At 36.4% G+C, this 288,358-nt stretch overlaps 10 protein-coding genes and 2 long non-coding RNA genes across 18 annotated transcripts; 4 read left to right on the top strand and 8 right to left on the bottom strand.

Moving 5' to 3' along the window:
• The first annotated feature begins 14,369 nt into the window (after nucleotides 1-14,369).
• LOC121431079 (venom phosphodiesterase 2-like) lies at nucleotides 14,370-48,281 on the top strand. The gene is made up of 26 exons (XM_041628558.1): nucleotides 14,370-14,691; nucleotides 21,001-21,066; nucleotides 22,976-23,017; nucleotides 24,604-24,706; nucleotides 25,525-25,813; nucleotides 27,099-27,190; nucleotides 27,678-27,757; nucleotides 29,850-29,963; nucleotides 30,697-30,772; nucleotides 31,876-31,909; nucleotides 32,357-32,422; nucleotides 33,105-33,177; nucleotides 34,351-34,503; nucleotides 35,620-35,692; nucleotides 37,316-37,356; nucleotides 38,459-38,580; nucleotides 39,379-39,442; nucleotides 40,024-40,111; nucleotides 40,497-40,681; nucleotides 40,955-41,009; nucleotides 41,587-41,741; nucleotides 42,523-42,667; nucleotides 43,355-43,435; nucleotides 45,852-45,990; nucleotides 46,550-46,703; nucleotides 47,733-48,281. The coding sequence occupies exons 1-26, from the start codon at nucleotides 14,677-14,679 to the stop codon at nucleotides 47,904-47,906; spliced, it is 2,679 nt and encodes an 892-aa protein (XP_041484492.1). The 5' UTR covers nucleotides 14,370-14,676; the 3' UTR covers nucleotides 47,907-48,281.
• Nucleotides 48,282-53,839: 5,558 nt separating this feature from the next.
• LOC121430503 lies at nucleotides 53,840-69,555 on the bottom strand. The gene is made up of 3 exons (XR_005972045.1): nucleotides 69,487-69,555; nucleotides 61,927-62,030; nucleotides 53,840-54,513 (listed from the first exon to the last, which is right to left on the bottom strand). It is a non-coding gene; the product is annotated as an uncharacterized LOC121430503 (long non-coding RNA).
• LOC121430502 lies at nucleotides 66,016-71,112 on the top strand. The gene is made up of 2 exons (XM_041627785.1): nucleotides 66,016-66,594; nucleotides 69,372-71,112. Exons 1-2 carry the CDS (start codon nucleotides 66,400-66,402, stop codon nucleotides 69,930-69,932), a joined length of 756 nt encoding a protein of 251 aa, XP_041483719.1. The 5' UTR covers nucleotides 66,016-66,399; the 3' UTR covers nucleotides 69,933-71,112.
• A 6,213-nt stretch (nucleotides 71,113-77,325) lies between these two features.
• Nucleotides 77,326-95,435, bottom strand: LOC121431423 (syntenin-1-like). 3 transcript variants are annotated; one of them, XM_041628993.1, is made up of 8 exons: nucleotides 95,313-95,435; nucleotides 90,956-91,052; nucleotides 90,134-90,298; nucleotides 83,870-84,055; nucleotides 83,121-83,296; nucleotides 81,875-82,046; nucleotides 79,841-79,932; nucleotides 77,326-79,126 (listed from the first exon to the last, which is right to left on the bottom strand). In XM_041628993.1, the coding sequence occupies exons 2-8, from the start codon at nucleotides 90,977-90,979 to the stop codon at nucleotides 79,072-79,074; spliced, it is 870 nt and encodes a 289-aa protein (XP_041484927.1). In that variant the 5' UTR covers nucleotides 90,980-91,052; nucleotides 95,313-95,435; the 3' UTR covers nucleotides 77,326-79,071. The 3 variants fall into 3 exon arrangements, with proteins under 3 accessions (XP_041484927.1, XP_041484925.1, XP_041484926.1); XM_041628991.1 differs by having other exon boundaries at nucleotides 83,870-84,058; nucleotides 95,313-95,434; XM_041628992.1 differs by having other exon boundaries at nucleotides 83,870-84,058; nucleotides 95,307-95,434.
• A 977-nt stretch (nucleotides 95,436-96,412) lies between these two features.
• Nucleotides 96,413-109,348, bottom strand: LOC121431424 (transmembrane protein 65-like). Its single transcript, XM_041628994.1, has 7 exons — nucleotides 108,936-109,348; nucleotides 107,024-107,083; nucleotides 106,696-106,763; nucleotides 104,041-104,095; nucleotides 103,333-103,375; nucleotides 102,367-102,472; nucleotides 96,413-101,897 (listed from the first exon to the last, which is right to left on the bottom strand). The coding sequence occupies exons 1-7, from the start codon at nucleotides 109,315-109,317 to the stop codon at nucleotides 101,784-101,786; spliced, it is 828 nt and encodes a 275-aa protein (XP_041484928.1). The 5' UTR covers nucleotides 109,318-109,348; the 3' UTR covers nucleotides 96,413-101,783.
• A 3,703-nt stretch (nucleotides 109,349-113,051) lies between these two features.
• LOC121430698 (cytochrome P450 2U1-like) lies at nucleotides 113,052-118,930 on the top strand. Its single transcript, XM_041628050.1, has 3 exons — nucleotides 113,052-113,573; nucleotides 116,501-117,472; nucleotides 118,062-118,930. Exons 1-3 carry the CDS (start codon nucleotides 113,207-113,209, stop codon nucleotides 118,250-118,252), a joined length of 1,530 nt encoding a protein of 509 aa, XP_041483984.1. The 5' UTR covers nucleotides 113,052-113,206; the 3' UTR covers nucleotides 118,253-118,930.
• A 451-nt stretch (nucleotides 118,931-119,381) lies between these two features.
• LOC121430699 (GDP-fucose protein O-fucosyltransferase 1-like) lies at nucleotides 119,382-131,513 on the bottom strand. 2 transcript variants are annotated; one of them, XM_041628051.1, is made up of 8 exons: nucleotides 131,239-131,513; nucleotides 128,856-129,019; nucleotides 126,691-126,867; nucleotides 124,661-124,785; nucleotides 123,240-123,432; nucleotides 121,603-121,734; nucleotides 121,082-121,177; nucleotides 119,382-120,609 (listed from the first exon to the last, which is right to left on the bottom strand). In XM_041628051.1, exons 1-8 carry the CDS (start codon nucleotides 131,357-131,359, stop codon nucleotides 120,415-120,417), a joined length of 1,203 nt encoding a protein of 400 aa, XP_041483985.1. In that variant the 5' UTR covers nucleotides 131,360-131,513; the 3' UTR covers nucleotides 119,382-120,414. The 2 variants fall into 2 exon arrangements, with proteins under 2 accessions (XP_041483985.1, XP_041483987.1); XM_041628053.1 differs by lacking the exon at nucleotides 128,856-129,019 and adding an exon at nucleotides 128,233-128,357 and having other exon boundaries at nucleotides 131,239-131,512.
• A 1,107-nt stretch (nucleotides 131,514-132,620) lies between these two features.
• LOC121430798 lies at nucleotides 132,621-133,937 on the bottom strand. Of its 2 annotated transcripts, none has more exons than XR_005972067.1 (2): nucleotides 133,606-133,937; nucleotides 132,621-133,560 (listed from the first exon to the last, which is right to left on the bottom strand). It is a non-coding gene; the product is annotated as an uncharacterized LOC121430798 (long non-coding RNA). The 2 variants fall into 2 exon arrangements; XR_005972068.1 differs by having other exon boundaries at nucleotides 133,599-133,937.
• Nucleotides 133,938-134,242: 305 nt separating this feature from the next.
• On the bottom strand, nucleotides 134,243-166,135 carry LOC121430493 (regulator of G-protein signaling 22-like). Of its 2 annotated transcripts, XM_041627776.1 has the most exons (25): nucleotides 165,614-166,135; nucleotides 164,067-164,129; nucleotides 163,543-163,571; nucleotides 162,322-162,384; nucleotides 161,679-161,912; nucleotides 159,894-160,007; nucleotides 157,526-158,464; nucleotides 156,144-156,442; nucleotides 155,653-155,817; nucleotides 154,183-154,369; nucleotides 153,267-153,778; nucleotides 152,020-152,188; nucleotides 150,509-150,610; nucleotides 148,984-149,178; nucleotides 147,175-147,258; nucleotides 145,552-145,717; nucleotides 144,664-144,842; nucleotides 143,673-143,900; nucleotides 142,137-142,298; nucleotides 141,459-141,641; nucleotides 140,623-140,745; nucleotides 140,420-140,449; nucleotides 139,406-139,640; nucleotides 138,587-138,670; nucleotides 134,243-137,933 (listed from the first exon to the last, which is right to left on the bottom strand). In XM_041627776.1, the coding sequence occupies exons 2-25, from the start codon at nucleotides 164,089-164,091 to the stop codon at nucleotides 137,659-137,661; spliced, it is 4,782 nt and encodes a 1,593-aa protein (XP_041483710.1). In that variant the 5' UTR covers nucleotides 164,092-164,129; nucleotides 165,614-166,135; the 3' UTR covers nucleotides 134,243-137,658. The 2 variants fall into 2 exon arrangements, with proteins under 2 accessions (XP_041483710.1, XP_041483709.1); XM_041627775.1 differs by lacking the exon at nucleotides 140,420-140,449 and having other exon boundaries at nucleotides 140,593-140,745; nucleotides 165,614-166,134.
• Nucleotides 166,136-171,093: 4,958 nt separating this feature from the next.
• On the bottom strand, nucleotides 171,094-182,793 carry LOC121430854 (protein LTV1 homolog). The gene is made up of 10 exons (XM_041628278.1): nucleotides 182,693-182,793; nucleotides 179,451-179,588; nucleotides 178,567-178,749; nucleotides 176,701-176,788; nucleotides 176,204-176,330; nucleotides 175,556-175,772; nucleotides 174,557-174,684; nucleotides 173,532-173,754; nucleotides 172,822-173,040; nucleotides 171,094-171,746 (listed from the first exon to the last, which is right to left on the bottom strand). The coding sequence occupies exons 1-10, from the start codon at nucleotides 182,693-182,695 to the stop codon at nucleotides 171,633-171,635; spliced, it is 1,440 nt and encodes a 479-aa protein (XP_041484212.1). The 5' UTR covers nucleotides 182,696-182,793; the 3' UTR covers nucleotides 171,094-171,632.
• A 3,481-nt stretch (nucleotides 182,794-186,274) lies between these two features.
• LOC121430856 (transcription factor 24-like) lies at nucleotides 186,275-206,975 on the top strand. Its single transcript, XM_041628279.1, has 2 exons — nucleotides 186,275-187,671; nucleotides 206,810-206,975. Exons 1-2 carry the CDS (start codon nucleotides 187,009-187,011, stop codon nucleotides 206,876-206,878), a joined length of 732 nt encoding a protein of 243 aa, XP_041484213.1. The 5' UTR covers nucleotides 186,275-187,008; the 3' UTR covers nucleotides 206,879-206,975.
• A 13,523-nt stretch (nucleotides 206,976-220,498) lies between these two features.
• On the bottom strand, nucleotides 220,499-241,001 carry LOC121430758 (solute carrier family 17 member 9-like). 2 transcript variants are annotated; one of them, XM_041628147.1, is made up of 9 exons: nucleotides 240,806-241,001; nucleotides 239,518-239,644; nucleotides 237,703-237,922; nucleotides 236,693-236,792; nucleotides 234,766-235,002; nucleotides 230,970-231,066; nucleotides 228,001-228,123; nucleotides 226,745-226,916; nucleotides 220,499-220,809 (listed from the first exon to the last, which is right to left on the bottom strand). In XM_041628147.1, the coding sequence occupies exons 1-9, from the start codon at nucleotides 240,889-240,891 to the stop codon at nucleotides 220,640-220,642; spliced, it is 1,332 nt and encodes a 443-aa protein (XP_041484081.1). In that variant the 5' UTR covers nucleotides 240,892-241,001; the 3' UTR covers nucleotides 220,499-220,639. The 2 variants fall into 2 exon arrangements, with proteins under 2 accessions (XP_041484081.1, XP_041484080.1); XM_041628146.1 differs by lacking the exon at nucleotides 230,970-231,066 and adding an exon at nucleotides 232,977-233,073.
• Between the last annotated feature and the right edge of the window lie 47,357 nt (nucleotides 241,002-288,358).

Consider the following 288,358-nt stretch of genomic DNA (forward strand, 5'->3'; position numbering starts at 1 on the left):
AGACATTACTCTACTCATAGGCCTATATTTCAGTGACATGCATTGTAGGGCTCACTTTTATGAAAACTATTTTTCCCCATTTAATAATAATAATGTTCACTTTCGCAAAGTGATACTCTTGTGGTTTGCCTGTCATTGTTCGGCTTTATACTCGTCAACCAAACATTTTTTTATAGGTTTCTGCGAAAATTCCCCAATCAATCATCTACATCTAACAAATTTCATTTTGGATGTCTCTTGGCCTTCTCAACATACTCAAGTTTATTATTTTGATTAGCCTGGACAGATCAGGGAGCTGTCCCTGCTCAGACATGCAAAAGACAATGCAGAAACACAACAGTGCTGCAAACTTGGAACGGGCTGAAATTGTATTCAAAACCAGACATTAGTTACAATATGAAGTATGCTTTCTCGTCCTGTACATCAATACTGTCACATTTTAGAGTTCATTCAGCCCTATGTCAGAAGGATTTTTTTTAGGGGGCTCATTGTATATTCTCCAATATCACTTCCCATTCAGTAGCGTACCTAGGATTTTCCACAGGGGGAGGGGGGCCAAATCGTCCACCAAAAACTTGACAAGAAAAAAGGTCTTCAACTTCAAAGGAGTTGTCCACTGGTACTCGTCAGGGGTCAGTTTGGACTCGTCAGGGGGGGGGGGCAGGGATACGTCCCTTGCATGGGTACGCTAGTGCTCCCATTTCATTTATTCATCTCATTTTATTTCACGCTTTTGGTGCTTCTCGTTTGCTCTTTTATCTGGGAAAATAATTCTATTTACAAAATATTCATCTCATTCCGTATAGGTTTGGCCATAAAACTTTCTACAATCCACCGCTTTAGGAAGACGGAATATGTTAACATTTTATATTATCATCTCCATCTTTGTAATAATGGATTCATGTTTTACATTTATGAACTCTGAACTTGCCTTCGCTTGTATTCTCTGAAGGCGATGGGGGACTATTGATTTTCTGAAACAGGTGGTTATTGTTGGTCGATCGCAGACATTGAACACAGCAAGGGTGGGTCAGAGGGTTATTCAAACGTCATATTTAAGGACTGAAATGATGCATCATCCCCCGATCATCTGCTTTCAGAACTAAAAATAAAAATACCATTAATGTTCAACGGTGAATATCTTGTTTGTTGGATTAAAATGGGAACCATTTGAGTTTTTAAAAATATATGATAACTATGTTGGTAGATATTAACTCAAATTTTTGCGTTTCTTTCCCTCTTCCCGTGTTAGCCCATTACCCCTCTTCCTCAGCGCACTGTAAAAACTGTGGTGTTAAAACTGACACCAATTGGTGTTAATAGAGGACCACACCCTGAGGTGTTAAAATTACACCCTAGAGATTGAACATAACACCAAAGAGTGTAAATACAACATCCACAGGTGTAAAACTAACACCACCATTTTAACACCGGTGTAAAATAACTGGTGTGGTCCTATATGTACACCGGTTAACACCACAGTTTTTGCTGTGCGGAGTTTCATCTGGAGCCGATCTGATCCCCAATGTGTGACTACACAATAAGAAATCCCGGTGAAAATGGGGTGTGCGATACGTTCGTACACCTCGCAACCATCGAGGTGCAATCTTATGCGAGAGTCCGTGTCTGTTGTACACCCATGTACTCTTTACGTATGGTATAGATAAAGTTGATTTGTGATCGAAGATTACCCGAAATAACAATGAACTCTAACGCCACGTACACGTTACCGAAATGAAATATTTTTTTTGAATATTTAATATTCATGTGATGATAATTGTTTAGATAGGGGTACATTATGCACCCTAAAGTGTACACTCTAAGGTTCAGATGGACCCCGGGGGGGGGGGCACTCAGTTTATAATGCATAGTGGGTATGTGCCGCGGAGGGGTCCCCCATTTTTACACCGTTTCCGTTCCAAGGCATAGCATTTTTGTCTTTTTGAGCAAAAGAACAAAGAAAGCCGCTCCAAGGCATAGTATTTTCTTCTTATCGAGAACAAACGAGAAAGAAATCCGCTCCAAAGCTTCGCATATTTTTCGGCACGCCGTTCCGATCGCATTGATCTACTGCAATGAGCTGTAATTTTGGTGAAAAGCGGCCGCAGAGCCGCTCTCCGACCATCGCCTCAGGTCTGCGCCAGCGCACCCGGCAGAGGCCGCGCTTGCTGCACCATGCACGCATTACCGTTCCGTAGGGATGCATACGCACTCACACGCTGGCGATCCGTTCCAAGGACCCCCGTTTTCACAAACATTTGTAGTTCCGAAGCCCGTTTCGAGGACCCTCCTTTTTAAAATAAGCCCGCTCCGAGGCCCCCGTTTTTTGGTTCGCCCGCGGCACACCCCTACCACTTTTTTGGTCGAGTGCCCCCCCCCCCCCGGGAGATGGACACCCCAAATAGGGATGCACACTGTACACCCCAATTCGGAGTGTACGTGTGCACCGCTAGGGGTTCTCGTACAGGGACAAGCCTGTGCACCCATAGGGGTGTAAAATTGAATTCGAAATTCTTAGTGTGCATGGTGACCGTTTTTACGAGTTCCGATGAAAACTATCATACTGACCAGAATTTTTATGGTTTGAGACAACCATTGTAGGCCTATGCAAAATCTGGTCCAAATCGACACTGATCGGACTGAAATTTGAGGGTGACACAAATACTCTAACATTTCCAACATTGACCCAACATCAATCCAACCAATCAGTTGCTTCTCGGAGGGCAAAAGGGTACCGGTCCATGCAGTGCTTGTCTGCTTTATTTCCAAACTGGCTATCGAATATGGAACATATTCTGTTGTGATTTCAATCCGCAAAAACAAAATCATGAAGGTCACTTTGTCTTAATATGGTTGAGGAATGACACGCTAAATATTGCTGGCGAGCCTACAAAGCGATTGGGGTGAAAAAAAATAGTGTTTAAAAGTGACTGAAAGAAGAGCGTTAACAAAGAGATACGAGGGTACTAGTATCTAGTATATCTTTTATTAAAAAAAAACTATTTAAAAAAAGGCGATCGCGCAAACAGATTAATCAAGTTACAAAATGAAAAATTTGACAAACAATTAAACAGATATGAAATTAGTTGTCCTCCCATGAATTTCCTTCTTGGCTCAGAATCGTAGCATAATACATACTCATGGGTTTAAAGAAAATCAAATGATAAATAAATACATGTTAAACAGGAAGGTTCACGCTAAAACAAAAGAACAGAAAAGAAAACACAAAAACCTACATATGAAGAGCTCACTTGCAAAAGGGGTTAGGTCTATTTTTCATCAAATTTGATCTCAATGTGTAGATTTTTAGTAGCTCTATAAGATGATACCAAAGAAAAGTTGAAATTGCCATTAAAAAGTGAACTAAAATGGCAAAGAAAATCCCCTTTTTTTTCAAAAGGGGTTAGGTCCAGTTCAGTTTGGTTGCAAAAGGGGTTATAGGCCCACACAGACTATTTTTGGAGAACAATGTTTAAAAAATAAGGACAGGTAGTTTTCTTTTTATACCCAATTTTATGTTCTCGTGGTAGGGTATCAAAAACAATTTTATTTTCGCATATGAATATAGCAATATGAGAGAATAAACAAATGAGTTTCTTGGAGTGGACCTAACCCCTTTTGCAACCAAACTCTTCTTAAGAGCTCATTTGTCTGTCTAAAAACCTCTAAATTTTTAGTCGCTCTGGTGATGATACCAAAAAAATTTGAAATTCACATAAAAACGTGAATAAAATTGGATAAGAAAAAACACCTTTTTAATCAAAAGAGATTGGATTCATTTCAGTTTCCTTGCAAATGGGGTAAGGTCCACAATGATATATTTTTTTTAACATAATAGAAAAAAAAGATGGTTGAGAGATCGAGCAGCAGCAGTTGCCATTATGAAACAATAATTCTGTTTTCTCAGAAAGAAAGAAAGAAAGAAAGAAAGAAAAATCAGTAAACAAAATAACACTCACAAAGCATCCAGTGATGTACAAGAAGGAAAAAAGAAGGCCGGAGGATGAAAGATGCAAGCATCAACGATCTCAACAGGTCCTGGTTGTGGAACTTTAGATCAAACAGTACACGGTGAGCAGCGCTGCGAAAATGAAGTTTTTTTCCGTTCATAATGCGTGTTGTACGTGTATGCAGGGGCGGATACAGGATTTTCCAAAAGGAGGGGGCACAATTTCTTGATGAAATATTTGACAAGTCCCCAAAAAAGGTTTCAACCAAGAATTAAATACATTTCGTCCTCGAAAAAAAAATCCAAGCAAAAAAATAAAAATTAAAAAAAAAGTAATTTACTTTCCAAAGGGGCGCACCCCTTTTAACGTCATTTTTACATTACAAATGGTAGTTGTCCCTCTCGAAAGTGGGGCACCAGCCGGCTGTGCCCCCCCCCCCCGTGGATCCGCCAATGCGTGTATGATGCTGAAAAGTTCCCTAACAAGCTTAGTCATGACCTTTGAAATTTGTAGCAATATATGGGATCATGATCGTATCGTTGCAATTGAGGGTTATGGCAGAACTTTGAAATAGTTATGCGAATAAAGGTAGACTTTAATCATGTAGAACACTTGGAATTTAGCTAGTGAAATTGATTTGAAGATATCTTTTACCTTTTAAAGTTGTTTCCTTGCTCAAAACATTTTGAAAAGTGCATTGCGCCCCACTCCACTCCCCCACACACCGAGGCCATCGTGACGATATTTGCTTTACACTGAGATGCGATTTACATGAAAAGGCTTAGGCTTGGTTTTCATTTTTTTAATCATTGTCAAGCTTGGGAAAAGTGTGGAGAAACAAGTATTAAATGGAAAATGAAATGAAAACCCACTTTAAATAATAAAAACTTAGTGAAAAAAATGCTGGAGATGTCTGATATTAACTTATGTTCAGATTCAGTTACGTCCTCAGATCCAGCTGGCACAAAAAGGGTAAAGGTTGTGCTCACTAAGTGTTGAAATTTCAGTTTAGGTGGCAAAAATGTTACAAAATGCTTGAATGTATTCTTTTTATTTCAATTGCCTAACAGTTCAAGGGGAATGTATGAGAAATGTTTCGCCGGATAAGTTTGATTTCGCCCTTTCCCCTTGACACTACGTGAAAACAAGCATTTCTGCGCTAACAGATTTCTGCGAGCTTTACAAAAATGGACAGTGCTCACTCAAGTGTAACATTCTGTCAAAACTTTTACTTTCATTAGATAGATGAGACCCAAACCAAAGAATATTTGTGAAAAAAATGCCAACGTGTTGTATATTTTTTCATTCCCAGGGCTTTTTCAAAGTGTAAATTTTTTGATACGCACTGTAGTTTGGTTTGACACTTGCTAAATATTCATCATTAGCCTTATTTTTCATTGGAATCATCATTCAAATTACAGTTTTTTTTATCGTGTGAAAGGGCGGTAATGTCTGCAGACTCTGAACCTAATGTGAAATACTGGATAATAAAAGCACTATCTTGGCAAAGGAAACGTCAAAACTACGTCTTCAGGAAGACAAATCCTTTGCTGGACAGTCGATGGGTTAATGGTGAAAAGTCTCCAAGTAATCGCTGCGACGCGTCGCGACGTCTCGGAAAATTTTCTCAATTGCATTGACGCCACAGAGATGTTTCCTGTCATTGCCACTTAATTCGCAGCAACGAATGTTGGGCAAAATAAGTGTTGGTCAACGTTTTCTTGTGAGGTCGCAGGGCGCCTTCATCATGTTCATGGTAAGACCTTACGAACTTCTATGCTGGAGGCGTCTTCGAGGCTGTAGTCTCTGAGACATTGTAAAGACGTCTTTTATCATCGGGTAGACGTCTCCGCTAATTCTCATTTGTCTGTATCGTCTCCTGCCGGTCTCCGCGACATCCCTGAGATACAAGAATTTCTCTGAGACTTCACAAAACCATCGCGGAGGCCAGCAGTCGGGGATACAATTAGTCTTCGCGACGTTCTGCAATTGATGAAGATGTCTTTGCGAAGACAGGGAAGAGTTTCCTAAAGGGCTCTTCTGAGACTCCATTATTTTTAGATCGGAGAATCTCTGCAACTGAGATACCCCCTTAACACGCAAACATTTAGAAAAACTGGGGAACTTTCGTCGGCGCACCACGGGATACGAGTACATTCAGTTGGATGAGAGCATGGGTGTTATCACGGCTCCTTAACATACATTTCAAGCTCGCCGCTAACTAGACAGCGCGCTTTGTCACTAGCTAGTGGATAAATTGAAGAGCTAGTAAGATTCACGCCTAGACAATAATCAAGCGATCTTTTTTTTCTTTATCTTTCAATAGGTATTGCATATATAGATCAACATCAACAGTTACAAAATTAGCGAGCATGTACTGTTTGCTAGCTTGCAGTCACTTGTTAAGTGAGCCATCGGCCTGTTGGAAAGGCATGTATAATGCTTACTTTCCAACATGGAGCCATGTTTAAATCTATAAGGGTTGCAGAATGGAAGTTCACTGTATGTACTGATCAGATCAGAGTATCAGCTTATTATATACATAGGCCACTGTACATAAATAAAAGAAAACATTTAAAATATCAAACTGATTCACGTCTTACAAATATTTAATTCTATACCAACCAGCTGGTTGAAAACGAAATTTAATTATTAAAACAGCTGTGGCTCATATTTGAGACTGCTGTGGACGCGTACAGCGAGAGTTTTTGTCTCACCTGCATAGCAGAGTGAGACTATAGGCGCCGCTTTTCCGACGACGGCGGCGGCGGCGTCAACATCAAATCTTATCCTGAGGTTAAGTTTTTGAAATGACATCATTACTTAGAAAGTATATGGACCGAGTTCATGAAACTTGGCCATAAGGTTAATCAAGTATCACTGAACATCCTGCATGAGTTTCACGTCACATGATCAAGGTCAAAGGTCATTTAGGGTCAATGAACTTTGGCCGAATTGGGGGTATCTGTTGAATTCCCATCATAACTTTGAATGTTTATGGATCTGATTTATGAAACTTGGACATAATAGTAATCAAGCATCACTGAACAGTTTGTGCAAGTTTCAGGTCTCATGATTAAAGTCAAAGGTCATTTACGGTCAATGAACTTTGGCCGAATCGGGGGTATCTGCTGAATTACCATCATAACTTTGAAAGTTTATTGGTCTAGTTCGTTAAACTTGGACATAATAGTAATCAAGCATCACTGAACATCCCGTGCGCATTTCAGGTCACATGACCAAGGTCAAAGGTCAATGAACTTTGGCCGAATTGGGTGTATCTGTTGATTTACCATCATAACTTTGAAAGTTTATGGATCTGATTCATGAAACTTGTACATAAGAGTAATCAAGTATCACTGAACATCCCGTGTGAGTTTCAGGTCACATGATCAAGGTCAAAGGTCATGTAAGGTCAATGAACTTTGGCCATGTTGGGATTTTTTGTTGAATAACCATCATATCTCTGTAAGTTTATTGGTCTAGTTCATAAAAAGTGGACATAAGAGTAACCATGTATCACTGAACATCTAGTGCGAGTTAGAATAGTTTTCAAAGTCAGCACTGCTGCTATATTGAAACTCGTGATGCAGGTGAGACGGCCAGAGGCATTCCACTTGTTGTTGTGTTTTGTTCGGTTTTGTTCTGTGTTTTATTCTTAAACGCATTTATTTCGATTCGTCAAATTTATTTCAGGCTGAGGCGACTGTTAAACGTAAGGATTTTTCAGAGGTTTTATCAGACAGTCTGTTCGATCTGACAGTCACCATTTTAAGTATTCCTTAGCCACCCAAAACAAAGAAAGTAGTCAAATCTGACGTATTGATGAAGTGCTCCCAAGATTTCGGCACACGTTCCTAGCAACCCTCTTTAAAAAATGCAGCAAACGCATGCTTCTTATCATGCAGTTCTTGGTCGCACAAAAATCCAGACAATTACGGGGAAACCGATATCACAAACTGCATTTTATAAACCTGAACGAACTTTTAAAGTTTATTTTCGTACAAGCTTTGAACACCCATAACCCTTCTTGACATTCCTTACGTCTTTGACATCCATTAACATAACAGATTATGCATAAAACCTCATAAATTGGACGTTTAACATGTTTCATGTGAACAAAGTTCTACTTCATTAAAAACACGGTCGCTCGGAATCTTTCATGATTTGTTTATTCTTCTGAGGCTGGTTATTGTAATTAAAGTTAACAATTTGCTGACGATACAGTTTGAACTATAATCATGTGCAGTATTATTAGTACTTTCAGGCACCAGATAATAAATTATGATAAAATAGTATGTATAGGGTTTCATATTTTAACTGTAAAAAAATCATTAAAATGGTCACGATGTCGTAAATACAACATAATGGCCGTCATAATCACCACATTATAGCCGTCATAATCGTAAGAATTGATAAAAAAGTTAATTATAATCATATAAGCGTAAGGTCTATTTTTCTACGCATCGCTAGACGCAATTTATTGGAGGCTTACAAGATCACATGTGTAGAAAGGCTCATTATCCGCAGATATCTCTGCAGCTTGTGAAGAAGTATTAGATGATGGAGAAGAACATAGGAGAAGAAGGTGTGAAATATACCTCTTATGGTGCATTGGAAAGCACTAAGAAAACAATTAATATCCCTATGAAAAATGCTATCATACAATTGTTATAAAAAATGTATTGTATATTTCGGCGGGCTTCGCGCAAAATGCTGTTTTGGTGGCACGCGCGAAGGACGTCGAAAGTTTTAGATTTATTTTTGTACCCCTCCCCCCTTCCCAATCCAAACTGCATGAATCGACGCTCTCATGAATGAGTGAGGGTAGGGGGATTCAGAACAAATAATTACTAACATCCAAATGATCACTATGTGTACTCCTATTGGGCCTGCAATAAATATAGCTAACACGAAATAATATTTATAACGATACATGATTTTCATAGATGACATATCCTATACTTGATTTTATGATCCTTTATGTAGGGCACATCTGTTGGGTATATTCTTTCGATCTCGGGTAGGCCGAGTATAGTTTATAAACCTGGACTTGGGATCGATTCAGAAAACCAAATCATGTCAAGAGGTCATATTACAACAATAAATCTGTTAGATTTGCGACCATGTTCTCATTGTCTTGGGCTGCAAAGGCTTCGAACCTTTTAAAACACACGCACACAAAACAGCAACTTTGAAATCAATTCCAGAGTATCGCTTTGGAACACTTGATAGTTCAGATTCAGGCTAATTCATTTCACATCTCCTTAACAGAAAGTAAACACATTTATTCAATTTAATTCAAACCTATCTAATTAATAAAAAATCTATCATAGATATTTTATTAAGTTATATCATTCTCTATATTCAATTTCATTCCATTTCGATAAATCTACATTTACCTATTCATTTTGATTAAACTGATAATAGAATATGATTTATTTGGTTATAATATTATACCTGGGATTGAAATAATAGTAAGTCTATAAAATATGACATTGTAAATAAAAAACGAACTTTTTTGCATTTTTTATTGCGTAAAAGTTTTTGTAATGATTGTTAATGAAATCGATTTCTGTGTGTGTGTGTGTGTTTCTTTTTTGCCAGCCAGAAGTTGCTATGGAGATTATTTTTGTTAGTGCCTTTGCAAACTCAATACACAAGATTTTCTAATTTTTTTCTCTCTAAACATTGTAATTTGCATTAATTCGAAGAAAAAACTTACATACTGTTTTTTATGTCTTATTTAAATCGTTTTTTTTAATAGTTAGCAATCTGTTATTTTTGTTTTGTGTGTGGATTTCTCGTTTCAATATAGCTCTCCTTTTCGCTCTTTTTTATATTTTGTTGATGAAGAGAAAGGATGATGTACATTAATTTTAAATATTTCTGCTTGTAGATGGGGAAAAAGATACCTTATGTTTGATTTCTTGTCTTTCCAATTGGTGGCAACAACAATTGAAGGGAATATTCTGATGTTATTAATGATACTAATGTTTCAAATATCAATAGTGGGGTTCGCTTAGGTCACCATGTTTCAACTATTGACAAGAATAGCTTGGTTTCATCAGCTACTGCTAAATTCTGGAAAAGTTTCAATATTCTCAGATCTGATTTCGGTCATATTAAATCATCAGTGCAGTGTTTATTATTCAAACAATATTGTTGTAGTTTCTATGGAGCATGCTTGTGGCGAATAAGAAGAAAAGCTGTATTGAACTTATGCACCTGTTGGAGGAAAGCTCTGAGAAAAATTTGGAGAATAAATAATATGACTCATTGTGATCTGGTAGCTTTACTGTCTGAATGTCAACCTCTTAAGAATGCTTTAAGATATAGATTTCAAAAGTTTAATAACATAACTGTGAAGACTTGCTCGGGATTCATAAGAATGGTTTTGAAATATGCCAAAAGGAACCCTTTTTGAACCTTTTGTGATAATTTAAATGAGGTGCAATATTTTCTCAGTGAATGTAATAAGAGTAAGGACTGTGATGTCCGGGCATGTAAAGAACTAGATGTGAATGTTCTGAAAGAACTTATAGCAGTAAGAGATCAGGAAAGTATCTGTAACACGTTAACAAGGGAAGACGTGGGTCAGTTGATTGAATTCCTATGTATTTATTTATTTTGTTTTATTTATTTCATACTGCAGGGTAGGCCTATTCAGTTCTAAAAACTGCTTTACAAAGACGCCCTGCAGTTTAAAATACATGTCAAGATAACTATAAAATATATCATAAAAAACAATCAACGTCAAAAATACTATTTAACATCAGAAACAATTAACACCAAAAATATAGAGTGGGAAGTGACAATTTAAACATACAAGTACATAGAATTGTAAATCAATGGAATATTATTTCGCTCTTTATCAATTCGTATGAAAGGCTTTGCATATATTTTTTTAAATAACAAGGAGGTACAGGTACAGGTAATTCTTAGCTTCAATTTAATCTATCTTCTCTCCCTGTATTTTATTAATTGTGATTTATTGTGTACAATTTGTTTTGTTTTGTTCTCTCTCTCTTTTATAGAAGTACCAGATAAATATGTTACATGTATATTATTTGGCGAATAAAGATGATGATATATAGGCCTATATTAGCATTTCATATCAAATCATCGATAGTGACACTTTGAAATATTTCTTAATTTCAATATGAAAAAAAAACTATTGTGTTTTCTTTCATTTTTCTTTGGTTTTGTACTCGATGGGATTGAAAAGAAAATGTAAATAAGTGTCTTTTCTATTGACTTTCCTTTGGTACCGTACTTTTAATTTTTTCATTTCAGAACCAACACAAATTGTTTACGATTTGTCATGAATCCGTGTTTTGTGCTCGATCCTTGAGAGACCTCAGAATTGATATTCCCTATTAAAGATGAATTGTTTCGATACAAATATAATAGATAACACAACCGTTATGACACTATACGAATTCGAAGTTTCCCCACCCAACACTGTTTGGCGCCCTTCTCTGTGCACGAAGTTCAGGATTTCATTACATCCCTGAAATTTCCAGTCTTCCCCTTGTCGAGACTTTGGCAATATTCAGAAAAAAAAATATTTAAAAGTAAGGCGTTTGAAAATGTTGAGTAGATGAATATGAATCGAAAGAGGGAGCTGTTTATGATTGCTAAAGTTGACTCTTGACTAATATACAACTGATATAGGTGCCGGTTGTTGAGAATTGTCTAATCGAACGATGTTTTCAACCAGAATATATTCCGAATTATACCGCGATGTCCTACATTTCATATGCAAGAATTAATTAAAGTTTCTATGCAGCCATTTGCCAGTTTGTAAGACTTTCAGTTTTTATCTACTGTGCTCATTCATGTCATTTTTGGATGGCACTCTCCTTCTCTCATGCTGCAGTCACATCAACAAAGCCGTCACCAAACAGATCAAAGCTAGTACGTTACTTCGAATGGCATTTCGTCATTCGGTTTGCAGTCGGTACTCGTCAGTATGACTGTGCCGTTACGGTATCTAAGCGTAAGGCAGATAGTAGGTTTAAGATTTGACAATTTATTGATTAGAACAATAATCATGAACGTTGAGCCAATAAGAGCTTTCGACTCTCACGGACTTCCGCGCTGCCGATACTACCCCCATCTACGTCGAATCAGCGTTAGTCTGAAGAAGCCTGCAGAAGGAGTAGGCGAAAGCTCACAAGGAAAAACCCAAATTAATAGTGGAAAGGTGAAACTTATGATTTGTAGGAAGAGCTATGCTGTCAGACCAGTTGATGACAGCACTCAATATTAACTATAGCCTCGTTCAGACACGGGGATCAGAGTGGGAGTAAAGTTCGGATTAAAATTCCAAAGATATTGATCACGGCCCATTGAGATACTTAGGAACTTAGGAAGGATCGGAGGAAGCCCAGTCGGCATGGTCGGAGGAAAGGCCCGGGAAACGCCGAAGTAATGCCCGTCTGTGCAGAGTTACTCCAACTGCAACCTTCCCCCGACCAGGATACTCCTACTTGGGCCTGTTGCATAAAATTTTTTACCTGAGAAAACTCTGGTAAAAACTGAAAACTAAGGTTAGTCTGATTTCTGTCATTGACTTTAACACAGGGCAAAAACTCCAGTAAAAACAACCTGAGTTTTCTCAGGTTAAAGCTTTATGCAACGGGCCCCTGGTTTCCACCCAGGAGTATCTTCTTGGTTGGTGGATGGTCAGTTACTCTGTCCAGACGGACGCTTCTCCGTCCTTTCCTCTACTGTTGGGCTTCTTCTGACCAAAGGCAGTCGACGTCTGGGTCGTGATAAGATAAATATCCTTGGAATTTTAATCCATGCATAATCATGATAATAGAGTTTTACTCCTACTAGGATCTCCGCGTCTGAACGAGGCTTATATCTTTGGAACCGAAAACAGACCGTGATCAAATCTTGGACCAAGAGACAAAAAAAAATCTGTATGTCTGCGTCTTGCTTGGAAAACATTGGGGAGTATTCTTGACTTTTTCTTTTTGGTTATCAACACGTAAACTCTTGATTTTTTTATTTACTTCATTATTTTTTTTTTGTTATCGCTCATGGCGGATTGGTCGAATCTATTCCAGCAATTCAATATCGATATATTTGCTTTCCCATGAGTTTAATTCACCCACAATCTCTTTCATGCCAGATTTACAGAACTTCTTAGTCGCCTTACTTAATACTCAACAAATATAATTATGATACTAAAGCTAAGAGCGGTGACGGGTGGTCAATTTATTTAGCTCCCGATAAACCTAACCTTTGATTTCTCTTTGTAAAGATCTGATTATACTCCGGGTAATTTGATAGTAAATCCCAGGTTTTCCTATCAAACTCGTTTTAGATGTCGTGGTTAGACGGTGTTTGATCAATGGCAATCACATGTGCAAGAATGATGTGGAGCATGCGCGGATTTTTTTTTTAATGATTGGATTTTAAGTAATCACTACTAAATTATCTTGAATTTCCATTCGACGAGCGAGCGTTGCGAGGGAAAAATGAATGTTATTTTGTACGATGAAACCCTACTATTGATAAATTTAATGATATCTCAATTGTTGACAGGTGTTGTTTTGTGAAAGTTAAAATGTGTCCCAAGAAACCGCACATGACCTTCTGGGGAGGGATTCAGATTACATCGTAAAAAAATGAAGAGCTAATTTAGCACTTAAAATGCAGTAGTGAATGCACTATGAGTGCTGATTTTCTAGTTCAAATTTAAACTAGAAAGTTAGCACTCGTAGTGCAGTATTATTTTCATTTTTTACAGTGTATCAAAGCCCTCAAAGATCGACAGATTTGCGTAGAGACCATCAAACTTTGATTAGGCTATGCCTTACCACTCTCCCAAAATTAAAAAAAAAACTCAAAATCTTTTTTAATTAGTTGTTCTATGATTCTAACTTCTTAGGTTATCACCTAACTGGTTGTTTGTCAAATAATTTTCTGTCAAAACCAACCCCAACGTCGAGTCTATACGGTCACCCTTAATTCTTTAAGAGGACAATCTTGAATAGTGGTCGGTGTACATGATCGTGTAGCTCCTAAACATAAAGCCTTTGACACTATTGAATAATAAACTGCCAATAAGCATGTAGCAGAGTCAAACCGATCAAGTAAATTTTAAATATCTACACGAAGAAACAAAATGTCTGGCATAAAGAGTAACGCAAAATAATTAAAAACGAGATCTTTCTCCGTAAATAGACTAGCTAACAAATTCTAATCCTCAAAGATGACACAAACGTTGCCGAGGATATCGAAATCCGTAAAGGATTGTGATCACTTTATAAGTTAAAAAAAAATAACCACCTTTTAAGAGTGCCTCCGACGTAATCGCACCCTGAAGTTCGAGCGTATTCCGCGTTCTCGAAACTCGTGACGATTTACTGCGAACTTGTCCGCGCGCCATAGACAGGAGAGTTATTATTCCTGACAACAATATCAACCAGGGGGTCATTTTGTTTGTGTACATCCTACCGCTCAGATCAACTGCGTCTCATCTCTTGTGAAAACCTACAACAGGTCTAATGTAACTTAAATACAGCATCTTGGAGGATCGCATATTGAGGACGATCAGTCTCGAATACGTTTTTTCCACCGATCCAATTCTATGTTGGGTTTAATAAACGCAATTGAATGGCTGATATAGTTTAATACAGATAGCAGACAACACTTCAGAAGTCGTCTTTATTTGTCATCCGGTGTTTCGGGATATTTTTTTGCCAACATGGATGAAAAACAGGTAAACACCCAATTTTTTTGCGATGATTACTTGCAGCGGCGTAATTTGCCAAAACTTTGGAGGGGCACACCGTGTCACATGGGACAGATTTACAAGAAAACTACCTTCGAAATGAAAGTATTTTTAAATTGATTCTTACTTAATATTCATATTTCTTTGTAACGCGTCTCCTTTCATCCCTTTTCCTCTCTCTCTCTGTGAACTATGGAGAAGGGCATATAGGGGACAAGTGCCCTCAAGCCCACTCCCCCGTCATGCCTATACACATGACTCCTTAGCAATAAAGAGAAAAGTATAAACATAACTTAATAAAGCGAGATGTGTCGCTTCTCTCATCAGAACCGATCGCTGCGGCTAGCGTATTTTTCCCCACAAGGGCGAACTCTATTTTTGAGAATTTGATTCAGGCTACAAGTATTGGACTTGTACTCTTCCAGTCTTGCCTTAATTTTTAATAAAGAGAGAACTTTGAAAATCGTTCATGGAGAGACTCGAACCAGCGTCAGTGATCTTGATTGCAATAAAGTCGCATTAGCGCATCCTTTAACCGATCGCGTCATACCAGTCGAGCTCATTGATAAGTTGGAAATGACGGAAAGTTGGAATGTTCCGAAGAGTTGTCATATTAAGGCGTAGTCTGACTAAATAAACCCTTTTGGTTACTATTTGTATTATTTAGCCCTTGTCGTAAGAGGGGAAAAATACACTTGCGGCTATTAGCCATCCATTTTTCCGTATAATCTTCCCTTACTCTGAGAAGCGCGTGTTTATAGAAAACAGCTGAAGTATATGGTGCAAACGGTTACAGATGAATGCGGTAACGATCTAATAATAATTTCCTCCACGAGAATTCAATCAAATGACCCCCCATATATACATGTACAAAGCTATAAAAAAAGTATCTAAGGATTCTGGAAGAAATCGCGCAATTTATTATTGCTGAGAAATTAGGAAAACACAGAACATCGAGCACGAGGTCGGGTCTTTTTTTCCAAACATAATAAAACACTGTCCCGCTTGTGCTTATAGGTGATCTTCAGTGTGGTCATGTTTTTTTTTTTACAGCTTTAAATTCAAATTCTTGTTTTTACAATTAATTTCAGTTTATGTAACGGTATATCAGATGCAGATCTATGACGATATAGTGACTATAACCCCTTGTTTTAGAGGTTTATTTCCAATTTCTCAAATGCCAACTCAACTATCATTAATGGTCTACCATCAGTTCGTCTACTCACCACATGGTCTACTTTCATTTAGTCTAATGCATTCCGTCTGATAAACAGTTGGTCCAATAGCAATGTAGTCCATGTACCATTTGGTCTAATTAAACTTAAGTGTTAATTGTGCAAAATGAATGAAAAGAAAATGGATATTAGACCAACTGGCTATTAGACGAAATTGTGATTAGACGAAGTGATGATAGGACCTAATAGTTATTGGACCCAATTGTTGTTATACGAAATGTCGATGGACGGAATGGCATAAGACTATATGAAGGTAGACCATGCGGTGAGTGGACGAATTGGCAATTTACCGTTTTAAATACTTTCTCATGAAATCAGTATTGACTACAACTTCTTTCGTTTACCACTTCATAGTCATACAGGACAGGAGTATGTATGACTTTGGATTGATACAGTCAGAAAGTGGACATTGAATTCTTTATTGTGCGAACACATTACAAAATATTTTTTGCAAGTCACCCATTATCACATATAAGTCAATTATCATCGTTGCTTTTTTTTGTGAAAGATGGAGATTGTTATGTGCGTGTCATGTGGCTGTGTGAGTGCGTTTTGGGAACGTGTGCGTGACAGCGTGTAGAAGATTTTACCCCTGAAATAGTGACGTATGTAATGACCCGACCTAGATATGGTGCGTTCTGGGTTGGATCACATGCATCTGTCCTTATTTCGGTTTATTTTGGATCCGGTTTGGAGTATGACCTGAAGATGAGTCTGTTGTGGTGTCAAACTAACCTGGAGTTTTTAATGAACGTACAACACTTTTCAACAAGTGACACATACATGCACGTGTGTTTATCGTCCCAATCATTAATGTAAATAAGCACCAACACACTCTTTCATACACGCACGAAACCGGGGACACACACACTTTTGCATAATAAATGCAACCGTGGTTCATGTCTTTGTGGGTGAGGGTGTGTGGCTGTTTGTGATAAAGTATAGGTAACGGGGGAGATGTGAGGCGTATACATAACTTTTACCCTCTTTCCAAGTCTTTTATAGCGCCATTTGAGAGGCTAGAATTCGAGGACCGTCCACTATTTACCAAACGTCCCCGGTTCCATGGCGTTTTGTCATATACGTCCACGGTTGACGTCAATTAACGTACCTATACACAATTAACGCAACTACGGATGACCCACCCGCATACACTCCCTCCTCCCAATACGTGACTGTCAATTATATAACAAGTGTGTCAGTGTGTTTGTTGTGTATCATCCCCCCCCCCCCAACAACAAAAATAATAATAATGATAATAATATAATAATTTTTTTTCAATTAAAATAAATCAAAAAATTGAATACAATATCAAAGTTAAATCAAATAAAATGAATATGTTAATAAAGAAATTAATAACTAAATAATTAGTAATGAATATACCAATAATGGATAAATTATCGGTCAGTCACCTAACAAACTTGTCATAACCTCCTATGACGGTAGTCCACGCTTTATAGATATTACGTAATTATCAAACGTTATATTTGATATAGCGTGTAATAGCCTTCAATTTTTCTGTTTTATCAAGTTGAGGTGATAATCTTTCCTAAAATTGTTGCTATAACACATTTATCATGTTCGAACGGCTATTCACCCCCGGAGGAAAGAAGATACATTAATTTCATGTTTTCATTTCAAAGTGGGCTCCATTTATATTAACATAAAGGGGCGTTATTTTTTACTATTGAATTTCATTTGGTCGATATCTTCTCTTAAATCTTTGATCCTAAATCAGTGTTTATGTTTCAGCCAAAATAAATATGACAGATAAGGTTATTTGCATTGAAAAATAGGGAATCTTTTAGAATATTCTTATTATCTGTTCAAATCAAAGGTCCAATTTTGAAAACACAATAATCATAATGTCGTCGTCGGGGATTTATTCAGGTCCAAAATCGTTAGGGGGGCAATGTCCTACAAATAGGTCAATGATGTACTCATGCGCTGTAAACCCGTCTTGATACATAATGCACTTTAGAAATAAATTTGAAGTGATGAACATTATTTTTTTCTCAGAAAAATATTTGGGAGACATTCTTTGACCATTTTACGTTTCAAATATTTGGCGTGAAAAGCTGCGAAGAAATCAAGTCCACAAAATAACTTATCACCATAAATGATAAGTTATAAGACTATGATGATCAGTAAATTGTATTCTAGTTGAAGAAAGAGAAAAAGTTCAGCTAGGACACCAGCTCAGCTATCCGACGTTGCCTCAGAAATAAGGTATCCGTTGCCTTTAACATATTTGTAACGTTACGGCGTGTTATGGCACGGATTTTTTTGCCTGATAAATTAACGATCAAAGTTGAATTTTGTTATCACCAGGAGTTCTAACACAATCTTTATAATGGTGATGATACTTCTGATTGTTTCAAGTGACATAATCTTATCTCTTCATCCACCTAATGGTTTTATGCATTGAGCCTTTGTTTGATAAGACTGTTGAAAAGGCGACCAGAATCAATATATCAAAGTTTATGTCAGGGTTTTTTATTCCCTTTTGTGAATTAATCATTTCGAAGTCCCAGGACACGAGCCAGAGGGACTCGAAGTAGATCAGCAAAATATTGCCAGTATATGTTTCCTGCATTATACGAGTAATATAATGAGTACATATGTGATCAGGGAATATTTTCCCGGGAATATTTTTACGGCCAACCATGAAAACTTTAGAATGCATCATGAGTTATAACGCTCGATTTCTATTAAATGTATTTTAACTACTTCCCTTATTTTTTTTTTAACAAGGGAAGTTTACTCCACGCGATCGGTGGAAATCCGGAAATATTAACTCAAATTTGACAAGATAATGATGAATTAAAAAAAACCTTTCCCACTCACAAGGCCAGCAATGCAATAAAAACCGGTTTTCCTCTTCCTTCGAATTCAGTTCTACTACCATGATACAAGTTCAATGACAATAGCAAGAAGCGTTTGGCAAAAAAACGGATGGAGCAGACATGGAGTATGGGGTAATATTTCGAAAAAGCTACCAGCAAGTGTACAAAAAGTTTGACAAAATTTATTTATTTATTTATTAGAACATATTTAATCAGGTACAAAAGATCAGTATAAAACTGTTTTTCATCAATGACCTGATGAAAACATAAAGAATAACATAAATCATCACATCATACATGAAAATATAGTCAAAATCTAAATCAAAGATAACAATACTTAGTAACATAAATAAACAAATATTGTTACTTAAATGGTAATATTAATCAAACTAAAACATTTTAAATTATTAAAAGGAACAGTAACTAATTTTAATACTACTAATTGTATAATTTATTCGCTGATAAAAACAATGAACTATGAAATAATCCTGGCACAATAGAAAATCGAGTGAAAAATAATAGAAAAAAATAAAAAAAGGCAATCAGTTATAAATGTATGTCTAACTATAAGATATCAAAGGGTTAGGATCATTACAAACAAAAGCAATGTAACATCAATATTAAATAGGAATAGGGGAGTTGAATTGTTATTTTCATTATTCATGTTATTTATTATTCATTGGTATAATTATGCACATATATTGACCACAAATATGATTTTTGGCTTAATGATTGAACGGCATCTATAATAATTTGGGATGCATTTTATCATGACATTTAGGAAAAAATTCACATTTAGCCTCCTTTCCTTTCATTCCTTTCATTTTATTATTGACTCCTATTTTTTTCTTGATGATTAAAAGTGTAGGGGGTCCATGCCCCCCCCCCCCCTATAAGCGAGTACTGATAACACAGCTTTTCTATATCCTGCTGCCCTATACAGGACATTTCGATAAAGGCAGGCAAGAAGAGCTGAAGGTATCATAATATTTTTCACGGTTGAATTATAGCGTTATACGTCCGGTGATGAATAAAAATGGTAGGTCCAATACAATCTTGAAGAAAATGAGTATCGTGTGCACGCAGATCGAGAAACGATAGCAAGAACGATATCTGCCGAAGAGATTATTGGTTCTGAATCCGCCGGAGTTAGAACACGATCGGCTGGCACCGTATATCTATCTGCTTAGCAGCGCATCCGCCTCTACACCGGATGTACAACGCTATAATTCAACCGTGAAAAATATTACGTTACCTTCAGCTCGTCTTGCCTGCCTTTATCGAAATGTCCTGTACCTACCCTATCTATTACTATTATTATTAATTTTGTGTGTGGTAAAACCAGAAAGCACATATAGGGTCATTGCAGTAAATAAAAAAAACAGCATCTGGACATACCCCCGCCCCCCATGCAAGATTTTATCTGATCGTTAAACACTGAATTTTTTAAGATCATAATTTAGTTTTATGGACAAAAGTCGGATATGAGTAGGGCTTCCATTTATTTTCACTAAAATACTCGCCATAATGCGAAAACTCTATAGTGAAGTTGATCTAAGATTTTGACCAGGCAGAGGCGTCGATCTGGGTGGGGCAAGGGCGTGAACGCAGCACCTCTCCCCATGAAAATGTTTAGGGCAAACATGGATTTGCCCCCAATAGTTATGTCAACTGGAAAACAAAAACATGTAATGGAAGTATACGTTTTAAATAGCATTGGTAAGCACTATATACAATCATTAAACTTGGCGTAAAAATACTTAACATGCTAAAATTGTCAATGTTTCGTCGCGCATTGAGTGCAAAATATTACTCTCCTTAAAAAAATAGTTTGTGCTACCCTTTTTCACTTTTGCCCCCCCCCCCCCCCTCTGTGACTAGGGATGACTTGACCAATATCTGTTTAAGATTACGGGTCCCTAGTGAGAGTAGATTTTTTTCTTTTATGTTATGTATGAATACAGAGTTTTATCATTCATGAACTGGACAGGTTGAAATTTTATTACGAACTCTGTTTCTAAAATTACATTATAAGACTTTGAGATGACTTCGATGTAATATCTATTCTTTCCCTTTCTGTTTGTTAATCTTAGCCTCATACTAATTACGCTTCTTGTTCATTTTTTTAAAGGTTAATGATTGAAACATGTGTGAATCTATTTTTAATGTGTCATTTATTTTGCTTTTATCACTTGTTTTCATATTTCTTTCACCAGGATTTCAGCTACTCATTTTCTAATGCGGCTTACGATTCAGCGGAGCCACAATATCCATCATTTACGGTAAGTTCAGATTGTTTGTTTAGTCCGATTTCACTATGCATGACAAAAAAAAATTGACAGAATACAGTGTTACGTTGAAAATAATAATAAAAATAATACACATAGTAGGAACTATGTATAAACCAAATATGTTTGAAGCGCAAAGTGCCTCCATATAAAGTTGTTTAAGACATGGAATGAAATAAGTATTCATGAAAAAAATAACTTCAAACAAAACTTAAATAATGCCCCGAGAGCATATATAGATATCACTTGCAGCTTAGGTACTCGGTTTTTACTATAGGGTGGGGTGGGGTGGATTCACTGTTCTTTCTCCCTTTGCCTGTTATTGCCTTTATGTTACACAAATTCGTTAATTAATTTATTTTTTGTAATATGAATTTCATGTTGTTTATTCAATATAGCTGGACCCCTCGGCAGAACAGTTGTGCTGTAATGGCTCAGCTGAGTAGGACGATCCATCCAATGTTATTTTATCATGTATTATATTTTGTTGTAATTTTTATATGTATTGTTTTTTATATTGGTAAATAAAATAAAATCAAATCAAATCAAATAAGAACAAAAACATCATCATGCACAACAATCTGCCTCCTACTTACAAAACCATACTTGTGGCCCTTGTAATTTCCATGAATTTAGATTTCTTAATGTTTCATAATAAGTGAAGTATATTATTTCAACCATATTTTTAAAGAGATTTGTATATAATGAACTGGTGTCTGATTTTATGAAATTCATATTATATTGAATATACGGTAGCCGATGACATCACAACATTAAAATTTTGGAAAGTATATAACATTGTTATTTTTCAGTATTTGGAAACTATTAGGGAGTACAAATTGCCTTTTCCCTTCCTCCCTATATAACTTTGATTTGTAAAAAAAAGTATCAAAACAAAAGACAAGGCTTTTATTTTGGTTTGATACTTCCCTACAAACTTTCTACAAATCCAAGTTATACGGGATTGCAATGTACAAGCCTCTAGCTTTCATGAGTCACCCCATTGTCTCCATGCATCACATTATTTTCTTCGAAAATGTGCTGATATGCATTATAAACGAATGGTCTACAGTTCGATTATTTATTAATTTTCAATGTTTGCACTGTGCAATGTACGGACTGTGTACATTGAACCATGCAGGGGAAAATATTTGACTATGTTTATTGTGAGATATGAAAACAAAACAAAATGAACAGCGAATCATTTTCACCTTTTGGGAATTTTCCGTTCGCATGACGATGCTGGCAATTCTAGAAAATTGATACCTCCGTGTTTGTGCGGTCTATATCAAGATTCACTTTATTGTTTCCTAAATTTGTAGAAAAAATAACTGATAATGACCAAGGAGCATTTAAAAGGGAACTCCAGGTTAAAAAGTAATATTATAATTTCAACAGACAAAGTAAAATGAGACTAATAAACATTGAAAAGTTCATTAATTCGGACAAGTTCGACATTTTAAAGTTTTGCATTTTTTCGTTGACGCACTTGTATGCGTGCCTTAATGAATATTTAATGAGCAAAATGAAAATGTCCCCACTTATCTGCTAATTTTTTTTATACTATTGTATTAAATTATATTTATTTTTTAAAAAATCAACCAAGAATGAAAAAAATTCGATTGACAAAATGTTTAATGAATAAGATATTCATTGTTGTAATTCATTTCGTTCGAAGGAGACGTATCATGCATACATGTATGAAAATATGAGATAATAATAATTTCATGTAATAACATAAGTTGAGAGAAAGTAGGGACATGGCATCATCAGCCTTCGGCCAGAGTTAATTGTTTCTTAATGCACATCTAAACATAGCTATGTAAAACGATTTAAGTATTAATCACGCTGTTAATAAGTTTAACATTCATTGTTTATTTCCCGTTCCTTTTTTTTCATGCAGAAAAAATCAAATACCCGGACACAGACAATACTAATTGCATTGGTAAGATGGATTCATAATAAATTGTAATGTTTCACATTTTTTCCCCAATCAAATGATCATTGAATAATACCAGAACGAAGTGTAGCAGCTAAATCTAATTTTATCAATTCATATGCCAAATATCATATATTGTATAATGCAATGTCGGGGCGTTATTAAATTCCCTTAAACGTAATATGTTGTACTTACGCTATTCTGTTGAACATTTTGTTGAAAACAAAAATTATCACTTGGTAGCTGATGAAAGAATAAAATTTCATATAGATTTATTTTTATCAATTTGTTCTATTGGTATTCAAACTGGACTTTCGCTGTGTTATTTGTTAGTCACAAAATAATATCAATGGTATGCAGCATTTATATACCGCTTAATACAAATGTTTCTAAACGCTGCATACTAAATTACACCGGCTTAATCAGACGCTGGAGCATTCAAGTGAACTCCTTCCTACGTGTACCCATTTACTACACCTGGGTGGAGAGTGACAATTGTAGATAAACGCATTGCCAAAGGACGCTTCGGTGGGATTTGAACCCTGGACCTTGTGGTTCAAAGTCCCGAGACAAATTCACTGACCCACAACCCTCTACAAGATAATGTGTTGTGTAATAATTTTGCTATGTTCTAATCGTTTGTCAAAACAAAAATTATTTTTGTGAAGTAAAAAATTGTCACCGCCCCCCCCCCAAAAAAAAAAAATCCGTTTCAGGGTCATGTTCGTGCAATTTGAATGTTTACAATGTATGTGTTGATATACATGTATATCTACAGCGAATGAAAGGTATGTTTAAGGAAGTCTGATAGAAGTCAATTATTAATAATAATGATATTAACATTTATAATTATTTTTATCATAATAAACGGTTCATGTGTAGCGCATATCACATGATTATAACGTCCCAAAGCATTTCATAAGGAGTTGGATGTTATTACCCAATGATTATCGTAATGTATATTGCAATTCAAAACACTGGGCCTTCATATCTCTTTCCTCCTTCATGTCGATTTCATACTCTGTGAAGGAGTGAGTGTATGCATGACTGTCTAAGGCTGTGTATTTGTGTGTGTAATGATGATAAGAACCAAATGCAGTGTTGATTAAACGTGATATTCCTCATATTTGCTACATGATTAATTATCATAAAGAAATATGACCATATTGTGAGGAGTGCACTTGGAACCAAAGAAAAGAACCTAATTGTGGGGAAAAATGAAAAAGAAATCACGGCGGTAAACGCTTTAATCTTTCCTTAACTTGAATAATAAAAATCGAACCGTTTTTTTTTTTTTTGGAAGTGCTCATATCCCAAGAGGAGAATGTGCAATACAAACATAACATACTCTTTGTACAAAGCGAAGGTGAAGTAGTTTAATATTGATAAAAGTAGAGTTGACATTGTTTAAGAAAAAACATTCCAAAGTGATACCATTGACTAAAGTCGAAATATTAATGTCTAAAGTATACATTCACGCCTACCAATTATGTTCTTTGCAAAGAGCATGCTTGATGACAACTACAGATTCCGGAGTATGGCATAAAAATGAAATAATGAAATAATGTTTGCTTTTTCTACGCCTAAAATAGGTTTTCATCTTGGTGATATCGTTGGGAGCAGGAATCGGTATCGGTTTTGCGATCGGGAACTCTTCTGGAGACAAAGGAGGGGGGTCGGCAAGCCCTATAGTTGGTGAGTTAGTCGGCGGTAGTTTTCAACAAGTCAAACAAAATACTTCAGTGAAAATAATTGAATATACCTCAATATCAATTTTCTTACAACCCTAAGTATATCTTTAAACAAAATTCATGTCTGCCCACTCCTAAGTTCTTCTCATGCCCTTTATTTGCCAGTATGTTAAAAAAAAACATTATGTTCGAGTTGCTGTACACATCATTATCCTCTTAAACCATTTAATAAAGATAATAATCATTAATCGGTGATTATGAAATAATGCGGATAAATCAATATTTTATTTTACTCAGACCTGATAAGTTCTTTAAAATCAGGTCTGGGAAGCGTTTCATGAAAGGACTTGTCAGACGTTTTATCCGACAAGTCCTGTTTTATCCGACAATTAGTAACAGTGCTTCTCAACCAATCAGAATCCAGGAAAGTTGTCAGATCTGACAATTTGTCGGACGAAAATATTGATGAAACGCCCCCCTGATTTCTTTAAAATCAGAAAATCCATAAATTATGGATTTTCATTTTTTTTATTATTAGAATGGGAACCACGTGATCATGGTGATGCTCTATCATGCTAAATACTCCAAGTGAGTTTATATTGTAAATAGTCTTACAAATGGGTCTACATCTCACTAGCAGAACTTGTTACTTCCGTAGATTCATTTGACCAAACAAATGTAAAACAACTCATCTCTGTTATATTTATTTTATATTGTTTGTTTTTAGTAATAAACTCTTTCATTCATACATATACCAGTACTATTCAAAACGGAATTTCCTCATTTTGCAAAGGCTATTATTTGGGTTCCATATTTATACAGGCGTTACAACTCCCAAGAATCCTTTCACAGAGCCACGTAAGACAGAACCACAGAGTGAATCGTATACTACAAAAGGCAACGCCCAGACAGAACATACAAAAGCTCCGCCCCACCATACCGATACACACACGACTGGCCCGCCTCATCATACCGGGACGCACACGACGGGACCGCCCCATCAGACGGACACGCCTTCCTCTCCGCCGCCAGACACGCCTCCTCCGCCCCAGCCGTATGAGGATTGGATTGATATGCCATGCAGTGACACGGGGCCAAAATGCCCAGCGGGGTAGGTTGATACGTTACTGTGGGCGTTACTCCGACTTTGAGTTGGGGGAGGGGCACGATACATTTAGCTTTTCCAGCTATATTGCTATAATAAGAACGCAGTTCTTGTACATGTTATAACGTCCCTATGCGCTTCCAAAGGACTTGAATATTATTACCTTGGCTTGCAGCCTTTTACAGCGCGGTGGCATTTCAAGGAACAAATTCCTGCCAGGTACCCATTCACCTCACCTGGGTCGAGTGCAGCACAATGTGGATGAATTTCTTGCTGAAGGAAATTACGCCATGGCTGGGAATCGACGCTCCACATAATCCCATCCCATGCTATCACCCCCCCCCCCCTCCTCCCCTCCCAGTCTTTCTCTCTGTCTCTCTACTTTTAGTTATGCTGTTTATTGGTGTCAATGATGACATGTCCGTTACACCCACCTGGGGCCATAGGTGGCGGAAGCGGGGGGGGGGACGTGTCTCCCCCTAAATTTGAGGAGGGGGGACGGTCCCCCCCCCCCCTAAATTTGTAGTTGGTGACCTTTTTTTTTTTTTTTTTTTTTTTTGCTTGTCAATTTATTTTCCTACGCGTCCCCCCTAAAATTTTTAGGTTGAGAACCTTTTTTTTTTTTTTGCTTGTCAAATTTTTTTCTTGGGTTGTTCCCTCATAACATTTTTGGCTTCCGCCGCCAATGCCTGGAGCCCGTTGCAGAAAGAGTTGCAATCAATCGCAACTCTAAAAAATCATGCGCAACTTAATTTTCAACCAATCAACAGCGCGCATTTGGGACTTGCGACTGATTTTTTTACTTGCGTTTAAACGCAGCTCTTTCTGCAACCGTGCCCTAGTAACCAAAGAACCCTGCTAAATGACCAAGTGCTCTAAGGCGCATGACTACACCCCAAGAGTCTGGGGTTCGATTCCCGGTACGATACTTGTGGAAAGAAATTTCAAAATACAATGCTCTTTTTATCTTGTTTTTAGAAGTCATTATATGAAGAGTTTAGTTGCAAAAGGGGTTAGGTCCACTTTGGACCATTCCGAGAAAAAAACATTTTTTTTATTCTCACTTATAATATTTCAATATTCTTATGAGAAACTAAATTGTCATGATGCACTTCCCTATCACGCGGACCTAACCCCTTTTGCAAGTGAGCTCTTCATATGCATTATTCATACCAACGAACGCATACACAATTATTTGACCCCAAAAATTAATTTTGAAAACGTTACAATATCATGATCATCTTCGTTATGACAGGATCTCTTAATTTCACTATCCCTTTCTTTGTTGCAGGATCTCGTCTCCTCCGGTTCTTTTGATATCTCTCGATGGATTTAGAGCGGATTTCTTATCGAGAGGAATTACACCTGTCATTAACCGAATGGGTATGGAAAATGCGAATATGATTATGATGATGATAATAATGATATTAATGATAATAGTAATAACAATGATAATGATAATAATGTTAATAATGATAATGATAGTAATAATGATAATAATGATGATGATAAGATAAGAAGAACAAGAACAAGAAGAAAAAGAAGGTGAAGGAGAACCGAAACGGAGAAGAAGAAGAAGAGGAAGAAGAATTAAGGGAAAAGGACAAATTATTATGATATAGCATGTTAATAAAAAAAATGATAAGGATAGACCTCATTATGAAAACAAATACTAGTTATCATGATTGCTATTATGAAACTGATGATTCTTAATATAGGAAAAGTAGGAACAGATTGAATAATATTATATGTAGTTTTAATATGAATGAAAAAAATTAATTTATCAACTAATAAATTAATTAAATGATTGATTAATTAATCAATCAATCAAATTTGAAAAAAAGTACACTTACACCCTTCGTTTCCACAGCTGAATGCGGTGTGAAAACCCCTCATATGATTCCGACATTCCCAACAGTGACCTTTCCAAACCATTATACCATCGTTACGGTAAGAAAAAAAATATATATATATAACAATGCATCATTTCAATAATACCCTTACATATATTCTTTCCAATCTAGGCCTAAATGAGGATCTATTATACATTATATATATTTGGGCCTCATGTTTATAATTACTTGCTTTGTTTATTTTCCTCACATGAATTGTATTTGCAAACCTATTTCGCATATATTTTTTATTGATTATTTTTCATTTATAGATCATCCTTACAATACAAGAAATAGAGAAAAGCGATATGTTAATCTTGAGAAAAATAATACCAATTTGGGAAAACAATCAATTCATTTTCTGGTCCTACTTTATGGAATCTCCTGCCAAGTAATATTAGAAACACCCCCAGTCGTACGACATTTAGCAAATCGTTAAAATTAATGCTACTGGAAGATTATGATTAATTTGATATGGTAAAATACTGCCTGAAAACAAATTATTCTATGTCAAGATTTTGTGAATAATTAAGATGTTTTTTTTTTCTTGTAAATAGTGTAAATATGTTCACTGAAAATGATAGAAACTTTCTGCAACAGTAATAAGTAGAATTAGTATTGAATTTGTTGTACAATAGGCCTATTGAGATTTAGTTAAATTTATTGTTTGAACTATGATAATGACATTATTTGGGGCTAACCTCGATTGGCATATTGCTATTATGTTAGCTCCAATTACCAAATGTTTTGTTTATATGTGACGTACTATTCCTTGTAATTTTACCTGACAGTAATATTTGGTAATAAATTCAATTCAATTCACATTACAATCCTTGGAGATTAGACTTTTTGAGCGGTTCCAAGACACTTGCTCCGGCGACAATTGCTCCGATGGAAAATCCGCACGTGAAGCCAACATAAAATCGAACTTCCAAAACTAAGTGAACCCTAATCCCAGTCTTGAAATTATTCTGAATCAAAAACTATATTATTAGAATGGTAAATCTAACCATATGCCCTCTTAGATATTAAGACAGGTGCAAATGTCGCAGGAGCAGTTATGTGGAGTCACCTTTTAAAGGGATGGTCCGGGCTGAAAGTATTAATCGTTTAATAAATAGAGTAGAATTCACTGAGCAAAATGCCGAAAATTTCATCAAAATCAGATAACGAATAATAAAGTTTTTGAAGTTTAAATTTTTAGCAGTTTTTTTGTGAAAACAGTCGTCATGAATATTCATTAGGCTGGCTGATGATGTCACATCCCCACTTTCCGTTTTTTTTGTAATTACATAAAATCATATTTTTTGTTCATTATTTCAGACTTGTGTGAATAATATGTCTCCCTTATACAGGTTATAAAGAAATAAATTGTAGAAATAAATATCTAATGCACTAAATCAGTGTCGATCTAATTTTTCTAGTTCTTGGAGGAGGAAAAATTGAATAAACCTAATTTCATATGATAAAATACAAAAGGACATGTAACATCATCAGCCCAGCTAATGAATATTCATGACGACTATTTTCACAAAATATTGCTAAACTTTTAAATTCAATAACTTTGTTATTTTTAATCCGATTTTGATTAAATTTTCAGCATTTCGCTCATTGAATTCTACTCCATTTATTAAGCTATAAATACCTTTAGCCCGGACCATCCCTTTAAGGAGTCCGTCTTCATCGCAACCATCTCGTCACCATTACCATTATCATGGTATATTGAACTAATATTTTAGTGTACAGTAGATATAGACAGAAACATCAATGGAAAGAGATAAAATTTGTTGATTTTTTTCAACTAAATTGTACCTTTATTCAATTCAACTCAAATAAAACATATATTTTCTTTCATTTCATCACATAGTTTTCTTGTAAACATAAGTTCATACATAAATTTGTTATGAAAAATATAAATATATACATGTTGGGTTTAAGGAAGAAGGCGTATATATCAAGATTTTGTTTAGTTGCGTTTTTTATGGGGGAGGGGGCTCGGGGTTTAATAATTCATATCATATGTGGTTTATTTTTAGCATTCATCCCATGGGAATAAGACAATTATTTGTAATCATTTAACAAACCCTCTGACTTGAATTTGTCCAACAAATTTGATAATAAAGCATTTTGAATTTTTTGTTCAATATCAGGGCCTTTATCCGGAATCGCACGGCATTGTGGGAAATACCATGTATGACTTTGGTACAACGTTCAGTCTAGGTTCGGATGAGTCATTCAATAACAGGTGGTGGGGAGGAGAACCCGTAAGTAGATCGAGTTCAAGTTTCATTTTCAAAGTAACAGAGACATAAATTATTATAAGTTGTGAATTGAACGGCTGAATCGGTATTGAGCTAATGCCCTAGTGATAAAATGAATTGTATGAAAGGACGAGGGTTTTTGTTTTTGTTTAATTATTGTGAATTTTGAAAGAATTCAGATCTGGAATAAGGAAAATATGGTTGTTTTAACAACGAGATCACTAAGACTGTGCAAGTTTTAAACTATGAACTTTTCGATTATATTGTGATAGCTAGAAGAGGTAAGAACTTCTTTCTCAATTGTACTTTATTATCAATAACATGTGGTTCTTATCCTTAATCAACTTTTCGCTCGTGACAATATTCCAAAAAAACAACAACAAAGCTAGCGTCAATATCATTAAAGACTTTTTAGTTTATTCAATTGCAGGCCTCGTATACAGGCCTAATTCCATAGGCCTGCGCTGGTTGCTGCATAATTTGAATGATATTCCCCGCTCCTGGACATCCAATAGCCTGACATTGCATAGATACGTTATTTATTTTCTATTTGGTTTATTTGTGCATTATTTGTTTTATTTGTTTGGTTTGTGGGTCATATGTTAATTTATGGCACTCCACGTTCAGTATTCATTGCTAATATTTTCATTTCCAATGCAATCAAGCATTGTACATAATCTATCTTTATCATTATTCATTAAATCATGATTTGTCTTTCTTAAATGCTTGCGTAAAGATTTGGAATACAGCTCGCTTTCAAGGCAAGCGATCAGCTACTTTCTTCTGGCCTGGATCTGATTCTGATATTCAAGGTAAGTTAATTCATGGAGTTACTGAGTAGTGGTTTCTATAGTTACTAGCTAAGATTCGGTTGGTAGCATTATGTTGGTGCATTGCATTGATGGATGAGGCATGTTATCATTGATTTATATTATTGACTAAAGAACGCCAATAAGACCAGGGCCCCGTCTTACAAAGAGTTACGATTGATCCAATCAATTTTAACTCTATGGAAATCCATCAGTGTCATAATTTTTTTTCTACGAAAAATTTGCTACAATGTCCTTTGCAAAGAGAATAGCAGTGAATTTTCAAGACAACGATCAATGCATGAATATACACCACAGCAAGAAAGTTTTTTGAACAAACATGCATAATAGATGTTGACGTTGCTGGCCATTCAGTTACGATTGATCGGATCAATCCTAACTCTTTGTAAGACGGGGCCCAGGAATAGATTTTGTATCGACGTTTTAATCGCCAATGTCACCAACTATTGAGGGAAAGAACGGGGTATGACAGGTTTCGAACCTAGAGAGGCTCAAGTGATCCCGAAGTGAGAAAGTTGATTAAGATAAATTTGACCTGTTCGGTACAAATCGGCAAGATAATCGAGTGCAAGCTATCGATTCTACGATCGTTGTACATCATGTACATTGGTCCCGAATATTTTGCTAACCTGTAGATACAGAGACCAAACCTAAATATCATTGTTCTGGGGTCCGTTGCAGAAAGAGTTGCGTTTAAACGCAAGTCAAAAAATTAATCGCAAGTCCTAAATGCGCGCTGCTGATGAAAATCAAGTTGCGCATGATTTTTAGAGTTGCGTTTGATTGCAACTCTTTCTGCAACGGGCCCCTGGTCTTCTTCACACTCTTCTAAATAGATCATTCGTCTCTATTTTCCTCTTTCGTCTGTATTTTCCTCCTCTTTCATTCGTTTTTTACTCCCCTGTTAGTCTCCCGAGGAGAAATGCCCTCATACCCCCTAAATACACCACTGAAGGAACCTACATTTGTATTTATTTCAATTAAACGAACGAAAACAACACATTTTTGTTATCTTGCCCCTGTCAAAAGTGCCCCTTGGGCCGCCCCTGCTTACAGTTTCTTATATCTTTATTCTATACATCCAGGGATCCGACCGAACTATTATAACAAATACGATGGGTGAGTCCAAGTGAGCTGATATTTAGTTCACGATGAATAGTTTATTTTTGTATTTGTTTGTTGTGCCTATAAAAAACAACCCCTTTTATTCAGTAAGATATCACGATTCATGCCAAACATATAAAGAATAGAATGTTATTTTAATCATTTGAATATTAAATGTCAAAGAGGAAAGCTTGTGGATAATTGTATTTCATTTAAAGGGATAAGAACATGACAACAAAATATTGTTTGCGTTCAGTGGTAAACATTAACATACCTCTATGCAACCTGTAACATAACTTCCGACCTTTGATATTATTTATAAGCCTTAATTGCATAGTTTCAACATCCAACCAAAGTGCAAACACGAACTCATCAACTTATTGTAGAAGGCACGGATTCCGAGGTATCTATTTGCCCAATTTTGACCTTTTTTCTTTACGATGTATTGTCTTCTTTTTTCAGGGAATTGAATTATATTCAGCGGGTGGATACAGTATTAGGATGGCTTCGGTTACCCGACGGTTACAGGTAGGCTTTGGTTAATCGACGGATAAAATATCACACAATCCACAATCGATGGATAAAGTATCACAAAGAGTTTCATGAAAGATTGGGATGTTGCATAACAAACTAACAAAAAAAAACGAAAGAAATTTGATTAATTGAAATGAAAGAAACGAATTAAAAAAGTACCCCCCCCCCCAACAAACACACACTCTCTCACCTTTTTCGGTAAATGTGTACAATAAACGTAAAAAAATGTATTCTTATTGTGACTCTTTGCTTGGTTTGCACGGTAAGCCTCGCCCCACTTTCATGGCTTTTCATGACTCGTGAATTATACACAAGACTCTTTCTATGTAGAAGTCGAATAAAAAAAACCCTATAATTATCTTTACTTCGCTACAATATTCCTGATTATCTCCAAATTAATTTGCCCTCCCCTCGGACAAAATTCCAGCAAATTTGTCTGAAACAAATCTCAAAAACGTTGAAATTTTGGAGGAAACCCACACTAAAGAAGACCATTTCTTTTGCATGAAATGGCATTTTATTCTTAGTTTTAAAAAAAATAGAATAGGCCTAGACATTCCATCCCGTCTCCTCACCCCCTTCCTTCCCCCTCTCTTTCCCTCTTCTCTCTATCTCTCTCTAAATAGAGAGGGTATATACTCAAACTAACATTAAGCCTTATATCTTCATTTTTCAGACCCGATGTTGTGACTTTATACTTCGATGAACCAGATCACACAGGGCATGATCCAGGACCAAACACCGACGAGGTAAGATGGTGGTATCCCCCAAAAGAATCTTCTTCCTGTTACTGCAGGCAAACTCCTCAATTGGTATATAATTGCTGCAGGCGTGTGTGGCTTGTGATGAATTTGAATTAATGATGTGCCCCCCCCCCCCTGGGTAAAAGTAGACATTTGAATTTTGTTTAGCCTTGTCCTAGATGGTGTAGGTGTTGTGGTTTTCATTGCTATATCGGCGTTTATGGATTTTATGAGGGGACAAGACAACTTGATGATGGCGCTGTCGTTGTTCCCCAATCATGCCAATGGAAAATTAAAGATGACTTTAAAAAATATCAAGGGCTGCCTCTGCATCTGCCCCTCCCCACCACACCTTGCGCCTTGACGCCGCCCAAATACCAATCTTATGTTTACCAGAAGTCATTAATGGGTTGATTATGTGTGCATACAGGAATCTTAAATGGTATAAGACCATGACTGTATGTCACTGTATAACATAGCATGCTAATATTCCACAAAGTTCGAAAGCCTCTGACCAGTGGACCACGTCTTGTAAAGAGTTGCGATATAGATCCAACCGATTTCAAATTGCGGTCGAGACCAATTTTTCTGGTTTGGAGGAACCGATTTTAGATTAGTCGCAAAATCAGATTGATCTGAACAAGCAAACTTACGAAATGAATGTAAAGATTGTTCGGGGGAAGGTTTGTAATCTGGAACCTATTATAATAATTTTCTGTCAAAAATGTTAAAAGACTCCTTATTCCAATGAATTTTCCTGGATTCTTTCTTCCAAACTGAGTATGAAAATTTGCAGATCTAGCTCATGTGAATGGGTGGGGAGGAGGAGGGGCGGAACACTAATTTGTAACTTGATTGTGTTACGAAAAAATGTCTTAAACACAAACGTTGATGAGTATAAGGGGGGCTAATAATTTTTTGTCATAATATTATCTTTTTGCATTTATTTTTTTAGAATACTCTCAATTACTCATACTTTTAAAATGATGAATTCTTTATTCTAAGAAATGTAGTTTATTGTCTTTCGTTGTATTGAAATTAGCGCTTTACGATTGTAGGCTCATTATCTTTGTTGTTCTCTGTGTTTCTCAATGATTTGCATTTTTGAATTGTATGTGAAATATTGATAAAGAAATTAAATCAACCAATCTAATTCAAATACAATCTTTTCTTCCTCAGCAAGATGAGGTGGTGGCTCGTATGGACGGGATGATGAGACGATTAATGGATGGTTTAATGAAGATGGGTATGATTGATTGCGTCAACATCATCGCTATAGCTGACCACGGCATGTCCAACAGGACGTGTGACCAAACATTTATTCTAAACGATGTAAGTGAAATTGCCAAAAATTCAAGTATATTTTTGCCTGTGCACTCTGAATTTCAAGGATTCAAAATAAATCCAGAATGTTCAGCTATAGAGGCTAACCAGCCGACTATTACATTTAGATTCAAACCTTTAGATATAAACCGTTGGATTTAGATATAAAGATGATTTGATATTAATAGGGTGTTGCAAGAAACTTTCGATCAATTGCAAGTCTCTTTTTGGTCCCTAATTCAATCATATGTCCTGTAGTTCATTGCAAATTAGTAATTGATTGCTCATCTTCTCCTTAAAACAAGAAGTTTAATCTGATTTGCTACAGCTAACACTGATCTTTCAATCATAAAATTGCAACAGAATATTTGCAATTGATCGCAAATATTTTCTTGCAACACCCCTAAGTCTTTTGGGATTTCGAAAATTAACCCTTAAGATTAAAAATAAATGCACTAATCAGCTGGACCCTTTTCACCGAAGATAGATACTCTGCCATAATCCGAATTTCTTGAGCAGTCAAGAATATACCCGGGTTTTTTTTTGTAGAGCACCCGTTACGTCATCTATGTTTTAAGTAATAAGTTCCTACCCGATCCGTTTTACCTCATATGGATTGAGTGCAGTGGATTTCTCGTTTAAGGAAAGTCGCAAGTCGTAGTTTTCTATGTTTCATTTCTTAAACCGAAAATCAATACCAAGTAGTTTTCTTTTCTTCCGAAGTTCGCAGGTGGCACGGTCATGACTTTGTCAATAGTAATGTGAGATTAACGTCTGAACATGAATATTTGATTATCATTATGCGCGGTAGTTGTGTGGACGGGTGTGTGTGTATGCGAGATTTTGGGGCGGTCAAGCAGGAGGTGTCGGTCCCTTTGAGGTGTTTTACAAATTCTAAATTCAAAGGGGATTCTTTCTTTTTGTCTTCTGTGTGTGACCTCACGATTTCTTTTTCTTGATGTTTACATCAACTTTCTTTCTCTTCCCCCCTCCTCACTCTCAATGCCCCGTAATCTCCCCTCTCTCCCCCTCTCTCCCCCTCCCAACCCCCCCCCTCTCTCTCTCTCTCTCTCTCTCTCTCTCACTCTCCCTCTCTCTCTCTCTCTCTCTCTCTCTCTCTCTCAGTACCTACCATCTAGTGAATACAGAGTGTCTTCTACTGCTGGTACCATGTTGCGAATGCTTCCAGAAGATGGTGGTGAGTTCCTACTCCAACCTTTTGACACACTTGAAATTTACTTTCACGAAAACGCTATCAAATTAGGTTAAATAACAATAATCATATTGTTGAATATTCTATAGCAATACTGGTTAGACAGAATCACAGTACTATGCAGCCCCTCCCCCCCCCCCATACAAAAAGAGAGAGTTGAAGAACAAATCAAAAACCTGCTTTTCAGGGCGATTTTTTTTTTCAACGAAATACATTCGCACATTTTCAAACAATTCAAGTGCATTTTCTTTCGTCGGTATAGTCATTCACCCGAAGAGACCAGTTTTGTTAAATGTAGCAAAATTAGTTCCTTTACCGTTTTTTGTCTCACCTGCATAGCAGAGTGAGACTATAGGCGCCGCTTTTCCGACGGCGGCGGCGGCGTCAACATCAAATCTTAACCTGAGGTTAAGTTTTTGAAATGACATCATAACTTAGAAAGTATATGAACCTAGTTCATTTAAATTTGGCCATAAGGTTAATCAAGTATTACTGAACATCCTATTAGAGTTTCATGTCACATGACCAAGGTCAAAGGTCATTTAGGGTCAATGAACTTAGACCATGTTGGAGGAATCAACATCGAAATCTTAACCTGAGGTTAAGTTTTTGAAATGTCATCATAACTTAGAAAATATATGGACCTAGTTCATGAAACTTGGACATAATATTAATCAATTATCACTTAACATCCTACGTGAGTTTAATGTCACATGACCAAGGTTAAAGGTCATTTAGGGTCAATGAACTTTGGCCAAATTGGGGGTATCTGTTGAATTCTCATCTTAACTTTGAAAGTTTATTGGTCTAGTTCGTTAAACTTGGACATTAGAGTAATCAAACATCACTGAACATTTTGTGCAAGTTTCAGGTCTCATGATTAAGGTCAAAGGTCATTTAGGGTCAATGAACTTTGGCCAAATTGGGGGTATCTGTTGAATTACCATCATAACTTTGAAAGTTTATTGGTCTAGTTCGTTAAACTTGGACATTAGAGTAATAAAGTATCACTGACCATCCTGTGCGCATTTCAGGTCACATGACCAAGGTCAAAGGTAAATGAACTTTGGCCGAATTGGGTGTATCTGTTGAATTACCATCATAACTTTGACAGTTTATGGATCTGATTCATGAATCTTGGACATAAGAGTAATCAAGTATCACTGAACATCCTGTGCGAGTTCAAGTCACATGATCAAGGTCAAAGGTCATGTAAGGTCAATGAACTTTGGCCATGTTGGGTTTTTTGTTGAATAACCATCGTATCTCTGTAAGTTTATTGGTCTAGTTCATAAAAAGTGGACATAAGAGTAACCATGTATCACTGAACATCTTGTGCGAGTTAGAGTAGTTTTCAAAGTCAGCACTTCTGCTATATTGAACCGCGTGATGCAGGTGAGACGGCCAGAGGCATTCCACTTGTTTTTATTTTCTTTATATTTAATACGACTGCATGGATAAATGAGAAGAATTTACATCAGTTTAATACATAACGAATTCAGTTGTCACTTGTAAGTATAAGCATATGTTTGAGATGTGTAAGCGAAACTGATACATAATTTCTTCGTTAGAATCTAATGTATTCTATATCATTTTTTTTTCTTTCAGCAACGGTGTCGGACCCGGCTGATGTTGTGGAAGAACTATTGGTAAGAAACCATTATGTTGTCTTTTTTCACGTCCGATTTTGATTGGGGAGGGAGGGTCTAGAGTTCCTGACATTTTCGTTGTTTTTATTAAATGAACTTGGTTATTAAGATTTCTTAGCCTTCAATGATGATAATGTTGTGAAATGTAAGGGATGGTGAGGAGTAGGAGCAGAGGACATGTTCAACAACGACAACGATTTTGGTCGTATTTTTTGTAGAATTTTAAGAACGAAGTTTGTTCCATCACAGCATGATGACGAAACAAATCCAAAAAGCACATTGTTGTCAGGACCAAGCGTTTGCCCGTGTTCAGCCCCCCCCCCATTATGCACCTGCACTCTTCTACATCACGCGGTCAAGCTATGCTTATAGTGGCCCCTGCAACCTTGTGAAGTATAAATTTATGAAAATACAGCTTTATTAATTTTGTTTCTCAACTACTTAGTATATATTCCGTGCATTGTAATTTTTTTATATAAAAAGTTGCAGGATTCAATAACGTTATGAAATGAAATGACACCAATATAAAAGTAATGATCAAAGATTCAAAGATTGGAGGCTTGGGGCCATTGACCCCCCCCAAAAAAATGAACAAAAAATGAAATAAAATCAAGATCAAAAGAAAGTGGCGAAAAATGAAAAAAAAGTGAAGGAAAAGGGGTGATATATAATTTTATTCTCAGGATATTATGAAAAAATTTCGCTCGCTCGCCCGCCGCTTTTTAGAAATTATGCCGAATGCCATATTATCTCAATTTCTCTGCACTGTAAAAACTGTGGTTTTAAAACTGACACCAATTGGTGTTAATAGAGGACCACAACCTGATGTGTTAAAATTACACCCTAGAGATTGAAGATAACACCAAAGAGTGTAAATGTAACAAACAAAGGTGTTGTAATAACACCTATTGGTGTAAAGCTAACACCACCAATTTAACACCAGTGTAAAATAACTGGTGTGGTCCTCTATGTGCACCGGTTAACACCACAGTTTTTGCTGTGTGATTTTTCTTTCTTTTTTTGGCTCAGTACGCGACCGATAGAATATAATTGTCTGTCTCTTAGTAATTTGCCTTTTGCTGCAATTCTATATTTTTTTCAGTGCAAACATCCAGTAGCCGTTCCATATGTACGAGAGGATCTACCGAAGAGATGGCATTACATCAATAACAGGCGAATTGAACCTATAGAGGTCACCGTACCAGAGCAGTGGACTGCTTCCGGGTAGGTCAAATCACGTCAGGTCACAAAACAACCTTTATCAATATACGCTCCGGACCCACGCTTTACTGTTTTTGTGGTAAAACAAAACCCAGACTGTTTCATTTAACTGATTTTTTTTTCAACTAGACCTATAATAAAAAAAAGAAATAATAAATGGCCTCATACTTACGTCGTCTAGCTTTCCTCTCCCCTACCCCCGGTCCTTACCCCCTACCCCCCCCCCCCCATTAAAATAACCTGCCTCCGCTCCGATTTTATATCATAAAAAATCTCTGAAAGGTATCAGAAAACTCAAAATGAATAATTCTTAAAGGTAACAAGGCTTAAAACATGTTTCGTATTGACAGGATCTACAAGAAGTCACATGTCTGTCGATGACACTCTAGGCGCACAATTAACTACTTATGTAATACATCAAATAAAATTGTTAAATACATAAAAATTGAACAAATCGACAGGAAAAAATACACAATCAGTTAAAGTTGGTAGTCAAAGTAACAAGTAGGCCTAATCACACAACAGTTAAGGAAATGCTTCCTTCATGAGGTAAGTCTTCAATTTGTTGTGGAATAGTTCTCTCGACTGGCAGAACTTAATGTCCGACGGGAGTGAATTCCACAAACGGGGACCAGCAATAGAATGAAGTTTGTCTTGCAAAAATACATTTGCCAAACTTATCCATAACAGATCATTACCTAAATTATTATAGGCCTATATTTCATTGTGGTATGCATACTTTAACCCAAGTTAAATATTTCATTTTTTGTTTTCATTTTGTTACTTTTCCGATTCTTCCAGTGGATCCACATCTTATTGCAACGGAGGAACTCATGGATATGATAATTTAGGCAACTTAATGAAGGTAAAATTTACAATTCCATAATTATTTGTAACCGCGAACCATGTGACATATTTGTAAATACAACAAATTTAGAGTTATTACATTCATACAAAAATAATCATTTCTGTAAATTAAAAGACAATGTGTGGTATTCTAATAGCCATGTTTTAGTTAAAGGAACCTGACTTAACTTAAATGGAGTGTCCGTTGTCAACTTTTTTTACCACATTCTTATCCTCTTACAAAAGTTGTCGAAAATTAGTTGAGTTGTGAAATGGAAAGAATAAGAAAACACGAAAATAGATTTTAATTAAATGATTAATTAATTGGTGTAAAACGGTTTCCACACATATTGGAGAAGTATTATGAAGCCAGCATTCCATAGAAGTGAGGTTTAAATTCCAGTTTAGACCAAGGATAAACCTAGATTAAATTATCAGAATACCAGCCAGCAAGTTTATAATTTTATGCTAAAATATTTGTATCAATACGGTAGGAAAAAAACTAAGTTTGACCGTCGTGGAGATAAAAATCACTTTTAATACATCATTCATTATATAAATGTTTTTAATGTAAAGTCGATTTTTTTTTTTACGTTACAGGCAATGTTTGTTGCCATTGGCCCAGGCTTCAAAAGTGGAGTAGAGGTTCAACCTTTCCAGAATATAGAGTTATATAATGTTATGTGTGGTAAGTAGGCCTATACATTAGACAATACAAATGAGAGAAATGATATGGATATCTATGGAAGGGATTTTGTGAAGACAAACCGACATACTCAGAAGTTTCATTTTTAGAAGAATGAAACTACATTCAGAGTAAAGACAAAGGCGCTAGAGACATTGCAATGAGATGTCCACAAGGAGCTACGTTTGGACCACTGCTGTTCTTAATACCGAGGACGATGTGTACCTTAATACCATTGTATCAGATTTAAAATCGATCTGTCATTGGATTTTCCATTTAGAATTGTCAGGATAAAATTTAAGTAATTACACTCATCCGTAATGTAGATTTTTTTTGCAATAAGAATAACATAATGTTCTTTTATGTATTTTCTGTTACAAATGTCTAGAACTTTTGGATCTTGACCCGGCACCAAACAACGGAACTATGGGAAGTCTCCACCATATGCTAAGAAACCCGAAACCCCTCCCAAATGATTCAGTCATCCCTATTCCTGAAATGGACTGTCCTTTCCCTTCAAATGATGATGAGTACAACAGTCGATTGCAAGATGATATGTCAGGGTGCCAATGTGTAAGTGCTCATGTCATTATGAAATAATTCTTTAATCCTATATCTCTCTTTATCTCTGTCTCTTTCTCTATTTCACTCTCCATTTCACTTTCCTAATTTTTTTTTCTCGACAATACGTCCGTCTCTCTGACCACATTCACTAATGTCTAACATCCTATTTCCCTCGTGTTTTCTTTGTTTTGAGCCTGCCTTTAGAGTAAATAGTCTTAGTCATCTCCAATAAAGACGGATTTCCATTTAATGTTGCAATAATGAATTATTCTTCTTTTGTAGAACTCCACCAGTGTCGAGATGTACGACAAAGAATTGAACCTGACATCAATCGAAGGTAATCCCAAATATCAAAACGATATTTATAAATAAAATTTGAGAAGAAAAAAAAAGATTTTCAACCGCATATAAAGGACATTTCGCAGCCCCAAAAAATGACAAGCAAAAAAGGGGGGTGTTCAAGTTCAAAGGACAAAGGAGGGGACCACTTTTTGCTCATCAGGGATCAGTTGTGACTCGTCAAGGGGCAGTCTGCTCCCCCCCCCCTTCCCCCGGTAGGTACGCTTGTTTGTTATCCTTTAAACAAAATAGTATTAAATAAAATGATCTGGTTCATCAGAGTTTTCCCCACATTTACAAGGAGGTTAATTCGATCCATAAAAATCTGGCAATCCTCTTTTTTCTTTTAATTCTATATTAATATTCTTGTAAAATAATGTTGAGCAAAATTATAACGACGCGTGTCGTAGTTAAAGTAAGTTCAAATAAAATGATAATGGGCCTATTGTGAAAATTGATATACCTACTAACATTCTATAATTTTTCTTAAATTCATATGATTGCTTTTCACTATATTGCAAATAAATGTATTCATCGTCAAACCAAAGAAATGATATCATGTTCGTAACTCACAGAAAAGGAAGCTATGGCGCTTCACACGCCGCTTGGCGCCCCGGTCATAACCTTTGACACTGATTACTGTCACCTGACCCAACATGATTACGTCACAGCGTACAGTCATGATCTTCGATCGCCTCTCTGGTCTTCGTTTACACTTCGATGGCCTCAGGTATATTGACATAATTTTTAAAGGAAGAACATGAATGTTTGATAGCCATATTTGGTGAAATCAAATACGCTAAAAAAAACAGAGAATTCAAATCTCACTAATCGTGCGGATTTTCTTGTGTAATTCATTAATCGAAATTGACACTGAATGTAATTGTATTTATGTAATTATCTATTTGTCTATTTTATTTATTTACGCAAAAATTCCTATTGATTAATATCATGATGCAATTATCAATTTGCAGGGGCGGATCCAGGATTTTCCAAAGGGGGGGGCAAACTTTTTCGGAAGAAAATTTTGACAAGGAAAAAAGAAAAAAAAAAGTTTCAACCACAAATTAAGGATATTTCGTACCCGAAAAAAAATTTGACCAAAAAAAATCAAAAGAGGGGGCACACCTCTGTTTTAATGGCATTTTTACATTACAGATTTCAAATTTGCTTCTCAAAGGGGGAGCTTGGGCCGGCTGTGCCCCCCCCCCCCTTGGATCTGCCAGTCTCAATTCAGTTTCCTTACACATCATCTATTTGTAAAGCGTTTCTAGCAAATCGTTTCATATATTTTATCATTATTCATACTTTTTTCAACAGTTGATCATTTATTGGATAAATTATTAATGAAGATTCTTTCTCATGTATAAGCACGTTTCCAATTTTGTGCAAACGTTTCCTTATCTTCATCATTAAATATTCATTAATTTTACTGAATAATTGTACTTCCCGTCGCATACCTAATATTTATTTGTTTGTGCTTAAGTTCCTCATTTTTAAATATATTTCAGCCAATAAATGAGATGCCGATAAAGCCCGATTGCCGAGTGCGACCCGATGTCCGAGTTGATGCCGAATTCTCTCCGAGTTGTTCCGATTTCGAAGGACTAACAGGAGGCTTTATGAATTTAACCACCAGTTATCTCTTTCCCCCTGGTAAATTGCGATGAATACTTTGAGCGGGAGGAGGGGGATGTTATATCACGTCAGAACGTCAATTCTGAAATCAAATGCAATAACTTTAAAGGATACTTGAATTGATATTGCTAGGCGAACAGTAAATATTTTTTCTGATTAATATAAATATGTTCAACTCACTGTGCGTGTATTCCAGCTCAAAATTATCAAATTCATCATATTGTTTGTTTGGGGAGGCTCTTTCAGGGCATATACATTCATGACAAGGACAATTATTGAGATGTAATGCCTTTTTTCACTCACTGGCCTATAGCATACCGTATTATAATTCAGTTTTCAAACCATGCATGTTGCTACGAATCTACAGAATGAATAAAAAAAAACGTAATATTCCGACCACAGACTATGTTGAGATTCATAACGGAGCATAAAATCTAAATTTGTAGATGGGGGCTTGGAACCATGACCCCCCCCCCCCTCCTTTAAACAACCAATAAAGTCAATAAAGTATGATATCCTTTTTGGGAAAGCATGTCAAAAGTCCATCACTTATTTAGACTTTTGTTTTATTTTGAAATGTTAATTTTTTTGCTCGCTCACAGCCTTTAGGACATTTTGCCCCATATACCATGTCTGCCCACCCCCCTCCCCCTCAAAATATTTGACTCATAACGCCAAAGTTTTTATATTCAACGTCTCTGCCAGCTTTATCCTCGAACTCAGAGCGGTTTATGGATTCTCTCATTTCAACCAACACGGTGCCGCAGTATCCCGGGTTTATCGAAGGTAAAAATCTCATCTTTTTCAAGTACTGCTTTACTCTCTGATATCTTAAACCAATCCAAAAGTTGATTACAATATGAACCCACAAACCATTGGTCAAAAATATCCAAATCAACTTTGCATGAAACTAAAAGTGGATTAATATATCTACTGACTGGCTGTTGGCCAACTGTCTCAATCAATTTTACATGACACTTTGTTTTGACCAAAATTGGTGTATTTGAACAAACTTGTAAGTCGGTCAAAAATATAAGTGGGTTCCATGTCTGTTTTATATTAATTTTCGAAACACATTTTGAATTATAGATAGAGGTTCAGAACACATACCCCCCCCCCCCCCCATTTAAAAATAAAAAAAACTGGTTCCAGCAAAAAAGGGGGAACAAAGGAAAGGGAAAGACATTTGAGGATTTTCTCAATTTTACGTCGAAATATTTTTCTTTTAAAGGTATAAGTTCCCGGTATTCCAGATGACGCTGTAGGAGATACGTACGCGCTGCGGACGGCGCAAGCTTCGCATCGACACAAATAATACGACGCTTGTAACGCAGGTGACTTGTTTGAATGCCCGAACACTGCCGATTCTCAGTTCACGTATGGTTTTAAATATTAATCTTGAAAATTTGGTTCCGCCTCCCTCTACTATGTGAAGTGACGTCATGCAGCAGATCTTTGGACCAGCGCCGATGTAGCAAAAACGCAGCACGTACAGCGTGTGTGTAATGTACATGTGCTATGCGACTGACTAATTGATTGTCATACAGTTAGTTACATGCAAAGAACGTCCATGATCTACGTAATGTAGATGACGGCGAGTTCAACAGCGCCCTCTTGGAACTCGGGACCGTATACCTTTAACATGTTTAAAGAGGTCATCACCGTTTGGACGTTCGCGACTTTTTAGAGAATATAGGGCCCATATATTTGCCATGTTCGACCCCTCAAAAGTTTGCGGTAATTGTTCTCTGGCATCCCTAAACACTAAACTCTCTAGAAGTCTGTATATTTATGTTTAACACCAGATGTGCCTGTGGGCTGTGGATATGGAGCCATAGAAGAAATAGAAGTAATCCTTCATATAATCATTAAGATAGTTTCTATTTTTTGATACTAAAAATTCTCTTGATCGATTTTTTAAAGAAAAATAATGTATTTTCTGTCCGTTGTTTTCTATTTTTCAAATTTATTTAAAACTGTTTATTGCAACAAGGGTATCTATAGCGGCTGAAAAGCCGAATTGCATAACCCTTTACAATAAAAATACACTCAACATTAATTAGAAAAAAATTAATTTACACGAATTCTGCATCATAAGAAACATTAAAACACATAGGAAGGTTGTTTATCATGCCGGGGGCGCATGTATTGAATTGTGACACGCATCCCCGTGATAAACCAAATTGAAAAAAACTGAAAATGACCTAACAACAATGACTTCTGACTAACCAGGGGAGCGTTTCATGAAAGGACTTGTCAGACGTTTTATCCGACAAGTCCCATTTTATCCGACAGTTACCATAGTAACAGTACCTCTCAGCCTATCAACATCAGAGAAAGATGTCAGATCTGACAACTTGTCGGATGAAAATGCTGATGAAACACTCCCCAGAAGTTAGCAGGAAGAGAGGGGAACAAAGAAGAGAAAAGGAGAGGAAGAGAGAGAGAGAGAGAGACATTGGCGGCGGAAGCCCAAAAATTTAGGGGGTGTCCACCTAAAATTTTGGGATGGACATAGGTAAAAAATTGGACAAGCGCACTCAAAAAATGGTTATCAACCTAAATTTTAGGAGTGGCTAACCAAAAAATTTTGACAAGCAAAAAAAAATAAAATAAAATGAAAATAAAAAGATAAAAAGGTTATCAAAAAAACAGGGGGGGACCTCCCCCCCCCACCTAAAATTTAGGGGGGGGACACGTCCCCCATCCCCCCCCCCCGCTTCCGCCGCCTATGGAGACAGATAATATGTGTGTGAGTGAGTGATGTTGTTGCTCATTTCAGTCACGACCGAATTTGCCTAATAACATGTATCTGTGTTAAACTGACATGAAATTGGTTTGATAGATATTAGATTCTTTATATAAAAGATGGAATTAATCGAGTTTCTATTTACTGAGAACTTCAAATGATTCTTAGATTCTTTTTGATAAAATGACATTATTTTTACTTGTCGCTTTTACAAGGAACTTTTCTTTTCAGAAATTATATCAAATGCCCCCATTGCCTGGTGATATTCAATTCTTCAACATATTCTAGACTTCTTGATGGTTTCCTATCTACTGTATACTTTATGTGTGTTAAATTTTTGCAAGCCTCTCAGAATTTGTAATTTTTTTTTATTTTTTTAGAGTGTATATTATACTTACCTGAGTACCGTCTTAATCAGTTTTACTATACTTTCTGTCATATTCATGATTTCAGACATATTGGATGGCTTCTTAGTACCACATCTTGCTCTATGGGCTAATATTAGCTCCGAGATCAATGTCGTGACCGGACCTGTCTTCGATTTCGACGGCGATGGGTTACGAGACAACAACAACACACTCGAAAAAGACGGGTAATAATCATTAATGTATATCCTTTTGTTATTCTGTAACGAACAACAAAGAAATTTCGAAGGAAAAAATTCGTTCGCCTCTTTTTCTAAGGAATCATTAAAATACCACTGATTTCACGTTATATCGAGGTATTTTAAAGTTGACTATTAAGGAAGACTTAATAGCCTTGTTACCAAGTAATGGTCAGGCTTACTTATATAATAACTCTATTTTGTTAATATGGAGAGATTAAATATGTCGCCATCTCGTCATGACGATGTATCTACAAATGTCATAAACATGATAACTAATAGAGGGCGTCTTAATTTCAAGCCTCTGTTTTTCATCCTTTTAATATATAGGCCTGTCAATATTTGTACATTTCACGATGACAGCCTTTCGTATTATATTTTTTTATGATATATCCTTATGTGTTTAACTTGATATTCAATTTCATTCCCCCCTCTATACTGTAGATGGATATTCTCATACAAGAAGCTGAATTCATAATGAAAACGTTCAAATCACATTCCGATGTCTTCATTTTTTTTATTTGTTATTATTATTATTATTTTCCAGGGTGATTTTTGGCTCCTCTCCCTCTCTGCTGCCCTCTCACTACTTCATGGTTGTAATACGATGCAAGGGAGGTGCACAGTTAAACAGCGCATGCGCTGAAGTAGAATCGGCTGCTTTTGTTCTGAGAAACAACCATGGAATAAAAACTTGCCAGGTAACAGTATGATAACGTAACAATATCAATATCACCACCGTATGTTTTGAAAACATATACAAACACAAAAAAATGGTTTATATGCGTATATACAGCGAAAATAAAGCTTTGATTATGGTGGTGGATGTACAAGAATTTCTGATGTGGAACCTTCCGTCAAAGTCGATCATTGTTCGGCCTTTTTACTATTATTTTATAAATTGCAATTGCAAATAATTTCTGGACCCCGTCTGACAAAGATTTACGATTGACCCAATCAATCTCAACTGTATGGAAGTCCATCCATGCCATATTTTTTTCTACAGTTGGCTTGGACAATCTCCTTGGTAAACAAAGAGATTCTCACTGAATCTTCAAGAGAATGATGAATTTATGAAGATATCTAGAAAATATTTTGAACAAATTCGCATGTTAGATGTTGACGTTGCTGGCCGTCCATAGTTGTGGTTGATCAGATCAATCGTAACTATTTGTAAGGTGGGGTCCTTATTTTGTTCATCGCATCACTTTTTTGTACACGCACCAAATAACAGACCTTGGCCTGGTCTTACAAAGAGGTGTGATTAATCAGATCAATTGCAAGTATGGAAAGCCAGACGTTCTCGTTCAAAGTTTTTTTTCGATTAAAAGTTAAAAGGGCATTTAAAATATGATCATATAAATCTGCCGTTTCCGTCCAATTCAGTTCATTAATTTTTGCAGGTAACGAAATGTTTGTTGTTGTTTTTTTAGTCAGTACTACAGTCCCAAATCGGGAATTCAATTCGAGGAAACATATTTTTTTAATTGAAATTTTAATTATGATTCCGCACAATTCAATTATAAGACATGAAAAAACAATATATACTTTCATACTTATTATAAAAGAAAAGCCATGGTAATAATAATAGCAGGGCCCGCTGAGAGAACAGTTTTCAGAAATAAAATGCCTTCCCTGGGTAAATAAAGATATATTATTATTATTACTACTACTACTATTATTATTATTATTATTATCATTATTATTATTATCATTCTTTCTTTCAACAGACGCAGCCAGACTACGTTGAACACAACTTAGTCACCATCAAGGATATTGAAAATTTAACAGGTCTCACGTTTTACCCACAACTCCCTCGGTATGACTCCATCCAGCTGAAGCTATATGCCCCCAACAAAGGAGACCTATGGTCAAAATGGCCGCTTATGAGCAGTATTCATTGATCATATTGATATTCTTGTCTTTCAGGACGTAATATTGCCAATTGGGATATTATGATTAAGGCATTCACAGAGAGGTATTTATTCACTCAAATATTTTACAAAGTTTTTATTTTAACGAGGTGTGGTCGGAATGAGGTCCGACTCAGTAAAATGACGAAAACTAATATTTAACTTAGCACCAATCGAGATATCCTGAATATCGACAAATGTAATTTTGTATCTTTGTTACATAAAACATGGAGCTATAAAACACAGGTAGCTTCATGCATGAAAGATACAAAGTTGTACAATGGAGCACATTTAAATGTGCTCATAGACAGATAGAAAGAAAGTTACACCTTTAAGTTCATACCATCCTGACATTTCGTTGCACCATTTAAAGGTAATATATCAAGCCCTTTTTTTCTTAGAAATCATTTCAATTACATTCTGCTGAACTCCGAGTGCATTGAAAGAGCATTTTAAAGGTCTGACACTTTCGTTATCGTCAATTCCTTTTTTAATCATTATTTTTGTGTTGAAATGGATGATGGCTCTTTACCATTCCTCGCTATATTGCTACACTCACACCCACAAAACAGATTCAAGACCTATCAAAGTTAATACGTTGCTTCGAATGGCATTTTATCGATCGGCTTATAAATGGTGTTCGTGATGTGACTGAACCCTGTGGAATTAATGAACACAATCTTATGTGACATCTTCTTTGTTCAATCCAGTTAAAGGGATGGTCCGAGTTGAAAATATTTACATCTAAATAAATAGGGTTAACATTCACAGAGCAAATGATAAAGATATCATCAAAATTGGATAACAAATACAAATAACGAAGTTATTGAATTTTAAAGATTTACATTATTCCGGTGAAACAGTTCGAGGCATGTCTTCATAAATATTCATTAGGTGGGCTGATGATGTCACATCCCCACTTTCCTTTTTCTTATGCTATTACTTGAAATCATAATCGTTTCATACACCTTAAATGATGTGTCTCGAGTATGATGAGATATTGCGGCAATAAATAACTAATGCACTCAATCAGTCGTCAATCCTATTCTTTTAGTTCTTAGTAAAAAAAAATCTTATTTCATGTAATAAAATACATAAGAACAAGTGAGATATGACATCATCAGCCCACCTGATGAATATCCATAAAGATATAGAAGTATTTTAGCGGAATAATGCAAATCTAAAATTCAATTACTTCGTTATTTGTTATCTGATTTTGATCAAATTTTCAGTATTTTGCTCCGTGAATTATTTTCTTTCTATGAGATATAAATATCTCCAGCCTGGACTATCCCTTTTACGTGGAGAGTGTCAACAACATTGCAAATTGTTGACACCCTCTACGTTCTTGTATCAACTTCATAAAGATGAGTTTGATTAATTAATCTAGAGCAGTTTGGGGTCTCTGTTCCATAATCGGGGACGGGCAATAACTTTTTTTTTTCTTCTTCATTTTTTATTAATTTTTTTGTAGGGGTGAGTGAACTGAAGCAACAACAAAAAAAGTATTTTTGTATTGATCCCTTGTTTTGAATGCGGATGGTACCTTGTTTTAAAATATTGTTGAATTCACATATTATTCTTGGTGAAATCTATCTTATGTAAATTATTGATTGTCTATATTATGCTAATTTATATCAAATATCGTTGACAATAAATGAATTATAATCGAAATGCAGTGTTTAGATTTTTTTTATTTGATGAGCATGGTAAGTTATGATCATTTTCTAAACACCAAACTTCTCTCTTTCTGTTCTTCTTCTGCTTTTTTTTCACTCACTCACATTGTCTTTGTAGGCATTACAGTATGGTATTTAAAATATGAACAACAAAATTTAAAAGATATACATATAACTTTTTATATATATATATATATATGAACATTATACTAAGCACTTCTTGCCCTGATTGAACAGACTATTTTACCCCCCCCCCCCCCGACACACACGCACACCCTAATGAGTCATTTCGTGTGCGTTCCTTCCCACGTTTCGAAGGTTAATCCCTAGGCATTATGCGAAAAATAAATTCTCTAAAACGTTGTATTATTCATTCATCTTTTTATCACAGGCTACGGGATCCTCCGAATAGATGCACAAATGACAATAGTGACGTCATGGAAAGTTTCAATGGTCACGGCGTTCCGCGTGAGTACCGCGAGATATTCAAATCGATACACGCGAGGCGAAGGGGAACTCCCTTATTCTAATTCGTTGGAATGAATGGGTGGTCGACGTGGAGTCTAAACAGTCCTTTTTGTAGGTGACTTTCATGGGAAAATCATCCATGCTGACAAAAAAAATGAAAAACAAGTTGGAGTTGTATTTTTCCCCCACTGAAAATGAAAGAACTTCTATCGATTTTGTTTTATTAGATCTCTATTCTTGCCGATAAATTGCTACCACAGATGGGAAACAAAATTTTGTAAAAAGGGGAAACTGGGTAAAGTAGGAAGAGTGGAAAAGGAAAGGATATCCCCTTGAAATACATGTAAAGAATGAAAAAGGAGATAAGGAAAGAAATGATACACAAATAGACAAAAGGGGGGCGAACAAGAATTTAAAATCCTTTTTTATCCTCTTTCCGTTTCGCCTTCGATGTTCCTTCTTCTATTGTAAAACTAATTTTCCCTTGTGTGTGTGCGTGTGTGTGTGTGGGTGCGTGTGTGTGTGTTGACTGTATCTACGAATTCGCCGATAAAGGTTTTAATATTGGGTGTCACACACCACCGAGGGTCGCATTCAACCCCACCCAACAGTGTCACGCCACAACAGCGGCCTCCCTCATTAAAAAAACGCACATGCACACTACCGCACACACACACAAATACTCCATCCAACAATGTAGCGTCACATCCCTTCCATCCTTCATTACAAAAACAAGCGCATACATACACCCACAAAAAATACTCCTTCCAACAGTGTCACGTCACATCCCCACCATCAGCGGCCTCCCACATAAAAAAACACGCACATACACACACTCACAAAAACATCCCTCCCAACAGTGCCACGTCTCATATCCCCTAGCTCTATCGGACTTCCTTAAACACGCACATACGGACAGATCCACAAAAACACCCCCACCCAACAGTGTCGCGTCTATATATGCATTCTACCTGCCTCCCGTATTAAATACACACACACACACACACCCTTCCCACTCAAACGCCCCAACCAACAGTGTCACATTAAATCCCCTCCAGCGGCCCCATACAGAAACCCACACTCTCACACTACTACACACACCCACAAAAATATCCCATCCAAGAGTGTCGCGTCTATCCCTTCATCATGCCTCTCGTATTAAACACGCACACCTCTTTCCCATTCAAACGCCCCAACCAACAGTGTCACATCAAATCCCATCCAACGACCCGTTCATTAAAAATACGCAAATACAGACACCCACACTCTCACACTTCACGCACACCCACAAAAACATCCCACCAAACAGTGTCACTTGAAACCATAATCACACCCACAAAACTCTCTACCCAAGATTGTCAAGTTACACCCCGTCTTGCGGCCTCCCTTACAAAAAATACACACATACACACCCACCCAAACACGCACGCACACATCCATAAAAACAACAGAATAATACACAATTTATGTCGTCGTTTTTGCCCTGATTAATTTATTAGACGTCAACAATCTTTATACTTGCTATAGTAATGTTTCAACTTAAAATGCAATATCGCCGTTAATTCAAATATATCCTAGAATATATGATTTCAATAAATAATTTTGACATGCACTGAATACAGTATTATTGCATATTCACTGTAAGTGTTTAAGAAAATGATTCGATTCATTTGCTATGCATAATGTTCCATATATCATCGGCTTGTAAACCCGCTACATGTCACATAGACGATACTGAGGTACCTTTTCTGGTTTTAGAATGATAAATATCAAAGTTATTCAGTTCAGATCATGCAGGTTACATTGAAGTACCTAGACAATATAAATCAACAGAAAAAATCATAAAGACAGATAATCATTCAAAATATAAGCCTACCAAAAATGTATAATGATAATTGTTATTTCCTCGTGACCCTAAAGCAAAATCAGAAAGTCACATCAATATTCATAAAAAAACAGAGAACTGTACAATGGCAATATTTGTATCACATAGCTGAATAAGATGACAAAGAATGGACACATAACTAAGGTAACTGTAAAAACTGTGGTGTTAAAACCGACACCAATTGGTGTTAATAGAGGACCACAGCCTGAGGTGTTAAAATTACACCCTAAAGGTTGAACATAACACCAAAGAGTGTAAATTAACAACCAAAGGTGCTGTAATAACACCTACAGGTGTAAAACTAACACCACCAATTTAACACCGGTGTAAAATAACTGGTGTGGTCCTCTATGTACACCGGTTAACACCATAGTTTTTGCTGTGTACGATATGTAAAACACTAGGTCTATAACTGGTACGATACACAATGGTACAAAAGAATTAAAATCTGTTCTTTTTTTTCCAGTGGCATATAAAGAGACAAGGTACTGTTTTGACCTGTTAAAATAAATAACACCAAAACGTAGAATCCAATTCACGTACATCTGTTGCTGCTATTTCTGGCAAGCCTCTGGCAAACTTACATCTGCGAAAAACAACCGGTAGTCAAAAGCATATAAAATAAGAATATTTATGTTAGAAAGCAAGACAATTCTACCAATGAATCAATATCAAAGAAATAAAGAGCTATAAGAAATAACAACGGGTCAAATGTTCATGCTACCTTTGTAGCATGAACATAAAGGACAAGTCCACCCCAATGAAAAGTTGATTTAAATAAAGTAAAAATCCAACAGGCATAACACTGAAGATTTCGTCAAAATCAGATGTAAGATGGGAATGTTATGACATTCTTAATTTTCGCTTAATTTCACATAACAGTTATAGGCACATCCTGGTCTGTATGCAAATCAGGAGACTGATGACGTCACCCACTCACTATTTCTTTTGTATTTTATTATGTGAAATATGAAATATTATAATTTTCTTTTAATGGTAATGTGAAAAACGTTTTAGTTTTCCCTGAATATGTGGAATTACCAATGTTTTTAACATTTTATGGTTCAGTTAAGTTGGTTCTTTTTGTCCAATGTGGAAAATTGGCTTATTGTATAATTCATACAATAAAATACCAACTAAATAGTGAGTGAGGGACATCATGAACTCTTTCATTTGCATGTCACTGAGTTCTGCATTAAGTGAAAATATGCGAAACTTTAAAGTGTCATAACTTTCTTATTTTACATCCTACTTTGATGAAACTTTAAACATCATGCTTGCTGAATTTCCTCTATTGATTCAAGTCAACAATTTTCTGGGGTGGATTGACCGTTAATTCACTGCACATGCTCTGTACAATAAAATGAATATAATATATGTCTAAAATATATCTAAAAATAAAGAGCTCTCAACGATTAACCAACAACGATTAGGTCATGCGCATGTAGGACCTATACAGCAAACTAACTGATCAATTTTTTTTGTTTTCTAGCACGCACACCTATCCTAGCAATCTCTTCTCATTTCCTAAACGCACGCACACACACAAACAGACAACACACAGCCTAACAAGCATCTGAGCATAGCAGTTAGAGAAAAACAGAAACAGAGAACAATTTGTGCTGAGTTTGCCATCGAGCCCCCCCCCCCCCAAAAAAAAAAAAAACGAATGAGAAAGAGACCATTATACTATTAGCCTGTAAACATGTAAAATAAGCCAGATATTAAGTACAGGTATCAATCTTGGTGGAGGTTGTCCCTAGATGAATATTCTTCTTTTTGGGCAAAGGTAACCACCTTGATGAAATTAAGTGCATACTGTTTTCTCAAATTTTACCAAAGCATTTTGACAGTAGGGGCGGCAGGGAATGGTGCACATTTTAAAAGAGTGGTTTGAATGTATAAAAATCGTGTAAATATTATGCCTAGTACAAGAAAGCTCTTTATCAGGGGGAAAATTAAAAGTGACTTATCATGCATGCTTAATAATGACCAGAATAAAATAGAATTAGGAGCGTGTACAGACGCAGGCAACGGGCACACTTGCGATATGTTCTTTATATTGAAACAAACCAGTTTGTCCAAGACAAGGGTTCTCGGATCTGACAAGAACTTTAAGGTTGTGATATACCTCGGTGCATCTTGAGAACAATCTATGTATCTGCGAAGAATTGTTACTCGCCATCGGATCAATACACTCCCGGGTACAGCTGAGACATCTTGCCTTGTATATAGTATGTGGAATCCTCGTATCGTTATGATCAGCTATGTACTCCCATGGACACAGACCGGTATTCTGTGGTGATCGTACAGCACCAGCTTGTGAGAGTGGATCGCCGCATTCCAGTTCCTCGACCGGTTGTTCGACGTCGGAACGGTATTGGAGTGCATTCCGTGGATGAATGCCTAGAGTATGCGGGGAAGTTCTCAAAAGGATATCACTGTCCTCGTAGGAAGGCAAGTAGTCGGGCTGGGTAACAGGACAAGGTTGACCCCTAACCGAATCGATAATCCCACTCAAACATGACAGAACCATCAAGGTACGAAAAGTAAACGTCGCCGTCACCTGCAGATGTATTGAAAGTGAAGAGGGAAAATATGTTTGTAAATTGATAGTAGCAAATCAAATAATGTCTTTCCTCAAAGTATGTATCTTTAATAAAAAGGTTACATTTTGTCTGACCAATAGGGAGGACACAAAAGGACGTTCACAGATTGTATCAATACGTTCCTCTTGAGAACTTCGTACGAATATCGCGTTCTACACCGTTTGTAGACTGTTCGTAATTTTGACAATTGTTCGATGGACTTATCTAAAAATACGAACACAACGTTCATACCTGGGGCCCGTTGCAGAAAGAGTTGCGATCAAACGCAACTCAGAACATCTTGCGCCACTTCATTTTCAGCCAATGAAGCACGCGTATTCGGGACGTGCGCTTGATATTTTGACTTGCGTTTAAACGCAACTCTTTCTGCAACAGGCCCCAGATCTAGTAAAGAATCTAGAATGGAACCTACGTCTACGCTTCGATCAAACACTTGAGCAGTTCAGTCCTTTTAAAAGAAAATACGTAGATTTTCAGAGTATCAAGGTTTCCTACTTTTTTCGCAAAAGTACCTCCAGATAATCTGATGTCACACGTGAGGCAGTCTCCCTATTTTCGGCACGCACAACTCAAGGCATGCTCCAGTCAATTGTGGGAAATGGCTTGAGATTTTTTTAAGAATGTCTACGAACTTGACATAAATATGTCGTGTTGGAACAAAGGCCCTACCATGTATTTACAAAATGTGTTTCTGCCTTTCGGAAGCTATTTTGTAATATTTTAATGATGCCAGAGGTCCAACTAGCTGCAGTAGCACTCGCAAATTGAGGGTGAGGAGGAGGAAGAAGACCAACGAGCACGTCGAAAATCATACTTTTCCTATTTAAATTTACCCGTCATGTCATCTTCAAGGCTTTGCCGTTTTCACAATCACCCCTCCCCCCCCCCCCCCCCTCCTCATCCTCCTCATCATCATCATCGTCATCATATTCCACCTTCTCCAGTGTGCTACCGATTTCCATCATTTCTTGATTTTGATGTTGCTCTACTCCTCTCCCCTTTCTTTTCCCTCTCTTCCCTTTGTTGGATTTCTCTTCCGAAAGAGAGATAGAGAGAGGGAATGATAAATGAAATATACGTACCTTCATTTCTTGTATAAGTAGAAATATTGCAGCGACAAAAAATAAATAAATATTTTGGAAAGAAAATTCTGAAATTCTTGAAAGGCACTCAAAATAAGAAGCTTGATTCAGGCAATCAACAGGTTTTTCTTTTTAGTGTCGCATCTTCATTATGAAAGCTGTCTTTTATAGCTTATTATGTTTGATCACCTAAAATATGCATGGAATTATGACGTTCCATAAACATCCCCTAAATATACTTCTATCTACATCACTTAAATGATATGTTAACATGGTTAAGGAGTTCTCACAGGAAACGCTCATCCTGCAAATAAAACAAGGTGAAAATTAGTTCATTTTATCAAGGTCTTTTCCTCTATTTTGAGTTTGTCGACACCTAACCAGGATGTTTGCCAAAGACAATTTTTTTTTTTTCATTTCATCCAGGCCTGTGATAGATGAACATGGCACTAGGTGAAACCTCTTCACAATCAAATCGATTGGTAAGCTACCCTTTTTATGATCAAACTTTTTCAAATGGCTTTCTAGTATTTTTTGATTTCTCGTTTTCTTCTTTTTCACCTTAAAATAAATATCACTAATTAAAAAATTCATAGGGGCTGCCGCCCCCTGCCCCCCCCCAAGTAGCATCTCCATGGGAGGAGGCATAATGTTTATTACTATCCGGGCACCTTTGAATGGAGGGGGGTCAAAAACAAAAGTATGTTGCATACTTTTTTCTCTCTCCCCGTAATCCCTCCATCCCTCTGCGCCTGGGAATAGTTTACTAGATAGATGGCGCATAATAAATGCTGTGGTTATTATTATTGAAGGAAAGACGCGAGGTGTTATTGGTGACATTCATAACCATGTGGTCTAATTGCCCTCTATCCCATTTACCTTTTGTCCAATGCCCACTTTATTTCTTAAAATATCCACATGGTCGGTCTATCACCACTTATTTCGAGGCCGCCATCAATTTCAAGCTTAAACCGCTCATGATGGCGGCCTCCTGAGTTCATTAAGTTTTGTTATTATTAATATTATCATTACCATTATTATTATTATTATCAAACAGTCAACTTCATGCTCCCTTCTACATTTTTTGTGTTCATTATGTATTATGATTATATTGGTTTTGTTATGGATTATTTTGTATATTGGATATAAATCTTACTTTTGATATTTCATTATGTGAACGCAGAAATAAAAGCAAAGAAAGAAACTTAAACTACATGTATATTATTGGCCGAACTTACTAGCCCGTATGTAGCCAGGGGCTGCGTTGGGGTTCGATCGAACCCTCTAAAACTTTCAAAAGCTTTTTTAAAAAGGGTGGAAGAAAAAAGAGAAGGGAATAAAATTGATAGAATCAACTTATTGATAACCCTGGCTAACGGGTTGATGTATGAGAACCAAATTGTCATTTGACAAAGTTTTTGATAAAGTGAAAAGGCGTGGCGTACGGATAGGGGCTTGGGGTGCTTGTCCCCCCCCCCCCCCATTTTCACGACCAAGTAAAAAAAAATAGAGAAGGGAAGGGTAAAGGGTGAAATATGATATTTTCTGGATAATCCCAGAATCAATTTTCTGTAAAAGCTATCAAAAAAACATTTTTTGCAAATGGGGATGTCGAAAAATTTATGCTCGCTCGCTTCATTCACTCTCAGTTCGTTCGTTTGTTCAGTTTTGTTGGGTTTTTTTGCCAGATACGCCATATCTGTCCACCAAAACAATTTTGGCTCATTACGCCAATTATAAAAAAGAAAAAAATGTATCAGTAGGCTATGTAATATTTCAAAAGAAATGAAATTGGGCGTAAAAAGTGATAGACCTAATGGTAATAGACTCGATCGATAGAGGACCAAATGGGACAAGCCCAGGTGTTATTAGACCGGAAATAGACCAATAGCTAGTATAAATCATTGAATGTAAATCCATACATGGAAGAAGTCTTTCAGATACCTTTTTGCTCCAATTTATTCAAAATCTTCCCTCATTCCTCATTCTTTGTCGTATTTCCGTTTTGGATAAAAATTGCCCCTTTTCTACCTTTGATATTCCTCTTTCCCCGCCTTTTTCTAGCCGCCAACTTAAGAGCTATTTCAACCTATTGCGAAACGGCTAAACGACATCGTCAGTGACCGGAAGTTTTTGTGTGTGTGTGTGACAAATGCACACCTAGGGCCTGTTGCATAGTGTATTGCTTATAGGGACACTACTATGCATAGATTTGTTTAAAAAATGTAATCTATTAGATTTTGGGTAATGTAGACGAACAGACCTGCATTGCTTTTCGTTTCTTTTCTTTTCCCTTTGTTGTTTTTGTATGTACTTTTTATCAAAATGTAACTTATCCATACTGTACACTGTTATTTATATTGTTATTAAACTTGTTTTGCAATATGTGTATGAGATGGTTATACTAAAAAAAAACGTTTAAAAAAATAAATAAATCTTTTTACCTGAGAAAACTCTGGTACAAACTGAAAACTAAGGTTAGTTTGATTTCTGCCATTGACTTTAACACAGGGCAAAAACTCCGGTTAAAACAACCTGAGTTTTCTCAGGTAAAAAGTTTTATGCACAGGGCCCCCGGTTACCTAGAATGCGTATATCATTTTCAATTATTTGAATTTGAATGCAGGATGAACGAACATTGCCGATTAAATACCTTGCTCACGGGCATTGGTATCTCGGCCGGGGATCGAACCCCGGACTTTCCATGCATAGTCAGGCGCATTAGACCATTCGGCCACGGCACCTCTGTACCCTGTAACTAGTATTCGATTTGATAAACATATGGCATGTTTATTGCGATGATGATTTATCAATTCTTTTATGACTTAAAACAATGAAACTCTCTCATTTCCATCTCGATATACTGATCGACACGAGTGTAATTAGACCAAAGGTTTCACCCCCAATTTTCAATATAACGTAAGCCAGGGATCCGGTGCATGGGGGCACTATTACCTACCCTTACGAGGTGGATTAGAATTTATTCGATTATAAAAGCGCATAAAATGGTTGTTATGTATACGCGGGTAGAGTAAAAACGTCCAACTTTGCTAACAAAATACAAAGAGGGAAAGGGGTGAACACACTAAGAAATAGGGGTTCAAAATTGAACCCTATAGGGTTGGTACAATAGCAGCAACCCAAAATAATGCTAACCATGGTAATGGGTGCAATTGTGCCAATTTTTTTTACACCTTTGCGGGTGCATTTAGCTATAATAAGAACCCTATAGGATACAGAAATTATTGTTTTAATGTCAAGGATTATGCACCTTAAAAGTTTTGAATTTGCATCTTTTAGGTTGCAAGCGATCATTATTTTCCCCGGTACATATAATAATAAAATAAAAATGTGCATTTTTGCACCCTTTTCCACTTCGGATGCCAGATTACACCCCAAAAAGGTTGGTACAAGTGTGTCATTTAGGGTTAAAAATAATCCTTGGTGTGTAGAATACTTTCCCCCCATCGGTATGTGAAGAGTTTATCATCATTATCCTTTTAAAAAAAGGTTTGAGGCGTAAATTACGATGAGGAAAACGTGAAGAAAAATAACACCGGGGGCTAAATTATGGGCAAATTTTAAAATGCAGTGCAGTGGCTTTTAGGAGAAAGAAAACATTTTATTTATATCATTTTAAATACGTGATAAAAATAACGCCTTCCGTATCGTAGAACGCACACTCTTGTGTTGGGCAACATACCGTCCACTTAACAATTGGTTAAAACTTTACCCAATTCAGGGTAGTAATGATGTGTGTTTTGGGTGAATGCTACACAGTATATTGGTTGAAAACTACCCAGAGTTGGATGAAGTTTTAAACCAATTGTTGTGCGGACAGTATGTAAACCAACATTTTAAGAGTGCATGGTATCACCTTTCAAAATGACTAAGTTTCGTACCCGTTTCAACATTGGTTACCTGACCATTATTGTAACTTCTGTGAAACCCTTGACCGTGATTGGCTCTTAAGCCTGTGAGCCACATTGCCATGGTAACTGCCATAACGGCAAAGCTACAATATAGTATGCTTTTATGGCACGGGCACCGAAATACTCTTGAATGGGGTCTTGGTATTGGCTTTGATACATGGTTGATCTTTCCGCTCTAAAAAGAAACCTACAAACGTTGTGCCACATTTCATGCCTGGCTTCCTTTCTCTGAAACTAGGGGTGTTATATGTTCCACCCAGTGTTAGCCTCTCATCATTAGATTAAATTGTGAAATATTTCGACAAAATAGAGGGGTGGGAAATTTTCTCTGATGTCCGCATGCCGATTCGCTCTGACTGTTTTCAATGAATTATTTTGTTATGGTTATCATTCACGGCTGATGTTACGGGGTTTGATTTGCTCTGGGTTGAGAAGTTCAGCAAAAAATAAAGGATATATCGGCTGGTGATTTTTGTCTTTTAACCCATATACATGGCCATCACATTTTATTAAAGAGAGAGTGAGAGGGAGAAAGAGGCAAATCATATTTATTTTCCTTCAAGTTAAGGATAAAGAGGTTTTAATCTTAATTAATTATTCAATTGTAATAAAACATATCATGCAATAAATATTGCATGAACACTTAATAAAACTTGAGCAATGATAGATTAAGATATTAAAAAACACACACACACATCAGTTTTGGAATAGAGTGGTCATGAAAAACCAATTGGAGTTGTCTAGATAAACATCGTTGATAAGAATGAGAAAAAGGAGAGAGGAAACAAAGAAAATAGAGAAAGAGAGGGAAAAGGGAGAGGGAGAGAGAGACAGATGGGATGGAAATATTCTTATTTCCCTTTTTTTCAACATAAAATGATGGTAACAAAATATAATACGGGACAAAAATGAAAAAAATAATCAGCCAACATTTATTTCGCTGAACTTCTCAACCCATATGAAAAAGGGCCGTATATCGAAATTAAAACGTCAGCATGGTCAGTGGTATATTTAAGGGAAATATGTGAAAAGAATTACGAAATAATATTACCATAACATCAATATAATGAATTCATTGAAAACAGTCGGAGCGTATCGGCATGCGGACATTAGATGAAATTTACCATTCCTCTATTTTTTCGAAATATTTCATCATTTAAACTAATATTTAGGGGATATCTGATATATTTATGAACACGTCACGCCACAAATTTCAGAGAAGGGGAAACCACGTATGAATTAACGCAGATCTTTTGCTCCTTCCTTTTTTGAGCGGAAGGAACAACGATTGATCGAGCTTCAAACTTAAGTAATCGATCGATAGAAACTTAAATGGAAAGGTGTGAAAAAATGTGCATAATTGCACCCATTAGCATGATTAGCATTATTTGGGTTGCTGCTATTGTACCAACTCTATAGGGTTCAAATTTGAGCCCCTATTTCTTAGTGTGTTCACCCCTTTTCTCTTTGTTTTTGTTAGCAAAGTTGGACGTTTTCACCCTACCCGCGTACTTGAGGCCGTCGTCAACATCAAGCAGTTCGCTCATGACGACGGTCTCCTGCGTTCTGAAATTGAGTTAAATAATATTTTTCATATGCTTTTTTTTATATTCAGAAAGAGATTGTAAATGATACGTGTGTCTAAAATGTATATATATGTAAAATCTATGTAATAGTTGATTATGTTGTATTATGTTGAACATGTTGAACGCAGAATAAATTTCAAGCAAACATACATAACAACCATTTTATGCGCTTTTATAATCGAATAAATTCTAATCCACCTCGTAAGGGTAGGTAATAGTGCCCCCATGCACCGGATCCCTGGCTTACGTTATATTGAAAATTGGGGGTGAAACCTTTGGTCTAATTACACTCGTGTCGATCAGTATATCGAGATGGAAATGAGAGAGTTTCATTGTTTTAAGTCATAAAAGAATTGATAAATCACCATCGCAATAGCCATACGTTTATCAAATCGAATACTAGTTACAGGATACACAGGTGCCGTGGCCGAGTTGTCTAAGGCGCCTGGCTATACATAAAAAGTCCGGGGTTCGATCCCCAGCCGCGGCACCTATGCCTGTGAGCAAGGTATTCAATGTGCAATGCTCTTCTATCCTGCTTTCCAATAAATGGAAATGCTATAGGCATTATAGGTAACTTTATGTGCACTTGTTTAAAAAAAAAATATGATGAAAAACATGAAGGGTTCTAGGACATTTGATCCGGCGAAATTTCCTCCGCTGTAAATTCAACACACTAATGGTATGGCCAACTTCGGCCCTGAATTTAACATTACACCATATCCCAATCCAAACCCTAAACCTAGCATAAAACCCGACTGCAACCATACCTCTAACCGTTTATCTGTTTATCTCAGACGAAATAAACCCTGGAACAATATTGTCGTATGAGCAATCGTCGTGTCCCCAATTCTGGAAGATACTGGAGGCAGAGCTATATAAAGATGATAGAAAATTAAAATAATTTTACCAAAGTATTTGTCAACGGTAATACCATATAGTACAGCAATTTTTTAGCCATTATAGGTACAATCAACTGCGCTTTTGCACTTTTATTGCTTATATTACACACTAAGAAAAGATGTTCTACTTAAATGCTTCCCGACACATGTGTGTCTTTAATAATGTTTCGAAAACAGGTACAGATTAGACCATTCTAATCGGTTCCATGATGTAGGCGCTGCATAGCTAAATGCATCGGCCCGTATGCTGAAGTCAGATTTAACTTTAATAGACCATGGTCTAACTGTGTGCTAAAATTATGGGAAGCCAAAAGTATCCAAATGTTTATTAAGTATGTTTCTTATGTTCACTGTGCTCTTTCCTGATTCATTGATGGTGAAGACAGTCATTTATTCATATACTTCCTAGATAATAATTATGAATGATTTGAGAGCCAAATGAGCTGAAATATGATATCTCTACCGTTTGTGATTTATGTAACAATTGGCAATCCATACTTAAACCACGAATTTAAACCTGAGTTTAAGTTAAACCCGACTTCAGAATACGGGCCATAATCTCCAAGTTGCATTCGTTTTAGAGTACCTAACATGGTGAATAGACCTATAATGTGATTTTCTTTTCTGCTCCTCTTCAGAATGGTGATTCAAACAAAATTGTTTGTCAAGACGACATGCTATAAGTATTCATTTTTTTCAATTAAGATTAATCGGCCTTCATTATTTAAAACCGAAATTCATAGTTCATTTCAATTGTTTATGAGAGAGTCTTCGAGAGCTCATATGTTTTGATTTCTGACAGTAATCAATTACATCTCGAATCATCTTTTTTTTCTTAACCTGTATTCATTTTTTTTGCTCCAAGAGCTATGCGAGCGTCTCTGTTTACGCTGTCGGTGGGGGCGGGTGTGTGTGTGTTTTTTTTTAATTAAGTATGAAATGTAAATTGGCAATATATGACAGCAAATCAAATCGACGTTCGATTTACACTTGGGCATCCAAAACGGCAAATTGGCATTAATAATCTTGGTAATCTCGTTGAATGAGCTGTCTAATTATACAAATCGATATCTCATTGTGAAACTGAATACCCCATTTTTAGTCGTGTTTCCTTCCATTCAAAATGGATGCATTGGGCGGAATCTGAATGCCCAAAATAATGTTATGATTCTGAAAGGGTTTTTTTTTCTTCGTTGCCTTCAGGCAGATAATGGAAACAATATTAGCAGTGGCGGACCGTGACCCGGAGGAGACGAAGCATTGGAGGGGCACCTGACAGCATTGTTCACAAACAATACAGTGCCCCTCCACTCATTGTCTCCTCCGGGTCACGGTCCGCCACTGAATATCAGATTCATTTTTTTTTTTGGACGCCCCTATCTTCATGTTAAGGGAATTTGATAGAATGAACTAAATATTCGCAATTTTTCCTTTTACTGAGCTTGCCGAGTGACGGGAATGTGAACCACTAAACCTCTTTCCTCATATCGCCTTTCGTTTCTTTTATTTGATTATTCATCCACGTCAATAGATTACAATGTTTCCTTTCAGTAACTAGGATTTTTTTTCACACTTGTGTCCAATCCATCGCTTTTTTTTTCTTGGGGTGCTTTTACTCTTATCATTATTGCAAGAATTCGGTTTCATTAACAGTGACCTCAAATAAAATATACTTTCGACAATAACTATAACCCGTGCCGCCCCCCCCCCCTCGACTGCCAAAGAAAAGAACGAGGAAAGAGAAACATAGCGACGAGAGAGGAATACTATTATATATCATGTCATATTACACTACATAAGAAATATTTTTTCATAATCTTTATGACACATAATTTGCTTAAGGCCTATGTATTCATTATTCCTGCTACTCGTATTGTCTGTTTCATGAGATATATAGTCATGTTGTACCAAAAACCCCGTTTTCAAGTCAATGTACACCGAATACATTTCCTCGCACTTTGAGTTATTTTTTTTGTGCAGTGACATATGCTTCTTTTCATGACTAATTGAATTGATTACCCCCCTTTTAAAGTCTGAATATAAAACATTTCCAGTCGGTGCTAACGTTTGCATTAATGGATTGGTGAGATATGTCTCCTCGTCATGAATTCTTACGAATTAGCCTTAAAATGCCCCTCTTCGGGCTAAATTTGAAAAATTTTCAGCTCGCGCTTCGCGCTAGAAATATTTGATTAATGAGACACGTGTCATGTTCATAATTACAATGACTACAAGATGTAATTCTAACAAAATCAGCGAGCTCTTGGCGCTCGCATTACATAACTATGGTGAGATATGTTTGTATGCTCTTCATGAATTCTTTTTAAAAAATAGTCCTGAAAATGTCCCTGTTTTGGGTCAATATATACAAATATTTCATCTTGCGCTTCGCGCCCGCATTCTTTGTTTAGTGAGACAGGTACATATCATGATTACAAAAATTGCTTATAATGTCCCTGTTTTAGGTCTGAATGTCATAAACTTTCAGCACGTGCTTCGCGCTCACATTAAGTGATCAGTGAGATACATAATATGGGGAGGTGCGATAGCTCAGTCGGCAGAGCGGGGATTTGTATCTCGGTGACCTGGGTTCCATTCCCACTTGGTGCGCTAGTGCCCTTTGTTATGACATTAATCCGCAATGCCAGGTCCCTCGGAGAGGACCTTAAGCAGTCGGTCATCTGGTTGCTTGCTTACAACATGTACAAGCATTCGTGCTTTCTTAGCAGTCAGGTAAAAAGAAAATCACCACCATTTACCATTTACATATCCGTTTAATGGCAGTCTTTAATATGTCTCTATTAGGTCTGTGTAGGCCTACTTGGCAATTGAGCGCGCTTCGCGCGCCCACTAAGTGATTCATTTTTTGCTGGTTCCCCCCCCCCCCCCACCATGCCGTGACCCAAGATATGCCACTGCCGTGCGTGCATGTAATCTCTAAATAAAACGGTAAAATGGCACGTCCGGTATTTCTTATGCATGGCGCGAAAATCAGGCCTTCTTTAGAAAAAATATAATTATTTCGAAAAGCAAAATGAGAGAAACTATCGGTTACTACCACTTTACTTTTTTATTCTGTGTACAAGGATTTGATCCTCTTAAGATGGTGTTATAAAAAAAACCAACAAGGACAGAAATCCAAAAGTAGTCGATCAAAAAAAAATCAAGATGTTAACTCTGTACTTACAGGTACTCAGTATGCTATATCTGTCAAAGGATTTTGATAAATTGCCCACTATAGATGATTTTCTAATTTCGAAACTGCGAGACTATACAAATTCGACGATGCGTTTCAACATTATCGGTGTAATCATAATAGGATATCGAGTTTGTTTTCATATCTTCCCATGCAATTCCTCGTCAGATATTTCAGGCAAAATTAATTTTAGAGATTAAGGGAAATCGGATGGACATTAGAAAACCGAATATGCCGTGGGAGTTAAAAAACAAAAAAGAGTAATAAAGTCACAATTAAATGAAAATTTCAATAATGATTTTATAAGAGGTTGAAATAGGTAATGATATGAGACAAATAATAAAACGAAAGATTATTATCCAGATCAATACATTGCATGTTTTTAATACCTAGCAATTAATCCATGTACATGTTTTACTTTGTAAATATTATAATATGAGTCTTCAGTCATGTATCCATTTTTCACAATAAAAGCAAAATTAAATTAAATTGAAAATTTAAAGAAAAAGAATTATGAAATAAACCTCAAAAGAAAAGAGATGAAATAGAAAGGGGAAAGAGAATATTTAGAAATAAAACTACAAAACGATATTAATTTTTTTTTTCTATTTCTTATGATTGAATAAAACCTATCCAACTCAATCTGAATAAAATGAAAAGAGAAAAAAAAAAGAATGAAAGCCAGGAGAAGGAAAGGGGAAAATATTCAGAAAATGGAAAAAATGCAAGAATAAGAACAAGTAAGCCTAAAGCATTTCATATGTACTGAATCTGCCTACGATTTCATCTTTAGCGAATGATAATGACGTGAATAAATGGGGGAAAATACCCCTTTCATACGGAAGTGTTCCCAAAGTGGCGTCTTAACTGACCAGACCTATTCATGGTAAAACAGGAACATGTAAATTGAAACTAGGAGTAGTCACTTTGATTTGCTTCACTAACTTTCCTATGTTTTCAGTTGCAAAGGCTCGGGTAATGGGGGTTTATTAATAGGCTCTAATCCAACGATTTCTGTTTGATTTGCATGAAAATTATTACGAAGAGGTCAACCTGCCGGGGAATTTTCAAAAGTTTCAAGAAGGCGGGATTAGAGATCTTAATGATTCTAAAAATACATACCCACATTATCTTTACTTAATGGAATGCTGGACGTCTGGTTACGGGATATAAATGAAATCCCGAGCAGCTTCTTTCTCATAAATCTTCGAAAACCGATCAGTAGACCTGACTTGACTGGCACAGGACTTAACCTGATTCTTCATATTGTACACTATTCCATTTCGGTACAACACGTGGCTGGTTGCGAGTTCTGTCATTATCTTATTTTAATCATGAAGGTAAGACACTTCATCAGTTATATTATTCCCGAGGTGTCAGATTATACGAAGAGTTGTCCTAGCTTAGAGTTAATACTATTTTGAGCCCAAATACTTTATTTCCGAGTAACTCAGAATTTAACTGATTTTATTCATCTGGTGTGACACCATTCCGAATCTAATTGATTTTAAAAAATCTGAGTCACTGAAGCTTTATCTTTATAGGGTCATGTGTATCTTAAACTGTACATGTAACTTAGTCAATTTTTGTTCTTTACTGATCTTCGATGAAGGGTCGTCGATCCATGTTCCAGTTTGGGCGGGGGAAAAATTTGAAAAATGTCTAAAATTTTTGGCGACCTCATCGCAAGGAAAAATAAATAACTTTGCATGTTTTGCAAGTATTTTTCTGTCAAGTTTATTGGTTGATAGTACTTTCCAATGCTTTTCAAAACATACAAATTGCATATCATTTTTTTCAAGCTGTCAAAAATTATTCGGGTGTTTGTCTCTTCCCGTAATATTCGTTATCAAAGACCGGCTTTGATATCTACTCATAAACAAAAAATTGTGAAAATCATTGTTGTAAATATTATCACTAGTCCTATATTCCACAAAGACAAGGAGACAATGGGCCACGTCTAGTCCGTCAAATGTCATAACTTTGATACCCGGGCTTGTTCGAATGTAACGAAAATTTCAGTGATTTGTCTGCTTTTCTTTTCACTTCGTAATATGTCAGCCCGGGGTATACTCCTTGTCTATTCATTAAATGGCAATCATTTTAGTAGATTTGAAATTTTGAATCTATCGCGACAATGGTCCACAGTCACAAGTGATCCCCCTGTAGCTTGATTGACAGGCGCGGATCTAGGAGGGGGCCAAGCCGGCCCCGCCCCCCCCCCCCCTATTTTTTGACAACCTGCAGAAAAAAGTGTACTCTTTAACTTGATAGAAACTACGAAAAACAGAAAGAAAAGTAAGAAAGAGGTATTATAACCATGATGTGTAATTTAGATGTAGCCTCGTAACGGCCGGCCCGACCCTGAAAGGAAACAAAAAAGGATGAGGGGAAGAATCGGAAAATAGTCTTTATATTAAAAAAAAAATCGCTCGCGCTTCGCGCTCGCATTGCCTGTGTAATGAATCCCTTTCAAGAGGGTTAAATGACACTTAATATATCCAGTTCTTATATCAATTTTCTCACAATGTTTAAACTCGCACATCAAGCTTTTATTATTTTGTCTGATTTACACAAATTGTAATATCAAAATTTTCAGGCTCGCGCTGCGCGCTCGCATTGTTTGATATCTACCTGTCATCTTTGGAAATTCTTTCAAAAAATTGTCAAAATGCTCCTTTTTCTGTTTATCATGTCAGTATATCAAAAAAATAAGCTCGTGCTTCGCGCTCGCATTTAATTGTTTGAGACACACAGCTTGTTCTTTATTTAAATAAAAACACGCTTAGACTGTCCAATTTTCAGGTCGGAATATCAAAAATTGTGAGCTCGCACTCATTATTTCATTGGTAATACTTGTATCCTCTTCATTAATCACTAAAACATTCCTAATTGAGTCCCTTTTCACGTTACTATAATAAAATTTCGGCTCGCGCTTCGCGCTTGCATTGTTTAATTGGATACTTATCTTTATTCATGATCATAAAAGCTGCTCAGAATCTTCAGCTCTAAGGACATAAAATATCAAAGAATTTTAGCTCGCGCTTCGCACTCGCATTATATATTAATACCACATGAGATACCTTATCTTGCTTATAACAATAACAATTAACATATACTTAAAACTTTAGTCTATTTATAGGCCTACCCCCTGAAAAACCAACAAAAAATAGATTATAGCGGCCAATCGAAAAAATTTAGATGAAAATATTTTTCGCCCCCCCCCCCCATTGGCGAAAGCTGGATCCGCCCCTGATTGTGTTGGCAACTATATACCCGCCATCATGGGAAGCAGTTCGTGTTCGTGACACATTATTTTCACCGAATTTTGTTATGAGCTACTAGGATCCTTGCATTTGATTGGCTGAGGGGCAAGCTAGTCAATGAAGAATTTCTCACAAAATTTTTCATGAAAAGCTCCCTTAATTAGGATGGGTTCTCCTCGTAACTTTTTTTTTGCGTATATAGTGATTTCATGCGTTGATCATATTAGATGTCCTTGTGACTTTTTTGCGATTTAGGCTTACGTTTGAATGACCTTCGTGTACGGCTAGGAGTTAGTTTGTACGAAGTGAATTAAAAAAAAGAAATCGTCGACCAACGCTTTATTGATGAAACGCGCACGAAAGGTATCTGAACGTTACAGTTTCCGTCATACGACATTTCTAGGAAAATCGCGCAACCTGATAAAACAAAATTGTTCGTACGACGTGCATAACATATCGCAATGATATTTGTTACGGCCTCTACTGTGCTCCCAACGATACGTCGTTCCCACTGTCGCGCGATATCCGTTATACAAACCCCATGATTCTATCTTACGTAGCTCATTCCCAATTTTTTATTTTAACAATATTCAAAATTTTCCTACGATCATTGCAATTTCCACGACTATTCTGACATCGCCTGTTATACATACGATCTGATACTATCACTACGCTACGACTATTTCACGATTACCGTCTCGATCTTGGTGGAAATCGTGGCAGTGGCAACAGGGCATAATAATCAGATGAATTCACCTATTCTGATAAAAAAATAAATGCTGAAGAGAAAATCATATTTATATTTATTAATTCACAAATATTTTCCCTTTCTTGATTTTTAATGAATGCAGGTGGCGGCGATGTTCACTTTTCGTACCTTGGTGGCTCTGTTATGTTTAAGTGGGATAATCGATTCAGTGATTAGCCAACATTGTCGTGTTCCTTTTAACCAACCCGAATACTTACCCTCTTACCAGGAAACTGATATCATTTTGAGAACTTCTCCGCGTACTCTTGCTATTCATCCAAGGAACGTACTTCACTACCGTTCCGACGTCGAACAACCGGTCGCCGAGGAACTCGAATGCGGGGATCCACTCTCACAAGCTGGTGCCGTACGATCACCACAGAATACCGGTCTGTGTCCATGGGAGTACATAGCTGATCACAATGCAACGAGGATTCCACATACTATCTACAAGGCAAGGTGTCTCAGTTGCACCGGGGAGTGCATCAACCCAGTGAACAACTCAGCTAAAATCAATCGATTGTTTTCAAAATGCACCGAAGTGTATCACAACATCAAAGTCCTTTTCCGATCAGATAATCCGTGTGTTGGTCAAACTGGTTTATTACGATTTGAAGAGCGTGTGATCAGCATTCCCGTTGCTTGCGTGTGCGCGAGATTGTAGTTCCAGCATTACGGGTCTATGAAAGTATTCTGTTTATTATACTCTACAGTATTCAACAACAGTATTCTGAAATGTGAAAGTACAATGAAATAAAGACTGCGAGTTTAGAAAATATCGACACTCGTGATAGATAGCGCTATTAATCACCAGTGGTGATCGGGAACATGTCATTCAGACGTTATCATCACTCACGATGGATAGTGCTATCAATCACCAGTCGTGATCAGTAACATGCCATTGAGATGTTATCATCACTCACGACGGATAGTACTATCAATCACCAGTGGTGATCAGTAACATGTCATTCAGAGGTTATCATCACTCACGACGGATAGTACTATCAATCACCAGTCGTGATCAGTAACATGCCATTGAGATGTTATCACTCACGACGGATAGTACTATCAATCACCAGTGGTGATCAGTAACGTGTCATTCAGACGTTATCATCACTCACGACGGATAGTACTATCAATCACCAGTCGTGATCAGTAACATGTCATTGAGACGTTATCATCACTCACGACGGATAGTACTATCAATCACCAGTGGTGATCAGTAACATGTCATTCAAACATTATCATCACTCACTACGGATAGCACTATCAATCGCCTGTGGTGATCAGTATCATGTCATTCAGACGTTATCATCACTCACGATGGATAGCGCTATCAATGGTAGTGGTGATCAGTAACATGACATTCAGACGTTATCAGGAAATGATATCCATAACCAACGAACGTAGAGGGCAGCAACACGATTGTGTGTTGCTGCCCGCTACGTTCGTTGTCGATAACCATTACTAGTATTGTAGAAACCAAGTATCATCTTGAAGCTGCTGCAGTATTAGCCAAAAGGGCAGTATTTATCTTTTGTTTAAAAAAAATCACAATAGTTTGCTTGTTGTTGATTTATTTTCATAATTCTAGAATGTTTTGCATTTTATACTATTGTTAAACTCTGTATCCAGGTAACATGGATACACATTTTTGAGTAACTTTCGTTATAGAAAGATTTATATTGGTGTTGGTACTGAAATTCAAACTCCACGCTCAGTGGTTGGCCCATGCATGCATAATTACTATACGCTAGTGAGACCAGGGGCAGTGGGCCAACGTTTTAATATATATAAAAAAGAATAGAGAGTTTTGTGATGCATTTCCACGTAACATTTCTCTTTGAGAAAAAAAATTGTAACAAAACGATACTCTTGGCAAATATTCCCTGAAATGAACCCCTAAACAAGTACAGGAATGTTTTATTGTTACGGGTCCTTCGGTCGTCGGCTTTACCTTATTTGGTTTATAGTACGACCCCACCTTCTACACCTCGCGCAAATCGGACTCTAAACACGAAGTGTTGGGGTAAAAAGGACATCCTTTATAAAACATTTTAATTTTGTTTTATCATCCCCGCAAATTCGACCCTAAACACGTAATTTTCCTAGCGAAATAGATACCCTTTTTTCATTATTTTTGTGTTTTGACACCCTTATCATGTTACGTACGTAACGTGCCCTATCGTGAAAAAGACATCCTTTTCACGTGTTTTTTTGGTCACGCATGGTATCCACTCGTCAATGTAAGTGGCCCCCCCCCCCCCCGGGATTGTGCTAAGAACATTTCCAGAAGCTAACATTTCCCCACTTCGTGATGTAGTATCACAATATCGTCGAAGTTCACATATTTCGTAGAAGTTGAAAAACTAAACGGTGTATAAGTATCAGGTTTTAATTATATACATTTTGAATGTCACTGTGCGGTGGCCAATTTACTTTACTTATACAAACTTTTTGATGGGTTAGACCTGATATTTGAACGACTAACAATAATTCTCATTTTTCGAATCAATCCCCCCCCCCAAAAAAAAAAAATGCATAAGAGGCCACCGTACAAGAATTTAAAAAAAACAGCTGAAAAGCTTCGAAGGTTTAAAAGGGGAGTGAACTGTTTGTGGTCTCTCATTGACTGTGTGTTTTAAAAACATCGTCTTAAAATATGATTTAAGATATCTAGCTACTAATACAGAGAATCAATTGACCTATAATTGTATTTGTATAGAGAAACTAAACTGTTTTGAGAGGAAAAGTAATTGTTTTGGTACTTGGGAACATAATTATTAGCGACATAAATGTATTGTTATGTTATCATTCAAGAGGGTCTATATTACTAGACTACACTAGCATTATGGGTCAGGAAACTGGCCAGGTATGAGTAGTTGAGGACTCGAGATGGCGCTACTGGTTCGTATCTGCTTTAAATGTGTATTTTCTCTTCCCAATAAAGTTCTAGTATTTGAGTTATTATGTAAAATATGTGCATATGCCAAATTTTTCGCTGGGTTGCAAAGCTGACTTAAGTTAAGAATCAGTGGCGTAACTACGTGCCCCCCCCCAATCGGCTGGCTAAAAAAAAAAAAAAAAAAAAACGGGGAAAAGGAGAAAAAGAGGAAGAAAAGAAGAGAAACGTAGTGGGGAAAGACGAAATTATGTTTAATATATATATTATATTATAATTATCTTGTATTACATAAGAAGTTAACTTTATGAAACATTATTTGCTGAGGGCCTAAGCATGCTAACTCTTTATTGTTCCTGGTGCTCGCATAGACTGTTAACGAGATAATCCTGTTGTACTAAAACCTCCCGTTTTCAAATCAATATACTGTACACCAAATAATTATATTTTCTCGCAATTCGAGTTATTATTATTTCATGTAGTGAAATTTGCTTCTTTTTCATGACTACTTAAAGTGATCGCCCTATTCAAGGTCTTTATATAAAACATTTCCTGTCCGTGCTAACGTTCGCATTAGTTGATTGGTGAGATGTCTGCTCTTCATGAATTCCTAAAATCAGTCCTTAAAATGTCAATTTTTCTGATCACAATGTAAAAAAATTTCAGCTCGCGCTTCGCGCTCGCATCATTTGGTTAGTGAAAAACGTACGATCTTAGTGAATTCCTGCAAACAAGCCTCAAAATGCCCCTCTTCAGATCTAAATTTCCTAAATTTTCAGCTCACGCTTCGCGTTCGCGGTATTTGATTTTTAATGCGTATGATAATCATGATTACTATTTTTACAAACAGTGCTAAATGTGTTTAGATGTAATTCTAACAAAATCTGCAAAGGATGGTACTAGCATTAGATGAATATGCTGAAAATGTACTCTTAATCGATTCTTAAAATATATACCTGTTTGGGGTCAATATATACAAAAATTTCAGCTCGCGCTTCGTGCTCTAGCGAGAAAGATACGTATCATGATTTTAAAAAATACTCATAGGTCTTTTTAGGTCTGAATATCAAAAATTTTCGGCTCGCGCTTCGCGCTCGCATTATTTAATCAGTGATCTACATATCCGTTTAATGGCACTGCATGTCCTTAAAAATATCTCTATTAGGTCAGTATACCTACCAACTGAGCGTGCTTCGCGCGCTCCCTAAGTGACTCGAATTTTTTTGCTGGTGCCCCCCCCCCCCATGCCATGACCCAAGGTACGCCACTGTTAAGAATTAATCTATAAGAGTGTTCTGAAGAGTTCAATGTCATATATCAAGTGTTCAATATCGAATAGCTTTGTTCCATGATTAGTATTGGAGATAAACTTGTATTTATATTGTACTCACCATGTGAGCTAAATATAGAATAATTTATTCCGTTATTTAGTGAGATTAATTTAATATATTTCTTTTGTTGTATTACTTGTTTATCAAACTGTAATCGTTTGTGGTATTGTGTAGCGTAGATCGCCATATTCCAAATAAATCAAACTGAAATGAAAGTTGTTGACAAATCGAATACTTCCCCTTGTGTTTTTTACAATGGAGTCGTACAGGCACGGAGCCAGGGGGCACGTGCCCCCCCCCCCCCCCCCGGGAAGCAAAATTGAAATTTGTAAATAATGTAAGAATGCCATTAAAATAGAGGTAAGATCTGTTGGGGGTTTTTGCTTGTCAATTTTCATCAACATTTTTGTCTGACATCATTCCTTGATTCGGATTGGCTGTGAAGCACTGTTCCTATGGTAACTGTCGGGTAAAATGGGACTTGTCGGATAAAACGTCCGACAAGTCCTTTCATGAAACACTCCCCAGGTGTGATATGGGTGAATTTGTTATGAAGGGTCACTATACGAGCAGAAGAATTCTGTAGTTTTTGTAAAAGAGTAATTAGGGAGGTAAATTGCCAATTCGTCTATTGCCAACTCATTCACTCGTCACATGGTCTACCTTCAATAACCAAAAATCTATTTCATTTGCGATGCATTTGACTTTTTTTAAATGACAAATTAGCAGAGAATAAACTTTAAAGGGACGAATGGTCGCAAACATAATCTACTCCATGTATAAACAGCAATATACATGTAATTCTTCACCAGTTCTCCATCCATAAACATTTTGTATATATCAACCATTTGGTCCAACCATCACTTTGTTTAATCACCAGTTCGTCTATTATCATTTCGTCTAATAGCCAGTTAATTGGTCTAATATTCATTTCATTTACATTCATTTTGCCCAATTCACATATAGTCCAGTTAGACCAAATGGTATATGGACTAAATGGCTTTTGGACCAACTGTTTATTAGACGAAATAGTGAGTGAACGAAATGGCAATTAGACCAAGTGGACGAACTGATGGTAGACCAAATGATAAAAGACGAGTTGGTAATTGGACGAATTGGCATGTGACCGTTTGAAAAAAAATCATTAGGGGGTGCGGTAGATTACAAAATGAGTGCATTGCCGAAATTGCTGAATAAGCTCCGGGGTGTCGCTATGAGCAGTGGCCTACCCATCCACCCCTATAAGTTTTCAAATACAGTGACAAATATAACATATTTTTTCCAATCATTAGTGCATTTCGTTTCAAAGCGCATGTGATTGAGGAGCGATATATATACATGTATTAAGCATACAAACCACATAAAGTGAAGCAGACTGGTAATATACATGTATATGGTAACCACATCATGGCTATTTATTGATAGTGAAACATAACAATGTCATAAACCACAAAGCTACCAACCTCTAATATTATCATCATCATTATTATTATCGTTATTACTTATTCACCAATAAAAAATTACATTTAAGAAATAGACAAAATGTCATACAATAATGAACATAACAGAAAAATAGAATGTGTGCCCACTGGACTGCCAGGATAAAAAAATATGTGAATCTATAACTGTAGTCAGTAAAGACTATTTGACCTTATCCAGTAACTCAAAATTTGAGATAAAATCTGTTATTTTTAAGATAGTATTATAGATTTCCTGGAAAAGGCAACAGATAAGTGCAGCATATATGCAAATTAATGTATAAAAATGATGTGCAATAAGAAACAAATCAAGTTAAAGAAAGTATTTCTTTTCTTTTCTGAAGATAAATAAGGGTCTCTTTAGAGATATTTGAAGGTTTTTTTTTCATGTCAAAATGCTGTGAAATAACTAACCATGGTAGAGCAAGTACATACATGTATCATGCATGCATGTGTACTCAATGCATGCATGCCTATTCAGGCTCAATTTCAGTATTGAAGAAGCATTCTAAAGTCATCATAACTATTATTGATTTTTTTAATACTTCATTCTAAAATATAAACAGCAGCTTATTTTTCCTTTCATACATTGATATTATATTTCTCTATCGGTATATTGTGTTTTATTTATTATACACTTTGCTCCTTTAATATAGACAATACATATCTTTGTCATAACTGTTGTAAACTACAATCAATTGCGCAATACATATATAATGGTTGGCAGCTGAGAAAACTGTACAGAGACCCATGGGGAAAACTGAGATGGATGGACATATAACTAATTCAAGGACTCTTAGTCACCGAGATAAATACAGCAAGGCAGAAATTCTCATTTTGGAGAGTAATTATTCAAATATTTTTATTACACTCTTAAAACATGGAAGGGTGAAATGGGATACATCACCCCTTAAAAGGGCCGACCAGCGACAGCGTGTTCTGTTATTTTAGGAGATGAAAAAATGCTGTCACCCCTCAGCCCTTTTTCCATTCTCTCGGTCTACACTCTTTTGCCCGTATTCTGAAGTCAGGTTTAACTTGGACCATGGTCTAACTCTGTGCTAAAATTATGGGGAGCCAAAAAATTAAAAAAAATTGTTTATATTGATTATTTCTTATGTTTACTAATTTGTTTCCTTTTGCTATCATACTGAAGAAAAATAATTCAAAATAGGTCATTTATCATTCCTAGACAATAATGAACAAATTGGTTGTCATATGAGTTAAAAAGTTGAATGTCTACTGTTGGGGTTTGTGCCTCAATCGGCTCTCCATAGTTAAACCACAACTTTAAACCAGGGTTTGATTTAAACCAGAGTTCAGATTATGGGCCTTTGTGATGAGTGTAGACACTGACAGATTTGCATAAACCTAATTTTCCATGATAATAAAACAAGAAAAGCATATCAGGTTTTCTTATAGAAATTATGTACTGACTTACGGAATTAGTTTCTATAAATACTCTAATGAAATACTATGTATTTGGTGCAAATATAACGTACAATGAAATATAAAAAATGAAAATCCATATAATGAGAAAAACAAAGTACTATGGTATCTTACATACTATTTGACAAAGTTAATTTTTAGTATAAAAGTACTATCATATATTACATACATAATCATATATATTTTGATTTTTTTTTTAGTCATTTCAGAGGAATCATTTAATCCTCTAAATACCAAGCTTGCAAACAACAAATACACCAAATGAAAAAAGAAACAAGTTAACAAGAACAAAACCCTACCAGAGACTATCCATGATGAGGGAAAAAGGAAGCTGCAATCTTTATATCTCTACATCCAAGTAAATCCAAGTAAGTATGAATGAACGGACCTGGGGGACGTTTCAAAAAGTCGTTCTTTAAGTCGCTCCTAACTTACCAACAGCTTCATGAAACGGCCCCCATGGGGGATGTTTCAAAAAGACTGAAAGTGTTAAGTGTGACTTTGAAAATGGTTCAACTGGCTGGTGTAATGCCATGAACTCTGGGTGACATCTTTCCAACTGGTGTCAAATTCTCTGTAAAAATACACGATGATCTGCCTCTAACATATTAACCGGTGTGTTGGCTCAGTTGGTAGAGCGTCCGTCTCACAACCGAGAGGTCGGGGGTTCAAACCCCGGCCGCGTCAGACCAAAAGACGTAAAAAGATGGGAGTTGCTGCTACCCTGTTTGGCATTCCACGATTAAAGGGATAGAGCCTCATCGATCTGGCGCTGCACAGTGGCAACCGGGCCCACGATCAATTGGGCAAAGCAAAGTTTCGGAGTATTTCATTTCATGTCTATTTCGAACAATAAATGATGGATTTATCTTGGATTTATCTTTTTTTTATGAGAGCGCAACATAGCATGAGGAAACACAGTCAGCTGTGAAGTTACAACAATGCTATTGGTTTGATGCTTTCCTCAGGAATGTATCTATCTTTCCTAAAAATTATTCAATATTGGGTCATGAACTTAGAGAAAACACTAACGCAATCAAATACTAGCATGGGGCCCTTGTATACAAATGGGAATTCTGATCACATGGGTATTTACAGAATATTAATATAAATCAAAGTCAAATACATCATCATCACAGCTCATATCATAATGTCTTCATTATAATTCAGTTGTCAATCACAATATTAGGATAAATATATCCTTACGGTAATGTACAATCCATTATAGCAATCGATCAAATAATTGCTTGTATATATGATATACTGTATATACATGTATATATATATTTGCTCTAAACTATTGAACATGTAGTTCCAAGGTCCCGTTTCATAAAAAATTGTTATACTAACAAATGAACAGTTTCTATAAACTATCGGCGAATCAGATTGAAGGACTTCAGTAGCTTTTCAACTGTTATTGCAAATTTGTTATTATAACAAGTTTTATGAAACAGGGTCCAGCTGGCATTCCATTCTTTGAGGCACATGATAGTTGGAGTAATATACACACATCACTGATCAACTACTTGAAAAGTCACATGACGATTATTAAAGCGCAAGTGGACTGAATATAAGACCTATGATTGGAAATTAATCAATTTTCAAGTACAGTGAAACCACAGACTGCCTAAAGGAAAAGAGACTTGTGGTGTTTATTGAAAGCTGTTTTCATAAGGTGGGTTGACTGCATTATAAAAAAAAAACAATATATATTATGTTCCAATTTGTCAAATAGAAAATATAAATCATTGCTTTATTGCAACCAATATAATCTACATAAAATTTGATTGAGCAATTTAATGTAGGCCTCCTCATATACACATGCAGCTCACATAATTTTGGTGCACAATATGGTTGTAACGTTTAACATGGTACATACAATTATATCAAAATATTTCTAAGATTATCAAATTTATAACAGCCCTGGCCTATGATATTTAGTGTGACATATTTTGTCTTATACATACATAATCTCTCTCTCAGGAAAGCCATTTGATTCATGCCTGTATGAAATTAATTGCACTATTTTAATATTGGCTCAAAATCAATCCTCTGAATAGCATTCAATCCCTTATTATAATATATTTGTCTTTGAGTTTGTCTGGAAATTGATCCGATTCTTCATGTAATTGATGTATTCTCCCCATTAGGTGTGCCCAAATAAAAAAATCTTTAATAATAATTTCTCACTTCATAAATCAGTATGAAGACACAATGTACAGAAAGCAGATAAAGCCTATCTCATTAGGTGTTTTAACAGTCTATTGAAAATGCTTATTCCAGTCTGCATGTCTACCTGTGCAATATTAGAAGGTATTTAATGACGGGCCAAACTCCTAACTCCTAATTGGCTTACGTACACAACTTTCTATGCGATGTTGAGTCGCCTTGCATGGTCTAATTGATGATCATCAAAGGAAACAATAACGTTTATTGTACAGCGTTTCTCCCTGGAATACCCGAAACATTCCACTCCTTGGGCTGTAATGTTTTCATATTATCGTGGCTTTGAGAAGGTCACAGAGCGAAGAAAGACGGAGGACGATGGGGTCAGATGCATACGGTTGATTATTTTTTACTGAATTGCCCATCAATCCTATTGTTATGAATGAAGTCTGTCTCGTACATGTAGCATGATTCGGTCTAAATCTCTGGGATGGAATGATCCATGGAGCTCTTCACCAGCGATGATGCCATGCTAAAGAGAGAGAGAGAGGGGAAAAAAGATAAATTGCAATCAGCATGTTTTGTTCGTTTCTATGATCTTTAATACATTGCAATATTGAAAATGAAATTCATTTCATAATTTCATGTCTTAATTTTTTGTACAAAAATTTATTTGATTTTCTATTTTGTTTGTATTATCGGTAATTCTACCTCATTAATCTCTGTACATCATGTATATTTCATTATCATGTATAAGATTTATGCCTTTGTTTGTTAGCAAGGCCCCTGTGTAAAACAGCCTAGTAACTGAACAGGGCTTTCACCTTCAATAAATGAATGAATCAATAAACCAATCAGTGTATTGAACAATATTTTATTATTGGCTTAATAAAGCTGCAGTCAACAATGATTTCTTAAAGGTCTTCAAAATCAAGATAAATTGTAACCATTTTGTGGTAGATCTAGATCTGGACATTAACACATTCCTAACTTTGTGACATGAAATCCAAGCTGATCAAAACGATCCCATGGAATACCCCCAACACAGATGAGCAAAATTAAACCTAGCTAAGCACCATGCTTATTTGCTTTACTTACTTTTTACTATTATTTTTCTATACTTTTCATTGATCTAATAAGGTCAATTTCAAGTTTTCCAAAAAAATTGACTTTATTTTTCACCACATGATCAAAGAAGTTTACGAGCCCCCCCCCCCCCCAAAAAAAAAAAAGTGAGTCTGCTTACCTTTTCATCATATGATCAAAGAAACAATTAGGCATGATAGTGAGAGTGATAGTCCGTCCACATCCATCTAAGATCTGAGATATCTCCTTGTCCTGAAAATATCAAAGAATTTTAGAGGAAATAAAATCAATGTCAAGAGTACTACAGCGAGTCAATATTTCCTGTATTTTCACAATCAAGTTAGTGTGCTGTAATCAGTGAGCGCCATATTTTTCTCGAAGAGTCTATATTTACTTGTTTTATTTATAAAAAAGGGAATCAATCCTGAGACAATAATGTTAAACCTCTTGACCATAAGCTGAACTGACCAATGGAATCACTCACGCATGCAGTGCACTTCTCAAAATGCAATAGGCATAACAACAGCTGTATGACCATTGTACAGATATGTGTTCATAGCACGTAAAAGGGGAATCCAACCCAAATAAAAACTTGTTTTTATAAGAAAAATAAAAATCAGACAAGTTGATAGGTGAAAGTTTGAACAATATTGGACAAATAACAAGAAAGTTATGATCTTTTAAAAGTTGTAAATATTGGTAATCACTATACCTATGGAGACTTCAAATTGGCCGCTTATGTGATGTCATAGTGATGTAAGGCAAGGACTACTCTTCCATGTACTTCAATACATATTATGGCTAAAATGTCATTTTCCCCAAAGGTTTTATTTCAAATTCTATTTTTCTTTCATGAGGACATTAAACAATATACTACCTGGGTTATATTTAGATTACTGCCCCAGGGGAATGGGTACTTAGGAGAAAACCACAAATCCCTGATAATAAAGTCCATGGCCTATGGGAAAGTTGTCCTTGCCCCTTGTCATAATTTACTTACCCAGTTGCCAATTTGATATCTACATGGTATTAGTGATCTCAATTTTAAAGCAGCTATAACTTTCTTATTGCTTGTCCGATTTCTTTCAAACTTTCACCATTCTGTTTAATTCATTTTTCTCCTTCCCAACACAACATTCTATGGCCAAGGCTGGATCCCCCTTTAATAAATTCGTCACTAACCTTCGCCCACATTCATAAAACCTGAATAATTCTATTTATCACCTGCAAGTAATTACAAAGGCCACACTGCACTACTGTTAAGTGATTACCAGACCCATTTTACCCACGCACATCGTGTAATAGGAATTTCGAAACACATAGAGGTGTTGTGGTCATTTGGATGCCTACAGAGTATAGATTACAAGGTTTGCTAGTCAAATCCAACTTCTCCTATTTGTAGCCTCCTTTCTCTTTTTATTTTTCCTAGCAATTGAGTCTTGGAACTCTTGTTGGAATGCTCCCCAGGGAGTGGAGAAGGTGCATACATTGTATGCGGGTATGCAATTATCCGATGACCGGGGTAATAATATGTCTGTACAGCGCTTAAAGACGTTGTTCCGATGTATTAAGCACTATATAAATGCAGAATATTATTATCATTATTTTCTCAATTTTCTTTCTTTCAATACTTTGAATGCTCATTGACCTATCAATCTCTATGTTCAAAGCCTTTCTACAGCTTTGGGGCAGGATAAAGGGCTAATGAGTTGCATGAGTGTCATTCAACCTGCCAATCTTACAAAGGTGTAGTAGCTATTGATTTTTTTTCAGTTGTTTCATTTGTGGCAATTGTTACAAATTCATTTGCTTTTATATCTAGCACCCTTTCTTTATTTTCATTTTTCTCTAAAAAGGAGCCTTTGCACACATACATCTTATAGTGGTTGGACATCAGAAATCTACAAACAAATACGTTATCCTTTTTATTCTATGCTTGAGTACTACTTTAATATACAAAAGAAAAATATGAAGATGCTTTCTTTTCATCAAATAATTGATCAAAAACATATTTTCATGGGATATTTCAAAATGTATCCAGTAAAACATTTTTGTTTTAAATCCTAAATGTTGCAGGGCATACGGAGTCATAAAATCTAGTAATCTACTGGAAAAGTGGCATTAAATTTTGGTTTACAGGAACTTGAATAGGATTGAAGTAAAATCACATACATGAAAAAGGAGAAAGTATTACCTTGAGTCCAATGACGTTCTGCCCATTGATCTCTAGAATAGCATGATCAATCAAGAGACCATTCCTTGCTGCGGAGGTGTCCTTAGCTATCTTGGTGATCTTTCCATTCTTGAAGACGAAGCCAACATATCCAGCACTGTCCTTTTGTAGCGTGATCGTTCTCTCAAACGGCCTATTCAACAAGAGTAAAGGCAATCAAAGAAATTAATTACACATTATCTAGCAAGTCCAACGTAGTTGGCACTGTCATGTTGTAAAGTGATCTTTCTACTTGGTCTAACCAACAAGAATAAAAGTAATCGAAGAAATTAAATTACAAAGTAGCTAACAATAATTACAAGACCAAAATAACCAGCTCTTTCCTTAAACTTGAAGTGATCGTTTTCTTCAACAGTCTATTCAACATTTTCTTCAAGTCTATTCAACAAAATAAAAACAATCAAGAAATCAATTACACAGTATCTAACAGAACCAACATATCCAGCATTGTCGGTTTGTAAAGTGATCGTTCTTTCAAAAAATCTATTCACCAAAATAAAACAAGTATTAAAAGCAGTCAACTGCAGAGTATCTAATGAAGCAACAGATCCAGCCTTCTCCTTTTGTAGTGTGAAAGTTCTATCAAATAGTCTATCATTTTAAAAAGTTCTTCTCAAAATGTGGTCCAAGGCCAAAGGGGAAGGGGGGGGCATGTCCATTACAAGGTAGACACCAAGTTCATACAAACAAAAGCACACAAAAAAAGGGTCATTTTCATGGCTGGAGATGTAAACATGATCTACAGTGAAAAGGGTATTGCTGAAATCAGGAAAAAAAAGGGTATATATTTCCCCTTATGGTGAAAATCAAAGAATTTGAGGCATCATTTTAATAGGGAAGGGAAATCTTTACAAAATATTAGATTGCTTGTTTAAGGGTTCCTTTTGAAAGTACGTGAACAGGCGTTCAAACTGCACATACCTGTCTCTGATGGCGAGCTTAATGCTGCTTGGGTTGGCCTTTTTCAGGACTCCCATAGCCTTGTCTTTGCTGTAACCAGCAACGTTTTCACGTTTAAGGGTTCATTTTGAAAGTACGTGAACAGGCGTTCAAACTGCACATACCTGTCTCTGATGGCGAGCTTAATGCTGCTTGGGTTGGCCTTTTTCAGGACTCCCATAGCCTTGTCTTTGCTGTAACCAGCAACGTTTTCACGTTTAAGGGTTCATTTTGAAAGTACGTGAACAGGCGTTCAAACTGCACATACCTGTCTCTGATGGCGAGCTTAATGCTGCTTGGGTTGGCCTTTTTCAGGACTCCCATAGCCTTGTCTTTGCTGTAACCAGCAACGTTTTCGCCGTTTATCTGGAGGATTTGATCGCCAAACCTCAAACCACCCATAGCTGCGGGTGATCCCTTCATGACGAATGTGATGAAAATACCCTGCATTTTTAATATGAAATATAAAAAAAACAGGCAGTCACATGATATGAGATGATAAAATAACCTGCATTATTTAGTCATTCAAATGATGGGAAACTTACAAATGTGCAGTTTATTGTACATTTATACATTCATTGTATCATAAAAGTGTTAACATCCTAAACAATGCACTATTTCGACCCCCCCCCCCCCCCCGAACCGAAAGGTGGACATCATCATCATTTATTATCATAACCATCATCATCATCATTATTATTTCTATCTTTACCATTATCATCATCATCATCATTAATATCATCATTAATATCATCATAAATCTTATTTCCATCATAACCATCATCATTATCACCATCATAAACATCATCATCATTGGTATTATCATTATCATCATCATCACCTTCATCATCATCATCACCATCAACATCATCGTCATCAACATAATAACTATTATTATCATTATCATCATCACCAAAATCACCATCATCATCATTATCACCATCACCACCATCATCCCAATAATCATCATTCGCATCCTCCTCCTCATTACCATCACCAAGTGGCAATCCAACTCACCTTACTAACATCCCTGACTCTGAGACCAATCTTATTGCTACCATCTTTACAGACGACCACCTCTCGAATTCCTTGCTTGATCTCTGACCTAGCAACACCAAGGTTTTGATTGCCCGTTACCGGGGCAACCACGTTGTTCTGTGAAGGGGCAGCAACTGTACCTGCTGGCCTTGGCACTACTGCTTGCTGCTGTAAGGGAGAAAATAAGTTTATATTGTCAATGGCCTTGCAAACATTGAATACAGAGTGTGGTCACAGTCATTAATGTAAATTATATGGAAACAAGTGGAATGCCTCTGGCCGTCTCACCTGCATCACGCAGTTCAATATAGCAGCAGTGCTGACTTTGAAAACTACTCTAACTCGCACAAGATGTCCAGTGATGTATGGTTACTCTTATGTCCACTTTATGAACTAGACCAATAAACTTACAGAGATATGATGGTTATTCAACAAAAAACCCCAACATGGCCAAAGTTCATTGACCCTACATGACCTTTGACCTTGATCATGTGACCTGAAACTCGCACAGGATGTTCAGTGATACTTGATTACTCTTATGTCCAAGTTTCATAAATCAGATCCATAAACTTTCAAAGTTATGATGGTAATTCAACAGATACACCCAATTCGGCCAAAGTTCATTGACCTTTGACCTTGGTCATGTGACCTGAAATGCCCACAGGATGTTCAGTGATACTTGATTACTCTAATGTCCAAGTTTAATGAAATAGACCAATAAACTTTCAAATTATTATGGGGCAAGTCCAAGAAAAGGTCACCCTAGAAGGCAAAATTTCATCTTTAATTTTTAATAAGAAGTTATCTTTGGTGGAGTAAGAAAGCCTAAATGTGGAATTTTAAAATTTCATTAAGAAAAATGTGATAATATGCATATTTATGCTAATTTGGGGCACCTAATTTGCATAATTGGTAAAATGGGCGTTACGTATGGGACAATTATAAAAACTCATAGAAAATAAAAACAAAACTTGTGAGATTTAGTCATAGGTGGGACATGGACCCCCTAACATCTTAATACTTATGAGGGAAAAAAAGTGGTGTCATCTAATTAATTATGCAAATTAGGTCTTGTCCAAGGATGGAATGTCCCATACATAACATTTTGAGGATGTTTTTTTAAGTTATTTCTCATAATACAATACTTTTATTGTTGCATCTCTGGGAAGTTCTAATTTATAAAGTATGAAAATGTTATACCACAAAAAGTTTCAAAAATAGAGTTTACTTTTTAATTAAAAGTTAATTAAAAAATTGTTACGTATGGGACAACATGTTACGTATGGGACATTTACACACAATGTCAATGGGGAGATTTGTGTACAAAGTGAATGGAGAAAAAACAAATTTCAAGAGTGCTCTAAATAGTGATTATTTACCTTTTCCTTAGTTTTTAAAGACTGATTTGTTATAAATACTGATTAATGAAAACAACTGAAGCGAAAAAATTTTGAAAATGGAAAAATATGAAAAAAATAAAAAACAATAGAAATACATAAGAAATTCATGAAACCGTGAAAAACAAGAAAAAAAATGTTAAAATGGCTAATTTCCTTTTCAATCATATCAAATATGTCTCAATAGAACATTTGAAAAGACAGAAACTCTTTGGTTATTTCTATATTTTAAATTATTTCAATTTTTTTAATTATGGGGAAAATTGTGTACGTTCTCTATGGGGACAAAATGTCCCATACGTAACTGTCCCATACGTAACATGTCATTAATTTGTTTAATTAGAGTCTGTAATTAGAGGGATTTGACTTATGACATGAAACTTGCCTTAGATATACTAGAGTATTGTGAATTCTATCACACTAAGTTACAAGTTGTCAAATGAAATACTTTCAGAGAATTCTCAACTTGAAAAAAATGTTTTAAAAATTGTCTTTTTTCTGCGTCCCATACGTAACGGCCCATCTTTTCTCTCTAAAAGGTCAAGGTCGAGGTCATATGCCACCATTTTTTCCATGATTATTCTTCTCCTAGATGTCTACCATCATGAGGGTATTCAATCTAATCAATGTCAATTAACACTATTTTTCAGGTCATTGAAGCCTCTGAAATGTCCCATACGTAACGCGCGCGAATTCTTGGACTTGCCCATGGTAATTCAACAGATACCCCTAATTCGGCCAAAGTTCATTGACCCTAAATGACCTTTGACCTTAATCATGAGACCTGAAACTTGCACAAAATGTTCAGTGATGCTTGATTACTATTATGTCCAAGTTTCATGAATCAGATCCATAAACTTTCAAATTATTATGGGAATTCAACAGATACCCCCAATTCGGCCAAAGTTCATTGACCCTAAATGACCTTTGACCTTGGTCATGTGACGTGAAACTCATGTAGGATGTTCAGTGATACTTGATTAACCTAATGTCCAAGTTTCATGAACTAGGTCCATATATTTTCTAAGTTATGATGACATTTCAAAAACTTAACCTCAGGTTAAGATTTCGATGTTGATTCCTCCAACATGGTCTAAGTTCATTGACCCTAAATGACCTTTGACCTTGGTCATGTGACATGAAACTCTGATAGGATGTTCAGTAATACTTGATTAACCTTATGGCCAAGTTTCATGAACTAGGTCCATATACTTTCTAAGTTATGATGTCATTTCAAAAACTTAACCTCAGGTTAAGATTTGATGTTGACGCCGCCGCAGTCGGAAAAGCGGCGCCTATAGTCTCACTCTGCTATGCAGGTGAGACAATAAAAACAGATTACATGCAATAGACTGATGAATTCTGGGTGGTATACAGTATAAATATTTGCTCTTATCATCTATGTATCTATAGAGTGTTTTAGCAATACATTAAAAAATGAATATTTTGGTCAGCATCAATGCCCGTGCAGTATCAAAGCATATCCCTAAAAAGGACCAAAAAAGGACTGCAATTTGTGAAATATTTTCCAATATTCTTGGAATATTTCTGGTATTCCATTCCGAGCAATCTAATATAATACAACTATCATTGCCAGCTCAGGCATTAGGCATGTTGTACACCCCCATGTAGCTTGTAAAATTTTCAAATGACCCCCCATGACCTTTAACATAATAAGTAATGACCAATCAATCTTATCAGTTTTCAATTACACCTCACTCAAACCAATATTGAAGATTGTCCCCCGATAAACGGGGATCTTCAGTTGTTGCATAGATCCTAGTAGAACTAGTAGGATCCATGGAAATTTCAAGAATGAGATGTCTTTTCAATATATATAATGACCTCTGTGGCCTATTATTTCATGAAATGATGACTCGCAAACCAAACCTATAGGTGTTTCATAAAGCTGTTCGTAAGTTAAGAGCTACTTTAAGAACGACTGGTGATCCTTTCTTACGCGTAAACCCTCGCCAATGAAGGTTTTTGTGTATATTATTTTACCAAAAAACAGGATCACCAGTTCTTCTTCAAGTCGCTCTTAACTTGCGAACATCTTTATGAAACGGCCCCCAGATCGATGTCATGTGGATACTACATGAGCCAAATTTGAAGTGTGGAACCCTTCAAAAATTCTTTAGACAAAACTATATGCTTGCAGAAAATAAGAATGTAGATATACATTACTTTGTACACATGTGCACGTAAACTTATCAGGGCCTCGTTTTGCATAAAAAGTTACTATTATGGTAACTTTGCCATCCAATGGTAAATACCATGGATAATGCTGGTGAATAATCAATATGGATGTATCATTAAAGGGAAAGTTCACCCTGAAGAAAATTTTGTTGTAAAAATAGCAGAAAAAATAATAAAAAATATTGGTGAAGATTTGAGGAAAATCTGTTAAAGAGTAAGAAAGTTATTAGAGTTCAAAATTTTGGATTTGTGACGTCATAAACGAGCAGCTGCCCCATGTGTTATGTAATATAAAATGCATGAATTTCAAATTTTGTATGGTTCCTGATGACTTAATTTTGTTTTCTTTTCATGATCTGGTGTGAAATGATTTGTCTATTGATATACAAAATTTACAGTGAAAACCATTTTCAATTTTCTGAGAAAATTACATTTCATTGATTTTTTACCATTCGCTATGTACATGTACATGTAGGAATGCTGCTCGCATATGACGTCACAAATCAAATAATTGAAATTCTTTTTAATTATTTGATGAATTTTTCTCAAACCTTCGGCAATATTTTTCATTATTTTTTCTGCTATTTTTACAATAAACTTCTTGTCAGGGTGAACTTCCCCTTTAAGTTTTAGGCAACTACATGTAGACCTACAAAGATATGCAATCGCCCTTGATTTTCAAGATTTTCTCTTGAAATTATTGCTTGCTGAAACTACTCAAGTTTAGCTTCATTGTTCATTGGTTTAGCAGCTAAATAGAGTGTTTATGTCATTAATCATACTCATTCAGGAAGTGAAATCAAAGTACCAAAGGATTGAATTTGAAATACCCACTTTGTTTCTAACACAAATTACAGTACTTGTGTAGATTTACCAGCGCTGACCTGATATGCTACTAGAAACAAGGGGGGAGGGGGGTCGGCTTTATACATGTACATATCTGTCCTTTTTCCTGGCTTTTATGTCCGTTTTATGTGATTATATTCTTCATCATTGTTTGTTCAAATTACTCAGGTTATTATCATTACTAATCAGTTATTCAAAGCAATACCTACAGGTACAATGATTTATGTGTACACAGGACGCCCACTTTACATGTAAATTGGACTTTGATCTTGACTTAGTACAGATCACATGTTCTGGCAATGACAATGACATCATACCCGTTAATACATGTACATGTAGCCATAGGTGATCACAAGATAGTATGTTTGTTTTGACAGAGCGGGAGCAGGAGGGGGGCAGCTATCCCTCCATGAATTTCCTCAAGTAATGAAGAGAAATTAATAGAAGAAAAGGAGAAAAGGGAAGGGAAAAAGGGCAAAAAGAGAGAGGTTGGACATGCAAACCAATATGATCCATGTAATTCCATTTTATATAAAAAAATGGGTGGTCTTATCCCAACCTCTTTAATATTGAAATACCCTGACACCGCCTCTGAAACAGTATACAGATTCAGAGCCTTAACTCAAGATAGCTGGTTAACTTTAGTACTTTTAACATGTGACTACACTGTGTGAAATCTTCTGTATGTATTACAGAGATATACATGTACTAGGCTGAAACTTATGGGATGTTTTATATGTTGTTTATACATGTAGATATTTTTCGTTTTTTTTCTCTCTCTCTTTATTGATGTTATTTCTGCTCCCCTAGCCTGCTTGAGATACCTACTACCCAGGGTAGCCACTTCAGTTCCGAAAACTTTTCTCCCTGCGGGCCCTGCTCAACATGATAATGTTAAGAATAATGTTAAAGTGTTGTTGTACTGGGGTTTTTTATCCATACAAATTTGTTCAATAACTTAATAAATGAATAAAGAGAATGTTGTGTTTATTCATATTTCTATTGATCTATATTCAATTAATAAACAAATAAAGAGAATTCTGTATTTATTTATAAATATGTATGTATTTCAATACCACTGACATCACAAAAATGAAATCTTAAAACTGTTATTCTTTGATGGATTTACACCAAACTTCACTATCATATTCCTCTAATCTCTCTGCATTCATTAAAACCAACCTCAGGATTGACCACACTCCCCTTCAGAGTGAATTTCCCCCTTTCAAATGATCAGACTTTGCCACAGTTGCACCAGCGAAACCGACCACAACCTGACCAAATCTTGTATGGTCAGTTCCCCTATATCTGCGCGGTCTCCCAAGTCCGCACACCCGCGTATCTGCGCGATTCTAGTAAAAGAAGATACGCAACGAGCACAAACTTTACACAGGCAGGTATTCATAAAAAAATCCGACTCAAAATGGTGGAAAAAAAATGAATTCAGGGCATTTCATGTGACAGCCTCAAAATACAAAGTTTTGTCATCAAAATCTCTGAATCGATTTTTTTTTCAATCTGAAAATGACTACCGAGGTTTTTCCAAGAAAATCCTATATTTCCTTTCATTTTTTTAATGACAAATTTGGTACACTACTCTTTATAATATAAGGAACATTATCAACCAAAAGATTTTGTGAAATAAGAAGAAATTCATGTTAAAATCTAAACTCAAATTGTTAGGTGCACAGGCTTGGGGCCCACCATCATACATTTTTTCCAATGACATACATGTACCTTTGGTTGGTTGGGAGTCTGTATCGTTGGTGTGACTGTATCCACAAGAATTACATGTACTTACCGATGACTGCTGAGCATAGGCCTGCATCTCAGCGGGAGGAAAACCCATCCATTCCTCCAGGGAGGGATAGAGTGAGCTTGTTGTCATGACAACAGTAGACCCGGCAGGGGCACTGGCGATGGCTTGGGCCGCGGCCTGTGCCTGTTGATTGAAGTTGACCTGGGCCTGGATACATCAAGGTAGAATACATGTAATTATCATTTATTATAATGATAATAATAATAATAATAAAAATAATAACTTAATAGTAACAATTACAACAATACTAATAGTAATAATAATAATTTAATAATAACAATGACAACAATTTTAATAATAATAATAATAATAATTCAATAATAATAACAACAACAATAATAAATAAAAAAATGACTATTATAACAATAATCTTAAAATTGATTAGATAGAATAAAAATTGCTATTGTTATTGCTTTACTGAACAAAAAATGTTTTTAAAAAACTAGAGAAAAAAAAACCAAGTGATTAAATAGCGTTCAAGGTCATAAGTACTGTACGTAATATCATGCTAGCAGATATTCTGAATTGTTGCAATAATGAATACCGGTATCTTAAAAGAACAACCTGTTGTATCTTCACAACATATTACCCTACTAGACAAAAGTAATTAAAAGGCAGCACAATGAGAGAGTGAAAGAGAAAAAAGGGGAGAGATGGACCTACATGTATTAGAAGATCAATTGATGGATTATCCTCAAACCTTCACAACAATATCAAATTTATTATTTTTCCTGTTACATGTATTTTAATATATTTACAACAATCTTTTCATCAGGGCAAACTTACAGTACCCTTAAAACTTACCTGAGCCATTTGGTCAACTTTCATATCTTCCAAGGTGACGGATAGAGAGACATGATGATTGATGACAGGTTTTACTTTCTAAGGTAAATTCAGGAATCTACATGTACAGAAACAAAGAAAAGATATATCTGTTAGATCTTCAATTCAAGCCCTTACACCGTCTACATGTACATGGATCACAGGTATACATGTACATGGTCATTGTATTGATTTCCTCCTTTATTGTATGTATACCTGCAGAGATGCCAAGTTCAAAGACCAGCTACGCGTGAGATTTTCTGTGAATCTGAGTGAGATCACAGACATTGTGTAAAATGTATATGGGATAGGATGTGATAGTTGCGTGAGACAGAGATTTGAGGGGATGAACAAGAGTCCAAAATGTTTGAGTCTCACGCATAATGCGTGAGACTTGGTAGCTCTGTACCTGTATCTCTTTTATTTTTCACTTCAATGCATCATTAAATTAATACTATGTTGTGGCAAGAATGTGAACAGTGTAAAATACAGAAGAAAAGGCAGTAACTCTGCATATTTTAAGGGGAAAATGAGAATATCAAAATACAGGACCTACATTGTGTCTCATAGAATTCCTTGAGTACAAGGAGGATTACATTGTAATACAATAAGGAGTGTATGCAGTCCACAAAAATAACAAGAATAGTGACTACTTCCACAATGTAATTGGTTATTATGCTTCATAAACAAGCTAATTCATACCAATGAAATGATAATCTTCTTCCTGTACTTAGCAGGCAGAATCAGTAATTCAGCATGACAGAGTGAATTCAATAATACATGATTTCATTGGAAGGAAATGGTGTTTGAGTGAAAGAGGAAATCCTACCGGTCTTGATACACACACCCACACAATGTTATTGGATCAGGAAAACTCTTGAATCATAGTTCACAGCACAAAACATAATATTCACACTCAAGTGCGATTTGTAATGGGATCTCAGTCTCTTTATGAATGTGATACTAAAAAAAAGAACAAAATGAATGATTTGTCGTTTTACACCATAGACTTTTAATACATGTATAGTATAATGGAATTGTAATTTTCACAAGTAAATGTACATGTATATCACTGCATGTAATTTCCTAAGATCAAAAACAGAGATATACATGCACAATGCCAAATGTGACCTAGAGGAAATGCAGCCAGACCAAAGAACTTGATTTTTCTCATAACCATGATATAAACAATATTCTTCCAAATTATTATTAATTACAAAACAATGATATGTAATTTCAGTGTCGTCATGAATGCTGCAGGCATAACACACACAATGTGTGCACCAACACAGGCTTACCAAAGTAGCCAACATGGGCAATGACCAGGGGGGACGGTCCCCACCCCCTTTCCCCCAAATTTCAAATATTACGCCACAGACATTATGTATGAGGGTCAGGTGCACCCCGCCCCCCCCCCCCCCCTCCACCAATGAGGTACCCAAAAATTTATCAAATCACCACGTGATAGAAAATATGACATAAATTTTGTGCAGCATGCTTACATGTAGTTGTTATTACAATGTTAATGAAACCCAAGTTCCTGTGCACAGAGAGCAGGCTTGAATTCATTTGGGATTTTTTTTAAATTTAATAATTAATAATAATAATAAAAGGCACTTATATAGCGCCATCTATCTAGAAATATTCTATTCCGAGGCGCGTTATTATTATTATTACCCAGGCTTTTATAGCTCGAGCTGCCTTTCAGCGCTCAAGCATTCAAGGAATTAATCCTGCCGGGTGTGCATTCACCTCACCTGGATCGAGTGCAGCACAATGCGGATAAAATTCTTGCTGAAGGAAATTACGCCATGGCTGGGATTCGAACCCACGACCCTCTGTTTAAAAGTCAGAAGACTTATCCACTGGGCCACAACGCTACACATTTGCAAGCTAGTAATACTATAATGGGTAATTCAAAGATATTTATATTTCAATAAACAGAAAAAAACTCAAAAGAGCAAAATGCAGAAAATTTTATTAAAATTGGATAACAAATAACAAAGTTATTGAATTTAAAAAATGTGCATTATTCCGGTAAAAACAGTTCTAGGCTTGTCTTCATGAATATTCACTAGGTGGGCTGAATGAAGTCATATCCCCACTTCTTTTGTATTTCATCGTATGAAATTAGGTTTATTAAAAAAAATTATACCAAGAACTAAGACAACTGGACTGACAACTAAAGTGCACTAGTTATTTACTGTATTGAGCACTGCAACTTCTGGAGACACAGACATCATTTACACATCATGGTTTTGTATAAATAACATTAAGAAAAAGGAATGTGGGGGATGTGACATCATCGGCCCACCTAATGAATATTCATGACAACATGCATATAACTGTTTTCACAAAATATTGCTTAACTTAAAGGTCAAGTCCATCCAAGAAAAATGTTGATTTGAATAAATAGAGAACAAACAAGCATACAGCTGAAAATTTCATCAAAATCAAAGAAATGTATAACATTTCAAAGTTTCCCCTATTTTTCACACAACAGTGAAATGCAAATGAGACAGTCGATGATGTCCATCACTCACTATTTCTTTTGTTTTATATTGTTTGAATTATACAATATTTCATTTTTTTGAGATTCAACCATAACTTCACTGAACCATATAGTATCAAACAATGCTAATTCCACATGTTCAGGGAGGAATTAATTGTTGTTTCACTTGACAATGAGGAGAAAGTTAGAATATTTCATATTCATTTAATAAAATACAAAAGAAATAGAGAGTGGATGAAGTCATCAGTATCCTCATTTGCATACCGACTAGGATGTGTACATGTAATACTTTTTTGTGAAACTAAGCAAAACTTTGAAATGTCATAACTTTCTTACTTTACATCCAATTTTGATGAAATTTTCAGTTATAATATGCTTGATAGATTTTTCTCTTTTTATTCGAATCAACTTTTTCTTGGGGTGGACTTGGCCTTTAAAAACTCAATAACTTTGCTATTTGTTATCCGATTTTGATGAAATTTTCAGCATTCTGCTCTATGAATTTTACTTCATTTATTTAGAAATATTCTCAGCCCGGAGCATCCATTCTATATGAAGTAAAATATTCACTTGCTTACAAAGCAGGCAGTCTATTGCTAGTCTAATCCTCTAGCCAAATCCATAAATTTATGGTCTTATTGCTTTTTGGTGTGTAGGCCAACATACTATAACAAAAAAAAACTACATTTTAACTACACTACCAGTCAGCTATCTTCGACTCACCGTAAAAAAAGAGAACAATTAGATTCAGTGGACCGAATCTACTGTTTTTACAGGCAATAGTGAGTCAAAGATAGCTGAATGGTAGTGTATTAAAGATACAACTGGAATTATTTAAAGGTGGCCTTATTTATTGTACTCTCCCCTACAATATGTTAACGCTTTATAAATCACACATTAATCATTTGAGATTTGAGATGTGTGATGACCCCCCAAAAAAAAAATTACTGACCTGAACGCTAAAAAAATCAAATTTTGGGCACATTTTGTGTATGCCCTCTATTGGTAGAAAGTAATATGGCAAGAAAAGTTTCATTTTTCGAGCTCTATTTTTAATAAAGAAAAAATCTAAAGAATCAAATTTACTTAAATAAGAGCCAAGTTATATAATGAAAAGCCGTGATGGAAACTGACAGAGTGAAAAAATCAAGCATTTGTCTGAAAGAAAAAGAGAAAACAATCCAAACGTTGTCAACCTTATTTTGCCACAGTCATACTTTCAGAGATGTAACTGGGATATATCATAGTTGGTTTATATTAAAATGAGTGATCCTGCACATGTATGCATAAGATTAAATATACATCCATGATATACCTGTGTCAGAAGAGACCAAATTCTGAGTGATATTTTTCTTGTTTTTTTTTCATTTCGGGACAAGAGCTTTGCCGGCTTGTTTTGCTTAGATTGATTTGAATCTAGATCCGTTTCAAACTTTCAGCTCAGCTCAGCTTGCATCACAATTTTTAACCAATTTGATTCATACATTCAGCATGTTCAAATGTGCTTGGCCTTGGATCCGGCTCCTGGCCTGGGCTCTGCTGTAGAGTTCCCTTGCCCTAACCTGGTGGTGAAACAAGGAAAGTCTGACTCTGAAGACAGTGCAATTCACTCACAGCTCAGTCCACCAGGTTGGCCGTGGGGAAGGCCTTTGCCCCAGCCCGCGCCTGGCCGTCGCGGCCGGGGAAGTGACCCGGCTGCCACTCGCACTCAACGCCGCGCTATGGCCAGCAGCGACTGACTCTCGTTCAGGCTCATAACTCGGCTGTAACAAATCTACTTGCTCAAATAATTTAGTCGGAAGGAAAAGAAAACAAACTTACCGGCACCCTTTTTAACTTGAAGAGGAATAATAGTACTTTTAACTTGATGCTAGAAATTCGACTCTTGATTGTTGTATCGACGGTATCGTCGCTTGCAAAAATCGCTTCCACTTTTTATTTTTCCTGTAATGCGTTGATATGACGTCAGGGTCAGCTGATGATGATGATGATGGCGATGATGTCATACTATTATTTTTGGAATCTGTTAAGTTCTAATCGCTGCTCAACTAATAGGTCTGAATTCATGGGTCCGGATTTTTTTTATTTTAGGGTCCGATGGGGTTAAATTTTAACCTAATAATACAGGTAAGATTTTAAGCACTAAGGATAGAAAAGCAAACATTGTAATCGCTAGACTTCCTCAAGCTAAAACTCTGGCATAAAGCTATCTACATATGGGGGGGGGAGATAAAATGGTCTTGCAGTACAGGCTTCATCTGTGAATTTGGGCACTGGTCACTTTGATAAGGATTATAACAGCCTTCTTTTCAAACTCACACAAACTTCCAGTGTGAATTCTAATTTTAAGAAAAAAACAAGTTCATTTTGCATGTCTTGAAAATCATAGACAATTGGTGATGAAGTTTTAAAAAGTAAAACAATTTTTACTGTTTTAACACTTCAACAATATGGCCAGTTCCTCAAACAGACATTTCTATATTCCTTTATGAATAAGTATTTTTTCTTTAACTTCACACCCTAAGCATAATATGAGTTATAGTGTTATTTTTTTAATAACAAGTTCCTCTTTTTTCAGAGTCATACATGTAGTCCTATCCTATACATTTATGGAGCACTGAAGGTGTGATAGTACTTTTCTTTTTTGCATTTCAACATTTTCACGACCATATCAGTCGTAGGTTCCTTTAAACATTTTTTTTTTCTTAATTGTGGGGGCCGGGAATGAGCCATATGTAAGGGCACTAAATACAGTATATAAACATCAAAATAATTGCAATTTTAATGGTTTTTGTTCATGTTAATTGGACAAAGTGTGAGCACCCCCCCCCCCCCCTGAAAAAAAAGCTTTTTCCACATCTCTTCTGGAAACTAGACCCAGGTTTTAGACATAATACACCATTATGGATAGCATCAAACACAATATCTGTCATCACAAGTTTATTATATTACCCACAATATGGTAATGAAAATGACAATATTGATGTATGGGGTATAGGATCATTTTCAAATAAATACATATCAATATCTAGCAATGCATGTATCAAAGATAATGCCTTTTTTTTCCTTTAAAACTGTTTCAAAAAGAGATTCCACCTTTGCTTGCAAAAGCAACCAAGTTCAGTCTTTTCTCAGAAATGAAAACAGCATCAGCCTCATCCAGGCCTCCACTGCATACCTACTGGGCCCTGTCTCACAAAGAATTGCCTGTGATCCAATCAACCACAACTATGGAAAGCCAGCAACATCAACATCTAACATGCACAGGGATGTTTGTTCACAACTTTTGCTAGGTATATTCATAAGTTCATTGTATCTGGATCGCAACGCGTCCCTGCCTCAGCTATTCTAGTCCATAATTTGTTTCAAAGAGGTTGTGGACTCCAAAAGAAAGGGAAGTGTATTAGGGCTTAAATCCAATACAGAATTCACCCTTGAATGAGAGATTTTTTAAAGCCTTTGTTTCATTATTTTTATTTTTCTTGTTCCCTCGATTTTGTACTTTAATCATGCAATAATTTTTGTTAATATTGTGATTTTCTTGATTTTTTCAATAAAAATAGAATTATAAAAAAAAAGTTCATTGTTTTCTTGACAGTTTGGCGCGTTTGCCTTTGTTAACAAAGGACATTTTGCAAATTTCCTGTAGAAAAAATTATGACACTGTTGGAGTTCCATAGAGTTACGAGTGATTGGATCAATCGTCACTCTTTGTAAGACAGGGCCCTGGTATGTGATTGCCCCATCCTGCAATATAAAAGAAAGTTGAACTTTTGAGAGCTTTCAATATTCATCTCAGATGTTACAAACTTAAGACAACAAATCTGATATCACAATCACATAAAAGGGGATCTAGCCCCTTCTGTGAGGTAACTCTTTTGTGCAAGTACAGAAGTAGCCATGTATCTAAGAAAAAAAATCATTAAAACGTGGATCCAACCTACTTTTCAGATAATCTATATTGATGTCCGAGTAAATATTCACTCTCTAAGAACAGTAATCTATCTATGAAAAATAAAGAGCAAGCATTTACACCATAATCACAAACAATTATTTCACACATAATCATAAAGAATACTATTTGGGGGCATGGGAAGGTGTACATGTAAACGTGATTATGATTGTTAAAATGAGTACTGGTACAATAACACTCATTTATTTTCCAGAACGGCAGAAGCAGTGAGAATATTTGCTTGGGTTAATTTGTACAGAATTACAAATAATGCTTTATTTTTCTGATTTCATTTTGCACATGTTCGAGACATCAAATCCATTATCTTTTCATTCATCATGTTATGTTTTGTTTTAACAAATAACCTTTACTGTTTTAAGAACGCACATTTGACAAAGTCTAATCAATAATTATATGACTTTAGACACATTCACATTCAGGGGACATGGAACGGTTTTGAAAGTGGGGGGGCTGACCATGCAAAAAATCACAATCATTACCCCCCCCCCCTCCTCTCCCGCTTCCGCAGCCATTGACATTTGAGTTACAAAATTGTATGTTTTATATGATTGTATTCTCCCATGAAACATCCAATTACATTTCTCTACAATATTTTTATCACCATACAAATGACATTTTGAAAGACTTTAGAAGTGACAACACAAACACATCACATATAATTTACTTCCAGCAAAACATATAGATTGAAGAATATCATTCTCAACCTGACTTTATTTGAAATAAAGTTATTATTACACAAAAAACATCTGGGAAAGGTAAATGGAAGCCTACACAAATACAAAGACATAATCTATATTAATATTAGAAAGTTTTGGTCCACTCCTAAAACTAGTGTTCACACCTAAAATGCCCTTCCCTTCTGCTTGTTCTCCAGAATAGCCTTTTTTTAAGGGAATTTCAACCGATAACTTAGACCAGATGTCTTTCATACTTCTTCCGAGTGGTCCTAAAAGATTCGACCTTGGCAAAGTTACCTGTCAATGATATTATCACTAGCATTCTATTGATGGTGTCATATCCATCACCTCTATAGAAACAAGTTATTGCCAAAAATGTACACATAATTTCAATAAATATTCTAATTGTTTTAAATATACAACAGCAAGCCTGTAGCAGGGGGGGTCGATCAATTCACAAAGTTTTTCAAAAGCAAGAATAATTGGGAGGAAAAGGAGAAAAAAAAGAGAAGTGATTGAACCCTCTAATTCAAAAGCCTGGCTAAGGGCCTTAATACTATGCATTTTTATGTTTTTAATATTAAATATTATATTATACTCAATTACTCATATGAAGGCTGCACTATACAAAAGTATGATTATTACCATTGTTATTGAGACAGTCCAAATATGCAAGAGGTCTTTGAGTTGAATAATAATAGCCCTAGTGGAAGAAACTTTAGTTTTGGTTTCAGTCAAGGGTGGTGCCACAGGGAGGGGAGGGGGCAGATGAGGCGACCACACAACAAGTTTTCAAGTAGTAAGAAAAAAGTGACAAAAAAGAGAGAGAAAAATAAGAGGAAGAAAGAAGGGACTAGGGTATAAATAGGAGAGGTACAGAAAGCGTAACTCTACATGTATGATACTGTACCCAATAATTCAACCGAGAAAAAATCATGACAGCATGTTTAGTCCGTCTTCCCCCTCCCCCCCCCCCCTTAGAAAAATCCTGGCATCACCCCCTGATTACAGTTAGAGATGTAGGCCTGGGTCCCGTCTTACAAAGCATTGCGATTGATTTGATCAACCTCAACTACATGGAAATCCATAATTGTTTCTACAGGAAATTTGCACGATGTCCCCTCCTTTTTGTAAACAAAGAGGAGCACATCAAATTGTCAAAGATAATGGTGAATGTATGAATATACGTCATATCTACAAAACATTTTGAAAAAAAATGCATTTTAGATGTTGGCATTGCTGGCTTTCCATAGTTATGATTGATCGGATCAATCGTAACTCTTTAAAACCGGGCCCTGGTCCCAGTCTTACAAAGAGTGATAGATTCCAATCAAACTAACTGAAACTAATCTTAAATTATGTACTTAAAAGATGAAAAAACTAGATCAATCACAAATAGAGTATGATTCAAGTCTATTGCAATTCTTTGCAAGACTGAAGTATTAAGTTTAAAGCAGAATATTACTACTAAAATTTTTATTATGAATACTTCACCGTACACTGCTTCTACTGGATAAAAGCATTAATAATTATTATTTTCATTATAAAATGGAGTTATATGAAAGCACAAAGTACTGTTACAAAGTAACTTAAGTAATATTACTAATGTTTCTCTTTGGATCATTGTTCCACATTATAATGTAAGTACTGTCCACCATTCGATTGAGAAAGTGAAAAAAAAAACGTTTTTAATGTCACCAAATGGACATTATAATCCATACTGTTTTATCAATAGAAAAAATCAATGCGTGACTGCATGAATGTAAACACTGCATCATATATGCATTACTTTACAACATTTGTAAGACCGCATTTGAAAACACTAGCAAGAATCAAGATGACGTGATTTACTATAAAACAAAAAGTAATAGTCCAATTTTTTAAGAGTAAGGAAATAAAACTAAATTTTGAATAAAGTAAAAAAAAGACATTTGGCATCTATTTCATGGTACAGTCATTCTGACTATAGAACAGATAAACACCCACGGAGCCTGCTTCATAAGAATTCAAAACTTTGTAATTATAAAAAATACCATGGTAACTGGGTAGTCTGCTGTGCAAACCCTTCACTCTAGTAAAGGGGTCTGAATGCAAAGCCTACGATGACTTGTGTACTGAAGGCCCTCTCACTCAGAAGTGAAACAGGAAGGATTTGTGCTTGTCTTTGTCTGCAGACCCAATAGTTGATCAAAGTTTCAAACAGGGTCTGTGCATGCAGACTAGTTAAGGGGCTCAGCAGTTACTATAGTAGTACTAGTAAATCATTGTGAAACAGGCACCAGGGTCCAATTGAATATAAAAAGTGTGAGTTTGCCAAATCTGATTGGCTGAAATAAGCAGAATTGTAGAAAAATTTCAGAAAGATTTGACATGTCAAATGTCTGAGATTTGGTCTGCGATCCCACTGCAACAAAGCGGGTCACAGTTGCAGCGCGTTGTAGGTTGGTGCATACTCTGTTATTTTGTTATTGCGATCGCATCTCAAAGTGTGCCACTGACTTTACACTTCGTGGGTTTTCCTTCAGTATGGGGATCCAGCAGGATTAGTACCTAATAATAACCATAATAGGCATTTATATAGCGCTATCTATCTCGAAATATTATATTCCAACGCGCTTTATTATTACCCGGCTTTAGCTCGAGCTGCCTTTCAGCGCTCCTGCCGGGTACCTATTCACCTCACCTGGGTTGAGTGCAGCACAATGAGGATAAAGTTTTTGCTGAAGGAAATTATGCCATGGCTGGGATACCTACATGTAGAATATTTGAGCACTGGAAATGCCAGATCTAGCTAAGCCCCACGTAATAAGAAGCACCTTGAACAGATTATGCACTCATTGCCTATTTATAGCAACAGACCAAATGCTTATCTACTCAAGCACAACTGCCATTATATCTCTATGTATACCACTTCATTGAAGTCACAAGATATTAAGTATATATTGCACACATAAATATATCATTACATAATATCATACATTAAACTGTTTTAATCTTCGACCAATATCTATCAAATGAAACAGAGTTGCAAGCAGTTGCATCGTTACAAATGATTCTGTTTGTAATCAAGTGATAAAGATAAACTTTAGTTCTGGTTGAGAGGATAAATAGTGATAGATACTACATCAAAGTGATTGGGAGAAGAAGAATTATCATCATCATTACAGCAATCCATTTCATAATAAAGCAAATGATGCACAGGCACTGCTTGCGACTGTGTTTACCACAAAACTGCATTTATAACACTGTACTCATTGCTGTATGTTAAAGTCAGATGGGCATTAGCTTCATGGGGAGTTGATCATCATTTGCTGACCCCAGACTTTGTGAAAAGCAGTGGAAATGCCTGTAACAGAGGCATCTTTGGGGGACAGCAAACTTGGTGATGTACCAGTTAGAAATTCTTCGGCCAATCCTGCTTCAGGCCAATCCGCCAGTGAAAAGTGAGAGAGTAATTTCCAGTGGTTCTTCACGTCTGCTGGTCTCATTCTACTTTGCATTGATACACATATCCAAATGGTGTCGATTCCCCATCAAAATGCACAATAATCTTTCTTTACGCAGGGAAAGGGTAGAGTAGACTATGATGTGATTATGATACTCGCAGCATAACAAGGAGGAACAGGAAAAGGATCATCGCAAGAATATCTACGTTGTCCCTTTGTCATCCTCTTCATCACTTTCTATATCTTCTTTTGTTTTCAGGAAGAAAAGTGGGAACATTCCGATGAAGCAGCCTACAGCTATACCCAGAGCACGAGACTGAAAAAAAGGGGGAAAATTAAAAATACAATTACAATAAGTGCATTATAGACCATCTCATTCATCAGATATTTCCCAAAGAAAAGTAGATTTCACCCTGAATATCCAAAGGACTTTTTGTTTCATAAAAAGCACATTAAGCAAGTAGTGAGTAGTGACAACCTCAAACTTTCAAATGTCAAGTGAGTCACGTGCCGCACACATTACAACCCTCTGCAACTCAATTTTGGTATAAAACGTTGTAGAATTTGATGCAAATATAATTGAGAGCTTATTGATCTAGTTTAATTAGCCATAGTGTCTGACCTTATCGATGACAGACATCACTCTCTGACCTTTTTATCACAGTGGGGATTCGAACTTGTAACCTTGCGATTATGAGTCCAATGCTCTAACCACTAGACCACACATCCAAAGTACACATGACAGTACCCGAATGGAAGAAGATAAAAGGCATACTACTACATACCACATTAGCGGTCCATCTTGTCTTTGTTAGGTCTTGTTGCTCAGGAGTAAGAACTGGAACCTGTACACCTATCTTAGACACAAAAGCCTCTACGGTACCTGCCAAACTACATGCATAATGATAAAACAAATTGTTTTCAATGCACTTATCATTATTACAACAACCGCATTCAGTTGAAAGTGCACATCATACATTTATTTTGTTAATTCTGGGGCTGAAGTGACATTACTCTGTTTTTTTTTTTCTTTTATTATTTGTCATCCGTTTGCTCAACCTGTCACATTATTTTGCTACAACTTGTAATTCACACTGCTAAAGACAAGGTTTGAATCTTCATTCAAGAAGAAATTCACCCTGAAGAAAAGTCTCTTGTAAAAATACCAGAAAAAAATTACAACAAATATTGGTGAGGATTCAAGGAAAATTCCTTCAAAGATTACCAAAATTATCAGAATTTTAAGTTTTAGGTTTGTGACATGAATACGAGCAGCTGCCCAACATGTTAAGTAATATAAAATGCATATCAAATTTAAATTTCTTAATGCTTCATGATGTCCAAACTTTTTTAACTTTGAGGAGCGAGTGTGGAATAATTTGTCTGTTGATATACTGAAGGTACAGTCAAAACAATTATTCATTTTTTTTACACAAAATTACATTTTGTTGATTTGTTTTACCATACGATATGTGGGAAAATGATGTAAAAGAAATAAAGATTTTAATAATTTTTTTAATCTTTTATGGATTTGCCTCAGACCTTTACCATAAAAAAAAATTAGCTTTTCTTACAACAAAATTTTTGTCAGAGTGAAATTTCCCTCTATTATAAAGGTACACATCTTTTCCTCTTCAAAAAGACAATAACTCATCCCTCCCCCCTCATTAGTATTCTGGAAAAAAAATCTGATATGGATATCATATGACACTAGTAAAATTGAACCCCAAGTGCAAGGTTTTTTGACTCACCCTATTCCTGCAACATCAGATATCATATTGCCAAAGCCTGCCGCTGTGTAGACAAAGAAAACATGATGATCACAATTAGACTAGCTTTTGGACAGAAATTTGATCTGACAACATTGGAATGTGAACAGTCCAAGGTTCAAGTGGACATAGGCGAAGGGAACAATTTAAAGTTGTCATATACTTAAGTGTACATACATGCTTTAATGGACAAAAAAAAGAGCGCTACACTGGCACAAGTCAGATGGTCCCAGACCGGTAAAAATTGCTATCGGGCCAGTAAATTTTGAGAAATAGCCAGATATACTACTCCGACGTGACCCGTAAAAATGACATGAAACTGATACAAATGATATTTTCTTCTCTTTTATAAATGATAAACATGGCTCTGGCATGTCACAAATATGGCTCAATAAAATTGATGTATGACTCTCATGAATTATATATTGTGTGTGTGTAGCCAACTGTTTGGTTGTTGGTGTTTTTGGGGGGAGTCAAAATAAATTTCTTGATTTCTTTGGACCAGTAAATTTTAAGTTCGGACCAGTGTAAGTTGGAAAAACTGGCTATCTTCTGGTCCAACATGATCTGGTCGGACCAGTAAAAGAGGGTTGGTGTGCAGCCCTGCAAAAACATTCATCAAGTAATACATGTATCTAACTATGAATACAAAGGCATATGAAATTCATGGAACGGGACAGAGTCACTTACCAGCCATTGTTGATATACTTAGTGCACCTCCTATTGTCACATCAATGTAATCGCCCTGAAGTAATAAAAAAAACATGTTTCTGTTTACAGGCATCATTCACAAAGGTGTTACCTGTGGTTATCCAGGGAATAATTTTCCTGGTAGTGCATCACAATTTGCTCCACAAACTTTTTTATAGCATATTTCAACAGAAGACTGTAAATTACTTAGTTGATAAATTTTCTCTTATGACCAAAAATGCTATTGGGCAATTCCACAGGTTGGTGGACATGAGCTTAAAAATTCAAATTCAATATTTTCTTGAATTTTTTAATACTTTAAGTCCTTCATACATGATAGTTTCAGGAACAAGAAATAAAAAGTTTATTTTTATATGTATACTTTGGAAAAAAATGGTCAAAAGTTGTGCTTCCATTGTGTACCAAAATACAAGAAAAATAGTGAAAAATGAAATATGCCTTATTACCATTTTGTTGTTGCAACAACATACCACTTTATATATTTCTGAAGTTTAGAAGAGTCAAATTACTTAAAATACACAACCGCTTTTCAAGTAAATTTGCAGTACTCATTCAAAAATAAATATTGCAACTTGTTCAGGTGATGTAACGTGAGTAACCGAAAAAATGACTTTGTTTTCTGAGAGAAAAATTCTTCACAGTTAATTGGTGGGATTTTAAATTCTCTTCCTTCAAACAATCTTTGACACAGTGATGACTATCAAAATCATTAAAAAGTACAATTTTTTTATAAAATTGATGAAGAAAAACTGTAACGTGAGTAACTTTGTAACGTGAGTAACCATCCTGTAATGTGAGTAACCAGTAAAAATTATTCAGTTCGGTAACATTTTCTGTGGGATGTCAAGTTTTAAGTCTCATGGTTAGTTGTGAAGTTATTTTTGATTAATTAAAAGCAAAATGAGGGTACATCTCTTTGATGCGATTCTTCGTTCATCAAAATATCAGTGGTCATACAATCACACAAAAAAATTGAATATTAGTAGAAGTATTCACAATGCGAGAGTGCATTAGTAAGACTTGGTTTTGATTAACCAAACTTTGAAGAGTGTTTGAACAACACATTGAATGCCCTTACCTGTAACCCTACCTGTAACCCTATCTAGGCCGGTTTTTTTGGGGAGTTGATATGGCCCGGGGGGTGGGGGGGGGCTCCCAGGCCCCCCTTGAGATCTCGGCCATTGGCCGCACGATCACGCCGAAAATTTGCATGCACCTTGTCTTGGACATAATCTACAATACTATACAGTAATTTATTTCATGCAAATTGGTATTAAGCGATTATGCTAATTTATGCATAATTAGTAAGCGAAATCATACTTTTCCCTCGTACTCCCTAATAAAGCTCCAATTGTTCCAATTTTTGGTATAAAATCTCTTTTAGATGTTCCTAGCAATGAATTTTACACAAATTATTGAATTTTTAATGACACGTGTGTTGTTAACCATACATGGACAAAATGTAACGTGAGTAACCGTAACGTGATTAACCATATTATCTGCACCCCAAGTAAAAACCATGTGTTCTTTATTTTTTTAATTATATACAAAGTTTGTGTCCCTAATATACTTCTTTGAAATGGATATAATCAACTTTCATAAAAGCCTTGTATGAGGAGACTTTTCACTTATGTTGACTTTTCATTTTATGCATGTCCAAATCATGTAACATGAGTAACCAACACATTCCAAAGATTTACCAGGAGCATAATAGAATTTCCCAAGTTTTGTTTTTATGCGAAGGACAGTCAGACTGTGTACTTTGTTGTGATAAGGGGATGTTTAGTTCCTATCAATAATAATGGAGTTACAGCTCCAAGTATGAGTCAAGGTGTCTCCAAATGTAACGTGAGTAACCGTGGAATAGCCCTATTCAAATTTGTAGAGTAAAATTATTCCCTCTTATCATATACGTGTAAATGTAGGCCTACAACACAATTATGTTTTAGTACTGCATATAAGTTATTATAACGTTGCCTACATGTTATTCAAATCTTTTGGGACATCAGAAATCTGTTTGACTTTTAGAGAGATCTGACTGTCTAAGAAAGCACATGAATCACATAATTTGGGTCCCGTAAAACAAAGGTTAGCATTTATTTGTGTCACGCTTGATTTTCATGAGCGATTGAATGCAATCAATCGTAGAGATTTTCTTCTACGATGATTGCTAAGCTTTGGGTTATGGGCTCCTTGGCCCCGATTTACAAAGAGTTACGATTGATCTAATCAAGCTCAACGGTATGGAAATGCATCAATGCCATAATTCATTCTACATGAAATTTGCACAATGTCCTTTGTAAAGAAAGAGAAGCATTCAAGAAAACAGTGAATTTATGAATATACATCATGTCTAGAAAGTATTTCGAAGAAACTCATGCTTTCACTTGGACGTTACTGGCTTTCCATAATTGTGGTTAAAGATTGCTTCAACTAGGGCAAATGTATGACTTCTGTCAGGTCAACTTTTGCAAGTTTAACTGTAAATTGGTCATCTTCAATGAAACAATAAAAACTTTCACAAATTACACATTCAATAGTCCAGTTGAGAATATGATGAAGATTACTAGACAGTGAATATAGTTGCTTCAAGCCAATTTATTTCGTTAATATTATAGAAAGAGACAAACTTACTGCAATAATCATGATGGCATTGTCAAAGAATCCAAATCCAATAAATGGCAGAGCATTGCTGATGGCAACTAGAAAAAAAAAACAAGGAAAGAAGTAATAAAAAATGACCTGCAGGTTGAAATGGTGGTCATTCAAATCTTAACAGCATCAACGAATATTTCAAGTAGCATTCAAAATAGAAAGCAAACAAAGAATCATGATATGGTGGGGAGAGTAAATAAGTTAAGAAAATTATTTTCCAAGAATAAGACTTGTTGTTGTTGAGATGGGATGGAACAGTAAAGACGTCTCCAGTCTCTACAGCCCAGTATAGGCAAGTAATACTCACCCATTCTTAATTGTTGTCTAGTTGGATTGGGTATAACGACTGTCTCTGGAAGCTCCTTATCTGCAAGAAATGGAAAGCCATGATATGAAGAACTTGAAAAAAGGGTATGAGCTCGCATACACTACATGCAAAAGGGACTAGAGTATATCCTTCATAAAACATTTTCAGTCTTTTTTTAAAAACCCTTGCAAATTTAGCCCTTTAGCCCTAGTTTTCCTAGCAAACATACCCTTTTTTACTATTTCAGTGTTTTTGACACCCTATTGTAATCTATCTTGAAAAAGACATTCTTTTAACACATTTTTATTTGAGGGGGGGGGTCACTGCTTTTACCCCTCAGTACTTTTCATGCAAAAATGACTCAATTATGAAATAAGGGCTATCTTCCTGGGGGGGTCACTTGCATTGACAAGTGGATACCATGCATGCATGACCCCCCCCCCAAATAAAGTAGCTCCACCCTACTGTGTTAAATGTGGGGGGGGTCACTTGCATTGACAAGTGGATACCATGCATGCATGGTATCCACTTGTCAATGCAAGTGACCCCCCCCCCCCAGGAAGATAGCCCTTATTTCATAATTGAGTCATTTTTACATGAAAAGTACTGAGGGGTAAAAGTAGTACACAAGTTTTAATCAACGGATGTAACAGTGCTTAACCTACCCTTCCTATATTGTCAATCTAGATCACTCATTCAATGAACAAGGTTATAATATAACCTTGTTCTCAGTTATATCTCCATGTGTGGCATAATAAGGGTGGCAATGTTTGGCTTATTTTCTCTTTTTCTTTGGGGCAAATGCTTTATTTTTGTACACTGACAGTTTCTATTACACCTATTATTCATATAACTTGGCTCTTATTTAAATTTGATTCTTTAAATCATTTTTTTCTTAATTAAAAATAGAGATTAAGAAATGAAAATTTTCTTGCCATATTACTTTCCACCAATAGAGGGCGTACCCAAAAATATGCCCAAAATTCAAGTTTTTGAGCGCTCTGGTGAATACAAAGTTATTCCCAAGTTACTAATGAAAAATAAATTGCAACTGTATGGAAATTAGTAATTTTGGTCACAAAAGTGATATTTTAATGAATTTTTAAAGTGTGTACCCTGTACAACATTGGCATACCATAGTCCTACCTGTAGGTTCCCCACAGGCAGGGTGGTAGCAGTGAACAAGTGGTCTAGATGTTGAACTGTTTAAAACTGTTCTGAGTACTAGTTGCATGCAGAACATTTACCAGATACTCTGAGATAGAGCAAAAACTTGAAATTAATTGATTTTAGCCCAGTAGGAAGTAATGCCATCAAAGCTTTTTCCATATGCATCACCAGAAAGCAAGGTTGCCCTACACAGCAATAACCAGTGGCGTACACAGGATTTTTGAAGGAGGGGGTTACTTTCAAGCGGGAAGAAATGTTGACAATCAAAAAAAATTGTAAAAAAGGTCTTCACCACATTGTCATTGAGGTCAACTTGTACACCATGAAAATTTGACAAGCAGAAAAAAAAGAAAGAAAAAAGGTCTTCAACATTTTTTATTTTTTAGGCAGGGGGTTCGGTATCAAAATCAAATGATTTCTTTTTTAATTTTTAATATTTAAAAATGCCACAATATTTAACCTTTTCTTTCTCATTAATACAATCTTCACCTGTACCTGTTTACTATCTATACTCTAATCATCAACACAATAATAATCATCATCATAATCCTAGTCCAAAAGATTCTTTTGTTTGTTTTTTGGCGTGGGTGCACTTTCGCATCCTCCAAGCTGAGACACTCGCGTTTGCCGGGACAACTTACCGCGCTGATGTTTGCGGAAAACGCCCGGTACGACCGGTGAGTGGGAAAAAGTGCACCAGCAGCATGGCATTGGCAGCGCTGATTTTTCTGAATTTACTTACCAGGGGTACTTTTCGTAGAAGCTTCTAGGTCTACATTCTTAATGTTTTGGTACTTTAATAGTTCAGCTAAAAGAGTTTCTCTTTCCTTGCTCCTTAGATTTGAAATAAACTCTTGAGATCTTTGTGGCAGATCGAGTCTCCTCCTATTTCGAAGTCGAGTAGCATGTGTGAACTGAAAACGTTTCGGGACATTCCAACAAGAAGTATTTGGATCAACGGTTAGAGTCCTTATTCCACAAGATCCTTTCAATAAACTATGCTCAACGAACGAAGTGACTGCTAGATTTCCAGAGAAACCGCTCATTTTGCATTTTATTACTGATTTACACGTAAAATCTCTAAGTTTGTATGCCATTCTAATTCCTGTCATGGGCGCTGCCATTTTGCATTATTAACAAACTTGTAACAAATGATGGCGCTATGCAACTTTTCTCAGAGTACTAGTAATCTATTGGCAGTGACAGTTGGAAAACAATTTTCATGGGGATATCTGGAAATACTACAAGAGTAACTTTAATAAACTGTATTATATTCTTAATTAAGTATATTATTTTCAGTTCATGAAAACAGGAAATATTGCCAACCGTACAGAAAGTGACACATTGGTTAAAGAGTATAGAGATACGGAATATCAAATAGCGTTTAAAAAGGGGAAGCTGGGGTGCAATGCACACCTTTCTTAATACTATGGATGTATTGGTTGCTTCATTTGAATCTGTTTTGTTTTGTTTATTCGTTCAAATACAGATAGTTGTACCAGAGCAGGATGCATCGTATGTGGGTGTACGTGTGTAGATGGATGTGTGAGTTTTGTGACGGAGGGGGGGGGGTGAGCTGTGGGTGGTGGTGAGTTTGAAGTGAGCTTGTGTGGGTGTCTGGGGGGTAAGGTGAGTGTGTAGGGACGTTTTAAGATAATAACCTTCCTCTTATTAACCGTTGAAATAATCTTTTATCCTTTTTTATATTTCTTGTACAATAATTTAATTTTCTATTCAGGGAAAAAAGTAATCTTTTACAAAGTGTGTTTTTTCTCTTTATTTTGTCGATTGATATGGGCTTTTTATCTTTAGTTTCACATTGTCATAGAAGAGAAATTTGGCAGTTTAATTTCATTTGTAACCATTTAAAAATATTTGTAATCTCATTGACATTGATAGGCCTATATATATTTATTTGTTTGTTTATTTGTTGTACACATGCAAATAAACTTTATTTATATGAATTGTTATTGATTTGAAAGAGGAAGAAAATAAAATATTATTCCAAAAAAAAAATCTATTGAATAACAATTATTGTTGTATCATGATCAGTAGTAGTAGCAGCAGTATATAGTAGTAGTAGTAGTAGTAGTAGTAGTAGTAGTAGTAGTAGTAGTAGTAGTAGTAGTAGTAGTAGTAGTAGTAGTAGTAGTAGTAGTAGTAGTAGTAGTAGTAGTAGTAGTAGTCGTCGTAGTAGTAGTAGTAGTAGTAGTAGTAGTAGTAGTAGTAGTAGTAGTAGTAGTTGTAGTAGTTGTTGTTGTATATTGTTATCATGGAAAATGTGGTAAACACATTTTTAATCCTAAAGACATAGGATTGATTGATTTCAATGAGTAGAGATTTAAAAAAATGATAATCATGTTTTGGGGCAATTAACTTGAATGCGTTTTACGTAGCCCCGGACGTACGAAGCTTTAATTTATCACCGACCGGGCGTCGCAAATTAGGCCTCAAGAGTGACGCGAGAATCTAACCCTCAAAAAGTCAAGGTCCTTCGCGACAAAATCCTCCTCGCAATTCGTATTTGCAACGCAAACTTGGGGTGTCAGGGCTCAGTCGACTCACAGCCCCCGCCCCCCCCCCCCACTCCCCAGCCTAGCTTGTTCCCCTGGGGCTAGTTCACATAATAAAAAATAAACTTTGTTGTTTACCAGTGGCGTATGGTGGGTCAAGGTATTGTGGGGGCACCAGCAAGAAAATTGAGTCACTTAGTGGGCGCGCGAAGCGCGCTCAATTGCTAGGTATACTGACCTAATAGAGACATTTTAATGACTGTCATTAAACGGATATGTATCTCAATGATCAAATAATGCGTGCGCGAAGCGCGAGCTGAAAATTTTCATATTCAGACCTAAAAAGGGACATTACAAGCAAATTTTTTTTAAATCATGATTTGTACCTGTACATTTTAAGGATTATTTTTAGGAACTCATGAAGAGCATACATATCTTACAATGGTCATTTAGTGCGAGCTCCAAGCGCTTGCTGATTTTGTTAGAATTACATCTTAACACAGGAAACACTTTTTAGTCCTTGTAAATCATGAACATGATACGTATCTCACTTGAAATTCAGACCTGAAGAAGGGGATTCTGTGGCTTGTTTGTAGGAATTCACTAAGACCATACGTATTTTACTAACCACAGGATGTGAGTTCACGCGAAGCGCGATCGAGCTGAAAAGTTAATATTCAGACCAGAAAAGGGACATTTAAGGACTGTTTTAGGAATTCATGAAGAGCAGACATATCCCACCAAATTCACTTTTGCGATTATAAGCACGGATCGGTTGTTTGTTTAATATTCAGACCTTTAAAGCGCGAGCTGAAAATTTGTGATATTCCACGCTCCTGAATACTGGACATTCTAAGCATTTTTTTAATATACTGACCAGAAAAGGGACATGATAAGGACTGCATTTAGTGCCTGATTGATAGGATAAATATCTCACCAATCGAATAATGCGAGAGCGAAGCACGAGCTGAAAATTTACGATATTCCAACCTGAAAACTGGACATCCTAAGTACTATTTGTAACCAAGAACAAAGTGAGTGCTATATCAAACAATAACTGATGCGAGCGCAATAATATGCGAGCCCAAAAATTGTAAAATCCCAACCTGAAAACTAATCATTCTAAGCATTTTGTTATACTGACCAGATCGTTTTGGAACGATCTTCCCCATGATCATGATGATATGGTACATAGTGCCTCACTTAATATATTCAAACGTAACGGATGCGGGAACGGATGCTTATCAATTCTTATAATTTCCCTTTGTAAATCTTTATATTCATGTACTTTGTTAATACGTTCTGGCTGAGTAATGAGTAATAAATAATAGTCATAGAGTGGCAGACACTTTTTTATTTATTTATTTATTTTATTATTTAGTTTTGTATTCCTTACTCAATCGTCACATTTTGGCATTACTTTGTTCTAATCAATTTACTTACCTGTCCTCTCCTCATTAAGACCGAATTTTTTTCTGGATCCTGCAGACTTATTAGCAAGCCTTGCTTTTTTATGCAGGTTCCCTCATATTTCACTCTTTTAAATTGTCTTTAATTCCAAATCGCTATTTTCTTTAATTTGAATCAATTGTTATGCCTTGTCTGATTTGTATTCTCATAAGTTTTCTGATATTGTTTTCCGATAATTTTGTTTGTGCTTGTGAAATAATTATGTAAAACCAAGTCAAATCAAATCAAATCAAATCAGAAATGGGACCTGATAAGGACTGCATTTGAGTGATTGATAGGATACATATCTCACCAATCGAATAATACGAGAGCGAAGCGCTATAGCTGAAAATATGTAAGAATTCTAAATACCTGAAATTTAGACATCCTGCATTTTTTGTAGCCAAGAACAAAATGAGTAATATAATATAATGCAATGTAATGTAATACAACATAATATAATATGACACAACACAATAATATTTTTGCTCTAATATCTCTATTAAACAATAATTGATGCGAGCGCAATATGCGAGCCAAAAAATTGTGATATTCCACTGGCCTGAAAACAGGACATTCTAAGCACTTTTTGTAAATACCTTATGCGAACGCGAAGCGCGAGCCTGATTTGTGATTTTATTACCTGAAATGTATTATGTTTTACTTCAAAAAAGGGTATTTCATATTGAAATACTTCAAAAGGGTATTTCATTTTGCAAAAGGGCACATTCATTTAAAAAAAAAAAAACATTTTTCCTTCGAGGAATTTTGCCCCCCCCCCCCCCCGTTCCGCCTCCCCTGCGCGCCACTGATTGTTAAACACTGCAAGTCAGACATCGCGAGATTCACTCTACCTACTCGACCATGAACACAAAGCAATCTATTATTAGGCCTATACATCACGTCTTTATCTCGTTGGCCTATACAGATCGGAAACCCATCAATCAATAATCAGTGAGTTGGTTATTCTCAATTTGCAATTTATGTAACGTGCAATATGCTCTGTTTGAAGCTCCTTGCTCTGAAATATATATGAGCGACTTCCGAGAAAATGTCGGTTTCTCTCATCCAGCTTGGCTTCACACCTTTTATATTAGCAGGTTTTACTGCGTTCCTGTTTTCATTCATTCTTGTTCGATCGGGAAGGACTAAGAAATACAGGAATCTACCACCCCGCGGCCCTCGAGAATGGCCGGTCCTCGGGAGCCTGCCCAGTCTGGCAGGCAAAGACATGCCACACGTTATCCTCGCAAACATGGCCAAGAAGTATGGACCAATCTTCAGTATGCAGATGGGATCGTTCTATGCGGTAGTGCTTAGTGACTATTCTCTTATTAGACAGGCGTTCACGAAATCTAATGATGAATTCAGTGACAGACCGAAGATCACAATGATTGAAAATGTTGTCCAAGGAAAAGGTAAGTTTATTAATTTGATAAGTAATAATAGAGGTGAACGGGGGCGGATCCAGGATTTTCAAAGGGGGGCGGGGGCAAATTTTTCGGAGGAAAATTTTGACAGGCAAATAAAAAAGGTTTTCAACTACAAATTAAGGATAACCCGAAAAAATGACAAGCTTAAAAACTAAGGTCTATCTTCCATTAAAAATTGTAATTTTGCTTCTCAAATGAGCGTGCCCCCCCCCCCCGATCCGCACCTGAGGGTGAAGAACTACAAAAATGAGGAAAGGCCGAAGTTGATTGATTGATAAAATGATTGATTGATTGATTGATATTGATTGATTGATTGATTGATTATCAATCATATTACAACCCTCGTAAAAAATAATGTTCATAAAAAAATTAAAATGATTTTAATTGGTTATTTGCAGAATGGATGATGTATATACAATTCAATCAAGGGAAGTTTGGCCCTAATGAGGAGGGGATGAGGAGCTATAAATTAAAATGTTCAATTTTGTTTGAAGTATTGATGCCCAATCACGTTTAAAACTGAATGCAGATATTGGATTGATGTGAGATATTAATAATTGGACCACTATAATGCAAACTTTGGACTTTGACCCCATGCAAACTTACAATTCAAAATATTTAATCATGCATGGGCATCGTTCTTAGCAGTGGCGTAATGCGCTCAGAAAATTTGAGGGGGTAAATGGCTTATATCGGGCCAAATTTATCAAAAATTGCCAGAGAGCGATGTGAGCGAGAGAAAATTTCAACCGTTTTATTACCAAAATCCAATTTTCTGATAGATGTAGACATACAAAAATATTAATCGGAAAATATTCATATTTCATCTTTCTCTCTTTCCTTTTCTCATTTTTTTTTCATCAAGGTCGTGAAAAAAACTCATTTGAGGGGCAGCGAACGTCAGCCAAGCCCACCCCCCTTATCTTAATGCCACCCTAGGACAAACTTTCAATTGAATATGATTCTTATTTCTACTCTTCAATTTGTCAAGGGAAATTTAAGAGATACATTCGGATTTTTTCTCTATGTACTTTGCATAGGCGGCGATCTCTTGAGATATTTGGTCCATTGGGGAGGAGGGGGTACGACTCTCTCCCATAGGCTACTGTAGGCTTGAAAATGTAAATTGAGGAGGGTCACCCCCCCCCCCCCCGTGTGAACGCCGCTAATGGTATGTTGACATCAGTGTGGTTAGACCGTAGAGCTATTACAGATATGGTTAGACATTAAGTACTTCAGATGTACGGAAGGTGGTAATTTGGCGTCTCCATCCGCAGAACGGATTCTAAAGTCTGTACTTTGTCTTTAAAAAGGGAGCCTATATGCACCAAGTTCTGTTATCCCTCAATAGTCTACAGTCAAAGTGTGATACCATCTTGCTAAACTTGTTGACGGAGACGTCGAATCATAGAAATGACAACTTTAAAGGGGAACGAAACCTTTGGAACAAGTAGGCATGTGTCGAAACAGAAAAATCAAAGAATAAGAACAAAGAAAGTTTGAGAAAAATCGGACAAATAATAAGAAAGTTAGGAGCATTTGAATATTGCAATCACTAATACTATGGAGATCCTCCCATTGGCAATGCAACAATTAGGATGTGTGATGTCACATTAACTTTCCCTTTGATGGACTATAAAATACCCTCAAAATGTATCTTTTTGCTTTTTCTTAGGTGGTACAAACTCTTTATCCATGATCTATTCTTTGAAAATATGTACTACATGCCCTCCTATAGAAATAACATAATTATGATCTATTGATAGATGTGATAAAAGAGGCAATTTAAGTGAAATATACTAAAGTAATGCTGAGAGTTGTTCAAGTGGCATCACGGCTTTGTCGCATTGCAAACATGGCAAATCGGAGGATCTCCATAGCATTAGTGATCGTTATATTAAAATGTTCATAACTTTCTCATTATTTGTCCGATTTTTCTCAAACTTTCGTTGATCTGTTTCTTTGATTTTTCTGTTTTCACACAAGCTATATAGTCCCAAACGTCTCATTCTCCTTTAAGTCTCTACTTTGTCTTATAGGGAGCCTAAATGTACTAAGTTCAGTTACAGGTCCCTATATACATATTGTACAGTTAAAAGTGTGATTTCAAGTTTTGCTAAACTTGTTGACGGAAAAGTCGATCAAAATGCAAACGTTGTGAAGGAGCAATTAATTATTATAACGACGACAATCGCAATGATAATAATGATAACAATAATGACAATGATAATAGTAATAATGGTAGTAATAATAATTATAATAAATAATAACAGTGGCTACGTATACAGAGCGCGTGTCCATCTCTTGGCGCTTCAAGGAAGTTAATGTACACATTAACAGTAAAATAATGAAGAACAAAATGGAAAGTAGTAAATAAGATATAACCAATAAGCTTTCGGTTGGGACTTTCAATAATGTTTTTGTTGATGAAAGTTGGCGTAATTGGATAGGTAGTTGATTCCGTAGCTTTTACCTGTAGGTAGAAAAAAAAAGCATAATCCCCTTCGGTGTTTTGTTCTGGGTGTTCGGAGCAATCCGGACTTTTGGCATCTACTACGGAGACACTCTCTACACAGCCCGATTCCTTTTGAAAATGCATGTCAAATCACAATGGAGAGCTGAGAGGCTTTTGTCGAAAGTTGATGGACCGGTACAGCATCAGAGTCTTTTGACTCTAGACAACGACATGTATGCAGTTGTTTGTCCGGTGCAAATCTTCGAATGATCTGCTGTCCCAGTCCACCAACTTTCGGCAAAAGACTCTCAGCTCTCTATTATCATAATTGCATTGCATTTTCAGAGGAATCGATGCCTTTTATAGAGTTTCCCCGCAGTAAATGCGAAAACTACGTATAATTCATCTGATGAAAATATTCTCATCAGTTATTCTCAATATTCCCTCGTTTATTCAGGTTTGATCGTGTCGTACTTTGGTCAGATGCAGACTGAGCACCGTCGCTTCTCACTCTCAGCTCTACGATCCCTTGGTATGGGCAAGTTTAAAATGGAAGAAACTATCTCCGACGAGGCACGTCACCTAGCCCTGAGTTTTTCTTCGAGACAGGCAAAACCCTTTGTACCTTTCCATGACATTGTTGTAAGCGTTTCCAATATAATCTGTTGGCTGAGTCTCGGTAAGCGCTTCGACTACGACGATGAATCTTTTCAACGAATTCTTGCAGCTGTGTTCGAAAGTTTTGAGATCGCCGAGTTGGCGGGACTCTTCAATTTCATCCCTTTCTTGAGGTTTTTACCCAGAAGTGGTTATAAGCGAATGCTGGCACTTAAAGGCACCCACGATAACTTTATGAAACCAATGGTACTGAAAGTGAGTGAGGAGCAGAAGAAGAGTAGGAGATCTCCAACGTGTTTTGTTGAGATGTACACTGAGCAGATGATGGAGGCAGAGCGTGAGTCTCCTGGTAAACACACATTCACTGAAGACAACATGTATCGTGCAGTTGCTGATCTTTTTGCTGCCGGTACAGAGACAACCGCCACAACCTTAAAGTGGGCCTTGATGTACATGGTATTACACCGAGACGTTCAGGAAAAGATCCACAAGGAACTTGATGATGTTGTCGGACGAAATCGGTTACCACGTCTCACAGATAGACCAAACTTGCCGTACACGGAGGCTACTTTGCTCGAGATACAAAGATTTGCTTCCATCACGCCTCTAGGAGTTCCTCATGCGCCTGTCAAAGACGTTGTCCTTAATGGCTATGACATCCCCAAAGGAACTGTCATCCTACCTAACCTATGGGCCATTCATCATGACCCAGACCTATGGAAGAATCCTGATGAGTTCAATCCAGACAGGTTTCTTGACCCAGAAACCAAGCAGGTTGTACAGAGGGAGGAACTCATTCCATTCTCTATCGGTAACTGTTCCTTTTCATTCATTTTCATTTTGCAATTTGAAGAGATCAATGGAGCGTCTCACATGTTCACACTTCTAATATAATATATTGACAGTTTGAACCGGGATGTAATTCTGTAGAGTCATGCTCGCATAATAGGCCCATCATGATTATTTTGTATGCAGATTAAGAATGAAATTAAATAAACTCATGCTGTATTCATTACAAAAAATGATGATTGAAGAGGTGCCTCTTTTTGTTAAACCAATGTACGGGATGCCATTGTAAACACCAACTTGCTGGTTGTGTTATTTTTCCCATGTATCTTGTGAGAAGGTGGTAGAGTTTGAACATGAACAATGCAGCTCAAAATTTCTTTTGTTTCCATGATAAAAGATTGAGATCTCCTTGTGTAACCGTTCTTAACCCATGATTAAACTGTTTTTTCTCACCCCCTTTCTTCCTCTGCATATACATGTATCTCCCTCTTTTATATATATTGTTCTTTCTCCCCTCTTCCCCTCTCTTTCTCCTTCTCTCCCCCCCCCCCCTCTCTCTCTCCCTCTATTTCTCTCACTTTCTCGTACTTATCCTCTTTCTTTATTTCCAGGTCGTCGTAGATGTATGGGTGAACAATTAGCCAAGGTGGAACTATTCATCTTCTTTACTCATCTCTTGCATCGCTTTAAATTCGAAACACCAGAGGGCGCCCCTCCTCTAACAATGAAAGCGAGGAATGGAGCTACGCTGAATCCAGAAGAGTTCGAAATCTGCGCTTCTCTGATTGATGATATCATGTAGATTGATTCTAACCATTAACGATGGAAGGTGAAAAGTACCACCCATATGTTCCGTTAATAATCTCATCATCATCTTTTCTATAGGATGTAGACCAGACGAGATGATTATCTAAACATATATGGGTGACTGGCACTTTTAAGCCTTAATTTTTAGTCATTATGAAAAACATTAAATTATAGTTGCAATCGTGATTACGATTTTTGACAATATATTGATATTGAAAGGCGATTAGGATACATCCGTTTTCCGTAAGGTGATAAGCGAAGCACTGAAGAAGGTAGTAATTATTAAAACAGCGGAGACATTTACAGTTAAAGGGGAAGTTCGCCCTGACGATAAGTTTAAGCAGAAAAAATATACATAAGTAAAGGTTTTATCAAAATCCGTCAGAAATAACGGAGTTAGGAATTTTTCAATTTAATTTTGTGACTTCACCAACGAGCAGCTCCTCAAATTGTCGTTTGATATCTTTTTATATAATTTTTCTTTTTATTGTTTACTCTTTGCTTCTCATTTGTTTTAAAGTGCCCCTGCTATTTCTGTCAATACTTGATTCGCCCCTGCAACATCCCCCCCCCTTTTAAATCCTTTTTTTTTACTTTGAATATTAAGAGATTGTTTTTACAAATTTTCTTTGAATGTCTCTAATAAAGCGTTCATAATCTTGCGTGAGCTTAACGTATACGTATTGGGATGTGTGTATGTGCGTGTGTGTCTGTGTATGGGGGAAAGGGTAAGGTTTCTTTGTGTGCTTGTGGGTGGGTGTGTGTGTGCGTGCGCAAGGTAGAGGGGGGTCCTTCAGCTGCTTGTCCTATCCAGACTTTCCCTATTATTTATGTCCATATGTTGTTGTGTTTTTTCCTCTGCTCAAAAGTTGGTCTCTTTCCGTCTCGCAGTCTCTTCCCTTAAAGTTTTATCTCTTTTTAAAAATATTTTTAACCTGGTCTTTTATTACTTGTGTGATCCGCGATTTTGTTTTAATCTTGTTATTCTTTAGTAAATATTTGGATTTTTTATTATTCAACTTTAATAAATGCTTAAACATAAGAAAAGGTCCATTTTCCTTCATAAAGTCTATGCGCGTAGCGCAGAAACACAGGATAACAAATTACACCGAAGAAAGAGCAAGTGAAATGACAAAAGATGTACTTCATTATTCACATACATATTTCAAGCAATGTGATTTTTCTTAGCTAGCACTTAACCATGTTAACCAAGGAAACAAAATGACTCAACAGAAAATCTACGTGTAAATAAAACAAATTATGGTATGACCAATATCGCATCATACCCCCAAGTTCACAAAAGGATGTTAAATGCCATTCTATGTTGTGAAATCTAGTTTTTCTCTTCTAAAATTAAACCTTTTCCCCATCTATTGGATAAGATATATAGATCGATTCTTTAAAAGGTGAAAAATATTCATGTATCTTCATAAGAATTATAGTTACGATCAGTTTCTAAATCACTTCTTTATACAGTGTATCTATTTTTAAAATGGCCAAAATGTGTCAGTAACATGGGTTACATTTTCCATTTTAAAATGTAAAATATATTTATTTCAAAAAAATTATTCTACTTTCAGCTAATTGTTTAATGGCCTCGCAAGTTCGTAACATTTGAGACTTGCGATGGATAGCAAATTATAACAGAACGACGCTGATCGGCTCCTGATCAGTGTTTGAACAAAATGCGCATGCAACAATGATCTTGATTGGTCAATAATAATAATAATATGCAACATTTATATAGCGCTTAATACGAATGTTTCTAAGCGCTACATACTATTACCCCGGCTTTATACGGCTACCCTGATCGGGCGCATCGAGCATTCAAGGAATTTCTTCCTACCGGGTACCCATTTTCTATACACCTGGGTCGAGAGTGGCAAATGTAGATAAACGCCTTGCCAAAGGACGCTAGTGCTGTGGTGGGATTTGAACCCCTGACCTTCTGGTTTACAGTCCGGAGACTTATCCACTGAGCCACAACACCTCTACATGGTGATGTTGGTAGGTAACCCTTTGTACTACGGAGCTATATACTACCACTTGAGTGAAGAGTAAACTTTGACATGCAGCCTTGAAAATTATTCTTAAAAGTTATTTAAAAAACGTATAAATTATCTAATCTATCTAACTAAACTAAAATCTAAAGAATTATTAAAATTCGTCATGGATAGCTGCTCTCCGACTTTGTCTCATGCCAAAATAACGAGTTGGTAGATTTGCATTATCTCTATGTCTCCTGACAAACGAGGTGAAGGCGCTGACGCAGTTTCCAATGAAATAATCTGCTTCACCAAGTAGATACATATCCAGTTGGGGCCTCTCCGGATCCATAGTTACAACGTTTAACTGTAACAGAGACAAAGCAAATTATAAAATGAGAACCCAAAACTATTAATAATACTACAATGAACCTACGTTCCACCATCGTCATGATCTAGTCGACCCCCCCCCCCGGAACAAAATAAATGAATGAATGAATAAATAGATAAAATAAAATAAATAATTAAAAAGAGTTTTAAAAAAAGAATAAAATCACGACCAAGAAAAAAATAAAATATGATGGTATTTTGTGAATATTATTTAAAGCTGTCACAAAGTTAAATTCGTATTTAAAAAATCAACATTTTCTACCCATCTATTCATTGATTCATTCATCCTTCCATCCATCTATATATTCATTCACTCATTCATTCACTCATTCATTCACTCTTTCAACAATCCATCAATCCATTTATTCATCCATCTATTCATTCATTCATTCACCAATCCATTCATTCATCTATCCACTCATTCATTCATTCATTCATGGTTAACTTACATCTGGAAAATCTCTTTGTAAATCATCTTGCATAGAAACATGATCCGTTGCGATGAAGATTGTCCTGATCTCATTTTCTTGCATCAGCGCCCTCACCTGGTGAAACATGTAAAATATGAAAAAATCAAATACTTGAACTAGACAAGTATGATCTTGTATTTTCTAAAATATTTTTTACCAAATTTTTCAGTATTATATTTATCTGATGATATTGATCTGTTTGTTCAGGTCAATTTGTTGTGGGATGTTTTTTAACGAATACATAATGAGTACCTGTGGCGCATTTGTAAACAGGTATTTCTTTCAAATATTGTATGTCCACAATGGTTAAAGAATGGAACAGCAATATATTGTTTTATTTCACATTTTTTACATTGAAAATTTGTCATGCTTGAATGAAAGACCTTTAACATACTTGCAACTGTACAAGAAATAATGAATTTAATTTTTCTTTGCAATATGAAAATAGATGAATGAAGTATTATAATTTCAGAATGATTGACTTTCTTAAAATGACCAACCTCTTCAGAAACCAGCTCCTCGGACTGGATACATAGTTGTCTATGAACTGTAGTGGTAGGATGGACACCCAGGCATTGAGATGATGATAATAGACGCGTCATTGTCCCATCGGCTAGATCACAAGTACGGGCCTGTATGCGGAATAAAGGTTTAGGTAATTAAAAGCATGGATCTCCTATCGAATCCACTGGTAAAGTGTACAAATTGGAAAAAGTAGCGAATTAAAAACTCACTTTACAGTTCTACCATGTGTCTGAGTAAAGAAAAAATAGCAGTCAATGATGTCATAATCTTACATGAGTGAGTGAACGTATTTGCGAATCCCTTTTCAATAAATTAACTTGAGAATTTACACTAAAAAGTGTTCATTAATTATAACAAGTATAATATGAATTACTGAAAAAGTGTTTTTGAAATAGATTTAAATGCAACCCTTGTAGGATTATGACATCATTGACATCTTGATTAATTCATTGCAGTCATATGTTTTACTTTGGCGCAAGTCAAAATTTACACTCTAAAGAATACCTCCTGAACATACAATTACACATGCTACATAAATATTGTTTTAAATTACATAGGAGAAGATACTCTTTCCAGCCATACATAATGAGTATCCATTCATGACATATATTTTCTTCTTAAATTGGGGATTTATGAGGTGTCGTTTTTTTTTACTCACATGGTATTAAAACCGTCAAAACTGGCCCCAGACCGAACTGTGAAGCTTGGTAGTAAATAAATTTAGACATTCTTATACTGGATATGGATTCTCAAGGATTTTCACTGAAGAAGAATCCGGGAGCAGAATATAGAGTTGGATTTCATGATGAATGTGGTGATGGTGGCGATGGTGATGATGATGCTGCTGCTGCTGATGATGATGAGGAGGAGGAGGAGGAGGATGATGATGATGAGGATGATGATGATATGATGATGATGATAATGGTGGTGATGATGATATGATGATGATGATAATGGTGGTGAGGATGATGATGGTGATGATGATGATGATATTATGATGATGAGGAGGAGGAGGATGATATGATGATGGTGATGATAATGGTGGTGATGATGATAATGATGATGATGATGATGATGATGATGATGGTGGTGATGATGGTGGAGATGATGGTGGTGATGGTGATGATGATGAGGATGATGAGGATGATGATGATGTGATGATGATGATAATGGTGGTGAGGATAAAGATGATGATGGTGATGATGATATTATGATGATGGTGATGATGGTGATGATGATGAAGAAGATGATGATGATGATGATGATGATGACGATGATGATGATGGTGGTGGTGGTGGTGGTGATCGAGGGTGAGGGTGATGATCCCCTCTGTAACAATTTTGATTAAAAAAGCCATATGATAATGATCGTAATAGAAATGATTATAATCATCATTTCAATGATACTGTAATCACCAATAAATAATTGTTAAAATGTTTTTCATAATGAAACATAACCTGGAAATCAGTTCCATAATGCTAAATATTAATTATTAAACAAAGACACTACTTACGTATTAATGAAATGCATCAATAATGAACCGAAAAAATCTCAAACAAATCAAAATACAGCATAATGAAAAAAAAAATTATATCGTCTACTGATAACTTACCCAATCGGCGCCATTTCGCAGGTGTAGTCCCACGTACGGCCTTTCGATGTTGTCTGTGATGTACCTTTCGCCCTCCCTCTCTATATCCGCTGACCATTGTAGATATTTATGAAGGTGGTCTCTGTCCAATGATAGCGGTGTGCTGGTCGGTGCGTTCATGAAGGCAAGTACAGGATGCTCAGAGGGATTGAATCTGGAAACAGTTTCAATTAAATTCATTAATTTGAGTAACGTGATAATATATAAATATACCCTCATTTGCCAGAAATGCCTATATTTTCCTGCTATACACGAGGCGTTGATTTTTGGGGTGATAAGTTTTCTTTGTTGTGATGTTTTGTTCCATTTTTTTACTTGAAAAAGAAATTATAATAATAATAATAATGATAATAATAATAATAATGATAATAATAATAATAATGATAATAATGATGGAGCGTTGTGGCCCAGTGGATAAGTCTTCTGACTTTGAAACAGAGGGTCGTGGGTTCGAATCCCAGCCATGGCGTAATCTCCTTCAGCAAGAAATTTATCCACATTGTGCTGCACTAGACCCAGGTGAGGTGAATGGGTACCCGGTAGGATTAATTCCTTGAATGCATGAGCGCTGATAGGCAGCTCGAGTTAAAGCCGGGGTAATAATAATAATAACAACGCGACTCTCGGAATAGAATATTTCTAGATAGATGGCGCTATATAAATGCCTATTATTATTATTATTATTATTATTATTATTATTATTATTATTATTATTATTATGATAATGATAATAACAATGATAATAATAACAATAATAATATAATAATAAAAACAATAATAATACTGATAATGATAATGATATTATGGTATTTATATAGCGCACATGCGCTGCATGCACAGATGAATTATTTGTTATGTAATAACATTATATGTGCATGGAATGCCTATACTACTAAGTAAATTATTGTATCGTTTTTGAATGCAGACATGAATTATATATTCAATTCCAATAAACAGAAGACGAATAAGATTCCAAAACAATTTAGTAGGTTCGATGCTTTACAAATATGAACGATCTATTAGCAAAATTGTATAATTTTGATTGCTTACTTTTTTGGGAGCGCGGGCATTTTTTTTTTCCAGAGGGTTGGGCTTATGCTTTTTCAGTCAATTATGACTATAAACATTAAGTCAAATTTATCACAATACATTATCGGGCAGTTTCGTAAAGCTGTTCGTAAGTTATAGTCAGTTTAAGAACGACTAGTGATCCTTTCTCGTGCATGGTAATATTCACCATTAAATGTTCATTGGTGATTATTTAGCGCGTAAGAAAGGTTCACCAGTAATTCTTCAGTCGCTCTTACCTTATGAACAGCTTTTTGGAACGGCCCCTTGACAAATAAAGAAGAATCGAAAAAATGTGATATTGTTTTTCTTACGTTTCCATCCACATGACCCTCCATGGATCATACTCGACGTTATAATGAAGATCGCCAGACCAGATTTCAGATCGGCTAAATTCAACATTCTGAGCCTCCCAAAAGGTAGAGAATGGGTTTCCTTTCTGTTCAAAATATAATCAATGAGAATATATTATATTCAAGATAGTTCTAGTGGGTGATTTCATACGTGCCGTACGGACATTTTGACAATTTCTAGTTTCCTAGGCGAATTCTTGATCATATTCTTTTTAGTCAATGATTGAGCTATAGAGGCTAGTCATGTCAAAAACTAATAACACAAAAAAAATGAATATGGGTAAATTACAACATACTTTTGTTGGTTGTCAGTTTTTTGCATGTCTACCCAGTTGTACTTTAATATTACCACAAAGCAAATTGAAGTTCTTCGTTCGTCTGGACAGCAAGTTGAAAATGTTGTGAAAATTACTAATTTTTCTAGCATGGAATCGCCCTAATTAATGACTGTTTCAAGGAATATTTTTTGAAATATATTACAAACCTTAATCACAGAGGGAGTGCCTAGATAGGGCGGCAAGACAACTTAAAAGTGACGTCATACTTTTTCCTAAATTGAACCTTTCCTCTTAATAGTCTTCTGTCTTTCTTCCCTTTTTGCCTTCTTCTTTTCTCTCTTTCTGTTCGCTATTGAAAACGATTACAGAGGTGTGGGGCGGTCACCCCCTGCCCCCACTGTGGCGCCGCCCCTGCAGACAAGCACTAAATTTAAGAGCTTGTAAACTTCTTGTGCGTGGTGTTGTATTACCATAAACAAAATCATGTGAGATAGGATTAACAAATGACGTTATTTCTTATACAAAGATTGGCCTAGGTTGGATTTTATACATCGGGAAATGATACATTATGTATCAGTTTGTACTTATGTTACCATCACTATAATCACCATCGATCCTGTTCAAAATCATATCGAATCATAATCACCAATCATCAAAAAGTTGATTCCAAACGAAATGCCTTCTACTCATTAAGCAGGAGTAATATCGGCACTATATACTCATGGGTATATTTCATATGCTTAACCCTAATTCTCCCGGGGGGCCATAATGGCCCCCCCCCCTCAACAATTTTCGCGATATATCTGCTGCGCGAAATTTTTTCACCTCGCAGCTCACTGACTTTTTACATTCAAGTCTCGCGCAAATTTTGAGACCAAATTTGTGACGCCCGGGTACGCGGTTACGACATTACGCAACATTATGCAAGTGCATGTCAGACCCAAAATTGCTCATAAACGTGATTTCATGTACAAATCCAATGCAAATTGCGTATTTAGCCAAAATTCATAAATGTATCATTATTTCTACTTTTACTGATTAAACTTAATTAATTTTGCCTTGTTTATGATCAGAATTATGTCTGGAACAATTTCCATTGAAAAAACAATAAAAAACAAAAAGTAAAAAAACAGAGAAATACATAAGAAATTCATAAAACAATAAAATACATAAGAAATTTATTTCCAAACCAAATTTTTTTTTGAATTACGATTGTTAAGAATGCTACAAAGAAAATTTTTACCAAAAATTAGCATTCTAGGAGCTTTATTTAGTGAATTAGAGCAAAAAGTATGATTTATGCATAAATTAGCATAATTAATTCATATAAAATAAAATCTCATTATTTTGGAAAATTTTACCATACAGCCTTGTAGATTACATCGCCCACTACCAGTGTGCAAATTTTTGCGTTGCTCGCGCGATCGGCGGCCGAGATCTTAAGGGGGGGCCATAATGCCCCCCCCCCCCCGGGAATGATAAGAATCAAAATACCCCGGGAGATTTAGGGTTAAGACTGAATAATTAATGTGCATGAATAGCATTGCCTTTGCGTGTTGCTGTTTGTAATGGATATAAATAAAGTGAAATTGAATCTGCTGAATTAACTATGATAATTATTGAGACAAAGATCTGAAAATAGACGAGAATTTTACAGAACTTTAATAATTCAATTTTGTTTGATTTTTTTAGAAGGGGAAGGGGAGGTCTTACCCTGGGACACATATCATTATTTCCCTCAGCTGCCCTGCTCGAGCAGTATGCTACCCTCTCATCCAACGGCCAATGAGTTGGTGCTAACTCGTACATGAAATCTTCGAATGTGACGATGTCTTCATAGTATTCTCTCAGAGCGTTTAAATCGAAGTATTCCGTAGCTGGAACATAAAGCTGGAAAGACAAACAAATAGGTTTGATACAATTGTAAGTTTCCTATAGGAGGTTTTGCTATGCGACGCATGACGGATTCAAGAACACATTAAATCTATTGAAAATGCCCATCAAATGACAATGAACAACTACATGTATACATATATATATATATATATGAGGTCTTTGCCGAGAATTGGCAAACCGGAATAGAAGTTCCGGAGCTGACGAAAATGTCAAATAATATCGTTTGCCACGAGTCCAGGGCGAACCTGTTTGTTTGATTCACCAATTTTCGACAAAGACTTCTTGGTTGTGATTTGTCATGAAGGGCGTTTGACAATAATTATATTCTCTATGTTATTTCATCAATCTTGCGTCATGGTACACGAAAACTCCATAATGCTATAAACTCACACCAACGTAATCGACTCCTAAATCGACCGATGGTGTTGCGTAAGTCGGTCTGGCCCCCGTAACACAAAGATTATACATTGGTCATTAATTTGATTCTAATGTTTTTTTCCTTTCATAGAAAGATTTTATTCAGAAATCAAACACGAAAGCAATTCAATTTACAAAAGAATCATGAGACGAACATGTTTACAACAACTGTACATGCGTACTATTATCTGATGATATGACAAAATTATGATGCTTTTGACTGAGAACCCTTTCAATTTCACAATAGCGTTTCAATACGCTCTTAAAAGAGCTAAAACACAACCGATTACCCTTACAACAAATTCTGATTTGTTGCCAGTCAGTCTACTTAGTAAAATACGCATACAACAATGAACTTGATAGGCCATTTCATTTAGCGATTAATCGATGACCTTTGTGTTACGGGACTCTGGAGTTGTTTTCGTTGATCTGACGGTGTCATTTTAAATATTACCAATAATGGCTTATGCCAAAGATATCTTTGCTTATACCAATCTAAATGGTTATGAGTCAAATTGTTTAGACATAAATATTGAAAATTCCCCTTATATAGATGATAATGAGTGGGTAATTTTTTATTCTATTTATACTTTCTGGTTGGGTTCAGCCATAATTAATACTGAATAAAAAAATTATACTATTTCACTATTCAATTTTATTTAATTTCATATCATTGTTTAGAAAAACGCATTATTAGAGACACTCCGAGCATTTTGAAGAACAAGCCTACAATACATTTTACCCATTTATTGTAATCTCAACATTTTATTTTTTTTTATATCAAATGATATAAATTCAGATTTAAAAAAATAGGAAATACACGGTGAAATAAATAGTTCTTACCTTGCCAACTATATATATATATATATATATATATATATATATATATAAAATTTTTAAATCGAAATTTTCAGGATTTTGAGGTTTTATTATAATTCTTACATTATCTTTTCTTTGTCCGACTGCGTGTTGATAATCGATGAATGGAGGTATAACCAAGACTCGATCGAGCGTCTTTGCAAAATATAATGACCCTAATAGAAGCTCCGCTTGGTTGCTGAATCGCCCTGTAAAGACATATAGGTATTTGATATCATTATTATGGTAATCAATTTTTATGAAGATACTTAACCAATTGATTGGTTTCTACAACATCGCAATTTTAGATGTATATATTTTTTTATATTTCGGCAGCTTACATTTCCTTTTCTAGTGGTATTTCGCTTCCTCGTTATTTCTTTTCATAAACGATCATAATTTTAGATCATAATCAAAGCTACCTTCAATATCAATGGATGAAAAATCAAGGAGTACAGACAGGGGTATTTTTGCTCGCTCGCTCGCGTCGCTCGCACGCAAATATGATGATGGGAGATGTGAACTCCTGTCTCAACGAAATTCCCAGCTTGTTAGTGACGTACATGACCGCCAATGGATTGTCCTGAACATTCATCAAATACCATACCAACAAAAGTCGGACAAAGTTAAATCAGAAATCGTCTTGATCAGATTAAACCTGAGACAGACAGAGAGAGTGATCTGAAATCAAATATTATTTCATTTACATTGCCTTCCTTCGTTCCCGCTGAAACTTGTAAGCCGTAATTATGCGCATGCGTTTTACGACCACACGGATAGTTGATGAAGGGGGGCAAGACCAAGACTCGATCCAACATTTTAGCGAAATATAAAGTTCCCAAAAGCTGCTCGACCTGTCCAGCAAATTGTCCTGTGTCGGAAATAAATAACAATGCACTTGGTTATAGAGTGTAAGTGGTTAATGGGTCTCATGCCCCCCCCCCCTCAAAAAAGTTCCACGACAAAAATAAAAGAGGAGAAAAGGAAGAAAAGGACACGAAAAGGGTTGAGATATGATGGTATTGTCTGAATATCTCACTTCTCTAGCTCGGGACTTTCAAAATATTTGCCTCACACGCTGCGTTTCGCCCCTCATGTTTTGTTGGGGGTTGCTCATTCCGCCACTGATGATTGTAATATTAATATTTCGATTGAGTGTGTAAATCAATATGCATTTGATTAAATTTGCTTTCATGAGAATCTGTCAGGCCTGTTGCGATTTTTCAACGTTCTGATAATGTGTCATCAGCTGCCGAAATATTCTCAACATCTTTATCATTGAGTCTTTCAAGATCATTTTTCAATAAAAATTTGGTGAAGAGAATATAACTTATTTATAAAACATTTTTGTCTTTAGTTCAACCTTATTATGTCACACCACTCACACCAGGGCAACATTAATTTCCGACAAAGTTCTCAGATCTGACAACTTCCTTTGATTTTGATTGGCTGAGAAGCGATGTTACTATGGCAACTGCCGGATAAAACCGGGACTTGTCGGATAAAACGTCCAGAAAGACTTTTCGTAAAACGGTCCCCGGTATAAACTATTGTATATTATTGGTGTCTTTATTCAAATCTTGATCAATCATAAAGCAAATCATTTCATTAGATAGGAATTTTATTTTATATACAAGTAATAGTAGTGTTGATCGAACTGGCAAACATTCATGGGTGCCCTTGTTTCCAAACAAAACCTTCTTTCATTGAACATGATAATGATTTTAGATCGTAAGCGAAATGCAGAACAGTAAAAAATATATTTAAATCGTCCGCTAGTTTGGCCCAGGGCAGGGTGAGGGTCAGAGTCATCCCTTGTAGACATACTTATAAACCCAAGAAGGCCTATTCGATACTTCTTACAGGACAAGTCCACCTCAGAAAAATGTTGATTTGAATCGATAGAGAAAAATCAGACAAGCACAATGCTGAAAATTTCATCAAAATCGGATGTAAAATAAGAAAGTTATGACATTTCGAAGTTTCGCTTATTTTCAACAAAATAGTTATATGAACGAGCCAGTTACATCCAAATGAGATAGTCGATGATGTCACTCACTCACTATTTCTTTTGTTTTTTATTGTTTGAATTATACAATATTTCAATTTTTACGAATTTGACGATTAGGACCTCCTTGCCTGAAGCACAAAATGTTAAAATAATGGAATTACATGTGTTCAGTGAGGAATGAAACTTCATTTCACATGACAATGACGAGAAAATAACAATAATTCATATTTCATATAATAAATTACAAAAGAAATAGTGAGTGAGTGATGTCATCAACTCTCTCATTTGGATGTAACTGGCTCGTTCATATAACTATTTTGCTGAAAATAAGCGAAACTTTAAAATGCCATTACTTTCTTATTTTACATCCGATTTTGATGAGATTTTCAGTGTTATGCTTGTTGAATTTTTATCTTTTTATTCAAATCATGTTTTTGTTGGGGTGGACTTGACCTTTAACTAACCTCGGTCCTGAAAAATGCGTAGGCTTCTTTATAATTATTATGGGTGATTCAAATCTATAGTAGTTCCTAAATGAACAGGTGTGCTGGGGACAATCATGCAATGTGTTGCTCTGTCCGAAGCCTCTGACAATAAAACAAGCTTGTAAAGAAACAGGTCTAAACCCATTTATTTAAAAAAGCTTATGGCAAACATTGCAACAAAGTATATGCAAAACATATCCAAAGTCATTAAAGAACACTCGATCAATGTTAATTAATTACTGCATGCATTCGCCAATTGTTTCACATATTTTTGTCTTCTCCTTCTTCTTCTGGAAACAGTACAGTCCACCGTCTGGTGTATTGTCGTACTGGTCTCCACGTTTATGCGAAACAAAAGCGTTCTCGATCAGTAAAAAAAAAGGGGGGGCAATTATATTTATAATATCATCAACGACAACAAGACCATTGAGGCAAGCCCTGGCAAAATTCACGTCAAGTCAAGCTTGACGTTCATTTGCCATAATAATCAATACATAATGATTGTGGGCATTAACGGAAAGACAAGATAAACATACAAAAAGAAATGCATATAGGCCTGCCGGTCTATGGAACAGTAGTAATAAGATCTCTTACCTGAACACGGACAGTACAAGATATATCCCTTAGGGTCCCATTCCAGTTCTGATCCAACTATTCTTCCTTGGGCTAGCCCACTTAGGACCAGGATCGCTAAGACAATGTAATCAGCCCTCATGATTCTAAAAACAATGCCCTATTTTTAATCAGGACAATGCTTGAAACAGCGTTACGTGTGAGAGAGAGAGTAGTTGTACATCCAACGTGTATATAGCTTCAATGTGCCTCTTAGCTTTATCTTTAATTGTTGCATTCCTATTCACCTCAGAACAGTTTGTCCACGTCGCTTTCTCATACTCTTCCGAGCCCTTTGAGAGTTACTCAGGTGGAACACAAAGAATACAATCTCCACCCACCCCCATCGTCTAAATCAACCCCTCCCATAGAACCTCCTTGAAGTCCTTGTTCACACCATGGACCTACCAGCAAACACAAAAGGGTGATGTTATTACTCTTCGCTTGGGTCACACCTCTTATCCCCGACCCGGCAAATAAGGTGTCGTCACCGACCGTTTTATGCGATGGGGGGGGGGGGGGTCATACGCCAACAAATCCCAGACTCAAACAAAATAACAATTGAAATTGAAATATTTTCCAACGTTGATAAGCATTTGTTTCATCATTGCAGGGAGGCAATTTTGTATAGAAGATGTAGGCCTCTATTTCATATACATGTACATTCTATCTATGCACGTTTTTTTTTAAGACTAAAACAAAAATATTTGTTGTCGGTGGCTGTTTCGCTCACTGTAAACAGATATATTTTGGAATCCTCACAAAACAATATTAATAATATAATTCAATTAAATTTGAAAAATATACAAACAAAAGAAGAAGGGGAATGAGAAAGAGAAAAGAAGGGGAAGAAGATGAAGAGGGGGGAGGAACAAAAGGAGAATCAAGGAGGAGGAGAAGAAGAAGAAGAAGATGATGGTGATGATGCTGAATGTAACGTCATATTCTGGGGAAAAAATGATTAAAGAAAATATTTGGGAGTATGCTTTGCTTTTTGATGAGTTAGATTTTTTTTATATTCCTCCTTCTCTTCGTCTTCGCCTCCTCTTCACTTTCTACTCTTCCTTCTTTTCCTCATTTGTTCTTTCCCCTTCTTCTTCTCATCCTCCTTTCACGTTATATACTAGTACTCTTTCTCCTCCTTATTTATCATTATTTTCTCCTCCTCATCCTCCTCCTTTTAATTTCTACTCCTTCCATTTTTTCTCCCTACGTCTTTCTCTCACACTTTTCAACCCCCACCCCCTTTCCCTCTTTCCAATTCTCCCTCCTTGCTATCCAGTAAACTGCCTTTCAAATGAAGCAATCACATAAACGAATGCCCATCAAGTACGAAAAAAACATTCTACTTTAATGACTTTCATTTTGATACGACTCATATGCTCTTTATTCATATACAAAAGTCAAGGTTTGTTCGTTATGGCACGGCACACACACATAACAATCTAATGACTTCAATCACAATGAATACCTTGAAATAGAAAACAAATATGTTATTGCATAGGACTAAGAAAAGGCAACAATTTCTTACAAACATGAATACTTGCAAAACAATATATAACAATATATTAATTACAATTTTAAGGAAAATGTATCTTGTAAAAATTGCAGCTATGATCAAAAGACTTTAAGACTTATCAAGGTGAGGTAATAAAAAAAGCACATCGTTTTAAATTTGTAAGGCAGTGCATAATTCATCAATAACAATTATGACTTATATCGTAAAAGCAACTATCTTCAAATATTTTTTTGTAAACATTAGGAATAAATCATAGAAATAAATGGAAGAACTGAATATAGACCATTTATAATATGCTACCCCAATTTCAGAAAATCGCTATTTCTTTTCACCTTTTTTTTTGTTTAGAAAACATTTATTTTTCAAATATAATCATTCACTTACTGGGGGATTAAAAACTTATTGAGAATGGGTCCAACACAAATGAATATCTGTTGAAAAATAAGACCGAATAAAGAAAATACTTGAGCACTTATGAAAGTAGAACATTCAAATCCTCATAATTCTTTTTTTTCAAATCCTTTTTACAAAATTGTGAGAATTTCCTTTCTTTAATAGAGCAAATATTAATAATTAGGTTGATCATGGCTCTTCCATCAAATCAATCTACATGATGAATAGTTTTCATTACACTTTGCAAAGTTGCATACCAACTGACATATCGTATTTACATGGATAAAAAAATATATTAACACTTTTTGAGTATATATGTACTACCCATCCTGCAGCAAAACAAGACTACCATAATATGGCACCTGACAAATAAGTGTCTAATCTGCACACACCTACACCTTACATCTGAGGTGTTCTTATCTGCACACACCTTACACCCTACATCTGAGGTGTTCTAATCTGCACACACCTTACACCCTACATCTGAGGTGTTCTAATCTGCACACACCTTACACCCTACATCTGAGGTGTTCTAATCTGCACACACCCTACACCCTACATCTGAGGTGTTCTAATCTGCACACACCTTACACCCTACATCTGAGGTGTTCTAATCTGCACACACCCTACACCCTACATCTGAGGTGTTCTAATCTGCACACACCCTACATGTTCCTTGTAGTCAAAGAGTAACATTTAGGTCCAAATTCACGAAGGTGGTTTTAAAAACCATCGGTTGAACCCATGGTTTATGCAGATTTCCTGTATATATTACACCTATTATCCGTGTATATATAAAAAAAAAGGTCCAATGCTGATGCACGCTTTTGTCACATTGCGCCAAATTGACACCTCTAGCCATGGGTTAAGTACGCTATTTTATTCATGAGTCCACCAATTTGAATTAATGAGTCCGCTCTTTAAACAGCTGACTCATGAATAAATATGCGTACTTAACCATGGCAACAGCCGTCAATAAGGCGCAATGTGACAACAAAGGCGAGCATCAGTATTGGACACGTTCCATGAAATCGGCATAAGCTATGGGTTCAACCGTTGCTTTTTAAAACCACCTTTATGAATTGGGGCCTTATTGTTCTAGCTTGTATCAGAATTGTTAAATTCCCCAAAAAGTAAAGTAAATGAAACATTCTTATCATGGGGAATTTTCATTTTCATGGATACTCTACCCATGTCTCCATGATACCTCTATACTTTGACAGGGAATACCATACAGGACAATACAAAAAAAAAGAAAATAAGACCCCCAGTCGGATAAAAGTTTACATGATAATGATAGTTACATCATTTCCTTATCTTACTCGTATAAATAAGGAAGGTTTATACTTGGACTATCCACCAAGGCACTTGACAAGCACAAAGAAGTACGATGATGAACCACCTCAACTCAACCATTACTTCACTGGAAGAAGATATTCATAAAATTTACAACATATTGACCAGAAAATATGAAAATTGGTACTTCTGTGATGATATATACCAAACACAGAATACAGCACGGCACACACAGACTCTCATGGCAAGGATAGTTTACTATTATACTTAAATGCATCACACTGTCAAACATCTATGATCTCATCATACATTATTTATATACAAAGATGTAATTCCATCAGGGCCAAAGTATAAATTATGGAAAGCTATTAATTCAACTCTCTTGAATGCGAGTCTAATAAAAACTATTGAAATCTCTTAATTCCATTGTCATAAATGTTAATCCAATCAAATCTATTGAAATCTATTATTTCCATCGTCTTGAATATAAATCTAATCAAAACTTGTGAAATCTATTAATTCCATTGTATTGAACGATCATTTGATCAAACTATGGAAAGCTAAGATTCCATCATCTTGAATGAACATCCAATCAAAACTATGGAAAGCCAAATTCCATTGTCTTGAGTGAAAATCCAATAAAAATATGGAAAGCTTTTGATTCCATTGTAGTAAATGTCTATTCAAATAAAAAAATATATGGAAACCTAATGATTCATCATATGGAATGTGAGTTAGATCAAAGCTAAAAAAAATTATTATTGATTCCATTGTCTCCAATGCATGTGCATCAAATCAAAATTATGGAAAGCTACATGTATTTATTACCTTTCTCAAATGTGCACCACATGAAATCTATGGAAAGCTATTGATTTAATTGTTTTGAATGTGCATCACATGAAATCTATGGAAAGCTATTGATTTAATTGTCTTGAATGTGCATCACATGAAATCTATGGAAAGCTATTGATTTAATTGGCTTGAATTCATGTGCAATCAAAGCACTGACAAGGGATTTATATGGGACAATTCAATCAATCATTGTAATCTAGTTTCTTAACAAACCTTTGTCTTTTCAACTGGGTCCTAATGACTTGAAGAAGAATCTCATAAATCAACAGAACAAAATTGTAAGCATTGCTAATCTGTCATATTATGACAAATTGCCCAACATTTAAGAATCACAAAATGAAATGGTTCTCACATATAGCAAGACACAAAGGCCTGAATTCACAAAAGAGGTCTAAACCCACTTCTTGGTATGAAGTGGAGGTTCGCCCAGAAGAAAAGTTTGTTGTAAAAATAGCTGAAAAAAATTATTGAAGTTTTGAGGAAAATCCAATAAAGACTAAGAAAGTTATTAGAACTTGTCTTGGATTTGTGAAGTCTTGGATTTGTGACGTCATAAACGAGCAACTTTTCCATATGTTATGTAATAAATTATTGTGCATAAATTTTAATTTCTTAAAGTTTTGTGAGGAGTTTTTGGGGGGGTGGAATGGGTGTGAAATGATTTGTCTACTGACATAATGAAGGTACAGTAAAAACGACTTTCAATTTTCTGAGAAAATGACATTGAAATAACATTTCCTTGATTTTTTTACCATACAATATGTAAGGAAGCTGCTCGCACTATGATGTTACATATCAGATAATTAAAACTCTGTTACTCGTTTATTCTTTGATGGATTTTGACTTTTTGTCAGGGTGAACTTCCCCTTTAAAGCCCCACTGTAAATTTTAAAACATGTACATATGACACACGCTGAATATGATCCAATTACATAATTGCTGTTGGTGCATAATCAGGCAAGGCATGCACTCATTTGTACTTGTTAAAGTGATTTTTATAAAATAGAAGAGTGTTTTCTACCCTCGCTGTAGCCAATGCACGTAAAACCTCTTTTGAAAATCCAGGTGATAGGATTTGGAAGTAACTTGTAATTCACATATTCAATAAAGATATGTACATTAAAGTTTATTTTGCATAAATATATAAACGATTTTCAAAACTTCACAAGCTATAAAGATAATATAGGACAAAGACTTGGAAGAATGCATAGATAAAATGAATGGAATGTATAGAAATTTCACTGCTGTATAAAATGTACATTTACAACGTTAAAAAAAAAGAAGCTAAAATCCTTCCATCTGAATGGCCCCTGAAAATAATGTTGGTAAAAATGTAGTAACAATTATTTCTGTTATATACATGCTGACATTAGATTTGCCAAGTCAAACATTAACAATTCTCATAATGCATACCATACGATACATCAAAGACAAGCACAGGAACCTATCATTTTATTTTCCAGAGAATATATTAGACAAGTAGCTATAAAGTGAAATAGAAATTGTGTGTAATGCTTTAGTTCCATTATTTTCTCATTACATTCTCTAAAAATACTTTAAAATGCTTTGAATGTCCATTTTATATTGTCATAAAAATAAAGTTCATTAACATTTTCAGCCACAATAATTGAATGATATAAATATAGTCTTGTTGGAAGTGTTAGCTGCATGATTAATATTGCTACAACATGGTTTGCTCTTGCATAGTTACTCCTGAGGGTGGGTTTCACAAAACATGTTTGGAACAACAAGCTACTATCATAATCGACTGGAATCGCTGTTTGATTGGTGGAAAGCAAATTTGGCATAGGAAGTTTCCATCAATTGTTGATCACTTTTATCCACTAACAAGAAAAAAATATTAATGGTACACATGAAGAAGGGATAAGACAAAAGGCCCAAAATAGAAAGCTCAGCAATCACTGTAGAGCATTATCTAAGATTGCATTGACTACAATTTTCAATCAATCGTAAAAATCAAGCATACGATCAATCGCTGATCTTTGTGACACTGGACACAAAGGTGTTTCACAATGACTTAGACGATGTACCAAGGCCAACGTGTGAATTCAACACATGATCTAAATAACGAGGAACCAGTAGTGTGCATCTCCTAAGCACAATTTCACCAATGCAGCAAGGTATCATATACCATGCAAAATTGGAAATAAAAGGATTTTTAGTCGCACTTAAATAATTCTGCAATCCCACCCCCCCCCCCATCACTTAAATTGATCAATTTTGGAGAAAAAGCCAATTCAAACCATGATTTTAAAAACATTAATACCGTTAAAGCTCATCACCTTACAAAAGTTAATTAAATCAATCCTTAGACATTACTTTCACTTTTTCTTCGATTTGATTGGTTGTATAACTTGACCAGGCGGTTTCTGCCTACCTTGACCTCTGACCTTTGACCCTGTGTCACCATGAGGTCCTGGAGTATTCTTTGGTGGTTTGACCGGTTCGACGAGCGTCACACGTTTCTTGACCCCATTCTTGGCTGGACCATCACTTTGACCTCCCGGGTTGCTCGTTATTGGCTGGTCTTTGATGCTAGAGGCAGGACTGCGTTTACCTTTCCCTTCTTTCGTCTTAGATTTGGTCTTTCCTTTACCTATACAAACAAACACAGGAATTCAAAATGAATGCACAGGAAGCACGATTATACGGGAAAATAAAAACACAAGTTACTAACATTGCGACGGCAGCTAAAAGTGCTGTATTTTAGCACTATAATAATACCTAGTTCCCTCTGACAATGGTGGCAAGCTCTTATTGCCTAGCAAAAACTCTTTGATTGTTCCTATAGAAAATTCTTCCCTGGCAAAAGAATGATTCTACTCATGCCAAATCTCTGAAAGTGCTTTTTCCAAGCTGTCCTCCAAATTGTAAAAATCTGAGAATCGAGCGTAGTTGTTTTCTATGCTACGCATCGCATTGCTTTCATTGTTGTAAGCATTGTATATTTCAAACAATCGCGCCTGCGCACTCGACTGCTGCATACGGTCTCAGATTCAACGGCAAATTTTATGCAGGAGCCGATGGGATATTCGTTGGATTTCGTCCTTTTTAGGGATACACTCTGATACTGCACAGGCAATTGATGCAGACCAAAGTATGTGTTTTCAATGTATCTCTAAAACACTATATAGATGCTAATTTGACTGTTATATTTCATTTTTTATGGTTAAATACATTGATATAGAAATTGTGAAATGCATAAATTGACAAGTAAGGGAGATTAAGAATTATCTGTAAATAACTTACTGTATTTCTCCGATTCATTCTGAGAATTCTTAGCAGCTTTCTCCCAGCGAGCTGAATTTGGGTCCTCTGCAAGGCTTTCGATAGCTGCGATAGAAAACGATATCATCTCATTTCATTTTGATAAAACACATAATGCACAGGTGTGATTGTGTCAAGGGTGATGCTTTGCACTCGAGGTATTTACAATAATGCAATGAAACACACTATAGCATTGATGACATAAAAGTAAGTTGAGGCCTTGCTTATCAAGCCTGACTTAACTCACACTTAAAGGATCTAGCGGTAGTCACAATCTACTATTACACCATCATATTTTCTTATGAAATTTGTAAAATCCAATAAAATGACCACAAAGAGTCTGTTTACATTTGCTAAAGAATTGAATGATACTGAGAAATTAGCAAAAAAAAGCATGGGATTCGAGTCATATGTCGGTGTATTTTTCCCAGCAATAATACACTGTCCCACGTGTGCTTTTCTGTGTTGGCAATCTATAGTGAGATCATTTTTTAGCTTAGATTTCAGGATTTCACAAAGTTCAGTACAACTGTCTGGATCTAGATCCATGATCAAAATTCTGTCAATTAGTCTTGGTTTTACAGACTTACTTGCGAAATCAGTGTTGATTGCAACTACTTTCAATTATCTTTAATAATTTAAAGTCTTTTGGAAGTGGATAGACACATACTAGGTTATATCATCATATAATTCATGTGTTATAAAAGCACTGTGCCCTGACATTATATTTTATTGGACTGTTGTTTTTTAAGGATAAGAATTCAAATTGTAATCAATTGAATAAAAATAATGATAACATACTTGACATAAGACTCGAAGCTCTATCATCGCCATTGAGAAGCTGTTTCTCTCTCTCCAAACCTTCCATGTAATCAGAGTATTTCCATTGTACTTTCTCCTCTTCTTCCTCTTCTTCATCTTCTAGGAAACCAGGTATGATGCTAGATAGACGGGTTGACATACGTCTCATACTTAGACTACTACCCATACCGGAGCTGTGGTCGTCTTCCTTAGGGGCATTCAGTTTGGCAAATTCCTAAAGGGGATGGAGAGGTCAGGAGTGTCACAGTCATTATTATTCACTCATTAGCATCATCATCATCATCGTCATTGTCATCACCATCAACATCAGCATCATCATCGTCATCCTCCTCATCACCTTCATCACCATCATCCTCATCCTCATCCTCATCATTATCATTACGACCACCATAACCACCACCATCATCACCTTTATCACCATCATCATCATCACCTTTATCACCATCATCATCCTCCTCCTCCTCATCATCATCCCCATCATCATTATGACCACCATAACCACCACCATCATCACCTTCATCACGATCATCATCATAATCATCATCATCAGCTATCACAGAAAATTGTACGATCCCTGTAACTCACTCTTTCATCTTAAAAAGCGGGCTTTCTCCATCTCTTTCTTCCTCTGTTTGCTTCTCGTTCTATCGAGCTCTTCAAGCATCTTCACCACCACCATCATCATCATCATCATCACTATCACCATCATCACCATCATCATCATTATCACCATCATTCAAATTCAAATTTTATTTCCACAATTAAATACAAATCATTGACATTAAGAGATATATTACATGTGGAGGGGTCAAAGAAAGCACAACTGCTTGTATAAATTGGCCCAAAAATAAGAATAAATCATATTAATACGTGTAAAATAAACAATAACAATATAATCATAACATAATTACAAATAAGTCTAAGAGATTATTATCATTATCATAACCATCTTCACCAAAATCAACTATCACAGAAAATATCATTTTAACTCACTCTTTCATCTTCAATGCGGGCTCTCTCCATCTCTTTCTTCCTTTGTTTGCTTCTCTTTCTATTGAGTTCTTCAAGCATCTTCATCACCACCATCATCATCATCCTCGCAATCATCATCATCATCTTCACCATTATCAACTATCACAGAAAATTGTACGATCCCTGTAACTCACTCTTTCATCTTCAATGCGGGCTCTCTCCATCTCTTTCTTCCTCTGTTTGCTTCTCTTTCTATCGAGCTCTTCAAGCATCTTCTCTTCTGAGAGGCTCGTTCTGTACTTCTGAAAATCCTTCCAATGACTGGACAGTACCCTGAATACCGTCAACTACAAGATAGCATAAAAAACATGTCATTAGACACAAGACCTTAGAAAGTGATGAAAATTTTTCCTACAATCAATATACAAAAGTAAAGCAAAGTGGAATGCTTGAGTCAGTCAAGGAAGAATACCAGATGGTAAATTGCTGACTGGTCTATAACCACATATAGACCTTTCTAAATACTGACTTGAATTACACAGCTGTAGGTAATAATAATGATTGTTTTTAATTTTGGGGAGATAACACACATATTTTTCCCTCAGTAGTCCATATTACCCTTGCCAAGACTCAGGGCAATCTGGGACTACTTTGGGAAATATATATGTAGTCTACAAATGTAGACCCATATCTGCACTGTTTGTACCACAGCAGCTGATTCAACTAGTCTGCATAGCAGACTAGGTTTGCTTTGCAAACCAGCAGCCGCGCCACCTCACGAGCCATTCAGAGTAGACTAATATATATGCTATCTCCCTCAAAGCCAGTCAATATGATATAATCGCGTATTTGAAGGTTGGTCTGTCTGTTGCTTTTTCTCCAAACTAGGGGAATAAAAGTAAGCAGGTTTTACTAGGACTGGTTTGATTAGCGAAAAAAAATAGTTGTTTTCTTGCCAATATAAAAAAATCATCTTGTTTGTATGATGATAATAACAAATCATATTTTCATAATGCCATCTCCACTTCTGCAAAAATCTTCAAGGCGCTTAGACCAATACCTGCGCATCTCTGAAGACGTAAGGTCCCATCTCCCGCATGCGTTTGTCCAGGATCTTCTCGGCCTGCTCGGGGGTGATGTCGATCTGAAGACTCGATCCCATCTCCGAGTTGATGAAACATCGCAAGATGGCTTGGATCTTCTGGTGTATCAGTGTCTCCTCACTATGCACATGGTACATCTCCTGTTCATAATAAAGTTAAATAAACATGGAAGACTGTCAAGCTTTCATATAGCATAGTTACTCCAAGTCTTGACCAGTAAAAAAATACATTTAAAAAGTTCATATTGCTTCATAATTAGACAAAGTAATATATGTTTATTATAAACATTGAAGATCAAGATTTCATACAGCTTCTCTCAAGTCTTGATAATAATTACATTTTTTTTACAAAAAAGTTAGAAAGATTTAAATTGTCTTAATTATTAATCTTAATAAGAGAGAAGAATGTCAGTGAGCAATCACTGATTATTTGATTCATGAAGCACCCCCCCCCCCCTTAAACATTGACAATTCACAATGTGAGAATGATCACAAAGGAAAATAGCTGAAATTGCAAAGAGCTCCTATATATTTTGTACAAAGTTCACAAAAAGCTGAAAAATAAAGCTGAAAAAATAATCGATATAAAAAAAGGCTGGACTCCCACACCCCAGATTAAAACTGAAATAAACTGACCTTGAATTTCTGCACTTCTAACCAGAACAGAACATCATTTTCAAGGTGCTCTCCTTTGAGACTGACATACTTCCTGAAGTGTTGACATGTGATAGGGTTGATCAAGGCTTGACGTAACGCAATGATCTCGTGAGATGACGACACAAAACGACTCTCAAGAAGCTGGGGGAAAATATAAATAAAGCTAAACTCAAGGGCCTGTATTCTGAACTCTGATTTAATTCAAACTCAGGGCCCTGTCTTACAAAGAGTTGCGATTGATCCAATCAACATTAACTATGGATGGCCAGCAACATCAACATCTAAAATGCAAATTTGTTCAAAACAGTTTCTAGATATGATGTATGTTCATGATTCATCGTGCTCTTCTAATTCTCCTTGTTTACTAAGGAGATTGTGCAAATTTCCTTAAGAAAAAATTATGGTATGGACAAATTTCCATAAGTTGAGATTGATTACATCAATTGTAGCTCTTTGTACATGTAAGACAGGGTCCAGGTCTAGTTGTAGTTCAACTTTCGAAAGCCAGATGTTACACGAATCTTTACAGCCTAAACTTATCAGCTCATTTTACGCTCAAATCATTCATAATTGTCTGGCAATATTAACTCAATTCAATTAAATTCATATCTACTTAAAAAGCAACCAAACAAATCAATATAATACAACAATCACTACATACATGTATCAAAGGGGATCATAAAATGCACTAATTGGCTTATTAAATATGACCCCTTACAGCAAACAAACATACAAAGGCAAAATTACACACATTTCAACTTCTATTTCATTTTTTTTTTAACAGGCATGACCAAGAGAAAAAAGAAAATAATAATAATAATGGTATTTATTTCAAGCAAGCAGATACAAAATAATTTGCAAAGTACTGGATAAAATGATTAAAATACAAAACATTATTACAATAGCAGAAATTCTGAATTGTAGTAACAATGTTTACACAATAGGTGGCCTGTAACAAATTCCAAATATGTATTACTATTAAATATTAAGAAGTATAGATAGAATGTGCACTTACAAAGGAAAAATAAATTGAGAGGGGAAAACAAACGAATGATCGTGAAAGAGAGTCGGGAGAAAAATAATAGGAGAGGGGGGGAGGAGAGCGAGTGGTAGTCAGGAGAGATGAAACAAGATGGAGTGTATGAGAAAGTGTGAGAGAGCGGGTGAATCAAATAAATAGAAAAAGGGACAGTCAGAACTATACAAGGTATAAGAAGATAAAGCGAGGGAAGCAGACAATTGTGAATAGAAAAGAAAGGAGGAAAAATACATGAATTCTGCATCAATCAGGTAAAGTAAGAAGGAGGTGTCTTTTATACAAAATAGTTTGCCTCATCATCATGAGGAATGACATAGGGGTTGAGTTAACACACAATATAAACACACAAAAATTCCAGCTACCCATAATTTAAGCACAGAGTTAGAACAGGGTTTAAGTTTAAACTAGACTTCAAGGAAATAAGCAGAGGAGAAATCGTCAGGGGAACAAATCGTGCGTTACTGTTCAAAATTTACCTTATAGATAGCCATGTATCTCTTGCGTTTATTAGCCATGACGTCATCGACTACGTCTTCCATTCTGATGTGAGGGCGCTGTCTCTCTTGGAACGTGTCGGTCATTATAAAGAGAGGGAGCCATTTACGAGCTAGACGCTCTCTGACGTACTTCTGTGCCTCCAGCATGATTTGATTGGGAGGTCTATCTTGAAGGAGCTTGCCCCACCCTCCTCCAGCCATCATGGTCTAAAAAGAACACAAGTATATCATAGTAATTCCATTAAATATAATAGTAGTGTGAATTAGATCATACTATCATACTATTGCAATAAGATTCAACATGATGCTGCCGCATTCTTGTCACAGAAATATTTCTTGTTGAAGTAGTGAATTCTAGAATCCCCATCCACTCCCCGGGGAATATTACATACCTGATACGGCTATATCTTTGTTCAGGACTCTTTATACCAAAGATAAAATCTCTTGCAAAGGTATTATTTGATTCTAGTTTGTCAGCACTTAATACATGCACTTGCTCTGTTCCCTGGGGAGCATTACATACCCGATGCTGCTGCATCCTCATTGCTGGACTGTTTGGACCAAAGAAATATTTCTTGGTGAAGGACTAGTAAATTTTAGCCAACTCTATCCACTCCCTGGGGAGTATTACATAGCTGATGCTGCTGCATCCTCGTTGCTGGACTGTTTGGACCAAAGAAATATTTCTTGGTGAAGAACTAGTGAATTCTAGCCTCCCTATCGACTCCCTGGGGAGTATTACATACCTGATGCTGCTGCATCCTCGATACAGGACCTTTTGAACCAAAGAAATATTTCTTGGTGAAGGATTAGTGAATTCTAGCCTACCCTATCCACTCCCTGGGGAGTATTACATAGCCGATGCTCCTGCATCCTTGTTACAGGACTGTTTGAACCAAAGAAATATTTCTTGGTGAAGGACTAGCAAATTCTAGCCTACCCTATCCACTCCCTGGGGAGCATTACATACCTGATGCTGCTGCATCCTTGTTGCTGGACTGTTTGGACCAAAGAAATATTTCTTGTTGAGGTACTTGGTCTTGATATCGATCGCCTTTGCATCTCGTTTCTTAGTGTCAAGGTGGGGAGTACGACGGAATGATTCAATATCCAGCCAACACATCAGATCCATCAATGCATAATTGTCCTCTGAATAAGAAAGCAAAAGTAAATAAAGTCAAGAAAATCTAAATAATTGAAAATATTAGGCATTTAAATAGCAACATACATCTAGAAATACCCTATTTTGAGTCGCAAAAGAAAAATATGAAGAGTAAGAGAGCTAGGATGTGTGTCATAGTGCCAAGAACTAATAAGGTTAGAGAAGATCCGATTTCAGTTAGATTTGAAAGTCTCTCATGATGTTTTATTTCTTAAAATTAATGGCAAATTATTCCAAAGAGAAGGTGGTGTGGCAAAGAAGGCTTGTTCATCATAGGCTACTCATATATTAAGGGTCTTTAGACAACGCTGGAACAATGAAATAACAAATATTCCTTGACTTCATACCATATTGCACTTAATCTGTACTTTATTCATATCACTTAAATCATATATCGTTTTTTTTCTTAATACCAGTTACTACTTTCCACAAATTTATATTATTTTATTACTATTACACATTATTTTTACTTGCCCTTTAACAACATGGGCCTGTTGCAGAAAGAGTTGCGTTTAAACGCAAGCAAAAAATCAAACGCAAGTCCCAAATGCGCGCTGTTGATTGGTTGAAAATCAAGTTGCGCATGATTTTTAGAGTTGCGATTGATTGCAACTCTTTCTGCAACAGGCCCCTGATAACAAATCACTTAAATAATAAAAACTACCACATACTACCACCTCACCCTCTAACGCTTACCAAGGAATTTCCTGAAGTGCTCTACTTCCATGCGATTCCTGATGAGTTTATCAAAGTCGTAATCTCTGAATTCCACAGGAACCTTCTCCGCAAGGTTTTCATAGTAGACCTCCCTCTTTGTTTCTTCATCTTCACCTTCCATCGTAAAGTCTGGCGTTGTGATACGCTGTCATTTGAAGATAAACAAAAGTGGAAGAAAAGACAGGTAGGAAATAAATTTGATTGATAAGTGGCTATTTTTTCCATCTTTGGACATTTGCTGAATTTTGGAGACTATTTCTTTTATTTTAAAGACTATGGCCCATATTCTGATGTCGGGTTTAAAGTTGTGGTTTAAGTATGGGAAGCCAAAAGTATCAAAATTTTCACTTTCACAAGTTGTATGTTTCTTATGTTTATTGTGCTCTTTCCTGATTCATTGATGGTGAAGACAATCATCTATTACTTCCTACACAATTATGAATGATTTGAGAGCCAAATGAGCTGAAGTATGATATCTCTACTGTTATTGATTATGCAACAATTGGCTGTCTGTACTTAAACTCCAACTTTAAACCTGAGTTTAAGATAAACTTGACTTCAGAATACAGGCCCTTCTATCCGATTGCTAAAACAAAGGTGTATTCACAGATTCCAAACCATAGCTATTACACGGTTAACAAAAGATTTTGTGCATGGCTGATTGTCAACAAAACTGGAGTGTTGAGTAATTCTGACAGCTAGCCTGAAAGTTTTTTAAAATTTCAAGCATTGGTTTAAATAAACAGGAATTTGTTAATTCTTGACCGTTTCCTGTAGGTAACTGAGGTATCAAATTAAAGATCAAATATTCAACTTTTTAGACATGCAAATTTCTTTTTGAAATTCGGATACCCCCAACAAAGGATAGTTTAGTATTCTTTCTTGAAATAGGTTTTTTTCTCACTCATGCATGAATAAGGGTTGGTTCAAGTTATATCAAATGAAAGAGGAAATTCTAAGCTTTACGATGATAGGTGATTTCTGACTTGTTTCTATGATTAAGTTATAATAAATCATTGATCATTCTCCTTTTTTTCTGGGATGCACAGTATATTCTGCACCATTCTAAAAAAAAAGAAATGACAGCACAAATTAAAAAAATAGAAAATAAGCCACATAATTCAAGTAAATGATGATTATTAGAAAGGAGACCTGCCAGCCTCTGGGAATGAAATATTGTATTCTGTGATTAAAAAATGTATCTTTCCCCAAAAGCGTATTTCATAATAAAATGCATGGCACACTCGCTCATCGCAGCGCTCAAGCTGCATGCAAGCTAAAATGCGCACTGCTCTTGCAGATGAAAAAAAAAATTAAACATGTGTATATCTCACCCTGGTTTCAACAAAATAATTGAAAAAAAAAACAAGTTATCTGAAATTAAATTGATCTAATAACCATATTTGTCTAGGTTTTATGAAATAGAGACATATAGAGATGATTTTTCTCTGTCAATAAATTACAATTTTGTAAAAAAAAATAATTTTTTACAAAAACATACTTTTTAAAGAAAAAAAGTACTACCGTATTTTGGTTGCAAAAAGGTACTAAATAAGCCAAAAACATACTGGTTGGCAGGTCTGAGAAAGTATTTGTGCTTACCTCTCGCATAATTCTTCTCTGTAGTTTCTGTAGATGCCTGGATTTGATGTTGTCCAACTGCCTTTCTTCTTCAAGAACCTCAATCTATGACATACAGAAAAACAGAGGAAAAGAAGTAAGTCAAGGCTTCATCAGATTGCTGATTTAATGCCTCGAATTCACTGAGCATTGCTGATAAAGTGGTAATAAAAGCCTGAGTAGTAATAGCATCATCTTGTAAACAGCGCTAAATGAAATCCACCTTTTATCATCATTATTTTATAAATATAAATTATGGCTTTCATAAAAATGAAACTTCCCTAGGAAGTCTTTGACATTCCATTATTATCATTATTGTTATTATTATAGTTATTATTTTCACTTGGTATACCAGCAGTTGGTCTTCTTCTCAGATAGTCTTGCTTTCTACATGGGTTTAACCATTTGGTCTACTATCAGTTTGGTCTAAATTGCATCTGGTCGACACTAAAATTGGTCCAATACCCAATCAAATGGGTGTTGGAAAAATTTTTAGTGTCAACCAGGGGAGCGTTTCATGAAAGGACTTGTCAGACGTTTTATCCGACATGTCCGATGTTATCCGACAGTTACTACAGTAACAGTGCTTCTCAACCAATCAGAATCCAGGAAAGTTGTCAGATCTGACAACTTGTCGGACGAAAATATTGATGAAACGCCCCCCTGATGCAAATGAATTAAAAAACTAATTGAACTAGCGTTTAAGAGTGCAATTTAGTCTGATGCCCATATGGTCTAATTCCCAATCCGTCTCTTAAATACGCTGCACTTTGTCTATTGAAATTCAATCCCCCCCAAAAAAAAAAAAATGGTTATATCACGATTCATATAGCCCCATTTTCAGGGGGGAGCTTCATCAACATTTTCATCCGACAAGTTGTCAGATCTGACATCTTTCTATGATGTTGATTGGCTGAGAGGTACTGTTACTATGGTAACTGTCGGATAAAATGGAACTTGTCGGATAAAACGTCTGACAAGTCCTTTCATGAAACGCTCCCCTGAACTCGGATTTAATTAAGACTCCGGTCTAAAATTAAGGTTTAACTATGGATAGCCAATTGTGGCAGGTATCTCCAACAGGACAAGCTCAATTTACCAGCTCACTTGACACTCAAATCATCCAGAACTATGGTGATAAATACGGAAAGCCAATAGTGTCAAATTTCTTTTCAAATTGTATGCTTCTTATCATCATTGTGCTCTTTCTCCATACTGTAATGGCAAAGAAAACTAATTCAGCTATTATTCCCAGAGAAATATGAATGATCTACGTAATGTATGCGTTGCTATATCAAACTGGGTGCGTGTTTCATAGAGCTGTTCATCAGATAAGAGCGACTTTGAGAACGACTGGTGACCTTTTATTACGGGCTAAATAATCACTAATGAACATTTAATGGTGAACATCATTTACCACAAGAAAGGATCACCAGTTGTTCTTGAAGTCACTCTTAACTTACGATCAGCTTTACGAAATAACCCCCTGTGTTGTCTGAGATTTGTGTCACAATTGGCTTTCCATAGTTAAACCACAACTTTAGGCCAGAGTTTGAATCAAACCAGGGGCCTGTTTCATAAAGCTGTTTGTAAGTTACGAATGACTTTACGCACGACTAGTGACCATTTCTTGTGCTAAATGATATCCCTATGTAACTGATTTAGCGCCCAAGAACAGGTTCCAGTCGTACGTAAAGTTGTGCATAACAGCTTTATGAAACACCACCCAGAGTTCAGAATACAGGCCAGTTAGGCCATTATCCTTTGTATCCATCCTTTAATCTTACTGACCTTATTTGAAAGTGATCGGTCTTTATCTTTCATAGCAAGCCACGGGACGAGAAGCATTGATAGGAGATGTTCTTCCAGTCCATCAAAGAGTTCTTCATACGGAGGGTTGATCTGACGGAATACTTGATACCTGATCATTGCCGGGCAGTTCACCTCGAAGAAGCATTGCTCCACCACGTACTTAGACTGGATCTCCTTTATCATCAAAGAAATAACACATAGGGCAGGGTTTGAGCAATAGACATGAAAATTTAAAACGAAAGCTGAGCTTGAACGTTGAAACGCATTGCATCATTTGCAGAAGTGGTTTACGGTACATCATGTGTAAAGTCCCAGAAGGACTGAAAGGAAAGTGGAGAGAGGTAGAAATGAAAAGGAAATGCAAAAAAGTGGAGGCTGGGAAGTAGAATATTCTTTTCTGAATGAGTGTTAGGGTGTGTTGCAAGAAAATATTTGCAATCAATTTTTTTTCATTCATTCATTCATTTCGGTTTATTGTACACAATACTTCCTTGTTAAAACAGTTGGGAGACTGATACAAACAAGATTACAATGTAAGCATAAATTTCATAGTTACATAAGTAAAATGAAATAGTCAAATAATATAAAGTAACAATTAATTAATTGATGTTGGTATATTGCACTTACAAGGTAATTCTAGATGAGAGCAAGTTACAAAATTATTTCCAAAGATATTTATAAAAAACTATAATATGATAATGATAACTGAAATACATGCACTAAATTCAATAAACAAATTTATAAGTTGTGGAGAGGGTTCAGATTGGGATATAGAATTAAATCGCAAAGTGGAAGGTTCACATTGAGAAATAAAAATGGAATTGTGTTTTTAAAATAAAATTTTGAGGCTAATGTAAAATATCTGACATACGGAAAATGAGGCATAGAGTACTGTAAATTTTATTTACATTCTGTTGCAGATTTACAACTGATAGATCAATGTTAGCTGTAGCATATCAGATCAAACCTCTTGTTTCAAGGAGCAGATGAGCAATCCATCACTAATTTGCAATTAACTACAGGACATATGATTGTTTGAGAAACCAAAATAGACTTGCAATTGATCGCAAGTTTCTTGCAACACCCCATTATTCCTTAAAAGGACCGTAAACCAGAAGGGAGTAGTAGGCAGAGTGAGAGGATGGAGTAGAAGGTTGTTTGGGTTGGAGAGGTGAGAGAGGCTTTTGTAGATAAGAGAAGGCTGGCTTGAGTTTGGTGAATGGAGCTATAGAGCAGGAGCAGGAGAGAACACTCTTCGCTTTGGGCAGTGGACTACACTCGTTCACGCGACTTCCCAGCCTCCACTTTCTCGCCTTTCCAAGTTCACGTCTAGCTCTATCCACTTTCATCCAGTACTTCCAGGACTTTACATACATTGAACCTACCATAAACCACTTCCGCGATTGTTCTTACCACCATGCAAACCTTCAAACATCAACACATTGCATATTTTTGTCTTTCAGCTCGTTAAGGGGGTCTAAGACACAGTGACTATTTGACTAACCTTGGCTTTCCTGATGAGGTTATAAGGCTTGAATACATCCATGTAGAAAAGAGCATGGTACTCCTGAAGCTCGTGCCAACAGGCAAGACAGTTGACAGCAATCTATGAAAGCAACAAAATAGAACAAAACATGATCAAAAATACTAATAATAGCTGGATTTTTAAGGCGTTTTTTGCCAGAGAATAGAAAACATAAATATTATTAACCCGGCTTCAGCTCAAGCTACAGTACAACTGTAACTCAGTACATTCGAGGAATTAATCCTACCGGGTACCCATTAATATGTACCTCACCTGGGTCGAGTGCAGCACAATGTAGATCAATTTCTTGCTGAAGGAAATTACGCCGTGGCTGGGATTCGAACGCATGACCCTATGTTTTAAAGTCCGGACATTCACATAGCATTTAATAAAATGTTTCTAAGCACTGCATATTATTACCAAGGCTTAAGCATGGCTACCTTGATCAGTTGCCTCAAGTATTCAAGGAATTCCATTTTCTAACGAGTACCCATTTACTACACCAGGGGGGCCGTTTCATAAAGCTGTTCGTAAGTAAAAGTGACTTTAAGAACGACTGCTGATACTTTCCTACGCGCTTAACAGTCACCAATGAATATACCATTTACCATAAGCAGGGGTATGAGTGGTCACAAATAAAATGATCTGAAAAAAGCTGAAGAGCGTTGAAAAAGTCTGAAATAGAAAGAGCTCCCATACTTTTTGTACAGAGGAAAGCCAAAAATAAGATGAAATTAAGCTGAAAATCAAAACAAAAAATCTGAAATCAGATAAAAATCTGAACTCTCACACCCCTGCATAAGAAAGGATCACCAATCGTTCTTAAAGTCACTTACGAACAGCTTTATGAAACATCCACCTGAAGAGTGGCAAATGTAGACAAATGCCTTGCCAAAAGATGCTAATACTGTAGTCGGATTTGAATCTCACACCTCCCTCCCTTTGCTATCATTTAAAGTCTTACCAAAATACAAAATATTTGAAACATGGCATTTCAAACACTAGGTAAATCTCCCAAAAGGGCATGTCACAATTTCAAATTCACTACTACACTGCATGAATGTGTGTGCCCTAAAAATTATTATGTGGAGTGTGGAGCGTTGTGGCCCAGTGGATTAGTCTCCGGACTTTGAAACAGAGGGTCGTGGGTTCAAATCCCAGCCATGGCGTAATTTCCTTCAGCAAGAAATTCATCCACTGTGTGCTGCACCCGACCCAGGTGATGTAAATGGGTACCGGCAGGAAGTAATTCCTCAAAAAGCTGTGTGCGCCTTAATCAGTTGCCTAGCTTAGCCGGGGTAATAATAATAGCAGTGCCTTTTTAAAGCGCCATGAGCACCGAAAGGTGGACCTGTGCGCTATATAAGTAGCCACCATTATTATTATTATAATGTGGAGGATGCAAAGTAATGCGTTTTATTCAATAAACATGATTTCATTGTGATTGGGTGCCCAGTCATAAAAATTGTTACAAAAGCTATCCATCCTACCTTGTCTTCCCTTTTCTCTAGGAACTTCATCAGAAATCCTCCCGTTTGTTTCTCCTGATAGAGATCATTGAGTAAGCCATCCATCTGAAGAAAGTCGGTTTCATCCGTTACCACGGTGCTCGTAGAAGAGCCTGGACGTGATCCTTTCTCCGACTGTGTAGGCGACACTCTAAGAATGTTCGCAAAAAAAAAATAATCATCTGGATTTGATTGGGTGATTGGGGAAATATCAAGTTCAAAAACATCACAGCATTTTGGAAGCCTACCATATAGCAATGCCAAATGTTTAGCTTGGTATTGCAGTATCTTGCACAATTTTTTAATTAAAAGACTTCTCATGTTTGATTCTTACTTAGGTTGCACAAAACATACAAATACGAAACTGAGTCAACTTTTGTTTAGATAAATTTTCACTTAGTATGTTTTCAGATAAGGGGGTGTTTCACAAAGATCAATGTCTGACAAAGAGTTGTAATTCTGTTTCAATGCGCACATGATATCCATGGCAAAGACAGAGCCACATCTAAAGTTTTCCTGCAAGCGGCTTTTCATATACACCAGTGTTAAATCTCATCAGAGTCAAAACGATCTGCAGGAAAGCCTCTATGAAAGGACACAGCACCTTTATTGCGGGACTCCTGCCAATAGAGGCATCTCAGAATTTAGACAAGTTGCCTAACGTGTAATCAAACTGATGAAGTGTGTGGTAGAGCATGGTTCATGATCGTAATCTGACCAACGTGGGGATGTGTTATAAACCACGCCCAACAGGGAATTTAAGTGTAGAGGCCACCTTACAACTGTTCGCAATCCGATTTTGAACAAATCACATTTTGCTCATTTTCTGAAAATGTGAATGGAACATATCATTTTATTTGGGGTTAAAATTAATTGAAAGAATATAATATAACCATTTTGCAAGATTGCAAGCCTTTATTTTGGAGTAAAGGCCACATTAGTTTCAAATCGTAAGACTGCTATGACGTCATTACGACTCAATATTAAATTTGCTTTTATTCTTAGAAGGTGATAGCATGGTCACAGATTCGAACATAGGTATTCGTACAATGATTTCGAACATAACACAGTAAGATATTCCAATTCTCAATAATAGTAGCAAATTCTACTACGTATTTTCCAAATATAAGTCGCAGACCAATCGTAATGTGTGCGGTCGCCTTAATGCTTAGTCAAGCCTTAATCTTTGTGAAATATCCCCCGAATCTAAATGAATGAAGGAATCTTACTGCCGTGAATTTTCGGTGGTTTGTGAAACAGCATTTTCTTCAAGTTTGGATGCATCACTCTTATCATCATCGACATCATCCTCCTCCTCATCCTCCTCCTCTTCATCTGTCTCTTCTTCAACAGCTACCTCCTTCTTTTCATCTTTGACGTTTTGTTCCACCTCGAGTCGTATTCTTCTAGCGATGATGGTGGACGGAGGAGCCGACTTGGGAGGGACCGGTTTCACCTTACTGATAATGCAGGGTCCAGCCGACGACCCATAGTTCACCGACTCAATTTTGTTCTTGAGGGGGGTGCTGCTGACAGATGCCTTGCTATGTGGGACTGCTGGTTTGGGAGTAATGGTCGTCAATGCGCTCGTGAGCGGTATGATGGGGAGGGTTTTACTCCTCTCGTGTCTGCGCTCCGGTTTCTTGGCCGATTCCTGGTGGCTTCTTGATGAGGCGGGTCTACTCTCTGGACGAGACGCTGGTGGATTCTTCATGTGCTGATTTACATGAACTTCCATGGGCTGTAGTTCAGTAAACAAATAACATTATACAAATATAAATTATATATATGTATATTACTTCATCCACATGTTTCTTAAAGCACTGTATTATAAACCAATCCAATCCAAATTCATTTGATATAGCAACTTTTCCTTTCAGTTACAAAGCACTGCACACACAGTACTCCATGTTTGGGCCCCTAAAACAATAATTCCCCAACACAGAATGATCATATTATATTGTCCTTGTCGTTATCGGTTCGCTTCAGTTCAGAAATGCCAAGTTCGGCGAACTTTCGTGAAGCTCGGCAGTTCAGCTACATCATCGCCATCACCGCGGTCATTATTATCATAATTATTCAAATCATCATCACTATTTTTATTATTATGAGAAGTATTATTAACATCAATTTTTTCAGGCCTACCTCAGAATCGAGAGAAAACAAGCGAAGTCTCGGACAGCATGACTTTGGACGAAGAGGGAGTAAGGTGACCGTTGGGGGATCAGGATACGGGGCTGGACCAGGCTTGGTAAGGAGCTGCTGTCGGATGTAAAGGTAGTTACTCGATTGATTCTGCTGGTAGGTCTCTCGCATCAAGAAACGAGGAGCCCTGAAAGGAAACAAGTTCGCACATTAAGAACCCACAAGAGTATTCGTACCAGAGAGGGGGGGGGGATTCCAGCGTAATGGTCTACCTGCATTCCCTGATCAGTAATATTGGGAGGAGAGACCTGCAGGTCACAGTGATTCGGTTGGCTTTTCCCCTCCCAGGCACAGGTGACACCAAATTCATAATAATAATAATAACAATAACAGTTCACATTCAGAACATGTTACTACATTCAAAGGATTGCAACCTACATCAATATCTTACATCAAAATTTCAGACTGAACTAAAACCATTAAAACATTCTGGAGTGATCACTTGCCAATCAGCATGAATATGCAGCCATCTCTCAAGTACCCGATTTCGCAAAGTACATAAAAGGAAGGTGTTTCACAGGAGTTATGAATAAGTTTGGGTCATGAATGTGATCTCACCAACGGAACTGAACTCGTTACTTCATTGACAACAATGCAATAATCGGTCCTCTCAGCGTGATATGACAAATGTGGTGATGAGTTATATATACCATACACAATTAGGAATTGAAGTGTGTGTTTCAATCTAAATCAAGTGTTTGTCAAACATCCCCAAAGGGGCCGTTTTGTAAAGAGGTTCATACGTTTAGAGTATAAGAACAACCGGTAATCCTTTCTTGCGGTAAATGATATTCACCATTAAATGTTTCTTGGTAATTATTTAGCATGTAAGAAAGGTGCACCAGTCATTCTTTTAACTTGGAACAGCTTTAAGAAACACCCCCAGGTTACAATCATGCTTTAAGCTGAGCAGGGTGCTACAACAAGCACTTGCCAGATTGCCCTGGACAAGTAAGTTAGAGTCAGGCAAGTATTTTGCAGTAAAGACCAAAATTACTTGCCGAATTGGGAAAGCAATATTCACACAGTAGAAAGCAAAATTCTCACAGTAGAATGACCAAAATTAAGATCGATATGATATGATATTGACCCTAATTATGGTCATGGCAGGCAAGATAAAATCACTTTGGAAAAAGAAATGCAATAACAAGGTAGATCGGTTCATGTCAAAAAAGAGAAAAAAATCAATGGTTTATAAAACTGCAAAAATTTCTTCTGAAGAGGTAAAACTTTTATTCAAGGCTTTTTTTCTCGGGCAAGCGAAATACATTTTTGGGCAAGTATATTCCAACTATTTAAAAATTTTCTTGCCCGAATGGGCAAGCGCTTCTCTAAAAGTAATCTAGCGCCCTGCTGTGTGTAACATACAAACAGTGTCAAGAAACATCAGTCAGACGAATCAATTCTTACCAATAAAGAAGTAAAGGTTTGATGATATTGGATTTGAGTCCCGCAAGTTGTTCCATCGATGTCCAAACTGAAGGATGTTTAAGACCCAGTCTTTCCCTCATAGCAGAGGACAGCTCACAGTCCCCTCCTGTCTTGATATACTTGTCTCTAAGGCAAGAGAGAAACCTGAAACAAAATACCATTTACAGACAATTAGTATATATATGTTTACAATTAAAAAACATAGTAACCTACAAGAAAATTGCATACCTTAAATTTTTCCTTGATTTCTGCTGAATTCCAATACTGGTTCTTTTTCAACTACTCATATCTCTAATCACTCTATTGTAATTATGTAATAATGTTGATTTCACATGTTTTGTATTTTATATATTCTTAGGATTGTTCTACGTATATGCGCAGGGCCCTGGTTGAGAACAGTGTTTAATCAGCGAACAGGCCAACCTGGGTAAAGAGGGCAAATAAATAGATAAATGAAAAAAAAAACTTACACTCTGCAAACCTCTTGATCCTCAATCATGGTACCTCTGTCAATGTCCAACCACAGATTCCAACACTTCTCTCCTTCTGAACCCCACAGGAACCTCTTGAACGCATCCAGTCCCTTCTTGTTCATCAGATCAAAGGTCGGCTTGGGTTTGTTGAAGAAAGAATCCCGGCTTTCCTCCTCAACATCATCGTCGTCTTGATCACTATCAAAGAGAGAGTCCGCATCCCCGACCGTGTCCTTGCATTCGGACAGCGTGGTTGACATACGACTGATTGATCGCTCTCCTTCCTGGTCGGGAACCTTCAATGAATCATAGACGGTCGTTACAGAATTTTTTCTCGTAAAGACACTTCGATCTTTACAAAATCCAGAAATTATTTCAAAAAGGGGGAGGCCAGCTTTGATTTCAGGGCCCAAAATTGTGGAACAATTTGCCATCTCATCTACATGTACAGTCTAATACATCAGTGGAATCGTTTAAAAACATCTACATGTATTATATCTTGTTTGGTTGTAGTGTAAAATTGGAGGGCAGTTTACATAAAGCGCATAGAGCAGTTTTAATTGATTATGCACTATGTAAGCACCAGTTTATTATCATTATCATCATCATCACCATCATTATCACTATTATCAAACAATCTATCTGCACTAAAGCTATTTAAACCAGATCCTCAAAACAAAGTTTTATAGCAATTAATCACGGCAACGATTTCAAGGACTGACTTTACACATGAACTAATTCAATCAATTGCAGAAAAAACAGCCCTAGCATCAATCTTATTAAACGGGGCCCAGAGGATCTTTTCATGAAAGCACCGATGAGTTATAGTCATCTGACAGATTCTATGGTTACAACCAGTCAGACACCTGTGTGTCTCTGAGCCATTCAAAATCAAGGGAAAGTTTTCAGATCTGGGTCCCATTTCATAAAGACTTTATGAAGTACTATCAGCCAATCAGACTGAAAGACTTCAGTAGCTTTTAACAGTTATTGCAAATTTGTTATAACAGGTTTTATGAAACAGGCCCTGGGACACATTGCAGAAAGAGTTGCAATCAAATGTAACTTTATTTTTCAACCAATCAAAAGCATGCAATCTGGACTTGCAATTGATTAGTTTTCAATATACACAACTATTTATCCAACAGATATCAAGAACAAAATATTTCATTTATTTATTTCCTTGGGTACCTGAAAAGAAGTAGATTTTCACATAAAATCTCTAAATTTAGCCAATAAATCAGATCACAGCAGTTTTAAGGTATACATTCTTATATTCTAGTATTGGATTGTAATAGTGACAGCATGCATTTTTTTTGGGGGGGGGGATTTTGCAATACCAATACTTAAAAAAGAATCCAAAGAAAGATAATGAATACCTGAAGTTTGATGTTCTTTGGAGTGACTGGAACCTCATACTCTAACTGATCCTCCCATTGCGATGTCAGGTCTGCCATTTGAATCCCTTCCACCTTCAACACGTTATCATCCAGATACCTATCAACGTCCTCACTTGATGCTTCGGTTGCAATCAATACTGCCTTCTTTAGCGAGACTGACACAACAACACTGGCAATGTCACTAAGGTTCTTAATCTTGATCACCTTTGGGCTGGGTGTACATACTGTTTCTTCCTTCTCTTGTAATTCAGAACCGGTTTTGGTTTCAATTTCTGTTAGATCGAGAGATTCGGCCTTGTCAAGCTGCTGACTTTCACAACCGCTCTCATCGCTTTCAACAGATGCCTTGTCCTCTTCCTCCGCTTCCTCTTCTAGCACTTCTGGTTTGTTGATATCAAGGTAATAGGCCCCGCCAGGTCCTCTCTTTTCAGTGTCGGCCACCTCGCAGACGTTGTCACCGATCGGGGCACGCCATTCGCGCAGCCGCAACGGACTTTCAAACAAGACATCTTTGTGCGGGAGGTCATTAACCATGTCCATGGTCAGATCCTGACTGGTCAAAGACATATTCAATGCATCCGATCTTGACGGGCTGGCAAAGCCACTGTCCATTGTGAGAGCCACACTGTCAGGACGCGACGGTCTCCCAACAGAACTGGACGGCCTCCCGACTGAACTCGACGGTCTCTTCCCGATGGAGTTTGTCGTAGACGTACTTGCGGACAATTTGACAGTGGAGAACCATTCTTGAGTTTGCGTCGTTGAGGCATCACCCATGCACACAAACAGGTCACGTATGGCTATGGCTTGTTCATCAACTACTGGTGGTTCGATCAAAGGTGGTCTTTCAATGGCAAATGGTTCATACGCAGGATCAATGAAAAGCTTCAGTGGGGTATCTGATGCTTTATCTGCAATCTGTGCAAACATTTAAAAAAATCAGAGATTGATAAAAACATCTTTGCTCAGAACCGAATGTTCATGTTACTCTCAAGGCTCTTCAAGTGCATGGTACAACTGATGTACATGCATGGTTCTGTTCCTTTCTTATTATTGCTATTGTACAACGCCTACTTAGCTTGTTGTAAGCAATCAAATGGGAGGCTGAATGTCACATATTCGTACCGTTGCACACAAGACGTACCATCCAAAATGTACCAATGCACGACTTTAGGAGGCGACGTCACAATGCTATTTCATTGAATGAGGTACAATGCGCGTACAGCCCGCTGGCTAAATGCGCAATGCTGTCCAAGATCATGTGCGCTTGTTGCGTTGTGGGCCCGGCTTGTGGGATTTTGGTTTTTGTTTTCAATATTTTTGCTCCCTTTTCATAGATTACTGGAGGGAAAAACTCTTGTTTTTCATATTTTCGCTAGATTCTGAGGCGTTGTACAACACAAATAGCGAATATTCTTATTCGTGCAATGGTGCGAGATTTTGCATTCGGTGAAAGAAATAAACGCTCTACTCAACTCAGCTAACGCCTCGTTGAATAGAGCATCTTTCTTTCACCTCATGCGAAATCTCGCACCATCGCACTCATGCCTATTCGCTATTTGTATATTATTAGTCCTTCCATAATCTAAGGTGATAAATCATAGCACTTAAAGTAGTATTTATTTTATCATTATCATTAGCATTACCATCATCATTATTGTCATTTTCATTATCATTATATCATCATTGTCATCATCATTCATCAATACTATTGTCATTATCATCATTGCCATCATCATTACTATTATTATAAAATATAATATTTTATATTAATGTCAAATATTGCACTTACCTGTAAAATTTATGGCATTTTATGTAATGATTGATATTGCTTTGTAATCTTGAATATGGTTGAAGTGCCAAATAAATTAATAAATAAATTAGTATCACCACAATCATTGTTACTACTTCTACTTATTCTTCTTATCATCCCTAATATTATCATTATTACTCCTTTTATTGTCATCATCATCATTTTCTTTTCCATACTCCTGTTTTGATATTTCCATCATTAGTATTATTATCAATGAAAGACATCAGACCCAATCAATAACTTATATTTACTCAACTGAATATAAGTAATTTACATTCCTAATTTGTTTTCCTTAATTTCCTACTGAAATCCTGCTGAATACTGGTTCTTTTGATCAATTTACTCATATTATTTCACCCAATTGTAATTAAATTGTAATGTAATGTCTATTTCGCATTTTCTGTATATAACGTATTATGTTTGTTTATGTGTATTTGTGCAGGGCCCTGATTGAGAGCAGTGTTTCAATCACTGAACAGGCTACCCTGGATAAATAAGACAAATAAACAAAAATAAAATTAATCAAATTTTTACCTCTGTCTGCGAGATGAGTTTGGCAAGTCTGTACTCGATGTAACAATCGCTTTCTAGGAATGTGGGAAGTCGTTCTGCCTTTATCCATTGAATCCCTTGCTCCTTGTTCAAACACTATGAAACCACAACAAAAAACACAGATACGTAATAACTTTGAAATACTGCATGCAAAGCATATACATGTAGAATACTGTAATCACATTTTTGTTCATTTGCTTTTGTTATATTGTACTTCATGAATTTTTGTAAATTGACCCTTTCAGCAACATGTGCTGCAGGTCAATTTTTATGCATATATACCAATAAATGAAATAAATAAATAACTCAATGGACTCTCAGCTGCGCATACCAAAGTCCAAATTTTTACCTCTGACATTGTCAGATCTAATTTGGTGCAAGTGAATCCATATAAACTCATCGACTGTTAAAATTTCGAGTGAGAAAAGGAGAAGTGCTTAACTCAATGAGATTGAATTCATTACAGGCAAATTTGTAGTTTTCAAAACTTACAAAAGTCATTTAATTGGCTACAAGATTTTCCTGCATTATTCAATGGAGGTGCCGTGACCGGGTGGTATAAGGCGCATGACTAGACACATGTAGGTCCATGGTTCAATCCCCAGCCAAGGTACATGTACCTATAATGGTGAGCAAGGCATTTACTTGACAGTGCTATTTTATCCTACGTTCAAATGAATGGAAATGCTAAACACATTCTTGGTAAACTAATGTGTGTACTTGTTCAAAATGATTTTTTTTTTAATCAGTCAGTATAATGATAAGAATTTATTATTTTTTTTCAAGATATGAAGATACATGTATTGTTTTAATTAGAATATGTCCCATACCAATCCCATAACACTAAATTTTTTTAATGATAACCATGATGCCTGTTGTCATGGTTAAGTATGCTATTTTATTCATGAGTCAAGTATTTAAAGAGTAGACTGATTAAAACCACCTTTGTGAATTCGGGCCAATAACTTTAAACACAATAAATGTTGTGGAACAAACTAAGGCTTGACTCTGTGCCTATGATGAGTTATGCAAGAACAGCCTAGTCCATGTGACCCTCTGCCACAAAACAGCCATAAAGTTACAAAATTGACACCTTCTTCTATCCAGCTGGTTTGAAAACAGAAAATTCTTTGTAACTTGTACATTATACAGTGCATAAATTGTGTCTTGAAAATGCTTTGATACAACAACGAGAATCTAAACAAGGTCTGACAGGTCACTTCCAAGAATAAAGGACAAAATTGGTCTTAAACGGTAAGATCACTCATGCGAGGAGAGTTGGGTTCAATGTCAAGAGCACAAACAAGTTGAATAAAACATCCTCTTTCACTACCATGAGGGGGTTATTGGATTAAGAAGTGGCTTAAGCACTGAAATAACCTTTTTATCGGGTAATAAATGGTTTAAAGATATATGCCTGAACAAGAGGATGATGGACCATTGACTCGTTAAGAATGCAGCCCATCAAATGACAACTCTGAATTGCATACAAACAATATCTGACCATGAAACTGTGACTCTTTCAGAAGAGAAGTTTTTTTCTGAAATGATGAAATGTGATTGTAGTCCTATTCTGGGTAGTTCTACTTTATTGACTTAATTTATCATTGATTACAAATATATGATTATCATATGTTTTGTATAAGACCACTCAAAACACAAAATTTCAAGTTCAGACCACCGAAGAACACACAATTTACACGTCAGAAAAAAAAGGAAAACCTGGGACTATAATTATGGTAAATTTTGTTTATAAAAAAGACCAACCTGTACTTTAAAGCTTGTTTTAACGTCAGGTTCTTCGATGTCGTCACCGTAATGCCAAGGCATCTTAGGGGGCTTCTTGGCCGTAGCCACAGCGATGGCTGCCTTGTAGATAGGGTTAGGCTTCTGCTGAGACCGTACCAGATCACGCAGACGTTGCTTGAGGCTCTGCTTCTCGTCTGTGACCACTTCAAAACCGCCATATTCCTTATTGAAGTAGACAGGCTTCGAGAAAGTCTGCAAGAAATATGGCAAATCAAAAGGTTACAGTTCTTTTCTATAAAACAACATTCACATAGATAGTTGTATTCAAACTGGATGCAGCTACAACCTACATACATGTAGAAAGAAGCACCACCTGAAAAATTTAGTTTTTTATAATATAAATTTCTTTTACGATATTGATGAATGATGCTCTGCTTCTAGGATATAACAAGCACTGGCTGAGTAGATTAGCATTCTTACCAATCCCTGCTCATACACATGCATCAGTCAAATTACATTACCTCAGTATTGTCGATTTGAAGGCATTAAATAAACGATGGTTTCTGAAAGTGCTCATCGACAGGTCAGTCATATTCAACCATAATACTGTGTCTTTGAGTGGTTTTAAACGATCGTTACAACAAACGAAGGGTGTACGTACCGAGAGCTGAAGGAATGCATTGAAGTAATCAATGAACAGATCATCTGTTGCAAGATAATCCTCCTGTAAACAGATAAAACAATTCATTAAGATTAAAATAAGTGAAAGATAGTGAAGACAATATCAAGGACATTTATTAAGAAAAAATTGGGATTCTAAATGACTGAGTGTGTATGTGTATGTTATTACTTGTTAGTTTATATATCTATTAATTTATTGATATACTTATGTTGCTTTGTTCATTTATTTATCTATTTTAATATTCATTCATTCATTTATTAATTTCATTCATTTTTATTTATTTTATTGAATTATTTAGTTACTTATTCATGCATTCATTCACATTTATTTATTAAATTCATTCATATTCATTAATCTTATTTATTTTTTTATTTGTTCATTTATTCACTTATTTCTTATAATTTGTAAAGGGACTGGGTAGTCCATTCGCCAATAATCCGCAGTTTTTCAAGGGGACCTGAATTATTACCAGCAAATGAAAACTAGTTTACATTCGGTCTACTTGTGAGTTGCAATCATGGGCCAAAACTTGATCATGCATACTTATTTAGTGAATGGAGGGTGAAGTCTGACTCTGAGGCAAAAATATTACACCTCTTCTTTTTCTTCTTTTTTTTCACCCTTAGATGAGCATTATTCTGAACCACATTTCACTTTGCACTTCACAACACAGACACACTCTTAGAGCTCTTGTACTAGCTGACCACACAGAAACGCTGTTAGTACTAATAATGCACTAGCTAACAGAAGCCCTCTTAATACAATCAGTAGTGTGGCAGCGATGCCCAATGTTACAACGATGCATAACTTCCACATCAAAATAATTTTTTTTGACTGCACAATCCAAAAGATGTGACCGGGCTTACTGTTAGCGCTCTGTTAGGCTAATAACGTTTCTGTGCAGCCGGCACCGATGGTTACTGCACTCTCATTGTGTGTATTATAGTCATAATAATGATCAAACGGAAAAAATAACATTATGGGGTATCACATGTAGCCAAGGGAGGCATATTTTTTCCAGGGCTACGATTTACACCCTACAGAGTAAATCTGCAACATTGAAAAAGCTTTAACACTGCAGTGAAGGGGATTTTCCAGGGCTCTTTTGAGCATTTCAGGGCTAAATTGCCCGGAGTACCCATGATTTTCTTTTCCCTGAAACCAAGGTAATAAAAGAGAATAAATAGGAAGATAACTTACCAAATCATCTGGTGTGACTTCAGGAGGTACTACAATAAAAAAGGGACAATGAAAATGGATTTATAACTTGTATAACTCTCTATCTTAACTCTATTCATTCACCTATGCAGCAACCAGCTGTAGATCTCCGAGATCAGCGCAGCAGGAAGAAGGTTTTTTTTTTAAAGACCCCCAATTAGTCATTTCTCTTTGAGATAATGTATGAGACAAATATTGAAAGTTGTCCTTTAACCCCATCTCAGCAACAAACGTCAATTAGACTTTAATTATAAATTTACATAACAATCACACTTGCCTAAATCTACATAGTGCCTAGAGCCTCTTTATTAGAAGTCTCCAAGTGCTCTAAATACATGTAAATGCAGCGTTAATTCCCACATGGGCTTAAGCAGAGCTAAGTGTATGACCACAGCAAGCTGATTGAATCAAACATGGAATCTGACAATAAATTGCAAAATAATTTATCAGAGAAAGTATCTTGTTACAAGAGGTAATGGGGATCGGTTGGTTATTGTTAATCTTACCTACAGAAAGCCTTTTCTCCGACATAGCTGCTTCATACTCTCTTCACATCCAAAGAGATCAACCTGAAATGAAACCAATTCTTAGTCAACTCCATAAGCAGTACAAAGTAATATTTGTGTGTGTGTGACATCACAAAACCACCATTATCATCTTCATTCTTCTTCCTGGGCTCCATAACACAAAAATTAGCGATGAACAATTGAATTGCAAATATGAAAGAACCACACGAATTGGTCCCTGGTCAGTATTTTAAGCCTAATGCGCATGTGACATTGATATTGATTGGTCAGTTCATTTAGCGATTGATCGCTAATCTTTGTGTTACGGAGCCCTGATTATTTTGTATTTTTCGCTTCATCTTGATCACTATCATCATCAACACAAAATCTATACTTTCATGCTTACTACCGGTAATACAAAATTAAAATAATGTTTATTAACATTGTCTTGTCATTAGATCATGTTCCAAGTTCCTACTATTACATACAAGAACCCAATCATTTCAAAATGACAACTGCCCACCACAAAGAGCAGCATCAGTGATTGTTTACATTTTACAACTTTCCAATACTCATACAGTTTTAGTCAGTCTAGAAAACATACATTCTGTAATATGATATCATTTACGAGTGACCTAAACATTTCACATGTGAGGAGGGGTGGCACTGGGTGCGATAGGAAGCTGCTATCATAAAAAGAAAACTTATCTCAGCAAAAATTTTCCAACATATTTTGTAAAAATTTATGAACTGGTATCTACATGAATGGTAGTGGATCGTATTACGGAACACTTTTCATGAGTTTGATCATATCAAACACATTACATGTACTCCAATAAAATTCACCAAACTTTCACATAGATACACAAATACCTACAAAATATAAATATTGCCAAAATTGTATTTCATTTTTATGACATCAGCTTCCAATCGGACCTCTCTTCGCAAGTGAAATTTTTGGTCACTTGAAAAAGGTATCATATTACCGAACGTGTGTTTTCTATGGGAAAAGTTGGGAAAACAAAGTCACTGATGAGCTATTTTGATATTTTAATGTTTAGATTAGAGGATATAAAGACTTCGAAATTGTGTTTTTGATCATTTTTCATAATTTTTCTATTCAAGTTCCCTTTGCTTTGGAAGGATGTTGCAAAGGTTTGAGCGTATTTGATCATTTTCTAACGCATATGATGCGCACGTTCGTTAATACAATCACTCACTATAATATGGTCTAACGTTAGTTTTTTTGCTTGCAATTTCATTTGCATTAAAATAAAAATAAATTTCAAAGAAACTGAAAACTTAATTGCATTTTCGAATGACCTATGCGAGGAGGGGTGCGATTGGAAGCTGCTATCATAAAAAGAAAAATTATCTCAGCAAAAAATGCCACAATAATAAAAATAATGATTATGGGCATTAACGTCTAACGAATATTCTGATTCTGAATAACGGAAATACAAGACAAAGCATAAGTTAAAAATTAACCTCTGGCTCTGCCCCCCCCCCCCAAAAAAAAAAAAAAAAAACTACCGGACCGTACGAACCTTCACAAACTGTATTGGGGCAATGTTGAGGTGACCAAGAACAGAAGATGTTTAGAAGAAGCGTCATGCCATTTTGTGGTCAGGACATCATCGGAACCCAGACCGTGCCGTGGCGGTGCTGCTTCGGCCCGGCTGCTCGAAGTCGAAGTTGCGGTACCCGCAGTTGCGTGACCGGTACTGCTGAACGGCGAGCGGCCCAGGCTCGGTTGCTACGGAAGCTGTCGCCTGTTGTTTAGGGCCGTAGCCGCAGGCCTAGTCGTCGACGGAGTCGCGCTCGATCTTTTCCGAACGTCACTCCGTAAACTAATTTAAGTGGATACCTCACGATACTTTCCGAAATCTGGACCCCTACGTTCCGCTATCAATTGCTAATTCCATGTTGAGGCAAAACGAATATTAAATAGGCCTTGGAACCGTCGAAAATCATTATTTATTTCGGGTGATCTTGACGATACGGCGCAGACAGGTCGCGTGCTCCCGATTGATCTTATCTTGATTGAGTTACAACTACAACTAAGCCGTAGTGATCTATCCTTCGCTCTAGGCGTCATAAAACATCGCATTTACAAATGAGGCCAAGATCAAAGAATTTTGATATTCAAGACGTTACAGTCCGCGCGCTTTCGTAGAGTAGATCGGACCCTGCGCACGGTTTCAAAATGAAATCACTTTCACAACTTCAATTCAAACAGGTTTTGATAAAACCCCGGGATAAAACTTAGATACAGTTAATGTAGACCCGTGATAAAAGAAAAGTGAAAAAAAATGAGAGGAGCACAGAACCATAGAGATGTATACATCTCTATGCACGGAACAAATATTTATGGAAAATATTTAAAATAATAATAATAATAATAATAATAATTGTAAATTTATATTGCGCAATTTCTATTTGGATATACTCAACTGCGCATTACAATACATAGCAGATAAACAGAAAAACAATTATTAACAGGATACGCAAAAATTTTAAAAGTAAAATTAAGTTCGCTAAATTAATCGAAGAAAATAAGTAAAGATTAATCATTTCTACAAAATACATAACCAAAAAACATGAAAAAGTGACTTCTGTTTTAAAAACTATCTTGAAAGAGGTGGGATTTCAGTTTGGTTTTAAATAAGTTGACAGAGGATGCATTTCTTATTGAGGAAGGGAGACTATTCCAGAGTTTGGGTGCAGCACTGATAAATAACACATTACATAACTTATATGTAAATTGATATAAAATGCCAGAGTATGATTTGAGCGTGCAGACACATTACTTTTTTTTCTAGAATAAAAAGGAAAAATATTGTGCTATAGTGTTAGTTTCAACAGTCGAGTCATCATGAACCATTGAAATCATGATATTGATAGAATATCACAATTGCCAGGGTTGCTGGCAGCATGGTGGCGCAGAACCATTAGGAGTAGAGGGTTCTAGAAGAGTTAATTTAAAGAGGAAGAATTACTAAGATTTAAAAAAATATATATATAGGGTACGGGAATGGTGGCCAGAGAAAAGGGGTACAAGTAAATAAGGAGATGAGAGATAGATGGTATAGTAAGGGAGGGTTACTAATAAGATGTAAAATTCGGTAAAAGAGAAGGTTAATGATTACAGTATTTAGGTAGGGTGGGTGGGAGGGGGCCAGGGTAGTTGGAGGGCTGAGCCGCTGATGGTAGGTAAGGGAATTCCGGGGGCGGGGGGTACTAAAAATATAATGCATACGGGGATGTGCTGCTGGAATGGGTCGCTTTTTTTGTAAGAAATCCTTAAACATGGGAAATATGGTTTAATGTTGGAAAATCCCTATTCATGGCCCCAATTTTTAGATACTGGCCTTAAAGGGGAAGTTCACCCTGAAGAAAACTTTGTTGTAAAAATAGCAGAAAAAATAGTAAAAAATATTGGTGAAGGTTTGAGGAAAATCCGTTAAAGAATAAGAAAGTTATTGGAGTTCAAAGTTTTGGATTTGTGACGTCATAAACGAGCAGCTGCTTCGTGTGTTATGTAATATAAAATGCATGAATTTCAAATTTGTTATGGTTCCTGATGACTTAATTATGTTTTCTATTCATGATCGGGTGTGAAATGATTTGTCTATTGATATACAATAGGTACAGTGAAAACCATTTTCAATTTTCTGAGAAAATGACATTTCATTGATTTTTTACCATTCGCTATGTAGGAATGCTGCTCGCATATGACGTCACAAATCAAATAATTGAAATTCTAATAACTTTTTAATTATTTGATGAATTTTCTCAAACCTTCGTCAATATTTTTCATTATTTTTTCTGCTATTTTTACAATAAACTTTTTGTCAGGGTGAACTTCCCCTTTAAACATGGGTCCATCTTAATTTTGGGTGACAGCTTTAATTCTATTTTTTTATTTTTTGCTTGTCAAATTTTAATAAATCCATAATAATGGGTACCTTTTTAGCCAAATTGACCCGTAAAAATGGGTATGGGTTTTGAACTTTCAGCCGCAACCCCCGTCCAAACCAAATCTAAGTACCCCCCCCACGGGGCATTGGTAGGAATGGAGGGACAAGAGAGGGACTTCCAACAAGGCAGATATTTTGTATTTTCCCCCAAACAATTGTTGATAAACACAAATCAGTCAAATGGTCTACAGAATATTTCTGTTTTGCACTGAAGGTTATGGTCAGCCAGAATTCTTCAGTAGATGTGGACAAACATCTTTATGAAATAAAATCAAGATAACATATCAACCTTATAGACCCTCCCTGATAAGGGAGGGTGGAAAGTAATACAAGAGGATTGTTGTGATGGGAGGCGAGGAGGGATTGTCTCTTTTTCCTTCTCTTTCTCCTGCTCATACTATACACTATCATACTCACTGTCTCCACTCTTCCTTTGCCCCCATCTCTCTATTCCTCTCCCTCGCTCTCCCCCTGCCTTTCTCTTCCTCTCACACTCATCCCCCCCCCTCTCACACACACACTCTCCCCTCTCTCCCTATCACATTATCTCATGCTATCTCTCCCCATCTCTCTTTCATACTCTCTCCGTCTACCTCTCTCTGGCACCATACTTTTCTGACATTATCGTAGCAATACATTTCACAGAACTCAGAATTTTGCCTCAGGTCTTAATCAACCCTTGTGCAAACCCTGATATGGTTTGACCCAAGGAGGACTGCTCTGAAATGACAAACAAACTTTATTACACACACCCTTCATATTTTGCTTGTAAAGTATTATTAGCGAGTTTTTGCAATTGCAATGGGGACAGATTCTAAAACATTGATAAATCTATGGAAAGTGCCATCAAATCACAAAATGAACAGCTTAATGGTCTTTGTCAAAAAGTGGTAAACCAAACAGCAAATCATCCTAAGATTCGGAGCTGATAATAATTGCAAATATGTTGTTTGTTCAGACTCAGAGTCCAGGATGACACTGCTGTTCTTTATTCAACGATTTTCGACAAAGGCTGCATTGTCATGAAGGGCTATTGACAAAAGATTCTTAGCGTTCCAGAGAGTATCTGTGTAGTGGTTACGAAAACTCTGTATCACTAGCCTGAATAAGAACAATCAGCTACACAATACTTACATGTTACACTTTAATGTATAAGAATTGCATTTATATACTACATAATTACAATTTATGTATTTATTGTGTACATATTGTAAAAAAAAGAGCGACTTTAAGAACGACTGATAATCCTTTCTTGTGGTAAAAGGCATACACCATAACGTCCATCAGTGATGGGTTGGCGTAAGAAAAGATCACCAGTCGTTATAAAGTCGCTCTTAACTTACAAACAGCTTTATGAAACACCCCCTGGTATATTTTCATGATAAGCAGGTGACTATAAAGAAACAAGCCTTTGTCATAGACTCATTAAAAATAAATTTGAATGATATAGATAGATTCAAGCATAATTTGATGACAACCTGTCTATAAAAATCACATATTTTGTTTTCCATCGAATACCAATTTATTCTCTCCTTTATACATACATTGTACAGTTCTAACATTTAGAAACTTCATTGAGATAGGCATGAAAATGACTTGATTTGAAGAAAAAAATGTATATCATTAAAGGCAAGAAAAAAAATGTTATTCTTTTTGGAAAAAGAGCCCAGTTCAGTTGAAACTACATATAGTCTACAAGCACAGACTCACATTTGACATTTTTACCAATTATACCATGTCTACAGTGAAGACTAACTAATCTGCCTGTGTAGAGGCAGCCACAGTTCATAGTGACTCTAGTCTCCATAATTCAGACTCTGTATTATGCACTTAATGAATTGCAAGAAAACAAAGGTCTGTGCCTGAAGACTATACAATGTGTGTTAAAGATCCGCAGGTAGTATTTGCCATTTATGGAGTCATCTTCCTGAAGCCATTTCATAAGCTCTTTCTCACGTTACGTGAGATCTTTATTAACGAAAAATTTCAGTTGTGGAACGATTTCAATAAAATAACCACCCAAGTGGTTTTATGCATGAATAAAAAATATGAGCCAAATGGCTCTGAGGAAAAAATGTGTAATAACTATTAAAGAAATGAGCAAAATAAGCACGGAATTCCATAAAATGTCAGGTATTTTTCCAAGCAATATTAATACATTTACACTAACCCACATATGCCTTTTTGCGTTAGTGATCATCAGAATTATCAGTTTTCAGCTAAGATTTCATGATTTAACAAGGATGAGTTTATTTTAATGTACCAGATCTAGATCTATAACAATTTGGTGGCAATTAACCTTGATTTTAAAGACTTTCTCATGAAATAATGGTTTGCTGCCACTACTTTACTTTACCTTTAATATATTGTATAGCTGGAAAGGTAGGCTTCTAATGACAGTAAATGTTGGCAGCCCGTGTAAAGCCTGCATAGGGCCTACAGGATGTGCAATTTCTCAGTCATATTTATTACATCAACTGCATGCAAAAACTCATCTTGTGATTCCAACAATACAGCTCCGACAACAAGAATACCCATCTTACTAGAGTCACGACTGATCCCATCAACCACAACTATGGAAAACCAGCAATGCCAACATTGAGAATGCATGTTTGTTCAAAATGTTTTTTAGATAAGACGTATACTCATACATTCATTGTTCACTTGACAATGCACTATGTTCTGTTTGTTATAAACAAAGAATGTTGGGAAAATTTCCTGTATGAAAAATTATGACAATTGTGGATTTCCATATAGTTGAGGTCAATCAGTTCAATTACAACTCTTGTACGACAGGACACTGGTATCTGATATACTATAGTTCTTCTTCCATTCATTCAATCCTCCATAATGGTCAAATCTAGTAAGGCCGCAACACCTGACAGTCCTGCAGCAGGAACTGGGGCCCGTTGCAGAAAGAGTTGCAATCGATCGCAACTCTAAAAATCATGCGCAACTTGATTTTCAACCAATCAACAGCGCGCATTTGGGACTTGCGTTTGTTTTTTGACTTGCGTTTAAACGCAACTCTTTCTGCAACAGGCCTCTGATGACATAAGATCTTGTTTCCTTGCATGTTCTATTTTAAGGGGCTTTCACAATTGCTTGTGCGATCGTTTGCAATCATTTAGTCACAATATATGTTGCGTGGAATCGCAACGGTTGTATGCAGTCTCAACACCAATTGTGAAAGGGGCTTTAAGCAGATCGTTGTATTATGATCACGATCTCCAGGTGTACAGTTCATCTAATTGCCAAAGACAAGGTATGCATGGGTGGCTCTTCTTCTGTAGAAGTTGATGTAATAAGACCTTGATTCTTTGCATGATCTCACTGAAGCAGATGCGTACCATCATAGTATTACGATCACAATCCCCAGTGACAGTTCACCTTGTCGCAGGGTCTACATGTAGATCCTTAACTGTTTGGCTTGAGGAATTGATGAAGATCTTGGTTCCTTGCATGTTCTTAATACTGAAGCGGATGCGTACAATTATTGTATTATGAACACGATCCCCAGCGACAGTTCACCATGTTGCAGAGTACAAGGTCTACATCCTTGATTGTTCGGCTATAGGAGTTGATGCTATAAGATCTTGATTCCTTGCATATTCTGATTAAGGTTCTGAATGACTTTATTCTGACGTTTCTCCTCATCCTTGAACACTTGCTGGTTGGCTTTCTTTTCTACCCTCCTTTCCTAAAGAGACAAAGAAAGGAAAGGAAGAAGAACAAAGAAAGAGAGATGGCTATAAAACACTAATTCTTAAATTTCTATCAAACCTTAATATCATTTTATTATCAACTTAGTTTACATGCAGTTAGAATTGATTATAAAAATGCAGCATTGATTGAAGATACATCAAGGAAAAAAAAATGAAAAAGAAGAGAGTGGGAGAAGAAGAGGGTAAGTGAGATTGAGAAAAGGAGGAGAGATAATGTAAGAGGTAGAGAAAACTAAAGCCCTGTTGACACTTGCACGCATTGTAGTTTCCGCATAGTTTGTGCCTAGACATAGAATCATTTGTGCCAATGCAGGGACTAGTTTTGCCAGTTGCGGATAGGTTCGTGGCATTTGTCAGCCATTCATAAACTGCGCAACGTAGCCATACCAGTGCAAGGTGTTGAAATATAAATTTTGTGGTGCAAAAAATAGAAGGCACATCCCCCTGAGAAGTGGCAGTTCACGACAGGATCGCACATACTTTGCGCATGCGTTAAGCATGCTGTACACATAGTTTGCTAATGTTACTCGCGAAATTGTGCGCGAAGACCACATGATCAGTGTAAGTGGTTCTAATCAACGAACGTAGAGGGCATCAACACCAGATCGTTGAAATATCTAAATTTGCGCTTCATACATCACAAAATAAGGTGTATAGAATATTTGCCGAAAGCATGCAAGGACATTGCATGAACAATGCGAGAATTATACGCAAGCAACGCGGAAACAAATTGCAACTATGTTGCGAATGTGTCGGACAATGCGTGAACTGATACAGACAAGTCGTGGCATAAAATGTCCCGCTCTGGCACGCATCAATGCGCCGCAGAGTGGGTACCAAATGCATGCATGTGTAAAACCGGGCATTATTCTGCAAGCAGAGATGTCTGGTTTTTGGAATTCGCATAATGCATAAATTCAGAGTCTGAACTAGTGAGAATAGATTCACTATGAACTGTGGCTGTCTCTCAGAGAGTCTGGATTCTAGTCTTCACTCTCGACATAACATAATTCATTAAAGTGTCAAACACGAGTGTATGCTAAAACTCACCTTTCTCGCTAGTTTTACAGCTTGCTTTCTTTCTTTCTTTTCCTCCGCAGATTCCTTTACTCCTTTCACTCTTCTCGTCGTCACAACAGGTAGACGGTTTTCTTCAAATTCCTCCCTCTCGAGCTGTTTCTTTGTTGGACCATGCGAGGGCAGTACATGAAGGGGCATACCTGATTTCTGAGATAACTTGATTTGATTTTTCTCATCCAAATTGCTTTCCTGTTTCAAAGAAAAAAAAAGAAAACACATCGTTGATTTCCCTGTCATACATTGAGAATTAATGATAATAATACTTCGCTCTTGCATGGCGCATATCACATTTTCATCCAACGTCCCTATGTACCTCCTAAAGATTTCCAATATCATTACCCTAACTTTAACCTAATAAACATTTTGAGGAATTAATTTTAGAATGAAGAAGACTCAACAAATTACACCTGAATTATTTAGAACGTAAACAAACGTGCAAACGTGCCACTAATCAATTCTTTTTCCACATACTATGTATGTTACAACTACATTCACCAGCAGTGAAAACAAATGATTCATATAAGCCACAGACCTCTTGAAAGTGTCTACATAACTTTGATTTTGTTTCTTCTTGTGTGGTTTATTTTTTGCCCACATGAACAATATTGAATACTACACACATCAAAGCTCCAGAATTTTTAAGAGACATTTGGAATACAAGCCAATATTTTTATACTAACCTGCTGCCTTTTCTTCTTTTGTTTGAGTGGTTCTTTGATAGTGGTTGGATGATTGTACAGAGTTGAGTATGTACTTAATATCGATTCACAATCCCATTCTTCCTTCTTGTCCTCAATGTACACATTGATTTTCTCTTCTTTCTCCTCTTCCTCCTCGTCGTCCTCCTCTTCATCACATTCCTTATGGTGCTCGCTCTTCGGTGTCTCCATTTCATTCATTGTTCTGTTATAATATTATATGATAATAATGATAATATAATGAATGCAATACTAGTAGTAGTAATAGGCAATAGTAGTACTAGTAGTAGTAGTAGTAGTTGTAGTAGTTGTAGTAGTAGTAGAAGCAGAAGTACATGTAGTAGGAGGAGTAGTAGTAGTAGCAGCAGCAGTAGCAGTAGTAGCAGTATAGTAGCAGTCCTAGTGGTAGTAGTAGTAGTAGTAGTAGTAGTAGTAGTAGTAGCAGCAGCAGTAGTAATAGTAGTAGTAGGAGTAGTAGTAGTAGTAGTAGTAGTAGTAGTAGAAGCAATAGTATTAGTAGTAGTAGTAGTGGTAGTGGTAGTAGTAGTAGTAGTAGTAGCAGTAGTAGCAGTAGAAGCAGCAGCAGCAGCAGTAGTAGTAGTAGTAGTAGTAGTAGTAGTAGTAGTAGTAGTAGTAGTAGTAGCAGTAGTAGCAGTAGTAATAGTAGTAGGAGTAGTAGTAGTAGTAGTAGTAGTAGTAGTAGTAGTAGTAGTAGTAGTAGTAGTAGTAGTAGTAGTAGCAGTAGTAGTAGTAGTAGTAGTAGTAGTAGTAGTACTAGGAGTAGTAGTAGTAGTAGTAGTAGTAGTACTGTAGTAGTAGTAGTAGTGGTGGTAGTATTAGTAGTAGTAGTAGTAGTAGTAGTAGTAGTAGTAGTAGTAGTAGTAGTAGTAGTAGTAGTAGTAGTTGTTGTACTAGTAGTAGCAGTAGCAGTCATCGCAGCACCAATATTAGTAGGAGTAGTAGTACCATTTCATCATAATGATAAAGTAAAAACAAAATTAATTTACCTGAATTTAGTGTCTTCTTCAAAAGCTTTCATAGCTTGTTGTAGAACCAGACTTTCTTCTTGCATGTGACCTTCTATCTCATCCTGATCCAAGGCACCTATCTCCATATCGTCATACTCCTCATAGATCTAGGGAAAAAAATCAAATATTTCACATGAAATTTATTTCAAATATTGTTGAACTGACCTCAAGAGAATAAGAATTGCATATATACCTTTAGATATATACCCCCAAAAACCATTCAGATCATTGCCACTCCTACTTGCACACTTGAGACAAGTTTGAAGTTGATTTGTCAAAGTTTGCTTTAGTTTTCATGGAACAATGTCAGAATAACTGGCCGACCCAGAAATATGATGCCCCAAGCAACCAATTACATTGGGAGGAGATATCAAAATGAATATTATAGGGTCTTTTAGGGGTACATTTAAAAACAAGTATTTAGGTCTGCTTGACATCACTGTGCAATATCACAGCATATTGCACGATGCACTGAAATGTGATAAATTCCCCATAGGCTTATGTACAAAACCTGTCATGCAATATTATGCCATATCGTACAGCCTATTGAATACTGCTAATTAAATAAACTAATTACATAAAGATGGCTCTTCTTCATGGGTTACCAGAAAATTTCCATTCATTGGGGCCAATCTTGCAATAAATTTTTGATTTAGTGTTATATTTTGTAACTCTGGAATATACCTGGGCCCCGTCTTACAAAGAGTTACGATTGATCCAATCAATCATAACTCTACGGAAATCCATCAGTGTCATAATTTTATCTACGGGAAATGTGCACAATGTCCTTTGTAAACAAAGAGAAGTACAGTGAATTTTCAAGACATCGATGAATGCATGAATATACATCATAGCTAAAAAATGTTTTGAAAGAACATGCATAATAGATGTTTGACATTGCTGGCCGTCCCGCAACTCTTTGTAAAACGGGGCTCTGGTATTAAATTCTGAGCCATCCAATACAAAATAATTACCTACCTTCTCAAATCTGTCATCAAGCAGAGTCAATCCTTCATTTCTCTTGATAACTGATGATGTGAGTGAGTAGTTGGTAAATCTAGATTTAGTTTCTTCTGACGCAAAAGATCGCTGGTCCATGTCATCATCAAGATCATCGCTGTCATAGTCCTCTCCACTCTCCTCTTCCTCGTCTTCATCATCATCATCATCATCGTCACTGTACTCATCTCCAGATCTAATTTACAGTTAAATAGGAAAAGAAATCATCAAAAAACATGGCAATAATCGACATATCACTTTTGATGATTATTAAATTATCATTGAATCATTAGTAAATATTATTGATATTTGATCTAAAGTAAAACGGGAATGTCACATTTATTAAAGAAATAAGCTATAAACTGTTCGTATTTTTATCCTTTTCCTCTTATGCCATTCACTTCAAGAGACAATACTCTTTTTGCAGTTTCATCTTATTCAACACACGGCCCAATCATCTCAAACAATTTTTCTTCAACGTACGATCCATTCTAAACTTTGCTGTACTTCATCAAGAACTATGTCATCTATGATGAAGCTCTGATGAAGCATACCACCCCACAAGTGAAAGTTAACCAAAAGCAAAAGAGGACATTTTCTCATAACGGCAATATATTGCAAACTTACCCTGTAATTGGTTTGTTACCCTGCGCAAACATCATAAAGTCATCATCGAGTTCATTGTCGGGATCATCAAAATCGAAGTCATCGTCCATGGCAGCAACGATATCAGGGTCGAGATCAAGTCTTGGACCTGAACAAAATAAGATTAAAAGGTAATTAACGGATATTAAACAAAATGTATTTTCCCATGTTCCCACAAGATAAAAAGGGCCAGTGATAGGGTCATTTGATGGGAGAGCAAAAGAATATAAATGTGACATTTTTATCGTCTGAAGGAAAAAATAGGGGCATCACACACGATTAATTCAACAACCCGGCCGTTTCTTTCAATTATCTTTCTTCATTTTCACCCACTTTTTCCTCCTTTTATGTTGTAAATCACTTGAATAATCATGCGGGGAGAGCAGTCCCCCCCCACCTCCCTCATGGCGTCTTCCCTGGGCTGGATATTGCAGGCGATCATGTTCTTCGCCCACGGTGAAAGTAAATATAAAGTATACCCGAGATCGGTGCTGCTCTATTGAGGAGTCCTATGTCTTCTTCTTGCTCAGATTGAAACACAGCAGCTGGGAGTTGAAGCTTGGGTTTCTGAATAAAGAGAGAGATATCGTTTTGTATTCAGTTGGTGTACGAGCAACTGGTCTGCCTCTCAGATGGTCAAACATTGCATGGGCTTAACCCATCAGGGGGGCGTTTCACAAAGATTTAAGCATGACTTAAGTCGCACTTAAATGCTGACGCGTACATAATGTGCAACGCGCGATCTTATTGATAGACATGCAGTAGTGCGCATCCTGACACGATCTGACCAATGCGGTCAAGCCTTTCATATCGTGCGCAACTTGGTAATCATGTGCAACTCTAAGTCATACTTAATCTTTGTGAAACAGGTCGTCTACTATCAGTTGGTCCAATGCCCACTTAGTGTAAACGTCATTCAAAAATTCTGAGATGGTCATCCACTTCATCTACTACTTCTATTGCACATGGTAAAAAAAATGAAAACTTGGTCTATTCAACTTCAACTAACCATTTAGTGGATATTAGATGAAAGAGGTGTGCCTTAATTGGATAATAGACAAAGTGGTGAATGAGCTAAATTATAAGAACTGGTTGGAGACAAACCAGGAAAAGACATTGTGGGATGCGACCACATGGAAAGTAGACAAAGCCTGTGTAGACCAATCGACAATTAAAGCAGAGCTGCCAACCTGAAAAAGAACACTTCAGTATTTTCAAATTTCAAGGCTGAAAATCAGTATTTTGGTGAGGAAATTAGTATTTTCACAGGAATAACATAGGACAACACATAAACTGAAACTTTAGAAATCAGTATTTTGCATGAAACCATCAGTATTCTTCTCTATTTTCAGTACTAAACACGGAAAATTAGTACTACTTGGCAGCCCTGTTAAACGGATGATCTGGGCTGAAAATATTTATATCTCAATAAATAGAATAAAATACACACAAAATGCTGAAAATTTCATCACATCGGATTACAAATAACAAAGTTTTTTAATTTTAAATTTGATGAATATTGTGTGAAAATAGTTATATGCACATCGTCATGAATATTCATTAGGTGGGCTGATGATGTCACATCCCCACTTTTTCTTCTTTCTTATGTAATTACATGGAATCATATACGTTTCATTTTTATGCATGTGTAAATGATGTGTCTCCGTTTTGATGAAATAAGTGGCGGCAATAAATAACTAATGCACTTGATCAGATGTCAATCCAATTTTGTTAGTTTTTTGGTAGAAAAATTTTGAATAAACCTAATTTTGTATAATAAAATACAAAAGAACAAGTGGGAATATGACATCATCAGCCCACATGCCTGGAACTGTTTCACCAGAATAATGCAATTCTTTAAAATTCAATAACTTTGTTATTTATCATCCGATTTTGATCAAATTTTCAGCAGTTTGCTCTGTGAATTTTACTCTATTTATTGAGATAAAAAAATATTTCCAACCTCGACCATCCCTTTAATACCAAGATTACTTTGCGTACATGAACAGATTTGGTGATAAATTGGTTCATCTGTCACTCTCCATATAATATTTTATACGAAACAGGCATTTTGTTACCAATAAAAGGGTTAAATCATTTATTAATTTAGATTCTTCGTCTACAAATTTTATCAAAGTTTTGGGTTCCAATTCAATGTTCACTTTAAACAATGGCAATCAAGATAAATATTACAGGATAATCGCAAATTACCAACATCAAAATGTATCATATAATCCGCACAATAGCAATTTTTGGACGCATAGGTTTATATCATATAACGAACTAGAACAATTCAAATCAATTTTAGGGAAATAAGGAAGGATGGGTTTAAGGGATTAACTCACATCAGACATGTCTTCCACTTCAAAATGAACATTCTTCTTTGGTTTAGATGACGTTGCTGGATGCTGACTAAGCTCCCATGAAAGATCCTGAGCGTTTGGTTCACGAAGATGCTGCATGTAATCATAATCATCTTCATAGTAGATCCCAAACTTATGTTGTTCTTCAAAATGGTCTTGCTTACCCTGCAAAAAAAAAAACAGCATTATGAATACACTTGAGTATGTAAACACTGTACATCAACCTTCTTCAAATCATAGCAAATTTTGACTTCAGATTGTACAAAGAATCATGTACTATTTACCTCTTGCAAGTCGTATTTGCCCGAGCTGAACATTATTTTGTGGTTACGTCTTAGAGTTACGTCTTAGGTAGCTTTACATTGTAAATCTATGCAGAATTTATCTCCATAGTCACAGATTTTTTGGACTGATGGGAAGTTAACATAAATTGGAGAAATGTGGTTGGGAAACATTCTTTACACAACCCACAATATGTGCACACAACTGAAAACTAAAAACCTTTTAAAAGATTACCAGAGAGAAAAATGTAGTTTTGACCCCCCCCCAAAAAAAAAAGATAAATAATAATAAAAATAATAAACACATGTACATTAATAAATAGTATTATGAGAAAACGGAAAGTGGGGATATAAAATCACCAGTCCACCTAATGCATATTCATGCCAATGTGCATATAACTGTTTTCTCTCACTAAATATTGCTTTATTTTTTAATTCAATATCTTCCTTATTTTTATCAGAGTTAGATGAAATTTTCAGCATTTTGCTTTGTGAATATTAAAGATATAATCATTTTGAGCACAAAGTTCCCCTTTACCATTATTGCTAAATATCATTATATTATCAAAATTATTATTAACATACCTGTTTAGGAGTATCCACTTGATGCAAAACAAACTTGGAACTCTCATCATCAGCTTGAAGAGGGTCCCGTTGACTCCTATGAACTAAACTGAATGTCACTGCATTCTTCTTGTCTATAAACTTCTTCTTCTTTCCAGGCTAGAATGTCAAAACAATAGTAAAATTAGAGCAGCAATATTCATCAATTGCATTTAGAAAAATTCTGAGCCTCGTGACATAAAACTTAGAGATTGATCATAGGGCTAGTTTAAAGATAAATACCAGTTGTGGTATCATTCTTGAAATTAATTCAAACAGAATCCAATAAAATAACAGCCCACATGTTTGTATTACTAAAAAAATATGTGCCAATTGGCTCTGGAAAAAAAATTGTAATTGCTGAAAAATGAGCAAAATAAACATGGAATTTCATAAAATGTTGGGTATTTTTCCAAGCAATAGTAATACACATACATTGTCCCACAAATGCCATTTTGTGTTAGTTATTGTCAGAATGATTGGTTATCAGCTAAGATTTCATGGTTTTACACAGATAAGTTTATTTCAAAAGTAGAGGCGCTGGTCAGGGACTGTCTCAGCTTTCAAAAATTTCCCCACACAAGAAATCTAGGAAAGTTTATTCACCTGTCAAGTGCGGATACCAATCAAGTGCACTTTTCAATGTTAACATATCGGCCCATATTAGTAGTAGACCACGGTCCACCCATGGGTTCAATTCATCTCGCATGCGAAGGATTCATATGCACCAGGGGAGCGTTTCATGAAAGGACTTGTCGGACGTTTTATGTGACAAGTCACATAATATCCGACAGTTACCATAGTAACAGTGCCTCTCAGCCAATCAAAATCTAGGAAAGATGTCAGATCTGACAACTTGTCAGACAAAAATGTTGATGAAATGCTGCCCTGGTGCACGCAAATTTTCATACCCTTTTTGTTCAAAATAACGTATCATTACATTATAGCTAAGATTTCAAATTGTGCTATGGCACTTAGCGAACCATATGGATCATTTGTTGACTTCTCTTTGCTCTTTTTTTTTATAAAAAAAAAATTCTTGATCTTCATGCAGATGCCTCTTGATCAGCGTAGATATAAATTTTTGCCTAAAGAGGGCGCGCGATATTATTCATAAGCCTGTTTATTTACAGTTCTGCAGCTTGTACTGCTAGCTGCATTCTGGGCGCCCAGCATTATTTTCTTGCTCGTTCAGTCCACTTTCATCATCATCTTGTCAAGAGATGGCGTACTTTACCTACAAGTATATACACGAGATGCAACCTGTTTATTATTTTGTACATTTTCCTATTCTGCGCCGACGACTTAAATCGAGACTGTTCGATAGGAAAAATTCGCATTTCAATTGTTGTTTGCGTGATTTCCACCGCAGTATTCAGACGGAAAGACAGAGTATCTTGGCTGAAATTTGGAGGTAAGCATTAAAAATTCATTTTTACAAATAATGTTGAATAAATTTATAATATTAAGTAAGGTGATTGATGTAAATTACGTATAGGATAATGTTGTTACTTTTTGGCATGTTTTATTCCGACATTCGTATGATGAATGAAAACGTCAAAATGCACTATGTAATCACATGCGTTGTGCGAGGTTAGTATAGCTAACCTTGCATGCTTGTGTGAGTGACCACGGTCAAACTCTGTGCTAAAACTATGGGAGCCAAAAGGTAAAAAACTATGTTTATATTGTATATTTCTTATGTTTACTATTTTGTTTCATTTTTATTTCATAACGAAGAAAAATAATAATAAAATAATAAAAAAATGTCGGAAACAAATTTGTATCTCATTTACATGATTTAGCCTTTACTTTTAGCCCTTTACTTTTAGCCCATGATTTAGCCTTTACTTTTAGCCCTTTACTTTTAGATCTAGCCCTTATAATAAGGGCTAGATCTTTAGAAGGAAAGTAGAATAGAAATCTCAGCAAATTCAGGGGGGGGTTTGCGGTACACGCGCATGATGCAATCCCTGGCTCCGTGAAGAGTAAGCACACATTAGTAAAAGATTTTTAATCAAGGAGCCTCCTGGCTAAGCCAACTCTGCTGGCATCTAGAAAAGGCAGAATTTGGAATTGGAAAGCCAAGGCCAAGCTTGCATTACTGTTTTGGGTTTTTCTACAAATCCTCATCATAAAAGATAGGCAGTGTATACAGCCACACGCGTGTGTCTTTACCATCCAGCCACACGCGTGTGGTTATATCCAGAACACCTATCTGTGGATACCGCCACACGCCGCCAGTAATAACAGTAAAACACGAATGTAGGTATGACCGTCTATATCACGATCAAAATAACCTCATTTCTTCATTAAATTCTTACATTCTAAACCCCTTTGATATCCTTAGATCGTTTCAATTTCATTCTCACCGTCTTCTCTCCTTGCTTTTCTTGTCTTGTTACAAACGGTCGTCTGTTTAACAGCAAATTCTCTTTTTCTACTTGTGTCGATTCTGGCTTCCTTCGCGGTGGCAGACCCATACAGCGTTAGCGCAGCGCAGTAGCTCCGATACACAGTTTGGGTTTCGTACGTACGCACGTACGCGCACATAGCCTAGAGTCAGTAGAGAATCGACACAAGTGTAAAAAGTGTGGAAATTTGCTATTTAACAGGCGGCCTTTTGTAACAAGACAAGGAAAGAAGACGGTGAGAATGAAATTGAAACGATTTAAAGAAATCAAAGGGGTTTAGAATGTAAGAATTTAATGAAGAAATGAGGTTATTTTGATCGTGATATAGACGGTCAGACCTACATACGTGTTTTACTGTTATTACTGGCGGCGTGTGGCGGTATCCACAGATAGGTGTTCTGGATATAACCACACGCGTGTGGCTGGATGGTAAAGACACACGCGTGTGGCTGTATACACTGCCTAAACGATATATGATCCACATCCTTTGTATTTCTAGTTTTCCTCATATCAAACATGCAAAATCTGGTTGAAATAATGTGCTTTTGGAAAATTTTACTTTTCCGCGAATTTAGGTCAAATAACAAGATTTTCCATGCCATGGATGCCTTCACTCTCGGGTTTTATCTTCAGACACGAATGTCAATTAATGGGACCGAAGTAATACTCGAGAAGAACATGCACATCTTCTGTGAATTTAAAACACCAATTTAGCAACCTCAACTAAATATCTAAATCTAATAATATCGAAAATACTACAAAGATGATCTAAAATGCGTAATTTTAGTGAAAACGATTTGTTCAACTTACCATGATTGCGTTTTTTAGGTTTTTGACGTCGCGTTTATATTTCAGAAAAAGTTGCACGAGCTTCTCTAAGATTCATTATGGTATTCATGAGGGGAAAAGGGAAAATGTGAGAAGGTCAAGGACCGATTGCACCAAAGGGTCTTTGCAAGAACCGTCTTCCGTGTTGCCCATTCATTATGATGCGCCATGTGAAACGCATTTTAAATGAATAACCTACAAACATATTTATTCATCCGTTTAAGTAAACAAAATCTTTATTCATAAAATGATGTGATACATCATAAAATCGTATACAAATTGATTTAAATGCTAGCTAACGATTTTTTGTTTATCATTCATTTCAGAAATATCCCGCGTACAGCTTATCATTAAAGATGGGCGACCCCGGTGGGCGACACCAAGGAAAATAAAATTTTCGTGGGCGCCACGAAAGACGGCCCTTGGAAAGACCCTTTCATGCAATCGGCCCCATATGTCCCTCGAGATCATATCTCTTATCTTATCTGAGTCTGAAATTAAATTCATTAAACAAGATATTAAAATTTTGTTGTTAAAAATGATGCTACTCAATGAACACTGAAAGTCTACAATCTCCATTAAATTTTATTTTTAAAATTCTAATTGGAATCTTAATCTTCTCCTCCCCTCCTCCTTCTCCTCCTCCTCCTTCTTCTTCTTCTTCTTTTCTTCTCCTTCTTCTTCTTCTTCCTCTTGGAAAAATAGAAGGGAGGGGAAAAGAGGAAAGGAAAAAGAAAAGAAGAGAAAGAAGGAAAGAGAAAAAGAAAGAGAAAAGAAAGAGGACAAAGCGAAAAACTGAAGGGGGAGGGGAAGTGGACAAAAACAAAGAGCAAGAAGGGCTGGGGTAGCCCTACGTAGGTTTTTAGGTTCAACCTGTGAATGTGTCAGTAAAAATAGAATTTCGGATTCTGAGATGTTGTCCATTAATGTTATACAAGGGCACTGAGGCTCTTAGACTGACGCCTGTTGGAAAAACAATAAACTGACAGGTCGCGCAGAAATGTTCCAACTGCTTCATATACCAACAATGACTAGAAATTGAATGTAACTGCCTGGTCACCCACCCAGGGCTGTTCAAACAGCTTCATGTACCGACAGAGATTAGAGATTGGGGTCTAAATCGCCAATTTTCAGCAAGCGCTTCGCGCTTGCACATCATTCAATATTACCATTTTCATTTTTTTTACATGTTGGATAGCGCTTAAAACGTTTCCTTTTGGGTCAGTGCAAAAAAAAATGCAGCTCGCTCTATGCACTCGCATTAATTGTTTATCGAGATACACAGCTTTAGTGTTAAACGTTTTACGACGCCCTGTTTTGGTTAAGTCGGAACATCAAAATTTGTTGGGCATGATACACACCCGGGGGGGGGGGGCACTCAGTATATAATGCATAGTGGGTATGTGCCGCGGAGGGGACCCCCGTTTTTACACTCAAATTTCCGTTCCAAGGCATAGCATTTTCTTCTTATCATGAGAAAAAAGAAGAGAGAAATCCGCTCCAAAGCTTCGCATATTTTTCGTTACGCCGCTCCGATAGCGTTGAATGAGCTTCAATTTTGGTGAAAAGCGGCCGCAGAGCTCCCCGGCGGAGGCCGCGCTAGCTGCATCATGCACGCATGACCGTTCCGTAGGGATGCATACGCGCTCACACGCTGGCGATCCGTTCCAAGGACCCCCGTTTTCACAAACATTTGTCGTTCCGAAGCCCGTTCCGAGGACCCTTCTTTTTACAATAAGCCCGCTCCAAGGCCCCCGTTTTTTGTCTCGCCCGCGGCACACCCCCACCACTTTTTTGGTCGAGTGCCCCCCCCCCGGGGATACACATCGTTTTCGTTAATTAAAGAAGTGCAAAGAGTCCCCGTTTTTAAGATTAGATCTCAAAAATCAACTTGCACTTCGTACTCGCAGTAATTGTTTATTGAGATACATATATCTTGAGATTTTTATCTAAAAATAAATTCTTAGAATGTGCACTTGTTATATTATTTTATTATATAAAACATTAAGCTCGTATTCTGCGCTTGCATCAAATATTTTTAGTGATAGGCCTGTTCAAGTTAGTACGTTGCTTCTGTTTTTAGATCTATATTTAAAAAAAATCTGCTCGTGCTCCGCGTCTGAAACAATGTTCTTTATTAAAAACGTGCTTAAATGTCAAGTTTTCAGGACGGAATCTCAAAAAGTTTCTCTCTTTCTCTCTCTCTCTCTCATTAACTGTTTTGTTAGATATCTATCCTGTTCATGATTAAAAAAATACTTAGAATGTCTTCTTTTCCGTAGGAGTACAAAAGTTTTGCGCTCACATAAATTGTTTGATTACATACCCATTTTTTCATCCAGTTTTCTAGATGGAGAATCACAAAATTTTTACTTGATTTGTGAGATATGTATTCCAATAATATGATACTCATACTATCCTCTGAGTCACTGCAATACATTACAAATTTCGGCTCGCATACAGCGCCCTCATGTACTGTTTAGTTAGATATGCATATTGTTCATGATTACAAAGTGTGCTTATCAATATACACACCCATTCAGTTCATGGTTACCTTTGAATGTCCTAAAAAAAATCACAGAAGTTTGTGTTCGCTCGATCGACGCATTACCCATCCGACAACTTACTGATGATAAATCACTAAAGAGATAACAAACAGTTGCTGTGATTTTTTTTATGGAGATTCAAGCCTTGATAATCTTTGTGCCCTTTTATTTAACCAGCCAGTTAGAATTAATGTATAGATCGAGGCGCATACGCTTGAGGCGACTTCAAAATTGGGGTAGTATTAAGATGCCCATCTCGTACATTAGCGCACAGATGGGAGGGGAGCTTGGGCCAGGGACCCCAACATTTTCACGACCAAGACATAATGTAGAATTGAAAAAAGGGAAAGGAAAGACATTATTGTGTAAAATAATTGTTTCAAAATCTGTTAACGCAAGTTGCTCGTTCGCTTTGCTCGCATTGCTATCTCACATTTTTTTAATTGTCCAAGAGGACCTACGCCATGTCTGGCACCCTTAAATGCTTTGGACCAGGGGAGCGTTTCATGAAAGGACTTGTCAGACGTTTTATCCGACAAGTCCTGTTTTATCCGTGCATCTCAACCAATCAGATTCCAGGAAAGTTGTCAGATCTGACAACTTGTCGGACGAAAATATTGATGAAACGCCCCCATATTACCGTACTGTGGCCCGTTTCATAAAGAGTTATTGCTACTGTTGTAACTTTGCCATTATGGCAACTACCATGGTAACCTGGATTTTGATTGGTTGCTGAGCCCTGTTGCCATGGTAGTTACCATAACGGCAAAGTTATGGCAGTTGTAACTCTTTATGAAACGGGCCCCTGGTCTTGTATATATATCCCCTACTCATCCACCCTAAAATATCCTATCCTTCATTTTCTTCTCATCATTGAGTTAGGACCCAGAGAGGGAGAGATGATAGAGGGGGCAGGCAGTGTGGGTGGGGCTTAGTACCAGAGAATCTGAACGACCATGTACATTTCCCCATGGAACAGCGCAAGCCGCTCACTCATCTTATTCACGCCTCAACTTCCACTGACATCATCACCCTCGGGTCGACGCGGCAGTTTGTTAGTCTTGACAACCTCGGCTCACAACCCCGGCGTAATCTCTGAAAAGACATACACTTCACGGCATCCCATCAATCTGAGATGACTGTACTTTCTTTACACAAGGAGGAGTTGGATACCATTTTGATATCGGGAAGTCTTGTTCCATTATCTGTAATAAAGATGCTCCCAAAACAACGCTGGATTGGAATGTACATCCTCATTGTGTAATTACAAAGACTTATTACTTTATGACCACAGGCGAATGACGATCTAGTCGACGTCGAGGTGTATCATCGGCATCACCGACATCAGAATGAGGACCATCCTCCTAATCGACCGAGAAATGATTTATCGTCCAAACTTGACTTCTAACATGAAAATCACTTTTTAAGACGTTAAGCTATAAAAATCTCTGAGTAAAGTGATCGTCAAAAAGAGTAGTATAGGCCTTATTCGAAATTTGGATTGAACATACTTCATATTTGTTTCATTTCACTAAATAATGTGAGACTTACGGGGTAGATGGAAGAAGTGGCCCCTGAGTGCATGAATATGAGTTATTGTTATTATTATCATTATTATTAAACATCAACTACTATCCTGTGATTGCGGATTTTGGAAAAAGAGACCCCCCAAAAAAACTTCTAAGGTCATCGCGGGGGCTTTATATTTTCATAATTTATATTTATTCGATATTAGGTGTTTGGTGACTCACAATGTCGGAACAAACAGGGGCAGAAAACTTGAGTTTTCTTGATAACTTGGTCTTAGAGCCCCCTTCCCTGAATTTAGATAAACTCGAAGAGATATCCCCCGTGCTAGCCGAGCTCACGGTCAAACCCAAAACAGCTAACGCCAAGCCGACTCGTCGAGGCCGAAAGAGAAACGCTGACAAGATAACCGGAGCTACGCAGACAGGTGATGGTACTGCATCTGCAGTCAAATCGGGTAGTACGACCGACGGGGCAAGCGCTGTCAAGCCAAAGCGAGGCCGTGGGCGACCAGCCGGTAGCACGAATCGAACCAGCAATAAACTGTCAACGCCCGCCGCCGCCGCTCCGCCTGCGCCGACGACCAAGGCTGATGATGTTGCCGAGAACGACCCGGTGAACGCCGCACGGGAGCGCTCTCGCGTCAAGACCCTTCGAGATGCGTTCCTCGAGCTCCAGCGATCGCTGCCTTCGGTTCCCCCCGACACCAAACTGTCCAAGCTGGATGTCCTGGTTTTGGCGACCACGTATATCTCTCATCTCATGAGAACCCTTGATGACGATCAGCATTCTACCCCGATCTCACCCGGTGATGATGTGGCGGGAGGAGGAGGAGGGCTTGATAAGCATCACAGATTGAAAGCACAAGGATACTTACATCCCGTTAAGGTAAGAAAAACTTTTTGAATTTCAATTTATTGACCCTTAAAAAGACATCGAAATATTTACAAAAATAACATTTTAGATTCCATGATGTTTTAAAAATCACGCAAAATACATTCCCAGCACTGGCGTAAAGATGTGGAGTGGGGTTGGGGACCATAATTTGGCCTCTGAAAAACTTTCACGACTAAGAAAAATAAAGCTGGAGACGAAAAAATGAAATGAAACTGGAGTGAAACATAATTATTGTCTGAATGTTATGTCAAAGATATAAAAATATAGATCATTGTGATGAAAATGTCAGAACTGTTTACTCACTCTCTCGCTTCGCTCTCTCACATTTTTTTCTTTGAACTTCTGCTCCATCCGCCACATCAGGCCCCCTCAATTATTTGGCTCATTATAATGACATTGATTTCTCAAAATCCCACAATGACAAGTAAGTTCCATATTATATAGTCAAAACACATTTTTAGTTGATTATTTGTGTTTAAGCTATAAATATTTTTTTACACTTTCAAATATAATATTACTTTGTAAAAGTTTGTAAATTCCTCCCATTTGCCGCAATAAAGATACGAGGTTCTCTTTTTATAAACAGACCATTATTATCCACCTAGAAATTCTAGGCCTCTCTCTAATTATCTATCTATGTATGTACGGAATTTCTTTTATTGTGATTGATTCTCTATCTATCAATCTATCCAGTGGCGTAACTACGGGGGGCATGGGGGGCACGTGCCCCCCCCCCCATCGGCTGGCTAAAAAAAAAAAAACGGGGAAAAGGAGAAAAAGAGGGAAAAAGGAAAAGAAACGCAGTGGGGGAAAGAAGAAATTGTTGTTTATCATAGTGTTATATTATGTTATATAACATAAGAAGCATTTTCACAACTTTATGAAACATTATTTGCTTAATTGTGTCTTCCTTGTTCCTGGTGCTCGCATAGACTTTTTAACGAGACATATAAAACTGCTGTACTAAAGCCTCCCGTTTTCAAATCAATATACAACAAAATAATATATTTCCTCGCAATTAGAGTTATTATTGTTTTAAGTAGTGATATATTCTTTTTCATGACTACTGAAAGTTATTGCCCTATTTTAAGGTCTTAATATAAAACATTTCCTGTCCGTGCTAACGTTCGCATTAGTGGATTGGTGAGATTTCTGCTCTTCATGAAATCCTAAAATCAGTCCTTAAAATGTCAATTTTTCTGGTCTGAATATCAAAAAAATTTTAGCTCGCGCTCATTTGGTTAGTGAAATACGTGGGGTCTTAGTGAATTCCTACAAACAAGCCTTGGAATGCCCCTCTTCATGTCTGAATTTCCTAGATTTTCAGCTCGCGCTTCGCGCTCGCAGTATTTCATTAGTGAGATGCGTATGATAATCATGATTACAATGACTTCAAAAAGTGCTCCACGTGTTTAGATGTAATTCTAACAAAATCAGCAAGCACTTGGCACTCGCATTAGATGACTATGGTGAGATATGTATACTCTGACTTAATGGATTCGTATAACTATAGTCCTTAAAATATCCATGTTTTGGGGTCAATATATACAAAAATTTCAGCTCGCGCTTCGCGCTCGCATCATTTGGTTAGTCAAATACGTAGGGTCTTAGAGAATCCCTACAAACAACCCTTAGAATGCTCCTCTTCATGTCTATATTTCCTAACTGTTCAGCTCGCTTTTGCGCTTGTAGTATTTGATTAGTTAGATACGTATGATAATCATGATTACATTACTACAAATGGTGCTTCATGACTGTGTTTAGATGTAATTCTAACAAAATCAGCAAAGGATGGCACTAGCATTAGATGACTATGGTGAGATATTTATACTCTTAATGGATTCTAAAATATAATCCTTAAAATTTCCTTGTTTAGGGTCAGTATATACAAAAATTTTAGCTCGCGCTTCGCGCTCGCATTGTTTGTTTAACGAGACAGTTAAGTATCATGATTACAAAACAATTTGCTTATAATGTCAATTTTTAGCCCTCAATATAACAAATTTTCAGCTCGCGCTTCGCGCTCGCATTATTTAATCAGTGAGATACATATTCGTTTGATGGCACTGCATGTCCTTAAAATATCTCTATTAGGTCAGTATACCTGACAACTGAGCGCGCTTCGCGCGCTCCCTAAGTGACCCGAAATTTTTGCTGGTGCCCCCCCCCAATGCCGTGACCCACGGTACGCCACTGAATCTATCCCTTTTTTGCATTTGATTTTTTTTATCTAAATTTATCTATTTTAATTTAATATGTCAGGTTCCGCGGAGACAGTGATGTCAAATTAAATAAACTTGAATACAAACACATATTCAATCTATTTTCAACGGAATAATATAATCAAATGTAAATTTTCACCAAGTACTAACATCTTTCACAAAGTCATTTCTATTCTCACATGGTTGATAAAAACATTAAATGTCAAATTTACCCCCGGTAAAAAGTTTGTTTGAATAAACAGAGTAAAATCAGTCAAGCATGACAATGATACTCATTTGTCAAATTCGGACGTAAGATATAAAAGCTATGACATTTTAAAGATTTGCTTATTTTACACAAAACATATTTTTTACAACAAAGTGATATGCAAACGAGAGAGTCAATGATGTCACTATCTAAATTTTCATTAGAATATTTTCATTTTCCAGATCTGACAATCCTCTTCATTGAATCAAGTATGTTTCAATAATATGGCAATTCCCCATGTTCGAGGAGAAATCAATACTTAACTCATATCAAAGGAAGAAATTGGATATTCTATATTTCTTATAATGAAATACACAAAATGGGAATGCGTGGGGCGTCATCAGTTCCCTCACCCTGATCTGTCTGATCAGGATGTGCATAACTATTTTTTTTTAATCAAGCAAAACTTTAGAACTTTGTAACTTTTTTACATAAAAAATTTATTCGTTATTTTTGGTTGTTATATAGGCCATTTTGAATTTCTCTATTCATTCAAATCAACTGTTTGCTGGGATAGATTATTTTTACCTTTATTAAACATCGATGACTGGGCTTATCATCATTACAACGACATTATTTCAATTGATATTATCCCCCCGTCCCCTTAGCCTCTGAAGTAGATTACTATTTCTTTCTAGTAATGATTATAAAGCAGGTCAATACAAAAGGAAATAATATCATTCTTTTTTTTTCTTCCTATATGTACCTGCCACGCGCGTGGCTTGATCGTGACTTTTGGTAGTTTTGTGGCCTGGTCCACCGGCATCAAGATGCCTGTTCTTGGGCAAAACGATTTGACACTGACGAATGGTCTTATAAACCTACACATTCAAAGATTGCCAATCCCAATTTATTATATTTAATATGTGATGTTCAGTAACTGTTTTCTATTTTATGCTGAGCTAACTTTTGCAGAAAGTTATATATATATATATATATATATATATATATAAATATATATATATATATATATATATATATATATATATATATATATATATATATATATATATATATATATATATATATGATGAAATAATGATACAATTTTACATAATTCAATGAGTGATTAGATTTTTAATCTAATTAAGCTTATAATTGGTATATCAATTCAGAGAATATTATATACATAAGAGGGTCGTCATAGTTAGCTCTTAGAACTGAAGAACAAGTTAAGATTCGTGATTACAGACCAAACGCACTTCCTAACCAATAACAGTGCTAGGACAAGTCCACCCCAACGAAAACTTGATTTGAATAAAAAGAAAAAAAGTCAACAAGCATAACACTGAAAATTTCGTCAAAATCGGATGTAAAATAAGAAAGTTATGGCATTTTAAAGTTTCGCTTCATTTCACAAAACACATATGCACATCTCGGTCGGTATGCAAATGAGGAACTGATGACATCACTCACTCATTATTTCTTTTGTATTTTATTACATGATATCTGAAATATTTTTATTTTCTCGTCATTGTCATTTGAAGTGAAGTTTCATTCCTCCCTGAACACGTGGAATTCCATTATTTCAACATTTTTTGTTTCAGACAAGGAGGTCCTAATCGTCAAATTCGTAAAAATTGAAATATTGTATTATTCAAACAATAAAATACAAAAGAAATAGTGAGTGAGGGATATCATAGACTCTCATTAGGATGTAACTGGCTCGTTCATATAACTATTTTGTTAAAAATAAGCGAAACTTTGAAATGTCATAACTTTCTTATTCTACATCCGATTTTGATGAAATTTTCAGCATTGTACTTGTCTGATTATATTGATTCAAATAAACATTTTTTTGAGGTGAACTTGACCTTTAATAAGAAATATAAAATGGACTCAAAAATCAATGGTTCATATTTACTTTATACATATTGAATACATCTTATTTCAAGATCATAATTTATAAGATAATTATTTTACCCTAATTCGCAATTATTTGGGATAAATATTAATTTCAATGCATATACCATTGGTGTAATGATACAAATATTTTGAGGTATACATCATGAACATGTTTGCGTGAAAAAAAATCAACAATCTTAAAATGAAAGTCTAATTTTGTCATAGATTTTGACATAATATTCAGCAAATGGTATCATAAACTACTCTTTTTCTTATCCATTTCTTTTCCTTTTATCCTTCACATTTACTTTTCTTGTTCGTAGAACTTCTGGGGTTTCATGCACCCCTCCCCCCCCCCCGCCCTTCTGCAGTCATGCCAGTGGTGTACTAGTATACTATCGTGACCATTGCTATTATTCAGCAAGTAATATTCTAAATTTCACTGTTAGTCCCCTTTAAGTTCAGTATAGCATCTAGGCATGACCCGCCCTTTGTTGTTCTTTGTCCAACACTTGTAGCAAAGATTTTTCCATCCCCCTTCTATTAAATATAAAAACATTGCTTCAGGATCTCCGTAATTATTACATATTGAGACGTTTATGGCACCAGCGATCCCGGGTCAAATTCTTTCCTAAAAGACATCGAAGTGTTTTAATTGGAGGGTTACTTCGGGTCGTGGATTTACGACACAGTTTGCCACGTCAATCATGTCAGAATCGTTAAAATTATTCTTTAAAAAAATAAAAAGTAATCGAATCCTGCCTGGAGTGAATACTTCGTCTTCACCAAAAACTATACAGCTAATTAACGTGATAAAGCAATGGAACCAAACCTTAATTAATTTTGAACTAGATGTCTTGCATTTCGCATTGTTAACTACTAAATTCCAAGGATTTAAAATAAATCCAGATCGGCTGTGAATAGTGACCAGCTGAACGATTATGTTTTAAACATAAAGCTATATGAATTCGAATTTAAATCATTTTTAGCTTTAAAATTTAAACCAATAGATTAAAAATAAGTCCAAAATTTGGGTGGTCACCATTCACAGCCGATCTGGATTTTATTTTAAATCTTTGGAATTTAGAGTGGTATACCGGCACATCTAGACCCCGTCTTACAAAGAGTTAGGATTGATCCAATCAATTGTAACTATGGAAATCCATCAGTGTCATAATTTTTCTACAGAAAATTTGCAAAATGTCCTTTGTAAACAAAGGAGATCACACCAAATTGTCAAGAAATCAATGAATTTATGGATATACATTCATAATTATCTAGAAGTTTTTTAACAAACATGTACTTTATGTGTTGACTTTAATGGCTTTCCATAGTTGCGATTTATCAGATCAATCGCAACTCTTTGTAAGACGGGCCAATGGCAAACCTGATTTAGTGATCACCTTTTTATAATGACCATATAATTCGTCTGTCTATAAAGACCACATTTTTTTCATTTCCCTTAATTTTTGTTATTTTTCACATTGAAAAGGACAATACAGGAACCCGTCCGTAAGGAAATATGTTGCATAAAAATCTCGTTCCTGTTTCCATTAGACATGTTAGATGGTCAAATTAGGCCTATGAAATTATTTGTTGCAAACGTAACGATAGATGACTGGGCCTGTAACTAATTATATTCAGTTATTGGTTTATTTATCACGATTTACCCTTTGTTTTAATTCGTAGCCCGAAATTTGTATGAACAGGATTACAAAAAACCCAATAAGAATGGATTACATATCAATAAAGATTTAAGAAAAAGAATTACCCTACTATAGGATTATATTGCTTTGTAATGAAAGTTATAAAAGTTAAGATTATCATATAAGTTCAGTTATCACAATTTGCTTTTAATTATTAGCTAAAAAAGTGTTAGGATATGAAGTATGATCAGCTTTTTTGTTGAAATTATTAGCTAAAAAGTGTAGGGATGGAGTATGATCAGTTTTTCTTAAACCACAAAAAAGGGAGAGATATTTTTTTTATTTGATTTCAAAGATGAAAACCTCTGTATTAGTACCACCCTAATGGGGTGAAAGGAACCCCCACAGTCAGAGAAACCAACCTCCATCGACCGGGAAACTTCTGGGCCCCTGGATAATGGCCATACCGCTTGACTTCTTGCTACCTCCCACTGTTTCTACGGTGGCTTGGTGATTTATTTCTTTTGTTGTTTTCTCAACTTGTGATTGACCTAGTTTAGGACGATGAGTCATGAGTATAGCTTCGGAGACCGGGCACATTTGAAAAAAATATTGAGTAAAAATTTTCTCAAAAAAAAAGGATGAAGAGAGAACACAAGTGATTGCTGTGTAATATTTTGGATGAAGAGAATGGTTTATGAAGATAAAGTCATGTATCGTATGTTCTTCACTATATACTCTACAGATCAGTAACGTACGCACTGGATGTTTGAACGGGGGGGGGGGGGGTTCAAGCTGAATGAAATTTTGACAACCCCCAAAAAAGGTCTTCACCGTAAAGTTTAGGTCATTCCGTACCTCAAAAGAATTTGAGATACCAAAAAAGAAAAATAGGTAAAAAAATTGATAATCAAGATATCAAGACCCCCTTTTCAATTTCAGATTTAAAATAATTGGTACCGTGCGAATAATGTTCTCCCAATGAATTGAACTCAAGTATGGCAAGATAAGGGCTGCTATTTCATGCAAAGTCTGTGGGGGGGGGGGGTAAGTTTATTATGTCTGAGTACGGAGTGTTTGGGAAGTACATTGCTTAAGATACTATCCCTGAACCAGTCGGCAGGATTAAATCCCGATACATCAGATTTGAAGCAAACATAAAATAAAAACAAAAAACTATTTTTATCGAAACTCATCGTGCTGTCTTAATTTTCATAATATTCCAAATGTACGACGTCTTTTGTTGCTCAACTTAATGGTGCTATGACGGGAATTGAAGTACGAACCTGCCGTTAACTCTCTTGACAAAAAAAGAGAGAATATACACATTCTTTCTTGCCAATTCATTTACAAACCTAATTATACACTAGCACGACAAAGTATTGCTATTTTAATGAAGATAATAATGATATGCAACAAACTGGATGTGAAACACCTGAAACATGCGAAATGAATGAATAAAACATTATGGCCCGTATTCTGAAATCGGGGCCCTTAAACTCAGGTTTAAAGTTGTGGTGTAAATATGGATTGTTACATAAATCACTAACAGTAGATATATCATATTTCAGCTCATTTGGCTCTAAAATCGTTCGTAATTGTCTAGGAAGTATAAATCGATGATTGTCTTCACCATCGATGAATCAGGAAAGAGCACAGTAAACATAAGAAATATACAACTTAATACAAAAAATGACACTTTTGGCTTTCCATAATTTTAGCACAGACAGACCATGGTATAAGTTAAACCTGACTTCAGAATATGGGCCTACATTGTCATGTGCATCATTTCATTTATCCTCCATTCAATCCATGTTTCCAACTCTTCACTACGTGTCATCTTAATTCCTCTATCACAAAGCAATCCATCATTCTCCATCTGCCTTATAAATAATAGACGAATTCGACAAGTATGTCAAAATACAAAACCGAAACGTCCATTAATAATAGACTGAATTTATTTGAACCACGTTTAGAACATAGTAAGTACTGCACTTTTTGCAAGCTAGAAAATACCACATCACTGTGTCATCGTCAGGATTGTTAACATGGTATTTGGGCGTAGACTCTGAATCAATTAGAGAAATATAAAGTTTTATGAATTATTGAGCAGTCCATGCATGTCTGACGAGACCAACGGTATACCTATACTGCAGGGGCCGCGAAAGGATTTTGAAAGTGTTTGTGTGTGTGTGGGGGGGGGGCTGAAGCCCAACCAGTCCCTCCGTTTCCGCGCTCCCTGAACTGTATATGGTGTGAATAACTTTTGCCAGATGACGGTTGAATTATAAAATATTGTTGGTAAAACAAAACAAAAAAGGAAATAAAATAATAGTACAGAAGTTGGATTAATGATTTATTTCCAATTCGTCTAATGCCAAATCGTCCAATTGCCAATTCGTTTACAATTTTGGTCTACTATCAGTTCGTCCACTATCCATGGTCTTATTGCCATTTCGTCCCCTCACCAATTTGTGTAATGACCAGTTGGTCTGATAGCCATTTAGTCCATGTTCCTTTTGGTCTAATTGGACTGAGTATTAATTGTGCAAAATGAATGAAAATGAAATGGATATTAGACCAACTGCATGGTTATGAGACGAGATGGTCATAGACAAAATGGTGATTAGACGAGGGGATGATCGGACAAAATGCTTGTTAGACGTAACGTTGATGGACGGAAATGATAGTAGACAATGTGGTGAGTGCGTGGACGAGTTGGGAGTAGACGAATTGTCAATTTACCGGATCAATGCAACATGATTAGTCGATAGTTCATACGGGCAATGATTTATCCATGCACCTTATTTCAACCCAATTTTCATTAAATAACAAAACCGAGATGCCCTTTCACCGTTTCAAATATGAATGAGGATGAAAATATACAGAAAACATGAACCCCGTCCCCACCCTCTCCCAAATCCGCCCCCCCCCCCGTCTTTGTCTTTCTGTCTCGATCTCCATTTCTCCTGTCTCCTTTTCTTCTTCCTCTCTATCATGGGCGGAAATCCCAGGGAGGACGTGTCCCCCCTACTCAAAATAATAGGGGGGACACAATATTCAATGTCCCCCCTACTATTTTGGGTCTTTGGTGATGCTAAGAAATATATCGATCAAAATGCATTTTGGGACGGGATGACTTTTTTTTTTTTTGCTTGTCAAATATATTTTCGTCGAAATGACCTTAAATTTTAGGTAACAGCCTTTTTTTTTTGCTTGCCAAATTTTCCAGACCCTTGTCCCCCCCCCTACCTTTTGGGAGAGATTTCCGCCCCTGCTCTATATCGTAAATCGATGATCACATTTTCACAGGCCATTAATTTGACAGAAAGACTTCGGCCACCCAATGTACGTCGGGCAGACGCGGGTGAACCTTAACTTTTAACTTCTGATATAGAAGTTCATTAAAACGGCAACGTCATCAGACACTCCGTATCAGTGACATAGAGATATAGCCTATTTTTCTCTATGGTCATTGTCCATCTTCCATTTCATTTTGCTACAAAATTGTTAGCTCAACCGCCGGCCTTGAAGTCGTTATAAAATATATGTTTCAATGAATTCTCATTCAATTTATTCATTTCATTTCATTTTTTTCCATTTTATTTAATTTCATTTATATTTATTTCTTTTTTATTGTTATTAATTATAGTTCGAATGAATGAATGACTGAAGGAATTATTGAATGAATGAATGAATGAAGGAATCAATGAATCAATCAATAAATAAATAAATCAATAATGAGTGAATCAATCAATCAAATAGATACATATATTAATATATAAATAAATAAATCATAAATAAATAAACAAATAAATGAATGAAAAAAATAAATAAACACAATAGAACAAACCAATAGACAAATTTATGAAAATGAACTTGAAAAGCCCAGTATACTCGAACTAAATCCTGAAATCTGAGACGCAACACTCTTTGCAGTGTGACTTAACTTGGTGAAGACCCAAGAAATCAAATCACGTAAAATGAAAGGGAGCTAGTTTCTCCCCCACCATGATACCACAGTTCCAGGCCTTTCGTCTGCAATTAGCAGCCTCACCCGTGGGTGTGTGGCCAGACTACACGCAGCGTCAGACTCCCGTTTTACGTAAATAGAACACGGGAAAAAACTAAAATAATTCACCTCTTTTCCGAACTTGGTTGATTGACCTCCCGGGCATTTAACTCAGAAATATGACAATGCTACGTAAATTAATCGTACTAATGTCAATCACGTTTTTTTTATTATGAGGATACATTTTTCAATAAGTGTGATAAAACTTATCATAAAAACACAGATAAATGGTACTGAATGAGTAGCTTTCGTAATTGAGACTTTACTTATTTTTATTGTGCACCATTAATTTGATGAAATACACTAATTAGGAAATAAAGGTTCTGTACTATAGAAATAATCATACTTATGCCAATCACTCTCTGGGGAAAAAACTCACCATAAACATTTAAATATTAATAAGGTACAACCTATGATGTCACACTTGGAACACAAAGGGGGGGGCAACCCGGGGGGGAACTTTGCAGGGGCGACCTCTTCCCCCATGAGTTTTGAGTGAGAAAGAAAAACAAAGGGGAAGAATGGAGAAGAAAGGGGAAGAAAGAAGGTAGAATATGAGAAACCTTGGTCTTAAAACTACATAAATGCACTATGATTTTAATCAGTAAAGATGACGTCACCCCCTACCCTAGCTGGAGAAAGGTGCAAAGTTGCACCTAAAATATGCTCATATTATGGCATTGTTAGAAATTGAAAATACTGAAAGGTGAACTTTATCCTGAAAATAAGTTGGATTTAATAAAACAGAAAATATTGAGATAAAATATTAGTGAAGTTTTGTGGAAAATCCTTCAAAGAATTGAGAGTTATGATGCCTTTTCTTTTTTCTTTTTTTTCATTCGCGACGCCATAATGCGAACAGCCGCCCCATAATGTTGTGTTACACAAATTTCCATGCATTCCCATGCCTGTCCATGATTAATAAAAATATCGTACTTATAGATAGGGGTAATAAATGGTGTGCCTGGTGACAATGCACTCACGCATACAAGAAAATAATCACTTTTAATTTCTTGAGGAAGTAGCATTATTTAATGGGAAAGCTGCCCGTTTATGACGTCACAAAATCAAAGATTTTAACAACAAATCATAACTTCATTATTCTTTGACGGATATTCGCCGAACCTTTACTATAGCATTTTGTTGTTTTTGTTTCTTTTTTATTTTTAATTTTATTAAAGCTAAGCAGCGATGACAACCTCCCCTCTAAAGTATGTACATAATACCGTCCACACAACGTAATTATTAAAAAATGTGTCCAACTCTGGCCCTGGGTAGTTGTCAACCAATACTAGTTTTCACCCAAAGCACATTGGTTTAAAACTACCCGTCAGAATTGGATAAAGTTTTAACCAATTGTTGTGTGGACATGTTGCCCAACATTTTTAAGAGTGTAGACTCAGTGACAGTGTGCATAATATATCAAGCGTCTATAAGCCCCTATAAGCATATTGGGCCAACTCAGTATTATGTCTAGCTGTTTTATTCACGAGCCTGAGACAACTTAATGTGAACATGATAAAATAAGAGAATACACTTGTAGGATTCCAAATACTTTCCAAATAAACAGTATGTAGGAGTGGGAAGTCGGGGTTGCAACCCCTTCGGATTTTATGGTAGCATAATGACGATGCTCTAATATAGCCTTACATTACGGAACGTGCTTTTCACGGGTTTATTGACCCTCACAGATCGGCGCCATTACAGACAGACAGACACCCCGACTTTCAGCACCCCAGGACGGGTGTGAACCGAATAGAAGCGATGGTTGAGCAGGAGACTCGTAAATCTGAAGATGTGAAATTTAACAAGGCAAAAGAGGAAGAGAGGAATACAACGGGCGCAATTAAAAGGGTCATAAATATTACAAGGTGTAAATTCAAGTTCATGCCCTCGTTCTTATTTAATTTGAGATGGAGAGAGAGAGAGTGAAGGGGGGGGGGCTCTCATACACTGTTAAAAAACCCGTGATTTTACAGAGAAATAAAAGAAGATTTTGCAGGAAGTAATTACAGAATCATTCTGTAAATTCATAAAACATGATTTTTTTCTGCAATTTAACAGAACAGGTCTGTTTGAAAAGGTGAAAAGACTGTTTTATTCAAGGAAATTTGTAAGATGCCATACACCAAATACCAATTTCCTGTAAGATTACGCAATCTGTTAAGATTACAGGTGTTCTCGAGACTCTGCTGCAGGAACTTTTTTTATTTTAAGGATAAATTTTCTAACAGTGTATGTGACGAAAACTTCATATCTGCATATGGCATAGTTAAACAAGATGTTTATTAAATAATTCTAATGAAACTGGTGCAGTTTTATCACATTATCTTTTGATCTTAATAACTTTGATCACATTTTCCTATGCATTTTTGATAGGACCTAAAGATTGTGTTCAGAGTGGAATGTTCGTTCAAGTTACTGGATACATTTTTGGGGACATTTTTCTAAACGTTATTTCCCATACCTCAATTTATTGGCTCTTTTAAACAAATCCTTTTACATCTGTTGTTTGAATTAAGATAATTATACAGGGCTAGCCGTGTCACCCAAAATTATGTTAATAATGGTGAAATCGGTCTATATAAAGATGAGGACGTGAGGGCACTGCACCCTAAAAAGTTTCATGACCAAAATAAGAGGAAATTGAAGAAAAAAACAAAAGAAAGGGGGAAATATGATATTATTTTCTGTCCAATCTATCTCAAAATTTCCCCAACATAATTGTGCCCCTCTTATTATTGGCGCCAGTGGCCGGTTCCTTCTACATTTCGGTCAATTTCTGTAGAATTTGTCGTCATGTTCTTTTTCATGTCGAACAGAAGCTGTTTAAGCAGAAATGAAATTAAAGGCATGCTCCACCCATATTAAACGGGAGTGGACTGGAAACCTTAATTCAGATTCAGAATATAGTTCTATAAAATGGCCTAATTTAACCTGTCAATGTCTTCTAATGATGGTCTATTAATCTCATCTTGATTTACACACACGTGTGTAAGACGGGAGCAGGAGAGGTCGTAAAACATCCCGATGCGGGATGATACGAACCCGAGTTTACCGGTCCGAGGCACGCCTCCAGCTGATAAAGAAGCGAGATTGTTGATATTCCGTTACCCTCGATATAGTGTGATATTTGGATGAAATTGTCAGGCTAATTCTTCTATCTGTCCATGCGTGTGGGAGAACTCTTCCTTGCGATGAAATATTGCTTCTAATCATGACTTTCCTCAGTCCATCGGGACCTTTTGGGGGTAACCGTAGTCGTAAAAACAATTTCATTTTACGGATTTGATTAGAAATGTAAAGTCCATGGGCCTGATGGAACACTTTTGGAGATGCAACATGGATCTATTTATAAATCAGTATATAAACCATTTCAGAAATATCAGCTAATTGTGCTAATAATCATTATATAATTATTATACTCATAGCCGTAAATGGATTTTTTTCCTGTGGACAAGCCGCGTAAAAACTTTCCGAAGAATCTCAAAAGCGAGGAAGCGAAGTGACCGAGCTTATCATGGTACCACTTTTGCATTTTAATTAAAGTGAAATTATCAAGGACTCTGTGCACACTTTTGGTGAACTTCGTTGCTTATCTATATTAATAATAATGATAATAGGCATTTATGTATAGCGCCATTTTTCTGGAAATATTCTATTCAGAGGCTCGTTATTATTATTATTATTTAAAAAAATATGTAGCTTTTTCCAAATTTCGGGGGGGGGGCTACCCCTGCCCCCGCTGCGTATACATGTATGTAGATAATTTAGAAAGCCTTGGTAAATTTACCGGTTTATTCCACCATGTAAGGGCTCAAGCAATCAACGCTAAAACCAAGATCAGAATTATCATCATAAATACGTCATCATATTTGGACATGTAACCTGTTTGCTTGTTTGGTTATTTGTTTGTTTGTGTATTCATTTATTCCACCATCAAAAATGTGTTAACATTCGCAAAAGAAAAAGGAGTGCACCCTTGGGTCATCTTACCCCGCCCTATTATAGCCTTGCATCTGTCTACTTCTAGTTCGTACACAAAATGGCGGCTCCTTTGTCAAGGCATGTTGGCACCATTTCAGAATTTTAATATGTTGCTAACCAGACATGCCAGATGACCTGTTGCAAAATCATTTATAGTACTCTAAAAGACAGGAAAGAGAAAAGCTAAGCAATATCGGTCGCTATTATCTTTTACGTCTCATTATGGTCCAGCTCGGTATTGGTTGAACTTTGATATAAAAACGAAACACCACAAAAACAAAACCTCAATTTTGTCGAAATATACATCGTTGTTAATCGTTATTTCAATTTTGACTGTTTTGGCTCAATTCATTCTTTTTAATCTCAAATGTATATTTTAGAAATATTTATCGCGACACCGTTGTATTAGGTTTCGTATTAACATCCCAATAAATGTTTCAACACGTGACAGTTGGCGTTTTAATCGCGATCTGTCTTGGGAGTAGTCAACATTTTCATCGCTCTTTTGCCGTCCGTCAAATCAAAAACGAGAAAAGTGAGAGTACAAAAGTATTTTCTCTATTTGGTCCGCCATTGATTATTCCCATTTTAAATACTGCACAATGAAACGGAAAACATTGAAAAGATGGAGCGTGCCGTGAGAAATAAATGCATGACGTTGCATGTTTTTAAAAGTACATCAATGACACCTACATGTATATCACCAGCAACTATACATTATATCATGTACATGGGATAACATGAGTGGACAATTGGTGGCATAAATATGGGGGAGACATGGAGTATGAGACATAATTTTAAAAAGGTTGTGAGCGAGAAAAACTTGGATCTGTTCAATGCAAAAAACAAATAATAGTTTATGATAGATTTTAAAGCAATATTAAGGAAATCACTGGTGTCGATCCATGACGTCATATAATTCAAGTGGGGATGAAACAAAAAAAATGACCATCTCCCCTTGAACAATAGATTCAAAACACAAATCGACACCCATGAAAAAAAATTAATATCAAATTTCGCAGTTTCTTTTTCTTTCCTTTTCCATTTTCTCTTGGTCGTGAAACATTTTGGGGTCCATAGCCTCCAAGTCTCCCATCTTTATACGCCTGTAGATAACATGCAGATAAAACAACCGATTAATTATCTCGGATGGTTTTTCCTCTTGGTCTTAATTATAATTAGGTATTTTATCGAGATAACTACTATAAAAACCTCGATTTTGATTAGATTCTGAAGAGCCCTGTATACCATTGTACATTCTAAATCCCAAGGATTTAGAATAAATCCAGATCGGCTGTGAATAGTGACCAGCCGAATATTAGATTTATATTTAAACCTTATTGATTTAAATGTAAATCTAAAATATTTGAATTCAAATCTTTTGAGATTTAAAAGTTAATCCTTAAGATTGAAAATAAATTCAAAATTCGGCTGGTCACTATTCACAGCCGATCTGGATTTATTTCAAATCCTTGGAATTTAGAATATAGTTTTAATGATGGCAAAATACCATAGCTGAGTCCTAAAGGGTATACTCCAAGCTGAAAATAAATGAATAAAAGTAAAATTCACCGTTTAGCAAAACGTAGAAAACTTCATTAAAATATGATAACAAAGTTATTATTGATTTTTTAAAGACTAACAATATTTTGTGGAATCAATGCATGCCGTTGTGAATATGCAAAAGGTGGGCTGATAGTGTCCCCACTTTTCTTTTTCTTCGCAAGAAATCATAATTTCATATTTTCGTAAATGTGCGTGTGATAACGTCTCTCTTCTTATAAAATAAGTTGCATCAGTGTTTATCTTACACATTAAATCAGGAAACAATCCAAATGTTTTCGTTCTTTGATGAAAACAATTGAATAAATGTGATGGCCAGAGGGGGCGAGAGCCAAAAACTTTCCGGTCATTTCATTGTATGAACAGGCGTAATGGTGCAATGAGGCCACCATTTTGAGAGGGCCACACATTGCGTATCAGGCAGAATTTACTCTTTTTTTAAAGGTTGCGAGCGAAATTTGCGAGCAAAAATTTTGGACATTTTTAATACAAAAATCCAATTTCGTGATAGATTTTGACATGATATCCAGAGAATAATATATTTCACTCTTTCCATTCTTTTTTGTGGTCTGTACGTCACTGTGAACATGATTCTTGCGGCAGTAGCGTGAAGAGTAAAAAAAAAAGGAGAGGCGCAGTATGGCGCATGTGCTAAAAAGCTGCTTAATATAAGTCCCGAGAAAGCGAAGCGAGCGAGAAAAAAATCACCTTTTCATGAGAATCTAACTTTGAGATATTTTTGACATTATATTCAGTAAATAAAATCCTATCCTACACGTTTCCTTTGCTTTTCTTTCCTCTTTTTTTTTTGGTTGAAGAAATTTTGGGGACCATAATGGCCCAACCCTTCTATACTCATATACAATAGTGCTATGCGGTTGGGGACCTGCTGGAGCCCCCGAAACTTCCTCGCAGATTGCAGCTATTTGTAATCAAATCGCGGGTATATACAGAATATAGCTTTTCCATGACACAGTTTAATACGCAGTTGAACCAATAATTTTGAGGGGGCAAAACATAGCCATGTTCGAAAATTTGTAAAAAGTCGCCAGCGAGCAAAGCAAGCTGGAAAATAAATTAAATTTCAATATGTGATAGATTTTTCCATTATTTTCAGCAAATAACACATTTCATTTTTTCCATATATTAATTTCATTGTACGGTGTCTCCTATAATTTCTTTTATTTCCCTCTTGGGTGTTGAATCAAGACCCCCCCCCCTCCTGGCCTGTATGCCAGTGATTGAACGTAAAGTTTATATAGGAAGGGCCCCTATACAGGGGGCGTTATAGAGCCATTTGAAGGGTATAGATGAAGAGCCCCTACTGCGTGGGGTCTGGGGCAAAGCCCCGGTACTAGTAGCTTATTTGCATAAAATTTAGCAAGATTATAGCACAATGTTGTAAATTAAATGAACATAATATTATTATTTGTTGTATGCAGTCCATCTTTCTTCCCGCTCTTTATTTTCTATCCTCGGTAGCCCAGTCATGTTATTAAGGTTTTTTTATTGTCCCTTTTCTTTGTTTTTACTATTTAGCTTTTGACTAATTCCATTCTACCTTCATTTCCCGCTATTGTTTGCTTCATGCTGTCCCCATACCCGCGTCTTCAAAATTATTTTTAACATGAAAAAATACTATACTGTAATCATAATTTTCATAATCATTTTTTGAGAGGGAAAGGGCTTGTGACTGGGGCATGCCTTCGACTTCAAATATTTATTTTTTACGTTTCATTTTTCTTCCTCATTTTTTACTTAGTTTTTCAATTAAAGGCTATTGAATTGTCTTTTTGGGGTGTAATTTCTTTCACACTCAGGGTGACCAGACGTCCCGTATTTCCCGGGATTGTCCCGTATTTTGCTTCTTTGTCCCGGCGTCCCGACAAACCCTTCCCGGGACGCCTATTTGTCCCGTATTTCAGAATATTGAACAAAATGTATTTAAAAGTGACGATTTTTCATCAAAAGACAAAAATAACCCACAAATGACGGAGCAGAGACAACAATAAAATCGATATAAACTTTTGCAAGTTCTGCGGTGATTTTCTTGCTAACCCAATGCATCGCAAACGAACTGGCCTCCTGCCATTGTGAGGCAGGCTAGTACGCTAGGCATGTAGGATCGGAGCAGATTCTCTCCACCAAACATGACAAAATAATCACAAAATCGGCGGAAAATTTGTATAATTATATTATGGGTTCTCAATCTCAGATTACTGATTTGGAGGTGTAATCGGAGGAACACTAGATCTAGTTGTTTCAGCTTTCGTTCTGAGTCTTGTTGTGTCTGATGCCACGATGTTTCATCTAATTTGTAATTTAAAAATCACTTTTGAATTTTATTCATTTCTAAAACATTTTTTTTTTAATTTTAAGAATATATTTGAAAAAAAAAATATCATTATGATTTTTGTTAGATGATTGGATTTTTTTGTTTGCTTGAAGTTTGAACTTTTTTTCCTCTTTCTTTCTTTTCTATCATTCTTTCCTCATCCTTCTATCCTTCCTGCTTGCTCGTTTTTGTTCCATCTATCTTTATTTCTTATTTGTCTTTCCTGATCCTTTCTCTCTCTGTTCATTTTTCTTTCTTTCCTCCTTTTTTATACCCGTCTTCTTTATCGAATTCCCCTTTCTTATTTCCTTCATTCTTTCTTCCTTTAAAAAACCTTTTTTCTCCCCCTCCCTCTCCTTTTTCTTTTAATTCTTTTTCCTCATCTATTATGTTTTCACTCCCTCCTTACTTCATTCTTCCTCCCTAGCTCTCTTTTCTGCTTTCTATCATTCTTTATTTTATTTTCCTTTTAATTCTTTCCCTTACTCTTTCACTCCCTCCCTCCCTTAATTCCTTCCCTCCTCCCTGTTTTCCTTCTTTCTTTGTTTGTTTCTTTCTAGCTTTCAAAGAATGAATGAAACATATTTCTTTCCTCCTTTTTCTTCTCTTTTTTTTCTTTCTCGATCTCCTTTATTTTGTCTTTCACACATGTATTCTTCTTCCATTCCTTTCTGTATCTAATTTCTTTCTGTATTCAATTCAAAGAATGACGGAAACTTTTTTTCCTCTTTTTTATTCTTTCTTTCATCCTTTTATTCTAACTTTCTTTTGTTCTTTTTTTATTTTTTCCTTCATTTTCCCCTTAATTTTTCTTTCTTCTCAATTCATCTCAGTCTTTTCTTTCTCTCCTTCATTCTTTCGTTCACCCTCCCTTCCAATTGTTCATATTTTTTTACAGGTGTAACACTGTGTAGCCTTCGATCTTTATTGATCTTTTTTGTCGATTGTCCCGTATTTCGTTTTGTGAAATCTGGTCACCCTGTTCACACTCCTCAGTTTTCTTCATAATAGTGCTCTGTTCAGATCCTTTTCTGTATTTTTTTGTGAAGCTAGGTTCTTTCAGCCAACGCAGTATTTGCTCTCAAAATGAAATATTTTCCTTCGTCAGGTTAGCAAAGAAAGTGATTTCAACGAGCATTTATCTAGCATAAGCGAACTGAATATAATTTAATGTTCTCACCGATTTTTTTTTCATCTCCCTCTGCTACCTAGAAATGGCCGATGCGATCTCGCCTCTATGCCGGAGCTTCGGGGGACTGCCTCCTAGACGGATCGTCATAGCCACCAGCATCTAAAGATTCATCTTTCTTCACAAACACCAAAGAAAAACAGACTTCATTCGATTCTGATTTCCCAAAGAGCGACTTCCATAATTTCTTATTCGTGGTATAGGAATATAGATTATGAAGTAGATTGGAGTATTTATTTTAATTATTAGATGGACCATTGTCATGAATAAGATGTGAGGGTTAATTCTGCTAGACGGACGGTGGTATTCTTTCTGTATTCACAATTTGATTTAATTTGATTTGATTTCTGCATTCATGATCATGCAACATAACATATCCGAATGCAATTCATAATACATAAGAAAACAATAATACAATAGTCGTAATACAAGCAATGAAAAATAATTATTAATAAGATGCATTATTCTCTTTTTAAAAAATCAAAACTTAAAAGAATGCATGCAGGAGACCGCAATCGTAAGCGATAATGCTTAAAAATGATGGCGGCACTCGCTAAAGCTCTCTGTATAATAGAGAGTTTTAGATTTGCTATACACGACTCTATAATTATGCGTGTGACGAACTTAATTGGCCAGCAAAAGATAAATGTTATATGCGTTGTGCAAGAAAATAATGTATTGTGGACGTCCACAAAAATGTTAATGTAGCATTGGCACTGATAAATTAAATAACTTTTAACAATGCCAATTTCATTTTCATAATGGTCTACTGTATGCAAACAAATTGTAAAGACACTTTGCAGGGGCCTGGGAATGGGGGAGGGGTGGGGCATCAGACCCCTCTTTTTCCAAACCGTGAACAAAAAACGTAAAAATGACCATTGTGATTTTTTTTAATGGTCACACCCCCCCCCCTCCACATTCAAAGCCGTTCCGCGGCCCCTTGCTTTGTTTTTTCCAACAGTGAATAAGGTTGAATAATCAGTCAAAATGCCTCATACAATGAGGGCTACTCTATTTATTTAAATGAGGACTGAAATTAAAAGAGAATACAATTCGTTTTAATTATTCGTAGAAAATATGTATTTGTGAAATCTGTACTATGTTGATCAAGGACTGAAATATGGAAAAAGATTGTCTGTCAAAGCTTATGTATGCATTTAAATGAAATGAAAGTGTTTGATATTGATGTGAAATAAAAATTGTGTTCTGAAATAATATTGTATTCATCAAGATTTCAACGATTTCAGTGTTTATATGTTAATATTCATTCTTCTCTTTCAACTATTATCACTCTGAATAATTTGGGTCTACTTTAATCACTGTTACATTTCTTCATTTTTCCTCCTTTGTTATATTATATCATCATCATTATATTAATCACCATCATCATCATCATCACCATCATTATCATCATCATCATCATCACCATCATCACCATCATCACCATCATCATCATCCTCCTCCTCCTCCTCATCTTCACCATTATGATCATTTTTCCGACTTTTTTTCTTCTCCTTCTTCTTCCTCTTCCCCATTTCTCATCATTATCTTCTTCTTTTTTCCTTTTTTTTTGTTTCTCCTTTTGAATAAAAAGTTTACCCCTCCCCCGTTAGTTTTTTTTTCATACTTGTTCAATATGCTGCAACAGATGTTCAACAGTCATAGCTCAGAGCAAAAATTAATGATCTTGTTCGTTTGGCGTCAGATAGAGGGCTCCCTCTCGCGATTAATGGCCCGAGGGATAAAATCTCCAGTTGGAGTGGCCGTCATTGCATATCTTCTCTGTGTGTCTCCAGATAAAAAGCGGGACTAATTATCACGTGATATGTTCTAAAAACAAAACGTCTGATTTAATTGAGCATTAAATGATATCTTCCATGCGTTGAAACTTCATTATTTTCTTAGATATAAGATGTTATTCTTCCATTTTCTCTATCAGTTCAATTCTATATTTCATTTCCATCCAAACATAATACAAAATAATAAATATTAGCTAGGCCTACAAATTTAAGGATGGACATTTTAAAGAAAATCAGTATCAAATTGAAATGAGAGGAAGAGTCCACTCTAGGCTCTATAGTTCTGACAAAATTGTTTACCGGGCATATATGAACCTATGGCGGTTCATTAGGAGTTTAAAAAGAGTTTTAAATACAAGTCATATTCCAAATATTTAAGAAACAATGTTCAAGTATGTTTTGGTCAAAGATGTCCCTTTTGGGATCAAGCTCTTAACATTTTCAAAATTTGAGCATCAATGTTCAACATTTTACGCAATCATTAGAAGTCAAACATTGCTGCTTAAATTGTTTGACATTATTTTTGTTAAAGTAAGCATTTAGGAGCTCGGTAACAAGTGGCCTGTTTCACATGTTCAAAGACTAACAATGAAGGTTACTTTGCCATTATAGTAACTACACCTTGCGACTGGTCTGTGATCCGATTTTGGAACAAGTCTCATTTTTCTCTGAAAATGTGAATGCAAATAATAATTATTATACCTGAGGTACAAATTAACTTTTATAGTACTTAAACCGAAACTGTGCATGTTTGCATTAAGCCTAGAGCTCTATTCTAGAGTAAAGTTCAAATGTGTTTCAAATCGTAGCTTGTGGCACGATTACTGTGACGTCTTGCGAATCATATGATTTTATTCCACTAAGAATGGTATTGTCATATATCTGAACATAAGTTTATTTTATGATTATCTAGAAATTTACAGAGTGAGTTATTCCATATCTCGAGATTCTGCACAAGTGCTACGACTCTTAGTCCAAAAGCAGGTCGCAGACCAATCGTAAGGTGTGCGGTGGACTTTAATTAGCCCTATTACCGTGATTACCAAGGACACTTACCATGATGATGACAACGTTACCATAATTGTAAGTATATAGGCCTATTTTTATGAAACGGGCCCAGTGTGTCATAAAGATTACCCCTAACCACTTTGTCGAATTTGCAAATCATAAAGTTAGCGACAGTCACACCAATGGAACACGAGACACAACCGATCGATGATACGCCATAGTAAATAACGTATTAGGGCTTTGATCGGTCTGAATTGGTTGCACGAGCGTGACTGCAGCACGATAGTTCTCATAGACAGTAAAAATGTACATAGCGGCATCAAGAAGGGGGCAATTCCATAAAAATATAGTCCGACCCCCTATATAATTATGTGGGACCGTCATGGAAGTTTCTTGTTCTTTTGACAGCCTGTTGATGTTCTCAAAGGACCATGACTTGGTAAGTTTATGAAGTGAAGTAAAACTCGAGAAAATGGGGGTCGGACGTGCAAAAAGGTTGATCATTTTATGGTATTGCCCAAAGGTAGGTCCTAGGGGTGTCACCCCCCCATCCCACAGTTGGAACCGCGTGTCCCCCTCCCCTTCCCCCAAATTTTGAAAAATCAAGAACAAATGTACACATTTTTTCCTGTACGGTCCTTGCCCCCCCCAAAAAAAAAAAATTCTTGCCCAGCTCATTTTATAGATCCTGGTGCCGTCACAGGCTTTATGACAAGCATTCTTAGAAAGAAAGAAAAAACTTAAAGAAGTTTTTTAAGACGGAGACTCGGAATAGTTTGATCAACATAACACCGTGTTTTGGTGGTTTCTGAGCGGTCCATGACTTGAGGAGGAGAGATGTACTTTACAAGTTAGTTCTGAAACTATATCTTACCGCCTCGGGTACTACACAATCGGAGTGCTGCAATCACGAAGACCTCACACAAGGCACGAGGGTCAAAGGTTATGACTCATCTTTATTTGAAATCAAAGCGAATTTTACTTTCAGGTGTGGATCGACAAGGGGGCCAGTCTGGAGAGCTACCAACGTACTCATCCTCTCGTAAGAAAAACGATCAATAATAACTACAATTAAATATCATTTGATTAAACATTGCAGTATTGTATAAACTGTCTTGAAGGAATTATGTCAAGTATAATCTTTCCTGGAAAATGTATTGTCATAAATCAATCATCATAATTTCATAAGGGACGACGCAATTTACATTGTGCTAAGAAAATAATACAATTAAAATTTTGAAAATAATGAATACAAATAAAGTCTCGCCTGCTCTTGTGTAAAGTCTAAATTCCAGATAGTACCAGAAAGCGGTCACCGTTAATTTTAGCAACAATAATTATGTCGATTATTATGAACATAGTTATGCAGTACTTGAGGTTCCTATATAGTCAACATAAATCAAGCTGTATGTTATACATTCTAAAGAAAATACTTATCAAAATATTCTATTTCACAAAAAGAACTCATGAGGTTTATATTGTATTTTGATCATAAAAAACACAACGGCCAATAAAATTATTCATTATTCTTAGTCGCTGCGCTCGCTCGTATGCTATAACAAAGTAGGATGCTTCTAAAATCAAACAAATTTAGAAAAAAATGGTGAAACATAATTATGTTTGATAATTATGATATTGATCTCAGAGAGGTCAGGCTCGGCCCATGTGTATTCTTAGCTTTACTTCTAATACACAGTGGAACTATTTTAAAAGTGAGGGAGGGGCGGCTGACCACGCAAAATCATTATAAAATTTCTTATCACACTCACACCGGGAAAAGAAGTGCTTTCTCGATCGCTATAGACCCCTCGATATCTTATCAGTTTGTTTCGGAAAGCAAGCAGTTATGCATAGAGCAGGGACCGCGGAACCGGGAAAGGGGGGGGGGTGCTTCAGCCCCCACTTTTTCCACGACCGTGTACAAATACGTATAAAATGACCATCTGATTGGGATTTTTTTGCATGATCGCCCCCCCCCCCCGGACTTTCAAAACCATTCCACAGCTCCTGTAAAGGGCCAAAAATCTGAGTTTCTATTGATCACATTTTCCTTCGCCCTCGAATTTAGTGCAGTTTACAATTTCCTTCGAATTTTCAATATCGAGTTGAAATTCGACTAAACTCACTTTCATCATTTTGTCTCATATCATATTTTATTCACCTTAATAAGGTGATTTTCCTCCCCCAACTTTCATTCTTTTTTTTCTGGGCGACTCTCGTTTATCATCCGTTCTTTCTTCTTGCCTCGACTTACCCCCCCCCCCCCGTTTTTTCTCTCTATTTGTTCTCCCATTCTCATTTTGTTTTTTCAAGATTTTGTCTTTCTCTTCACATTCATCCTTTACCATCGTCCAACTCTGCCTATTTCTACTTTATATACCCCCCCCCCCATCAGGGCGTTTAGTGGGGCAAGACGGTCATTTCTCATCGATTTAATAACGGGGGGGGGGGCAAAACGACGTGAAGGTGGTGTCCTTTTTCGTTACTGCGGTGCTACGGATTTACACGATCCAAATCTCTTTCGTTAATTTTCTCCTTTCATCCCCCCCCCCCATTTCCCTTTTCGTTTTGCTATTTGAAAAAAAAATCACGGGGGGGGGACAGTCGCCCCTGTTCCCTGCAGCGGCACACTCCTGCATATTATCATTATGAAACATTCTACTTTCATTCTAATAACTCTCCTCGGGGGCGCGGGAGAACAGAAACCCATCAGTGCCGACGGGGGAGCATGACCAGCTTGGTATCAAGTATCATGTGTGGCACTCATCATTGCTTGCAACCTCTAATCATTGGTTTTGTCATGCAATCACAACTAGCCCGGAGCGCTATTGTTCACAGTGATATTACGATCTTTGGAAAATAAAGAAGAGAGAAAGAGAGAAATAGGCAAGAAATGGAATGGGATCAAAAGCCTATCTCTGTTCTACTTCTTATTTTAAACTTTAAGATCCAAAAGGGGCAAAAATAAACTGTACGGAAGAAATGATTTTCCCCACTCTATTTCATTCCATTCCAATCCAAAAGCCGTGTTAAATAGCGCCTTTTCCTGTTGATTACAAAGCGCCTCAGCGCTGCACACACTACTCCATGTTTGGGCCACTGAAATAATTTAAATCCAACACCTCAGAATGGTTAGCTTATTGCCCTCTTAGCAAAACAGATTTGTCTTGGGCAAGTTACCCATTGATTGATTAAACATATTTCATATTACACGAATATTTCTTTGTAAACTACAGGTATAAGTTGATCTTCCGTAAGTAAAAAATCTGTCTTAAGTATTTTTGGGGGGCGGGGGGGATGATTCACAAAGATTTAGGTATGACTTAGAGTCACGCTTAAAGGTCAAGTTTACCTCAGAAAAGTGTTGATTTGAATCAATAGAGAAAAATCAGACAAGCACAATGCTGAAAATTCCATCAAAATCGGATGTAAATGATAAGAAAGTTATGACATTTCAAAGTTCCGCTTATTTTCAACAAAATAGTTATATGAACGAGCCAGTTACATCCAAATGAGAGTTGATGACATCACTCACTCACGATTTCTTTTGTATTTTATTATATGAAATATTTTGATTTTCTCGTCATTGTCATGTAAAATGAAGTTTCATTCATCCCTAAACACGTGGAATTCCATTATTTTAACATTTTGTGCTTCAGGCAAGGAGGTCCTAATTGTCAAATTCGTAAAAATTGAAATATTGTATAATTCAAACAATAAAAAACAAAAGAAATAGTGAGTGAGTGACATCATCGACTCTCTCATTTGGATGTAACTGGCTCGTTCATATAACTATTTTGTTGAAAATAAGCGAAACTTTAAAATACCATAACTTTCTTATTTTACAATTTTGATGAAATTTTCAGTGTTTTGCTTGTTGAATTTTTCTCTTTTTATTCAAATCAAGTTTTTGTTGTGGTGGACTTGTCCTTTAAATTTCCGCTTTTGTGCTGTATAAAAGGCATCCCCGCATAGGTCAAATCATGCTCAGAAGACGAGTGCTACTGCATATTAAATGACAAGTCCACCCGGCAAAAGAAACTTGATTTGGATAAAAAGAGGAAAATCCAAAAAGCATAACACTGAAAATTTCAGCACTATGCTAGTTTGATTTTTCTCTTTTTATTCAAGTCAGCATTTTCCTAGGGTGGACTTGACCTTTAATCAATAAGATTGTACATTACATTATCATATGCACTAAGCATGACTTTAGGTCATACTTACTCTATACACCCCTGATTATAAAATGTGTGATAAACATCTTCTGAGTCAAATCTATTTTATAAGTAGAACCATAGGCGGCGGAAGCGGGGGATGTGTCCCCCCCTAAATTTTAGATGGTCCCCCTAAAAAAATTTTTGATAACCTCTTTTTTTTTTTTTTGCTTGTCAATTTTTTTTCCTGCGTCCCCCCCTTAAATTCACGTGGGCCCCCCTGAAACGTGTGTTGTCCCCCCCTAAAATTTAGGTTGATGACCCTTTTTTTTTGCTTGTCAAAAATTTTTGGTTAGCAACTCCTAAAATTTAGGTTGATAACCTTTTTTGGGGGCGCTTGTCAAATTTTTTACCTGTGTCCATCCAAAAATTCAGGTGGACACCCCCTAAATTTTTTGGCTTCCGCTGCCAATGAGTAGAACAGATTAATGTGGTCACATTTGACTTAAGCAAAGTTACCTGTAGTTCTAATACAATTAATGTTTACTATAATTCCCTAATGACAAACACAATTATACACATTCAATATCATAAACACAAACTAGAAATACACTTATTGTATCTCAAAAAATAATATAGGAATTTATTGAGCTTTCCATGTACACCATATTGATGATTATTTTTTTTGTTCTTCATACAATAAATTATTTAAATTCTCCACAAACACCCAAATATACAGACAAAAAAATAGTACATAAATTTAGCCATGAAATGAACGGGGATCAGCAATATAGAAGGAATGCCTTATATAGCATTCAATGAATCACCACTACTGTAGATGGCAAGCAGTACACAAATATTTGATTTCTGTTTCAGAAGTAGATTTGGAATCATTGAAATGCATGATTCTAGAATTGCTGCCATCAAATATAACCTTGATATATTAGCTGAAATCATCAGCAGTACAAAAAATTTGATTTTTGTTAAAGAATTAGATTTGAAATAATTGTAATGCATGATTCTAGAATCGTTGCCATCAAATATAACCTTGATATATTAGCTGAAATCATCAGCAGTACAAAAAATTTAATTTTCGTTAAAGAATTAGATTTGAAATAATTGTAATGCATGATTCTAGAATTGCTGCCATCGAATTCAACCTTGATTAATATATTAGCTGAAATCATCAGCATTCCCGGTTCCACGACATTTGCTCTGCCGACAATTGCTCCGCTGTTAATTTCATGGACTAAAAGAATTGAACGACTTTAAACCTGAATTTAACACTATGCCCTATAATCTTACACCCAACCCTAAACCTAGCATAGATGTTAAACCCTCACCCATATCTTAGATGAAATAGAGCCCGGAGAAATTGTCGCCGGAGCAGATGTCGTGTCACCGCATACCCTTACATCACTTAATCTTGGGCATGATTTGTTATTCACAAAGAAAGTTGAGGATATAGTAGTTTTTTAACATATTGCAGTGCATATATTACACAGATAAGCATTATTTAATCCCCCATCCCCTTCCCCGGAAATAGCGACAAATTCGTAATAGAATTTCATTTACCACGCCAAGATAATCAAATGCCAAAACTACATATAGTCCATTCAAACCCACGTGACATCTTACTCCATGAATGGAATGGAAAACAATTTGTAATGGAGCCTTTTTTTTCTACGCAATTTTCTTTGGGACTACAATATTTTCAACAAGAGATGGCAGTGTTGTAAAAGCATGTCTTTGACAAAAAAGATTTACATATGTATTCACCACAGAATCAACTCCTAGTCTACAATTAGCTATGATATCAAATTAATAAAAAAAATACTAACCCCAGTGACATATAAAAGAGTTATCATATTTGTGTTAATACACCAAACAAAAATTGTACAAGTATAATATTCACATCTGAAAATTATTTCAGAAATAAAATAAAATAGATATGACTAAACCTACATTTACTGTATTAAAGTTATATTTTGGAATAAGCCATCTATAAAAAGAAATATTGCTCATAAAAAGAATGAAGACATTTGCAAAAACACAAGCACACTCGCAATTACAAGGTAGACATAATTCCTTTGCTCTCCAAGTAATCAACACATGTCCACTGAAAATTTGTTAACAAATCAATACATTACATAGTTTTTAACCTTCAACCAACCTTAAAGGGGAAGTTCACCCTGACAAAAAAGTTTATTGTAAAAATAGCAGAAAAAATAATGAAAAATTTTGCCGAAGGTTTGAGAAAAATTCATCAAATAATTAAAAAGTTATTAGAATTTCAATTATTTGATTTGTGACGTCATATGCGAGCAGCATTCCTACATAGCGAATGGTAAAAAATCAATGAAATGTCATTTTCTCAGAAAATTGAAAATGGTTTTCACTGTAACTTTTGTATATCAATAGACAAATCGTTTCACACCCGACCATGAAAAGAAAACAAAATTAAGTCATCAGGAACCATACAAAATTTGAAATTTATGCATTTTATATTACATAACACATGGGACAGCTGCTCGTTTATGACGTCACAAATCCAAAACTTTGAACTCTAATAACTTTCTTACTCTTTAACGGATTTTCCTCAAACCTTCACCAATATTTTTTACTATTTTTTTCTGCTATTTTTACAAGAAAGTTTTCTTTAGGGTGAACTTCCCCTTTAATGTTTATTTGGGGCGAGCTTTCATCCACTCCAGTCACAAAGTTTGCAGCCTCTGGGGCTCTGTACCATTTAAGCTTAATTAAATATTATTCAATTTATCATCCCCAACTGATGAAAGTTTTCTGACTTAACACATTACTCTGTTTGTTAATGATTCCAATTATTTTTTTACTCTGCGACTCACATATTGTCAAAATAATGACAGCAATTCTTTTACAATGTTTTATGAACCATGATCAGTGCATGTATCTCATTTTACCACTAAGTAAAATTTTTCAATTTTTAACTAAATTATTTGCTTCATTACACTTTATATTTGTTTGAAATGTATATAATGTGTATAGCATATGTTATGTTTTGATCATGAATGCATAAGAAATAAAATAAATGTACAGTCCAATGTCTATATATATAGTTTTTCTCTTCCATTTTCATGATTACAGAATATATAATGTAATTTGATAACAGATATACAATGAAATTTGATAATAGAATTACAAGGTACATTTGATAACAGAATGTAAATTGTGGAAACATTAGATTCATGATTTATCAACATTAGGCTTGACAGCTGCTGCAAGGGAAAAGCTTCGCATGAAATATGTATATTCACACAGCGCTGCCAGAAGCAGAGGTGCTCTAGAATAAACTATATAACAAATTAAAAAGAGGAAATGTAGATGTTTTCAAAAAATAAAAAATTCAGCAGGTTGCTTGTTTATTTCCTGACAAGACTTCCCTGATTAGGTGCGCAAACATTCAAGGAATTTCTTTCTACCGGGAAACAATTTCTACTCCTGAGTGTAGAGCAGAAAGTGATTAAATAAATGCCTTGCCAAACCTTAAAGGCTGACGATCTGCTTTTTAAAACTAAATAAAATCTCATAACTTACTTTGGCAAACTTACTGAGGATTCTGAAGTGGAAGGTCTTACAAATACATGCAGCATATTAGGCTTTATCTCCATAAATAAAAGTACAAATGAATGGGAAAAGTTCCCCCGTTAAGTAGGCAATTAGAAATAATAGCATACTTCTGAAGTACCGCCGGTAAATCTCTATTTCAACAATGCACAACATTTTATTGCATTAACATAACAAACAAATTAAATATAGATGAATTTTCATTATCTTGGATTAAGGCTCAATGGGTTATAAGGGTTTCAAACAACACTACAGTATCTACATTGATGAAAAGGCTTATTTACCTGCTACAAATGAAGGTGCATTGCTTCTTGCAAATGTTGGTTGTCAAGGCTTTCGGTCTAAGGCACCCTATCAAAAGTCAAGAGTTTTTTTTCTGCAGGAATTCTGCAACAGTCTTTTCATTGCTTTTAATACTTACATTCAATTACAATAATAACATACAACATTCAAGTTTCTCCATTGCATATCATTACCTGGCTTAAGCACAGCTACTGTACCTTAATCACACGCTCGAGCATTCACAGAATTTCTCCCTTCCTGGTACCAACGACCAACTTACTACACCTGGGTGGAGAGTGGCAAATGTAGACAAGAGTCTTGCCGGGAGATGCGAGTGCTGCAGAGGGATTTGATCCTTGGACCTAGTGGTTCAAAGTCTGGAGGCTTATCCACAGAGCCAGACCACCTCTACATACATTTCATCACAGACATGAGAGTGAGGCTGCAGGAAAGCTGCATAATGACTTTGTTGCATCTTCCCCGCATCTTTCCCGCTGCCCCATGTATTTTGCCTAGATTTGGTGCAAGGATCTGCAAAAAAGACATGGCTCTCGACTTTTGGCAAGGTGACCAAAGGCATATTATCATTGGACATACAACACAGTACATCTATTTCTACCTTTGTAAGGCTTCGTACATGCGTAGTAACAGAAGATTCAACAAATACACATACATTTCAGGGGAATCTGCATTATTTTGAAGAAAACAGGGCAAAATACAAGAGGTCATGTCGGTGCAATTTTCAGTACACATTTACAAAAAAACATTCAGTAATAATAAAATAGCATTAACCCACATTGGTGAGTTGAATTATCTCTTAAACCCAACGCAAACAATGCAATCTGATACAACACAATTATAAAATAAAATATTAAAGTTCCAAGAGGTAAAATTATTTTACTTGGCAGTTCGGCATAATGTTAGGAATAATGAAATCATAATTTTGCTTTGAGGCAAGCCCTGTGGTCAGAGTTAAGTCCAAATCAGCTTCAAGTCGCAGCCGGTGATGACGTCATTATGATTTAGGATTGAATTCACTTTTATTCTGACTGGAAGGGTAAATTACATGTAGACTGACTTTTAATTTCAGTAGTCCTACCACTATTCTGAACTCTGATCGCTAAGATTTCATTGGTTGGAATGTCAGTATCAATGCTACTACAATTTCTTTGAACGAATCGTATTGTGTGCGTCGGGCTTAAAGGGATGGTCCAGGCTGAAGATATTCATATCTCAATAAATAAGACTAAAATTCAGAGAGAAAAATGCTGAAAATTCAATGAAAATCGGATAACAAACAACAAAGTTATTGAATTTTAAAGATTTGCATCATCCCGATGAAATAGTTCTAGGCTGGTCTTCATGAATATTCATTGGGTAGGCTGATAATTTCAAATCCCCACTTGTTCTTTTGTTTTTTATTATATGAAATTGGAGTAATTCAAAATGTTTTTTCTTAGAACTTAAACAATTGGATTGACAACTGATAAAGTGCATCAGTTAATAATTCCAGCAACTTATTTCATCATAATCAAGAGTCAAGACACATAATTTTACACATTCATGAAAAAATGAACAAATATAATTTCACATAACATAAGAAAAAGGAAAGTGGGGATGTGACATCATCAGCCCACCTAGTGAAAATCCATGAAGATACATGTATGCCTAAAACTATTTCACCACAAAGTAAATCTTGAAAATCAAATAACTTTGTCATTTGTTTTCCGATTTTGATGAAATTTTCAGCATTTTACTTTGTGAATTTTAGTGTATTTATTTAGATAGGCTATATATATTTCAGCCCGGAGTACCCCTTTAAAATGCAAGAGAATACACAACTATGGCAGCTCTGTAAATACTTTGTCACAGCATGTAAGTAATATGCTACAAGGCACACAGTAATCTAGTATGTAGCATAGGATTGATGTGGAAAGACGGATTTTAGAAAGCAACACAATGGCTCAAATTCACAAAGGTGGTTTTGAAAACCCATGGTTGAATCCATGGTTTATGCAGATATCCTGTATAAATTAAATTATGTTTAATTTAGCGAGTATCGGGCGCGTGTATGAAAAAAAGTCCAATGCGCCAAATTGACGCCTGTTACCACGGTTAGATACGCTATTTCATTCATGAGACCACTGTTTGAAGTGTAGACTCATGATTAAAATAGCGTGGACAACCACAGAAACAGGCGTCAAGTTGGCCCACTGTGACAAAAGCGTGAATCAGCATTGGACAATATTTAATATATGCGGCAAAATAAGCGTAATTTATCCAGGATATCTGCATAATCCATGGACTCAACCGTAGGTTTTCAAAACCACCATTGTGAATTCGGGCCAATATATTTCTAGATTACATGGTTCAAATATACTGTAGACCTTGAACGATATTCACAAGGCATACCGTACCAATATGGCACAATACACATTCGAATTAACACAGAGTGGAATGCACATGAAACAGAAGCTGTGCAAAGGTGAAAATCTGAGGACAACTGTGTGTCCATCCTACAAGACAAGAGCAAAATACTCTCAGGCCTTTGCGGCCAAACAGAAGAATATGGCCGAGTTGGGATTTGAACTCGCAACCTCACCGTCAAGATTCCCATGCTCTGCCCACCAAGTTTGGCCGGAGTGGGGAAATACCGGTGGTAGATACCGCCTTGATAACTTTTTCAGGAAAACAGGAAATAGTTAGACATGCAGGGAAATACTGCGAAGTATACTTCTTGAATATTTTCAGGTATTGCTCAGAAAGCGTTTCTCAAGCAGATTCTAGCAGTTAACTGCACTTACCCGTACATCTAAAGTACTTTCAAGCATTTCACAAGTTTTCCCCCTGTATTTTCCACCTGGGCAGGAAGGAATTGCCAATCCTGCTAGCCAAATAGATCTTAGGGCACATAGTCTTTTCATACAGATGAATTTACTTAAGCCACATAAGATTGCTGAATAAGTATATGATAAGTGTCATATGGCCAGTCATGTGACCAGTGTCATATGACCGGTGTTCCTACCGCAAACAGCGTGAATACCATCCAGCTGAACAGACACACACATGCAGACATGTTGAACACAGCAGACCAACTCCCGGTGGAATGAAGAATGTGACCTGCTATGTAGGTTCCCACAAAGCCCTGAACGGCGCCCATGGCATTCACAATACCTGCAAGGTTACAACGTAGATAGATACTAGTGTCATCTGTATGAATGCACGGTGGAATTTGTGAATCAAAGATGGCAAAAACATATTGCAAATTGTTTGAATATCCTTGGAACTTACATTATATTAGTCCAAAAATATGATTATTATAATAATGTTAACGTATTGTACATTTGTGGTGGACCTGCCATGTATTCAGAATAGAACTATGGACCTGGTATAAATGTCAACATGATCTATATCTTGATTACAAATAAGACATAAACTTCAAATATAAATAGGATATCAAAGCCTATGGCTATGAAGCATATTCTTACACTGCCCCCCCCCCCATTTCCTGAGAAAAGTGCAAGCTACTAGTATTTGAATTCAAGCATCAATTAGATTATTGCATTATTTGCCTTTAACCATAATGTATGCCTGAACCAGCGTGTATATGTAACACATAGATAAACACGTCACTGCCTGGTTAGGCAGATGCATCACATTTAATTCTCCAAGTCAATATTGTGGGCGTAAACAACACCCACCATACAGACAGAACTTCCAGCTTTAATCACCAGGGCTCCGTAACACAAAGATTTGCGATGAATCGCAAATACGAAAGAGCCACACTGATTGGCTCCCGGTCAGTATTTTAAACAGAGTGCACATGCAACAATGATCTTGATTGGTCAATGGTATTTAGCAATAGATTTCAAACCTTTGTGTTACGGAGCCCTGGTGGTAAGTTAGTTTTACTTTATCCAATCTACTGCCGGATTAGTGGGACGTAACAATAATACATGCAAAAGGTCCTTAACCTTCATAGTCCTGAAATGGGAAGGTGTATTTTCCATTTAGAGACTTATCTTCTCACCAAATACAAAGCTGCTATGCCCTACGTATAAGGATTTATAATCTACTCACCAAATACTAGGATGCCACATCCATAAATTGGGTGTTATGTACTCACTGGATACCAAGGTGCTATATATGTCCAATGAATTGAGTGTAATCATCTACTGACCAATTACAAAGATGTTGTGTCCAATACAGGGGGTGTTATCATGTACTCACCAAATACAAAGGCATTCTGCCCAACCCATTAGGTTTTATCATCTACTTGCCAAATATATGACTGATGAATTGGGTGTTATTATCTACTCACCAAAATATAATGGTGTTAAATCCGATGCATTGGAAGTCATCACCTACATGTACTCACCAAATACAAAAGTTTTACGTCCTAAAATTTGATGTTTTCATCCACTGAAAAAATACATTATGTGCTATCAAACAGATTGGGTGCTATCATCTCCTCGCCACACACATGTAAAAAGGTGCTTTGTCTAATATATTGGGTGTTATCATCCGGCATAAAAGGTGCTATGGCCAGTGCACTTGGTGCTATCATCAATTCACCACATAAAAATGAGTAATATATCTGCTATGTCCTATACATTAGGTGTTATCATCTACTCACCATATACAAAAGTGTTATGTCTTATGCACTAGGTGTTATCTTACCATCTACACATAAATCCAAAGGTGATATATCCAATGATTTTGGTGTTATCATCCACACACCAGATACAGGGGTTTGGTGTTATCATATATTCACCAAATGCAATGGCGATATGGCCGATGCATTGGGTGTTATCATCTAGTCTACAAATATTCACCAATCACAAAGCTGCTATATCGGACTCACCAACAAAAGTGTTATGTCTGATGCATTGGGTATTATCATCTACTCACCAAATACAGATCGGGGCATAAGAAATTGCTAATCCCAATACAGTAGGTGTTATCATATACTCACCAAAATGTGCAGATTGCGAATAAGTGGATGCAATATCCAGTAGAATTGGGTGTTATCATCTACTTACCAATCACAGATTGGGTAAAGGAAAGTGCTACATCTAATAGACTGGGTTTCATCATCTACTATACCAATTACATATTGGGAATAAGAAACTGCTATGTCCTATACCAACAGGTGTTATCATCTACTCACCAAATACAGATTGGGTATAAGAAAGTGCTATGTCCTATACCAACAGGTGTTATCATCTACTCACCAAATACAGATTGGGTATAAGAAAGTGCTATGTCCTTTACCATTAGGTGTTATCATCTACTCACCAAATACAGATTGGGTATAAGAAAGTGCTATGTCCTATACATGTACCAACAGGTGTTATCATCTACTTACCAAATACAGATTGGGAGTAAGAAAGTGCTATGTCCTATACCAACAGGTGTTATCATCTACTCACCAAATACAGATTGGGTATAAGAAAGTGCTATGTCCTTTACCATTAGGTGTTTTCTCCTACCTACCAAATACAAATTGGGAATAAGAAAGTGCTATTTCCTATACCATAAGGTGTTATCATCTACTCACCAAATACAGATTGGGAATAAGAAAGTCCAATAGATTAGGTGTCAAAATAAGAAAGTGCTATGTCCTATATTATTTAGGTGTTATCATCTACTCACCAAACACGGATCCCGCATAGCGAGGTGCTATGTCTTGTGCATTAGGTGGTACACTACTGTGATATAGTGCTTGTGACATCACACCTACTGTTATTAGTATTAATGACATGTAGTAAGTGCTTGTTAGTCCCACACACACCAACGATAATGCCATTCCGAACATTGACAAACTCTGAAATAAAGCAAGTCATGTATAGTAAACAACAAATTGTGCTAGAAGAATCAACTTTTAGACTTGTAACAATGAATGAAATGAAATATTCAAGCAAAGATAATGCTCTCATAAAGCAAAGAAAAAAAAATGTTTATTCAGAATGAAAAAAAAATTAGGGTGCAGGGAACAATCTAAATTTTGCTTGAACTACTCATTAAGTGGTAGCTAGGCAATGGAAAGGGGTGTTCACATGATTTATCACATGATGTCTCACAACATCACATGATGTATCTCATGATGTATCACATGATGTCTCACATGATGTATTACATGATGTATCACATGACGTATCACTAATCTTTTGTAGGCACAAGCAAGACACTGAGACTGGGAAATCATACTTTGATTAGAATTTGTTACATTGCATTAAACCTTGGGGGAGTGTTTCATAAAACGACAAGTCCATGATTTTTCAGTGAAAATTTGGCTTTGAGCCAATCAGATGCAAGGATTTTGGTAGCTTCTAACAAACAGTCAGTCAAAATCACTGACTAGTTGTTTCAGAAAATGCTCCCAAAGTTTGTTAAACTCTTTAATTCTCACAGGGTTAAACTTGTTTCATTTCAAACATTAAGCATGTTAGGAATGGCATTACATAGGTCATCATCATTTGTCAGATCACACTGAATTAGTAATACATGTATGTTTCTGTAGCAATATCCATGAAGAAGCGCAATAGCTCATTTGGTAGAGAGGTGGTCTCGTAATCTCTGTGAACCATGGAAAGAATCACGGCTGTGCTCAGTGGGTGAGGGGGGGCCTGGAAATTTTGAAAACTTTCATTCCTTTACTAAAAATTTTCACACAAAGGAACAATAGTGTGCATGAAATCCTTCAATTTCACTTTAGCAAATGCAAAAGTGCCCCAATGACAAGCTTGGTAACTTTGCTTCCTTACTTTCTCGAATTTCTTATTAAAACTTGTAAGCACCTTGTCCCTCGGAAAAATTTCTGCATATGGACATCTAAAAAACCAGGGGGGTGTTTCACAAAGATTTAAGTATGACTTAGAGTCGCACTTAAATGTCTCGTTGCGCACAGTATAAAAGGCATGACAGCATTGGTCAGATCATGCCAAGAGGACGCGCACTACTGCGTATTGATCAATAAGATTGCGCGTTGCATATCATGTACGCGTCGACATTTAAGTGCGACTCTAAGTCATACTTAAATCTTTGTGAAACACCCCCCGGGTAGTATTAGGCACTCATTCTCAGTACTAAAAAGAGCTAAAGGAGGCTGTGCAAGACAGGTCTTATCATCTCTACATGGTGGCACGTCATATGCCCCTACGACATATATGCTCCTGTCTTGACATCTCAGAGGGCATAGGGTAGTTAGGACTATGATAAGAGTTTTTAGTTCAGAATAATGCGAACATAATGATCAGGGTTTATTTAGTTTTGGAGGTTAGGTTTTAAGTTTGGCTTAATAACATGCAGATACCAAAAAATCCATCAGAGCAATTGTCGCCAGAGCAAATGTCATGGAACCCTTTGCATCTTTGTTACTTCAAACCCAGTATATTAGTGTGCATTTGTTATTGAACAATACAAAAAGGTAAACTTATCTTTTTATCCAAAGTCTGATAGTAAATTTGCCATAAGGTAATGTCCACAAATATACTTACCAAATTTGACTAATGTTTTGAATGTTTCAAAACATTAGTCAGACCTGTACTTCTCTATGGTTGTGAAACATGGAAGATCAACAAAAGTGATGAAGAAAAACTAGATCCCGTTCAATATCAGTGCCGAAACAGAGCACTTCAAATGTTCTAAACAAACATTATTGGCATGGATGAACTCAATAATCTCACTCAACTTTATAACAAAATGAGTAAGGAAGTCAAAAGAGGATGTTGGAATTGGATAGGTCATGTCCTCAGAAAGCAAAATAGCTCTAACATGGAATCCAGGAGGAAAACATAAAAGGGGCAGACCGAAAACAAAATGGAGGAGAATTGTAGACATGGAGAGAAATGCTTAAGGGTGGAAGAGTTGGAATGAGACCGCCAACAATGGAAAGAAAGCAAGCATGGAGGCCTCATGTGCTACAGGGCATGGATGAGGATAAAAGTAGTATACTTACCACATAATCTCCATTATCTCCAAAATATGGTTAATGGATATTTACTAAAAACTGTTTATTCACGTACTGTAACTACCTTTTCAACAATACTCACTGAACTGAAAATGTTACTTCATTTTCTACATTACTTACCAAATTATATAAATCGCTTAACTATAAATGTAACTACCTTTTCTACAATATGGTTAACAGGATACTAAGCAAATAATGGCTACTCAACCAATGTAGCCACATTTATTTTTAACATGATACTTACCCAATATAAATCACGAGACTATAAACAATAACATTTTCTACAATATGGTTAATGGGATACTTACCAAATATAAATCACATTACATCAAATGTAACTACCTATTCTACATACCTTAATGAGATACTTATCAATTATATAAATCACTAAACTATAAATGAGACTACCTTTTCTACTACATTGTTAATGTGATACTTACCAAATTATATAAATCACTTAATTATAAATGTAACTACCTTTTCTACAATATGGTTAACAGGATACTAAGCAAATAATGGCTACTCAACCAATGTAGCCACATTTATTTTTAACATGATACTTACCCAATATAAATCACTAGACTATAAACAATAACATTTTCTACAATATGGTTAATGGGATACTTACCAAATATAAATCACATTACATCAAATGTAACTACCTATTCTACATACCTTAATGAGATACTTATCAATTATATAAATCACTAAACTATAAATGAGACTACCTTTTCTACTACATTGTTAATGTGATACTTACCAAATTATATAAATCACTTAATTATAAATGTAACTACCTTTTCTACAATATGGTTAACAGGATACTTACCAAATAATGGCTACTCATCTAATGTAGCCACATTTTCTCCCACATTGTTAACATGATGTTCACCAAACATAAATTTCTAAACTGTAAATGTAACAACCTTTTCTACAATATGGTAAATAGGATACTTACCAAATATAAATCACGTAACTGAAAATGTAACTTCATCTTCTACATTACTTACCAAATTATATAAATCACTAGACTATAAACCACTAACCTTTTTGACAATATGGTTAATGGGATACTAATAAACACAACTAATACTTATCAATCAACTACACTTTTCTGTGTTGTAATAGGTTACTTACCAAACACGGATCCTGCGTGTTTAGGCGCTATATCTTGGGCATTGGGCGGTATACTGCTATTGGTAAGGGATTGCGCCATTACAGCTATAACCATAAGAGCCAGGGACGCATGATAACTATCTGTAAGTCCCACGCTAAGCAATGAAAATGCCATTCCGAACATACTCAATGTCTGAAATAAATCAATGTGTATAATGGGGATATTCAAATATGCATGGTGGGTATTGGCAATATAGTGGGAAATTCCAACACAATTTGAACATATGCAAAGGGAAATTTCAAAATAGTTAAGTGAAAGATCATCATAATAGATCATAATGAATTAAATGAGTTTCAAGAATCCAATCATTAGCACTGATACAACAATGATATACTACCAAAATTATTATTATTACTATTTTTACCATTTTTTATACTATCAGTACTACTGTCATTTTTTAAACCATTATCAATTTCAATATTATTACGATTATTGTTCCAATTTCTAAATGTATTTCAACACATCAAAATTTATAATTTTTCATGTTCATTCTCTAATTTTTATTCAAACATTTGTTATTATTATCCTGAATCATATACATGTAGAACATTTGAAATGAAAATTGTACTGCAAACAAGAATACCATTTCTAGATAAAAGTCCATTTAAAAAATGTATTTAAAATGAAACATAAGTAACTTTCTAACTGAAATCTTACAATTTTGCTTCAGCTTTACTCATGTTAAGGCTACCGCTCACCTTGTGACCCGACTGGTCGGCGACTTGCTTGCGACTAAGTGAGGGAGAAATGTAACATCACAGCTCTTGTCAGCTTGGATGTCGCAGACTGGTCAGAGACAAGTCGCAAGGAAAATCGGAAGGATTTGACATGTCGAATGCTTATGACTGGATCGCAATCCAACTTCCAGCCAATCAGACAGCAGAGTTGCATGACGCTTTATATGATAAACAACGCGCATCCGCAGTAGTAAGCGCACTTTTCTCAGTTGCTATGCAAAAAAGCAAAAAGCACATGCGTGAGTCGCAGATCAGATCGCAAGGTGTGCGGTGTCAATTCTTATGACTACCTTGCGATACATCTCCCCTCACTCAGTCGCAAGCCGGTCGGGTGGCAAGGTGCTCGGTGGCCTTCATATCCTTAGTTGATTTATTTTCAGACTATGTAAAACAAAAATGTGTTGCCAATTTGAGGAGAGAAAGCAGATTGATTCATATCTGAAAAGAGTTAATTACTAGGGTTGGAGAAACAGACTTACATGCATGATTTTCCTTGAGATGCCTACAGGCACTTTATGGGCAATGAGAGCATCACCAAGACATCCACCTGCGACTGATGAAGGAATAGCTGCTAACCATGGAAGAACGTTATATACCCAGCCCTGCAAAGGAAATAATTAACCATGTTTATACATGTACAACCAGAAAATATTTCATCAATTATTAGATTTATGATATCTCTTATTTCCGTGTAAGCCAGGTGAAATGCAGTTATCTCATTGACAAAATCACTTTAAGCAGTTTTACCAACCTTATCGACATCCTTTTCATTTTCCCCCCTATTCCGGCACAGTTATATTTCATCTCCCATTCTTTAAAGAAATACCATTTGTTTATAATTTCTGTTTCTTATTTTCTTCTTTTATTCATGCAAGCACATGAATTACTGACTTTATCCCCACAGAATCATACTGTGGTTACTATTATCCAAGATTACTGTTATCCCATGTTGTATACAATTATTTTACTCTACTCCTTTCTTAAATTTCAACATATAACATTTTATTACTTCTACATGTACATGTCATTTTGCTATAGTCATTGATATTGTATATATATTTTTTTACCTTGTAAAGAATTTCGCAATTCAGCCTTCCGCTGCGATGAAATTTTCTTTAAACCATTTCAATTTTTAAAAAATATGAAATAATGAAAAATTAAAATCCAAATTTTATTGCTAGAAATAGAACTCTGTAAACAAGACATAAATATACTCCCAAAATTCATTTTGCCCAATTCACTGGGGGGCTAGGTAGCCACTATGCAGCACCAGATCAAGGTTGCTCTATCCCTTGAATTGTTGAACGCCAAAGATGGTAGCCGCAAATCCCATCTTTTAACCTCTTTTTGGTCTGACTTAGTAATGCTTCATGGTTATCAGATAAATGGTAAGACCGAACCAAGCTATTCAAAATTTAGTTAACTTTGAAAATTCACAAACAGGGATAAAATTTTCCTCACTCCACGATTAATTTCAGCCGTTAGCGAGTACTCTCCCAGGCGAAGTGGTAACGCCCATAGAGCTTATTTTCAGGCTATAACTTACCTCAGTTAAATTGTTGAGCTAGTGTTATCATAGTCAATATTACATGCTCAACTGAGAAATACATATCCAATGTGAACAATGTTTATGTACATTCCCTAGGCCTGTATTCTCTAAAGAAGTTTCAATTGTACCATGGTACAAAACGTTGGACTATACAGATAACTGAATATAGTCACGCTTTTTTTAATCATGTACACCAAAAAAAGGTCCAGAATATACATGTGCATTTTTGGCAAGGGCACCTAATTGAAGTGTGATAATACAATAAAGCTGTATAGTCAATGGGTTGGTAACATAATACAATTAAAACCCCTTTTGCGAATACATGTACAAGCCAATGATAAATATCAAATGGCTCAAATTCACAAAAGGTGGCGATGAAAACGTTTAGTTTTGGCAGATTTTGTGCATTTATAATGCTTAATTCAGTATTAGAGAAAGTGGAAATTTGATTTTACATTCAGTATGATATTAAAAGTTGGTATCATTGCAACAAGAAAATACAAAATTATTTTTCATTTTCATTGATGTGTTGTTGCATCAATTACTTTCATGCTCATATTAACATGTGATATTAAATGGTGATGAGCTTTGTACAGTACATCTATTCAAATTGTAAAACTGTACATTTAGAACACTTGGTCATTTCAATTTTTTGAACAGCATACTGTTACTATGGGAAGTTATTTCTGTGTGCATACAGGTGGCAAAAGGTTAGAGTTTTAGTCAAGGTGGAGAAAAGAAAGTGCAAAAGTAGTTTTTATGGCCAGAACACTTATGGAGCATTGCAAGAAATTTGCACGTCGATTGCACGTCAATTGCGAGTCCCAAATAAATTACATATTGTGTACAAGTCTTACAATTAACTGCAAATTTGCACTCAATTGCTTGTCTACTTTTTTAAACAAGAAGTTCAAATTGAGTTGCTGTAGTTGAAATTAATTCATCAATTGCAAATATGCACAGGATATTTGTAATTGATTGCAAATATTTTCTTGCAATGCACTGTTAGATTTCAAGCAATCATGAAGGTAGCAACTATGAATTACTAGCATAGCAGGGTATTGGTAGAGCGACTAAGGCTATGTCACAAGGAGCAATGCATTATCTTTCCACCCGACAATCTTTGTGAAAACATGAAAACAAGGATCAACACAAAAAGTAGTTAAGAAATCCATTGGACAACCGGATGCCCGAAAACAAAGCTCAGAAATCATTGAAAAACCTTTTCTTAAAATAGATTGCATTGAATAAAATGTATAATTGATCATGAAATGCAAGCATATGATTAACCACTATCCTTTTGTTGTACAAGACAGAGATTTATATAAATTCTTGCAAAAATGGTGAAATGTTGAAATCCCTGTCTGCTATATTGGTATTATTTGGAGCCCCTTTTCAATATTCAATTTTTTAGTATCAATTTTTTTTAAATACAGTGCTTGCTATGAAAAAATATTGTTGTAAAGAAATAAAGATACTGTACTAAACAATTCACAGAAATCAATTTTTTTGTTCTTCTAATTTCACTGCAAAAATTAATTTTTGACAGTTTTAAAGTGCAAAGTCTGAATATTCCCTATTTAATTAAATCTGTTAACTAAGCCAAGATATTAACTCTCTCTAAAAAAACATGTATTCTAGACTTCTTGTAGGAGACTTTCATTGACCTTCTTCAATAGTTTTAAAAAAGTATTTTTTTGAGAAGTAATTTCATTCTTTCTCTATTCAACTCAATTTTCATCTCATTGTTCAAACATGCTCTGTAGTGGTTATTTGAATGGTAACCGAGTGTTTTCATTTGTATCAAGTGCAGGGATCGGAAATAAATGACTGATGAACATTGTATTAAACCCAATGCCTTGTTGACTCATGCAATGATGAATGATTCGTGAAGATTACCTTGGACTCTGGGAAGACTTCTTTGAAATACGTAGGCATCCAAGAGATTAAGAGCCACATCGAAAAATTTAGAGCATTGTGACCTAGCAGGACACCCCTGCATGCAGGATAGGGGGGTAAGACAGGTGCGTGAGAGGGGAGGGAGAGGTGCATGAGAGGGGAGGGAGAGGTGCATGAGAGGAGAGGGAGAGGTGCATGCGAGGGGAGTGAGAAGTGCATGAGAGGGGAGGGTGAGGTGCATGAGAGGGGAGTGAGGGGTGCATGAGAGGGGAGTGAGGGGTGCATGAGAGGGGAGTGAGAGGTGCATGAAAGGAGAGGGAGGGGTGCATGAGAGGGGAGTGAGAAGTGCATGAGAGGGGAGGGTGAGGTGCATGAGAGGGGAGGGGTGCATGAGAGGGGAGTGAGAGGGGAGTGAGAGGTGCATGAAAGGAGAGGGAGGGGTGCATGAGAGGAAAAGGAGGGTGCATGAGAGGAGAGGGAGGGGTGCATGAGAGGGGAGTGAGGAGTGCATGAGAGGGGAGGGTGAGGTGCATGAGAGGGGAGTGAGGGGTGCATGAGAGGGGAGGGAAAGGTGCATGAGAGGGGAGGGAGGGTGCATGAGAGGGGAGTGAGGGGTGCATGAGAGGGGAGTGAGAGGGGAGTGAGAGGTGCATGAAAGGAGAGGGAGGGGTGCATGAGAGGGGAGTGAGAAGTGCATGAGAGGGGAGGGTGAGGTGCATGAGAGGGGAGTGAGGGGTGCATGAGAGGGGAGTGAGAGGGAGTGAGAGGTGCATGAAAGGAGAGGGAGGGGTGCATGAGAGGAAAAGGAGGGTGCATGAGAGGAAAAGGAGGGTGCATGAGAGGGGAGTGAGGAGTGCATGAGAGGGGAGTGAGAGGTGCATGAAAGGAGAGGGAGGGGTGCATGAGAGGAAAAGGAGGGTGCATGAGAGGAGAGGGAGGGGTGCATGAGAGGGGAGTGAGGAGTGCATGAGAGGGGAGTGAGAGGTGTATAATAGGAGAGGGAGGAGTGCATGAGAGGGGAGTGAGGAGTGCATGAGAGGGGAGGGAAAGGTTCATGAGAGGGGAGGGAGGGTGCATGAGAGGGGAGAGTGGAGTGCAACCAATTAGAGCAAAGGGGGTGTACCAGAGTAATGTTTAGGGGGACAGGACAGGAACATAAATGGGATGGTGGGGTGGAACCAAGGAGAGCAAAGGGGGGAGTGTACCAGAGTAAAGTAAAGGGGGACAGGACAAGAGCATAAGAGGGGAGGGTGGGGTGCAGCCAAGGTGAGCAAAGGAGGTGTACCAGATTGACAAATCAATTACATGTAATTCATGAAAGATGGAAAAGCATATACAAATAATTAAAGATAAGAATTATGGAGTATGGACAATAGGAAATGATAGAAGTAAAAGGAAAATGAAGAGAAATACATGCACGGGAGAATGAGAAAAAAAATCATAATTGATTCATTTGGGTACAAGAGAGTGAGAGAATGAAATGATTAGATCACAAGGGGTAGCAGTAGGGATAGAGGGGGATGGAATAGAAATATTACATGAATTTGGAGCAAGTAAGAAACAAGTTGGTGAAGAGAACAGTGCATGATGGGATTAATGGTAGGATTGTTGAGAGATGTATGGGAGTGGGGAAGAAGCAAAACGGAAAACAAACTCACTTCAAACTTCACTTACAAACAAGTATTGTTTTTTTATAACAAATAATGCATTATTAGATTTATTATAAAAAGGGAGAACAAGGCTCTGGAAGAGAACAATCGCCATGAATGAAACCTGGATATTTAATCGAAAGAAATTTAGGATTAAGATTAGGATTTTAATAAGGTTCTGTGTTTTAAAGTGTAGGGTTTTAGTTGTGTTTTATGTTTGCGTCAGCAAGCATATTTTTTTCATAGGTTTACATCCACATATCATGGCACAAGTAAATTGATTGGATTATTAAGTTTTGGCTGTGTTCACTACCAAGCCTTGTGCTCACCTGCATACTGTACAAATACAAATACCAACCTTGGATTCTGGATAAACTTCTTTAAAGAATGTTGGCATCCAATTTATTATAATAAAGTATGAAAATATGACGCACAAGTGACTAATGGCCATTGCCCTGAGAAAGGAAAGGAGAGAATGAATGAAAACCTTTGCTTTTCCTTTTTTTTAACTTTCTTTTCCCTTCAATCTGACCCAGGCCGGTTTCATAATAAGAAGTCATATTAAAAAAAAGTCAATATTAAACAAATATGTAATTAAAATGGACCTCTTGTAATCATAATTTAACAAAATCCACACAAATGTTCTTGAACATATTTTTCTGAATGGTTTGAGAGTAAATGTATTATTTAGGCAGGGGGGGGTCATATTTAAAGACCTTATTATTTCAAGCCAACCGGTAATCAACATATTTGTTTAATATTCTGAAATTAGACAAACCCATGATGGATTGGATAGCTATTATTTCATGTCTGTGGCTTACCGGTAGAAATGACTTTGGTTTAATAACTAAGGAAACAAACTTTGATAGTCGTAGACCCGTAAAACTGCATAACGAAGATCACAGGCTCAATCATACATGTATGTAACTTGCGGCATTTAATGAATCTTGTCAGCTAGTGTTGACATATTGTTATTCTCTAACAAATACCATAGTAACAGTCTGAGGCAAGGATTTCACTGACTAAATCGTCAGAGCTGACAAAATTTGTGAACCCCCTCGGCTCGGCTATGCAAGCTCTCCTCTCCTGTTAAAGGGGAATCCAGCCTTGGCCATAAAATGTTATGTTGGGAAGGAGAAAAATAAATTAAACAGAATGGTGAAAGTTTGAAAGAAATCGGACAAGCAATGAGAAAGTTATAGCTGCTTTAAAACTGAGATCACTAATACTATGTAGATTTCAAATTGGCAACCGTGTCAGTAAATTATGACAAGGGGCAAGGACAACTTTCCCATAGGCCATGTACTTTATTATCAGGGATTTGTAATTTTCTCCTAAGTACCCATTCCCCTGGGGCAGTAATCTAAATATAGCCCAGGTAGTATATTGTAGTATGTCCTCATGGAAGAAAAATATAATTTGAAATTAAACTTTTGGGAAAAATGACAGTTTAGCCATAATATGTATTGGAGTACATGGAAGAGTAGTCCTTGCCTTACATCACTATGACATCCCAAATGCGGCCAATTTGAAGTCGCCATGGTTATAGTGATTACCAATATTTACAACTTTTAAAAATTCATAACTTTCTTGTTGTTTGTCCAATATTGTTCAAACTTTCACCTATCAACTTGTCTGATTTTTCTTTTCCTTATAAAAACAAGTTTCTATTTGGGTTGGATTCCCCTTTAAATGGTCTGAATACACAGCCTACGATGACCTGTGCACTGATTGTGTACTGAAAGTCATCTCACTCAGGAAATCAAAACAGCACGTCATGTGAAGACCCACTTGTTGATCAAAGTTTAAAAAGTTTCAATCAGGGTCTGTGCCAGCAGACTACCTCCCCTCTTTGAATTCTTATGATGCAATAGGTTGAATGAATAGCCTATATTACTACAATCTTTTCTCAATCAATCATACACCAAACGTATGCCGACTGGGTTAGGTGTTCTACCACTTGAGACCGAAAATAGGACACAGCAGTGTTCCGTCTCAGAAAGACTAATTTATGACAAATACGCAATCTCTACAACAAATTTGACATCAGCCAATCAGAATGAAGGATTTCAGTAGCTTTTAACTGCTATGGCAAATTTGTTATTATAGAAAGTATTATGAAAAGGGGGCCCAGAACTCAAACTCACCAAAAAGGTTTCTTAGTAAGAAGCTTCAAGATCGGCAGGCTTTTCTTTTCTTCATCCTCCTTCCTCGTTCCTGCCCGACCATTTTGAAATGAGAAGAATGTTTTTCTCCTCTGTTTCCTGGAGAATGACTGGATGACGGTTGCTACGACGATAGAGATGATACCAAAGAAATAGAAGACGTAATGCCAGTTGGAATGATCCATTATAATTGAACCTATTGCACCGGTGAGGAGTGTACTGTGTTGGAAATAAAAAAGAAAGAAAGCTACAAAGTACAGCTGAATATCCTGAAGCAGAGCTGCCAACCTGAACAAGAACATTAAAGTTTTTTTCAATGCTGAAAATCAGTATTTTGGTGAGGAAATTAATAGTATTTTCACAGGAATACCATAGGAGGGCAATTCCACATGGGAGAGGGTAAAAACAGTAAATTTCCAAACTAATAATATGCATCTGAATGGCTGAAAATCAGTATTTTGGTGAGGAAATTAATAGTATTTTCACAGGAATACCATAGGACAACACATAAACTGAAACTTAAGAAATCAGTATTCTGCATGAAACCATCAGTATTCTTCTCTATTTTCAGTACTAAATGCGGAAAGTCAGTACTACTTGGCAGCTCTGCTGAAGCCACAGAAATCTGCTTGTAAAGTACTGAGATAACATTTCTCGACTTGAACAAAATTATGCATCAGATTTCGTTCAAACTTTTAACCATCTACATGTACTTCTTTGACTAAAAAAAGGAAATAAAATGAAAAAAATAATAGTCCCGACCTCTCTTATCCGGACACATTGGGACCAGCACCAATCCGGATAAGGGATTTATCCGGATCTGGGAGACCCAATATCAACTATACACAGCTGCCTCCCCAATGGTAGCTACATGTAATCTATTGTAGTGGGCATACACAGACAGTATTTCACTACTGTTGTCGTTGCAAATTATAGGGTTTTTTTACGGAAATGAAATCGATTGATTGCCAAAACTCTTGGATAATTTACCTGCTGAAATGATTGAGGAATACATCGAGCATACCTCGAAAGAAAGAGAATGACACGATGAAACTAAGTTTGAAAATTGGATCATTGCAGCTTTGCAAAGTCAGCCATTGTTATACTGACTGTAAGCTCAAAGTGATACATGGCACTGTCCATAATGCAAGCCGAGGCGTGGTTGTTTTCTCCCCGAAATTAAAAAAAAAATGTGCTGTGTCCTGATTTACTGGAAAATTATCCTGTCAAAGTTCTTTCGGTGATTTGGGTAAGATATTTTCATAAAAAATAATGTGGATGTAGGTAGACTATATTGGAAAATGGACGTAATGAAGGTGAGTTCGCAAAGGAATTTTTATTTTAGATTGAAATCTCATTTCCCCACATACTAGTTGGAAGAAAAAAATCTTGGCAAGTGTGGTCCAGAAGACAGAAAGATCTGGATAAGGGGAGGCCGGATAAGAGAGGTTGGACTGTATACAACTACAGTTCAATCTATTTGGGGCCACTGAAACGTGTTCATATACTACAAAGATTTAAAACATTTCATGACTTGAACAAATATGTAATGTGTGCCTGATCTGGTTCAAAGTTTTAACTACCTACTTCTCTGATTAAACAAATAATTAAACTTCTGTTGTTTGACTTGAATTTCCCCTTTAATAAGGTTTTTCCTTGTCCATTTCCCTCAAAAAGCATAACAATTTGGGAGATTTTACCTAAAAAAAAATACTTGGTTCACTGGTTCCACTCTAAATTCCACACACTAATCACATGACCAACTTCAACCCTGGGTTTAACACTATACACTACCCTAAACCTAACATAAAAACCCTATTGCATTCCTAACCCTACATGTACATCTTAAGATGAAATTAAACCCAAAGCACTAGTCGCAGGAGCAAGTGTCGTGTCACCACCTACTTACCCTAAAGAACTAGCTGCAAACACACATGACATGACATAGGCCCTCTTATCGGCTGACACCTTTTGACTAAGTAAACTAGTCAGCGATGGATAATGAACGCCTGAAACATAAATACACATAGCAGGATAAAAGAAGACTTTTGATTAGGTAAACTCATCAGTGATGGGTAACCCTGAAAAATAAATACACATAGCATGATAAAAGTAGCCTTCTGACTTCTGACAATCATGGATAGGGACCACCTGAAACAAAAACACATATATGTAGCATAGCTCTTGCTATTGACAACAATAAAGCTCATTTACAACAGCCCAGATTGTATTCATTTATTACAGGTTGAATAAATTATAACACAAAGATAACCTATAACAAGAGTAAAGTCTAAAGATGACTATGAAGTTGAAAATATAATCTGTTAAACCTAAGTTCGAATCTCTACATGTATTTCAAAACTCAAATATGTAAAATACAATATGTCTCTCATTTGTTGCTCACAAATGAGAGAGAGAGAAAAAAAAAACAATGAACTTTTCATGACTATCACTAAAATACATTAGGGCAACAGGCAATTTGCCCTAATGGTAGCCGAAGAGCACCCTTTAAATTTGCAAAATGGAATGCTCTAGGGCAACCATCTTTTCTAACGTTGGCCCAAGAACTGTCACTCTCAGTAGTCAAGAACATTTAGAAAATCAATATTCAACATACAGCAGAATAATGAGATATGCTTTAACAGTGTAATTGTTCCTTGAGCAATATAAGGAGCCTTTGAAGTGAAAGTAATAGCCCAAATTCAGCAGTCGGCCCTAATATAAATATCTTGATTACTTTATTCTTACCTTACACTATTTCTTCTTTAAGCGCATAGGGACATGCTATGCTATGTGTGATGCGCTATACAAGAATTGAGCATTATTATTATTATGTGGCCAAAAAATATTCCATAAAACAAAATGTATTTCCTATTTTGATCATAATTCAAAATTGATTCAGAAAGTCTGTTTACTGACCTTGTGTAAGACCCATTAAAAATCGAAGTACGGTCATAGACAGGATAGTCCCTCCTTTCGTCGTGAATAGATAAGGGATTAATGGTGTGACGATGGTGACTCCGCCCCATATAAATGCTGCTCGAATGATCACATAATCCCCTCCGATCTTATCGCTCATTACACCCCCAGGTATCTGAGCAATGGGATAGCCCCAGAAGAAGGAACCTAGAACAAGCCCCTGTATAAGATAAATATCAAAGAGGTGATTTTCATTAATAATCATCAAATTACGGTAATTAGGATTTTTTTTAAATAAGAACACTGTAAAAAAATACTGGGTGAAATTTTAGCCAGCACAAGGTTAATTATGTGTCCAACCAATTCAGAGCAGTGATTTACCCAATGCGGGCTGCACGTTGTCCAGTAAGGTTAAAACGTAAGCAGCGATTACTTTAGAATGGACAAAATTTTCATCACACTACATGTAGATATACAGTAAAATACATGTAAAAATGCCCAAGAGAAATGCCCGATGTTGGTTGGACACATAATTATCCTCATGGAGCATTTTTCCCAATATTTTTTAGAGTGAAAGAGAGAATTGGGAAGGATGTCAAATATGAAATTCAATATTAACAAGTCAAAGCCATTTATTCTCAAAGGCTACATTTCTGTGGTAAACATCAAATCTTAGACACCGTTCTCATTATACTTTCTAAGTAGTTTACTGTAAACCGGTTAAGGAAACCACTTTGGAAGATCACTTTGCTAGCATTCCTATTTGATCAGCCGAAAGTGGTCTAAGAACTGGGAAGTACTGATAAGGGTTTGGGTGTGGATTTAAAGTTGATAAGACTAGATTAAACCAATGTATATTTGTGGAAATTTAAGTTTAGAATGTTTGCCAGATATTCCACGCCAAGGCCCAGCAGAATCACAAAAATTTCCATCCTAAACCTTCCTATCCTAAAGGAGAGGTCCACCCCAAAAACAAGTTGATTTTAATAAAAAAAAAATAAAAAGACAAGAAGAATAACACTAGAAATTTCATCAAAATCGGATATAAAGTAAGAAAAAAGTTTCATTTAATTTCACAAAACATTAACATCCTGGTCTGTATGCAATTTAGGGGAATGGTGACGTCACTCACTATTTCTTTGTAGTTCATTATCTGAAATATGAAATATTCTATTTTCATCTTCATTGTGCCATAAAACAATGTCTTATTCCTCCCTGAACATGTGGAGTTACCATTGTTTAACACTTTATGGTTCAGTTAAGTTGGTCCTAAGTATTGTTAGATGTGTAAAAATTGAAATATTAATAATTCAAGCAATAACAAACTAAAGAAATAGGGAGTGAGGGGACATCAACGAACCTCTCAAATGCATGTCACTAAATTGTGCATAAATTGTGAAAAATAGCGAAACTTTAAAATGTCGCAACTCTCTTACTTTAGTTTACATGCGGTTTTGATGCGATGTCTTATTCCTCCCTGAACATGTGTAGTTACCATTGTTTAACACTTTATGGTTCAGTTAAGTTGGTCCTAAGTATTGTTAGATGTGTAAAAATTGAAATATTAATAATTCAAGCAATAACAAACAAAAGAAATAGGGAGTGAGGGGACATCAACGAACCTCTCAAATGCATGTCACTAAATTGTGCATAAATTGTGAAAAATAGCGAAACTTTAATATGTCGCAACTGTCTTACTTTAGTTTACATGTATGCCATTTCGATGAAATTTCCAGCGTTGTGCTTGTTTGATTTTCTCTATTGATTCAAATCAACATTTTTCTGGGGTGCACTTAACATTTAAGAATTACTTACAGTATCAGCTTTATCCCAGCCAAATTCTTTTGAAACATTCACTGCGACCAGAGGCACAATAGTCCGAGCTGAGAACAGAACTGATGTCATAACAAAGAGCAGAACTGTCCATAGTCTTCTCTCCGAGCTGCAGAGAGTTAATAAGAGGAACAATAAATCTCATCATATCTATATCAAATATAATTTAATAAAATACCAGTAAAATATCAAATTTAATTATGATTTGGTAACTTCTGTATCCAAATTTTACTGTGATATTATTCTTATTTTCATTAATAATGATGGTCTTATTGTTGGCCCATGTACTCATATTTCTATGTTTGATGGTCAACAATGCGTTTGCTTGCTATCATTAATTTTCATAGATTATGTTGTATTGTACATATATTTAGTTTTGGTCATTGGACATTGACAACATGTATCTATGTTTTCAAATCGAATTAATTTAAAAAATAAATGAAATACTGATTAAAAAGAAACATCACTCACCAAAAAAATACCGCCCGAAATACACAAACCACGTCATAAACCTTTATTTTACTGCACCATATTTCCAAAATACGCGGCAGATTTGTTAAGATCAGGAAAAAATGAAGAAATCTGTGATTTTTTCCCCAGTTTGCAACCTTTCTTCTCGCTAATTTATGATTATATCTTCAAAATTTATACCAATAAAAAAACAAATCAGAATTTGTTTTCTTTATTATCGCAATTATTAATTAGATCTACAGCAATATTGGACTTTGAAATTGTTTTACTTTTAGGATTAGGAAGTTGCAAGAGAGATCTACATGATTCATGAGGCAAGTCGCTCGCCAATCTTGTGTATTTTTTCACTTTCCATTTTCAGACATGTTGTAACGGAATTAAAAGATTTTCTGAAACGGAAACTGGAAAGGACATTTTTAGAAACGGAAAATCAACTGTCCCTCGAATACTACATGAAGTTGAGTTAATTTGCCTTTTCAGATGTTAGGCCTACATGGATATCTTTTGAATAATTTCCAAAGTACGTTAGATGTTAAAGATAGTTATAATGACGCAATACCACCAGACGATCTACGATTGATTTATAAAATATTTTGTTGTCATAGAAAAAAAATACGCCTACGTCCGAGCGCCACGTACTCCTCCCCACCCTACGGCGGTGTACCACCCAAGCACCCGGGCCAAGACCGGGAGACAACAGGGAGGCTCCGGCTCCGCTCGGCCTCAGCTCAGTTCGACAATATACATTGCCAAGCCCAACCCAAGGTCAGATTACGTACGTTCGTGGACAAAAACTTACTCGTTCCATTGAGATGACTTGGAATATGGATCACTCTTCGAGTCAAGAACAATCTTCAAAGGAGGTGGAGATTCAGGGGATATCATGTTTATCTGTCATTCCTCTTCAAAACGTATTATTTCACTTTGAAATTTCCAAAGGATGTACGATCGCAAGAACAGACTGCGACGTTGTACATGCATGGTTTGTGTACGTGTAAATCTAGCTTTTACTCAGACTCCAAATTTAATAATACTGAATTTAAAAGAAAACTAATTTCTCAGAAAATATGCTTAAGGGTTGGAATACTCTCAAATATTGATATGAATAAAAATATATCAATTTATAGATGTAATCTCTTGTCTCGTATTTGCATTTAGCAAATTACATGAATAATTAAGACGTTCGACATACATGCAGTTCAATGACTTTCTGGATGTTATGCTGGGAAATAGGCTACCAATATATTGAAAAAGAGCTTTTCGTCCATCGAGATCTCGCGCCGGCATGAGGCGGCATCCGCTAAATCCCTTAGTTCAATCGACCCTCTTTTCTTCCCCCTTCCACTTTATTCCACCCATCATAATCTCTCTATCCAGGGGCCGCAGAACGGTTTTCAAAGTGAGGGGGGGGGGCTGAGTCAAAGTGAGGAGCTGACCATACAAAAAATTAAAATCATATGGTCATTTTTACGTTTTTGTACACGGTTTTGGAAAAAAAACTGAACCCCCCCGACCGTTTCCGCTGCTCCTGCTATCTGCTCCCCTCTCAATACTCCCCCCCCCCAGGTTGGATCCACTATGCCATTTTAACCTCTGTCCAGTGGCGGCACCAGGATTTTCAAAGTGGGGGGGCAAATGGGGGGCAAAAGAAAATATTGGGGGGGCAAGGGCAGTCAAAAATTTTTTTTGCATGTGTGGAAAAATCGAGCGCGAAGCGCGAGTTTTAGTGGCCCAATAAACATTTTTTTGTTACACTTGATATAAACAGAAATTTTTGTAAAATCAGGTAATGCTTAATGGAGCAAAGTTATTGATCAAAACTAGATCATGAACTGAACATTTACATATATGTAATCTTAAGGCGTAGACCTATTCTACTTTTACATTTTTGTATCACATCAGAAAAAATGCATGATCGCATTGTAAAAGACTTCAATATTTAATTTCTGTTCTCTTTTTCATATCTTATTTTTTTCATACATAGGCCTAATAATTTTCTTCCGAAAGTTTTTAATACACAGGGTAAAGTTTATTTTCAAATATACTATAGTTGGGTGTCTTGTTATGAGAATATAGCCTAATAGATACAGACATTCCCCTCGTGGAAAGGTCGAAAATTTAAGAGGGAGGGGACAGAACACCCATCGCAGATTGCACATCTTTACATAGCCTATTTACTTTTTCACTAAAAACCATGACGGTGACAAATTATGAACGAAGAGTTCAAGCATTCTTATTTGTTAATGAAGCAAATCGATGAGTTTAATCCAAATTTTACATGAGTAGATGCATATTTATTTCAAGGAAGGGGGCAGACTTTGAGTATTTGTCCTCCACGCCCCCCCCCCAAAGAATAAACATTGCTGACGACAGAATACACGCCATGTACTGTAGTTTAACACTTACATTAGCTTGTGTATCACACATTGAAATGTCTGCCTTAATGCAAGATATAACAAGCGATATAAACTTATTACAAACTAATAGTGTGCGAGGAAGCCAACAGCGACTAAGTGAGAAAATTTTCAAGTTTTGAAGAGCAGAAAATGGTATTTTAGAGCACTTCACAGCTGAGCTTGAATATGTAGTACGACAGCATCTACTTATTTACAAATTACTGTATAATTTTCTTTTAAGTCCTCAAAATTTCTGGGGGGCAACTGGGGGGGCAAAGCTTCTGAGTGGGGGGGCAAATGCCCCCCCATGCCCCCCCCCTTGGTGCCGCCACTACCTCTGTCACTCAGTGTTTCCTCTGTCATTACCACTGCAATTATTTTATTTTTTTGTCTCTTGGCTGTCTGCTGTCATGTTTACCTCTGGACACTTTTACCTCTGCAATTTTGCCTCTGCGTTTTTTACATCTGCCATCTTTCAGAAAGAAAGAAACTCGAAGGAAGGAAGGAAAGAAAGAAACTCGAAGGAAGGAAGGAAGGAAGGAAAGAAAGAAAGAAAGAAAGAAGAGGGAAACAGAGGAGGGGTAAATTAGCAATTACATGTAAAAATTCAGGTCACTTGGTGTAAATAAAAAAATCCTCATCTTCTTTTATTAAGGATTTACATATCTGTTCATGAATTCAAACGATGATTAAAGTCTTGTGCTCACTTCAATATAATATTACAAATAAATGCCCAAGAGTTTCACAATACTGTAAGCCATTCGAGCTCTCCTGCACGCGCGTTGCAGTGTATACGAACTGATGAAGAAGTGGACATGAAGTGGACACTTCCTTCTAGATAAACAGCGCCATCTACAGTGCGTCCCCAAAAAAACTACTAGTATACACTTTTGAAATGGCTGCCAAATAAAAAAAAATGTAGCACTTTGGGGGGAAAGACTTATAGATATGAAAAGCCAATGAAGTAAACTTTCAATCGATACCAAAAAGTTGGAAAACTATTCATGCTTGAGCGAGCACTGCCCAATGAAACAAAGGGTATGAAAATTAGAGTGGGCCGGAATTAGCCGTCCAATTTCTTTTAGGTTTTATGTTCGGTACTTGCAAAGTTGAGGGTAATTTGGTGAATTATAGATCAGTTATGATCAGTTTGTTGTTTGTGAAAATTTAATGCGTTATTGAATTGAAAGTTAATGCATGAATTATCATGAATTTCATTTTTTTAATGCAGCATTTTGTCTTTATCATGTGGATCTCAACAATATGTTCATGACAGTCAGGAGAAGAGGGGGTAAGATAGGACTGAAGTAGGTGAAGTACGTTGATGGAATAAAGGTCAACAGAACATTTTAGCAACCCCTCTCTCCATTTCAACCCAACCCCCCCCCCCTTCTCTCCTCCTGAGAGACCAAGCTCGGCAAGGCTGAGCAGGCCTTTTAGCCCTACAGATTTTTTTTTTTTTTTGAGTGGTTAGTCCTTTGGAACTTGCTATAAAGACTGTAAACCAGAAGGAATGTTGAGTGAGAACAGCTTGAGTAGTAGAGCTGGTGAGGAGATGCTGGCTTGTGTCGGCGAGTAGAGATGATGAGTAGTAGAGAGACTCGACGTTTCGGACAGGTTGACTGTCCGTCTTCAGGAGTTATGTCAGTTTTTGAGAGGCAAATCCTTTCGAACTTGCAAAGTTAAGGGCGTTTTGATAAATTAATGATCAACCGTGACCAGTGTTGGTTGCTTAAGCAAATTTTATAAATTACTAAAGTGAACTTTAATGCATGAGTGAACACTTTTGGGCAGCATTTCAACTTTATCATTTGGATCTCTTTTGGGGCAGCATTTCATCTTTGTCAAGTGGATGTCAGCAATGTGTTCATGGGAGTCGGGAGATAAGTAGGTTGATGGAATAAGGGTCAACAAAACATTCAGCCCCCGCCCCCTCCCTCTTTCCCGCCCTCCCCTCCTGTTGAGAGGCTGATGGCTATTGTCATGTACGCGTGAAGTCCAGAGCAGAATGTTGATTTAATGACTGATTCTGATTTAGGGCATCAACTTTTTCCTATCAATCATTTAATCAACAATTTATCAGTAAATCAACTCATTCAATGTGCAATGTAAACAATATATCATCCTTTTTTTTTCAATAAATTATTTCATCAAAATCATTAAATTTCTTGGTAATCATTAAATGAAATAAAAGAAAACTGACCATCAGCCACCGGTCACTTGGCAGTTAAGTTTTGAATAGGCTACAATCCAGGAAGTGACCGTAGAAAGAGGAGGGGGGCTGGGATATGGAGGTGGATAGGGGATGAGGGTATATGACTTTCAATTTGTAAAAAGGACAAAAAGAAGAGGAATGCCCTTTTATCCGAGTCTTGCCCTCTTGCTTGTAACAGGTACCATCACATGGCTCTGAATCTCATGAACACACTTGAGGTCCACAAGATGAATATGCTACACTAAAATTACAATTCCTCTTCACTCATGCATTAAATTTCAATTTAGTAACTCATGAAATTTGCCTATAGCAGGACTATTCTCAAGAAAGAATACTCTATTCTCAAATCTCCACTTTCTCGCCTATCCACTTCCTCTCTTCTTCTATCCACTGCTTCTATAATACTCCACATGGTGTACCGTAAACCACATCAGCAATTGTACATGCCACCATGCAAACCTTCAAACAAAATCTGACATAACTTGGAAGGCTAATTCTAGCCCACCCTAATTTTCATACCCTTTGTTTCAGTGGGCAGTGCGCGCTCAAGCATGAATAGTTTTCCAACTTTTCGGTGTCATTTGAAGGTTGCCTTTCTTGGCTTTCCATATATGTAAATCTTTTTCCTCGAATTGCTACATTTTTTTTATTTGGCAGCCTTTTCGAAAGTGTATAGTTTTTTTGGGGGACGCACTGTATAGAGGAAATGGAGTACACCCTTTCCCGGGCCCCCATCCTTCCATTCTAAACCTACTGAATCATTTTAAAGGAGCGAGGCAAATACCTTTTGCATTGCTACTGATCCGTGACGTAACTACGGGGGGGGGGGCAGAAAAAAAACTAGGAAAAGGGGAGAGAAAGAGGGACGCAGAAAGAGAAACACAGATGAAAAGAAAAAAGTGGGAAATTGTGAGAAATAATTGGGCGTATTTTTTCCATTGCAATGAGTAAGTTATTCATTTTGGCTTCAAATTTATAATAGAACAGTTAAGTTGTATGCATTCTACTTTCTTAAATTTCACGCCATCTGTATATGAATTTTGCACTTTTGTTGGAATTTGAGAAATTAGGAGGGAAAAAATGTAACCGAAACTACATGTTTCTGGTAACTCCCGTATAGGAAGTTAGGAACTCGACAGGACAGCATTTTGCTGTTAAACGCCAAGTTGGTATATATAACCAATTACCTAGGAAGTTACGTCTTAGTTAATCAGTCATAATGGCTGACGTTATAGACGACAGGTATCACTCTTGGGTCTTTTTAATTTATTAAAGTGGAGACAATGGCACATGCAGTTGGGATTCGAACTCACAACCGTGCGATTATGAGTCCAATGCTTTAACAATACAAGCACTGCTTTTTATTGGATCCCTACATTTTCTCAGAATTTTATTTTATAATGGTTATATGATACTCTGTTTTGTTTTAATTCTACTTATAGATAAATATCATATACTGTACATGCTTGAATTTATTTTGTCTGTATAAGTTCATTGTAACTATTTTGACCACATTACTTTGTTCTTCTTTTGAAAAAATAAAAATAAATTGAATTGAACCACTGGACCACACGACATGACCACATCACTCCCGGTGCTCTCATTTTCTGTTTGATAATGAGATAAATGATAATTATTCATCCCATTCAAGGGGAATATGTGAAAAAAAAATATGTTTTCAAAACAATGTCCACCAATATTTTTCCTCGCGCTTCGAGCTTTTATTATTCTATTTAGCGATATACGCATCTTGTTTTTTTTTCCTTAAAGGCCCCCCCCCCCAGTTAAATTGTATGCATTATACTTTCTTAAATCCCAGCCATGGCGTAATTTCCTTCGGCAAAAAGTGTATCCACATTGTGCTGCACTCGACCCGGGTGAGGTGAATGGGTATACCCGGTAGGATTTATTCCTTGAACGCTTTAGCGCCTATATTGATATGGCGGCTTAGCTACAGCCGGGGAATTATGATACCAAGTATAAAGTATCAGTTGAGTACAATGCACATACTGCGCTATATAAATGGACATATCATTATTTCACGCCATCTGTATGAATTTTGTTGGAATTTCGGATTCTCTAAGTTATATTGAATGCTTCCCTTGGAAAGATCATATTTGACGACAAACAATTTAGCGACAATGCATAGAATTCTTTGATAAGCAAAACAGAGGAGAAAAATGATAAATGCCAGGAGGAAGATAATTATTCCTCCCGCGCAAAGCAATGAAACTCTGAAATTTCAAAGGGCGGATGTTTCATTAAATGCAGATATCTCTAATATTATGCATCGGCTCTAATTCAGTTGATTTTCTAAGATTATTGAAATTCATTGCAAGGTAAATAAAGCGCAAAGCGTTGAATCCACTGTAATTTTATTGAAAGGATGATGAATAATTTCTTTGACTCATTCTGACGCTCTTCATTTTGACTGATTAAGTGCCATTCAAAATTTCAAACTGAGGGCGCAAAACAAGACTGGAGATGAATGTGAAGGGGAATGACATGAAGTTTCATAGAATTTAATAGAAATATTGTACTTTAAAAAAAAATTAATACGACATGAATTTTATACCTTCCTATTGACAATGAGGGACATGTTTGCCCCCAAATTATTGTTGTTTAGTAGTGAGCTGAAAAGCGGGAGAAGTGGCCTATATGGAGGCGACGGCAGAAATTGATATATAGATTTTACCTGCTCATGGCCGACCCGACCAGAAGTGCGGAAATGCTGCGTGATCATAATACTTCGGCCTAGTATAACCTTATTCCCGGCCTTATTCTATATTCTCATGCTGCCCTAATGTGTATACATTATTCTAACTGCATGGCAGAAACAAACTAGTCATGCTAGTCCTATAGCCGAGGTGGAAAAATATAGGGTTAGAGAAAGGGTGAAGGGAAACAAATGAGAACTTATCAGTTGTCCTATATATACCGCGCAAAGCGCGGAAGCAAATTTTATATTATACATTTGGAACAAGAGTGAAGTAATTTCGTTAAGCTTTGAGAAAGAATTAAAGAATGAAAATAAAATCCACAAATTAAGCTACCTTTCTTCATATTCTTTCCTTTCCTCCCTTCGCTTTTCATTTTCTCCTCTCATTTTCCTTTTTTTTTGGGGGGGGGGGCGACCGCCCCCACCGCCCCTGGCTATGCGCCTATAAATTCTTCCCATTTTCCTTTCCACTTATTTTCTTTTTAAAAAAAAATATATAAAAAGGGGGTGTAATGGACTTTTCACACGAGAGAGTTCTTTAAAAAGGCCTCTCTCTCTAGTCTCTTTGGACTCCTGAGAAATCAAAAAATCTTTCCTAAGGCTAAAGTATATAGGTAATTCCCACAATCAGCCATAATGGACGACAAATAATAAAAACCTGTGCATCAGACTATGAAACGTCATTGTTTTTATGGTTTGCTAGTGTTTTGTCCTCCATCATGACATCGAAGGGAACCCCGATGGTAATGACAGCTTACCTGAGATGAAGGGGGGGGGGGGTTGTCTGTCCTTAGGTAGATAAGGAATTGGAAGGATAGGCTTGAGAGCTCATGCACCTGAGATAGAGGGGTACATCGAGCAGTGTTCATTGGCGGCGGAAGCCAACAAAATTAGGAGGGGTCCACCTGAAATTTTGAACTTTATTGAACTTTATTGATCCTCCTCGAAAAAGTAACATATGACAAGATGCATGTACCATTTAACGCATATATATGTCGAAAACGTTAAAAAGCAACAAACATCGATAATTAAAGAAAAGTAATATAAAGACGAGGAAGACGAGGAGACCTTTGGAAGCCAGGCTTGTTATACGGTCCCTCAGTATTTTGGGATGGACACAGGTAAAAAATTTGACAAGCAAAAAAAAAAAAAAAGGTTATCAACTAAAATTTTAGAGAGGGACACCGATCCCCCACCTCAAATTTAGGGGGGATCTGTCCCCCCCATCTCCCCCGCTTCCGCCGCCTATGGCAGTGTTCCGGATTTAGGGGGTCTCCAAGGCAGAAATTATAAAAGCCCACAAAAGAGGGGTTCAGAAATTTTAGCAGCCATAAGATAGGCGGGGTGCTAGCTAGCTGGTGCTAGCTTTCAAAGCATGGCCGAGGGGGGGGGGCGAGGGAACGAGCATATATGTAACACTGAGGGGGGGGGGGGGGGGGGGGGCGGGGGGGTGGAGGTGGATATCGCGCATAATTTGCCTTTTGCACAGTATACAGTAGCGATAGCACGCACACTACCGGCGCTGGCATACAATTCGCGTTAAATATTCTTTGTGTCGGACAAGACAGACGAAGTTCATCTGAACGACTGAAATATTGCATTGAAAAATCATCCCAAATTGTTGATCTGTGAGTGTATATGATAATTTAATGTGAGTTAAAAATGATGATGTGGTGATGGATGAACAGAAGTATTCTTTTCTTTGTGCTAATTTGATGCGGCACGAATATTGAGACGACGGTTCGATCAATCGATGATGATTTATTCTGTTCGGCTCCGGCGGTGTTCGGGGCAGTCAGCAGCCCTCCATCCGAAGCTAGGCGAGCGAAGACCCGTACCCGCCAATTCAACAGCACTCTTGAACTAGGCTAGGGCCTAGGCGCTAATGCAGTTTCGCACCTGCCGACTAGAAACAAATTCCCCACCAAAAATTGTTTGCAAATGACATGGCAAGTTTCACTGACTAAGTTAAGCCGTTGCCCCGGGAACCTCGACAAGTTGTGCGATCCGATGCGACACAATTTTTTAAGAAATTGCATTTTGCATTGTAAATATAAAATTTCCAAGACAGGGGTGAGAAGTAAAAATAATTTAGATCTTAGACTTAATTTTACTTTAGGCCTAATAAAGTTCAGCATGATGTTAGGAATACGTAAATCATGTTTTTACTTTGCAGCAAGCCCTGTGGAGTGTGGGGCCCGGGCTGCTGGCCCCAAGTAGGCGTGGGGGGGGGGGGGTTGGGCGCCAAAGAAGGGAAGGAAAGAGAGGAAAACATTGTACATGAGCATTGGTGCATGCATCCCTCTCAATTGCGTAACAAGTACAAGACAACCAAAGTGAAATGAAAATTTCCAAGTTTCCTTCTTGGTTACCATTCGAAAAAAGAATAAATTTGCTAGATAATGTCAAAATCGGACAACAAATCACAAAGTTATTGGATTTTAAAGATTAGACCAAAAGCTTCAGTCTCTGTATTTTGGTTGTTCTGCTGAACTACGTTGGCTCCACTCACCATACATATGGGGATGGGGATTACAGTAAAATGTCAGAAATTGTTGAATAAATCCCCAGAAACGACGGTTATTCCTGTCTATTTAAAGATTTGCATTATGAATATTCATTAGATGGGCTGATGATGTCATATCCCCTCTTGTTCTTTTGTATTTATTATGAAATTAGGTTTAAACATTTTTTCAACCAAAAACCAAAACGATTGGATTGACAACTGATTAAGTGCATTATATGTACATGCAGTTATTTCTTGCTGCAACTTATTTCATCATAATGGAGACACATGTATACATATTGATGAAAAAACATAAGAAAAAGGAAAGTGGGGATGTGAAATTATCAGCCCACCTAATGAATATTCATGAAGACATGCCTACAACAGAGCTGCCAAGTAATACTGACTTCCAGTATTTAGTACTGAAAAGTGAGAAAAATACTGATAGTTTAATGTAAAATACTGGGGCCCGTTTCTCAACACCTGGACAAGTTAGTCATATCTTTATCCACCAACCACGGAGTTAGTTCCAATCTTACTAAACCCGTTTCTCGAAATGCTTCCTAACTAAAATACCTTGATATCGATATTATCGGTAAAAAGAGGAGACGAGACGTAGCCTTAGTCACAAAATAGCATAATTTTCAAAAAGAAAAATTATAACAAAATTGCAAATATTGTGATAAATTGGGAATTTCATCTTTTAAGAATAATAGCACAGGTACATTATGCACCATACATACTTAGACCATAAAGACTTGAGCATTCAATTGCTGAGAAAATGGAATAATGAATAATTGATCTCGTGGCTAAAAAATCACATGTGGACGTTGAGATGGGTACCCCCGGGATATCAAATTTTAATAGTTTGCGAAAGTAAAACCATAACGGTTTTCGTTGTAAAATGATGATAATTATACGGTATTTTATGATTCCAAAAATCATCAAAATATAGTTTAACAATTTTCTTTTAAATCTTAGATACTGAAACTTATTATTTGACAAATTCTATGCATAAATTAGAGATAGAATTTATCAAAATGTTAATAGGGGTCTGAAAACAACAAATACGAGTCCATTTATGGATGGCCTGACGTGGTAGAGTCTTTATCAAATAAATTATTTTACTATTTCAAAATGAATGGTTTTGTGGAGTATTTCCAACAGTTTTTGTAGATTCTTTGTATTACAATGATCATAGAATGCATTATCCAACTTGTTTTTAGATGTAATTTCAACATCTTTGATTGATTACGTAAGATTATAATTTTCACATTTCTAGGCACTTTTGCATGTCATAGTCTACCCACGTGATGCCACTACGTCATTAAGAAAGAAGTTGTGACCGGTTCGGAGGTGTCATAAATATTTAGTGAGGTTGTTGTACCCGATCTTGGTAAAGAGGGCTTCGTGAAACGGTTAGCGGACAAGTAGCTCACTATCTCCGATTTAGTCAAGAAGTTAGACTTATGACGGTGTTGAGAAACGGGCCCCTGATTTCTAAAGTTTCAGCTTTATATGTTGTCCTATGCCTATTTTTTTGAAATACTGATTTCCTCACCGAAATACTGATTTTCAAATTTAAAAATACTGAAATGTTCTTTTTCATGTTGGCAGCTCTGCTAGAACTGTTTCACGGTATAATGCATTTATCTTTTAAATTCAATAACTTTGTTATTTGTAATCCAATTTTGATGAAATTTTCAGCATTTCACTCTGTGAAAATTGCTCTATTTATTTAGATTTAAAAAGAATGAAACCTTTGGAATAAGTAGGTTGATGTTGAAACAACAAAATCAAAGAATAAGAATAAAGAAAGTTTGATAAAATTCGGACAAATATTGAGAAAGTTATGAGCATTTGAATATTGCAATCACTAATGCTATGGAGATCCTCCTATTGGCAATGCGACAAGGATGTGTGATGTCACATGCGAACAACTTTTCCTTTGATGGATTATAAAATACCCCCAAAATGTCACTTTTTGCTTTTTCTTGTGGTGATACAAATTATCCATGATGTATTAAAAAATCTTTATTACATGCCCTCCGATAGCAAGAAAAAATGATTGACTGATAGATGTGATAATAGAGGCAATTTAACTGAAATATATACTAAAGTAATGGGGAGAGTTGTTCACAAGTGACATCACACATCTTTGTCGCATTGCCAATTTGAGGATCTCCATACTTAGCATTAGTGATCGCAATATTCAAATGCTCATAACTTTCTCATTATTTGTCAGATTTTTCTCAAACTTTTGTTGATCTGTTTCTTTTATTTTTCTGTTTTCACACAAGCTATCTTGTTCCAAACGTTTCATTCTCCTATAAATATCTTCAGCCCAGACTATCCATTTACGTTGTAACAAATTCTGGAGCTCACTTTCATGATCAGGATGATGATGAGATCTAGTCTTTACAAAAGAAATTACGAGTGACATAATAAACTCCCTAATTTGAATCCATGTACTGTACATGTATCACTTCGTTGGGCATACACAAACTGCCTTGTGAAAATAAGCAAAATGTCAATTAAAAAAACCCTCTTGCTCAGATTGAAATATGTACATGGTATCTCTTGTAATAATCTTTTATTTGGGATTTTTTTTCCTTTGTAACTTCTTCAGTTTTACTGCATAATCTTTATTGAAGATGGAACAGATCAGACAATCTTAGAGGCTGTTCTCACTATTCTCCTAAAACTAGTTTAATGCGTAGTGAGAACGGTCGAATCGGTCTTGGAAGGGATCTTCCAAAACAGTTTGGAAAACCACCTTGCGATATAGTTTTTAAGATCGCTTTGCCTCGTTAAACTGGTTTAAGTATAAGTGAGGACACAACTATTCTTCGGGAAGCGATCTTTGCAATTTTGAGCGCGCTACTCCACACGACAGGTGTAGAATGCCCATCTTGCGGTTTTGAATTTCGTATGAAACGTCACCCCACTGAGAGTGTTTCCATAGCAACAAGAGTGCTTTACGTGAAGTGATTTTGAAAACCACTTTCGTGTGATCAAGTGGGAACGCTAGCAAAGTGATCTTCCAAACTGGTTTCCTGAATCGGCTTCCAGTAAACTAGTTTTAGAAAGCGTAATGAGAACGGCCTCATACTGTACCCATTATCCAGGTCCTAATAACTTTTCTTTGATGGAACCAGGAGCCACTTCATGTCCTCAACTATTCATAATATGGCTAGGTTCCTAATCCATAATGCATCATTCTCGGCGGTGTAGTCTTATGATATAAGTCCTTAATGGTAACACTCTCGTTCACTATACAATACAATCACACTGCAATGTTTAATACCAAGTAGCTATCACTTTTGCTGTACAGAAATTTTAGTTTCTCTGTACAAATGTTTAGGCTAATTATTGGTAGTATCTGGAAAAGTCCATTGTAAGATTAGCTACTTGTACACGTGCATGTATTTAACACAATCAATGACAGCCCACACACAATTCGCTCCCCTTCAACATTGATATTGCTGGTCTAGAACCCTTCGGTCAGCGGGTCCTGGTATGAGTTTTAAATAGGTTCGTACAGTTTGCTCTTGGTCCCATCACTACATGTACATGTACCTCCTAACCTGTTGTATCTTTTTTTTTTTGGTCTTATTAATCAATAAATGCCATCAATTTTCACTTTTGAAAAAAAAACACACACACAAAAAGTATTTAACAACAAAGGAAAACAAAATGTAGAAGAAGGGCTTGGTAAGTTGAGAAAAAGAGAACAAAAAGATGAAGAGACATAATATTGAGAAAGAGAAAGTGTGAATAGAAAACACATCCATCGTTGACTGTTATGCATGATACTTTCTCAGTCAGTATAAAACTCAAATAGTGGGATTGAAGTCAATATCAATTTAATGAAAAGGGGGGTTGGGTGTATTTTGAATTTCACATTTCAGCATCGTGCATGAATTCAGAAGGGGGCTTGGTCATGTCATGCATTATTTGGATACTTTCATACTGAAATGTACCTGTACAATTTTTTGTTTAAAAAGCTTTATAGAACAAGAATTCAAGTGGAAATTCCATATTTTTTTCCATCGCTGTGCATGAGAGTGTAAAATCTGCCAATGTCATGTTGAATATTGTGGCACCAAGAATGACTTGATTGCTTCATACAGATGTACTGGTGCAGTCCTAATCCATCCGTCAATTCATGTCTATAGCCGTTCTTCCGCCCCAGTTACTTTCATGGAAAGCCAACTAAATGGGGGAGCGTCGTCCCGTCTGGACGATAATAGAATGCTTGGTAGGCATGCATGATGATAAGTATGTTATTTCTTTCAATATACAGTCCCACATATTCAGATGCATGTTATCGATTGATTAGTGTTGCTACGTGGCATTTGATGGGTATGTTGGAAAGAAAATATGAATGTTATATTTAAGGCAAAAATACTGCATTGGTGAGGCTGTCTATGCCAGATGACAATTCTTCCATACTTTGAAAGAACTGTTAGCAATTCTTTTATGTATACGTACATGTACATGTAGGCTACCCATTTAGTTTCTGGATGGAAGAGAGGGACAAATATAGATTAACATGAATATTTAACCAGAGGGTACGATTCTCCTGATAAGAATCCCAAAACCTACAGCTGACAACCCTCTGTCATAGCAGTTAGACCAAGTCACGATGAAGCCCATGAATAATTTCACATCTCGATTTACTAACGCGACTCCAGAGTCCTGTATTTCCTTTCTCAACCTGATTCTATTTTCCGGCTCATCTCCCTGCTCCCTGAATGAGACTGGGCCCTCCCATCAGTATTAGTCTAGTCTGCAAGCACAGACCCTTATAGAAACTTAAATCAACAAGTGGGTCTTGGGAAAGGACTAGCACAAATACAACTTATGATTTCGATTTACAGACTGGGTGAGAATTGGTCTGCTGTGCAAACCCTTCACTCGAGTTAAGGGTCTGATTGGCCTTACACAAGTCCCCAGTCAGGGCATTAAGGCTGGACATTCAGACCACTTTCCTCAAATGAAGTAATAATAATAATAAAAATAGGCATTTATATAGCGCCATGTTATTATCATTATTACCCCGGCTTTAGCTCAAGCTGCCTTTCAGCGTTCATGCATTCAAGGAATTAATCCTGCCGGGTACCCATTCACCTCACCTGGGTCGAGTGCAGCATAATGTGGATAAATTTCTTGCTGAAGGAAATTACGCCATGGCTGGGATTCAAACCCATGACCCTCTGTTTCAAAATCAGAAGACTTATCCACTGGGCCACAACACTCCACAGTAGCTTGAGTAGCAGACCAACCTGTATTAAACATGTAACATTAGGAGGAGGATCTAAAGAGGTACACTTCAGGGTACAAGTTTTCTGCTGGTCTCGCATCCTCCAGACCCTTTGTTTTTGGCTCATTCATTTCTATTAGAGTTGCCTTTCATCCAATGTACATGTACATCAGTACATGTATCTTCACATCCCCTAGTGCAGCACTAGTACTAGTACTAGTACTAGTGTATGTTTTGGCCTGCTGAGTTAATTAAGCATCATTAGCATTTTACTTGGCTATAAGGCAGAATGCTTCAATAAACATGTTTAACTCACTTTTAAGTAATTAATATCAAGCCAATTTTAAGTAAAATACTATTACAAATAACCACTATGACATCATAAAGCCTTAAAGCTAGATAATGCGCAATCAGTGTATCCATCTGTGTGCAGCATGGTTGACGTCGCATATTTTTAAAAACTGCACTCTAACCAGACTTACATGTAGCATTACATGTAGCATCATAGAGGACTGACTGAATTGACAATAAGTAAAATACTTTATAACCAAAAATGGCAATTGAATATTAAATATTTAAGTATTTAGAATATTGAGTAAAATATAATATTCTGGGCTAATTTTTAGGTAATTGAATACTGGGTGGGTTTTCAATTTAGTTTTTTATTGCATGAAGCAGGGAATTTAAGTGCTCATCTTCATGCACACTTAAGGTAAAAGAGAGTAGTTGCAGCAAACAATTATTTCTTGAGAAAGTCTTTGAATCAAGGTTAATTGTCAAAATATTACGATACTGGTACATCTTTAGGTAAACTTACATGTATCTTTGTATAATCAAGTTCTCTTAGCCCAAAATAGATAATTCTGATGATCACTAACACAGAAAAGCATATGTGGCACAGTGTATTAATATTGCTTCAAACTACCTGACATTCCTTGCTTATTTTGCTCACTTCTCAGCAACATTACACATTTTCTTCCAAAGCTATTTGGCACATACACTTTGGTGGGAATTTCATTGGATACTGTTTAAACTCGGATTGAGATCGTTACCACAACAGGGGGGTGTTTCACAAAGATTTAAGTATGACTAAGGTCGCACTTAAATGTCGACGCGTACATTATATGCAACGCGCAATCTTATTGATGAATACGCAGTAGTGCGCGTCCTCTTGGCATGATCTGACAATGCTGTCATGCCTTTTATACTGCGCGCAACAAGACATTTAAGTGCGACTGTAAGTCATACTTGAATCTTTGTGAAACACCCCCCTGGTATTTATCTTTAAATCTTTGTGCAGCACCTCTGAGGAGTACACATGTACATATACATGTACATACATGTACATGTTCAGCCTGCGAGACTGCAAGTTCAGTAAAACCACTCCCCCCCCTCCTCATCCTCACCCCTCACTCTCGCCTACTAATGGTCTAGTGTGAGACATGGCGTTTCCCCGACAGTGTAGTCCATGATCACCATTTGCTGTGCCATAAATTAATAATGGGTGTCGTATCTTGCTTTCCCATCGAGTAATTGGGTATGCCCTTGGGTGGATTTTATTAAGATTTTGCAAGCTTCTTCTTCTCTCATATGCAGTGAACCTTCTCGTAGGTAGTCTCTGGGCCCCCTCTTTTTACAGAGAGTTACGATTGATCCGATCAACCTAAACTATATATATGGAAGTCCAGCAATATCATAATTTTTTTCTATGAAATTTGCACGATGTCCCTTTGTAAGCAAAGAAAAGCACACTGAATTTTCAAGAAAGCGACGAATGTGTGATTTTACATCATATCTACATGTACATGTAGAAAAATATTTTAAACAGACAGTGCATTATAGATGTTGACATTGCTGGCTTTCCATAGTTGTTGTTGATCGGATCAATTGTAAAGTAGATAGGGCCCTGATGATCTTTGGAACTTTAAAGAGAAATTCCAGTAGTTGCAATAAACACTGGGGAGCGTTTCATGAAAGGACTTGTCAGACGTTTTATCCGACAAGTCCTATGTTATCCGACTGTTACTATAGTAAAAGTGCTTCTCAACCAATCAGAATCCAGGAAAGTTGTCAGATCTGACAACTTGTCAGACGAAAATATTGATGAAACGCCCCCCAGATTTCATGAGAAAGTCTGTAAAACCAGGCTTAATTGTCAGTATATCATCGAGGATCTAGATCTGGTACAGTTACATAAACTGAACTTTGTGAAATCTTGAAATCTACGCCGAAAAATATTCACACTGAAGATCACCAACACAGATAGGCACACGTGGGACAGTGTATTATTATTGCTGGAATAAAGACCCGACGGAAGTGACCAAATCCACGCTTATTTTGCTTATTTCTCAGCAATTACACAATTTCTTCCAGAATCCTTTGGCACATATTTTTTATTCATACAAACAGACACTTGGGTGGTCATTATATTAGATTCTGTAAAAAGTCATTTTGAGATCGTTACCAATACTGGAATTTATCTTTAATGCTTCTGGTAGCAATTGAAAGACCCTTTCCAGTGACTAAAATTAGCTGAAATGAAATAAAAAATTAACATCCATATTTTTTTGTTCAAAATAGAAATCATGAATAAAGAAATCCTATGAAAATTATTTTTGCCAAATTGATCGTCGGCCTGAGCAGCGCAAGATTGATGTTGCTCTATCTCAATACAGGGTACACTGTTGCAGCAACTTCCATCTTTGAAATGTCTTGTGGTCTGATTCGGGCCAGGGCTTTAACTCCTGACCTCCTGGTTGCAAGGTGAACACTCCACTAAAAAGGAGCCAACATATTTCAAGAAAATTTTGTCTCAAATTTTGTCTCACCTGCATAGCAGAGTGTGACTACACATGTAGGCGCGACTTTTCCGGCGGCGGCGTCAAAACCATTCGGTTAAGATTTTGAAATGACAGCATAACTTAGAAAATATGTGGACCTAGTTCATAAAAGCTGGCCATAAGGTTAATCAAGTATTACTGAACATTCTGTCTGAGTTTCAGGTCACATGACCAAGGTCAAAGGTCATTTAGGGTCAATGAACTTCGTGTTGAGGGAATCAACATCAAAATCTTAACCTAAGGTTAAGTTTTTGACATGTCATCAGAATTTAGAAAGTATATGGACCTAGTTCATGAAATTTGGACATAAAGGTTATCAAGTATTACAGAACATCCTGCCTGAGATTCAGGTCACATGACCAAGGTCAAAGGTCATTTAGGGTCAATGAACGTAGACCATGTTGGAGGAATCATTACTGAAATCTTAACCAAGGTAATAAGATTTTGAAATGTCGTCATAACTTTGACCTAGTTTATGCCTGGACATAAGTAATATCAAGTATTGCTTAACATCCTGCCTGTGTTTCAGGCCACCTGACCAAGGTCAAAGGTCAGGGTTGATGAACTTTGGCCATGTTGGGTATCCGTATTAGTGGAGTTGTCATCATAACTTTGAAATTTTGTGGATTTAGTTTATGAAACTTTATAGACAGCAATCAAGTATCCCGGGAGATCCTGTGCAAGTTTTAGGTCATGTGACCAAGGTCAAATGTCATTTAGGGTCAACAAACCGGTAATTTGGAGGGTATTTGTGGAATTGTCATCATAACTTTAAAAGTGTTTCTAGTTCAGGAAACTTGGACAAAAGAGCAAACATGTATCCCTGAACATCCTGTGTGTATTTCAGGTCACATGACCAGATCAAAGGTCTTTTATAAAAGGTCAATGAACTTTGGCTGTGTTTAGGGGTATTTGTTGAATTGGCATCATAACTAGAATGTTCATGGATGTAGTTCATGAAACATAGACATAAGGTTAATCAAGTATAAATGATTGTTTTGCACGTACGTCTTAGGTCACATGATCATGGTCAGAGGCCATTTTGGGAGACTGGACATAGTATTCTTCTTGTGAATTTAGCGGTTTTCAAAGTCTGCACTGCTGCTATAGATAGGCCTATCAAATCATTGCAGGGGAGACTGCCAGAGGCTTTCCACTTGATTTTACTTTGAATATAAAGATGTAGTGTACATGAGGAGGTACAAATGAATTTCTTATTTTAGGGGGCTATTTTTCACTACCTACTGCCTATAAGATCAGCAACAGTGGATATAAAGCTTTGACATTGTACACAGGGATTCTCCAGGGCTTTCTTTGTTTAGTTTCCAGGGGCCCGTTGCATAAAACTTTTTACCTGAGAAAACTCAGGTTGTTTTTACCAGAGTTTTTGCCCTGTGTTAAAGTCAATGGCAGAAATCAGACTAACCATAGTTTTCAGTTTTTACCAGAGTTTTCTCGGGTAAAAAGTTTTATGCAACAGGCCCCTGGTGTGTGTTTCATAAAGCTGTTCGTAAGTTGAGAGCGACTTTAAGAATGACTGATGATCCTTTCATACACGTTAACCATCACCAATGAATATAGGCTACCATTTAAAGGATACACACAAAGAAAATTCACGAAAGTGATGATTATAGACAAATTATATATGAATGGAAAGGTCTTGTCTTTTTATACACAAATATGTCACTAAAAAGTCTTACAGATGTTGTGGAAATGCAAGAAATGAAATTAATAGAGACCCTTCTCAGCCCCCCAGCCGCCCCCAGGCAGACGTTCACGCGATCGAAAACAGTCGAGAATAATGACGTCACATGATCGACTACACACTATCTCTCTGTGCATAATAACACTGATACACCTTCCTGGTCTCCATTTTTCTTCGAATTTACCGTTTTCTTCATGTGTTGTGATATCCGATTTCGACATCTTCAGACTATAAGAGAACCAGAACTGTGTTACTTTGTCCATTTTTATTGAATTATGAACTGGAAAGACCGATTTTGTCCACTCGACAGTCTTCGTTGTGTTGCTCTGATTCCAAGCTGTACGGTCCCATTCACTTGCTGCCGATGCAGGTTACGCTGTTTGATCCAGTCAAAAGTCAAGCCTCAAGGTAAGCATGTTTGGAAACTGTAGTCTGTACTTGTTCTGACGATGCATTCAGGTCAGATACAGATCTGATATAATTTTAGAATCATGCATTTTGGCATGACTACTATTAAAATTAAAAAGTCTTTATTTTAGAAATAATGTTTTTGCACAATTCCAGCAGATTTTTCTTCACAAAGACTTCAGTCAGATTTCTAAATAAACTGGTCAGGACTCAGGCGATTAAATTATTTAGGAGCACTGGCATGGACCATGGCTGAAAATATGCTGTTTCAGAGGAATGTTTGGCATTATCGTAGTTTTTGTCACCAGTCCATTCACTGCCGTTTATTTCGTCAACGGCGGTGATCCACTCCCATTGACTTTGTACACAACGAGCGCACAAACACCAAATTTCACGATAAGGCCGAATGTTTTCACGATAAGGCCAAATGTTTAAGTTTTTATTATACACAGGTCTAGTACCCAATGCGTTTATGCTCAGGAGGGCCCTGTATCGTATACATCCAGATACACAGAATTATATCACCATAATGCCGATGTCATGAAGCAAGACAAATTTTCAGCAGTGGTTACCCTGATCATGCTGATTCCTGGCCAAAACTAGAGTCTGGTGTTTCTTTCTGATTAGAGTGCTTCTACATATGAATGCGTAGTGCCTTCAACATAAAACAATGACGATAAATGCACTCTTTGTAATGACACAGAGTACCGTACCTCAAGTGATTCACTACCGCTAAGCGGTAAGTAGAGTGGGGCCTACACAAACATCACTTGAGCGTTGAGGTAGAGCACCAGTGTTCTGAGTGGAATTTTTCAGGTGTCTAAACCTACTATTATTTGTTGTTGACCGGGAATTACATGCCACCGCACGTCGTCAATCATCAAGATAATGAAATTCATACTTTGATTTGATTATTTAAATTATTTCTTTATTTTTTCTCTCTTCTACACACAGATCTGCACACTTGCTGACTCTGGTGACTTCTGGTCTCTGCTCGCTACTTCAATCTGGGAGATTCCATCATGTCCTCTTATTGATTTGGATATAGCCATTTTTTTTCACTCTTTCCAGGAGCTACGATGCAAGTTTTGGACTGATAATGATGCAAAAGAAAATTTATCTTTATCGATCTTGGAAACGATTTTGAGCACAGTTTTGGAGAGAACTAAAAAAATTGACTTGGACAGGAATACAGCTTGTCGAAAATAAGAACACACAACTTAAAACGAAAAAAACAATTTTAATGTTATTAGGGCATTTTGCAAGAAATTTTCTAATCAATCACACATCCCAAATCAAGGGTAAGTCCTTTGATTAAAGACAAACATGTACATGTAGTTGAACTGCTATTGCAACTCGACCTTATTACGCTTGAATTTGAATTTAAGACTTACGCTTGATTTGCAATGGAACATAAGTTTCTTGCAGTGCCCCATATTTGTGTTTTGTTATCAGATATCTAACGTGCTGATTTTTCTCGAAAGGTATAATATATTTGTCCTTTTAAACGGTATTTGAATATGGGTACGCCTTTTATTTGTTTTCCACAATATTTATTGCATGTACATGTATGAACAGAAGTGAAATATTTATTGTGAAGCACTGAATGTTGTGTGCTGTTGTGTGATGGTTCATCATTTTTTTTTGTTCTAAGACTGTAAGCCTGGTGGGTGTGAGGAAGTGGCCTGGATGAAAGAAAAGTGAACATGTGCCCAATTACAGATTTGCATATTTTAAGACAATTTTGTTTCTGGATAAATATTGCTATGCATTCCCTACATTAAGAGTAAAGGAGAAGTCCACACAATCAAAAATTCATTTGAATTTAAAGAAAAATAAGATATTGCAGGAAATTTCATAAAAACTTTGATTCAAATTAATATAATTACTACTCTAACATTGAGAAATTTTGCCTAATTTATAAAACGATGATATGCTCATCTGTGTCGATGTGCAAATTACACTAACCGTTATGTCACACGCACTAAGTTCTTTTGTATTTTGTTGTTTGATATATTTACATGACATGTAGATTTGATATTTAATTTTCTATTTATTTTCTGAAAAATTTTCAGAGGGATTTTAATTCCTCCAAATAACATTTAGAGTTACCGTTCCGTAAATGTAACCTATTGTGTTCGGATGAAGAAATTCCTATACTCAAATCTGCAAAGAATTAAAAAACAAAATGCCACAAAAAAATTAGAAACGAATGTGATGTGACAACACTAATTTGCATATCATTGTTTTGTGACTGTTTTGAGTAAAAACAGCAAGGGAAATTACTCTATTCAAATAATTTTTAGTTGATGTGGACTTGACTTTTAACTCATCCTGTACCCCTCCCATCCCAAATAAGAGTAGAATCTAATCAAGAACTTGAAAATCAAAAGCAGCAATTAAATAAGATTTGATAAATACAGGTCTGAATGGGATTTCACAAGAAAAAAAAGCTGGGTAGGGACGAGAAGGAATAAAAAAAAAATAACCATGTTAGTCCGAGTTTTGAACCAGGGTCCTCGCACACGACAAAACGATGGCCATCACGTTTGGCCACAGACCACTCCCTACATAATGTTGTGCTTTTAAGATATATGAAACAAAGTCCGCTCGCCGCTGTGGGCTAATCATGTTTCGGCAATTCAACTGCAATTTCAATCATTTCACGATGGATATTGCCAATGTTATTTTGTGGTTCCTGACTTTGTTACGTAATGAAATTTCATAATTTTTTTTCAGTCGTGACGAAGAATGTCTATGCTTTATATTGATAATAATATCAATTTGTCGCAAGTGTGATTTCTAAGTGAAAATATGCTTTGTTTATTCAAATATATTTCTTGAAAAAAAATCATTTTTTCTAAGCTAAATATCGGTTACCAAAATACGTTAAATGTGCACTTTATTTCACTGTTCAGTAAATTCAAACTTTTTGCAAACTCTAATGACTATTTTGAAAAGTGAAGTTATATATCTGATTAGTAATACTTCCCCTTTACAATGATGACCACAAAAAGGCATTATAAAATACTTTGGATTCTTTGGGTGTCTCCTTTAAGAGCGACTTTAAGAATGACTGATGATCCTTTCATACACGTCCCGGGGGGGGGGGGGCACTCAGTATAATGCATAGTGGGTATGTGCCGTGGAGGGGACCCCCATTTTCACACCCAAATTTCTGTTCCAAGGCATAGAAAAAAAAACAAAGAAAGCCGCTCCAAGGCATAGCATTTTGTTCTTAACAAGAAAAAAGAAGAAAGAAATCCGCTCCAAGGCTTCGCATATTTTTCGTTACGCCGTAACCGGTCGCATTGATCTGCTGCAAGTTTGGTGAAAAGCGGCCGCAGAGCGCTTTCCAACCATCATCTCTGCGAGAGCGCACCTGGCGGAGGCCACGCTAGCTACATCATGCACGCTTGCCCGTTCCATAGGGATGCATACGCACGTACTCACAAGCTGACGATCCGTTCCAGGGACCCCCGTTTTCACAAAATTGTAGTTCCGAAGCCCGTTCCGAGGACCCTCCTTTTTACAATAAGCCCGCTCCAAGGCCCCCGTTTTTTGTCTCTCCCGCGGCACACCCCTACATGTACCACTTTTTTGGTCGAGTGCCCCCCCCCCGGAGACACGTATCACCAATGAATATAGGCTACCATTTACCATAAGAAAGGATCACCAGTCGTTCTTAAAATCGCTCTTATCTTACGAACAGCTTTATGAAACACCCACCAGGTGGGTGTTTCATAAAGCTGTTCGTAAGTTGAGCGCAACTTTAAGAATGACTGGTGATCCTTTCGTACGTGTTAAACCATCACCAATGTATATACCATTTACCACAAGAAAGGATCACCAGTCCTTCTTATAGTCGCTCTTAACTTAAACAGCTTTTATATGAAACACCCACCAGGGCTCTTTTGAGCAATTCAGGAGCGAAATAGCCCCCAGCCCCTGTGTAATTATTCCCTCGTCCTCATCATCGCCCTTTTCTTCTTTTCCTCCTCCTCACTTTGATGTCCCTCCTTCCTCTTTACCCTCTCCCATCACCTACACCTACCTATGGATGCTTCTCCCACTCATCTTTCCTATCATCGGAGGTGGACTAGTATTGATATCTGTCAGCAACCGGAGACTAGACCATTGGTAAACATGATCATGGGATCTTGGCCGACAATGTGCACCGACCCCATCTTGCGTTTCCATTGACGCAATAGCAACTTGAATCAGTTTAAATTTGGTTTTGCGCTCTCCCCAAACAAAGAATGCACTTTTCGGTATCCATGGACCAGTGTACTTGCACACGATTGGTGTGTGTACAGTATATGGTCGGTACACGTCATTCTGATCTTCAGATCTATAGGTTTCATATGAAAGGGGCAGGCAACAGCTGCACTACGTACATCTACAATATTGGAGAACCTTTAACATTAGAGTCAATTATATTGATGATTTATTGGAACAAAGTTTTGTAGATTCAAAACTAAGTGAAGGCAACTCTTCCTGATATTGCATTTCATTTGTCAGATGTGTACTTCCGTGTTTGCCCCCCAGCCCTTCCCCTTAAAACCGTCCCCAAAAATTGGTTCGTATATAAATGAATGAAATCAATAATTTATTGGCTCAAAGTTTAGCTTTCTGTATTTATACATGTGATGAAATGACTTGTTAATAAGGTTATGAAAAAATTACTAATGATGCAAATAGCAAATTGTAATATGAAAAAAAAGGATTGCTCCCACATTGATAGGAACATCTGCTTTTAAATTCAATAATGCATTATCTGCGTGCAGGATTCCTTTTTTCGAGTTATGTATATATCTATATGCCTAAATGTACCTCTTTAGGGCGATACATGTAATTTTTATGATTCTGTCTTGAAATATAATTTCTTAATTTGAATGTATGGATTTGAGAGAACATAATAACATGTTGACATGTCATGTTCTTACCCCCTTTGAATATAAACACAGCATGACATGGCATGATGTACATGTACTCGGTGTTCATCTGTATACAACTGGCCAAGAATGAGAAATGAAAAGGGCAGATAAATTAGGCAATGTGTCACCAGGGGAGGGTTTCATGAAAGGACTTAAAGTCAGAATTTTTATCCGACAAGCACTGCTCTATCCGACAGTTACCATGGTAATAGTGCTCCTCAGCCAATCAAAATCAAGGAAAATTGTCAGATCTGGCAACTTGTCGGAAGGAAGTGTTGATGAAACGCTCCCCAGATCTGTGTATTAATATTATGGGAGCATTTCATGAAACAAACAGAGACTTGAAATCACGCATCTGATTGGCTCAAAGGGTATATTTTGTCTTTGAAAAGGGCTCACTGAATATGGTTCAAACGATCTCCATGTGGGTGTTTCATTATAAAGTTCTCTGTTATGAATGACTTTATGCACGGCTGGTAACCATGATTTGTGCTATAAATGATGCATATCTCCTTGTACTTGTAAACTATAAAGAAGCAGTGGAAAATCATGTAGATCTTTCACTTTTTTAATTTGTATTACCGGTACATGTATCCCATATTATCCCTATTTCACCGTGAAGCCCCCCCCCCACCCCCCCACCCCCCCCCCACTCGTCGTCAAGCATATAATTAAATCCTGGGTTCGAGTGTTTCATGAAAGCACTTGTCAGATATTTTTATCTGACAAGTTCTGTTATATCTGACAGATCCCATAATAAGAGTGTGTCTCAGTTTAATTATCAAAATCAAGGAAAGTTGTCAAATCTGACAACTTGTCAGGCGACAATGTTGATGAAACGCTCCGTAGGATTTTCTTCCCAAACTGTACAAATAGTGCATACATGTAAGTACAACTGGTCATTTTCAAACAAAAGTGGACATGGGGGTGAAAATTAAAACTTGCTAGAAATCATTAGGCTTCAATGTTTTTTGAAACTAGAAATCTTGAAGTATATTTTCCATTTCATTTACATAAAATTATTAATTATGTCTTGAGATACAGTGAATTTTATGCAAGGGAAAGTAAATGTTACAAAATGTTGATTTTTGCATTAAAATTCACATATTGCCTATCACAATATAAAATTTGTATTAGAAGCACATTTGTTGGCAAGATACAAGCTGTGTATTGTATCTAACTACTAAATAGCAAAAAAAAAATTCTGTGAAGTGTTTTTCTGAAAAAAATTGGGTTTCGAAGTTTTCAAAACTGGTTGTCGTGTCACTCGCGTTTTAAATGCAAAAAGTTTTCTAGAGCTGTGTATTCTGAAAATTAATTTATCCCAGTACTGGAGCAAATACAGTTTATTTGTACCTTATTGTATATTAAGTTACTTGGTCCAATGTGTTAAGGTGAAGCTAAAATTAACTGTTAAAGTTGTGTCGTGTCACTCACAATGTCGTGTCACTCACGAAATGTCGTGTCACTCACGGTATTATATTGTGTATAAAAAAGGACATCCAGTAATTTTTGAAGCGTTTTACCAGGGATACAGTCAAAATGTTGTTCCTGACATCATTTAGGCCTATTTTAGGCTAATAATTTCCTCCATCTTCCTAATTTTACTCCTTTTTATGGAAATATTGAATTTGACATTAAGTTCATCTATTTTCTCTCCTCTCCATGGTTGCCTTGGTTTAAAAAATCCTGACAATTTTCCATTGGTGTGAAGACTCGGATCCTAATTCATATTTTGGTGAATGTACTGTGATTAAGAATATAACAACATAGTCAATCAACACAAAATTATGAATGTATCAAGAGAAAAACCACTATACTTTAGCAATGGACATAATTACAATGCATAAATGGTTGGTGTTGGTGATGGGTCAAGTCATAGGTCTAGGTATTACTCAAACATTCTGTGTCTGCATTTACAGAAATGAGCAGAAAGTTCACTTTTCTTTTGAGCAATGTTATTTCTTTGTTATACTCATAGCGAGAAAAGTCAGGGATCCTTTTTTGAAATTTGCAGAAATTTTAGTAGTAAAGTAGTGTGTATAAGAGATCACCATGAACACCAAACATTTTTTCAAATTCGGAAAAGAAAATGTTTTTCTTTTCCTTCTGATTGATTAAATCAACCTTTTCATTTGCCATAAAGCTTGTATTCCAGGACATGACATAAACAAATTTGCAAGAAAACATAAACATTTCAGGTGAGAATGTACTGAGATTTGACAGAACATTTTGGATATTGCTTGAAGCAGCTACATGCCAAGTTCAAAATCACTATTTGTTCGGCCACCATTCATACAGCTAGTGATTCACTACATGTAGGGTCTGAACAGCTAACTACCGTAAGCGGGCCGATGTGTGTTCAGAGCAGATTTGCATTTACACATATTCATTACAACAAAATAATGCATGTTCATGTAGGTCCCAACAAGTCTCAACCGAGACCACATTTTGATTTGAGCAACTTTGGATGGGTTGCCATGTACCAGTAGATCAATTTTTTTTTTTTTTTGGGGGGGGTACCCTGATAAGAACAGAGCTGAACCTCGAGGGGAAAAAGCTACTGAGGTATAAAGGGAGCCTGATTGGGATGCTGAATTGGATTTTAGTGTGACATCCAAGGGCTTAGAAAAGGAAAGGCTAATGACTTGTAACTGTCTTGTTGTTATGTAATAGTAGCAGACTGCAAGAATCAGGTACTGACTGCGCCTTTCACCTTGTTGCTTTCCCTGGATTCCCGTGGTATGGTATATGATCAAATAGTTAGCAATGAAAAGGCGCTTACAAGATTCCAGCTAAAAGCATAGCTCTGAATTTTGGTACAGTGCCTACATATACTGCCTTGGCAGGGTCTACATACAACAGTGTTCAGGAGAAAACCTATGCTTGTTGAGTTGAATTCCCAAGTTTCTCAAGGATTTGCTGATAGTCCATTTGAAGTGTGCAGCAACGTGATTGTGGTTTGGTACCAAAAAAGACATTGAAACTGCCATGTCCTATTTGGACAATGCCTAAAATATTAAAGGAGGATAATATTCTAATCCAATATTTCAAGAAAAAGGAGTCATACATGACATTATTGGCTACCAGACCATGCCAGATGATGTGAGTGACTATTTAGAATACCTTTCTTACAAGGAAAAATTATTCCATCCGTTGTGGATGCTGAACTTTCATATACAGATAGGGAGAAAGAGTTAAAGTTTTGAATGATATCTGGCCACAAAAAGAATGTTTGAGTTGATGTCAATGCCAAGACCTCATAACACCTCCTTCAAGTGCCCCCTCCTCCTCTAAAGAGGAGAGTGGTAGAAGCCCTAGTGTGACAATGTGGTATGGTAGAGGGAATGTGAGTTGATGGGCAAACATGACCATAAACCAAGAATAAAACATCAGGATGACATGTTATGAACTTCAAAGAAAGCAGTTATGTAATTAAGCTTGTTTTTTGGTTAATGGTATTTTACTCTTCTACATCATGCAAAAAATACTTTCAATGTTGAGATAAATGTTGTATTTTTGCAATTGTCGTGTCACTCACGTTTTGGATGTCGTGTCACTCACGGTATATAGGAGGGTACCATTTTCCATAGAGAAGGATTGATTGATTTTGACTATATGTGTTAGATAGGTACACTATTTATGTCCATTTACTGGTACTCACAATACTCCATGACAACTACTTGGGCACGAATCCAACCATGTGTGTTAATGGTCAGAAACCCATGTCCGAAATTTGTCGTGTCACTCACGCACCGTTTTTTAATCATATATACTAAACGAATTGTTGAATTCAAATCAAACTTGTAGTGGCCCATGCCAGTCCTACATTGTATATAATATAGTAGTCATGATTGATTCATAACCTTTAAGTTTGAAGATATGAGCCCTTAAACCTCTCCGATTGTCGTGTCACTCACGTTTGAAAATGACCAACTACATACATGTTTTGTGTGGATAACAGCAATCTCAAACTACATGTACATTGTGTATGTAAGAATTTGTAGTGATAAAGCTGGCAACAATATGTACATTCTAAAAATAGTTATATCATGATCATGATGTGTCTAAAAGTAAACCGGGGTTATAGCATTCCTAGGTTGATTGGCTGGCTAATATTTGCATTTACGTCAGAACATGAATGAACACCAGATATGCCAAAACTTGTTTGTGTTTTTTTTTTTTTTTTTACAATGTATGCTGTAATTGCTTAATGTGCCTCACAGAGAACCAAAGTTAGGTTTCTATTCTAGTCCTTAATATGCTTTTCACACTGCATTTCCTTAACCCCATACTATCCTTAAACTAGGACTATCCACCCCATACAATTTTTTTTTGTTTTGTTTCACACTGTCTTTCTTAAACCCATACTAGCTGGTAATAACGCCTTAACTCCGGACTATCGCACAGCCCATGAATATTGATGATTTTGCAACACAGAGCGTGATTAACGTGCAATCTCGACTTCTGTGATTGGCTAATGCTTAGCCCCCCTCTTCCTTAGCGCGGTTTTGTTTGTTTGCATCTCCTAACACCGCAATTAGCCGGCTAACCCTGCTCTTTTGCAGGGCCAGGTAGTACTGTAATATTTACTGTACCAGCCGTCTTTGCCAAAAGGTAGTGTAAAACGAAGAGGGCTAGACTTAACCCGGGATTTGGAGGGGCTAAGGGGGGGGGAGAAGCACATACATGTACAGGTTGGTGTTTCATAAAGCTGTTCGCATTAAAGTTAAGAGCGACTTTAAGAACGACTGGTGATCCTTTCTTATGCTAAAGTGGTAAATTCAATGGCGATGGTTAAGCGCGTAAGAAAGGATCACCAGTCGCTCTTAACTCACGAACCGCTTTATGAAACTGCCCCCTGTACTTGCATGTGCTTCTGATTGATTAAAAATTGTTGTGTCAAGTTGTATTTTACTACATAACTTTGCATGTATGCAACTGACACCTACATGTATTTCTGTATCAGCATAGCGAGTTGCAACGGAGATGGATTATGCAGCATAGTAAATCTATTGAAATGCCCTTCAAATCACAATTGACAGCTGAGAGGTCTTTGTCGAAAATTGGTGAACCGGGACAGCTGATCGGAGCTGACGAAAAATTGCAAGTACATGTACTGTATTTTGTTTGTCTCGAGTCATGGATGACACAGCTGTATATATGATTCACTGATTTTCGGCAAAGACTACTTCGTCATGTTCATCGTGAAGGGTTTTGAAAGATTCTCTATGTTCCATAAAGAGTCTGAGTAGCTATATGTTGTGACCTTTCCTATAAGCCAGTTAACTGTTAGCTGATGATCAAGTTTTCTCAAATGACCTTTGCGATTTTTCATTAGGATGAGCACTAACATTTTCAAATGAAAATGTTGTGTAAGTTTTCCTGGCAAAGCATTCAAATTCTACAAATGAAAGGCATTGTATAGAGCAGGTGTCTAGAATAGTACATCAGGGGTAAAGTTTTTTAAATCTATTTGTTTCATTGTCTGCTTATGGCACATTTTGACTATAGTTTGGGCTATTGTTAAATACCAGTGATTATGAAGACTTTGTTACTCTTCAGCTTGGATGTGATGAAAAGAATAATTTAAAGGGAATACATGTACATGAATAATCAGCAAATCACAAATGCCTATGTCGGTGAATTTGAAAACTATCTTCATGGTTTATCTCAAATGACCTTTTACTTCTTGTACAGTTTACAACTGTGAACAGGCTTATTAAACCCTCCAATGACAGAAAGAAAACAATGTATTGCTTCTATTGATGCGTTTACGTGATTGATGTACTGTATAGATGAAGGTACATGTAATGCAGACCATCTGTCTTCAAGTGTGAACGGAACGGTTTCTTGACGATGATCTGTGACGCAGTCATTAAACACACATTGCACAGGTTAATGAGGTAGTATTAATCAATCTGAGGTGGAAAATATAATTCAGGAATATTAAAGCAAGGGAAGTCGCTTTACGCATTCGTGGCAATCAAATCAGTCTAATTGGGAGCTCATTATCGATTCATACTGGTTGGCCATCTATGACCGGGCATTCTATAATTGGCAATAATGTCTGTTTGTTTGCTCCCTCTGTAATGGGTGTGCATATTAAATTGCATCAAAACCTCAGAATAGGTATCAAAATCTTTGGTATTGTGTCAGTTACTTTATTATATTATCTCAATCTACATGTACATATAAAGTGTAGCTCAGTTTAATAATTGTTTTGTCAACCATTGATTCTCTGTAAAACTTCGAATATTAAAATGGTTGAGTGTTGTGGCCCAGTGGATTAGTCTACACAGTCTGAAACAGAGGGTCATGGGTTCAATTCCCAGCCATGACGTAGTTTGTCTTTCGGCAAGAAATTAATCCACATTGTGCTGCACTGGCAGGCAGGAATTTATTCCTTGAAATGTGTGTGCGCTGTAATTACGGCCTCCAAGCTACAATGTACATGTTAAGCTTGGAATAAATAATGCCCAAGTCATTGCAAAGTGCATAGAGACATTATTATAATCTTTAATTACACAAGAACTGCTTTTAATAAAATCTGAATATCTTGTACTCATTCTCAGTTTAAAAAAGGTTTGGATTTTTCTTTTAAAAGGCATTTTGAACACTTGTCCAATTCCAGCACTGTGTATTCTACAAATTACTGCTATGACTATGAGAAAGGTTCTTTAATGAAAAAAAGAGAGGGGGGGGGGGGGGTGTACAGGGGAGAAAAAAAAGATTTATGAACACCCAAAGAGGCCACCAATTACAGGTGTTTGGAGTGACTCAAATCACGATTTACAATACAGCTATGTTGTAAAGAAATGTTCGCATACAGACCGGTGTGTACATGTACATGCCTGTGATGCGGGGGGGGGGGGGGGGGGGTGTCTGACATGTATATTCCCTCCCCTCCCACACCACTTTCCATCATTCCACTATCTAAATGTAATCATGTTTACACGTGGATTACAAATGAAGGATTTGTTTGGCTCAGAGATTGGGGCATCTTCGGAGAAGTGTATCCTTGATCTGTATACATGTACCTAGTCCCATGCATACTCTATCATGTCGGTGACACTTGGCACCCACTCTTCATGCAATGTCCATTAACAGATTGGACTTGCCCGACAGTCTTAGGACATCACTCAAGACGGCACCTCGCCGTGTATTATCTCTCGCTTATAACGCCACGACTCGCTTGCGTCCGCCTGACCGGGCCCGCTCCACTACTCATCAGGTTTTAATTTCTCGGGGGCAAATTAAATTGCGCGTCCGTGTGGCGGAAGGGAGCATGCCGTCTTGCTTGATTTCACATTCCCCTCCATGTAGTAATGATGCATGTTTGTAGTAACCGTAAAGCATTGACTGTAATACCCTCTTTATGACAGGGATTTTGCAAGGTGAAAGTAATTGGCTTTCCCCCTTCTTCAAACTAGCACTGCACCATGACACAAATAGATTACTAATTCATATGACGAGCTAAACATGGTCTTTATAAAAAAAAATAGAGCACCATTTCTCAATTTCATACCATTAATAGCAAAATATTTTTGACTAGTCCTTCTTGAAATGAAATAAAAAATAAAGAAAATTGAAAAAAAGGAAGATAAAATAAATCATGAAAATGAATAAACAAATGAATAATTGAAAATATAAATGAATACGTAAATAGATAAAATGAATGCATAAATAGTATTGATGAAAAAATGAATAAATAAAATAAATAGAATAGAATAGAATAAAATGAAATAAATAAAATTAAAATGATTAAAAAAGAAAAATATAATAATTAAATACTTTCTAATTCTTCTTTTGTTTTACTCCTTAAAAAAAACCATGCATTTCTATTTGTGTTCTTTCTCTCTTTTTTTCTTTTTCCCACTTCCCCCTTTTGCCTACTTTTTTTTCATTCTACATGTACATGTATCTTCCTTCCTCCTTTCTTTTTCTATTGCTTTTGCTTTTTCTGGCTCTTTTTCATTTTTTTTCTAATCTCTCTTTCTTTCTGGATACATTCTAACATATCTTTGTTGTGTGAGAAATGAATATCATCATTGTTTATTTATTGAACATATTGGAAAGTATGTTGTCATGGTAATGGATCATTATGGCAATAAGACCATCTAGGATGCGACCTTCAGTGATAAATGTATTGCTTGTTTTTAACACTTTCTTATGTGTGAGAAGATTGCAAGATATGATGATAATTGATCAATTTTGCTTTTTATTTTGATTTAAATATATTGCAGGATACCATCCGGTGAGCTTACAGAATCAAAGCATTTGGAATCAGCAGCTAATTGAGGGTGAAGGGTAGTATTAGTTGAATAGCAGCCGATCTGAGAAGCGGAGCACTCCATTTTCAGGGTGTACTGTAAGTGTATTTTAACAATTTATTGTCTTCCAAAAATATAAAGAAGAAATTTGCCTTTCAAAAATGGTTGATTAAAACCTAACAGTGATTTGAATCATGATTCTATGACGCCATTTTATCATCCTACTTCAGTGTTCATGCCAACTTGTGCGCTGCCAGAGATATTCTTCGCTTTTGCTTCACACAATAGCTGTACACATTTCCTGAAAATAAATGTCTATCTTTTGTACTTCAATTCTGCGTAGTGTGTACACTACAAGTTCACCTATTCTTTGGTCAAGCTGCGCACATGCACTATAGTTTGAAGTGAGGGGGAAAATGGCATTAGAATGAGGGGTGATTAAATTCTGATAAGGCAGTTTACATGATTTATGTTTTGAATCACGATACATGTTTGTGATTCTAGTCTACATGTACGAGGCCTCATAAACCTAGCCCTAGATTGTACAACAAGTTTGCACTACATGTAGTCTTCTATCAACACCCACCTGTTGGATCAGTTTCAATTCGGGTCTGTGCCTGCAGACTAGCTCTCCCCTAGCCGAGTGCTGCTCCAGGAAAGTCTTCAGGTGGAAATCTTGGAAGGTACATGTACACGTCATGTACTTTACATGTCCTCTGTGGTGACTTGTCCTGATATAGGCTATGTGGAAGCAGAACTTTTCCCCTTTCATGGCCTTTTTGCCTTTCAGCCTATGGTTTGTAAATACATCCATCAGCTGTACCCTTCCATTAAGAAAGCATCCGTAGCCATGGTTTGTTTGAAGGTCAGTCGCATTACTCCAAAACTGACCCATCACTCAGACACTGGAAGCAAGTGTCCAGTGGCTCAAGAATATCATATGTTGAGAGTTGTTTGCTGGACATCATGCTACATAAGGCAAAAGTGCAGTTCCCCCTTAATGGAGAATGAAACCTTTGGAACAAGCTAGCTTGTGTGAAAACAGAAAAATCAAAGAAACAGATCAACAAAAGTTTAAGAAAAATAGTGAGAAAGTTATGAGCATTTGAATATTGCAATCACTAATGCTATGGAGATCCTCAAATTGGCAATGCGACAAAGATGTGTGATGTCGCTTTTGAACAACTCTCCCCATTACTTTAGTATATATTTCACTTAAATTGTATCAGTAGATCATGAGTTCTTTCTATAGGAGGGCATGTTTTTAAAGAATACATTAAAAGAGTTTGTATCCCAGTAAGAAAAAGCAAAAAGAGACATTTTGAGGGTATTTTATAGCCAATCAAAGGGAAAGTTGTTCACATGTGACATCACACATCCTTGTTTCATTGCCAATGGGAGGATCTCCATAGCATTAGTGATTGAAATATTCAAATGCTCATCACTTTCTCATTGTTTGTCTGATTTTTTCTAAAACTTTCTTTGTTCTTATTCTTTGATTTTTCTGTTTTGACACAAGCCTACTTGTGCCAAAGATTTCATTTCCCTTTAAAGGTACAGTAAATGCTAGTTTTGGTAACGATATCAAAATGAGTTCGTACAGAATCCAATGAAATGACCACCAAAGTGTCTGTTTGTATAAATAAAACGTATGTGCCAAAGGATTCTTGAAGAAATTGTGTAATTGCTGAGAAATCAGCAAATAAGCACAGGATTCGGGTAGAGCGTTGGGCCCGACATTCAAAGCAATAATTATACACTGTCCCACATGCGCTTATATGTGTTGGGGATCTTCAGGGTGAACATTTTTCAGCGTAGATTTCAAGATTTCACAAAGTTCAGTTTATGTAACTGTACCAGATCTAGATCCTCGATGATATACTGACAATTAAGCCTTGTTTTACAGAATTTCTCATGAAATCAGTGTTTACTACATTTACTGGAATTTCCCTTTTATCACTCTCTTTCCCCTTCTCTCCCACATCTACTCTCTATAGTCTCCATTCCCCTCACTCTCTTTCAATTCTCTTTCTCAAGTATTACAAAAATTGAAACGTTTAATGTTGAAATGATCATGATACCCATCTTGCTTTCATTAACTGTCTTATGCTGTTTTTATTATTTTTTTTTATATAGTGTCAGTTTGATTTTGAATTGTTTTGTGAGACCACATCAAAGGAAGCCCAAACCCAAGGGGAACATCAGTCTTTATTGGAAAGAGTAAAATGAGAAGCAAATGAAAACAAGTTTCCTCAAAATTGGTTATGAAAGAGAATTAGGGAAGTTTGAAAAGTCTTTTATATTTCTTCTGGGATTTTCAAATTGGCTCCAGAATGGCTGGTTTTGTGGACAACTGCATGTAGTATTGTCCCCTGAATATGATTTCTTAATGGGATGGAGTGTGGTTTCCCTCTGGTTTCCCAACCAGCCCTAGTTTCCAATCCATCTTGAATTTCACTTCTCCCTTTCATGCTTCACGGATCCCTTCCCCTCACGCTACACCAACGAAACATCGCCAAACCGACTGATGGCCTGACATTGAAAATACTGTAATAGCTCTGGCGCCTGTTGCAATCAATCGCAACTTGATTTCCAACCAATCAACAGCGCGCATTTGGGACTTGCGATCGATTTTTGACTTGCGTTTTCACGCAACTTTTTCCGCAACGGGCCCCTGGTCATTCAGGGCCCCGTAACACAAAGGTTGGTGATTGATCGCTAATTTGAAAGAACGATTCTGATTGGTTCCTAGTCAGTCTACTTAAATAGCGAAATGTGTATGCAACGCTGTAGGTGCTGGACCATTTCATTTAGCGATTAATCGCTAACCTTTGTGTTACGGAGCCCAGGGGGTGTTTCACAAAGATTTAAGTATGACTTAGGTCGCACTTAAATGTCGACGCGTACATGATATGCAACGCGCGATCTTATTGATAGATACGCATTAGTGCGCGTCCTCATGACACGATCTGACCAATGCGGTCAAGCCTTTCATACCGTACGCAACTCGGTATTTAAGTGCGACTCTAAGTCATACTTAAATCTTTGTGAAACACCCCCCTGGACTTTAATAGTGTCTCTTGGTTTCCCTTTTACGCGACAGTGACACAAAAGAAACAGACTCCAATCCGACCGATGGTATGTCATTGATAATAGCTTTGGTCGTTCTGGAATCTGAGTGTGTCACTGGGTCCCCTCCGCCAATATGGCTGTAGTCACATTCCAACGAAACTGACACGAACTGACCAGAGGGATGACATTGATAGTAAATGTTATACATGCAGCTTTGGTCAGTCTGGAGTCAGTTTCACTGGCTCCCTCTTGATACAGTCTCACCAATGTAACTGATGCCAAACCGACCAATGGTACATGTACATGTATGTCATTGAAAATAATGGTTGGTTGGACTGGAGTCAGTGTCACTGGGTCTCCCATTTATGCTACGGTCACGCCCCCAATGGAACTGGCGCAAAATCAACCAATGGTAAGTCATTGAAAATAATGCAATAGTTTTGGCTGGCCTGAGTCAGTTTCTTCAGATTGACTGGCATCAGAACCCTGTCTGAATGCTAAGAACAGTATGAATGAATGGTACATAATTCTTTTCTCATTGATATATGATTTGAGGCATAATGTTTAACAAGTGAGATTAATTTTATGAACGGACAAACATCCTGTACTTTAAAATACATGTACATGTACCTTTCTTGGGACAAGGCATCTCCAAAGTAGAGAGATTTTATACATGTGCATGATGTATAATTTTCATGTTTCATATTTCTGAGATTTATTACTCCAAACCACATGGTATTGCCACAGTAAACCTGAAGGCAGCTCTAGGTTGACTGCTTTGGCAGTTTTCTGAAGTTTTGAAAGGAGGATTTTGATTGTTTTTGTTTTGTTTTGGTTATTGTTTTGGAGGGGGCTGATCAGTTGACATGTTTATTTTTTACCTTTTTTTTAGAATTTGACTTTTGACCATGCTTTTCTGTAACTGCAATATTTACAGAATCCTAAATAAATCTTCATTTGTTTGAGTTTACTCTTGGTGTTCAACCTTTAATTTTCATGTTCCATATTTCAGAGATTTATTACTTCAAACCACATGGTATTGCCACAATTAGCTTGGAGGCAGGATTGACTTAATGGTTTTGCAGTATTCTGAAGTTATTAAAGGATTTTGTTTGTTTTTGTTTTGGTTATTTTTTTATCAGATTGGGGGGGGGCTGAAGATTTTTTGTTGCAGGATTGGTTGACACTCACGTTCAGTACTCTTACATGTAGATCTTTTTTCTTTATTATTTGTTAATTTTGACCATAGTTTTCTGTAATACAGAATCCTATGAACCTTCATTTTGTTGGGGTATGCTCTTAATGTTCGAACTTGTCCTACTGGCAAAAGAAAAACAAAGTGCAGCACTGGAATTTATTAAACTAAATTTTGTCTTTTGTGATACATACTGCAGGAAATTAAACAAAAATGAGCACCAGCTAGCAGAGCATTTTATCAACATTTTGTTGTCAGCTATTGTCAGATCTAACAACTGTCCTTGATTTTGATTGGCACTTTTACTGTGGGAACTGGAATATGACTCAATTGTCAGATGATTGTCCTACATGTACATGTACAAGTTTTTTTAGCACGACCAATAATGTGTAATTGTTACATACATGTACACGTACAGTACTTGCCAGCTCATGTACAGGAAAAATGCAGCCAAGGTTTTATTTGACACAGAAAATTTGGTAATAACATTGAAAGTATTGATTGGTATAATATAATGGGTTGCAGAATTAAGAGTTCAAACCTTTGGGCTGATGGGGACAGGGGTCCAATTAGAAATCTAACGAAGTTTTTTTAGCACTTTTCCATTACTCTTCATGTAAAATTGCATTTGGATGACCCCTTTGGCTTCAAAGAATGTAAACAATCTTCTAATTGCTATCTGCTCTCTTAATCCATGTCAAGTCAGTCTTGAGTTGAAATCCTTTAGCCTCCCTCCATTCTACTTCAGTAGGTGGTTTCAAACCGCCTCGATCACAAGAATCCCCGTTAAATTACGAGAACTTTTTAAGGCTACAAAATACCCGTTAATTATTCCTGCATTCACACCGCCCCGAAACACATCCTTCGGGATATTAGTTCCCGAAGTTACGAGCATGCGCAGTATGGTCTGATAAGCAGGCAAGGCGCGAGATTCAAAATCACTAGCCCAGCAGCCACCCACGCCGCCACGCCCAACGACACGCTGGGCTAAAAGTTCCCGTAATTTGCTTTCACATCGCCAAAATACCTGCGACCTTGGAAAAATCCCCACGTAGGTTCTCGTAATTTCGCCAAGTACCTACTATTTAGCGGGTATTTTCTTTCGGGGAGATTACGCGTAGTTTGCTTTCACATTACCAAAATACCTGGTATTTTCTGATCGGGGTAAATTTCCCGATCAGAGAATACCTGGAACTGACGAACTTCGAGGCGGTCTGAAACCACCTAGTCTCTCTCAATCTAATGATGAGTGCTTGAGAAGTCTATACAGTAGATCATCATCAGTTTGTCCTTTGGAAATAATGTTAAGTCAAGTATGGTGATGCCAAACTCTGCAGATCTTATCATATCTGAAAATACAAATACATGTCCTCGAATGAGGTCAGGTGGATGTTTCATAAAGCTGTTTGTAAGTTAGGAGCGTCTTTAAGAACGACTGGTGATCCTTAATACGCGCATAGATAAATGAACATATAATTGTGAACATTATTTACCACAAGATAGGATCCCCAGTTGTTCTTAAAGTCCCGCTTAACTTTATACAAACAGCTTTATGAAACGGCCCCTGGTAAAGCATATCGTTAAAAATGTAGTTTTATCCCCGTTTCAGGTTAACAACTGGCCAGCCTGGGTAAATGCTGTACAGTGTAATAGTTATTATTACTATTATTTTTGGATGGCAAAGAAGTAAAACTTTATCTATATAGAGTGTTTTTAAAAAGCGATACATTAAAAACTCATAGTTTGGTCTGCATCAATTGCTTGTTCAATACCAGAACATATCCCTATAAAAAGGACAGAAATCCAACGAATATCCCACGGCCTCCTGTACTAAAAGTGCTGTTGAAAATGAGATTGTACTTATAACAGTCTAGTGCGCATGTGCGAATGGATGAAATATACAATGCGTACATTTACAACAATAAAAGCAATGAGATGCGCAGCATAGAGCACAATTACACTCAATGACGTCATAATGAACTACATAAAGTCGCATGTCAACGACGCTCTTATGAAGTGATGATGCCATTTTTTGTGGTAAGTGATATGACTCGTTCAGTGAAATTTCTCCTTTTTTTTGGGGGGGGGGGGTTCGGATCAATGATAATAATATTGGATGGCTTTATACCAAAAATGTTACTCGTTAGGGCCAATATGAATCATCTGTGATTTATTATACTCGTCAAAGCAATCTAATTCATCTACCCTTCATTCGATCAACAATATGTTTGAATTCCTTTACTTGTTTTCCTAAGATATGGAATAAACACCCATTTGATATGAAATCCAGCTTAACTCTCTAGAATATGTATTATAGATATACAACGTCCAATCTGATGTTGCTGATTTAGGAAATTGGCTATGAAAAATAGGCCCCCCCCCCAAAAAAAAGAAGAAGTTTGCCTGCTGGCTATATTGTCCGAATATGACAACTTTTCTACCATTTGAAATGGAATAAAATTTTTTAAAAGTGTGTATGACCGTCTTCTTCATCATAGCCACATGGACTTTTGACGACTGTATTGTATGTGTTTTTATGTTTTGAACGCAAGAAATATAAAATGAATTCTGCCTCTGTAGGAATCAATCATCTAGACAACTATACAAGTGACAACCATCAATTTCAATGAGCACTTGAAGCGATTAATGAGCAATGTTACATATGGCTCAATTTTCCCTGTTCATTTCTCGATTTTCAAGTCCTTTCGATGATGTACACGTAGGAATACATGTAGCTATTATTACGGCACATGAAATTACTTGGTCATGCATACCGTACATACATGTACATCTTACTGTATTTTTTATGCATGGGAAGGTGTTTAAATGTATGGGTGGTTAGCATACGCAGCTTGTTGCCAACAGGGCATGGAAGCCTAGTAATCTCAGCATGTATGCATTTTTAGGATGGCCCAGAAGAAGCCCAGTTTTAAAGAAATGTGGAAATCTTCTATTAAAATGCTTAAAAGATTTCTTGAATAAAGATCTAGAAATAATTCAGAGAATATGTAAGGTTATCGACTGATGCCATAATTCGAAAATGCGCTCTTCTTTCTCGCCTGTTTTCAAATCATAAATACATTTTAAAATTTGAGGATATACATACATGTATTAGCAGCCCAAATGATGAAGTAATATTCAATGTCAGCTATAGGGGAAGTGAAGTTTGTGCAGAAGAGGACAAATATTGCAAACTTTTTACATTCTTTAATCAGGGGAATGAAAAATTCCTCAAATACTTTTGTTTAAAAATTCCTAATTAAATTTTGGTATTTGACTGATTCTAGAGTCTCAAAGTATTACTAAATGAAAAAATATATACATGTACATGTATAATTCAAATAAGAATCATATGTAAAATTAGCTATATGACTTTGCAATCAATTTGAATGAGGAAATGACTTTCATTCTAATAAGAGTTGAATTAACATAAAAATGCTTATTAAAGTCTGCACTCAAACCTACATGTATGTGCCACTTAAAAGCCATATCACAAATGGTACATTCTATAATTTATAGATACTGAACAGAATTCAGAAAAAGTTTTCATGATGTGTATGTAAACGCTGTCATACATCTGCCCTACATATATGTACATTATCATATTACAGGTCTATGCCTCTGCTCATTCATAGACCTATAATATCAGGTTATGTCACAATTTAAAATCTTTTTATTAAATATTCAGTAGAAGAGCTTTCTTTAGTTTAAAAAGATATATTTTGAATAAGAAAACAATTTATTCAATCCTTAGGCAATCTCTTCAAGTGCAAGCTCTATCACATTATCTCCTCTTGGCTGTCAATGTAATCCGATAACATGTGGAGTGCATGACGTCACACTCCGAAATCATATTACTAACTACTTCAAAATTTCCAAATCAAAACGAGAGATTATAAAAAAAAATACATCCTTGTATACATGTACATGTATAATATGTATGAAGGGAATTCTGTAAAGCTTTAGGCCATGTATAGACTTGGCATTACCTAAAGCCCAGAGACGTAATTCAAGGGCACTGAGATTTATCGAGATTGGAGGCAGGTTTGTCATTTTATTTTAGCTGCAAACTTAAAGGCCTGTAATTACTTGGGTTTAATTTAAAGATAAATGCCAGTTGTGGTAACGATCTCAAATTGACTTTTTACAGAATCCAATATAATGACCACCAAATTGTCTGTTTATATATGTGCCGAAGGATTCTGGAAGAAATTGTGTAATTGCTGAGAAATAAGCACGGATTCGGGCACTTCCGTCGGGTCTTTATTCCAGCAATATAATATACAGTAGGTGGTTTCAGACCGCCTCGAAGTTCGCCAGTTCCAGGTATTCTCTGATCGGGAAATTTACCCCGATCAGAAAATACCAGGTATTTTGGTAATGTGAAAGCAAACTACGCGTAATCTCCCCGAAAGAAAATACCCGCTAAATAGTAGGTACTTGGCGAAATTACGAGAACTTTCGTGGGGATTTTTCCAAGGTCGCAGGTATTTTGGCGATGTAAAAGCAAATTACGGGAACTTTTATCCCAGCGTGTCGTTGGGCGCGGCGGCGTGGGTGGCTGCTGGGCTAGAGATTTTGAATCTCCCGCCTTGCCTGCTTATCAGACCACACTGCGCATGCTCGTAACTTCGGGAACTTATCCCGAAGGATGTGTTTCGGGGCGGTGTGAATGCAGGAATAATTAACGGGTATTTTTTAGCCTTAAAAAGTTCTCGTAATTTAACAGGGATTCTTGTGATCGAGGCGGTTTGAAACCGCCTACTGTCCCACGTGTGCCTATCTGTGTTGGCGATCTTCAGTGTGATTGTTTTTCAGCTTAGATTTTATGACTTCACAAAGTTCAGTTTATGTAACTGTACCAGATCTAGATCGATGACGATATAATACTTAACCTTGGTTTTACAGACTTTCTCAGGAAATCAGTGTTTTACTGCAACTACTGTCATTTAGCTGTAAACTCTCATCTAAACTTGTGGTTTACTATGTTTGTGACACAATCTTTTAACCAATACAGGTTTTAAATAACAGCCTATTTGATGTTCAAATCATTCATTATTGACATTAATTATAAAGATAGTTTGTAAAGGCGGGGGCGGAGTGATGTCACGTCCGCTTAACGACTACAGCACTGACCTTTTTGCGATGAAAACAAAGTATAAAAACACTCAATGAATCATGTCAGAAACAGTGCAAATTTCAGAAAGATTCATAAACTTCCAGATAATGTACATGTAATGGCTATTAACTCATCATGACATTCAGCACAAAGTATGAATGAGATGTTTGTGTATTACGCATTGTAGGCATGCCAAAACGCCGCGCTGCTGTACGGGTCATGCTTCGGATATGAAACCACTTTGTTCGTAGAATGGACTCGAGTTCATGTGTTACATATTATGATCTTGAGTTACTGATTACTACTAATGTAGTCACAGTTGATTTGAACAAGTTGGGGGTTACTGCCCCCCTTTAATATTTCAAGTACAAAGTGGGAAAGAGGAGAAAAAAAGTGAAAAAAAGGTCTGTAAAGGAAGGGAGGAGAAAAAAGAGAGTTTCTGTTTTATATTGTAAAACACTGTTTGAAAATTTTCAGTATGATGTTTAAGCCGGCCACTCAAACAACTTTTGTAAAATTTTTTATGTTTGTTTGAATGTTTAAACTTGTTAATGAAGTCATTAGATTGACAGGCTTGAACCATGTGTTTAAAATTTCAAGCAGTGTTTTGCAGTGTTGTTTAAACCATGCAATATAATTGAATATAGAAATGACTGTCACCTTTAGGTTACTTCTAATATTCCACAAAAAATGCTCGAAATTTTCTTACCCCACAGTGCAATATTTCTCTGTTCAAGAATAGCATTTTTTATCAAGGTTCAGTTTAGAATTCAATTAAGCCCTTAAGTATCTATTTGTGGAGCGTTGTGACCCAGTGGTATAGTCTTCCGACTCTGAAACAGAGGGTCATGGGTTCAAATCGCAGCCATGGCGCAATTTCCTTCAGCAAGAAACTCATCCACATTGTGTTGCACTCAACCCAGGTGAGGTGAATGATTACCTGGTAGGAAGAAATTCCTTGAATGCTTGGGGTAATGATAACAGCAGGGCCCATTGGTAGAAACGTTTTCGAAACTGAAGCGGCTACCTAGGGTAAATATATTATTATTATTATATAAAAGGAAATACAAATTACAAAACATTTTTATTATCAAATTCTTAGACTTATTTCTGGCCCTCTCTCTCTCTCCATCCCATTCGGTTTAGTTTTTTGTGTATGTATTTTTTGTTAAGGGGGTGGGGAGGGGGGGCGGTAACCTGTAATTGTAATTTATTGTATTTTACGTCTGTTAGAGTTCTTATTGTTATGGGTTGGCTGTAGACATGCATCTCAAGGTATTTACCCTAACCCTCCTCATTTTCATTTATTTGGTTGATTAACAATTGTGAGTTATACATTGTACATGTATATCTATTTAATATGTATTTTGTTTCTTTATCTGATCTCTTGAGGAGTAATAACTGCAAAGTTCTGAAATTGGCCACCCACCAGTTAAAATACCCTCGATGCAACCCCTGAATTAGACAGGCTTGAACACAGTATTATTGAGGATAATCATTCACCCGAGAGGCTTTTTAATAGCTCTGTATTTTAGTTTCAGTTATATACATATATACTATGTACATGTAAATTCATCATTTTACAAAGCTTTCTCAACACATGATCAACACTGAACATATTTTTGTTATCAAACTGATTCACAGTTTTGTTCCATTGGATTTTACTTTGAATTTCACAATTTTCACACTATCATTTTGAAATTTGAATTTTTGGTGTGAAAAAAAATGGTTTCTGAGAAATTTTGTTCTTGTCAGACAGTAAACTTGTTCTATTTTCTGAATAATATTTTCTGATAAATTTCTGTAGCTGCATTTTAATAAAACATGTACAGTATGTTCAAGCAGCTACGTTACTCCACCAACCATGTCCCACTTCAATTGAACTCCCAAATGTTGTTGTTGGGGATGGTTTGGTGAGATATTAGCTTTGCCTTATTTTTGTCACTGCATATGGAGGCGAGAGAGGGGACATTTTTCTCTGGCAAAAGTAAATGTTCTTTACGGAAGATTGACGGAGAGGTATTTTAGAACTGACAGCTGTTTGGGAATATCGTATGTTGAAAATGTTTAATGCTTTGTCTTTGTGTGTATAGTATGAAAGTGCATTTTGAGTTGTAGAACATTGTGAAAAGGTCATCTTTCACTTTTCAAAAGTCAGAAGTTTCACCCTATAAAGTGAGAATTGATAATCAGTTTTCAGTCCTTATATGGGCAGCATTTTTTTTCGCTCTTTCAACAAAGTGAGGGGAACTTCACCCTGACAAAAAGTTTATTGTGAAAATAGCAGAAAAAATAATAAATAGATATTGCCGAAGGTTTGAGGAAAATTCATCAAACAATTAAAAAAGTCATTAGAATTATTTGATTTGTGACGTCATTTGCAAGCAGCTTTCCTACATATTGTATGGTAGAAATCAATGAAATGTCATTTTATCAGAAAATTGAGAATGGTATTTAACTCTACCTTCAGTATGTCAATAGACAGATCATTTCAAACCCTTTCCTAAAAAGAAAACAAAAACGAGTCATCACGAAACATTAGAAAATTGAAATTTATGCATTTTATATGACATAACATATGGGGCAGCTGCTCATTTATGATGTCACAAACCAAAACCGAAAATTCTGGTAACTTTCTTAATCTTCATAAAACCTTCACCAATATATTTTTATCATTTCTTTTGCTATTTTTACAAAAAAAAACACTTTTCTTCATGGTGAACTTCCCCCAAAAGATAAAGCTTGTTAAAATGAGTCAAAATGAGTTTACTCTTACATATCCCAATTCACATTTGGTTTCCATTTATAGTGTATATTGCCAAGTTAGGGTTTTCTTACATTTATTTCAGTACATTACTCCCTGAACTAGTAAATTGTATAACCATTTTTTTTTCACCATGGCAGCATATAAGACCCTACTTATTGTTTTTAATTTTTTTTTATTCTTCAAATTTTCATGAAAATTCAGCACCAAGGGGGTATTAAAAGCCTGTTGAATTAGACTAGGGGACCTATAACCTAGGGGGTTCATCTGCTTGAATGTCATGAGTTCACGCTTGTCAGTCCAGTAGAAGAACGTCCGCAACTCCTACAGGTTGTTCATACATGTACATGTACATAATACAGTGTCGTTCTAGAAAAATAACTAAAAGACCCTCGGAAATTCAAGTTCACTGCAAGGTCAAAGCTTATCTAATGTTGCAGATTTAGGCAATATGTCGTGACAAGGCCCCCCCCCAAAAAAAAAAAAATTAAGTAAAAGAAAAATGATTTTTTTTTGTCTGCAGTGTTCATTAATCAGGCCCTGTATGTATAAAGTATAGCAATTGATCAGAGGCTATGAAATTGCATTACATGTAGGTATTTATTGTGTATGATCAATCATCAAACTTTGGCCCCATTATTAACCGCTATTATAGTTTTATTTGTGTCTAATGGGGCCAGGGATGGGCTTTCAAATTGTTCTACAGGTGTAGCCTATTTATTGATACATGTCATTGTTTTTTAATATGTAGTAAATAATAAAAGGATAGGTGCTTTAATTTTCATGATTTGAATTGAAATGAATTAAATTGTGAGAAAACTTGAAATGAATTATGTGCTGAAGGTCACACATTTACATGTACACTGTATTATGCCTAGACTGTATACATGTAAAATTCTCTACAAAATTTTGTTTTTCCTTTGGATATCAGGATTCAAGATTTTGTTTTGCCTGAGACTTTATCTATGATGGGATATGGCTACCTTTGGTTCATCAAAAGGGCTTTTTATGGATAACCCACAAGTTATAATCTTATCGTAAATTATTTGGAATATCAAACAAATATCGAGAAATTATGACATAAAAAATTGTAAAATACCATTCTGAGTAGCGCTTGTACATGAAAGTTCACACTACAGAAGTTCAGACCGACAAAATATTGAGATGCTGATAATATTAAAATAAGAGAAGACTCATTTGTTTCCTCAAAGGTTGTTACCATTAATTTGAGTTAAATTGCATTGTTAATAAGCCAGTTCGTAGTTCCTTTCTGCGCATGATCAAAAGATTCTACGCATGATCAGAAAAAGGTCATTTGTACTAAAGTGACATGGTGCTTTAAAATCTAATGAGATAAGCACCAACTTTGATGTCTTGATTATTCATATATTCTTTTGAATTGTCGTTTTCATTTACATCCACAAAAAACAACAATGCTTCCACGAATGACTGGTATTTCACTGTTTGTCAAGTACATTGTGCAACATGCTAAGATATGCATTCAAAGTAGGAATGCAACAAATACCTTCATTAAGTGTTCATTGGTGTGCTATTCTAGTCACCTGGTCTATTCAATTTCTCCATCCTGCTATGTAAGGCAAGCTTATGTAATATCTTGCTTTGAAATCTGCCTATCATGATGAAAGAAATGAAAGGTCATTTGACCAAAATTGCCCATGAAGTAACTACAAACTGGTCTATTGTGGAATATCAGAGCATACATGTACGTGTATACGCTAAAACTAAATGATTCAGTGCATATTTGCATTACCTTCATTCGCTAGCTTTCATGAGTAAAAAAAAAAGACATTGCTACTCCTAGAGGAGAATTTGTTCCCTTATGGGTTGTTACACCATATGCTACATGCATAATATGCATGTAATCCGTCTATCTAGTTTAACAAAAGGACGTCTGTGGTTTGAGAGATCGAGCTTGATTGGAAAATGATTAATCTGGACGAGAAGCCTTGCAACCTGTAATGAGTCCCCTTCTGCCTACCGACCCGACTAAATTAAAAAGAAAAAAAATTATCTCATCGTTGTTGAGGTAGTCTGACAAGTCTGTTAAATTATCTTGAGTGAGCTAGAGCTGCATAGTAGACAGTGCTGCATTTATGTGTTAACCATTCCCCCTCCTTTTTACTTTTTATTTAATGATCACAAACTAATTAATGTCAATAACAACATCTTTTCACAAGTATATGAAATTACAAAACATGTATGTTACATACCATTTCCTACTCGGGGGGGGGGGGGGGAGGGGACTGAATGCAAGCTTAACAGTTAACATTTGTACTCTTTTCACCATTGCATATCAGATGAAATCCCTTCTATTTATTTTGTTGTTTTTTCAATGTAAACTTGTGTACATGTATGTGAAAGTTAAGATATAAGTTGGTCATATTTCTGTTAACATTTTTATTGTTGAAGACTGAGGTGTATTCCACAATTAGAGTTTTTTTCTAAACTAAAAGGGAATGCACTATAATGTGCTCCCTTAAGTATTTCTGTAATTTTAAATTCATTTTTTCAGCATTTCTGTCATCAATTTAACCAATTACCCTGCTCTTTTTGTTGGACCACAAAGAGACATGCACATTTTAGAATAACAATAATGTGTTGTTGATATTTTCCATCATTTTTCATATTGATTTGAATCAATGAGATATATAATGTAGATTATCATACTGCAATGAGCATGCTGATCAGGGCCCCGTCTTTCAAAGAGTTACGATTGATCCGATTGACCTCAACTGTATGGAAATCCAACAATGTCATGATTTTTTTTCAGAAAATTTGCACAAAAGTCCTTTGCAAACAAAGAGAAGCATGCTAAATTTTCAAGAAAATGATGAATGTATGAATATACAGCATATCTAGGCAATGTTTTGAACAAATCTGCGTTTTTAGATTTGGACGTTGCTTACTTTCCATAGT

The sequence above is a fragment of the Lytechinus variegatus genome, chromosome 17, assembly GCF_018143015.1.
Source record: "Lytechinus variegatus isolate NC3 chromosome 17, Lvar_3.0, whole genome shotgun sequence".
NCBI lineage: Eukaryota > Metazoa > Echinodermata > Echinoidea > Temnopleuroida > Toxopneustidae > Lytechinus > Lytechinus variegatus.

What these genes read in the sequence shown, in the direction of transcription:
- LOC121430856 (XM_041628279.1), top strand. Translation starts at nt 187,009, where the DNA reads ATGTCGGAACAAACAGGGGCAGAAAACTTGAGTTTTCTTGATAACTTG. An exon ending in GATACTTACATCCCGTTAAG is followed by an intron (nt 187,672 to 206,809) that starts GTAAGAAAAACT and finishes TCTGCTACCTAG; the next exon opens with AAATGGCCGATGCGATCTCG.
- LOC121430493 (XM_041627776.1), bottom strand. Translation starts at nt 164,091, where the DNA reads ATGTCGGAGAAAAGGCTTTCTGTAG. An exon ending in CAAGGATGCAGCAGCATCAG is followed by an intron (nt 143,901 to 144,663) that starts GTATGTAATGCT and finishes TGTTCTTTTTAG; the next exon opens with ACCATGATGGCTGGAGGAGG. An exon ending in GATACATGGCTATCTATAAG is followed by an intron (nt 142,299 to 143,672) that starts GTAAATTTTGAA and finishes ATTTTCCCCCAG; the next exon opens with CTTCTTGAGAGTCGTTTTGT.
- LOC121430758 (XM_041628147.1), bottom strand. Translation starts at nt 240,891, where the DNA reads ATGATATCCCCTGAATCTCCACCTCCTTTGAAGATTGTTCTTGACTCG. An exon ending in TTTGCAGCTAGTTCTTTAGG is followed by an intron (nt 235,003 to 236,692) that starts GTAAGTAGGTGG and finishes TTTCCAACACAG; the next exon opens with TACACTCCTCACCGGTGCAA. An exon ending in ACACGCAGGATCCGTGTTTG is followed by an intron (nt 220,810 to 226,744) that starts GTAAGTAACCTA and finishes GTAACCTTGCAG; the next exon opens with GTATTGTGAATGCCATGGGC.
- LOC121431423 (XM_041628991.1), bottom strand. Translation starts at nt 90,979, where the DNA reads ATGAAAGTTGACCAAATGGCTCAG. An exon ending in AAGTTGACCAAATGGCTCAG is followed by an intron (nt 90,299 to 90,955) that starts GTAAGTTTTAAG and finishes TGATGTATCCAG; the next exon opens with GCCCAGGTCAACTTCAATCA. An exon ending in CCTATGCTCAGCAGTCATCG is followed by an intron (nt 84,059 to 90,133) that starts GTAAGTACATGT and finishes TCTCCCTTACAG; the next exon opens with CAGCAAGCAGTAGTGCCAAG.
- LOC121431079 (XM_041628558.1), top strand. An exon ending in GGTGGTGGGGAGGAGAACCC is followed by an intron (nt 29,964 to 30,696) that starts GTAAGTAGATCG and finishes GCTTGCGTAAAG; the next exon opens with ATTTGGAATACAGCTCGCTT. An exon ending in AACACACTCGAAAAAGACGG is followed by an intron (nt 45,991 to 46,549) that starts GTAATAATCATT and finishes ATTATTTTCCAG; the next exon opens with GGTGATTTTTGGCTCCTCTC.
- LOC121430502 (XM_041627785.1), top strand. Translation starts at nt 66,400, where the DNA reads ATGCTGGACGTCTGGTTACGGGATATAAATGAAATCCCGAGCAGCTTC. An exon ending in ATCTTATTTTAATCATGAAG is followed by an intron (nt 66,595 to 69,371) that starts GTAAGACACTTC and finishes TAATGAATGCAG; the next exon opens with GTGGCGGCGATGTTCACTTT.
- LOC121430854 (XM_041628278.1), bottom strand. An exon ending in TAGAGCAGCACCGATCTCGG is followed by an intron (nt 176,331 to 176,700) that starts GTATACTTTATA and finishes TATTTTGTTCAG; the next exon opens with GTCCAAGACTTGATCTCGAC. An exon ending in AAAAGAAGAAAAGGCAGCAG is followed by an intron (nt 173,041 to 173,531) that starts GTTAGTATAAAA and finishes TCTTTGAAACAG; the next exon opens with GAAAGCAATTTGGATGAGAA.
- LOC121431424 (XM_041628994.1), bottom strand. Translation starts at nt 109,317, where the DNA reads ATGGCAGCGCCCATGACAGGAATTAGAATGGCATACAAACTTAGAGAT. An exon ending in TTCTACGAAAAGTACCCCTG is followed by an intron (nt 107,084 to 108,935) that starts GTAAGTAAATTC and finishes CATTTCTTGCAG; the next exon opens with ATAAGGAGCTTCCAGAGACA. An exon ending in TAGACAACAATTAAGAATGG is followed by an intron (nt 106,764 to 107,023) that starts GTGAGTATTACT and finishes TTTTTTTTCTAG; the next exon opens with TTGCCATCAGCAATGCTCTG.
- LOC121430699 (XM_041628051.1), bottom strand. Translation starts at nt 131,359, where the DNA reads ATGAGGGCTGATTACATTGTCTTAGCGATCCTGGTCCTAAGTGGGCTA. An exon ending in AGGGTCATGTGGATGGAAAC is followed by an intron (nt 123,433 to 124,660) that starts GTAAGAAAAACA and finishes AACTGTTTCCAG; the next exon opens with ATTCAATCCCTCTGAGCATC. An exon ending in TACAAAGAGATTTTCCAGAT is followed by an intron (nt 120,610 to 121,081) that starts GTAAGTTAACCA and finishes TCTCTGTTACAG; the next exon opens with TTAAACGTTGTAACTATGGA.
- LOC121430698 (XM_041628050.1), top strand. Translation starts at nt 113,207, where the DNA reads ATGTCGGTTTCTCTCATCCAGCTTGGCTTCACACCTTTTATATTAGCA. An exon ending in AAATGTTGTCCAAGGAAAAG is followed by an intron (nt 113,574 to 116,500) that starts GTAAGTTTATTA and finishes TCGTTTATTCAG; the next exon opens with GTTTGATCGTGTCGTACTTT. An exon ending in ACTCATTCCATTCTCTATCG is followed by an intron (nt 117,473 to 118,061) that starts GTAACTGTTCCT and finishes CTTTATTTCCAG; the next exon opens with GTCGTCGTAGATGTATGGGT.